Source organism: Salmo salar, chromosome 21 (genome assembly GCF_965601325.2).
Source record: "Salmo salar chromosome 21, fSalSal1, whole genome shotgun sequence".
NCBI lineage: Eukaryota > Metazoa > Chordata > Actinopteri > Salmoniformes > Salmonidae > Salmo > Salmo salar.
The window spans coordinates 30,404,122-30,687,812 of record NC_138311.1 but is presented as its reverse complement, the minus strand read 5'-3'; the positions used below and the strand labels follow the sequence as shown (position 1 = coordinate 30,687,812).

At 42.2% G+C, this 283,691-nt stretch overlaps 7 protein-coding genes across 10 annotated transcripts; 4 read left to right on the top strand and 3 right to left on the bottom strand.

Moving 5' to 3' along the window:
• The first annotated feature begins 88,918 nt into the window (after positions 1–88,918).
• On the top strand, positions 88,919–103,196 carry glra2 (glycine receptor, alpha 2). The gene is made up of 9 exons (XM_014164832.3): positions 88,919–89,574; positions 90,219–90,346; positions 93,895–93,962; positions 95,374–95,597; positions 96,814–96,896; positions 97,002–97,145; positions 97,279–97,493; positions 98,595–98,744; positions 99,548–103,196. Exons 1-9 carry the CDS (start codon positions 89,507–89,509, stop codon positions 99,827–99,829), a joined length of 1,362 nt encoding a protein of 453 aa, XP_014020307.1. The 5' UTR covers positions 88,919–89,506; the 3' UTR covers positions 99,830–103,196.
• A 7,965-nt stretch (positions 103,197–111,161) lies between these two features.
• fancb (FA complementation group B) lies at positions 111,162–119,032 on the bottom strand. Of its 4 annotated transcripts, none has more exons than XM_014164836.2 (10): positions 118,638–119,032; positions 117,827–118,401; positions 117,408–117,625; positions 117,178–117,333; positions 116,849–116,941; positions 116,536–116,664; positions 116,224–116,387; positions 113,071–113,483; positions 112,600–112,840; positions 111,162–112,369 (listed from the first exon to the last, which is right to left on the bottom strand). In XM_014164836.2, exons 2-10 carry the CDS (start codon positions 118,335–118,337, stop codon positions 111,952–111,954), a joined length of 2,343 nt encoding a protein of 780 aa, XP_014020311.1. In that variant the 5' UTR covers positions 118,338–118,401; positions 118,638–119,032; the 3' UTR covers positions 111,162–111,951. The 4 variants fall into 4 exon arrangements, with proteins under 4 accessions (XP_014020311.1, XP_014020309.2, XP_045560612.1 ...); XM_014164834.3 differs by having other exon boundaries at positions 117,408–118,401; positions 118,638–118,739; positions 118,849–118,956; XM_045704656.1 differs by having other exon boundaries at positions 117,408–118,401.
• Positions 119,033–119,208: 176 nt separating this feature from the next.
• Positions 119,209–146,286, top strand: LOC106582096 (motile sperm domain-containing protein 2). Its single transcript, XM_014164839.3, has 15 exons — positions 119,209–119,488; positions 119,592–119,649; positions 120,349–120,501; positions 121,541–121,627; positions 121,821–121,975; positions 123,425–123,485; positions 123,725–123,763; positions 123,891–124,015; positions 124,272–124,442; positions 134,711–134,832; positions 140,146–140,239; positions 140,465–140,561; positions 141,317–141,446; positions 141,722–141,830; positions 145,674–146,286. Exons 1-15 carry the CDS (start codon positions 119,456–119,458, stop codon positions 145,815–145,817), a joined length of 1,578 nt encoding a protein of 525 aa, XP_014020314.1. The 5' UTR covers positions 119,209–119,455; the 3' UTR covers positions 145,818–146,286.
• Positions 146,287–151,399: 5,113 nt separating this feature from the next.
• Positions 151,400–157,032, bottom strand: LOC106582097 (ankyrin repeat and SOCS box protein 9). The gene is made up of 7 exons (XM_014164840.3): positions 156,648–157,032; positions 156,351–156,430; positions 155,849–155,956; positions 152,929–153,079; positions 152,540–152,674; positions 152,118–152,309; positions 151,400–151,860 (listed from the first exon to the last, which is right to left on the bottom strand). The coding sequence occupies exons 1-7, from the start codon at positions 156,739–156,741 to the stop codon at positions 151,727–151,729; spliced, it is 894 nt and encodes a 297-aa protein (XP_014020315.1). The 5' UTR covers positions 156,742–157,032; the 3' UTR covers positions 151,400–151,726.
• Positions 157,033–158,166: 1,134 nt separating this feature from the next.
• On the top strand, positions 158,167–174,513 carry LOC106582099 (G-protein coupled receptor 143). The gene is made up of 10 exons (XM_014164843.3): positions 158,167–158,365; positions 158,695–158,975; positions 159,495–159,604; positions 163,710–163,804; positions 164,266–164,358; positions 164,892–165,001; positions 165,316–165,424; positions 167,656–167,773; positions 167,928–168,195; positions 173,584–174,513. The coding sequence occupies exons 2-10, from the start codon at positions 158,717–158,719 to the stop codon at positions 173,685–173,687; spliced, it is 1,266 nt and encodes a 421-aa protein (XP_014020318.1). The 5' UTR covers positions 158,167–158,365; positions 158,695–158,716; the 3' UTR covers positions 173,688–174,513.
• A 100-nt stretch (positions 174,514–174,613) lies between these two features.
• On the bottom strand, positions 174,614–212,110 carry LOC106582098 (F-box-like/WD repeat-containing protein TBL1X). Its single transcript, XM_014164841.3, has 15 exons — positions 211,179–212,110; positions 191,663–191,804; positions 191,109–191,254; positions 190,492–190,711; positions 187,451–187,583; positions 180,736–180,877; positions 180,540–180,603; positions 180,341–180,438; positions 179,552–179,612; positions 179,320–179,441; positions 179,031–179,105; positions 178,762–178,889; positions 177,641–177,806; positions 177,348–177,449; positions 174,614–176,735 (listed from the first exon to the last, which is right to left on the bottom strand). Exons 2-15 carry the CDS (start codon positions 191,718–191,720, stop codon positions 176,709–176,711), a joined length of 1,542 nt encoding a protein of 513 aa, XP_014020316.1. The 5' UTR covers positions 191,721–191,804; positions 211,179–212,110; the 3' UTR covers positions 174,614–176,708.
• A 15,537-nt stretch (positions 212,111–227,647) lies between these two features.
• On the top strand, positions 227,648–282,939 carry anos1 (anosmin 1). The gene is made up of 14 exons (XM_014164844.3): positions 227,648–227,927; positions 236,827–236,874; positions 264,000–264,062; positions 264,472–264,694; positions 268,636–268,820; positions 269,258–269,387; positions 271,874–272,079; positions 273,167–273,314; positions 273,566–273,709; positions 276,960–277,048; positions 279,651–279,822; positions 280,074–280,291; positions 281,368–281,509; positions 281,729–282,939. The coding sequence occupies exons 1-14, from the start codon at positions 227,733–227,735 to the stop codon at positions 281,785–281,787; spliced, it is 2,022 nt and encodes a 673-aa protein (XP_014020319.1). The 5' UTR covers positions 227,648–227,732; the 3' UTR covers positions 281,788–282,939.
• The last annotated feature ends 752 nt before the right edge of the window (positions 282,940–283,691 follow it).

Sequence of the window (283,691 nt, the reverse complement as noted above, 5' to 3'; positions counted from 1 at the left end):
AGGAACATAATTGGAAAATGCCATGGATACCCCCACTCTCAACCTAAACTGGTGACTGAACTAAGATTTGTTAAAGGCAATGGTATTGCTGTTGTGATTAGTTGTGTAGTTTTGGGTACCGGTAGTTAGGAGTACGGCAAACACCTTATTTCTTTGGTTCCTCAATATACATTTACCATATTACAACGTAGGCTATGTGTTACAGCACTACTTTTGGTGTCCCCCTCAGGAATTGCTCTTGAGAAAATGTAATGTAACTGTCCCCTCCAAAGTTGATATCAGATTTTCGCCCCTGATCACATGCCGGAACTGTGAGATGTAGAAGGGAGTTGTAGTTTCCAACAGGCCAATATTCTACATTTATGTCACCTTTATTTAACAAGGCAAGTCAGTTGAGAACACATTTTTATTTACAATGACAGCCAACCCCGGGCCAAAACCTAACCCGGACGACACTGGGCCAATTTTGCGTCGCCCTATGGATAAACTACACACTGTAGTTTAGCGCAGAAAACATGATAATTAACTGCAATGACCATAATCCATTGCGTGGCTAACCTTGTCAGGTCTGTGTTTCTTTTACGCCTCGTAAGAGAGAAGAATGCACGGTTAAGAGGGGATACAGAGAGAGCAATTTCTTTGTGAGGTTCTCTACCTGAAAATACATGATCTAAGTCTGGGATGGGCAACTCCAGTCCTCGGGGGCCGGACTGGTGTCACACTTTTTCCCCATCCCTAGCAAGTACAGCTGATTGAACTAATTGCATTCTAAAATGAAGATCATGAATAGTTGATTATTGGAGTCAGGTGTGTTAGCTGGGGCTAGGGCAAAAGTGTGACACCAATCAGGCCCCTGAGGACTGGAGTTGCCCATCCCTGATCTAAGTGATTGATAGTTGGTATTCAGCAGTCATAAAAATATGCCTTATTTACATTGAAGAACTACTAAAATAGTGATTTTGTCAGACAGCATAAGCAGCAGCTTTATGTTGACCTTTATTTAACTAGGCAAGTCAGAGTATGCAGAGCTGTCATCAAGGTGAAGGGTGGCTATTTGAAGAATCTCAAATATAAAATATATTTTGATTTGTTTAACCCTTTGTTGTTACTACATGATTCCAAATGTGTTATTTTATAGTTTTGATGTCTTCACTATTTTTCTACAATGTAGAAAATAGTAAAAATAAAGAAAAACCCTGAATGAGTAGGTGTTCTAAAACTTTGGACCGGTAGTGTAGTTCAATACAGTACAATGCAGTACATTATAGTGTACTCAACTCTAGTGTGGTCTACTATGTACTGTACTGAACTCTAGTCTACTCTACTGTACAGTGTACTGTATTGAACAATACTTGAGAACTGTTTTTAAACTTTACTGTACTGAACTCTACTGTGCTCTACTGTACTGTTCTGGGCCCGCCAAACTTGTGAAACATAGACGTATATGATTGTTTCAGATTTGGTCTGGTCTGAACTGGACCAAATCTGAACCAATCATGGATGTGTATGTTTGGGCCAAATCAAGGCCTGTACAGACAGGACCAAAAATCAGCATCTGTAGAAGTTGAAATTAAAGCTGGTCTGTACCAAAAAAATGACATCTGTGGACATTGAAATCAAGGCCAGTGCGGACTGACCAAATTTCAACTACTTTTCAATGTCCATGGAAGTCTGGTGTCCTTTTACATGGAAATGCCCCCATATTGTCAATGTTAAGCAAGCTAGCTAACTTTATTATTAGAAACCTTATGTTAGCTCATCTAGCTAGCTATTTTAAATTGTATTGGTTGGAGAATTGTTCCGACATCAAAAGCACTTGAACACGGTCATGTCAGACTTACGACTGGAAAGTTTTCCACTTGCGAAAAGCACATAGAGGTAGCATACTTCATGCCATTCTGTTGTATATGTGTGGTATGCTGGGGGGAAGGCTTGGGCTTTTGTAACTGTAGGTAATAACAGGTTTTGGGTGATAGGGTAGCTAGGAGCTGAGGGGGTCAAGTAGTGAATGTGTGATGGGTCTTCATTCAGGTGAAATTGTGTTTTTGGAGCACAAGGTGAGTTGTAGACTGAATATCATGCAGTCGCTTATAAGAGTATGTGTGCCTACGTACAGTATGTGCATGCCTATGTGGGTCCATATGTGTGTGTGTGTAAGCACGTAGGCGGGCGGGCGAGGTATACTGAACCGGTTGACTTGCGGTGCGTGGGTGACTTCCTAATTGAGGCTCATCTGACTGCTTTCCCCTCGGGGGCCGTGAACTGACAACCATCTGCTGCTAAGGCCAATATAAACGGGTGTCCTCCTCCTCTTTGCCTGCCTCTCTGCCTGCCTGCCTGGCCCTGCACCTTTCAAACCCTGCTCTAGTCTGTTTACACAAGAACAAACGCTGCCCTGCCCTGCCTCTCCCCTCCTCTCCCTTCTTCATCAGGCTTATCTCGGCCTGAAGGGAACGAATGCAACCTGTTTGCCTCACTTAGTTTGAATTCTATCCTTAAAGAGTCACTGAACACGCCGATTGTCACGTGTTTTTCTGTTGCTCATTAGAAAAACGAGATTTCAGTCTTGGAGGTGTGTTTCTTGACCGATTCCACGTTTGCTTAATGATGTTTGTTCCCCATGAGACACTGTAGATGCGGACACCTATTTTACTTCCTCAATGCGTCTTAGAATGAATCTAAGATAGGTCAAGAAATCTGTAATTTATTTTGATGTATTTGCCAAGGATGTTTTAGTTGCAAAATTTTCCATCTAACTAAGTTGTTTGGTTTAGTATTTCGCAAGTAAAAAAATGTGTGACGTGTTGTCTTATGTGAACAAAGTCGGAGCTGCTGGGCAGGTCTGTCTCACTGTCTATGCTATTGGATAAAGTACAATCACCCCATGTTAGTGAGCAAAAAGAGATCGTCAAATTAAAATCCAACCTTCATTTACCCTTTGTAACGCACAGATGTTCCAAACTCAATTTTAGAGGACTAACATTACGACCAAAATTATCTTATTTACACTTTGGAGTAAATTTTGACACTAAAATAACTGTTTCTGACTCATATCGATGCCAACACTCTACTCAGTAAATCGGATGCAGTCTATCACAGTGCCATCCGTTTTGTCACCAAAGCCCCATATACTACCCACCACTGCGACCGTATGCTCTCGTTGGCTGGTCCTCGCTACATATTCGTCGCCAAACCCACTGGCTCCAGGTCGTCTATAAGTCTTTGCTAGGTAAAGCTCCGCCTTATCTCAGCTCACTGGCCACCATAGCAACACCCACCCGTAGCACGCTCTCCAGCAGGTATATTTCACTGGTCATCTCCAAAGCCAACACCTCCTTTGGCCGCCAATGACTGGAACGAATGGCTGCTGCCAATGACTGGAACGAATTGCAAAAATCACTGAAGTTGGAGACTTATATCTCGCCCACGAACTTTAAGCATCAGCTGTCAGAGCAGCTTACCGATCGCTGCAGCTGTAGACAGCCCATCTGTAAATAGTCCATCCAACCGACTACCTACCTCATCCCATATTTGTTTTGGTTTTTCTGCTCTTTTTCACACCAGTATCTCTACTTGCACATCCTCATCTGCACATCTATCACTCCAGTGTTAATTGCTAAATTGTAATTACTTCACTACTATCGCCTATTACCTTACCTCCTTACTTCATTTGCACACACTGTATACACATTTTTCTATTGTGTTATTGACTGTACGTTTGTTTATCCCATGTGAACTCTGTGTTGTTGTTTTTGTCGCACTGCTTTGCTTTATCTTGGCCAGGTCGCAGTTGTAAATGAGAATTTGTTCTCAACTGGCCTACCTGGTTAAATAAAGGTGAAATAAATAAATAAATAAATATAGGCCGTTTTCAAAGGGATTCATTAATGAAGATGTGTGGGTCTCTTGAAGACGTTGTTACATACAGTGCCTTCAGAAAGTATTCACACCCCTTGACTTTTTTGTTATATTACAGCCTGGAGATTTTTTGTCACTGGCCTACTCACAATACCCCATAATGTCAATGTGAAATTATGTTTTTTCAACATTTTTAAAGCTGAAATGTCTTTAGTATGTAATTCCTTTGTTATGGCAAACCTAAATAACTTCAGGAGTACAAATGTGCTTAACAAGTCACATAATATGTTGCATGGACTCACTCTGTGTGCAATAATAGTGTTTAACGTGATTTTTGAATGACCTCATCTCTGTACCTCACACATACAGATAATTGTAAGGTCCCTCAGTCGAGCAGTGAATTTCAAACAAAGACCAGGGGTTCACGGATTCCCATCAATTGGAGGTGTACCTGTGGATGTATTTCAAGGCCTACCTTCAAACTCAGTGCCTCTTTGCTTAACATCATGGGAAAATCTAAAGAAATCAGCCAAGACCTCAGAAATAAATTGTAGACCTCCACAAGTTTGGTTCATCCTTGGGAGCAATTTCCCAATTCCTGAAGGTACCACGTTCATCTGTACAAACAATAGTACGCAAGTATAAACACCATGGGACCACGCAGCCGTCATACCGCTCAGGAAGGAGAAGCGTTCTGTCTCCTAGAGGTGAACGTACTTTGGTGTGAAAAGTGCAAATCAATCCCAGAACAACAGCAAAGGACCATGTGAAGATGCTGGAGTAAAACGAGTCCTATATCGACATAACCTGAAAGGCCGCTCAGCAAAGAAAAATCCACTGCTCCAAAACCGCCGTAAGTGTCACGGCCGTCGTTGAAGAGAGAAGGGGACCAAGACGCAGCGGGTTGCGTGCTCATCATTATTTATTTTAATTAAAGTGAACACGAAAACAAGAAACAAAGAACGACAGACCGACAGTTTCACAGGCTATAATAACAGCAGTGCAAAATACATCTACCCACCATGAGACAGGTGAAAACAAGCTCCCTAAGTATGACTCTCAATCAGGAATAACGATGTACAGCTGTTCCTGATTGAGAGCCACACCAGGCCAACAAAGAAATACAAAACCTAGAAAACCTAGAAACCCAAAACAAGAACATACACCAAAAACCCTGGAACACATAAATACAATACCCCTCTACATACACATAACCCCCGAACCATATAAAACAAATACCCTCTGCCACGTCCTGACCAAACTACCATAACCAATAACCCCTATACTTGTCAGGACGTGACAGTACCCCCCCCCCCCCCAAAGGTGCAGACCCCGGATGCACCTCACAACAAAAACCCCAAAAATAAACCCCTAACTAAAGGGAGGGAAGGGAGGGTGGCTGCCATCACCGACGGCTCCTGTGCTACACCCCCCCTCCCCAAACCTCCTACAATGGAGTTGGCTCCGGCTCAGGCCTCAGTCCCCTACCTGACCTATCCACCCCCACTGAAATCCTCTGCCTGAGGCCATTCACTGATGACCCTGGACTGTACTCTGGGTGCTCCGGGCTGTAGGCAGACTCACTCGGTTCCGGACTGTAGGCAGACTCACTCGGTTCCGGACTGTAGGCAGACTCACTAGGTTCCGGACTGTAGGCAGACTCACTCGGTTCCGGACTGTAGGCAGACTCACTCGGTTCCGGACTGTAGGCAGACTCACTCGGTTCCGGACTGTAGGCAGACTCACTCGGTTCCGGACTGTAGGCAGACTCACTAGGTTCCGGACTGTAGGCAGACTCACTCGGTTCCGGACTGTAGGCAGACTCACTCGGTTCCGGACTGTAGGCAGACTCACTCGGTTCCGGACTGTAGGCAGACTCACTCGGTTCCGGACTGTAGGCAGACTCACTCGGTTCCGGACTGTAGGCAGACTCACTCGGTTCCGGACTGTAGGCAGACTCACTCGGTTCCGGACTGTAGGCAGACTCACTCGGTTCCGGACTGTAGGCAGACTCACTAGGTTCCGGACTGTAGGCAGACTCACTTGGTTCCGGACTGTAGGCTGTCTCACTTGGTTCTGGACTGTAGGCCGTTTTACTCGGTTCCGGACTGTAGACCCTCTCACTCAGCTCTGAACAGTGGGCCGTCTCTCTTGGTTCCGAACTGTAGGCCGTCTCACTCGGTTCCGGGCTATACACTATTACCGGATACTCTGGACGGGGTACTGTTGCCGGATACTCTGGACGGGGTACTGTCATCAGATACTCTGGACGGGGCACTATCTCCGGACACTCTGGACTGGACACTGTTGCCGAACACTCTGGACGGGGCACTGTTGCCGAACACTCTGGACGGGGCACTGTTGCCGAACACTCTGGACGGGGCACTGTTGCCGAACACTCTGGACGGGGCACTGTTGCCGAACACTCTGGACTGGACACTGTCGTCGGAAGCTTGAGACTGAGCTGACGCACTGGAAGCCTAATGCGTGGGGCTGGTAGTGGAGCTACCAGACTGGAGACACGCACTTTAAGGCTAGTGCAAGGAGTGGGAACAGGCTGAGTTGGACTGGGCTGACGTACTGGAGGCCTGGTGCGTGGTGCTGGTACTGGATATACCGGGCCGTGGAGATGCACTGGCGGTCTCGAACGCACCTCCTGCACAACCCGTCCTGGCTGGATGGAACTAGTAGCCCTGTACGAGCGGAGTGCTGGTACAGGGCGAACTGGGCTGTGCAGGGGCCTGATGGCTGCCGTGCGTAGAGCGGGCATAGGGTAGCCTGGACCTAGGAGGCGCACCGGTGACCAGATGTGCTGCGCAGGCATCCTCCTACCAGGCTGGATGCCCACTCTAGCATGGCACTTGCGAGGGGCTGGGATCACTCGCACCGGACTGTGCGTGCGTATGGGCGAGATCGTGCGCACTTCAGCATACCTCAGCGCTCTCCACTCCATACGTTCCCCATAATAACCACGGGGAGCTGGCTTAAGGCTCACCCTTGGCCCAACCAAACTACCTGTGTGCCCCCCCAAAAAAATTATTGGGGGGTGACTCTCCGGTTTCCTCGCCAGCCGTGTACCCCAGTAGCGTTCCCGGTCCTCACCAGACTTGCTCCATGGGCCCTCTCCGGCCAGAATCTCCTCCCAAGTCCATGACTCACGACAGTCCACCCGTTGCTCCTTCCTCCGCTGCTTGGTCCGTGTTTGGTGGGTAGTTCTGTCACAGCCGTCGTTGAAGAGAGAAGGGGACCAAGGCGCAGCGGGTTGCGTGCTCATCATTATTTATTTTAATTAAAGTGAAAACAAGAAACAAAGAACGACAGACCGACAGTTTCACAGGCTATAATAACAGCAGTGCAAAATACATCTACCCACCATGAGACAGGTGAAAACAAGCTCCCTAAGTATGACTCTCAATCAGGAATAACGATGTACAGCTGTTCCTGATTGAGAGCCACACCAGGGCAACAAAGAAATACAAAACCTAGAAAACCTAGGAACCCAAAACAAGAACATACACCAAAAACCCCGGAACACATAAATACAATACCCCTCTACATACACATAACCCCCGAACCATATAAAACATTTAAGTCATTTTACATTTAAGTCATTTAGCAGACGCTCTTATCCAGAGCGACTTACAAATTGGTGCATTCACCTTATGATATCCAGTGGAACAACCACTTTACAATAGTGCATCTAAATCTTTTAAGGGGGGGGGGGAGGTAGAAGGATTACTTTATCCTCTGCCACGTCCTGACAAATACCCTCTGCCACGTCCTGACCAAACTACCATAACCAATAACCCCTATACTGGTCAGGATGTGACAGTAAGAAAGCCAGACTGCGGTTTGCAACTGCACACGGGGACAAAGATCGTACTTTTTAGAGAAATGTCCTCTAGTCTGATGAAAAAAAAATGTTTGGCCATAATGACCATCGTTATGTTTGGAGGAAAAGGGGGACGCTTGCAAGCCGAAGAACACCATCCCAACCATGAAGCACAGGGGTGGCTGCATCATGTTGTGGGGGTGCTTTGCTGCAGGAGGGACTGGTACACTTCACAAAATAGATGGCATCATGAGGACGGAAAATGTTGTGGATATATTGAAGCAACGTCTCAAGACATCAGTCAGGAAGTTAAAGCTTGGTCACAAATGGGTCTTCCAAACGGACAATGAACCCAAGCATACTTCCAAAGTTGTGGCAAAATGGCTTAAGGACAACAAAGTCAAGGTATTGGAGTGGCCATCACAAAGCCCTGACCTCAATCCTATAGAAGATTTGTGGGCAGAACTGAAGAAGCGTGTGCGAGCAAGGAGGCCTACAAACCTGACTCAGTTACACCAGCTCTGTCAGGAGGAATGGGCCAAAATGCACCCAACTATTGTGGGAAGCTTGTGGAAGGCTACCTGAAACATTTGACCCAAGTTAAACAATTTATTTACAATTTCAAATACTAATTGTGTGTATGTCAACTTCTGACCCACTGGGAATGTGATGAAAGAAATAAAAGCCAAAATAAATCCTTCTCTCTACAATTATTCTGACATTTCACATTCTTAAAATAAGGTGGTGATCCCAACTGACCTAAGACATGGAATATTTACTAGGATTCAATGTAAGGAATTGTGAAAAACTGAGTTTAAATGTATTTGGCTAAGATGTATGTAAACTTCCATCTTCAACTGTATATGTGCCCTCTGTTCACCATTGTTTGATCGATTATTGTTCCCATGTCCATTGGTCTTGTGAGTACCTGTGCTTTGTTGTTTCGGCTTTCGTGCTGCGCGTATTGTGTACTCGTTTATTATGGGTCTCGTTCCGTGTATTGTGGTGCACTAGTTATTACGGTCTCGTCCCGTGCATTTATTAGAGATTTAACCTCGCTCTTTTGTTTGGGTTACATCCCTTTGTTTTTGTATACGTGTTGGTTTTGGGCTTCGTCCCAGTGCCTTTCATAGCATGTTGTATTTTTGGGTGGAGTATTAAAACTCCTGTGGCAGACAGCAGGGAGAGGCAAGGGGAGTGGTTATTGAGAGGAGATATCTGGCAGCCCGCTGGCTCCACCACCGGGCCTTATATGGACTTCCTGCCCCAACGAGGCAAGGCTGTGGTTCGTTAAGCCAGGGAGTGAGGAGGAAGCAGGAGGAAGCGGCCTGCACAAAGGGGCAGAGTAAGGAGAGAGCAAAGTGCGTAATGAAGAATGGGAGAAGAGAGGATAATATCTGTGTGATTACCCGTTGTGACCTGGACTGTCGGACTACCCCCCTTGTATACCGGACCGGATTGGCTGAGGACCCGAGTGTGAGGATTACCCCTGGAAAACGGAACGGACAAAGAGAACGGCTTGTGGACTGTGAGGTGATTGGTGAATTCCCCCTTCTTCCCCAGTGTACCAAAATCCCTAAAACTCCCCATTTGCATTCTATTTGTGCTACTGGTGCATGTTTTGTTATTGAACTTGGTGACGTGGAAACCCCACACCCTTGAGCCTGCTACATTCCCTATTACGTATTCCTACGCCTGTATCTAATCATTTATACAACGTGACACCAGGAATGTTTTCCAATGCCTCGCTGACATTGAATATCCCATTTATTTATTACCTTTATTTAACTAGGCAAGTCAGTTATGAACAAATTCTTATTTTCAATGATGGCCTAGGAACAGTGGGTTAACTGCCTTGTTCAGGGGCAGAACGACCATTGAGATGGCGAAGTTATTAATTACACTTTATATGGTGTATCAATATACCCAGGCAGCACAAATTCAAGCTTCCTTCCTAACTCAGTCGCTGGAGAGGAAGGATTACTGCAACTGCAACTCGCTGTTGGCTGGGCTCCCTGCCTGTGCCATTAAACCCCTACAACTCATCCAGAACGCCGCAGCCCGTCTGGTGTTCAACCTTCCCAAGTTCTCTCACGTCACCCTGCTCCTCCGCTCTCTCCACTGGCTTCCTGTTGAAGCTCGCATCCGCTACAAGACCATGGTGCTTGCCTACGGAGCTGTGAGGGGAACGGCACCTCCGTACCTTCAGGCTCTGATCAGGCCCTACACCCAAACAAGGGCACTGCGCTCATCCACCTCTGGCCTGCTCGCCTCCTTACCTCTGAGGAAGCACAGTTCCCGCTCAGCCCAGTCAAAACTGTTCGCTGCTCTGGCACCCCAATGGTGGAACAAGCTCCCTCACGACGCCAGGACAGCGGAGTCAATCACCACCTTCCGGAGACACCTGAAACCCTACCTCTTTAAGGAATACCTAGGATAGGATAAAGTAATCCTTCTAACCCCCCCCCCCCCCCCACCCCCCCCTTAAAAGATTTAGATGCACTATTGTAAAGTGGTTGTTCCACTGGATATCATAAGGTGAATCCACCAATTTGTAAGTCGCTCTGGATAAGAGCGTCTGCTAAATGACTTAAATGTAAATGTAAATGTAAACCTCCACATGATTTCACCATGAGGCCAATGGTGACTTTAAAACAGTTACAGATTTTAATAATTGAGGACAGATCAACTCCAAAAAAAAGTGGATCAACTCCACATTTTTTGCGGTATTACTTTAGTGCCTTGTTACAAACAGGACGCATGTTTTACAATATTTATTTTCTGTACAGGCTTCCTCCTTTTCACTCTGTCAACAAGGTTAGTATTGTAGAGAAACTACAAAGTGTTTGGGGCATATCCAATACAGCACATTTTTCAGTACCACTCTGCATATTTTCAAGCATAGTGATGGCTGCTTTATGTTATTTGTATGCCTGTAATCGTCAAGGACTGGAGTTTTCAGGATAAAAAAGAAACAGAATGGAGCTAAGCACAGGCAAAATCTTAGAGAGAACCCTGGTTCAGTCTGCTTTCCACCAGACACTGGGAGATTAATCCACCTTTCATCAGGACAATAACCTAAAACACAATGCCAAATCTACACTGGAGTTGCTTACGAAGAAGAAAGTGAATGTTCCTGAGTGGCCAAGTTACAGTTTTGACTAAAATCTGCTTTAAAATCTATGACAAGACTTGAAAATGGTTGTCTAGCAATGATCAACAATCAATTTGACAGAGCTTGAAGAATTGTTTTAATAATAATGGGCTGCTGTGCAGCTACTTCAGTAGAAATAAAGCACCATTGGTTTTGAGGTGCTAATAAAAGGAAGTGAAACTATTTACTTGTTGTGAGGCGCCATAACCGACTAGGCTGAGCCCCTTCTCGAAACAGAAACTACTGTAGAGTAAAAGAGCGAATGAGAGATGCTCCATCCCATCAATGCTGACATAAATGAAGGACAAGCCACAAGAAAGTGACAGAGAAAGAGATAGTAAAAAAAGATGGACAGAGAGCTGGTGGTCAATGAGAGAAAAAATACATGTCAGAGGAAAAAGGAAGGAAGGAAGGGAGTGGACATTGGGGGGATGGGCGGGAAAAAGAGAGAGCGTTCCTAATCCTATTGACCAAAAGACTGCCTGAAAAGAATAGTTCCTATGGCCAGGCAGTGCCTCCTCTTCAACCCCACTGTGTCAACACCTTGTAAGGCAAAGGGGATTACTTCAGCCCCAGGCTACTGGGCCTGCACTCAGAGTCCCAGGCCTCGAAAGGGGAAGAGGTAGTCCAGGAGCCCAGCTGATGTTCTGTCCTTATAGGTCAACTTACACACACACACACACACACACACACACACACACACACACACACACACACACACACACACACACACACACACACACACACACACACACACACACACACACACACACACACACACACACACACACACACACACATAGAATGTGCCCCTGTTAGATTCTTCAGGCTTGCCGTCCTCACCATAGGGGGGAGCATGTGTGAGGGCTGTTAGTATTGTGTTCGGGAGGTGGGTGTGGGTGTGTGTGCGCATGTGTGCGTGCACATTGCCTTTAAGTGATCCTTAGGCCAGTCAGTCCTTTGTACCCCCTAGGTCCTCTGTAACCCCCCCCCCCCCCACACACACACACACCCCAACCACCTGCTGTTCACTCAGAACTGTTGGGTAATAGTGATGGAGTGGATTCCTCACCAACCATACAAACCCTGAGGAAATAAGGAAAGACTTCACTGAGATGCTTTGGTCTACCTCACCTACACATTCATTATTGTCCAGGAAACAATGTGGCAGCCAGACTAGCACAATAGGAATATCAGTGTATAGCCTACTCCTCAACTGAGACTCTGGCAGGACAAGGCCTACATTCCTATTTCTATGGTGCTACTGCCGTCACCACAATGGTTTATGACACAGAGACAAGGTCAAGTGTGTGACCACCACACTATTCCCATAAATTCACTTCAACCACTATCAATATGCTTTCTCTATCAACACAATGCATTCAAATAGGCTGTAATGGACAGACCTTAACTAGCAGTGGTAGTGACTACATGGTGTATCACAAGGGTCATATCACCGATTCCTGCCTGGGCTATCTACAGTATGTATCTATATAGTGGTCATTCATTGTGCGTCTGGTGTCTGTTTTTGGCACTCTCTGATTAAATCGTGATGGATCGGCCCCTGCTGGCCTAGCCCCTGAAAGGGTGGGGTTCGGACGGGAGGTTGTTGGGTTCAAGGAGTCCAGAGAGAGGGGTGTGGAGGAGGAGGAGAGAGGTGTGGGTGGTGGGACAGCAGGGCGAGTACCATGTCACCGGGGCCAGAGGAAAACAAAGCAGGTCCCCTATGGCCTTGTGCCAGCTGTTAGGCCAAACATCACCACCATGTTTTTGACTTTTTTAATATTTCATTTCACAAGGAATCTCGGTTATACAGGACCTGGTCAAAAAAGCAGTCAATCCAAGTGACTACTTGCATTCAGTTATCTCATCTGTAATACTTACCATCTGCTCTTAAACACACACACATACACATTTTCAGTGTTCTTTAGCTAGTGTTCCACTACTAGGAACATAATGAGGAGCAAGAGCAGAATAGTAACAATGTTAAACGGGAAGCACAAATGAATTTAAAATGATTATAGATCTTAATCGATTAAACTCATCATGTTAATTGATATGTTATATGGCAGTGGTAATCACTTTCGTAATTAGCCTACCTGGCATCTGTAATGCTGACTGTCGAGATTTACAGTCCTTGCATTTTACCCATCAAGTTTATTCTGTGGCTTTCATATCTTCAGGACATTAGATAAGTCGAATTCACTCTGAACATTTCTACTATATTTCCCAACAAAATATGCTATTTATCCAAAGACAGGTAATCCATAAACAAATGCAAATAACTTGGATGCCTCACATGGTTCGAGACAGAGCCATATCTAGTCTACATGGCAACTAACCAAACCACCCACGTAGACTGACAGAAACATAATATAATCTCTTTATTGCATGGCTTGAGTAAATGACAGGCAGCTCTTTACAAACGCAAAAGCAACATACATACAGTTGACTATCTAGTCTTCCTTTTCTTTTATAATAGTCAACACCTTTTCTTATGTAAGTGGACAGGGAAGTTTTTCAGAGGTCGTAAATTAACTTTTAAGAGCCTATGATACCTAGGTGCACAGATTCTGCTGCCCTGCGAGCCGGGTAGGCAAACTGTTGCCATTTTGAACTATTTCATGTGTCTGAAGGTACAAACTCTGCCTTCCCGGCGGGCCCAGAGAGCAAATTAAGTGCTCTATAGGCCTACTGATGGCCAATTGGACGGCTCACATGACCGTGTCTGCTGTAACGTAGCAGGCGTAGAATACATCTACAGCAAAGTTGATACTGTGAGATTTCAAAACATTTAAAACCCTGACTAGAGAGAGACTGTCAACAAATACAGCAGAGCTGTATTCTTACTCAGCACTGTCAACATAAGCAATAAAATGTGCGTTCTTCCTATTTCCACTCAGTGCTACAACAAGCTCTGCAGTGGAAATGAATGAGTAGGAAAGTGTAACTATAGGCTTGCATTGTTGTTATTATTAGCAGATTGGGTCTTTTTTAATATCAAGGAATATTGAACTTTTTCTGTTCACAGGAGTAACAACAAGAATTTGTGCATGAGGCAGAAATAATGAGGTGAAACTTGAGTTTGGCCATCAGCTGGAAGACGGTATACCTTTTTGGTCAGTGTCAGTGGAGGAAAGGGCGAGTGGAGGGATGTTGATGCGGACTCTCAGTCTGCTGCTCTCTCCCGCCGCTGAGACTGACCCTCAGCCCAGTAAAATAAAAATAAAAATAAAGAGCAAATTATTTAAATGTATGCTGACTCAGCTGTGCTTCCGCACCGAGCTAAAGACTAGAGCTGCCGCTTTCAAGAAGCGTGACACTAATCCGGATGTATATAAGAAATCCTGCTATGCCTTCAGACAAACCATCAAACAGATAAAGCATCAATACAGGACTAAGATTGAACCCTACTACACTGGCTCTGATGCTCATCGAATGTGGCAGGGCTTGCAAACTATTACGGACTACATAGGGAAACCCAGAGGCGAGCTGCCCAGTGACGCAAGCCTACCAGAGGGGCTAAATGCCTTTTATGCTCGCTTCGAGGCAAGCAACACTGAAGCATACATGAGGGCACCAGCTGTTCCAGATGACTGTGTGATCCCGCTCTCCATAGCCAATGTGAGCAAGACCTTTAAACAGGTCAACATTCATAAGGCCGCGGGGTCAGGCGGATTACCAGGACGTGTACTCAGAGCATGCTCAGACCAACTGGGAAGTGTCTTCACTGACATTTTCAACCTCTCCCTGACCGAGTCTGTAATACCTACATGTTTCAAGCAGACCATCTGTCTAAATAACTACAGACCCGTAGCACTCACGTCGGTAGCCATGAAGTGCTTTGAAAGGCTGCTCATGGCTCACATCAACACCATCATCCTTGGAAACCCTAGACTCACTCCAATTCGCATGCCGCCCCAACATATCCACAGATGACGCAATCTCAATCGCACTCCACACTTCCCTTTCCCACCTGGACAAAAGGAACACCTATGTGAGAATGCTGTTCATTAACTACAGCTCAGCGTTCAACATTATAGTGCCCACAAAGCTCATCACTAAGCTAAGGACTCTGGGACTAAATACCCCCCTCGGCAACTGGATCCTGGACTTCCTGACGTTCCGCCCCCAGGTGGTAAGGGTAGGCAACAACACATCTGCCATGCTGATCCTCAACACTGGGGCCCCTTAGGGGTGCGTACTTAGTCCCTTCTGTACTCTCTGTTCACCCATGACTGCGTGGCCAGACACAACTCCAACACCATCATTAAGGATGCCGACGACACAACAGTGGTAGGCCTGATCATCGACAATGATGAGACAGCCTACAGGGAGGAGGTCCAAGACCTGGCAGTGTGGTGCTAGGACAACACCCTCTCCCTCAACATGAGCAAGACAAAGCAGCTGATTGTGGACTACAGGAAAAGAAAGGCTGAACACGCTCCGATTCACATTGACTGGGCTGTAGTGTAGCAGGTTGAGAGATTGAAGTTCCTTGGTGTCCACATCACCAACAAAATATCATGGTCCAAACACACCAAGAGAGTCGTGAAGAGGACACAACAACTCCTTTTCCCCCTCAGGAGACTGAAAAGATTTGGCATGGGTCCCCAGATCCTCAAAGTTATACAACTACACCATTGAGAGCATCCTGAGTGGTTTCATCACCGCCTGGTATGGCAACTGCTTGGCATCCGACCGTAAGGCACTACAGAGGGTAGTGCATACGGCTCAGTACATCGCTGGGGCCAAGCTTCCTGCCATCCAGGACCTACAGTGGTTCCTCCTTTAAAAGTTGTGAGCTTACACCGTGGGACTTAGAGGTACCCAGCGTCACGACTTCATTGCTACAGACCACCACAAGGGGGAGTTACAGCACTCATTATGCATTTGGGTCCCAAGGTTTTTAAATGACCAATAGTATCGAGTGGTTCCAATGACGAATTTGATGTGGGCCACCCGTCTTTGGTGACTTCAGCAAAGATGGCTGACAAAACATTACGGGGAAGCAAATGTATGTAGTTATAATGTCATAATGAGTCAAGCAAAAAAATTACAATTGAGAGGAATATGTTAATTAATGTAGAGACAAACGATTGTGCATATATTTTAGTCATAAAGTTCATTTACGAAAATCGCTATTTAGCAAGTTTTTTTCAGCCATATCCAATACCAGGTGTATCAAACTCATTCATTATAGCAAGCAGGGAGCAGGTTTCGAATCCTCAACATTTTAGCCTGAAGCCCAGCACGCTATCGACTGTGCCCAAATGTATTAATTGGGGTTGTGGCCGATTGTGGCTAAAAACACTTTATCAATTGGAATCTTTAACATGTGGAAAGGGGAAAAAGTATTATTATTAGTTTTTCACAAGCATAGCAGGATGGGCTATTAGCTGAACAATAGACTATTCGACCTTTACTAAAGAATTGTCTAATAGCCGAGCTAGGTGTGAACCCCTCTCTCCAACTTGAGCTAGGTGTGAAACCACCCCCACCCCCTTCCCCCAACTTGCAACAAATCATTTTCAGGACTATCTAGAAAAAGCAGCGGAGATGCGCAATAGGTTTCTAAGAAGAGGCTATTCTCCACAATGGGTGGATGAAGCTCTTAATTTGGCATTGGGGAAAACACGAGATGAACTGCTACAAAAAAAACCCAGCTAGAGCTAAAGAACACTCTGTAATGTTCACAACTATGTATGCTTTGAACTTGGCATGTTTTTTTACACGATAAATTGGTCCATGCCAACTGCCAGCCACAAAAGAAAATCAGCCAGAATATTTTGGGATTTTCACCCTCCGGACATTATTTCCTAAAGGTCTTAATGATGAAATGCCAATGTATGTTATGTTATAAATTTGAACATGAATTATGCCCCTATTTCAGATTACGCTGTCACGACTTCTGCCTAAGTCGATGCCCCTCCTTGTTCAGGTGGTGCTCGGTGGTCGACGTCACCGGTCTTCTAGCCATCATTGATCCATTTTTCATTTTCCATTGGTTTTGTCTTGTCTTCCTACACACCTCGTTCCAATCCCATTCATTACATGTTGTGTATTTAACCCTCTGTTTCCCCTCATGTCCTTGTCAGAGATTGTTTGTGGTTATGTGCTCATGTATTTTGCATTGGTGCGCTACGGGTTATTTTACCCATGTAATTTTATTTATGTACGTTGGTTTTTGGAGTTTGTTTTATCTTAATTAAACTACTCCAGTTACACCAAGTTGGTTTCTCCTGCGCCTGACTTCTCTGTCACCTACACACACGACAATGACATACGCTGATGTTTTTCTTACACTGTACCCAATGATTTATGAAAACTTGCTTGGTAGGTCTATGTCCTCATTGTGGTTTTACACACGTGTTTAATACGTTTTATGTACACACTTTATTTGAATATTTATGAAATGCATATTGTTATATTGGTAGCACTTATTTGTTTTTCCTTCGCCTCCGACCCCTTTCGATGCGTGGAACGGATGTGGGTGTGGCTAGGTCCACATAAGGGTGCTAATTTAAAAATCTCACAAAAGCTCTGACGAAGGCCGTGAGGCCGATACGTAAAGCATTATTAAAGATCAGTGATGCGATCAAGAGCAGTGTGCGGATTCCCTCTTTTTCCTCATCTTATCCTGCTGTTGACATGCACATGCAAAAAAGATTGCTCAGATGTGCGAGTGCCTTTTGAATTTGACTTTACAAACAACAAGAGGGTTTAATTGGAGTCTATTTTTTCGGAGCCTAGACCTATATTAAATAACTTAACTGGCTGAGGTAGGCGAACAGGCTTAACAGCCTAATATAAGTAGGAATTGTTTTATTAGGCCTACTTACAATTGCAACTGGTCAAAAATGTAGCATCCTACATAAAACAAAGAAAAAAAGTCTGCATGTTCGAAATAAAACAATGTAACTAAAAAGAAAGTGCACATTTGTAATTCTCAAACTCTAAAAGTAATTGGAAAGATAGATACAAATTATGTGTGACATTGTGGTTACAATAAAGAATGTAGCCCATCGTGCAAAGGATTCTTATTAGCAGAACAATATACTTTTTATAGCCCGGCTACTGTTGTGAAAATCCCTCAACTTGCAATGTATTCGATGCTTAAGTACTCTAGAGTGTTACATTTCTAACTCAAAACAGCATTTCTTCATCAACATCTTTATGCTTTCGTTAATCTTCTTGATCTTCTTCCTTTTTTTCTGTGGCAGTTTTGAGCAAATTTCTCAAGGGCCACGGTCGATTCGTCTGTGAAGATGATGATATTGAATGTCTCGTCAGCTTTGATCCATGCCTGGGCCTGCAGGACGCAAAGTTCTTTGTCAGACGAATCATTGGGTCGAAACTACAGAACAGAGCAAAACAAGCGAACAAACATGGTTAATGTTCTGAGAATTTAAAAAAATGATGTAGAGTTGAAGTTGGAAGTTTACATACACCTTAGCCAAATGCATTTAAACTCAGTTTTTCACAATTCCTGACATTTAATCCTAGTAAAAATTCCCAGTCTTAGGTCAGTTAGGATCACCACTTTATTTTAAGAATGTGAAATGATTTTAAGTACGAGAATGATTTATTTCAGCTGTTATTTCTTTCATCACATTCCCAGCGAGTCAGAAGTTTACATGCACTCAATTAGTATTTGGTAGCATTGCCTTTAAATTGTTTAACTTGGGTCAAACATTTCAGGTAGCCTTCCACAAGCTTCCCACATTGTCCATTTGGAAGACCCATTTGCGACCAAGCTTTAACTTCCTGACTGATGTCTTGAGATTTTGCTTCAATATATCCATATAATTTTCCTTTCCTCATGATGCCATCTATTTTGTGAAGTGCACCAGTCCCTCCTGCAGCAAAGCACCCCCACAACATGATGCTGCCACCCCCGTGCTTTACAGTTGGGATGGTGTTCTTCGGCTTGCAAGCCTCCCCCTATTTCCTCCAAACATAATGATGGTCATTATGGCAAAACAGTTCTATTTTTGTTTCATCAGACCAGAGGACATTTCTCCAAAAAGTACGATCTTTGTCCCCATGTGCAGTTGCAAACCGTAGTCTGGCTTTTTTTATGCCAGTTTTGGATCAGTGGCTTCTTCCTTGCTGAGAGGCCTTTCAGGTTATGTCTATATAGGACTTGTTTTACTGTGGATATAGATACTTTGTACCTGTTTCCTCCAGCATCTTCACAAGGTCCTTTGCTGTCATTCTGGGATTGATTTGCACCTTTTGCACCAAAGTACATTCGTGTCTAGGAGACAGAACGCGTCTCCTTCCTGAGCGGTATGACGGCTGTGTGGTCCCATGGTGTTTATACTTGCGTACTCTACTTGCGTACTATGAACGTGGTACATTCAGGCATTTGGAAATTGCTCACAAGGATGAACCAGACTTGTGGAGGTCTACAATTTATTTTCTGAGGTCTTGACTGATTTCTTTAGATTTTCCCATGATGTCAAGCAAAGAGGCAATGAGTTTGAAGGTAGGCCTTGAAATACATTCACTGGTACACCTCCAATTGACTCAAATGATGTCAATTAGCCTATCAGAAGCTTCTAAAGCCATTACATCATTTTCTGGAATTTTCCAAGCTGTTTAAAGGAACAGTCAACTTAGTGTATGTAAACTTCTGACCCACTGGAAATGTGATACAATTGTTGGAAAATTACTTGTGTCATGCACAAAGTAGATGTCCTAACCGATTTGCCAAAACTATAGTTTGTTAACAAGAAATATGTGGAGTGGTTGAAATACAAGTTTTAATGACTTCAGCATAAGTGTATGTAAACTTCCGACTTCAACTGTATATATATAATTTCTTACCGAGCCGTGATGCCTACAGATTACAGATTGCCTTTGCAGATCGCTCATCTTCATTCATCAGTGAGTCAATGGCTTGAATAGTCATTGACCCACTCACGCGTTGAAAAGGGTGAGGAATGAGATGGAGTCACAATCCATGCCAGGCACACCTGTGAGCTCTGGAACTCCACCTCCGACAGGCAGAGTCAACATGCAGTACGTGGCGGGTTCGTCAGGTTTTCGGTTCACCCTGACATTTCCATTCCTCTTCTGACAACAGAACTTGACTAACCTCTCACCAGGCACAGCAAGGGCCGCACGGACCGTTATGCTGTTCTGCTATTCCAAGGATGTGAAACCAAAGAGAAATACCACGAGTGGGAACAGAATACATAGTCTTCCTGCTGTGGCCTTCTATTTCAGCACCGTTTCGCGCTGCTCTGAGACAAGCATGGCGAAACGAAAATGTTCAAATATTCCATGATATTCTTAAGATTTGTGTTTCTCCATGCTTGTCTCAGAGCCAGTTATTTTGAATGATTTACTTCTGATGTCTGCTAAATAATCAAGTTAGGTTTCTCCAGAAATAAATTGTTCAAAATAACTGACTTTATTTACAAATTAGTGAGAATGTCTCACCCCATGTTCAAGAATGGCCTTTTTCTCACTCACTCTAGGTTAAATGAAAGCGAAATCTCCAAAATATTGATACTTTTTAAATAAAGCGACACTTATTAATTAATTTGGAATTATATATAAGCCCCTTAGATATTCTCACAGATTCTAACGGAAAATGCCCCTTAGATATTCATTTAGAGTCCTCCAATCCTCTAAATGTAAGGTGTGCCACAGTATGACGCAACTTTGAAAGGTGGAACCACTAGTATATATTTAGGCGGTGTGAGTGGAAGGCCCAAATAATTGTCAAAGACTCCAGCCACCCAAGTTATGGACTGTTCTATCTGAAACGCATGCTATAAGCGGTACCGGAACGCCAAGTCTAGGTCCAAAAGGCTCCTTAACAGCTTCTACCCAGAAGTCATAAGACTGCTGAACAATTAATAAAATGGCCACCTGGACTATTTACATTGACTGTGCCATTTACTTTGAATTGGACTGTGTTTACAGCATGAGCAGTTGTGAGTAGATGAGCTTGTTTTGAGATCAAAGCGAGAGCTGCATATAGCCACGTGTGCACATTTTGTTCATATCCTTTGCTAGATAGTGAGTTCTTATTTATAGATAATTTATAGTCAGCAATAAGGGAGTGATTGCTTCCTACAAGAGCACAAAACATATACTGTATATTTCTAGACATCTTTGAAAAGTAAGTCAGGTAAAGAGCTTTTTTTCTTGTCTTGAAGGGGAAGTGTCGTATTTTGAGACAGGCTTGAAGCTAAGTAGCCAATAGGCAGAGGGTAGCATAATTGGTCTGATTCTTTGTCATAATTGTATGGGAATAATAATGTTTTTTTTAAAATCTTTATCTTGCATCAAACAACACAACATTTTCAGTCACCTGCTTGACTGAAGGTCAACTGGATAAACCGGTTATTGTCAAGCCCTGCATGTTTTTTTTCTCAAAAGTGTCATGAAATGCAGGCCTACATTGAACACCACACATTGGCTGCTACTGTGGCTGAATGATAGAACAGCTATTTACATGTTAAAATGTTATGGGATGCATTTTCTCCATTGTTTTTGATGATAGGCCTACATTATGATTACATAGCCACAGTAACCTACTTGACCACTGTCTGAAACTATAACTTAAAGTGGGTACAGCCTCAGTGTTCACAGTAAACGCGCGCTGGAAGTTGCACAACATCTTCACAATGTTCAAGTTTGCACTCAGCAGACGTGAAATTTGCTCAGTGCGGGAAAAAAATCAGAGGGAACATTGGTCAGGATGACCATCAGCCTCCTGTTTAGCCGCATGCAGGCCTCTACCAGCTCCAAGCAGTCTGGGGACACAACAGAAGAGCGGGAGAAGCTTATGTTTTACTTAAGTACTAAACTCAGCAAAAAAAGAAAAGTCCCTTAATCAGGACTCTATCTTTCAAAGATAATTCTTAAAAATCCCAATAACTTCACAGATCTTCATTGTAAAGGGTTTAAACACTGTTTCCCATGCTTGTTCAATGAACCATAAACAATTAATGAACATGCACCTGTGGAACGGTCATTAAGACACTAAAAGCTTACAGATGGTAGGCAATTAAGGTCACAGTTATCAAAACTTAGGACACTAAAGAGGCCGTTCTACTGACTCTGAAAAACACCAAAAGAAAGATGCCCAGGGTCCCTGCTCATCTGAGTGAACGTGCCTTAGGCAAGCTGCAAGGAGGCATGAGGACTGCAGATGTGGCCAGGGCAATAAATTGCAATGTCCTTACTATGAGATGCCTAAGACAGCGCTACAGGGAGACAGGACGGACAGCTGATCCACCTCGCAGTGGCAGACCACGTGTAACAACACCTGCACAGGATTGGTACATCTAAACATCACACCTGCGGGACAGGTACAGGATGGCAACAACAACTGCCCGAGTTACACCAGGAATGCACAATCCCTCCATCAGTGCTCAGACTGTCCGCAATAGGACTGAGAGAGGCTGGACTCAGGGCTTGTAGGTCTGTTGTAAGGCAGGTCCTCACCAGACATCACCGACAACAACGTCGCCTATGGGCACAAACCCACCGTCGCTGGACCAGACAGGACTGGCAAAAAGTGCTCTTCTCTGACGAGTCACGGTTTTGTCTCACCAGGGGTGGTGGTTGGATTCGTGTTTATCGTCGAAGGAATGAGCGTTACTCCGAGGCCTGTATTCTGGAGCGAGATCGAGGTGGAGGGTCTGTCATGGTTTGGGGCGGTGTGTCACAGCATCATCGGACTGAACTTGTTGTCATTGCAGCCAATATCAACGCTGTGCGTTACAGGGAAGACATCCTCCTCCCTCATGTGGTACCTTTCCTGCAGGCTCATCCTGACATGACCCTCCAGCATGACAATGCTACCAGCCATACTGCTCGTTCTGTGTGTGATTTCCTGCAAGACAAGAATGTCAGTGTTCTGCCATGGCCACCGAAGAGACCAGATCTCAATCCCATTGAGCACGTCTGAGACCTGTTGGATTGGAGGGTGAGGGCTAGGGCCATTCCCCCCAGAAATGTCCAGGAACTTGCAGGTGCCTTGGTGAGTGGGGTAACATCTCACAGCAAGAACTGGCAAATCTGGTGCAGTCCATGAGGAGGAGATGCACTGCAGTACTTAATGCAGCTGGTGGCCACACCACATACTGACTGTTACTTTTGATTTTGACCCCCCCTTTGTTCAGGGACACATCATTCCCGGGGTGGCAGGTAGCCTAGTGGTTAGAGTGTTGGACTAGTAACCGAAAGGTTGCAAAATCAAATCCTTGAGCTGACAAAGTAAAAATCTGTCATTCTGCCCATGAACAAGGCACTGTTCCTAGGCTGTCATTGAAAATAAGAATTTGTTCTTTACTGATTTGCCTAGGTAAATTTTTTAAATCTATTTCTGTTAGTCGCATGTCTGTAGAACTTGTTCAGTTTATGTCTCAGTTGTTGAATCTTATGTTCATACAAATATTTACACATGTTAAGTTTGCTGAAAATAAACGCAGTTGACAGTGAGAGGACGTTTCTGTTTTTTGCTGAGTTTATTACTTCTACATTTTCCTCTTAGAGGGCAGGGCACTGTCTAAAAGAACAAATCTTTAAGTAAGTCGTCTCTGCCGTGGATGAAGAGTCTTAAACCACACTTCTGCTCCAGGACAGTGGGCAGAACACTGCTCACAAAGTGACACTCTCTCCTCTATGCCTTTGTCTAGGAGGATTCTGTCAAGAGTGGATTCTAGAGATTTTATTAAATTATATTTTATCTGAAATAGAGTTTTTTTTTGTTTTATAAATGGCCCATTAGTTCTACACTAGCAGTGGGATTGACCCCAGATGGGACCTGCTGAGAAGACTAATTATACTGCCGACTACTGCACTGCACAATGAGAGGGACTGACTGAGACATTTACTGTACAGTACAGGGTTAGAGTGCCTCCGCGTGGTGTGACTAAGAACTACATGGCTCCCAATACTATACCGGCATAGACTGAATAAGCATTTCTGTACAACGTAATGTGTATATAAAATAGCATCAGTAAACTTCAGTTTGTGAACTAAATGTTCTTACCCTCAGAACGACCATAGTGTTTGAAAACCCCATGGAAGAGGAGAGCCAGATCAATGGCAAACACCATGGCGACCACAGCAGACAACAAGAGGAAGAGCAGCAGACCACACATACATCCACCATCAGCATAGACTCTGTGGGAGGAGGACAAAACACTAACAAAGTTAAAGAGAGAGAATGTGTGTGTATGTGTTTCTGTGTGTTTGTGTGTCTATGTGACATGTGGATGTGTGTCTGAGTGTAATTGCCTGACGTGTGTGCGCGGGTTGGGGTGCGCGTGTGTGTGTTTCCACTAACCTTTTGGCTTGAGAGTCACCACTGCAGATATCCATTTCTGGTCATTCATGGCCCCACACTTGAACTCTGACTGGAGGTCCTTCATAGTCACTGTGTCTATGGTCAAGATAGCCGTGACGATGATCCGCCTTGAAGATATCTCTACCTCGCTACAATAACAAATACATACAGAACATTCACACATTAGTGAATTATCAATAATGAATCTGAGATCTTGTTTTCTAAGAAATGTGTCAATTCTGTTGCCTTGTTCTAAAAAACAAGTATGTGTGTGCGCATGTTGTGTGCGTACATCAATGAGTCCGCGTATGTGTGTACCTGTTCAATTTCACTCAGTAGCCTTGCTGCTATGAGGACACTTTCTCTCCATTCATCTCCCACCACACGTGACAGTTGTCTTTGATGCTCTGCCCACAAAACGCTTCAAACTTGAACTTCTTAGTGATGCCTATGAAGAACGAGACATACTGTGAAGACAGAGATATACCGGGCAAACCAAATCAAGCACAACACAAGTATTTGAAGGTATTTGAGCCAGGTGGGATTCCTACACAGGTCAGTGTTTTCTGTGCTTCCGTCTCTAGGTAGGTTGATCTGAGGAGGATGAGAGCCAGAGGGAGCTGAAGGAGACAAACACACAGTTTAATCAGATACTTTTGGATACTTTCCAAAAGTTGGTTGCTGCAAAGGCCACTCGTGATATGAGAGTTGGTTTTGGTGTTTGTTTTAAATGTGAAATGTAGCCTAATGTACTGTTTGTGTTTCCATGTTTGTGATTTTATTTGTAAAATTGATGACCCTGCTGATATCTTATATGAGGTCTCTTTATCCCAGTAAAGATTCAATCAAATAAATCAAATGCTGAGCAGATTGACAGAGCTGTTGTCAAGCCACAGCCTACTTTCCTTGCACCTTCAGTCTCCTGGATGCAGACGTGTTGAGGACCCTCCCACTGTGCTCCCACGTGCACACACACGCATAGATGTCCTCATCTGCTGTGTGTGCTCTGCTCATTTGTAATGAGACTGAAATTCTGAAGTTAAAGACAAAACAGCAGACAAACGTTTTATGCTGAAGTAATAGTAAGACACCTGATTCCACTAATCAAGAGCTTGATGATGAGTTGGGTGTTAGGGCTGGGCTAGAACAAAAACATGTGCAACCCTTAGAAGCTGTCGTGACTTTACTTTCATTAATCTGATGACTGTTATTCACCTAATCAACTAACTATGTTTAATTGTTGCCCGATTAAATTAATCATGTAACAATTAACTCATTAGGATTTGGGGCACCACGAGAGGGGTTCTTTAAAGAGTTACCATCTACCGAATTAAACTCTAAAGGTCTTTAGCTATCACATCCATAAACAGTCAACGTATTAATCATAACCTCGTATCATGTCATCCTTCTAAACAGTCGCTACCTCCTGCATCTGCAAAAAACCCAGCCTTACCTATGATTCCGTACTACACAAATTGGTTTAATTATTTATTTACTAGCAAACTAAATGGTAACACAGGATAAACATACACACAGTCCCTCGTGGACTGACAAAACATGGCGGCTTGTTACAAAAGAGATGGAGGTGGGGGGCAGAGGGGGACAGAGACATAATACTTTGGTACATTTAGAAACTACTCTCACATTAATCATATACTTTGCACATATACCAACACCTGCTTGGAGTAAGAAATCATGAATGTATTTATGTCGAAATGCCTTGGTTTTTCATGTATTTCTCCTAACTGGGCCTTGTTGGAAAGGGGTTGGTTGGGCCTTTCTGCGGCACGCTTGTAAGGCTCTGATTGTTCAAAAGGGGTCCCCACCTGTCTTCTGTTGTTCTCAGCCATCGTCCGGTATCCGGTGACTTGTCGTGTAGTCCTGAACAGAACTACAGAGTTGATTCTACTTTCCATTCGCTCCTGAAGCTGCCTCTTTGAAGACAGGCTAGCCAGCCATGTCGACGGTTCCCATTGGGGTGATGAGAGAAGCGTACTATGGTGATTTAAGAAGAGTAGTAGAGTGGTCACACTTAAATTCGTTTTTCTAGATACTTTACTTAGGACAGCAAATCAGCCGTACCAGTGATTGTCCGGGAGGTGACTTTATTGTCTCTACCTCGTGTTGAGATTTCAGAGTTCGAACCACGTTGGACGTGAGCTGCAGCTACACACCTTTCTGGTCTGATATGTTAAATCTTAAACCCCGCTTCTCGTCCGCCGACTGGGTGGTTGAAGACTCATCGCAGCTTGGCAGTGAAGGCTAATATAGAGCTGCAGGATGGTGGCTGTTGTTCCCACACCGCTGTTGCCCACGCCAGGGCCTTGCCCGAGAGTAGAGAGATTATGTAGGTGACAATGGCCCGATCGTTGTAGAATGAGGAGGTCTGTAGCTCGAACACCAGAGAGCACTGAGTGAGAAACCCCTTGCATCCTCCCGGGTGGCCGTCATACAGCTCGGGGGCTGGGATCTTGGGTTCCTGGTGCAGGTTCCCTGGAGGAACTACGGCAACGCCTGTAGCACTGGGAGATGAGACTTGGGTATTGGCTCTTCCTGGGTTGGGGTTGGGCCGTGGTTGGAGGAAATCGGTAAGTGCCCGGAGGGTATCTGATATTTGGGAGAGCTGTTCTTGCTGCCGCCCAGTGCTCCTTGGTGGGTGATAGCATTCTGGATCTGGGTGATCTCTGCGGGGTCCATTTTGAGGCAGAAGCTTGCTGTGACGTGGTGAGGTTAGACCCAGGTGCAGAGAAGAGACCAGATGAGGAATACGTGGTTAAGAATAAACATAATAATAAACATAAACAAAAACTCACTCAGTAAACGAACACCCATGGTAAACGATTCAAGTTTCAGTAAAGGACAACAGAAAACACACCTCTTTTAACAGGGAAATCATAATGAGTAAATAGGACCCCTGAGTGTCGTTATTGTCTCTAGGACGGTCTCTGCCGCCCTCTAGTGGCAGGTGGAACGATGACAATGGAAACAGGATGCACCTGAGCTTCATTTCGAGTCTCAGAGCAAAGGGTCTGAATACTTATGTTTTATTATTTTTATACATTTTAAAAAAATTCTAAAAACCTGTTTTTATGGGGTATTGTGTTTAGATTGATGAGGATTTTTTTTATTTAATCCATTTTAGAATAAGGCTGTAACGTAACAAAATATGGAAAAAGTCAAAGGGTCTGAATACTTCCAGAATGCACTGTATAAGTGTGTGTGCAGGGCTAGCTCTATCTTTTTGGGTGCCCTAAGCGAGATTTGTTTGTGGGGGTCTCCACCAAGCAGGCCATTTTTTTGTTGTGGCCCCCATCTTGACTGCAAGTTTTCGGCAGTTCTACACATTTTACCATGAGGCGGAGAGACATTTTAGAAACGTTATAACACATTTCATACATTTCTACTCATTTTGCCATGGGACAGAGAGAAATGTTTGAAGTTTTAAAGATAATTTCCTGCAATTCTACACCTTTTTCCTTGACCTATACCATAGAGTCGATGTCCGCACATCTGTATGAAGGTGGCAGAGCTGCAGCTGTGTTTGTCAGACCAGGAGACATCAGCGGATGAAATCGACTGTAGCGTCCAAACCTTTTGGGCTACAAACTAATTTGACCGCTCTATGGAAAGATGACACCCTCATGAATACAATGGTGTTCCACAAGTGTCATGGGACTCCGAACAGTTTGGGTTACACACTATCGAGAGGTGAGAATCACAAACACGTACATGTCGGTTGTTTTGCTCTAGGACGCCCATAAGCCTCACAATTAGGTAACCCGGTACCAGGTAAAACAAATGAGTAGAAGTATATATGGAAGTAGTTTAGTGACGAAAAAATGTGTTAAATATGGGTACACAACTTGACCACTATCGGCCTGGGCCTGTCACCACCCCAAGTTCCTGTGGTTCAAGGACAAGGTAGCTGTTCTGGAAAGAGCCAATAACTTGAGAGTAACGTATATCTTTCTAAACGAAGACTACCCTTTAGCTGTATGCCAGAAGAGGACAGAACTTATCCCAGCCATGAAAGCTGTCAGAGCGCGTGGGGATATTGTTACATCTGCTATGACAGGCTCATTGTCCACCCTCCCTCCCAAAAGCCTGGAAGGGGTGAGAGAACCAAGCCTATGGGTTCATAGCTTCAACACCGCAGCACACACACACACCAACTGATTAATGTACTGCTGAATGTATATTTTTTGTCTTGCTTTATTTGCTCTTTTCCATATTATGTCTATCTCTGATAAGCTACCCAGGAAAGGGATGAAAATAGCCCATGTTAATATATCTAGCCTTAGAAATAAGGTTCATGTAGGGCTGTTGAAGTGACCTTATTACCGCCACACTAGCGGTCACCCGTTATTGGTAGCCTACCAAATGCAATTGCATGAGAAAACAGTGATTGCCTCCATTAAAAAGAGGAGGATCCCATCAGCTTTCTATAGGCTAGGCCGAGTATATTTATTTCTCAACTTTCCTAATATTAAGCACATTACTTATCTTTACTACAGGAGTATAGCCTACCTGGCTGGCATGAACATGAACCACGGGAAAAGCTTCCGCCATTCGCTATTTAAGTGCATAGATGACATGTATTCTTTCCTGTTTCGAGACAGGTGCATGATAATGGTCCATTCTAAATCAAAACAAATGTCACACATATTATTTAGTATATGTAAAGACGAGATGAAATCAAGAATAGTCTGATTGGTGAGAATATTAGTCTATCACTTGTGAATTACATATTATCACTTGTGAATGATGCCCAGCAGAAGGCAAGAAACAATGCCTTTTTTTGTGACTTTTTCAAATCATATCAGCTCATGTAGCCTAGGCCATAAGCCTATATGTTTCGATAAGGTTTGTATCAAATCAATTCAATTCAAATTTTATTCGTCACATGCGTCGAATTCAACAGGTTACAGTGAAATGCTTACTTTACGAGCCCTTAACCAACAATACAGTTTAAAAAAAATTATGATAACAAATAAAAAATACAAATAGGAATAAGAAATAAAAGTAACAAGTAATTAAAGAGCAGCAGTAAAATAATGAGACTATATACAGGGTACCAGTACAGAGTCAATGTGCAGGGGCACCGGTTAGTCGAGGTAATTGAGGAAATATGTACACGTAAGTAGAGTTTTTAAAGTGACTATGCATAGATGTTAACAATAGAGAGAAGCAGCGGTGTAAAAGGGGGGGCAATGCAAATAGTCTGGGTAGCCATTTGGTTAGATGTTCAGGAGTATTATGGCTTGGGGGTAGAAGCTGTTTAGAAGCCTCTTGGACCTAGACTTGGCGCTCCGGTACCACTTGCCGTGCGGTAGCAAAAATAACAGTCCATGACCAGGCTGGCTGGAGTCTTTGAAAAATGTTAGGGCCTTCCTCTGACACCGCCTGGTATAGAGGTCCCAGATGACAGGAAGCTTGGCCCCAGCGATGTACTGGGCCGTACGCACTACCCTCTGTAGTGCCTTGCTGTCGGAGGCCGAGCAGTTGCCATACCAGGCAGTGATGCAACCAGTCAGGATGCTCTTGATGGTGCAGCTGTAGAACCTTTTGAGGATCTGAGGACTCATGCCAAATATTTTCAGTCTCCTGAGGGGGAATAGGTTTTGTCGTGCCCTCTTCACGACTGTCTTGGCGTGCTGGGACCATGTTAGTTTGTTGGTGATGTGGACACCAAGGAACTTGAAGCTCTCAACCTGCTCCACTACAGCCCCATCGATGAGAGTGGGGGCGTGCTCGGTCCTCTTTTTTCTATAGTCCACAATCATCTCCTTTGTCTTGCTCATGTTGAGGGAGAGGTTGTTGTCCTGGCACCACATGGCCAGGTCTCTGACCTCCTCCCTATAGGCTGTCTCGTCGTAGTCGGTGATCAGGCCTACCACTGTTGTGTCATTGGCAAACTTAATGATGGTGTTGGAGTTGTGCCTGGCCGTGTAGTCATGCGTGAACAGGGAGTACAAGAGGGGACTGAGCACGCATCCTTAAGGGGCCACTGTGTTGAGGATCAGTGTGGCGGATGTGTTATTACCTACCCTTAACACCTGGGGGCGGCCCGTCAGGAAATCTAGGATCCAGTTGCAGAGGGAGGTGTTTAGTCCCATGGTCCTTAGCTTAGTGATGAGCTTTGAGGGCACTATGGTGTTGAACGCTGATCTGTAGTCAATGAATAGCATTCTCACATAGGTGTTCCTTTGTCCAGGTGGGAAAGGGCAGTGTGGAGTGCAATAGAGATTGCATCATCTGTGGATCTGTTAGGGCGGTATGCAAATTGGAGTGGGTCTAGGGTTTCTGGGATAATGGTGTTGATGTGAGCCATGACCAGCCTTTCAAAGCACTTCATGGCTACAGACGTGAGTGCAACGGGTCAGTAGTCATTTAGGCAGGTTACCTTAGTGTTCTTGGGCACAGGGACTATGGTAGTCTGCTTAAAAGATGTTGGTATTACAGACTCAGTCAGGGAGAGGTTGAAAATGTCAGTGAAGACACTTGCCAGTTGGTCAGCGCATGCTTACAGTACACATCCTGGTTATCCGTCTGGCCCTGCGGCCTTGTGAATGTTTACCTGTTTAAAGGTCTTACATTGGCTGCGGAGAGCGTGATCACACAGTCTTCCGGAACAGCTGGTGCTCTCATGCATGTTTGACTGTTATTTGCCTCGAAATGAGCATAGAAGTAGTTTAGCTATTATGGTAGGCTCGTGTCACTGGGCAGCTCTCGGCTGTGCTTCCCTTTGTAGTCTGTAATGGTTTGCAAGCCCTTCCACATCCGACGAGTGTCAGAGCCGGTGTAGTACGATTCAGTCTTAGTCCTGTATTGACGCCTCGCCTGTTTGATGGTTCGTCGGAGGGCATAGCGGGATTTCTTATAAGTGTGGAAGGACCACCAAAGGGCAGGCTGAGCTCACGGATAGTAGCCAGACAAGGCATGTGAGACAAGGTAACCAGAGGCAATTAAGCACAGCTGATGGTACTAATGACATATTCTCTTTCCCCTATAAGAGATAGGGAGGAACCAGCAGGAAAGGGGGAAGATAAACTATCTCTGTAGAATGGCTACCAAGAGAGGGGAGCTATCCAAGAAGATCCATGCTGTTGTAAGTATAGCCTGTTAAACTGTCTTCTGTCGTTCTTTTGTTTATTGTTTTTTCCCGTGTTCACATTTATTTAATAAATTAATATGATGAGCACGCAACCCGCTGCGCCTTGGTCCTCTCTACACAATGACAGCCGTGACAATTATATTCTTCATACTATGAAAAAATATAAAATAATGCCACGGAATTCTTAGCAAATCTTGTCTGCTAAATGAACTAGTGTAGCCCACATCCATTTGGCATAGCCAGATCAGGACCTAACATAAGGACAACTCAGAGTATACAATTTTGTTCACGTCATCAGAGCACAGAGCTGAACACTGTATGCTGGAAAACACCTGGTTCGTTATTTTTGATTAAAACAAAACCGCTACTAAACCTCTGATGGCAGTAACTTTACAAGTACTAATTATGGTCAATTTAGACTGAGAATAGTATCTAGTTATGGTAAGGTGGTAAGGTGTGAAATAAGTATAGCCAGTTATAATTGTAATGGTTTAGCAGATTATAAAAAAAGATCAGTCTTTACATGGCTAACAGAAAAGGAATATAACATATACTGTTTACAGGAAACTCACTCTACATCCTTAGATGAAGTTGCGTGGAAAAAGGAATGGGGTGGTGAAATAATTTTCTGTCATGGACAAAGGAACTCAAAAGGTGTAATGATATTAATTAACAAAAATGCAAATAGTTAGTAATGATTCGCAAGGAAGGTGGATCTTTTAGAATATAACAGTGGATGAAAAAGAGATCATTAATCATTAATCTATATGGTCCAAATCAGGATGATCCATACTTCTTCGAAAATATTTACACCAATTTATTGAACTTACAAGCAACAAATGATCAAATCATTATGGTAGGAGACTATAACACAGTGTTAAGTATCTCAATGGAACGTAAAGGAAATCGCTCTACAAACTATCATCACCGTGCCCTTAAGGAAATCACAAATATTATGGACACAGAAATTGTGGATATTTGGAGACTAAAAAACCCCGACCTAGCGAGATAAACATGGAGGAGTCTTGACTACTTTCTTGTCTCTTTCTTTCTTGCATCAAAGGTAAAAAAAAAAAGTTTTAATAGGAGACAGAATGCGATCGGATTATCATCTAATTGGCGTTCACATAACTCTTATAGAATTTCCATGTGGATGGGGATATTGGAAATGTAATCAAAGTTTACTGGAGGACAACTTATTTTTAACTAAGACAAAATAATTTATAACTGAATTTTTACAGTTTAATATAGGAACAACAAATCTACTTATTGTTTGGGATAGATTTAAACGTACCTTCAGAGGTCATTCAATTCAATATTCATCAATAATAAAAAAGCATTTTTACGAGAAAAGACTAACAAGAGAAATACATGAACTAATAGTACAGGTAGATAGCAATAAAAACGATACTACAGAGATACAAAATAAGTTAGAGGGAAAACAAAAAGAACTTGAGGAACTTATTCAAAAATGATCTAATGTAAACTATAACAAAAATAAAGTAAACTGGATGGAATATGTAGAAAAATGCACACAATTCTTCCTGAATCTCCAATACAGGAACGCTAACAAAAATAATTTGCAGAAACTCGTTACTGAAGACGGAGCCATCTATGATTCTCCGAATGATATTTTAAAAGAGGAAGCTAAATGTTTGAAGCAGATGTTCTCTTTTCCATCTCATCCTCTCCCACTGAATGAAGATTACGGTAAGGAATTCTTTCAAATAATACAAAAAATTGAAAATGAACAAAAACGATCAGTACAGAAAGATCAGTGCGAAGGCCAAATTACAGAGGAATAACTTTTTGAGGCTTTTAAATCCTTTCAGTTTGGAAACCCCCAGGGCGTGATAGCATACCCGATGTTGACACTGCCTGGGACTATTTTTATAAGACATTTGTGTTGATTTGTGATAAGCATGCCCCTGTGAGAGAAATTTAGAATCAGTGGAAGGGACAATCCCTGGTTTTCAGATAACTAGGCAGAATTAATTAGAAAGAGAAATATCTCTTGGGCTCAAGCTAGACATTTAGTCTAGCTCAAGCTAGACTGGGCCTCCTTCAGAGCGCTAAGAAACAAATGCACAGGATTGATCAGGAAGTCCAAATCAGATAACTATTTAAATGCAGTCACAGAGAACCTAAAGAACCCTACCAAGTTCTGGAAGCTAATCAAATCAGTGTCAGCTTCTAATGTATCCTCTGGCCTTCCTGACCATGTAATGACGGATTCTAATGAAGTGAAGGATAAAGACGATATTATAGGGGTTTTTAACAAGCACTTCATATCTGCTGGTTCAGTTTTTGATAATGATGGGGCCCAGGCCTCAAATGTAAGCACTGTTACAGTCAACTATGATATAGGCCCTCATGTAAACCATTTTAACTTTGAGCCTGTTTCTTATACTGAGGTCTATAAAGCACTAAAGGATATAGACACTAAAAAGTCTGCAGGTCCAGACAACCTGGAACCCTACCTCTTAAAGATAGCAGTTGGTATTATTACTGAACCTGTGGCTCAGATTTTCAACTTGCATGACACAAGTAATTTTTCCAACAATTGTTTGCAGACAGATTTTTTCACTTATAATTCACTGTATCACAATACCAGTTTACATACACTAAGTTGACTGTGCCTTTATACAGCTTGGAAAATTCCCGAAAATTATGTCATGGCTTTAGAAGCTTCTGATAGGCTAATTAACATAATTTGAGTCAATTGGAAGTGTACCTGTGGATGTATTTCAAGGCCTACCTTCAAACTCAGTGCCTCTTTGTTTGACATCATGGGAAAATCAAAAGAAATCAGCCAAGACCTCAGAAAAAACTATTGTAGACCTCCACAAGTCTGGTTCATCCTTGTGAGCAATTTCCAAATACCTGAAGGTACCACGTTCATCTGTACGAACAATAGTACGCAAGTATAAACACCATGGGTGTCACGTCCTGACCAGCAGAGGGAGCAATTGTATTAGTTTTGGTCAGGACGTGGCAGGGTTTTTGTGTGTGTTAAGTGTTGTGTTGGTGATTGGACTCCCAATTGAAGGCAGGTGTGTTGAGTTGCCTTTGATTGGGAGTCCTATATAGTAGTGTGGGTTTTTCTTTGGGGTTGTGGGTAGTTGTTTTTGCACTGCGTTTGATAGCCTGCAAAACTGTTCTTGTCGTGAGTATCATTTATTGTTTTTTCACTGTGGATGCTCTGCGTGTTTTTTTCATTAAAGAATATGAGTATCCACATACCCGCTGCGCCTTGGTCCATTCCTAACGACAAGTGTTACAATGGGACCACACAGCCGTCATACCGCTCAGGAAGGAGAAGCGTTCTGTCTCCTAGAGATGAACGTACTTTGGTGCGAAAGGTGCAAATCAATCCCAGAACAACAGCAAAGGACCTTGTGAAGATGCTGGAGGAAACAGGTACAAAAGTATCTATATCCACAGTAAAACGAGTCCTATATCAACATAACCTGAAAGGCCTCTCAGCAAGGAAGAAAGCACTGCTCCAAAACCCCCATAAAAAAGCCAGACTACGGTTTGCAACTGCACATGGGGACAAAGATCGTACAATTTGGAGAAATGTCCTCTGGTCTGATGAAACAAAAAGGAAACTGTTTGGCCATAATGACCATCTTTATGTTTGGAGGAAAAAGGGGGAGGCTTGCCATCCCAACCATGAAGCGTGGGGGTGGCAGCATCATGTTGTGGGGGTTGTTGTTAGATTGTTAGATTGTTTTAACTACTCCTATAGAAATTGTAGTATGTCAGGTACTCAGCAGGAATGTCTGATTTCACTATAATTAAAACAAGACCCAGATGGCAAATATAAAGATCCAGTCTATCTAAAAAAACTGGAGGCCCCTTACACTTCAATGTTGTGACGCAAAAATACTAGCGAAATGCATAGCACTCAGATTTAAAGGGTTTTACCAGGTATTGTTCATCCTGATCAGACAGGTTTTTTACATGGACGATACATTGTAGATAATATACGACAACTACTAGAAATAATAGAGGGTTAAGGTTAGAGATAGAGTAGAGATACTGGGGTGCAAAGGGGCAAGTGATCTGTGAGCTGCTCTGACAGCTGGTGCTTAAAGCTAGTGAGGGAGATATGAGTCTCCAGTTTCTGATATTTTTGCAGTTCGTTCCAGTCATTGGCAGCAGAGAACTGGAAGGAAAGGTGACCAAAAGAGAAATTGGCTTTGGGGGTGACCAGTGAGATATACCTGCTGGAGTGCGTGCTGCGAGTGGGTGCTGCTATGGTGACCAGTGAGCTGAGATAAGGTGGGGCTTTACCTAGCAGAGACTTGTAGATAACCTGTAGCCAGTTGGTTTGGCGACGAGTATGAAGCGAGGGCCAGCCAACGAGAGTGTACAGGTCGCAGTGGTGGGTAGTATATTGGGCTTTGGTGACAAAACTGATGGCACTGTGATTGACTGCATCCAATTTGTTGAGTAGAGTGTTGGAGGCTATTTTATAGATGACATCACCGAAGTCGAGGATCGGTAGGATGGTCAGTTTTACGAGGGTATGTTTGGCAGCATGAGTGAAGGATGCGTTGTTGCGATATAGGAAGCCGGTTCTAGATTTAATTTTGGGATTGGAGATGCTTAATGTGAGTCTGGAAGGAGAGTTTACAGTCTAACCAGACACCTAGGTATTTGTAGTTGTCCACGTATTCTAAGTCAGAGCCGTCCAGAGTAGTGATGCTGGACGGGCAGGCAGGTGCGGGCAGTGATCGATTGAATAACATGCGTTTAGTTTTACTTGCATTTAAGAGCAGTTGGAGGCCACGGAAGGAGAGTTGTATGGCATTGAAACTCATCTGCTCAGTTTGGCTGGGCGGCCAGCTCTAGGAAGAGTCTTGGTGGTTCCAAACTTCTTCCATTTAAGAATGATGGAGGCCACTGTGGACCTGGGGACCTTCAATGCTGCAGAAATGTTTTGGTACCATCCCCAAATCCGTGCCTCGACACAATCCTATCTCGGAGCTCTACGGGGAATTCCTTCGACCTCATTGCTTGTTTTATTTTCTCTGACATGCACTGTCAACTGTGGGACCTTATATAGACATGTGTGTGCCTTTCCAAATCATGTCCAATCAATTGAATTTACCACAGGTGGACTCCAATCAAGTTGTAGATTTCGAGTTTCTAAACCTGTTTTCACTTTGTCATTATGGAGTATTGTGTGTAGATTGCTGAGGATCTTTTTTGATTCCATTTTAGAATGAGGCTGTAATGTGGAAAAAGTCAATGAGTTTGAATACTTTCTGAATGCACTGTAGATTCAATGGTTATAAAGATTGGGAGAGGTCTGTCCGTAATAAAGAGATGGTCTGATTTTTTTTGGACACCACACTCCCAAAAGCAAGTCCTGCAGGCTCTAGTTGTCTTATCTTGATTATTGTCCAGTCTTGTGGTTCGAGCGCTGCAACGAAAGACCCAGTTATGCAGCAGCTGTCCCAGAACAGTAGGGCACTTCTTGCTCTTTATTGTAATCAGAGGGCTAATATAAATACTATGCATGCCAGTCTCTTTTTTTCTCCTCAATTGATAGTTAGTCTTGTCCCATTGCTGCAACTCCTGTACGGACTCGAGAGGCGACGGTCGAGAGCCACGCGTCCTCCGAAACATGCACCAGCCAAGCTGCACTTCAGTCACCGTACAACTGGCAACTGAAGTCAGCGTGCATGCGCCTGGCCCACCACAAGGAGTCGCTAGAGCACAATGAGAAACATTAATGAGTTGGAAATTCCAAATGGTTTTCATAGTCAACTTACACACAGCTCTGACACACACATTTACCCTACCAGACATGTCACCAGGGGTCTTTTCACAGTCCCCAAATCCAGAACAAATTCAAGTAAGCGTAGAGTATTATATAGAGCCATTATTGCATGGAACTCCCTTCCGTCTCCCATTGCTCAAATGAACAGCAAACCTGGTTTATAAAAACAGATAAAGCAACACCTCACGGCACAACACCTCTACCCTATTTGACCTAGATAGTTTGTTTTTTATGTTTTCATATTTAGGCTACGTGTGCCTTTTTTAAATGTATGTATTTCTGTCCTTGAACTGTTTTTGTCTATTCATGTGCTGTATTATGTCGTTTAGTGTGGACCCAAGGAATAGTAGCTGCTGCTTTCGCAACCGCTAATGGGGATCCTAATAAAATACCATAAAAGTCGCGGCCATGGCAGAGCAGGGAAACGAACACTTCAAGATCTCAGAGCAAGTGATGTCACCAATTGAAACACTACTAGTGGTTACACTTACCCACCCCTCTTTGACCTCTTTCTCCACAGCAACCAGTGATCCGGGTCACGGCACCAATGTAACAGTATTGCTTCTGCCCCTCTCCTCGCTTGAACCAGGGAACCTCTGCACACATCGACAACAGTCACCCTCTTGAGAAAATAGTCTTGGGGAGAAATAGATGAATTCATGATTTCCGTTTAAATTTAACAGCCTCCAGACTCATCTTACCCATCAAGCACACACTTTTTATTCAACACACACACATGAGCACTCATGCATACGTATTCACTAGGTAAGATTACACATACAGTATGCAGATGCACGCAGGCACGTACACACACGTCTGAATACGATCTGGATCCATAATGAAACATTGCATTATATTCAACAACTATAGATAAGAAGACAATTGTCCAGTTCATCACACTTAATCCTTTATCAAGTGTACAGTATCTAAAGTGAATGAATAAAGTACAGTTGGTATACAAAAAAAAGACAAAACAGAGGCTGAAGTGCACACACACACACTATAAGAATGATGAGTGAGGCTTTTTAATCTGGCTTAGACACCATGTTGTTCTACACCCTGGTGGACCCCGACTTCAGCAGCGCCTCGTCCTATCTGGGGTCAGCTCTCTCCCAGTCCTTGGGTCGTACCATGAGATGTTATAGGGCAGGGTTTCCCAAATAATAATAAAAACACAGAACATAGAACACAGACAACAGTCAAAGCTACACTGAACAAAAATATAAACGCAACATGTAATGTGGTGGTCCAATGTTTCATGAGCTTAAATAAAAAATGTATTATTTCTCTCAAATTTTGCACAAATTTGTTTATATCCCTGTTAGTAAGCATTTCTCCTTTGCCAAGATAATCCATCCACCTGACACGTGTGGCATATCAAGAAGCTGATTAAACAGCATGATCATTACACAGGTGCACCTTGTGCTGGGGACAATAAAAGGCCACATTAAAATGTGCAGTTTTGTCACACAACACAATGCCACAGATGTCTCAAGTTTTGAGGGAGCGTGCAATTGGAACGCTGACTACAGGAATGTCCAACAGAGCTGGTCCCAGAGTATTGAATGCTAATTTTGCTACCATAAGCTGCCTCCAACGTTGTTTTAGAGAATTTGGCAGTACGTCCAACCGGCCTCACAACAGCAGACCACGTGTAACCATGCCAGCCCAGGACCTCCACATCCGGCTTCTTCACCTGTGGGGAGTATTTCTGTCTGTAATAAAGCCTATTTGTGGGGAAAAACTCATTCTGATTGGCTGGGCCTGGCTGCCAAGTGTGTGGACCTATGCCCTCCCAGGCCCACCCATGGCTGCACCCCTGCCCAGTCATGTGAAATCCATAGATTAGGGCCTACATAAAGCATTTCTTTCAATTGACTGATTTCCTTATATGAACAGTAACTAAGTAAAAATTTGGAAATTGTTGCATGTTGCGTTCATATTTTTGTTCAGTGTATATATATATATATATATATATATATATATATATATATATATATATATTATAAATATACAGTACCAGTCAAAAGTCACACCTACTCATTCGTGTTTTCTTTATTTTTGCTATTTTCTACTTTTGCTATTGTAGTATAATAGTGAAGACATCAAAACTATGAAATAACACATATGGAATCATTTAGTAAGCAAAAAAGTGTAAAGCAAATCTACATATATTTTATATTTGAGATTCTTGAAAGTAGCCACCCTTTGCCTTGATGACAGCTTTGCACACTCTTGGCATTCTCTCAACCAGCTTCATGAGGTAGTCACCTGGAATGCATTTCAAGTAAGAGGTGTGCCTTGTTCAAAGTTAATTTGTGGAATTTCTTTCCTTCTTAATGAGTTTCAGCCAATCAGTTGTGTTGTGACAAGGTACTGTAGGTTGTGGTATACAGAAGATAGCCCTATTTGCTAAAAGTCCATATTATGGCAAGAACAGCTCAAACAAACAAAGATAAACTACACTCCATCATTACGTTAAGACATGAAGGTCAGTCAATTAGAAAAATATCAAGAACTTTGAAAGTTTCTTCTAGTGCAGTCACAAAAACCATCAAGTGCTATGATGAAACTGGCTCTCATGAGGACCGCCACAGAAAAGGAAGACCCAGTTACCTCTGCTGCAGAGGATAAGTTCATTAGTGTTATCAGCCTCAGAAATTGCAGCCCAAATAAATGCTTCAAAGAGTTAAAGTAACAGACACGTCTCAACATCAACTGTTCAGAGGAGACTGCGTGAATCAAGCCTTCATGGTCGAATTGCTGCAAAGAAACCACTATTAAAGGACACCAATAATAGAAAGAGACTTGCTTGGGCCAAGAAACACAAGCAATGGACATTAGACCGGTGGAAATCTGTCCTTTGGTCTGATGAGTCCAAATTTGAGATTTTTGGTTCCAACCGCTGTGTCTTTGTGAGACGCGGAGTAGGTGAATGGATGATTTCCGTATGTGTGGTTCCCACCGTGAAGCATGGAGGAGGAGGTGTGATGGTGTGGGGATGCTTTGATGGTGACACTGTCTGTGATTTATTTAGAATTCAAGGCATCATGGCTATCACAGCATTCTGCAGGAATACGTCATCCCATCTGGTTTGTGCTCAGTAGGACTATCATTTGTTTTTCAACTGGACAATGACCCAAAACACACCTCCAGGCTGTGTAAGGGCTGTTTGACCAAGAAGAAGAGTGATGGAGTGCTGCATCAGATGACCTGGCCTCCACAATCACCCGACCTCAACCCAATTGAGATGGTTTGGGATGAGTTGGACTGCAGAGTGAAGGAAAAGCAGCCAACAAGTGCTCAGCATATGTGGGAACTCCTTCAGGACTGTTGGAAAAGCATTCCAGTTGAAACTGGTTGAGAAAATGCCAAGACTGTGCAAAGTTGTCATCAAGGCAAAGGGTGGCTACTTTGAAGAATCTTAAAAAAAAAATGTTTTATGATTCCATATGTGTTATTTCATAGTTTTTAAGTCTTCACTATTATTCTACAATGTAGAAAATAGTAAAAAATTAAGAAAAACCCTTGAACGATTTGAGATAGGATTTGAGAACATAATTAGCAGAGGTCCTTGAAACCTTTTCTGAACAGCGCGGTCTTGAGCTGTGCCTTAAAAGAGGACAGAGCCCTAATAGTGTCTGGAAGCAACTGAAATCCCTGTCACCCATAGTTTTTAATCTGCTGTGAGGCTGAAGGGAGACGGATATGGAGGAGCGAAGGTCATGGCCTACCTCAAGGGTTCTAAAGGGATAAAATCGACATAGTTAAAATAAAAAGTATGTAACAAACACATATCGTATGTTGATACTGCAAATGCCAGATGTAATTCACCTTGCCCCAGGCAAATTTCCAGGTATGTGGCCTACAGATTATTTATTTTATTTAATATGTGACAATTCCTAAATTGGAGATGCATTCTGACAGAGGATTCACCTCAATATCCTTTATAAGTGAGCTATGATGTTATGTGATACAATGAGGAAATACGTCTACTGTACTGTGTACATACAGTAGTTTTCTTATGGAATAACATAGCCAAATCCCGGGGTCACAAACTCAATTACTTATTTTCAGTGCAACCAATTTCCGCAAATGCTTTTAACATTTTCTACAATGTCTTTCCATTTTGTGAACAGTTTAGAAAAGTGTTAGGCATTGATAATATTGTAACTGGGGAAAAAGTCAAGAATAACTGCATTTTGAACTGGACAAAAGTTATTATCCCTTTCAGAGGGTCATCACTAGCTTCTAAACCCTGCCCATTTCTACAATTTATCTTCTTAAAATGTGATTTTAAACCTAACCCTAACCACACAACTAACCTTATGCCTAGCCCTAACCTTTTATTGAGACCAAAAAGCTCATTTTTGTAGCCAATTTTGACTTTGTGGCTGTGGAATCTGACTTTGTGGCTATAGAAGTGTCATGATGTATACCTTTCTCCCTTCCCCTCTCTGACCCTACTGAAGGACTTGAATAGCCTGTGTTAAATATAGAGAGTCTGGGAACATCAAACAAATGGGGAAAAGGAACCATATTTTGGTAATAAAACCAGTTGGAAATATGCTTTGGAACGTAATGAGTATGGATTTCATTTCAGTTGTCATCTGAGACATTATGACTGATGACAGGACGACATAAACTGTACCTGGGAAAGTATACACCCTCTAGTTATCAGAGTCACATGGAATTGTTATGCAATTGAAATGTTTGATATTGAAATTGTTTGTTAGGAGATTAAATGTAATTTTAGCTTCCAAATGAGAGAATTGGGTTTTCGTAAGGAAAGTGCCCTGCTTGATCAGTGGCCCAACCCTGTGAAGAGACAGGGGTTATAAACGATGAAACACCTCCCTCCCCCTCTCCACTATATAAGCCTTTGACGAAAAGATAACCATGTTGTTCCAGTACGGGAGGTCTGCAGCCTCTACGTTAGAAGGACACACATGTCAACTAAGCCAACCTCGGCGTGAGCTATGGTATGAACTGGTATGAACTTTGAGCTTATTCACTACAGAAGTGCTACTTCCTAGCCGTTGAGTTAGCAGCGGCCGCTGTCGACGTGGGCTAGGAAAGGACGGACGACGGATCCAGTCTAACAGACAGACGAAGATACCACCACGTATCCAATTTACCACCAGAGACATTCTTGCGAGGACAGGAAGGTCTGTTGGCCAACCCGGCCAGCATCTACGACCAATCTACCGAAGCGCAGCTCAGAGTAAATATTTATTGCATTTTCCTTTTCCAAATGGGCGGTAATTTAGAATGCATAAGATAATGTATTTACGATAGCATAGCTGCTGTTTCTGTGTTCCTAAATCTTCCCGCTCTTTCATTCAAGCCCAACCCCCTTTCCTTTGTGTAACCAGCTTTCATACAGGTTCCGTTCACCAGCGGTGAATTCTGTATGACATCATTGTATTCTGTGTATTTGTAATTCTGTGTGATTAGTTAGGTATTTAGTAAATAAATAATTAAACCCAATTTTGTATTGCTGATTCAACTTGTTAGCCAGGGTTCGTGAAGATAGCCAAGAATTTACAACTTTCATTATGAGACTGAAAATAAGATAAGGGTTAATAGTGACTGCTACCGATGTAAAGTATTACTAAGTATTTTAAGAGTTTATTCGGAAGATAACGGCTCTATAAACGTTCTTCCGTGGTGCCCTGACTTTCTAGTTAATTACATTTACATGATTAGCTTAATCAGGTAATATTAATTAGAGAAAGAATTGTATAGGTTAGCATGTCATATCACTTAATCCGGCATACCCAAAGACACGACAGAAGGTAGTGGAAACCCTTTCAAAGAGGAAAATTTATATATTTTCTTCAAGTCTATACTGCCATCTGGTGGTTTGTTCCTTTCAGCAACATTCATTGCTTTTATGTCATTGAATGTATCTAAAACAATGATCTCTTATTTTAATTACTAACCCATTATTTTAATCTTCTGACTCCACCCTACAATGTCCATATTTTTTACCTGCGGTGTGTTCAGCAGGACACAATGTTTCGGAATGTTCAGAAAGAAATATGTTATGTAGAACAAAGATGCCTCTACAACATGTGCAACAAGGAATCATGTTGGCTCTATTCATGGTATTTCTATCTGCAACGTTCAACACTGTTTAGCAGCTGAAGTGGCAGTGGTGTCTCAGTCTGCAGATGGACACTCTCAGAAGCACTCCCAGACCTGACTCTTAACCCAAATACAATTTACAGGTCTGCTACCATGGTGACTTCGGCTGAGGAAAAAAGTTATTATTCTAAATTATCCAATGACATTATTTTTCCCCATCACAAACATTGTAATACTAGACTTGCATTTCTCCTGAGTTTGTTGGCCAGTTTATTAAACTTCTGCATTTGTCGATACCTCAGGGGAAATTATCAATTTATTGGAATGTTGGAGTACTTAAGTTATTTGAATGATATCACCTCCATGCAGCTGTTCCTCCTGTTGTATCAGCCCTAGCTAGATCTCCTGACTCTACTTGTGTCTGAAAGCATGGAGGTTTGCAGTGTGTATGTGTGTGTGTGTGTGTGTTTGTGTGTGTGTGTGTGCGTGCAGGTGTGTTGAGCTCCAAGATAGAGTTTCTGCAGTTGCAGTTCTCTCCTTCAATCTGGGCAGCAAAACTAGAAGTTAGTAAACTTTAAAGCGTAGTTATATTCTGCCTTTGTCACGTCCTGACCAGTGAAAAGGCTCATTTGCCATAGTAGAATGGTCAGGGCGTGGCAGGGGGGTTGTTTTGTGTGTTTTGGGGTTTGTTTGTTTCCAGGGGAATGTGTTCTAGTTTTAATTTTCTATGTTTCGTTTTCCAGGTTTGGCCGAGTATGGTTTCCAATCAGAGGCAGGTGTCTTTCGTTGTCTCTGATTGGAAGCCATACTTAGGCAGCCTGTTTTCCTTTGGGTTTTGTGGGTGGTTGTTTTTCGTATGGTCGTTGTACCTTACGGAACTGTTGTTTGTTGTTTGTTTATTTTGTTTAAGTGTTCTCCCATAATAAAAGAAGATGAGCACTCAACACGCTGCGCCTTGGTCCATTCCTTTTGACGCATGTGACAGCCTTTAGCCTTTCCTTAGGGCATGGATTACAGATTACTCATTCAATCATTTCCAATTTTTTCTTCACCCTTTCCCCACATCATGGCTATTGTTGTATTTCAGTGTGTGCAGCACAGAAGAGGCTAAAATCACTTTGATGATGAGCATATGACATTGCTCTAACTGTAACAATATGTTGCAGTACTGTTACAGTACTGTAGCAATTGCAGTATTTGACCTTCGTACAGTATGTGTATTTTTCCACTAAGCTGATACAATACAGTACATATTCACTGTTTGGTGATAATGGCAAGGATTTCACTTCAATCACAGGCTAAATACAAGCAATCAGTGTTGTAGTACTCGAGACCGGTCTCGAGTCTGGTCTCGAGACCAAATATTGAGTTCCTCCATCAGTGGTGTAAAGTACTTAAGTAAAAATACTTTAAAGTACTACTTAAGTAGTTTTTAGGGGTATTTGTACTTTACTTTATTTTTTCTATTTTTGACACGTTTTACTTCACTACATTCCTTATTAAAATAATGTACTTTTTACTCCATACAATTTACCTGACACAAAAAGTACTCGTTACATTTTGAATGCTTAGCAGGACAGGAAAATGGTTCAATGGTTCATCTTGGCAATAGCCTATCTCAAGATGAGCTACTTTGAAAAACAGAGCTGCTGTTCGCTAAAAATTGGGAGTTGAGAAAAAATTAATATTGGTTCTACAGACAATTTTCAGCAGTAGGCATTTGCTTTCCAAACTGTACGTTTTTCCCGCGATTGTATTTAGAAATTTGCAAAAGACAAACAGACAGCTGCAACCAACCATATAAATCAATTTATAACATTTCTGACATGCGTTTTTCTGGATATCTTTGTTGTTATTCTGTCTCTCACTGTTCAAATAAACCTACCATTCAAATTATAGACTGATCCTTTCTTTGTCAGTGGGCAAACGTACAAAATCAGCAGGGGATCAAATACTTTTTTCCCCCACTGTAGATACCTGGCAACCATTGCTAGTGGACCCATGAGTATAATAGTCAATTTGCCAGGGTGAGGTTCCAAAACCCTTCTATTTATTATATGTCTATGGCCACAACGCAACAAGCTGTATATTTTGCAGGCATGCTGGCCAAATTGCAGCCTTACCGACTTGACAACCAATAACTGCCAAAATAAAGGAAACACTTGAGTAAATGAGGGATATAAATAATATGTTATGGTGTGGGGTGCATTTTCTTGGCATGGTTTAGGTCCACTATGCCAAGGCGCATTGAAGCTGTTCTGGAAGCTCGTGGTGGCCAAACACCCTTTTAAGACACTATGTTGGTGTTTCCTTTATTTTGGCAGTTAACTCTGCTTGTGATAAAATGTAATCTACTGTTATTTTTTGGAAACTATTGATCCTCTGTGGAAAAATGATGCTCTCTGGTGTATTTTGAACATTGAGAGCGGGCAACTATGGTTAAAAAAAATGATAGCGTACATAAAAAAAATATTAAACAAATTGCCTCAATGGGCTTTGGACCAGCCCCTGACTCACACAATTGACCAGTCACATTTATTTATTATGTAGTTCATTTTTATTTACCCAGGTGTACCACCTACCTCCACTCCTCTCCACATCTGATGATTAGCAAAGTGAAAGCAGGCAGGAGCAGGCTGTTTACACTCATTGACAGCAGGCTCCTGAATCGTCCTATATATATATATATATATTATATATATATATATATATATATATATATATAGACTGTATATATATAGGACTGTATATATATATAGACTGTATATATTTCCTATATTTCCATTTCCTCTGGGAAAATGTGGTTTAAGCATTGTTGTGGTTTAAGCATTGTTGTGAACTTAGAACATGACGTTTAATTTTTTTTTTTTTAAAGTGTGATTTTGAAAGTGAAAATCTGAAAAATCTCTAGGAAAACACTGGATATTTCTCACAGGGCGCCTCTCCTTCGGCGGGCGGGCCGTTTGGGAAATTTTGGGGAAAATTATATTAAATTCACTACTCCAGGCACCTCTACATAGGGTGATGGAAAGACAGCACTCACACACAGAATGATGTTAAAGGATAAGCGGTCTATTTACTCTGGCATAATAAGCCAGTAGGCCCCATCCGTCAGTTCCACTGACCAGATGATAATAATTTGAAATTCAACTTCTTGTTGAAAGTTATTCTTGAAAAGAGAGAAGTTAACAAATTCGCAACAACATCCTCTTCAATAACACCTGCTGCTGCCTAAAACAAATGCTAGCTAGACCGTGGTAAAACTACTGCTCATTACTGTGCAGTGACCTGTTGGCTTTTCGAGAAGGCAGAACTTTCCATAAACTGTTGTCAAAACATTCTCACCCATTACAAGTCAATGTGATTGGTTGTTTCCACTGTCACTCCAAAATGATGCCCTAATACAATTGAATGGCAGATGCCTTCCAGATTACTAGATTTATCTCCTCAGAGACCACCAAAGAAACTCCTGATTGGTAATTTTTTTCACTTCAGGTTAACCCTTTCCTTTCCAACCAAAACTGAAGCGATTAAATCAGAACATCACTCAAAATAATAATATAATTATAATAATGAGTATTATTATTATTATTTTATAAATCCTTAGTCCTTCTCTGAAGGCATAGAAGGCTCTCATTGTTCCCCACTGTGTTTGGGTTGGTAATCATTTGTAGAGTGGCTCTATTTGCCCTCAGAATGCATTTTTTTCACCATTCTGAAATATTAACACAGAAATACTGGACATTTGGAACTCTCATTATGGTGGCGATTTTATACAGTTACCATCATGGTCTTGAATTGGACTCGTATTTTTCTGTTCTCCATCTTGACTAGGTCTCGGACCCCTTGTCCCCCTCCCGGTCTCGGTCTTGACTCGGTCTCGTCCCCGCTCCTGTCTTGGTCTCGATTTGCTGCTGTCTTGGTCTTGAATTGGTCTCGCTTTAGGTGGTCTCGGACATAGCACTGCAACCAATGCCCCTTTGTGAGGATCTTTCATTCCCCATGATAAAGAATACTGCTTTGAGTTGAAAACAGAGGGAAACAGCTCAGGATCTCTGAGCGCCATACAAATCTAGCAGTGACAGTCATCTGACAGTTTGAGATTGCCCCCCCTAGCTATGCTCAGTAACTGTATGGAGGGGATTCTGTGTTGATATGCAGCATGAAAGAGGCTAAAGGAACAACAGCACACATCCATATAGGCATTTGACTGCTCTTTTTACAATCATGTTGCAGGCATGAAATGATCTGCCAACTGCCAAGCCAAACATCTCACTATTCACATACTTTCAAATATGAATAAGCCAAGATATGATCAGATCAATCATTCTCACAAAGTATGTGGATGAATGAATAAAAAACTGATTCTGTAGTTATTGAGTGGATGGCTGTGAGAAAACTAATCTATTCTTCCTCACTGGTACCATTTCTCAGAATATTTTGGCTTAATTGTTGTACCAAGAAGTACTTACAAATGTTTGATTGTTTGCTGTCATTTTTTTTATTTAAAAAAAATCTTTGCTTAGTTTGACAAAGTGCTTTGATTACAATAGTGTTTTCTGTTTCCTGTCGGGCAGAGTTCCTCTATCCAGTGTCTGTGTTATTTTGCCCATCTTAATCTTTTCTTTTTATTGGCCAGTCTGAGATATGGCTTTTTCTTTGCAACTCTGCCTAGAAGGCCAACATCCTGGAGTCACCTCTTCACTGTTGACATTAAGACTGGTGATTTGCGGGTACTATTTAATGAAGCTGCCAGTTGAGGACTTGTGAGGCATCTGTTTCTCAAACTAGACACTCTAATGTACTTGTCCTCTTGCTCAGTTGTGCACCGGGGCCTCCCACTCCTTTTTCTATTCTGGTTAGAGTCAGTTTGCGCTATGCTGTGAAGGGAGTACTACACAGCATTGTACGAGATCTTCAGTTTCTTGTTAATTTCTCACATGGAATAGCCTTCATTTCTCAGAACAAGAATAGACTGACGAGTTTCAGAAGAAAGCTCTTTGTTTCTGGCCATTTTGAGCCTGTAATCGAACCCACAAATGCTGATGCTCCAGATACTCAACTAGTCTAAAGAAGGCCAGTTTTATTGCTTCTTGAAACAGCACTGCCGTTTTCAGCTATGCTAACATAATTGCAAAAGGGTTTTCTAATGATCTATTAGCCTTTTAAAATGATCAACTTGGATTAGCCTTCCCTGTAGCTCAGTTGGTAGAGCATGGTGTTTGCAACGCCAGGGTTGTGGGTTCGATTCCCACGGGGGGCCAGCAAAAAAATGTATGAAATGTATGCATTCACTACTGTAAGTCGCTCTGGATAAGAGCGTCTGCTAAATGACTAAAATGTAAAAAAATGTAAAAAATGATTAGCTCGCACAACGTGCCGTTGGAACACAGGAGTGATGGTTGCTGATAATGGGCCTCTGTACGCCTATGTAGATATTCCATAAAGAAAATCTGCCATTTCCAGCTACAATAGTAATTTACAACATTAGCAATGTCTACACTCTATTTCTGATGAATTTGATGTTATTTTAATAGTCAAAAGAATGTACTTTTCTTTCAAAAACAAGGACATTTCTAAGTGACCCAAACTTTTGAACGGTAGTGTATATGGGTGGGTTACATTTAGACATAACAGAGATGTTGCAAGTATTGTATAAAAAACATACAAGAGGGTCTTTCCATGTCATTTCAGCAAGCTATGACACCCACAATCTCAGATTGTTCTGACATCGTTTCTGTAGTTAGAAACAGATAAGATAAGCATTCCGGAAAACATTATTTTGTTTAAATATATTTTGATCACAGAGAAATTAAGCTAATTGATAGGACTCATATAATATTAATTTATTTAACCTTTATTTAACTAGTCAAGTCAGCTAAGAACAAATTATTATTTACAATTATGGCCTACCTCGGCCAAACCCGGATGACGCTGGGCCAATTGTGCACCGCCTTAAGGGACTCCCAATCACGGCCGGATGTGATTCAGCCTGGATTCGAACCAGGGACTGTAGTGTCGCCTCTTGCACTCAGATGAAGTGTCTTAGACTGCTATGTCACTCAGGAGCCCCGAGCGGCGCACAATTGGCCCAGCGTCATCCGGGTTTGGCCGGGTTAGGCCGTCATTGTAAATAAGAATTTGTTCTTAACTGACTTAGTTAAATAAAGGTCAAATTAAAAAATATATAGTACCTAACATCCAATTTGAGATAACAATGAGTGAAACATGAGGAATCCAAAGAAGTGGTCAAAAGTCATCCATGGACCCCCCACCCCATGCTAATCCTACCCAAACAATATATAGTATATATTATCAGTTGTCTATGTTTGACAAGTTGTATGGAGCTGCAGCTCAGAGTATTGTTTCCTCATCCTATGTCACGTATTCTCAGTGAATTGGTGAAGCTTTGTTTTTCTCCCTTTTCTCCCTACATTTGTCATTGAATTTGTTGGGTTTATGTCCCATCCTACATCCTGATATTACCAGGTTCTGACCACTAGATGGTGCTGTTCCTGCTCCCCCAATGCTAAAGGCATAGTTCAATCAAGTGACAAAATTAGATATTGGTTTTCTTACTCTGTAAGTCTATGGACCTGGCATGACAGCAACTCATGCTTTGGTTTTGTTTACCTGGCCACTGTTTCAAATGCTAACTTTTTAGCATTTGTGTCACAAATCCAACACAAGTCAATGGTACCTGGTAGCATGGTAGCATTTTAACACTTCATTTCCAAATCATATATAAGTAACATCACTGAGTTGTGATGACCCTCCCACTCTGTCTGCCAAATTCTTTCTCTTTGCTCTTGTTTTCCTTAATAGGATGGCGGTGGGCGGAGCTGGGAGGGTTGTCAGCGATATAGGACACACAATTACAGCTTTCCCCCATACACTGAGGAGACTCTCAACGCAGACACACTGTTGTTTTTGGTTGTGGCATTTTGGGGCTTCTTTGTGTTCATTTGTTTTGGCACCTCTCAACACCTCTCATTATCACCATCACCATCACTCACTTACACTACTGACTACTAACACCATTGTTACTTGGATATCACATCAAATCAAAGTTTATTTGTCACCTGCGCCGAATACAACAGGTGTAGACCTTACAGTGAAATGCTTACTTGCAGGCTCTAACCAATGGTGCAAAAAAAGGTGTTAGGTGAACAATAGGTAAGTAAAGAAATAGAACAACAGTAAAAAGACAGGCTATGTACAGTAGCGAGGCTATAAAAGTAGCGAGGCTACATACAGACACCGGTTAGTCAGGCTGATTGAGGTAGTATGTACATGTAGATATGGTAAAAGTGACTATGCATATATGATGAACAGAGAGTAGCAGTAGCGTAAAAGAGGGGTTGGCGGGTGGTGGGTGGCGGGTGGCGGGACACAATGCAGATAGCCCGGTTAGCCAATGTGTGGGAGCACTGGTTGGTCGGCCCAATTAGGGTAGTATGTACATGAATGTATAGTTAAAGTGACTATGCATATATGATAAACAGAGAGTAGCAGCAGCTTCAAAAGAGGGGTTGGGGGGGCACATAATGCAAATAGTCCGGGTAGCCATTTGATTACCTGCTCAGGAGTCTTATGGCTTGGGGGTAAAAACTGTTGAGAAGCCTTTTTGTCCTAGACTTGGCACTCCGGTACTGCTTGCCATAAGGTAGTAGAGAGAACTCTCTATGACCGGGGTGGTTGGGGTCTTTGACAATTTTTAGTGCCTTCCTCTGACACCGCCTGGTGTAGAGGTCCTGGATGGCAGGCAGCTTTGCCCCAGTGATGTACTGGGCCGTACGCACTACCCTCTGTAGTGCCTTGCGGTCAGAGGCCGAGCAATTGCCGTACCAGGCAGTGATGCAACCAGTCAGGATGCTCTCGATGTTGCAGCTGTAGAACCTTTTGAGGATCACAGGACCCATGCCAAATCTTTTTAGTTTCCTGAGGGGGAATAGGCTTTGTCGTGCCCTCTTCACGACTGTCTTGGTGTGTTTGGACCATTCTAGTTTGTTGTTGATGTGGACACCAAGGAACTTGAAGCTCTCAACCTGCTCCACTACAGCCCCGTTGATGAGAATGGGGGCGTGCTCGGTCCTCTTTTTCCTGTAGTCCACAATCATCTCCTTAGTCTTGGTTACGTTGAGGGAGAGGTTGGCACCACCCGGCCAGGTCTCTGACCTCCTCCCTATAGGCTGTCTCGTTGTTGTCGGTGATCAGGCCTACCACTGTTGTGTCGTCTGCAAACCTAATGATGGTGTTGGACGCGTGCCTGGCCATGCAGTCGTGGGTGAACAGGGAGTACAGGAGGGGACTGAGCACGCACCCCTGTGGAGCTCCAGTGTTGAGGATGAGTGTGGCAGATGTGTTGCTACCTACCCTCACCACCTGAGGGCGGCCTGTCAGGAAGTCCAGGATCCAGTTGCAGAGGGAGGTGTTTAGTCCCAGGATCCTTAGCTTAGTGATGAGCTTTGAGGGTACTATGTTGTTGAACGCTGAGCTGTAGTCAATGAATAGCATTCTCACATAAGTGTTCCTTTTGTCCAGGTGGGAAATGGCAGTGTGGAGTGCAGTAGAGATTGCATCATCTGTGGATCTGTTTGGGTGGTATGCAAATTGGAGTGGGTCCAGAGTTTCTGGGATAATGGTGTTGATGTGAGCCATTACCAACCTTGCAAAGCCCTTCATGGCTACGGACATGAGTGCTACGGGTCTGTAGTCATTTAGGCAGGTTGCCTTTGTGTTCTTGGGCACAGGGACTAAGGTGGTCTGCTTGAAACATGTTGGCATTACAGACTCAATCAGGGACATGTTTAAAATGTCAGTGAAGACACCTGCCAGTTGGTCAGCACACATCCTGGTAATCCGTCTGGCCTTGTGTATGTTGACCTGTTTAAAGGTCTTACTCACGTCAGCTACGGAGAGCGTGATCACACGGCCGTCCGGAACAGCTGATGCTCTCATGCATGCCTCAGTGTTGCTTGCCTCGAAGCGAGCATAGAAGTGATTTAGCTCATCTGGTAGACTCGTGTCACTGGGCAGCTCGCGGCTGTGCTTCCCTTTGTAGTCTGTAATAGTTTGCAAGCCCTGCCACATAAGACGAGCGTCTAGTAGTATGATTCAATTTTAGCCCTGTATTGACACTTTGCCTGTTTGATGGTTCGTCGCAAGGCATAGCAGGATTTCTTGTAAGCTTCCGGGTTACAGTCCCGCACCTTGAAAGCGGCAGCTCTACCCTTTAGCGCAGTGCGAATGTTGCCTGTAATCCATTGGTTCTGGTTGGGGTATGTATGTACAGTCACTGTGGGGACGACGTCCTCGATGCACTTATTGATAAAGCCAGTGACTGATGTGGTTTACTCCTCAATGCCATCGGAAGAATCCCGGAACATGTTCCTGTCTGTGATAGCAAAACAGTCCTGTAGTTTAGCATCTGCTTCATTTTTTTGTTTGTAAGCAGGAATCAGGAGGATAGAGTTGTAGTCGGATTTACCAAATGGAGGGCGAGTGAGAGCTTTGTACGCGTCTCTGTGTGTGGAGTACAGGTGATCTATAATTTTTTCCCTCTGGTTGCACATTTAACATGTTGATGGAAATTTGGTAGAACTGATTTAAGTTTCCCTGCATTAAAGTCTTCGGCCACTAGGAGCGCCGCCTCTGGGTGATTGGTTTCCTGTTTGCTTATTTCCTTATACAGCTGTCTGAGTGCGGTCTTAGTGCGAGCATCTGTCTGTGGTGGTAAATAAACAGCCACGAAAAGTATAGCTGAAAACTCTCTAGGCAAGTAGTGTGGCCTGCAATTTATCACAATATACTCTACTTCAGGTAAGCAAAATCTAGAGACTTCCTTAGATTTCATGCACCAGCTGTTGTTTACAAATATGCATAGACCGCCCCCCCCCCCCCCCCCCCCCCCCCCTCGTCTTACTGGAGTGTGCTGTTCTATCTTGCCGGTGCAGCGTATATCCTGCTAGCTGAATATCCATGTCATCATTCAGCCACGATTCCGTGAAACATAGGATATTACAGTTTTTGATGTCCCGTTGGTAGGATATTCGTGATTACACCTCATCTAATTTATTGTCCTATGATTGCACGTTGGCAAGTAGTATTGACGGTAATGGCAGCTTTCCCAATCGCCGTCTCCGGGTCCTGACCAGGCATCCGGCTTTTTGTCCTCTGTACCTGCGTCGCTTCCTCTTGCAAATAACGGGAATGTCGGCCCTGTGGGGTGTTTGGAGGATGTCTTGTGCGTCATCCTTGCTGTAGAAAAAATCTTTGTCTAATCCGAGGAGAGTGATCGCTGTCCTGATATCCAGAAGCTCTTTTTTGCCGTAAGATACGGTGGCAGAAACATTACGTACAAAATAAGTTACAAATAACGCGAAAAAAACACATAATAGCACAATTGGTTGGGCGCCCGTAAAACTGCTGGATATAGTTTACTTTATTTAATAAATATGTTTGTCCTTTCTTTATCTCTGCGTTGTCTCCATCTTTGTTACGGGCTTCGTAACAGAGTTACATGACCAATTTGTAGATACTTTAGGATGATTTGGACCAAATGGTAATATAGGTATCTGTGTATTAAAAGCAGCCACTTTCATATATTCTATTGTATTTGTCATACAAGGCCAAACATACACAATTTCAAAATTGACATGGAATATTACAATATTCATATAAACCATTTATTTGTTTCTTACCTGATTCTTACTAGATTTTTGTACAAAAAATCTACTTCTGCCATACAAGATTCTTATTTGATTTTCATGATTCTTTTCCATATGGGTCGTATAGGCCTAGATGCATCATTGCTGGTATGAATTTGAGTGAAAGTAAAAAATAGCTTTGAGGTTGCGAGCATATTGTAGTTCCCTTTTTATGCTAACCCCACTGAAGTAGTCACTCATTGCCAATTAAAATTATTCCACAAATGCCTGACTGAGGCTTTTAAATGCAGCTGAGATTTGAATCTCGATGTCATAGGTAAACAAATGTAGCCCTGATTCCGCCGCATTTAATATGACAATACGGTATAAATATTTTAAAAGGTACTATCCTACAATTGTGCAAGCCCATGTTACTCCCATTAGCTAGGTTTCCATCAAATTGGCAACAGACTTTCATGTGAATATTCTAAAACCTACATAAAAACAATATGCACATTTTCCCACCAGAGATTTCCATCGAATTGACTTGTTGTGGATAAAAGGCTGTGCGTGATGATGTAGTGCACAAAAAAATACTGAATACAAGTTAAATGGGTTTCCGTAGCATTTTCAACTCTACTGATGGTTTTGTCACAAAAACAATTGCATTATATAGCGAATGTGCCCACTCTGGTCTTGGAATTTGCGCTCTAGGCAACAGCTCACAGATACATTGCCTATAGCCTACATGATGAGATTATTATATGGACAAAAGAGCGAGATTGTTTTGATTTGTCAAACGGCAACCAAGCATCGATCATCATGCCACCATAATAAGACCCTCAATATTTATTGGAAAGGAGCATCAAGCTCATCACTGTGCACTTTCACCACCCTGTGAAGTTCATCATCATTTATTTAATCTTTTTACCTGAGGAAAATAGCTTAATGGTGACAAATGCATTTTTTGATGTTGTCACAAGATGTGGCATTGCAGTTTTGCTTTGAACTAAAACATCACCATATAGCTATAACACATTCTAGAGTGACAGTAGTGACTACTTCCAGCGCCAACAGAGATGGCCGCCTCGCTTCGTATTCCTAGGAAACTATTTCTTACATTGTTACCCCAGGAAATATTAGGTTTTATTGCATACAGTCGGGAGGAACTATTGGATATAAGAGCAACGTCAACTCACCAACATTACGACCAGGAATACGACTTTCCTGAAGCGGATCCTCTGTTTTGCCCACCACCCAGGACAATGGATCGGATCCCAGCCGGCGACCCAAAACAACGGCGCCGCAGAAGGGGCAGACGGAGCGGTCTTCTGGTCAGGCTCCGTAGACGGGCACATCGCGCACCGCTCCCGAGCATACTACTCGCCAATGTCCAGTCTCTTGACAACAAGGTAGACGAAATCCGAGCAAGGGTTGCCTTCCAGAGAGACATCAGCGATTGTAACGTTCTTTGTTTCACGGAAACATGGCTCACTCGGGATACGTCATCAGAGTCGATACATCCACCTGGCTTCTTCACGCATCGCGCCAACAGAAACAAACATCTCTCTGGTAAGAAGAAGGGCGGGGGTGTATGCCTTATGATTAATGAGATGTGGTGTGATAACATCATACAGGAACTCAGGTCCTTTTGTTCACCTGACCTAGAATTCCTTACAATCAAATGCCGACCGCATTATCTACCAAGAGAATTCTCTTCGATCATAATCACAGTCGTGTATATCCCGCCCCAATCAGACACATCGATGGCCCTGAAAGAACTTCATTTGACTCTATGTAAACTGGAAACCACATATCCTAAGGCTGCATTTATTGTAGCTGGGGATCTGGCTAATCTGAAAACAAGGCTCCCTCAATTTTATCAGCATATCGAATGCGCGACCCGGGCTGGCAAAACCCTGGATCATTGTTATTCTAACTTCCGCGACGCATATAAAGCCCCCCCCCCCCCCCCCCCCCCCGCCCTCCTTTCGGAAAATCTGACCACGACTCCATTTTGTTGCTCACAGCCTATAGACAGAAACTACAACAGGAAGCGCCCGTGCTCAGGTCTGTTCAACGCTGGTCCAACCAATCGGATTCCACGCTTCAAGATTGCTTTCGATCACGTGGACTGGGATATGTTCCGCATAGCGTTGGACTATAACATTGATGAATACGCTGATTCAGTGAGTGAGTTTATTAGCAAGTGCATCGGTGATGTACCCACAGTGTCTATTAAAACATTCCCCAACCAGAAATCGTGGATTGATGGCAGCATTCGCGCAAAACTGAAAGCGTGAACCACTGCTTTTAATCAGGGCAAGGTGACCAGAAACATGACCGAATACAAACAGTGTAGCTATTCCCTCCGCAAGGCAATCAAACAAGCTAAGCGTCAGTATAGAGACAAAGTAGAGTCGCAATTCAACGGCTCAGACACGAGAGGTATGTGGCAGGGTCTACAGTCAATTACGCACTACAAAAGGAAAGCCAGCCCCATCGCGGACCCCATGTGACACCCTGACCAGGTGAACTCGGGTATTTTGGTCAAGGTGTGTCATGTTGGGTATTTTTCCTTGGTTTGTTTTCTGTGTTAGCTCTATGTGGCTTATTTCTATGTTGGGTTCTGTCGATTCCCAATCAGAGACAGCTGTCGCTAGTTGTCTCTGATTGGGATAACATTTAAGTTCCTTTTTCCCCCACGCTGTTTGTGGGGTGTTGTCTCTTTGTGTTAAGAGCAGTTAACGTATCGGCATTTTCTTGATTTTGTGTACGTGTTTAATTCAGTGTAAAGAATAAACATGTGTTCGCTCCCAGCTGCGTTTTGGTCCGCTTCCTCGTCACCCGACGTCGATCGTTACAGAACACCCCACCAAACCAGGACCAAGCAGCGGGAGGATAAGGAGCGCGAGAGATGGGCTCGCGAGGGGAAGGAGTTCTGGACCTGGGAGGGGAAAGGACCCTGGCGAAAGGATTCCCAGGTCGAGGAGGTAATGCCAGCCGGTGGACGGAGTCGCAGGCGGCGGTCGAGGAGGCCCGGAAGACACCCCCAAGAATTTTTAATTTTTTTGAGGGGGGCTAATGGGGTGGTCCGGAAGGGCAGAGGAAGAGCCCAGACCACTGCTCTCGTGGGGGATAACGGCGGAGGAGGAGACGGAGATGAGGCGGTTGATTGAGGACCTGCTGAGGGAAGATCTGGAGGAGGAGCCATGGTATGCGGAGTTGCGCGCTGTGTCGCCAGTGCGCCCGCACAGCCCGGTGCATCCGGTGGACATGCCCAGCACATGCCGTGCTAGGATGGGCATCCAGCCAGGACGAGTGGCTAAACCGGCTCCATGCTTCAGTTCACCAGTGCGTGTTCACAGTCCTGTCTGGCCCGTTCCTGTTCCCCGCACCAAGCCCACGGTGCGTGTCCACAGTCCTGTCCGGCCCGTCCCTGCTCCCCGCACCAAGCCATGGGAAGCGGAGTTGCGCGCTGTGTCGCCAGTGCGCCCGCACAGCCCGGTGCGTCCGGTGGACATGCCCAGCACATGCCGTGCTTGGATGGGCATCCAGCCAGGACGAGTGGCTAAACCGGCTCCACGCTTCAGTTCACCAGTGCGTGTTCACAGTCCTGTCTGGCCCGTTCCTGTTCCCCGCACCAAGCCCACGGTGCGTGTCCCCAGTCCGGCCCGGCCCGTCCCTGCTCCCCGCACCAGGTCAGTGGTGCGTGTCCCCAGTCCGGCCCGGCCCGTTCCTGCTCCCTGCACCAAGCCAGTGGTGCGTGTTCCCAGTCCGGCCCAGCCCGTCCCTGCTCCCCGCACCAGGTTAGTGGTGCGTGTCCCCAGTCCGGCCCGGCCCGTTCCTGCTCCCCGCACCAAGCCAGTGGTGCGTGTTCCCAGTCCGGCCCGGCCCGTCCCTGCTCCCCGCACCAAGCCCACGGTGTGTGTCCACAGTCCTGTCCGGCCCGTCCCTGCTCCCCGCACCAAGCCCACGGTGCGTGTCCACAGTCCTGTCCGGACCGTCCCTGCTCCCCGCACCAAGTCAGTGGTGCGTGGCCCCAGTCCGGCTCGGCCCGTTCCTGCTCCCCGCACCAAGCCAGTGGTGCGTGTTCCCAGTCCGGCCCGGCCCGTCCCTGCTCCCCGCACCAGGTCAGTGGTGCGTGTCCCCAGTCCTGTCCGGCCCATCCCTGTTCCCCGCACCAAGCCCACGGTGCGTGTCCACAGTCCTGTCCGGCCCGTTCCTGTTCCCCGCACCAAGCCCACGATGCGTGTCCACAGTCCTGTCCGGCCCGTCCCTGCTCCCTGCACCAAGCCCACGGTGCGTGTCCACAGTCCTGTCCGGCCCGTCCCTGCTCCCCGCACCAAGTCAGTGGTGCGTGTTCCCAGTCCGGCCCGGCCCGTTCCTGCTGCCCGCACCAAGCCAGTGGTGCGTGTTCCCAGTCCGGCACGGCCCGTGTCCGGTCCACCGGTGCCCAATCCTGTTCCGGTCGACGGCTCCGCTCCGGAGCCTGAGCATGCCGCTCCACAGTGGTCCAGTCCGGGCCAGAGGGGTAGGGCTAAGGTGGAGGCGGGGGAAAGAACATGCCCGGGGCCAGAGCCTCCACCGAGGGTGAGGCGCCCACCCGGGTCCCCCCCCTAATAGACTTAAGTTTGGTGCGCCGGGAGTACGCACCGTTGGGGGGGGGGGGGGGGGGTACTGTCACGCCCTGACCAGGTGAACTCGGGTATTTTGGTCATGTTGGGTATTTTTCCTTGGTTTGTTTTCTGTGTTAGCTCTATGTGGCTTATTTCTATGTTGGGTTCTGTCGATTCCCAATCAGAGACAGCTGTCGCTAGTTGTCTCTGATTGGGATAACATTTAAGTTCCTTTTTCCCCCACGCTGTTTGTGGGGTGTTGTCTCTTTGTGTTAAGAGCAGTTAACGTATCGGCATTTTCTTGTTTTTGTGTACATGTTTAATTCAGTGTAAAGAATAAACATGTGTTCGCTCCCAGCTGCGTTTTGGTCCGCTTCCTCGTCACCCGACGACGATCGTTACACCCCAATGTTTTGCTCCCAGACAAACTAAACAACTTCTTTGCTCACTTTGAGGACAACACGGCCCGCTACCAAAACCTGCGGGCTCTCCTTCACTGTAGCCAATGTGAGTAAAACATTTAAACGTGTTAACCCTCGCAAGGCTGCTGGCCCAGACCGTATCCCCAGCCGCGTCCTCAGAGCTTGAGCAGACCAGCTGGCTGGTGTGTTTACGGACATATTCAATCAATCCTTATCCCAGTCTGCTGTTCCCACATGCTTCAAGAGGGCCACCATTGTTCTTGTTCCAAAGAAAGCGAAGGTAACTGAGCTAAATGACTATCACCCCATAGCACTCACTTCCGTCATCATGAAGTGATTTGAGAGGCTAGTCAAGGACCATATCACCTCCACCCTACCTGACACTCTAGACCCACTCATTTACATTACATTTAAGTCATTTAGCAGACGCTCTTATCCAGAGCGACTTACAAATTGGTGGATTCACCTTATGATATCCAGTGGAACAACCACTTTACAATAGTGCATCTAAATCTTTTAGGGGGGGGGGGGGGGTTAGAAGGATTACTTTATCCTATCCTAGGTATTCCTTAAAGAGGTGGGGTTTCAGGTGTCTCCGGAAGGTGGTGATTGACTCCGCTGTCCTGGCGTCGTGAGGGAGCTTGTTCCACCATTGGGGTGCCAGAGCAGCGAACAGTTTTGACTGGGCTGAGCGGGAACTGTGCTTCCTCAGAGGTAGGGAGGCGAGCAGGCCAGAGGTGGATGAACGCAGTGCCCTTGTTTGGGTGTAGGGCCTGATCAGAGCCTGAAGGTATGGAGGTGCCGTTCCCCTCACAGCTCCGTAGGCAAGCACCATGGTCTTGTAGCGGATGCGAGCTTCAACAGGAAGCCAGTGGAGAGAGCGGAGGAGCGGGGTGACATGAGAGAACTTGGGAAGGTTGAACACCAGACGGGCTGCGGCGTTCTGGATGAGTTGTAGGGGTTTAATGGCACAGGCAGGGAGCCCAGCCAACAGCGAGTTGCAGTAATCCAGACGGGAGATGACAAGTGCCTGGATTAGGACCTGCGCCGCTTCCTGTGTGAGGCAGGGTCGTACTCTGCGAATGTTGTAGAGCATGAACCTACAGGATCGGGTCACCGCCTTGATGTTAGTAGAGAACGACAGGGTGTTGTCCAGGGTCACGCCAAGGTTCTTAGCACAATTTGCTTACCGCCCCAATAGGTCCACAGACGACGCAATCGCAATCACACTGCACACTGCCATAACCCATCTGGACAAGAGGAATACCTATGTAAGAATGCTGTTCATTGACTACAGCTCAGCATTTAACACCATAGTACCCTCCAAACTTGTCATTAAGCTCGAGACCCTGGGTCTCGACCCCGCCCTGTGCAACTGGGTCCTGGACTTCCTGATGGGCTGCCCCCAGGTGGTGAGGGTAGGTAACAACATCTCCACCCCGCTGATCCTCAACACTGGGGCCCCACAAGGGTGCGTTCTCAGCCCTCTCCTGCATTCTCCTGCACCCATGACTGCGTGGCCATGCACGCCTCCAACTCAATCATCAAGTTTGCGGACGACACTACAGTGGTAGGCTTGATTACCAACAACGACGAGACGGCCTACAGGGAGGAGGTGAGGGCCCTCGGAGTGTGGTGTCAGGAAAATAATCTCACACTCAATGTCAACAAAACAAAGGAGATGATCGTGGACTCCAGGAAACAGCAGAGGGAGCAACCCCCTATCCACATCGACAGGACAGTAGTGGAGAAGGTGGAAAAATTGTAATTCCTCGGCAACCTCAGGAGGCTGAAGAAATTCGGCTTGTCACCAAAAACACTCACAAACTTTTACAGATGCACAATCGAGACCATCCTGTCAGGCTGTATCACCGCCTGGTACGGCAACTGCTCCGCCCACAACCGTAAGGCTCTCCAGAGGGTAGTGAGGTCTGCACAACGCATCACCGGGGGCAAACTACCTGCCCTCCAGGACACCTACACCACCCGATGTCACAGGAAGGCCAAAAAGATAATCAAGGACAACAACCACCCGAGCCACTGCCTGTTCACCCCACTATCATCCAGAAGGCGAGGTCAGTACAGGTGCATCAAAGCGGGGACCGAGAAACTGTTAAACAGCTTTTCTCTCAAGGCCATCGACTGTTAAACAGCGATCATTAACATTGAGTGGCTGCTGCCAACATACTGACTAATCTCTAGCCACTTTAATAATGAAAAAATGTATGTAATAAATGTATCACTCGTCACTTTAAACAATGCTACTTTATATAATGTTTACATATCCTACATTACTCATCTCATATGTATATACTGTACTCTATACTATCTACAGCATCTTGCCTATGTCGTTCGGCCATCGCTCATTCATATATTTTTATGTACATATTCTTATTCATTCCTTTACACTTGTGTGTATAAGGTAGTTGTTGTGAAATTGTTAGGTTAGATTACTTGTTAGATATTACTGCATGGTCGGAACTAGAAGCACAAGCATTTCGCTACACTCACATTAACATCTGCTAACCATGTGTATGTGACAAATGAAAATGTATTTGATTTGATTATAAAGTTATTAGGTCAACTATATGCTTGGCTGGGCTGTGTCGGTTGCCAGGTGCCAGGCCACTGAAATTCTTCCACACCGAGCTCAACACACCATTTCTGTATGGACCTCGCTTTGTGCACGGGGGCATTTTCATGTTGAAACAGGAAAGAGCCATTTCCCAAACTGTTGGGAACAAAGTTGGAAGCACAGAATCGTCAAGATTGTCATTGTATGCTATACCGTTAAGATTTCCCTTCACTGGAATTAAGGGGCCTAGCCCAAACCATGAAAAACATTCACAAATATTATTCTCCACCAAACTTCTCAGTTGGCACTATGCAGGGCAGGTAGCATTCATTGGGGCAGGTAGCAGGTAGCGTTCACCTGGCATCCAACAAACCCAGATTTGTCCGTCGGACTGCCAGATGACGGGGAGCTTTACACCACTCCAGCCGACACTTGGCATTGCACATGGGGATCTTAGGCTTGTGTGTGGCTGCTTGGCCATGGAAACCCATTTCATGAAGCTCCTGACGGAACAGTTCTTGTGCTGATGTTGCTTCCACAGTCAGTTTGGAACTCGGTAGTGAGTGTTGCAAGCGAGGACAGATGATTTTTACGTGCTACGCGCTTTAGCACTCGGCGGTCCCATTCATTACGAAACTTCTATTAGATCAAATAAGCCACATGTAGCAAATAAGCCATACCTCAGTTAGAGTCTGAGCATATATGCTATATAGTGCATTCGGAGTATTCAGTATTCAGACACCTTGACTTTTCCCACATTTTTAAGTTACTTTAAGTTTCTTCTCTGCAGATCCTCTCAAGCTCTGTCAGGTTGGATGGGGAGCGTCGCCGTACAGCTATTTTCAGGTCTCTCCAGAGATGTTTGATTGGGTTCAAATCCGGGCTCTGGCTGGGCCACTCAAGGACATTCAGAGACTTGTCCCGAAGCCACTCCTGCATTGTCTTGGCTGTGTGTTTAGGTTGTTGTCCTGTTGGAAGGTGACTCTTTGCCCCAGTCTGAGGTCCTGAGTGCTCTGGAGCAGGTTTTCATCAAGGATCTCTATGTACTTTGCTCTGTTCATCTTTCGCTGGATCCTGATGAGTCTCCCAGTCCCTGCCTCTGGAAAACCTCCCCACAGCATGATGCTGCCACCACCATGCTTCACTGTAGGGATGGTGCCAGTTTACTTCCAGGCGTGACGATTGGCATTCAGGCCAAACACTTGGTTTCATCAGACGAGAGAATCTTGTTTCTCATGGCCTGAGAGTCCTTTAGGTGCCTTTTGGCAGACTCCAATCGAGCTGTCATGTGCCTTTTACTGAGGAGTGGCTTCCGTCTACCATAAAGGCCTGATTGGTGGAGTGCTGCAGAGATGGTTGTCCTTCTGGAAGGTTCTCCCATCTCAACAGAGGAACACTGGAGCTCTGTCAGAGTGACCATCGGGTTCTTGGTCACCTTCCTGACCAAGGCCCTTCTCCCCTGATTGCTCAGTTTGGCAGGGCAGCCAGCTCTAGGAAGAGTCTTGGTGGTTCCAAACTTCTTCCATTTAAGAATGATGGAGGCCACTGTGTTCTTGGGGACCTTCAATGCTGCAGAAATATTCCCAGATCTGTGCCTCCACACAATCCTGTCTCTGAGCTCTATGCACAATTCCTTTGACCTCATGGCTTAGTTTTTGCTCTGACATGCACTGTCAACTGTGGGACCTTATATAGACAGGTGTGTGCCTTCCCAAAACATGTCCAATCAATTGAATTTACCACAGGTGGATTCCAATAAAGTTGTAGAAACATCTCAAGGATGATCAATGGAAACAGGATGCACCTGAACTCAATTTCGAGTCTCATAGTAAAGGGTCTGAATACTTATGTAAATAAGGTATTTCTGTTTTAGAATAAGTCTGTAATGTAACAAAATGTGGAAAAAGGGAAGGGGTCTGAATACTTTCCGAATTAATAACATTTCACATCAGACATTTCACCAAATAATAACTCAAAGAATATTACTCAGAAATGTGAGGACTACAGTTCGAATCCATTTAAAAGTAATCAGATCTATTACAGTTACGCAATAAGAATACAATTAATGGTGCATACGAGAAATCTTCACGATAAAAATAATACAAAATATCCTAAGTCTTAACAGTGTAGAAAATGCACCACTATGATATACAAACATACATCAGGAGCTTGGTTTACCAATGACTCCATGATCTAAGTTTAAGTCTAGCTTTTATTCTTCCAAGAGCGCCAACTCCCAGTATCTCCTATCATCTAATTAACATCAATCAGATGTAAATGGATTTATAAAGCCCTTTTTACATTAGCAGATGTCACAAAGTGCTATACAGAAACCCAGCCTAAAACCCCAAACAGCAAGCAATGCAGATGTAGAAGCACGGTGGCTAGGAAAAACTCCCTAGAAAGGCAGGAACCTAGAGTTGAGAGCAAACCAGGCTCTGAGGGGTGGCCTATCCTCACATCACTTTGCATGGCCCAAATCATTCAAACAAAGGCATGAAAACAACACACACATTCTTGGATCTAATCATCACAACTCTTATCTAAATTATACGGGCGCACCTCTGTGTCGCTCCTCTTTCAACTATCCGCCATCCGATGAAAAGAATAACACAATTTCTCTGTAACAATAAATCCATAGCACATACAGTACAATGAAACATCAAAATTCATAGCTATTTATGAACTCTTGAAACAATCCAAACAAGACAATTTAGTCGATTCAAGTTTCATCAGTCTTCACATCTCCTGGCTTCAGTGACCCTAGGACTTCTGCGGGAAAGTCTCTTCATCGAGATTTCCACAGATAAGACATGTTTGACCCCTGTGATAGCCCACAGATGGTCTGTCATATAAACAATGTCATAAATCGTGATTTAGTCATTATGCTGCGCTCCCACGCCAGCCAGTCGCGAGTATGACCTTCTCTAATTTTCCACTACAGTTTCCCCCCAGTGGATACTCTGCATTGTAGAATACAATCTGAGGAACCAGAGAAAAATGTGGAGAGAGGTGATTATACCTTAAAAAAATAACAGCATCTACTCCATGTAATAGTTACCACCCAAAGGATTGCCAGGACACAGTGGAGACTCTGAGCTAAAAACCAATGAGGCGGGACTTGCAGCAAGTTCTATTTTAGCGCCTGGCTACGCAGACGCTCATTGACGTGCGCGAGCAGTGTGGGTGCAATGATTGAATAACATGTATGTGTACATTTATGTAACATATCGGGAAGCATTGAGCTTCTCGCTTCTCAGTTCTGCGAACCTCAAAGTGCGTGTGTCTCTGATGGGTTTTGATTATCAAATTGTATGCGCGCAACCTGTGGACTTTTGTTGGTCTCGTGTATCGCGAGTCAGTAGCTTTGTTCCAGGGCATCAGTGTGCTACGCACATACCAGTCTGTGCACTAGCTCTAGTCCAGGACATTGTTAACTATTGTTGCTTGTGCAGCTAGCTAGTACACACAGGATGTCCTTTGTGTGGTGGACCATTCTTGATATGCCTGGCACCTACTACCATATAAACAATTCAAAGGCACTTAAATATTTGTCTTGCCCATTCACCCTCTGAATCGCACACATGCACAATTATGTCTAAATTGTATCAAGGCTTAACAATCCTTCTTTAACCTGTCTCCTTCCCTTCATCTTCACTTATTTGAAGTAGATTTAACAAGTGACATCAATAAGGGATCATAGCGTTCACCTGGATTCACCTGGTCAGTCTATGTCATGGAAAGAGCAGGTGTTCTTAATGTTTTGTACACTCAATGTATCAGCCTCAAGAGCTAGGTCTGTTATTTAATTATGGATATCATGGTGGATGTATTTCACATTGCCATGACTTTAGGTCATTCAGAGTAGCCTACGTCTGTTTCTCATAGAAGTTTTCACACAGGGCGCCTTTCATTTGCCATGCACCACGACTATACCACTGATGGTATTTCTCTGGAAAATGTTGGCCCAGTCATTTTTACTCTTGCCCAGCCACATGGCAATTTCTGCCTACGCCTCTGCATCAGGCTGCTGCCAATGCTGACTGAGTCCACTCCAAACGCAAAGAACATTGCTCATACTCTACACAGCATGGGAACAGGAAGCATACTTTCCTATGGGGTCTCTATGAGTGAGTGTGTGTATTTGGGTGTGTGTGTGTACATCTCGGTGCATTTGTATGGGTGGGTGTGTGTACATCTCGGTGCATTTGTATGTGCGTGTGTGTGTGTGTGTGTGTGTGTGTGTGTGTGTGTGTGTGTGTGTGTACATTATGGAAAAACCACATGATTTCACTTGTGAAATTTGGTCTTTCTGCTACGCCACCACATCCGTGCCATCAGCTGATTTCTCCTGTATTCCTACATTTTGGACTTCAAAGTAAATCTCAGCTTTGTTCAAAATACACTCAAGAAAGACAATTATATTTATCATAGTGATTCAGGAGTAACATTAAAACAGAATAATAGGCCCCACCAACATTAGACAACTATACAGAAAACCCTCAAATTGCTGAAATAAGTTTAAATCAATGATGAGAATACTTAAATTAACTGATAACTAAAATAGTATTGCAGATGACACTCTTTTGCTAAGTGCAGAGATGTATTATAGGTAAGGAATGTGTAGAGGAATGTTAAAGACTTTGTCATTGCATCTCAAACCTGGAGGTTGTGAGTTCAAATCCCAGAAGGGGTCATATTTTAGCTGAACAGCGTACCACCTACTTTAAAACAACCATACCATTACTTTACTTATCATGATTAGGAACCATCTGGGACCATCGTGTGACATCCTGACAACGGGTAAAACAAATGTCTTGAGAACATCTTACAAAAATACTAACATATTCCTCACCCTTATGTCAAAACCTCATGAATTTAATGTGATCACATGTTTATGTCACATGTGAAAGGTTCCAAAGGCACATTTCCACATGTGAAATTTCACTTAACATTAAGTGTGCATAAATGCTTTGGGGATTTTAACCTGCAACCTTTTGGTCTGTAGTGCATTCATTTCTCAGCAAGGCCACCAGATACTTTTTTTAAATTTATTTTTTACCAAGAACATATATCCACATACTCTCAAAAATAAGTTACAGTAAAATGTTGTTCCTTGGTTTACAAAAATGTAAATGATACACATAGAGGTACACATAGGAACTCACGTCATACTGGCCGGTAACTTTTAGGGTACACGTGCAGATGAAGTGTGGATAATCTAATATAATGGTATATTTTGAAACCCAATAAATTTCAATATAAGGTACAATCATTACCGCACTTTAAAATGTAAGTGGGGGAAATGTACTGACAGGGGCACATTAGCATATTCGGGGGGATAGTCTAAAATATGTTGCATTTGTGCCAACCATTAGTGGAAATGTTGTACCAGTTTAAGGGGTTTATTGTTATGTTGGTGAATGTTGAGCATATCTTTTGACACTATTTGTTCTGCAATCTTTGTAAGAAATTGTGACAATCAAGCACTGCACTGGTAAAAGATTACTGTGCATTTTCCAGTAGCTTAATGGCATCTGGTTGACAGATAGTTCATGTTTATTTTTTGATAACTTACTTTCAACTAGCTGCAAGTGTGTTGTTTAAAAATGCACAGTAATTTACTGTAACTAAACTGTCACATTCAATGACCTGATGGCGTAGCAGGGAATTGAGTATTACAATGACATTGTAGGGAGCGGACCAAACTGCAGTAGGTATAGTGAACATTTTCTTTTTATTAGAAGGAAAAACCAAAAATACACTTACACAAAACAAACAACAAAAACCCAGTCCTGTAAGGTGCTCAGACTATACATGGAAACAACCACCCACAAACACAAGAGAAAATTAACCCACTTAAATATGGCCTCCAATTAGAGGCAACGACAACCAGCTGCCTCTAATTGGAGGTCGTTCCAAAACCCCAACATAGAAATAGAAAACCCAGAATAAACACATAGAAATAGAAAGTATAGAACATACACCAAAAACCCTGAAACACACAAAACAAACACCCTCTGCCAAGCCCTGACCACACTACAATAACAAACAAGCCCTTTTACTGGTCAGGACATGACAGACATGCTGACTAGCTATAAATGAAATATTGTATGGCTATTTAGAATCACATGCACGTACCGCACTCTTTCACAAGGCCAGAGAACTGACCGTGTACAAGCTGTGTATATATAAAACACATCACATTAACTGGGATGACATTCCCTCTCATGGGAAACAAAAATGAGCTAACTGAAAACAACGCCTCCAGTAAGCCACGCCTGCAATATTCTGATAGGCCGCTGCTACTGTATGCTGCCAATCAGCAAGTAATGTTGTATGTTGTCAACAGAAGAGTCAGTGAAAGCACAGTAGGTTACTGGCATTTATTGCTCGTGGCAGCAAGTTGCCTGTAGGTTACTGGCAACAGTTTATCAGTAAGAAATTACAAATTCACACTAACTTCTTTCAACAAGTTGCCATTTTTTGTAGCCCAGGGAACAACGCTGTACCCTAACCATACTCTTATGTTAATGTTCCAAGCAATAAGTATGAACCTGGTGGCACTGCAGAAGGAGCAATGCACTCAACCAAAAAGTTCCAAGTTCAAATCCCACTATATACTCTATGTTAAGTGTCCTTGCGCACTGCTAGTTTTACATTGGACAATTATTTACTTGATTCTCTGCAGCTTTTAGCAAATTGCAGCAATTCATTATTGCCAGTAGGTCTGTGGCCATATCTCTTTTATGTTCACAGACTTGGTGGTCAGGGTTGGTTAGGTTACTTTCTAAATGTAATCTGTTACAGTTACTAGTTACCTGTCCAAAATTGTAAACAGTAACGTAACTTTTGGAATCCCCAAACTCAGTTATGTAATCTGATTATATTCAGTTACCTTTAGATTACTTTCCCCTTAAGAGGCATTAGAAGACAAAATGTATATTACCAATTGAACATCTATTGCAGGATAAATCAATGTTAGCATTTAAATAGCTGGCCATATATGGATATTACATTTTACTTTATGGGTTGGTTATGTGTGCTTCTTCTAACCCATCACATTCTACTACATATAACAATACGACAAAATTATATCTTTACATTAAAAACCAAAGTCTATCAGAATTCCAGTCATTCCAATTAATGTTATACCCCTTGACTTGGAAATATGGAAGAATAGATCAGCCAAAATTGTAATCAGAAATGTAACTTTTGGATTACCCAAACTCAGTAACGTAATCTGATTACATTCAGTTACTTTTAGATTACTTTCCCTTTAAGAGGCATCAGAAGAAGTAAAAAATGTATGATAACAATTCAACCACATCTATTGAAGGATAAGTCAATGTTAAAGTTTACATAGCTGTCCATATATGGATGTTAAATTTTACTTTATGGGTTGGTTATGCAGACTTATAATAACCCATCACTTTCTACTACATATAATAATACGATTAAATTATATCATTAAAAACCAAAGTCTATCAGAATTCCAGTCATTCCAATAAATGATCTTCAAGAATAGGACTTGGAAATATGGAACTATAGATTAGCCAAATTGTTTTACCTGAGCATAACCCCAAAACTAAGGACTTATTAGCCAGCCCTACTCTGTTGTTTATGATTTTGTTGTCATGAAGGATTGATTGGGCTCATTGATTCGTTGAAAAATAAACGCTGCGCTCCTGGAATGGCATGCTAGCACTACTAAAAAGTGCTACTTACATGTGAAAAATGAATGCCATTGTCACGTCCTGACCAGTATAGGGGTTATTGGTTATGGTAGTTTGGTCAGGACGTGGCAGAGGGTATTTGTTTTATATGGTTCGGGGGTTATGTGTATGTAGAGGGGTATTGTATTTATGTGTTCCGGGGGTTTTTGGTGTATGTTCTTGTTTTGGGTTTCTAGGTTTTCTAGGTTTTGTATTTCTTTGTTGGCCTGGTGTGGCTCTCAATCAGGAACAGCTGTACATCGTTATTCCTGATTGGGAGTCATACTTAGGGAGCTTGTTTTCACCTGTCACTTTGTGGGTAGTTGTATTTTGCACTGCTGTTATTATAGCCTGTGAAACTGCCGTTTCTTGTTTTTGTGTTCACTTTAATTAAAATAAATAATGATGAGCACGCAACCCGCTGCGCCTTCTCTCTTCAACGACGGCCGTTACAGCCATATCCTGCATTTTCTATAGGCATATTGTTTAACTTTTTGTCGGTGACACATTGATATTTTGATAACATGCAGCTGTTTAAAGGGCAAATCCACAGATGAAACAATAACAAAATTGTCTCTGTTTTGGTAAACAGTGACCACTCTCAGATTAGTAGTCAGAGCAATGGATGTAAGGAATGAGCATCAATGATACCAAAATGATTGTTTTAACCATGTTATAAGGCTATACAGTGTTTGTTTACATTTACAATGTTTACAAACATTGGAGAAAACAATCTTATATTATGGATTGTCATGGAGCGTGACAGTTGAACTAAGCTCATGAGGCATTTAAAAGTTATATTCTTCAATTATATATATATATATATTATACACAGTTGAAGTGGGAAGTTTACATACACTTTAGCCAAATACATTTAAACTCCGTTTTTCACAATTCCTGACATTTAATCCTAGTAAAAATGCACTGTCTTAGGTCAGTTAGGATCACCACTTTATTTTAAGAATGTGAAATGTCAGAATAATAGTAGAGAGAATAATTTATTTCAGCTTTTACTTCTTTCATCACATTTCCAGTGGGTCAGAAATGTACATACACTCAATTAGTATTTGGTAGCATTGCCTTTAAATTGTTTAACTTGGGCCAAATGTTTTGGGTAGACTTCCTCAAGCTTCCCACAATAAGTTGGGTGAATTTTGGCCCATTCCTCCTGACAGAGCTGGTGTAACTCAGTCAGGTTTGTAGGCCTACTTGCTCACACACGCTTTTTCAGTTCTGCCTACAAATTTTCGATGGGATTGAGGTCAGGGCTTTGTGATGGCCACTCCAATACCTTGACCCTGTTGTCCTTAAGCCATTTTTCCACAACTTTGGAAGTATGCTTGGGGTCATTGTCCATTTTGAAGACCCATTTGCAACCAAGCTTTATCTTCCTGACTGATGTCTTGAGATGTTGCTTCAATATATCCACATAATTTTCCTGCCTCATGAAGCTATCTATTTTGTGAAGTGCACCAGTCCCTCCTGCAGCAAAGCACCCCCACAACATGATGCTGCCACCCCCGTGCTTCACGGTTGGGATGCTGTTCTTCGGCTTGCAAGTCTCCCCCTTTTTCCTCCAAACATAACGATGGTCATTATGGCCAAATAGTTCCCTTTTTGTTTCATCAGACCAGAGGACATTTCTCTAAAAAAGTACAATCTTTGTCCCCATATGCAGTTGCAAACCGTAGTCTGGCTTTTTTTAATGGGGGTTTTGGGGCAGTGGCTTCTTCCTTGCTGAGCGGCCTTTCAGGTTATGTCAATATAGGACTCGTTTAACTGTGGATATAGATACGTTTGTACCCGTTTCCTCCAGCATCTTCACAAGATCCTTTGCTGTTGTTCTGGGATTGATTTGCACTTTTTGCACTAAAGTACATTAATCTCTAGGAGACAGAACGCTTCTCCTTCCTGAGCGGTATGACGGCTGCGTGGACCCATGGTGTTTATACTTGCGTACTATTGTTTGTACAGATGAACGTGGTACCTTCAGGTGTTTGGAAATTGCTCCCAAGGATAAACCAGACTTGTGGAGGTCTACAATGTTTTTTCTGAGGTCTTGGCTGATTTCTTTTGATCTTCTCATGATGTCAAGCAAAGAGGCACTGAGTTTGAAGGTAGGTCTTCAAATACATCCACAGGTGCATCTCCAATTGACTCAAATGATGTCAATTGGCCTATCAGAAGCTTCTAAAGCCATGACATCATTTTCTGGAATGTTCCAAGCTGTTTAAAGGCACAGTCAACTTAGTGTATGGTCACTTCTGACCCACTGGAATTGTGATACAGTGAATTATAAGTGAAACAATCTGTCTGTGAACAATTGTTGGAAAAATGACTTTTGTCATGCACAAAGTAGATGTCCTAACCGACTTGCCAAAACTACAGTGTGTTAACAAGAAATGTGTGGAGTGGTTGAAAAACGAGTTTTAATGATTCCAACCTAAGTGTATATACAGTACCAATCAAAAGTTTGGGCACACCTACTCATTCAAGGGTTTTTCTTTATTTTTTCTTTATGGTAGAATAATAGCCAAGACATCAAAACTATGAAATAACACATATGGAATCATGTAGTAACCAATAAAGTGTTAAACAAATAAAAATATATTTTATATTTAAGTAGCCACCCTTTGCCTTGATGACAGCTTTGCACACTCTTGGCATTCTCTCAACCAGCTTCATGAGGTAGTCACCTGGAATGCATTTCAATTAACAGGTTAATTAATCATTTGTGTTGTGACATGGTAGGGGTGGTATACAGAAGATAGCTCTATTTGGTAAAATACCAAGTCCATACTATGGCAAGAACAGCTCAAACAAGCAAAGATAAATGACAATCCATCATTACTTTAAGACATGAAGGTCAGTCAATTCGGAAAATATCAAGAACTTTTAACGTTTCTTCAAGTGCAGTCATAAAAACCATCAAGTGCTATGATGATACTGGCTATCATGAGGACCGCCACAGGAAAGGAAGACCCAGAGTTACCTCTGCTGCAGAGGATAAGTTCATTAGAGTTATCTGCACCTCCGTTTGCAGCCCAAATAAATGCTTCACAGAATTCAAGTAACAGACACATCTCAACATCAAATGTTCAGGGGAGACTGCGTGAATCACGCCTTCATGGTCGAATTGCTGCAAAGAAACCACTACTAAATGGCACTAATAATAAAAAGAGACTTGCTTGGGCCAAGAAGCACAAGCAATGGACATTAGACCGGTGGAAATCTGAGAGTTTTGGTTCAAACTGTCGTGTCTTTGTGAGACGCAGAGTAGGTGAACGAATGTTCTCCGCATGTGTGGTTTCAACCGTTAAGCATGGAGGAGGACGTGTAATTGTGTGGGTCTACTTTGCTGGTGACACTGTCAGTGATTTATTTAGAATTCAAGGCACACTCAACCAGCATGGCTAACACAGCATTCTGCAGCGATAAACCGTCCCATCTGGTTTGTGCTTAGTGGGACTATAATTTGTTTTTCAACTGGACAATGACCCAACACACTTCCAGACTGTGTAAAGGCTATTTGACCAAGAAGGAGTGATGAAATGCTGCATCAGATGACCTGGCCCCCACAATCACCCAATCTCAACCCAATTGAGATGGTTTAGGATGAGTTGAACGGCAGAGTGAAGGAAAAGCAGCCAACAAGTGCTCAGCATGTGTGGGAACTCCTTCAAAACTGTTGGAAAAGCATTCTTGGTGAAGTTGGTTGAGAGAATGCCAAGAATTTGCCAAGCTGTCATCAAGGCAAAGGGTGGCTACTTTGAAGAATATTTTAATTTGTTTAACATTTTTTGGTTACTAGATGATTCCATATGTGTTATTTCATAGTTTTGATGTCTTCACTATTATTATAAAATGTAGAAAATAGTTAAAATAAAGAAAAACCCTTGAATGAGTATGTGTGTCCATACTTTTGACTGGTACTGTAGCTTGCAGAGTAACCTATCCATCAAACCCATCTGGTGTGTCATCATAGTGTTCTCTGAATCGCTCAGGAGGAACAAGCTTAAACTTGCGCCTTTTTTCAATGCTGATTTGAATGTTATTGAGAAAACACCAAAGTGTCAACTATATTTTTTTGCATATCTCCTTTATGAATTTAAATGTAATCAACGAAGTAATCATTTAGTTTTTCAAAAGTATCTGTAATTTGGTTACAATATTTTTGCTGGTAACGTAACGGATTACAGTTACGTTTTTTGTAATCCATTACTCCCCCACCCTGCTGGTGGTGTAGCAGGACATGTATCAGGACATTTCTGGTTGCCAGCAACCAGAGGATATATGTTTAAATCCCAGTTAAGGCTGAGTCCCAAGTGTGGCCACAGTACAAAATGCTACACGATTTTTTACTCTCATTGAAATCAGACAGCAGCATACTGTTATTTTATATAAATAACACCTTCAAGTTCTTGTATATACTTCAGGCAAAGTGCAAAAATATATTTTTGGCAATATGTGTATAGCCATTCTGTCTACAGACCTTATGGCACAGCAGGAACTTCAGGTAGCTAACAATCAAGAAGGTGTGAGTTAGGTTGAGTCCCAAATACAATAACATGTACTTTTACTACATTTTCACTGCAACTAGACAAAAACCTCCAGGAGACCATGACACAAGGTTCTAGGAATGTCCTACAAACGTTCTTGGGGACGTCCCTGGAACAAACCGGGAAAAAGACAAAACCTGCAGGGGACCATGACTGTTTAAATTTAATTTATTTCAATTATGCCTTTTAAAGTAAAATATTCTCAATTTGACACCTGGGTTTTCACATGCGCAAAAATGTTGTCACATGTATAGTTTCCTGGTATCACATGTAAAAAATGTGCAGCCCCACACATTTATTTCACATGAGATCATGTTTCCACATGTACTCAAATGTTAACATTAACTTCACATAAAATCACACGTGATCACGTGAAATTCATGAGGTTTTTCCGTAAGAGGTGTGTTATTTGTGCGTGTGTGTTGTCTGTGTGTGTGGATACACAGATGTGTGATGGGCAGTGTCCTTGTCATAGTTTCAGTGCCTTGTTGTTGTTTCTGTTTGTATGTACTGTACGTGCATGTGTGTGTGCACGTATGTGAGTGTCCCACTGTATGTGTTTGTGTGATGTGTCAGGAGTAGCTTGAAAGCCCTCAGTTAATAGGTTGTCCTGTGTACTCTGCAGCAGGTGTAAACGGAGGTGACATGCCTGTGGTATGTCTACAGGTTCTCACCCTCTGTCTCCTCACCACTCTATGAACTATGTTATCCTGTAATTCTGACTTCAGCAACAGCTCGCATTCACTTGGCATCTCTTTGTGAGCTTCCTGTGCACCTTTGACATGTTAAGGGGGTGTGCCCTCCTTGTTCACAGACCCATTCCCTTGATAATAAGCTGTTTTAATGCATAGCCACTTCTGTATGTTCTCCCAGTTTGTGTTTTTAGTACTTCAGAGAGCTGCATGGCGGAAGTCCGTTTTTAGGTCAGTGCTCTTGTACTTTCTGCACTGCTCAGACTCCTGGGAGATTCAGAGATCACTGAGGGGAACTGTGCTGCCGTCAAGTATAGCCTCTTTCAGTTTATCACCGGCTGCAGAATAGTCAGGTTTGTCCATCAATGTCCTCTTCTCTACTGCTGAGACTGAGTAAAGAACCCCCCAAAACGGTGTATGTTCTGAGTGTTGAAGTGTGTGTACCATCCATGTAGGCCTATTGATTTATCTTATTTTTCATTGTTTGGAACAAGAATGTGATGTAAATGCTCAGTGCTTCAAACCATGAATATTACAAAGGGTATTTACTAAATACAGTATATGTACTGTAATGGTTATCTTATTTACATTTTTATCTCAGGCATCACGGTAGACTAATCGAAATTGGAATGATATTCAAATATTGTAAATTCATGTTTAATTTGATTGTTACAAGGAAATGAATTTGTCCACATTATGCCCACATTAGCTGCTTGTTATCTGTGACTGATAATGCAAAGAATCAAATAGATGCCTCTACTTCTGTGGATCTCCCTTGGAGGGTCGTCACTAGTTACCACAGCCACAAAGTCATGATTATGTCTAAACCCTGCTTATTTCAACTATTTCTCTTCTTAAAATCTGATTTTAAATCTTAACCATAACCACACTGCTAACCTTATTCCTAACCCTAGCCTTAAACTAAGACAAAAAGCAAATGTTTGTTTTCCACAATGTTTACTGTGGTAACTAGTGACAACCCTTAAATACATTGTCAATGTTTAATTGTGTTCTCCAACTGAAACACTCTCAGCTTTTGAGGCTCCATTCGTCATCACAGAAGTGCAGAGCACACCAATTCGCTTATCAATGTGTGTCTGGGGGATGTTTCCCAGCTGTGTTCTAGAAATGGTACCAAAGTGATAACGGAGCCAGACCTGTAAGTGGGGTGTACTGAGAGTCGGACAATGTAACAGGTGGATCCAAATGATTGCACACAAACCAATGATTGTATTCGTCTTTGCCAGGTTTTTATCAATTGTAACATTTCTCCTTTAAATAATATGAAAACTGATAATTAAGATTTTCTAACCTCATGTTCTATTTTTGAAAGTAAGGTAAATCAACTTATTAGGGAGAGCATTGTATTTGGCATTGGAACTGGAAGAACTTAATACTTACTATAGAATAATTCCTTTTGTGTCTCAATTAGTCCTGTTTCCATGGTTATTATAACTGGCAACTTTGAAGGGGATGGGCGCTGGGTAGTGAGAGCTGGTGAGTGCTAATTTAGATAGAAGCAAATTAGAAACACATACAGTATTAGTGTGGAGAGCCTATTGTAGAATGAAAAGGGTTAATGAAAGCCATTATTTCCTTCCCTTCCTCACAAAGTGGATTTCACTGGCATGTTGCCCAAACCTGCACACGAAGAGATAGTTTGCCTTTTAAATTACTCTTACCAAGGGGAACCATTGTCATTATAATTGCTTAATTTCCTCCAATTTTATCCTTCCCTTTTCTTACAACATAATGGGAGAATCTCAATTGCATAATCTTCATGTCCTCGCTCCTCACCTTCTTCTCAAAACCCATTGGATAAGAAAGCCAGAGACCCCTCCCCTCTGACCTTCTCCTCCCATGGGTTTTGAGAAGTCGAGGAGAGCGAAGAGAGGACGTGAGGAGTATGCAATTGAGATTCTACCATTGTAGCAGTGGCGGCTCATTATAATATTTTGGGGTGTGGTTTGCACAGTTATTTTTGTGCAACCATGAGTGAGAGTTCCAGTGTAAGTGTTCTGTTGTGTTATGCCAATAAATGTTCATCTTGTTCACCGCCAGTTTTGAAGCCATTTCATAGATTATGTACATGCAAATGCAATATAAGAACTGTATTACCATTCCATTATGAATATAATCCATTTTGGTGTCAGAAGTGGGATAGCAACACACCCATACCTCCACCAGATGGATGAGCCATTTTAAGATTAGAAGTGTAAAAAAGGCGTTGATTTCTTATACTCCACCAACCTGTGGGCGCCTTATGGAGCAAGTGCTGGCCATAACCCTCCCACAACAAGTGTGTTGTCTACCTGGATGACCTTGTGCAAGCAGAGGAGTTTGAGGGTCCATGCCCTCAGAGCTGTCCATGGGTTGGTGGGTGCAGGCCACTTTGGGCAAACAGATAGAAATATGACTGGGCTGGAGCAGTATGTGCATGCCTATGTACTGCCCACAAAGGCCCAAGTGGGCCCCCATGGAGCAGGTTGGTGTGGGCATTCTGGGTCCTTACCCCGCGACTGAGGCGGGCAAATGGTTCATACTTGTAGCCATGGACTGCTTCACCAAGTTGAAAGAAGCTTGTGGTTCCCCACCAGGACTCCACAACTACTGCCAACAAGCTGGTGGATGAGATGTTCTGACAGTTTGGAGCACTGCAAGGTCTAGAATGACTTGCCTAGTTAAATAAAGGTTAAATAAAATAAAAACAAATAAAAGGTCTCCACAGTGATCAGGGGAGACATTTTGACAAAAACCTGTTAAAGAAAGTCAAGCTGGGGGGTGAGCAAGATGAGAACCACCACCCTGCATCTTCAAAGCAATATTTGGCAAAGAACTATGCACTACTGTAGACTTGTCCTTTGGAAGTCCTCCGGAGCCTGAGGTTTCCTGGAGCTGCAGGCATGGAGTACCCATAAGTGCCTATGATTTCACTCAATGTCGCTTGTCGGAAGCAGGGGTCAAAACGACCCTGTGAAGTCCAGGGATTTAGCCTCTAATGACTCATCAGAAGGTAAGGGGACATGTGAGGTGAGTTCACATTGAACAAATTTTATCTAGCCTACCAGGTATGTCCTCCCTGTTTCCATAGCAATGTATTTGTAGGAAAAAAAACAAATATGATGGGATTCCCCTTGCCCTGAGAGAGACACACATGGTACTGAAGGGCTGAACTCATTTTTCTGTCACATCATGAAACTGCCTTTTAGCAATCTGATGGCCACAAGCACATACAGTACTGTATCCTAACGGAAAATCACAATTTCACATGTGGATTCAAATGTTCTCATGAGATATACACACACAGTGCTTTTAACATAGTGTTATCAACTTACATATTTCACGTACATGATTACATTTTGTATGTTTATTTATACAGTAATTATTATTTAACAACCTCTTGGTTCACAACATTCTGATTTTCCTGCAACACCACCATGTCTTTGTCAGTAACTGATTTCAACTGTCTTCCTATACTTTGATTTCAAAGTCAATCTCAGCTTTATTTAGAATACACTCAAGAAAATAATTATATTTATAATAGAGATTCAGGAGTGACATTAAAACAGATTAATATGCCCCACCAACACTAGACAACTACATTGAAAACCCACAAATTGAAATAAGTAAATTAAATCAATGACGAGAGAATAGTCAGAATAACTGTTAATGAAAATAGCAGTGCAGATGCCACTCTTTTGCTCAGTGCAGATATGTATTATAAGTAAAGAATATTTAGGGGAATGCTACAGAGTTTTTGAAAACAAAAAAGACACATGATTCAGTCCTTACTCGAAAAAGTCACGTTAGGATGTGTCAGTTATCCTGTGAGAGCTTTTGTTCCGAACCCATTAAGGTGTTTAAGGTGCAAAGCTTATGGTCATGTTGGAGCAGTATTTAGGAGGGAGATTCCTTGATGTGAGAAGTGTACAGGAGGGCATGAGACAAAGGAATGTATAGTATCTTTGGAAAAAGTTGTGTGTGTGAACTGTAGGGGTACCCATGGTGCTGGAGATCAGAAGTTTCCGGTGAGAGAAAGGCAGGTTGAGGTTGCCAGGATCAGAGTAGTACAGAAGGTGTTGTATGCTGAGGCAGTGAAGAGAGTAGTAGAGGAAGACGCATACAGGGTGAGGGATCCTAAGAGGACCCCTGTGAGTAGGACGAGGCCAATAGAGAGTGATAGGAATAACATGTTTTTCAGAAAGGTTGGTTTCTTAGCGTTCATAGCCATGGTTATTAAGTGTACCACAGAAATGGAACGTAAATCACAGAAAATAGATTTTTGTGGTGGCAGCTGCAGCGACGTACTTGGACGTACAAGATTTTACTGCAGAAGAGTTACAAGGTGTGTTGAACGATCGTGTCTCGTCCTCCCAGGCTGTCTGCCTGGTGTAGGATCAGATAGGGCCAAGTAGTGGAATAGTGGTGAGGTTTTAATGGTTGTAGGGTTAGTTGGTAGAGCAATTTTTCTTCCCTTTGCCCCATTCTTTTCCCTTCCCTTTGTATGTCAAAGTGTAATAAATTCACACTCCAGAACAGTAGGCAGAAGCACAGGGCTAGAAAAGAAAAACAGATGAAAGGGAGGCCGTGACCAGTATAGTAGGTGGCGCTGTATGCATCTTTCAGTTGGTTGCGATCCGCCAATGCAAATTTAAAGAAGAAGAAGAAAAAGAAGATGTAGGTTGAGCACGTCTTTGACATGGTCAGTTCTGCAAGCTTTGTAATAACTTGTGACAATCAAGAGCTGCACTGTTGAGGTTACTGTGCATTTTCCAGTAGTTTAATGGCAGCTGGTTCACAGGAAGTTAATGTTAAATTCACAGTAATTTACTGTAGCTAGTACCTGACCTGATGGTCTGGTAGTAAAGTGCGTATTACAGTTACATGGTGACTAGCTCTAAATTAAATATTTGACCATTCCCCCAAATATGCTAATGAGCCCCCCCAGTACATTACCCCACCTATCAAAGCGCAGTGATGATCGCACCTTATATTCAATGTTGTCACATTTACTGTGTTTCACATGAATTTCATATGAGATCATGTTCTCACATGTGCTCACTTTGTCACGTGTAATTTTATTTTATCACATGTTGCTTCACTTGTTGCCATGTTATCATATTAACTTCACATTAAATCACATGAGATCACACGAGATCACGTGTTCACGTGAAATGTATGTGGTTTTTCCGTAAGAGATACTGAAGCTTTCCACAGACACACAACAGCTATTGGTAAAAGAACTGTGCTCTTATGAAAATAATACATGATCTTAATTCCTCTTCAAGACCAGAATACAATGAAGTAATATAGTGTAGGCATATGTCTTCATATACAGTAAATACTGTATCTTATTGATTGATCTGGTGATGTAAAAATGGCTTTATAAATACATTTGATTTGATTTGATTGATTGACAGTAACTTTAGAGAAACAAAAATTGACAGAATTGATATTATTATCCAAACAAAAACTCCAGGACCTATACATTTAGAGTAAAGAAAATGATTCCACAGATATATTCAGTTATTCATTGGCACTGACCAGTGGCTAGTCCCAGTTCTGTGGAGTGAAGCCAAGCATAGCAACCTCTCCTTCAGTAATCAGAGCTCACTGGGCTGTCTCCTGGACCTGGCCTGATAGACTAGATCAATGTCCTGTCAGATCAATGTCCTGTCAGATCATACCCTTCAACGTACCACGTCACTGGGCTCCCCACAGCACAGGCCCCACAACACAGGAATGACCTGCCATCTCACAACGTCCACTAGTATTTACCTGGTGTTTCATAGGAAATTAGGTGGTAATTGAAATGAACCGGTAATTACCTGCTGTCAAATCGGTACCTAGAGGTGCTTGTTTTCATAGGGGGAGACTATATTTACTTCAAAGACAAGTCACTGTAAGCCTCACTAATTTTCTATCTATGTAATAATTGTGAATTAGGTAGCTGCATGGCTCTGGAATTGGTTTTCAAAATGTAGGTTTTCAATATATTTCCATAACTACGTATAATTAAAGACTGGTGCATTCAAAACACTTTTATTCACACGAAGGTATGAATTTGCAGCCAATTTAACGTGCAACATTTCAAGCTTATAATAATTATGTAGCGAGAAAGTTAGTGAGGCTTACAATTGTTGTCAAGTAATAATACACTACATACCAAAAGTATGTGGATACCTGCTCGTCAAACATCTCATTCCAAAATCATTTGCATAATATGGAGTTGGTTCCACCTTTACTGCTATAACAGCCTCCACTCTTCTGAGAAGGCTTTCCACTAGATGTTGGAACATTGCTGCGGGCACTATGCTTCCATTCAGCCACAAGAGCATTAGTGAGGTAGAGCACTGATGTTGGGCAATTAGGCCTGGCTCACAGTCAGTGTTCCAATTCATCCCAAAGGTGTTCCATGGGGTTGAGGTCAGGGCTCTGTGCAGGCCAGTCAAGTTCTTCCACATCGATCTCAACAAACCAATTCTGTATGGACCTCGCTTTTGTGCACGGGGGCATTGTCATGCTGAAACAGGAAAGGGCCATTTCCCAAACTGTTACCACAAAGTTGGATGCACAGAATTGTTGGGAATGTCATTGTATGTTGTAGCATCAAGATTTCCCATCACTAGAACAAAGGGGCCTAGCCCGGACCTTTAAAAACAGCCCCAGACCATAATTACTCCTTCACCAAACTTTACAGTTGGCACTATGCATTCGGGCAGGTAGCGTTCCCCTAGCATCTGCCAAACCCAGATTCGTCCGTCGGACTGCCAGTTGGTGAAGTGTGATTCATCACTCCAGAGAACATGTTTCCACTGCTCCAGAGTCCAATGGCGGCGAGCTTTACACCACTCCAGCCGACGCTTGGCATTGCACATGGTGGTCTTAGACTTGTGTGTGGCTGCTTGGCCATGGAAACCCATTTCATGAAGCTCCCGACGAACAGTTTCTGTGCTGACGTTGCTTCCAGAGGCAGTTTGGAACTTGGTAGTGAGTATTGCAACCGAGGACAGATGATTTTTACATGCTACGCACTTGCGCACTCGGCGGTCCCGTTTTGTAAGCTTTTGTGGCCTACCACTTTGCGGCTGAGTATTTGTTGCTCCTAGACGTTTCCACTTCACAACAACAGCACTTACAGTTGACCGGGGCATCGCTAGCAGGGCATACATTTAACGAACTGCCTTGTTGGAAAGGTGGCATCCTACGACAGTGCCACGTTGAAAGTCACTGAGCTCTTCAGTGAGGCCATTCTACTGCCAATGTTCTCCTATGGAGATTGCATGGCTGTGTCCTCGATTTTATACACCAGTCAGTAACGGGTGTGGCTGAAATAGCTGAATCCAGTAATTTAAAGGGGTGACCACATACTTTAGTATATACAGTGATCATTTTCCAATGTAGCTCCAGTAATTTGTGGAGGTGCTTTTAAAATTTGTTTAAATTTAGTTACATTTCCTCAGGATTATTTTTGCAGTAGAATCAAAATAAAGATACTGATCATGTAGGGGTTCAATTAATGAGAAAGTATTGAGTAAAATATGTAGAGAATCCTCAGCCTCATCTGCGTAACATATCTGGTCTATTTATCATGCATTCTCACACAGAGTTTTATCAATTAAATGCAGTTTGTTAGATTAATATAGCAGGAAATGGGTGAGTCATTGTTTGACTGTTCTCACCATGACAAACATGACATGTGGGCAGGAAAACATGACAAGTGAGGACTCCAGACACTGAATAATGAAAGCAGTGTTAGCCCTGTTACTGCAATGAGTTTAAACCCCTATACAGGACTTCAGCATTATACATTAATTTAATATACATGAATAGAATACAACCATGAACGCTGATGATATTGTGTAATATAGTGTTAGTGACATACAGCATAATATCAATGTACAGTACAGGTACAAATAGATTTTACGCATATGTTCAGTTTCTTAATAGCGCATATAGCCGCAACCCTTACTTAAACCCTACTCTATGTATGGGAGCATATTCAGTGTCTGACAGTCAGTCATCTTAAGCATAGCCTTCCATTTGACAGAATGCATGTTAATCACTTTTATGAAACTGTGTTTGGTGCAAGCACATCATGTGCTGTGTTATGTGTTTACAGCCCTTTAGAGCCCATAGACAGGCTTCTTGCACATACATACTTTTCGTAGCCCCCGGCTCCGCTATAAAATATAGCAGGCGTTCTGAAACCTCTCCTTAAGTAACCCCGACGTTCCATGTATTTGAACTATTCCACAGCTAGCACACCTGATTCAAACTGTCAACTAATCATCAAGCCCTTGACTAGATTCATCAGGTGAGTTAGTTCAGGGCTACAACAAAATTGTGAACCTTCTGGGGTCCCCAAGCAGAGGTTTGAGGACTGCTGAAATAGAGTGACAGCAACTACCAAGGGAGGAATTTCCCAGCTTCCTCTGACAGACCTCGGCGGATGTAACAAGCAGTTGTATCAGTCAACATTCCTTACCACAGGGAATATCCAACCGGACATATGGAATATGAGTCAAACTGGGTTGGAATCTCAACTTACAGTAAAATCCTACACAAGCCGCTGAATATTTGAGATGAGACTCAAATAAAATATAATTTAAGAACATGAAAATAAGTGATCTTTCTTTTGTCGGTCTCCGTCTTGTTGGTAATTGGGCCTTTAACATAATGCTAAGCTCCACTGAGGGGAGAGCTGATGTAAACAAGTTAAGCAATTGGAATTGTGCTCAATCTTCAATCTCCCCCTTCATCCTTCTGACAGTCATGTACAGCTCCAGTGACATTGCTCAGTGAGAAAAGCCTGCCAGCCAGAAATAGATTAATTGTGAGCCAGTGTCAGCGTCAAGCAGACGTTGGACCAGAGAAATGGAGACGTTGGACCAGAGAAATGGAGACGTTGGACCAGAGAAATGGAGACGTTGGACCAGAGAAATGGAGACGTTGGACCAGAGAAATGGAGACGTTGGAACAGAGAAATGGAGACGTTGGACCAGAGAAATGGAGACGTTGGACCAGAGAAATGGAGACGTTGGACCAGAGAAATGGAGACGTTGGACCAGAGAAATGGAGACGTTGGACCAGAGAAATGGAGACGTTGGACCAGAGAAATGGAGACGTTGGACCAGAGAAATGGAGACGTTGGACCAGAGAAATGCAGACGTTGGACCAGAGAAATGCAGACGTTGGACCAGAGAAATGGAGACGTTGGACCAGAGAAATGGAGATGTTGGACCAGAGAAATGGAGACATTGGACCAGAGAAATGGAGACGTTGGACCAGAGAAATGGAGACGTTGGACCAGAGAAATGGAGACATTGGACCAGAGAAATGGAGACGTTGGACCAGAGAAATGGAGACATTGGACCAGAGTAGTGTTTGCCTTTTGGGTTTGGGTGACTGCATCTAGAGATTCCAATCTAAACCTTAGACAGGAGAGGTAATGATGCAAGCAGGTAAGCTAACCCATGCAATGGACTCTGTATCAACATGTAACCCCAAATTACTTTTGGAGAACAAGCAGGAAATACACTCAATTCAATGTGCGTGCTCCTTCTACCACATGAATCCCAATAACATTGTTTACCTTGTATTTTTGTGCTCAGTCTTATTCCATATATCCCCTAAGGGCATGGGAGCCCAGCTCAGTAAGTATTTGCTGCAGAGACACTGTAATCACACAGATAGATAAACAGACAGGGGAGGGTTTTGTTGTGACTGACCAGAGTGAGGATGGAGCGTGGAGCCTACTGAGGGTCTAGACTGGGGATCAGTGGGGTTTTAGTGCTCAGTGATGTAGAAAGGAAGGCTGAGTGACTGCCAGGTTGGTCCCGCTGATGGGGAGAGAGGGCTGTGATTGACAGGTGGGCTCTTCACCAGTCCCCCACTCCTCACCTGAGATCAGCATCCTCCTATAGGCCCTGAGGGGGTCACTCAACCTGGATCCATCATGCACACCACAGACTGTCTGCTCGCTCAGAAAGCGGTCCTCTGTTGCTCAGTTGGTAGAGTATGGCACTTGCAATGCCAGGATAGTGGGTTAGATTCTTGGGACTACCCGTACGTAAAATGAATGCATGCATGACTGTAAAATGTGAATCATAGTCCACAGATGCTGAGACGCAATAGTCCGGCGACCCATTGTGACACAGCTATGCAGCTCTGAGACCACCATCCGGACGCACAGTCCGGACGCGCACGTCCCCACAATTCCCAACCAATGTGTCTCTGGTACAAGTCCTCTATTCATTTAAAAGTGTTGACAGTTGGAGAAATTCTTTGAGCTGCACTGAGAAATTGCAAAAGTATGAAAGCCAACGGTCCAATATTCTAGAACACCGCTGTGTGTACGCATACACATTTGATATTCTGATAGAACCTTACATCGCTTTGGATAAAAGTGTCTGTTAAATGGCTTGTATATTATTGTTATATATTAGAAAGCCCATGGAAGCTCTATATCTCCACACTGAAACCAGGGCCCCTGTCTTGTCATATTGTGTTTGTCATCTTCAGTGGACATGGTAAGATTCTGCTAAATAGCTTCACGTTACTTTACTATGAAAAAAAGATCAGGGATATTATTGAGGGATGTTGTCTCTATGTAGAATTCATTACCATCCCCTCTCCTCATGAGTCCTCTAATTAATAAATATTTGTGTGTTTCCTCTTTCCAGTTAGTAAACCTCAACACAGTATAGCTACTGTATAACCACCAATAACAATCCACCTCACCTCTTCTCTTTGTTTAAATTCACGGGATGAATGATACAGGGAGAAAGTCATTAAGTGGGATAAAAATACAAGGGATCGATGGTGCAATGGATACTCCCCAACACTTGATGCTCTGCTCCACTGAACATGAGCATCAGGGAGGCTCAAGCCTGCTTGTTGTTTCCAGGTGAGCTCCGTAGCCCAGCTTTATCTCTCTCTTCTCTCTGTCTCTCTCTGTCTCTCTTCTCCACCTAATCTCTCTCTCGTTCTTTCTATTTCTCTTTCTGTCTCTCTACTTCCCTCTTTCTCTCTCTGCTTTCCATTTCTATCTCTCTCCCTCAGTCTGTCTTCTCTCTATCTCCCTCTCTCTGTCTCTCTCTCTCTCTCTCTCTGATTATTGGAGAGGGTCGTTGGAACTGGGGAGAAAGTAGAGGCTTTCAGCAAGTGACCACCTCAAATATGTTCTTCTGAAGATAATGTCATGTCGATTTAAAGCCACAGCCATCAAGTGGACATGCCCCGCATTGACTGCCTGTTCCCTCATAATAGCTCATCAACCTGGGCGTACCATACCGTGGCACTGGAGAACAGTGATGGAGATAACACATTCACTTATTCATTATTCAGATCCTGGATGTTCTCTCTCCTTTTACTCAACTATGCAAACCAGACTGAATTTGATTAAGACGGTGCGATTAACAGATGATGGATAACGTATTTAATATTGCAATCAATTTGATAAAATGCTATATTTAGAGTACACAGAGTAATTTCCTTGTGAAGAAATATCTTAAATTATATCAAATGACGGTAACACTTTATTTGGCTTGTCCCAAGTAGATGGTTTGTAGATGTTCAATAACTGTCAACAACATTTTCACTAACCCTAACCCTAACCATTATCCTAACCCTAAACTTAACCCTTACCCTAACACTAGATAACGTTAGCCACCTAGATAACGTCAGCTACCTTCCTAATGTTAGCCACAAGAAATTGGAATTCGTAATATATCATACCATATGAAACTTTTCATATCACACTAAATGGAGGGGGACAGATTTACTTTTACTATGTTACATCTACTCCTGAGTCCAGGTTGGATAAAACAGCATGTATTAATAAGGACAATGTGAGGTTATTCAATTAATCTTTTCGAAAATCGTTTGTCACTGAATACATTTTCCCTTTGTCATTCACCGTCTTTTTCAGTTAGCATATTCATATATTGTAAGTAGGAGTGGATAAATTGTCTCTCAGATATGAATAGTATAAACAAACGGCACACCAGCAAGATGCCTCTGGGAATGTATTTGGTGCCCCGGTTGCCCTGGAAACAGATTTCAGAGGCACATCACTGTAAATGCTGAAAGGTTGGCCACCCAGAGGGAGCCAGGGGATAAGGGGATAACTGACTGACTGACAGAGAGACGCACTCACTCACACTCACAGTCACACACGCACACACACACACACACACACACACACACACACACACACACACACACACACACACACACACACACACACACACACACACACACACACACACACACACACGAGTGAGATTGACATATCAAATCCGATGTAGATATTTAGCGTTGCTCATTTCTTAAGTATTTATATAAGAGCATGGACCTGTCCTGAATTCAAACTGTGTAAGCCATTTAGGAGGCTGCAAGTGCCTTATCATCATGGTCGAAAGGCATGAATGATGTTCATTCCACTTGGGAAGGCTGGAGAGCACACAGGGAGACACAACAACAATAACAACAACAGTGTGAAAACGTCTCTCTCTCTCATTCATGTCAAGCCATCCATAGGCTGTGTGAGATTACTTCTTGGTACAACACATGGCTGAATGCTGTGACATGCTTGGGGGCAATATTACTCCTCAGTCTGGCACTCTGTTACTGACTGGCTCAGCTTCAAGCTCCTCTGCTGTGCTGTTCTGCTGTGAGAGACTGTCTGAGGCCCAGGAGGAAATAATCCACTCCATCTTCCTCCTCCTCCTCTCCTCCCCTGTTTAATTCTATGAACCAAATTGCAAGTGTCACATTGGATCTCATGCTACAGGATGTATGACTCGCTCTGGTTTGAGGTGTGTCGTTTCTTTTTCATTAGAGCGCCTGCGAATTGACATGCTCTATTCCCCAATGGCACCGAAAGGTTAACAGACTTTCAATGGATGAATCAGTTTTATTTGCACTACAGAGTATACAATACATAAACCTTCCAGTCACAGCCATTAAAAAAGTTATATTTTTTATGAGAAAATGTAGAGGAAAAAATGTAGTATGTTTTGAATCATCAGACCAATATTGAATCATCTAGGTCAGGGTTTCCCAAAGTTGGTCCTGGGGCCCCCCCTGGGTGCACGTTTAGTTTTTTGCCTTAGCACTACACAACTGATTCAAACAATCAAATCATGATGATGAGTTGGTAATTTGAATCAGCTATGTAGTGCTAGGGCAAAAACCAAAACATGCAGCCCAGGGGTGTTTCCCAATCTTTATTAAAGTAGCCTTGGCCTATTGTAATGAGCTGCAATAGTTTCCATCCTGTTTTCCATGAGTAGGAAGACTTTTGTACACAACACATACACCAAAACAGATCTTGCCTCAGATCCCAGAAAAATCTCTTAACATCCCTATTGAGAAACCCTCATCTTGGCAAACGTTATCTTAGAGAAGGTTTCACCGATCAACCAGAAACTCTTCTCATATCTCATTAAATAAACCCAGACAGGATGTATGATGAATAAGTAATGAGACAATGTATAGAGGATCAAGACACACTGACCCCGTCCGTAGTCACTCCGAGTCCAAAGACAGCTACAATTGGCTTGACCATGTTCCAACCTCCAGTCCCCACTCCAACTGGTCATTAGATCCCATCAGTAAGGACCTTTGGGCAGGTGGATCAGATAACCGTCAGATAATTAAGGAATTGAGATCCCATTCTGCACGTCACCAAAAGGAAAGAGAGATGTATCCATCTGTGGGTTTAACAATAATAAAACACCCTAATCCCCGACTAGAGCTGTCTCTTTCACTCTCCCAGGACTTCCTATTGCCATTAAAATAAGGCACAATGCAGGACAAGCCTCTCTTTCATAAAACTGCCCAGATACAAGTGAGATTGGCCGCTGTTGCTTGCTGCTCTATGTAGAATTGAGGATTTTACATTGCCTGGTTTATAGTGCAATCCATTTAGACTCTGGTTGGTGCTGGTTTTGCAGCACCAACCTAAGCGTTGTTAGTGTACCTGTTACTGCTCACAGAGGATGCTGTTTTTCTCTCTTTTCTAGGTGGTTAATTGCCGTATGTGTGTCTCCATTGGAAAACATTAGTCATTTGGGTCACACTTTATTCAGATAGTCCCGTATAGGTGATCTACAGATGGTTATACTATCAACAAACTATCTGTTGATAAGCAACTGCTTACTAACGTTAGCCAGCTAGCTACAATTCGTAACATATAGTACTTTTTGCAAATTCTTACCTTATAATATGAATTGTAATTCATATAATATCATACGAAATGGGTGATGGACATCCACATATTAATACATACCACATGAAACGTAATATATCAAACTAAATGGAGTGTCTCAGATTTACTTACAGAATAATATGAAGTGCTCTGAGACCAGGTTGCAGCCAGCCAGCCAGTGTCAGGTGATGAAACATTCTAGAAAACTATTGTCTGACAACAAGATGTTCTGGCACACAACATCTGTGTGCAGTCCCTCCTGACCTGAGCACTTCCATATCCATACCTTTTTATGGACAGCTTTCAGGGGAATTTTACTCGAAACACAGGAATTTGGATCATTAACAACGCTAGTTTGAATTTATTTTTAAAATGTTGTATTCCTCATTTATTTGACATATTGAAAATCCACTCGCGTCGTCCAGTTCTTAATGGTGCGCTTGCGCGCAAAGGTAACGGGAGCTATCCAAGTGCTGAATCTGAAGAGGCGTCCACTTGTCTCCATTCCAGCAGTGGACAGTCTTCAACGCAAGGAAAGATTATGCTTCAACACCGCTATATGTTTTTGAGAACATACATCTGTTTTCAGTGAGTTTTTGAATGCAAGTGAGAACGCCTCTTTGACGGCTCGGCGAATTGTATCACCTCACGACGTTTTTTTTTACAGGTTATTTTTTGGTGGCAATGACTCAGAATTTATGATTCTGGGAACCAGTGTTTCATCAAACTAAACTATGATCCTACGGACTGGAATGCCACCTGCGTATTCTCTGTGTGCCACGAGAACACCCAACTGCGCTTTGGTCAGAAATAAAGCGATACTGCTGCTTGGATTGTGTGTTTGACCAGCATTCACATATGGAAGAAATAAAGAAGTGAAGAAATAAAAAATCAAGAGGAATGAATCGCCCCTTTATCAAAGTCTTGACTGCTTTATTTGCATGTTTAATGGAGACCAACAACAGCAGGTAGGTGAATGGCTACGTTATTGGCCATTTAACATAAACAAATAAAACTATTCCAAATCGAATTAGATACTTTCTTGGATGTATGTATATGTAGTCTATTCAACTGTAATGTTAATTGTTTGAAAAGGCAACGTGCGTTGCCATTAAAACAAAGTTTAGGAAATTGAATTTGAACCTACCTAAAATGAACACATTATTTCCTCATGGACCTCAAAGTTCCAATGTTACTAATGGAAGGTAGAAATCATACAGCTTTAATGTTCAGTCATTGGACTGAAAATATAGCTTAGGATGTGTAGCCAAGCTAATCACTGCCTTTAACTCTGTGGGCGTTGTCAAAACGTTGTGAAATTATAGTAGCCTATGCCGGAGTGATTTATTTCAAAATGTGCATAGCCTATATGTATACAATGAGGAGAGTCACGATGCCAATTCTCCATTACAGTGACAAGAGACTTAATGCACACCTTGTCTGCCAAGGTGTTCCACACTATTGTAATTCTTCGTAATCATAGAATAATTTGAATCGCATTTGTGTTTCACTCCATACCTATTCAGGCCAGGATCATATTTGGTTGTGTTTAAATATAAGTGTTTTCACCACACTTTGGACTAAGTAGGTGTTTTTCATTTGTTTCTCACAGGGTAGTGGATGCCAAGGAGCATGAGTCCAGATCAGGATCTACTACTAACTTGTCTCCCTCAGACTTTCTGGACTCATTGATGGGTAGAACATCGGGTTATGATGCACGAATAAGACCAAACTTCAAAGGTTGGTTTTTATTTGACTTTCTTATGACTTGTTTAGTGTGGATTACAAAACCTCTGCATAAAATGCATCTGGGATTATCAGTGTATCCAGCTATATGGCTATATTTAATTTACTAAAGTATTGACATCCCTTACATATAATGATGTAGGTGTAGACATTCTCAACTGTACACACCCTCAACAGTCAATAGGGCATATTTTGAACAATGTATACATTCTCAACTTAAAACCCCCTCAATAGTCAATAAGGCCCATTATGAACATGAATGATGTACTTGTCTATTGATGAAACCCACCAATTAAATATTTAAAGAAGAATGGCTATCAATCACACCGGTAGACAGTGACATCCTCATCCCTGTAGGACTTATGGGATTGAGCTATCAAACATGAAGGGCTCACACCAGAACCAAGCAGTAGGCTGGATATCGTTTTGTATCTCAGCCCACCATCACAACACCCAATAACGATAGCTATTTCCTCAATTATCATTTATAGTGTGCAACAGCTATATTTACCATCAGTATTCAACACTAGAAAAACAATAATGAGCTTAAAGTTATAGATGTGGGCCCCAAACCAACGGTGGTGCCACAGTGACAGCCACAGATGAGGGATGGGTTCCCTCTGGCTAGACTGTGGGCTGTTGAGTTCCTCTATTGTTGTGTTGTGGTGAGGGGGAGAGACACAGCATCTGTCACTGTGATGGAGCTGAGTAAGGAGAGGGAAGGGAACTTATTGGTGGGGCTCAGGGAGCAGGTTGGCATTTATTGTCATGAATCTTGCCCTGGAGGCAGCTCTGCAGAGTGGTTAACTAGCTAGCACAACCACAAAGTCATACAATTAATTTAAACCTAACCTTAACCACACTGCTAAGCCTAATGCCTAACCTTACATTTTTGTTTTCATTATTTTTACAATATAGCCAATTTTGACTTTGCAGCTGGCTCATATAGTGGAAAATGCTCAGTTCTTCCTCCAGTGCAAGATTCATGACAATAAATGTCAACGGCAGACAGGGGCACACCCCAGACAGGGAGGCAGGCAGGCTGGGTCAGGAGGGCTGGGAGACTAGTGGTGGAACAATGCTGAAGAGAAGGCCACTGTGAGGAGAGTAGCACAGGAAACCCAGTCTGAGATTGGTCAGCAAGACTTAGCCTCAACCCAGAAACATTGGCCCAGATCTATCCACTCCGTCTGGGAGAATGGAAAACAAGTGTAGACAAAACCTCAGAAATTGACTTAAGATCAGGGGAAGATTTGTCTGTTCTGAAAAGTAGAAACAATTTTAGTCAGTATATGGACATGGGAGAATGCTGGAGTAGAGGTGAAAAAAAGTCTGGAGGGAAAAACATGATCTTACCTTGTCTGGTAAAATGATGGACAGAGTCTCTGGCAGATAGAGAATTCCAGTCTAATGAGGTGTAATACCACACTAACACATGCGCGCGCACGCACGCACACACACTTACAGTACATTTGCACATCCATGTACAGTATACAGGGATATACATAGATGATGCTAGTTTATCACTTACAAACCATACTGTGTCACAACTATTCCCCACAGTGCTGCTGGAGCCTGACCTACATTTCCTTGCCGAGGTTGTTGTGCAGAATTATTCCGTAAAAATGTTCTGTTACTGACGTTAAATGTAGTTGCCCGACTACAAACAGAGGCAAATATTAATACCACCACGTCACATTGAATATTGATGAGGAATACACAGGGGAAGGGCACTGTGCTCACATCTTAACACAGAGACCAAGATTTGGCGCTGCTTTAAAGGGTCATTGCTGTCTGAGGCTGCTTGGTGAAGTCATGTCAGAAAGGCTGCTTGGGAAAGTCATGTCAGAAAGGCTGCTTGGAGAAGTCATGTCAGAAAGGCTGCTTGGCGAAGTCATGTCAGAAAGGCTACTTGGAGAAGTCATGTCAGAAAGGCTGCTTGGAGAAGTCATGTCAGAAAGGCTGCTTGGGAAAGTCATGTCAGAAAGGCTGCTTGGAGAAGTCATGTCAGAAAGGCTGCTTGGAGAAGTCATGTCAGAAAGGCTGCTTGGCAACTCATGTCAGAAAGGCTGCTTGGAGAAGTCATGTCAGAAAGGCTGCTTGGAGAACTCATGTCAGAAAGGCTGCTTGGGGAACTCATGTCAGAAAGGCTGCTTGAAGAACTCATGTCAGAAAGGCTGCTTGGCAAACTCATGTCAGAAAGGCTGCTTGGCAACTCATGTCAGAAAGGCTGCTTGGGGAACTCATGTCAGAAAGGCTGCTTGGAGAACTCATGTCAGAAAGGCTGCTTGGAGAAGTCATGTCAGAAAGGCTGCTTGGAGAACTCATGTCAGAAAGGCTGCTTGGAGAAGTCATGTCAGAAAGGCTGCTTGGAGAACTCATGTCAGAAAGGCTGCTTGGAAAAGTCATGTCAGAAAGGCTGCTTGGGAAAAACTCTCGTCAGAAAGGCTGCTTGGAGAACTCATGTCAGTGAAGGGCTTTGAGATGACATAGGGTTTACTATTTCCTAAAAAAATGTTCCCATTGTTAATGTATTTACCAGTCATTCTGCAACCAGTCCTCAAAGATATTAGCATAATGCTTGTGACACTAAATGAACTGTTCTGTTTGCATGTGCCACTGTTTAATGCCCGTGTGTATATGTGTGTGTGTGTATATGTGTGTGTGTATATGTGTGTGTGTGTGTATATGTGTGTGTGTGTATATGTGTGTGTGTGTATATGTGTGTGTGTGTGTGTATGTGTGTGTGTGTGTATATGTGTGTGTGTGTATATGTGTGTGTGTGTGTGTATATGTGTGTGTGTGTATATGTGTGTGTGTGTATATGTGTGTGTGTATATATGTGTGTGTGTATATGTGTGTGTGTGTATATGTGTGTGTGTGTATATGTGTGTGTCAACGTGTCTCTCGGTTTGTCTTTCAGCATGTGTTTTTGTCTTTCCTTTAACCCCATCCAGTAAAACATTCCTTGTCATCCTTATTGATTTAGTCAATGACTAGCCCCACTTACCAGGCACCATACTTTTGAATTTAGTCAGTATTTCTGAATGATACCACTGTTTGTTGAATAATGATCCCACCATTTTTAACCTGGTCTTATTACTGTACCAGGCCTGCTTTTGAAGACAAACACTTGGTGATGAGATTAGTCAACAACTATCTGTGGCTTTATGACTTGCATGGCGTGCTTAGGAGAACAACATGCCTTTCTTATGTTGACAGAAATACATACAGCCCATATTTTGGTGATACATTTATTACACTCAAGTTACGTCCAACAGATTTTGCACCACTATCTTCCTCAACCTTCCTCACCTCTATTTGCTAAAGCACCCTGTGCAGATTGCACATGATAATTAAGGGCTTTTTCTTGTCACCTCATTCTCACTCCATTTCACAGGTCCCATGTAAACATGCAATATTTTTATCAACAGCTTTGGGCTCGGTCACAGAGACCAGCATGGTAAGTGTCCCGAACGTCTTCTTGCTTTACCTCTTCCCTGTCAAACATGTCAATGTGCTATCTGTCCTCCAACCTGCAGGTCCCCCAGTTAATGTTACCTGCAACATATTTATCAACAGCTTTGGTTCTATAGCAGAAACTACAATGGTGAGTTGGAGTGTTGTGCTTGGTCATGTTGTCTACAGCCTGGCTATTTTTCTCCTCTGGAGTTTAAGATTTAAATCATCCAATCCAAATAATTTCTTTACTGTTCATGAGCTAATTTTCCTTTTAGTTTATGGATGTTTTCAACGTTTGCTTCTTCAAGTGCGATGATTCACTTTGTCCCATCCCCTTAGTCTATTGGCAGCTCCAGGGGGCAAGTATAGCACACTATACTCAAGGCAATATTGGATTGCTATTCCCATGACACTCCCTTGTGCATGTGTTAAATTAGTTCCGTTTTAATAATTGACACAGTGAATGCAAGCACATAATTCACTTTAATTGCAGCCAATAGCTGTAGGTGTGAGATTTAAGCAGATTGATCGGGTGTAATATCTGAAGACATCCAACTGCCCAAGGGGTAAACAATAGCAAACCTGGAATACGCATTGAGATCCCATTCAATAGTTATATCGCAATGACAGTCTTTGCCAGCTGAGCTGTGGTTCAAACAGTTGCCCACAGTTGTTCAATAACTTGTCACACATAAGCATACACATCTGGGACTGCCAATAGACTGTTGACCGCAAATACACTACTGCCTACCAAATAGGTCTGTTCTGAAAGGGAGAGAAAAGGCATCTCATCTGATACGGTCTGTTCATCTGCAATCAATTTAGCTTCTTAAAACCTGCATGATTCAATACTAAATGCATCTTCAAACTGTAATGTACTTTCTGGGTCACCCAAACATCATCTATCTCCTATTATGGCACTTCAGCAATAACAGAGGAAACTGATCATATGGAGCAAGTAACTAAGTTAGACTGATGGCTGCAATTCTTTGATGGCTCTTTTCAACAAATTTGTATCTACTCTTAAAATGTCATTTGGATGTTAGATGATGGTATTGCGTGGTGATTTACAAACATACATATATGCATTGAAATCCATGTATTGCATCCATTCATTCATGCTATTATTTATCATATTATAATTCTATGTAAAACATTTAATTGAGAAATTTCTCTAGTTAAGGTTGTGGTAGTCCCACAGTGTCAGTATTCTATTACCATTGATATTACTATTAGTATCACTGGTGCAATATTAGCGCCTTAGTGCCAAATGTAATACTGCATGTCACTACGATGGAACCAAAAACCTGAGGCAGGCATTTGGCCTACATATTAAGAGGATAATGTTGTTTTGTATTAGTAGCGCTATCATTCTAAATATGTAAAAGTCCACAGCAAAATAATGTTTTCATGAGTAAGTGACCAGTCATTGTATTCACTATGACACAACATATTCTAGTCATCAAAAGTAGAGTACTGTATATTTAATGGAGATAGACAAAAGTAGTTTATATGTCAAAATAAAGCAATTCTGAAGCTGATTTCACTATTTCCTCAAGGATTACAGAGTGAACATCTTCCTGCGACAGAAGTGGAGAGACCCTCGGCTGGCGTACAGCAAATACCCAGACTCCTCTCTGGACCTGGATCCGTCCATGTTGGATTCTATCTGGAAACCTGACCTGTTCTTTGCCAATGAGAAAGGCGCCAACTTCCATGATGTCACCACAGACAACAAGCTCCTGAGGGTCTTCAAAGATGGTACCGTCCTGTACAGTATCAGGTCAGATGTGGGGCATGCATTGAATGGTGGACTCAACTCTATTGATTGGGGGAAATAAGTGAAATAGGCTGGAGAGATGTAGAACAAGGTCACGCAAAACATTTCCTGTTGGAAACGACCAAACAAAGAAAATATTCAAATCCAGTGAGATTTCAGCAGAGAGTCAAAGATTCCCTTTAATGTTAGTCTACTTCCAAGCCCTTTAACGCACATGTAATTACTTTTGTAAGAAACATCAAAGACTACCTCTCTGGTTTCATGGGATTCATCTCAATAAAGCATTCCTTTACCTGGAGGAATTGGCTGCAATATGGTCTCCACTAAGAGTCTCCATAGAAACACAAACTACTAGAGTAGCCAAAGGCTACAGGGAATTTTTCTCTAAAGATGTTTAGAATACGTTCAGGGACGGAGTATGGAAAAAAAGCCGCTCATGTAGGCTATTCATTTCCATTGGGCATTTGCTTCATCCCTAGCGTTGCATGGAATCAGTAAGATGGAATCACTTCGCAGTAGATGCAGCCCACTCGTAGTAGATGAGACATGGGTAACCTTCATACAATAGCCTCCTCCTACAAAAATCACTACTACACTTACATTACATTACATTTCATTTCATTTCAATATCACTTCAGTCACACAACTCAGCCTCAGATTTAAACCTCAAGGCAGCGGAATAATGCAGCTCAATTTTGTCCATTTGGAGAGCTGATTCAGGCGAGGGAGCCCAGGTGTGGCGGGAGGCAGGGGGTTCTGAGAGAACAGATGAAAGGTGGTTAGCCGCTCGCTCCATTCATGAGAGAAGAGATGAGAGAGAGAGCAGACTGCAGACGACAATACATCTCAGACGCAATAACTGTCCAGTAATGAAAGTGTGATAAGAACCTGCTGAAGGGAATCCCACATGCTGTGTGGGAGGAGGAGGCTCTCAGAGGGGAAGGAGAAAGAGCATTGACTGCAGGAGAGGAGCATATGTTTATCACATACTGAACACAGTAGGCATACATTGTAGGGAGCTTTTATTTAAATCTTGAAACAGTAAACATTAGGTTCCATATAAGATTTTTACTTTTACATTACATGCATGTATTGAGTGAGGTATAGGACACGATAATGCAATAAGCCAGTATATACATAATTTATATCATTTATTTGTACATTCACAAAGAATGCCTGCACAGTTGACTCCTTACCTTTACATGTCTCTTCTTCAAAGGTTGACTCTCATTCTATCTTGTCCGATGGATCTGAAGAACTTTCCCATGGACATGCAGATCTGTACCATGCAACTGGAGAGCTGTAAGTGACTGCTCCTTACATCCCACATGGTAAAGCACATGCAATATGGTTTGTAAAAATGCAATAACATCTCAAACATCTTTGCTGTGTTCATTCATTCCTCAGTTGGCTACACCATGAATGATTTGATCTTTGAGTGGGAGAGCAAGGACAAAAATCCTGTGCAGGTGGCCGCTGGGCTGACCCTCCCCCAGTTCATCATGAGAGATGAGAAGGAGCTGGGATACTGTACCAAAAGCTACAACACCGGTCAGAGAACCACACACACACACACACATACTGTACACACACACACCACACACAAAGACATTCTCACGCACACACACCACACCTCTCACCACACCGTCCCTGATCTGAGGTGTCAGTGTGTTTTGTTCTCCAGGTAAATTCACCTGCATTGAGGTGAAGTTCCACTTGGAGAGACAGATGGGTTACTACCTGATCCAGATGTACATCCCCAGCCTCCTCATTGTCATCCTCTCCTGGGTCTCCTTCTGGATCAACATGGACGCCGCGCCCGCTAGGGTAGCGCTGGGCATCACCACTGTTCTCACCATGACAACCCAGAGCTCTGGCTCCAGAGCCTCCCTTCCTAAGGTAATCCTGTTAACCCAAGCAGGGTGAGTGGACAATCTGATGGAGGAGAAAGGGATACTGGGCCATGTTCAGATCAATCAATCTTCCATTGCCTACTCATTTTCGAAGTCGTACAACTCAGATACTGCTCATGAAATGTAAATATGCCTAAGGTTGAAGTCTCTATGCTTCCCTGAATTTTGAGTATTGGGTTCTGATTCAAGTGGCCTAGGGCAATAGATAAGCAATCAATTGATTTATATCAAGCGAATATCAATGCATTTGTGAAGTTTTTCATTTTTAAAATCAATAAGTTGCAAAACAGAGAAGACCTTTAAACATTACATTATCACAATATATTTAAGAAATGTATTTAACTTGTTAGAATAGTGATTTAGGTGGGGATATAACATGACTAAATTAAACAGTAGTGTATACACAGCGACAGTACACTGTCAAACACTAAATTGCTATTCACACTTACGCTAGCAAGAGGCCTCCAGTGTGAGTCATCTCTTGAAGATCAATAATTTTCCTACACATTGGACCGCACATGACCACGGAGGGCTCAACCACGGAGGGCTCGGCCACGTCAAAGAGGCCCGCATGAAAGAAACGCTGATAAATATTAAGAGAGGACTTTGAGAGGCCCAACTCAGAGCAACAAAAGCTCAACATGCCTAAAGAGCACTCAACAACGTTGAGTTGTTTTCTCTCCATGCAAATGTCCTGTCATTTTGAGAGACAGACGAGGTCATTGTAGGACGAATAAGAGGTCATCCTTCAGATTCTAGCCTCCATCTCACATCCGGCTGGGAGATGAAGGCTTCAGTCTAACTGCTACTGTTACCTTTATGTTACCTTGGTAATTGAAGCAGCAATTATTTCCTTCCAGTGCTATCGCTGAAATCACTCATATCAATTTCAGCGTTGAAAGTTTAAAGCGCTTGTTAGCAAATACCACCCCTCTAATTATAGTGATTTAGAATTTACATCAACAAAGCACAATGAGGGAAGATAATAATCCCATTGAAATGTTAATTGAACGATGCATCATGACGCCAGGACATACAAGGATTATGCAGTCCCAGTAAACTATTGTTTGCTTGTTTCTTGTCACAGGTGTCCTATGTGAAGGCCATTGATATCTGGATGGCCGTGTGTCTCCTGTTTGTATTCGCTGCCCTACTGGAATATGCTGGGGTTAACTTTGTTTCCAGGCAACAGAAGGATTTACTTCGCTTGAGGCGAAGACAGAGGCGGACTCACAAGGTAAACAGTCTAGTCTTGAGGAGCATCCCACTGGACACATACTGCTTAAATCAATGTTGTTTCTACTCCATTTCAATGAAATTACATTGAACCAAAGTGGAATAGACATTCAATTGATGTCTGTGCCCAGTGGGATTGCCTTTAGAACAGTCACTGCAAAGCCCAGACTCATTAACCATTTTTAAAGAGTGGGAGTTCCACTCTAGTATTTTTTAATTGCTATTGAAGAGATGTGGAGAGACAGGAAAGATTGAGAAAATGTGTGTTGAAAATGCAATATGGGACCAGGATTCGATCAATCCCTCGCTTACACAGGCTTACATGCACCAAAGGCAGGCGGTGCCAGTAACTGCTACACCAAATCCCAGGGCCTCATGGCTGAACATATGAATGGTATCTTTCAAAAGGAAGTGTGACATGATGAAACTGGGCTGAATGAACATTTAGGGCAGTCAGAGACTTGTTGACTGAAGTGTGTCAGGTTATCTAAGGTTATCTAAGTGTGTTAGCTTGTTGTTGCTGCTGCAGCAGAGGGAGGGAGGTAGGTAGGGAGGGTGTATCTGGGAGACATTCAGCTGTGTCCCCAGTGTTAATGAAGTAGCTGTAGATGTCGCCTGGAGGCATCCTCAGGTAAAGGGTACAACACCTGAGTCACGGGCCAAGAAAAGGACGCAAGAACATGGCTACTGGCCATACACCACAATGTCATAGTGTGTGTGCACATGGGAGTGTGTCTGAAACTCTTTCTCTCCATTGAACAGAAGCATACTCACCATGGTTCTGCCTTTGTTTTGTTTCACCAGGATGATGACATGAGGGATGGCCGCTTCAATTTCTCTGGTTACGGCATGACTCAGTGTCTGAAGGATGGGTCGGCTGTTAAAAATGCTGTCCCAAACCCCAGCCCAGCACCACCAACCCCTAAAGAGAAAGAGGTGATAAGGAAAAGGTTTGTGGACAGGGCCAAGAGGATTGACACTGTGTCCCGAGCAGCCTTCCCTATGGCCTTCCTCCTCTTCAACATCTTCTACTGGATAACATACAAGGTCATCAGGCATGAGGACATTGGCATGCAGTCAGGGTAGTCACTCTGCCCGGCAGGATTTACCTATGGAACTCTCATCTTTCTCTCACTCTAATCTTACTGAATGAGAAATGATTGGTCAGCGCATTGAGACTACTTTATGTTGTGGGACTGTACATGGAGGAGAGGCACAGTGATGCTGGGGGTGGTGGTGTTCTTTCAGGGATAATTGATAGGTGTTCAAGCAAAATCAAATAGACTAATACACATGTTTTAGATGAACAAGTGAACAATTGGTGAGGCACAGATATATTCCTATGTGTTAATGCATCCTGGAGATTCTACTGGGCTTTTACTCAAGGCACAGAGCAATGATGTAAAAAGGTGGACCAAATTTTATGAGACAATACTGCCTTTGCATTTGTGCAACCTTGCAATGGAGCAACATTCCATGCATTTGTATGTGCAGTAGTCTGGGCTTTAGGGTTAGACTTTTGTGTGGTTTTCATATGAAGGTTGATTTAGAGCAGTTTTATACAATTGTACTGCAGTTCCTCACTGTTTCTACAAGCAGCAGTTCTATTTATTAGGCAAAGAGCACAATGTATACACACACACACGTTTCACTATCCTTGTGGGGACCAAACAATTGATTACCATTCAAAATCCTATTTTCTCTAACCCTTAACCCTAAACCTTACTCTAACCTTAACCCTAACCCCAAGACTAAGACTAAAAAAGGCTTTTTCCTTGTGGGGACCGGCAAAATGTCCCCACTTGATAGAATTTTCCTTGTTTTACTATCCTTGTGAGGAGTTCTGGTCCCCTCAAGGATAGTAAAACCAAACACACACACTCACGTTCTATAAGGCCTACATGTGTGAAGAGATTAAATCCAGATTGACAGTTAGATACTGCATTTTTATAAGCTACCCAAAGCCTTAGATATCATGGATTTGGAGATAAATGGTAGGCTTCCCTATCTTTCACAAAGCAACGTCTCTTCTCGCTCAGCTGTCTGTCAGAAATGAATGCACTTATTTATTTAAAACTCAGTAAAATTTTGCCTAGAGGTGGTTTGTATTTTCCACTCCCCTTCAACATACAGTTGAAGCCGGAAGTTTAACCCCCCCCCCCCAAAAAAAAAATGATATAGATGTACTATTGTAAAGTGGTTGTTCCACTGGATATCATAAGGTGAATGCTAAATGACGTAAATGTAAATGTTACACTTAGGTTGGAGTCATTAAAACTCGTTTTTTAACCACTCCACAAATTTCTTGTTAACAAATTATAGTTTTGGCAAGTCGGTTAGGACATCTACTTTGTGCATGACACAAGTAATTTTTCCAACAATTGTTTACAGACAGATTATTTCACGTATAATTCACTGTATCACAATTCCAGTGGGTCAGAAGTTTACATACACTAAGTCGACTGTACCTTTAAACAGCTTGGAAAATTCCAGAAAATGATTTAGAAGCTTCTGATAGGCTAAATGACATCATTTGAGTCAATTTGAGGTGTACCTGTGGATGTATTTCAAGGCCTACCTTCAAACTCAGTGCCTCTTTGCTTGACATCATGGGAAAATCCAAAGAAATAAGCCAAGACCTCAGAAAAATAATTATAGACCTCCACAAGTCTGGTTCATCCTTGGGAGCAATTTCCAAATGCCTGAAGGTACCACGTTCTTCTGTACAAACAATAGTACGCAAGTATAAACACCATGGGACCACGCAGCCGTCATACCGCTCAGGAAGGAGACGCGTTCTGTCTCCTAGAGATAAACGTACTTTGGTGTGAAAAGTGCAAATCAATCCCAGAACAACAGCAAAGGACCTTGTGAAAATGCTGGAGGAAACAGGTACAAAAGTATCTATATCCACAGTAAAACTAGTCGACATAATCTGAAAGGTCGCTCAGCAAGGAAGAAGCCACTGCTCCAAAACCGACATAAAAAAGCCAGACTACGGTTTGCAACTGCTCATGGGGACAAAGATCGTACTTTTTGGAGAAATGTCCTCTGGTCTGATGAAACAAACATAGAACTGTTTGGCCATAATAACCATCATATTGTTAGGAGGAAAAAGGGGGAGACTTGCAAGGCGAAGAACACCATCCCAACCGTGAAGCACGGGGGTGGCAGCATCATGTTGTGGGGGTGCTTTGCTACAGGAGGGACTGGTGCACTTCACAAAATAGATGGCATCATGAGGCAGGAAAATTATGGGGATATATTGAAGCAACATCTCAAGACATCAGTCAGGAAGTTAAAGCTTGGTCACAAATGGGTCTTCCAAATGGACAATGACCCCAAGCATACTTCCAAAGTTGTGGAAAATGGCTTAAGGACAACAGGGTCAAGGTATTGGAGTGGCCATCACAAAGCCCTGACCTTATCCTATAGAACATTTGTGGGCAGAACTGAAAAAGCATGTGCGAGCAAGAAGGCCTACAAACCTGACTCAGTTACACCAGCTCTGTCAGGAGGAATGGGCCAAAATTCACCCAACTTATTGTGGGATGCTTGTGGAAGGCTACCCGAAACGTTTGACCCAAGTTAAACAATTTAAAGGCAATGCTACCAAATACTAATTGAGTGTATGTAAACTTCTGACCCACTGGGAATGTGATGAAAGAAATAAAAGCTGAAATAAATAATTATCTCTACTATTCTGACATTTCACATTCTTAAAATAAAGTGGTGATTCTAACTGACCTAAGACAGTGCATTTTTACTAGGATTAAATGTCAGGAATTGTGAAAAACTGAGTTTAAATGTATTTGGTTAAGGTGTATGTAAGCTTCCGACTTCAACTCTATATCAAGTCATCATCATTACATACATGTTATCTTATCTAATTCATTATTCAACGTATCATCGCTATTTTCAAACTCCATCTTTTGCATTTCATTTTCTTCTTGTTTATTCTTAAATATATATGCCACACAGGGTACATGACAAACTACTGACCCACAGACAATATCCCACTACTCAATATTCCCTTTTTGCCAATTCATTTGTTTATATCACAGATAAATATTTTGAGTTGGGGTGTACGTTTTTGTAGATTTAATTGTAATGAAACGTTTATTGTAATGAAGGCAGATGATATGTTTATAAAAACTGAGATTTCTATTCTACTTCTTAAGATTCCTCTGAGGATTGCTGAATGCATTCCCTCTTTGGGTAGTACGTATTACAGTTAACATTGTATACTATACAGTATTGCCACTATGAAGGATATCCTCATAACACAATGCTATAGAGCAGCTATTGGTCCTTGCACTCCTGACATACTACAAGGAAAGTATTTTCTTGAATGCTCAGTGTTTCCCCATATGCATTTAGCAGCGGCGCAATGTAGATGTATAGATGTATTCCCCAGAAGATCTCATCCCCGCGCACCGCAGGAAGACCCCCCCCCCCCCCCCCCCTACTCTGCCACCGCTGCTGAAAGAAGTCCTAGGGGAAACTAATGCTGTTTCTGAAAAAGGTTGTTTAAGAAACTGTACATCAATAAAGTTGAGTGTGCACCACATATGCCCTCTCCCTCATCATGGTAGTGTGTTGTCCCATCTTCAAACAGACTGTCAGAACTTCACATGATGTGTACCGTATGGAAGTAGCTGATCACATTTTAGAAGAAGAAGAAGTATGATGCAGACTACAGAGTTCAATATTTCTAGTGGGATGGTAACAGGGAATCATTACCCATAAATAACGATTAGAGACCAACCAAGAAAAATCTAGTAAAACAGACCGCACAGACATCTCTATGGTGACTTGGGACAAAGTTAGAGGAGAAAAAACAACAACTGTCCTTTCTTCTTACCTGGCCAATGACTCAGGGTGACTGCTGAAGCCTGGCTGGGCTCTCTCTCTATCCAGGTCGCGCCGTGTGACACAGACCTGGGGCGACAGCGGGCTTCCGCTAATGTAGGATAATGGACCTCACGGTGTGTTGGCGAGACATCACAGCAGGTAGCGTTTACCTGTGTGGACACCACCTGAATAGAAAATGCCAGGGTGGCTTCACTGCCACGGCAAAAACATTCTATTAGACATACACCTGGGGCTAAGTGGTAGCACCTCCTAAACGGTCTCCACTCAGTGCAATTGTCTCCGAAGTTGTTTAATGTGAGAACCATGGAAATCACTGCTGCCCAGAGAGAATCACGGTGTGCTCCCTGACACCAAATGACCATGTGAATCATCTTAATTAGACAGAAAAGATAACATTGCTCTACTGTATATTGGACTTACCTTTCCCACTAATCAATTCACTGGACCTTATTACCATGCTGGAAATGAATGCGAGAGATCAACATAGAGCCACATCCAACACAAAGTGTGCTATTGGAGATTATTGATTCTATCCAAGCAAAATAATGCATACAACTGTGGTTGACAGTGTTTCACATCAGGATTCTAAACTGATTCATAATGTTAATAGTCTACAAATAATACCTCCCATTTACTGTAGGTGACACTTTACGTCACTGTTCATTATTGGTCTAAAAGGCAAGGATGCAGTCTTATTGAAATAGCCAGTCAGTGACAGCTTATAAAAAAATACAATTATTTTCAGAATAAAGAGTAAAAATAGATAGCATCTTAATTGTCTCAGAGAGGAAATACGACTTCCAATCGTTCATTAGGCTTCTAGACGGTCTGGGAGGGAGAAAAAAAGAAATGACAGGGTTTCCATAGCAACTGCACAGAAATGGAAAGGCCAGTGTGTGGGGAAAGTGGGGATTGATTGAGTTTGAAAACTGGTGGATCATTTTGTCACAGAATATATTTTGTCTTTCTCCTCTTTAAAAGGCTGGGAGATGAATATTTTGACAAATGAAAACTGTTTTATGTTATTCCAGTGATTAAACCAGCCTTATAGATGACCACAACAAAGCTATTATCATTGTCATCCAACTCAAACCAATGTTAACCCATTATCCTGACTGGAACAATCAAAACAGCCCCCCCAAGTCTATACAAACTAACTAACAAAACCACTTAATGTCAATTCAATTCCCACCTTTAGAGGTTGGACAGACGTAAAACCCAGTGCTACTACTGTAGATGGGGACGCTGCTGATATTACAGAGTATTGATCTCAGCTCCTTTGTCATGGCTCAATATAGCTAGTCTATAATCAATGAGACTGAACTGTCTGTGCATGCTTCGATTCCCCTCCTGGCCTTCCAAGACTGGTTTCCCTGCTCTTAGGAATTTTTCAAAGCACAACGATTCTATCATTCTAAATCCCTACTCCAAAGTGCATAAATAAATATCCTTTTCTTATCACAGAGTTGTACTGCTCAGAGATATGGTTACTAACGAGAACTGATAAAACACTGTTTATGCTCCTAATGGGACATGTACAATTATAGGAATTAGAGGAATTAGACTGAGCAACCCTACACTTTGACTGAGTCAGGCATGTCCCATCAGTCAGAAGAAGTAGTCAAATCAGAAACTAATATAAATGTGTTAGGATGTGATAAGGAAAGAACGCGGGGGAGTTGCTAAATTGAACAAATACCATAATACATGATTGATATTTGATAAAGTCACACAATTGGGATTTACGTCTGAGGTCTACTTAAAAAGTGTCTGTGATGGTTCCATTCAAACACATTACTGGGAAGCGCTTTTAAGAGTATTTATTTTTTAGACTATCTGCATAAGAAATATTGGATTTGGAATACTGCAAGTGTGATACTTGGAATTGTAGTCAATAAACACAGGGTGAGAGAGTACTTCCACGACTACTAGTCAAGGTGAAGTCGAAATACATCTTCAATGTAGAGACACTTGGTATAGTTGTGCCTACTTCTCTATTGTAATCAATAAGCCTATGTATTTCCATATAGATTTGACACAGAGTCACAGGCATTTATTGGGATGACTCATGTACTGGAGGGTAGTCACTAGCTGGCACAGAAACAGTCATACAATCTGATTTGAAACCTAACCCTAACCTTAACCACACTGCTGACCTTATGCCTAACCATAAATTAAAGGGATACTTTGTGAGTTTGGCAATGAGGCCCTTAAACTTCCAGTCATTGTGCTAAAGCTAGTTAGCATTGGTTCGTGAAACTACTTCTAACTTCCTTCATACTGGACAAAGTCATAAAAATGGTATCCAGAAGTTCATCTAACTCTGGGGAATTAGATAAAGGGCCTATTGCCAAAATCCCGAAATATCCTTTAGAGACCAAAAAGCAATGTTTTTGTACAGATTTAGCTAATTTTGACATTGCAACTGGCCCATCTAGTGTAAATCCCTCAGCTCTGCCTCTAGGACAAGAGTAATCCCAATAAACGTCACCCTGCGACATAGTCCTGCAGCGAGAGGAACCTTAGTCAATAGCTATACTAACCAAGCCAGGAGCAGAGCGATCAAGGTTGACCTCCTGTCACTCAGAATCAACATAAACAATGACTTCTCTCCACCAACAACACTCATCATTGTTGGTGTTAACATTAGCACAACGATGCCTCTGGAAACAGTCAATCAAGTATCTGGGGCTTGTTTGTCCCTTAATATATTATTAAATTGTGATTCATGTTCAGCAACATAAGAATTCCAATAAACTGTACAAGATGGAAACTAGGCTACATGTTGTCTTGTCAACGGATTTAAATCTGGAATGACGGGCAAATTGCCTTCATGTCTTTAAGGCCAATTCCACCACTTTTCAAGCAAATTTTCATATCCAGAACAATACCAGTGTCTACATATGTGAAAACAGCACATATCTAAATTTTGTAGAAAAAAAAGTGAAAAACTTCTACCCGATGTCATTTTAAAAACAGTGATTTTCAAACACTACGAGATTCGGAGTGACGTGTGGAGAAAGAAGATACCTTCCCTCTGGACTCGTTGCAGATTTTGAAAAGCAGTTTTTCTGAGACCTTTCTTCTTATCTTTTTAACCAAAGATCATAGAAACGTGCCATTTTCACATATGTAGACTCTGGTATGGTGCTGGAGATGAGTTTGAAAAGTGGCAGAATTGCCCTATAATAACCTTCAAACTACACTGAACAAAAATATTAAACGCAACATGTAAGTGTTAATCCCATGTTTTATGAGCTGAAATAAAAGATCACAGAAACTTTCCATATGCACAAAAAGCTTACTTTTCTCAAATTGTGTGCACAAATTTGTTTACATCCCTGTTAGTGAGCATTTCTTTTTTGCCAAGATAACCCATCCACCTGACAGATGTGGCATATCAAGAAGCCAATTAAACAGCATGATCATTACATAGGTGCACCTTGTGCTGTGGACAATAAAAGGCCACTCTAAAATGTGCAGTTTTGTCACAACACAATGCCAATCTCTCACGTTTTGAGGGAGCATACAATTGGTGTAACAGTGTAGGTTCCGTCCCTCACTTCGCCCCAACCTGGGCTCGAACCAGGGACCCTTGCACACATCAACAACTGACACCCACGAAGCATCGTTACCCATCGCGCCATAAAAGCCGCGGTCCTTGCAACGCAAGGGGAAACCCTACTTCAAGTCTCAGAGCGAGTGACGTCACCGATTGAAACGCTATTAGCGCGCACCACCGCTAACTAACTAGCCATTTCACATCGGTTACATTGGCATGCTGACTGCATGAACGTCCACCAGAGCTGTTACCAGTGAATTTGGCATTAAGTCCAACCAGCCTCACAACCGCAGACCACGTGTATGGCGTCGTATGGGCAAGCGGTTTGCTGATGTCAACGTTGTGAACAGTGCCCCACGGTGGCGGTGGGGTTATGGTATGGGCAGGCAAAAGCTATGGAGAACAAACACAATTGCATTTTACCGATGGCAATTTGAATGTACAGAGACACTGTGACGAGATCCTGAAGCCCATTGCTGTGCCATTCATCTGCCGCCAGCAACTGAAGAGTGGGACAACATTCCAGAAGCCACAATCAACAGCCTGATCAACTCTATGCAAAGGAGATACTGACTGGTTTTCTGATCCACGCCCCTACCTTTTATTAAGGTATATGTGACCAACAGATGCAGTTCTGTATTCCCAGTCATGTGAAATCCATAGATTAGGGCCTATTTAATTTATTTAAATTGACTGATTTCCTTACGTGAACTAACTCAGTAAAATCTTTAAAATTGTTGCATGTTACGTTTATATTTTTGTTCAGTATATTTTGGCTTCGGAGAAGATGCATATGCAAGCTTCATGTCTGGTCCTCGTCTGCAATGGTGCCTGATGACATTTCTCTGTCAGGAACCGCATTCTTCATTCTGATGAAAACACTTCTGTGGATCGAGGGCAGATGCCCTGCAGTCATCCTTCTCAAACTTAACGAAAGTTAGCTTGCAATAATGGGATGACAAAACAAATCCCCATGCATTCTCCTCAGCCTGCCAGGCAGTGAGGTTTGAAGAGGCCTCCAGGCAGAAAACCATCCCCAGCTGATACCATAACAAATCGAGCAGGTGCCTCAGTGCAGGCGCTGTATACCAAACCCCAGAGGAAAACCTAAAAACCTGTGTGTTTGAAGGAGGCCAAAGGTGTGAATTAGTGTGAGTGTTGTGAAAAAGACAGACAGCAGAGTAAAACACAAAAGGCAGGTATCACCAGATGATACAGTTCTCACAAAACAGGTTCAAAGCTGAATCATTTGAATTGCATGGCTTTTTATTTTTATTATTTTGCAAAGAATCCCATGACAATGAAAACAAACAGTGCCTACAACAATGTTGTCCAAGTATGTTTTCTAGACAAAAAGTATTGTGACAGTGAGTCCAAGAGCCCTGGATCCAATAACAGCCTTAGGCATTGGAGGGAGCACAGATAGCATGGTGGTGAAAGAGAGAGAAAAGTAGAATTTCTCTGGTCAGACAGTGTGCCACAGACAGATCGCGACACAGCAGCTCCTGACTTTACGAGAACCAAAACGGCACATCCCCATCCTAGGGTCCTCCAGGGGTGAACTTCACAAAACTAGGGGCCAAAAACCTGGTAGAACTACACCATCCGTCTTAGCAGACACCTTTAGTCAAACAGCCTGGGATGATGACTCATAAGAAAGCTGCTGTTTGAGCACACATAGTAACTGTACTACATTTGGTCAAGACAAGACAATATCCAAGATGGGTTTATTTTATAGCATCTTACAGAAAACATAGCTGAGCCATAAAGGGAAGAGACACAAAGCATTCTCAGCTACTAACCAGGGAGGCAGGTGTAGACCTTTGCCATCCCGTTACCTCCTAAAGTTTCATTCTGAACACACAGTGTTTCACACTTCAGATCAGAGTAAGAAGTCCGTCTCTCCCAGTGGGCACAGCAGCAGCAGCGTTTCACAGGCTGCCGGTCTGAGGGGAGAGAGGAGTAGCTATTACACACAGATTAGAGGTGTGAAGCACAGAAGGTGGTCCAAGGGAGACATGCATTCACACGCGCACACATTCATACAGTGCCTTCAGAACGTATTCACACAACTCAACTTTTTCCACATTTTGCTGTGCTACAGCCTGAATTTGAAAGGGACTAAACATATATGTCACTGGCCCACAGACACTACCCCATAATGTCAAAGTGGAATATTGTTTAGACGTTTAAAAAAAAAAGTATTTTACCAAATAATTAAAAACAAAAAAGGAGAATAAGTACTTATTCAACCTCTTATGGCAAACCTAAATAAGTTCAGGAATAAAAACTAGCTTAAGTCATAAGTTGTATGGACTCACTGTGTGTAATAATAGTGTTTAACATGATTTTTTAATGACTACCTCATCTCTGTACCCCACACATACAGATAATTGTAATGTCCCTCAGTCGAGCAGTGAATTTCAAACTAAGACCACGGATGTTTTCCAATGTCTCACAAACAAAAAAAGCAGACATTGAATCTCCCTTTGAGCAGGGTGAAGTTATTACACTTTGGAGGGTGTATCAATACACCCAGTCACTACAAAGATACAGGCATCCTTCCTAACTCAGTTGCTGGAGAGGAAGGAAACAGCTCAGGGATTTCACCATGAGGCCAATGGTAACTTTAAAACAGTTACAGAGTTTAAATGGCTGAGGATGGATCAACAACATTGTAGTTACTCCACAATACTAACATAATTGACAGCGTGAAAAGGAAGATGGTACAGAATACAAATATTGCAATAAGGCACTAAAGTATTACTGGAAAAAAGTGGCAAAACAATTCAGTTTTTGTCCTGAATACAGTGTCATGTTTGGGGCAAATCCAATACAACATTACTGAGTACCACTCTCCATATTTTCAAGCATAGTGGTGGCTGCATCATGTTATGGGTATGCTTGTAATCATTAAGGACAAGGGAGTTCAGGACAAAAAAAGAAAACGGAGTTAAGCACAGCCAATATTATACAGGAAAGCCTGGTTCAGTGTGCTGTACCACTGGGAGATGAATTGACCTTTCAGAAGGACAGTAACCTAAAACACAAGGGCAAATCTACACGAGTTGCATACCAAGAAGACAGCAAATGATCCTGAGTGGGTGAGTTACAGTTTTGACTTAAATCTGCTTGAAAATCTGTTAAGACTTGAAAATTGTCTAGCAATGACCTACAACACATTTGACAGAGCTTGAAGCATTTTGAAAATAATGGGCAATAATTGTACAATCCAGATGTGCAAATCTCTTAGAGACCTAGCCAGACTCAAAGCTGTAATTACTGCCAAAGGTTATTCTAACATGCATTGACTCAGGGGTGTGAATTCTTATGTTAGTGAGAAACATTTGAAATATATTTTTTAAACTGTCATTATGGGGTATTGTGTTTAGATGGATGAGATGTTTATTTTGTCCATTTTAAATTCAGGCTCTAACCACAAAAAATAATAATCACAAAGGGGTGTGAATACTTTCTGAAGGCACTGTATGCTGCTGTTCTGCTACTTCAGTAGAAATAAAGCACCATTGGTTTTGAGGTGCTAATAAAAGGAAGTGAAACTATTTACTTGTTGTGAAGCGCCATAACCGACTAGGCTGAGCCCCTTCTCGAAACAGAAACTACTGTAGAGAGCAATGCTCCACCCCATCAATGCTGACTTAAATGAAGAACAAGCTTGAAGAATTTAAATAACAATAAAATGGGCAGATATTGTACATACCAGGTGTGGAAAGCTCTTAGAGACTTACGCAGAGAGACTCACAGATATAGTCACTGCCAAAGGTGATTCTAACATGTATTGAGTAAGAGAGATACTTAGGTAAATTAGATTTCTGTATTTCATTTAATACATTTGAAACAATTTCTCAGAACATTTTCACTTTGTCATTATAGAGTATTGTGTGTAGATGGATGAAACAAAACATATATTTAATCAATTTTGAATTCAGGCTGTAACAAAATGTGGAATAAGTCGAGGCGTATGAATACTTTTTTTAATGGACCGTACATCTGAGGAACTATAGGTACAGGCAGGTTTACAGTATGAGAGATTAACATAATAATTACAGTAACCTACAGGGTGAATTGCATCTCAGGTTTGTAACTTCTCATTACTAATGACAATGCATAAGGTAGCACTCAGTTCAACATGGCATAAGACAGTGATCATCTGGACTGAATCTCAACATTTCATTGATAAAAGGAACATACAGAATATTAGAAACCAAAAGAAGGTAACCATACAATCCTGTAGAAGACATAGAAATAAAAAGGAACTACACTGCACTGTGGCCAGTTTATTAGGTACACCACCCCATTCACAAAAATGGTCCGCTCCTACAGACAGTGAGTCACGTGCGCAGTACAACGGCATCTCGGAATGCACAACTCGTCGGTCCTCTTCACAGATGGGCCATTGCAGCAGACGACCACACCGGGTTCCTCTCCGATCATCTAAGAACAAGAAGTGGCTCCAGTGGGCACTCGATCAACACTGGACAACTGAAGAGTGGAAGAACATTGCCTGGTCCGACTAATCCCGGTTCCTGTGGCGTCATGCTGATGGCAGGGTCAGGATTTGGCGTAAATAGCATGAGTCCATGGTCCCATCCTGCCTGGTGTCAACGGTACAGGCTGGTGGCGGTGGTATAATGGTGTGGGGAATGTTTTCCTGGCACCCGTTATGTCCCTTGATACCAATTGAGCTACGTTCCCATGAACCGAAGAATTTGGGCTGGCCACTGAGTGTGCATGTCAATGCATTGCAAGGCTAAATTAGTGTCTGTGTCTCTAGGAGGGCAGCTACATCTCCTTCCAGCTGTACCTGGGTTAGGCTCTGGGTCAATCTGCGATAGCGCTCCACGCCCACCAGGGGGCTCAACAGCCTCCTGCTCCTCTCCCTGTCCCGCTGCCACTCCTCCCTGCACCTCTGGAGTCCCTCAGCAGAGCCTGGATCAGGGGGCTCCATCTTCTTCACTCCACTGCTCTTCTTCCCCTCCTCCATCTCCTCTTCCTCGCCATGGAGCAAAGACGACATGCCCTGTTTGAGTGACAGTACCTCTTTCTCCAGGGAATGGGCCAGTCGTGGTGCCGTCCTGTCTCCTCCCCGCTGTCTGAGGGGCAGGATGGAGCAGGATGCTGGCAGGAAACCAAACAGGGAGTCGAGGAACTGCAGCACCTTGAACTGGCTACAGGTGAACAATTAAGTAAATATCATGAGATATATAAATATTATTTGTGTTTTATCTGTCTCGAAACGAACTATACCATTGAAGTATTACAGCGCCATTAAATGTTCCAGTATATTTGGATTAAGGAACATTCATGCATGGCCCACCACTAAGTAATTTAATCACTCGTGGATCATTTCCTAATTCGTTGAACATATCAAACGGCATTGTAAGCAAAGATTAGCTACCTGCAGTGGACGGATAATTCTCCCTGGAAAGGTGTTTTGTGCTGCCAGTGAAACAGCATGACAGCAGATGGCCCAGCAGGATTGGCCAGTAAGTAGTGTGGGCTGATCTCTAGCCTCTCACAGGGCATGCTTGTCTGGATCCAGCCAGCCACATCACACAGTGTGTGGTCAGGGGAGTGGATCAGGAAGGTCCAGGCATCCAGCACAGCCAATAGGCTAAGCAGGTCTTCTCTAGCCTCATCTAGAGAGACAGGAAAGAAAATAGAATGCAATAGAATAGTGAACACACTACATACTGTATTAACTGTTTATTCAATGAGTAAGCAATACTATTATACTATTAAGAAAAGACGTGAAGATGTCCACATACTGTATGTAACTGCATACACAAACGACTACCAATTATCATACAGGGAGTTACAGAGCTCTTACTTATTGACCGTCCACTGATATGAAGTGTCACAGTTTTACCTGTTGTGAGCTGACTGTTGGTCATCAGCTGGGGGTGGTGTTTGACCTGAATATCAACTTGGATTTGACCACACTGGACCACTGTTGGTCCCGGAGCGGTTACAGAGGCCGAAGATCCCTGTCTGTGGACGTAATGGAGCATAATGGGGCATTTGACACTGCCAGAGGTCAGCAAAGGGGTCAGGTCAGTCACAGCGGTCACTGCCAGTCGGTGTGTGGCACGAGCTCCGCTGGCACCGGCCCGCCTGCTCCTCTTAGCCGCTGGCTCTGTGTGAGAGCAGGGAGACAGGGGGCTGGGTGTGGAGGGGCTGGGTGTGGGGAACCAGGACGCTTGGCTGTGGGTCTGGATGACCGCAGGCGTCTGGCTCTGGCCTCTCTCTCTCAGGATGGATAAAGTAACACTCTCCGTTGAGCTAGAAGAAAATAAATATACTGAACAAAAATATAAAAAAAGGCAACAATATCAAATATTTTACGAAGTTACAGTTCATATGAGGAAATCAGTAAATTGAAATAAATTCATTAGGCCCCTAATCTATGGATTTCAAATGACTGGGAATACAGATATGCATCTGTTGGTCACAGATACCTTAAACGAAACGGGCCTCACAATGAGCCTCATGAGCTCGTCATGGTATTTCTGTGCATTAAAATTGCCATTGATAAAATGCAATTGAGTTCGTAGCTTATGCCTGCCCATACCATGACCCCACCATGGGGCACTCTTCACAACGTTGACACCAGCAAACCGCTCGCCCACATGACGCCATACACGTGGTCTACGGTTGTGAGGCCAGTTGGACGTACTGCTAAGTTCTCTAAAACGATGTTGAGGCGGCTTATGGTAGAGAAATTAACATTCAATTCTCTGGCAACAATTCTGGTAGACATTCCTGCAGTCAGAATGCCAATTGCACGCTCCCTTAAAACTTGAGACATCTGTAGCATTGTGTTGTGTGACAAAACTGCACATCAGTGTCCTTTTACTGTCCCCAGCACGAGGTGCACCTGTGTAATGATAATTCTGTTTAATCAGCTTCTTCATATGCCACACCTGTCAGGTGGATGGATTATCTTGGCAAAGGATTAACACTCACTAACAGGGATGTAAACAAATTTGTGCACAATATTTTTGATAAATAAGCTTCTGGTGTGTATGGAACATTTCTGGGATCTTTAATTTCAGCTCATGAAACAAGGGACCAATCTATATGTTGCGTTTATAATTTTGTTCAGTGTATAACACGTCAGTAACAATCACTTGGACACAGTAGTCTGCCGCACAGGGAATCAAATACATTTAGCATTAATGAAGTGAGTGAGCGAATAAATGAAAGACCAAAAGAACGCGTGAAAGAACAAACAGATGAGTGATCTCAGACTGTCTGGAGAGCCTATGTACTACTTGAGCTGTACCAGTGCCATGTTAACCCACGGCAGCAGCACTGAGGGCCCCCAGGCAATTCCACCATAAGGATGATATTCTCCATCCTCAAGACATGCGCCCAAGTTAAAACAGAACAGGTGGCGCAACTTGGACTCTTGATTGCTCTGCGCTCCCACAGAAACCGCTCTGAGGGCTGTTGGCGAGTATGTTGCCATGGTGACCAGATAGGCATGTGGCTGCTGTAGAGTAATTTCTCAAAGTCTGGAGAGTTATCGCCCGAGAGAGTAAGACTGGCTCCTAATAGTAGCTCTTCTACAGGAGGCTGAGGCAAGGCAACTGGGTGGAAGGGAAGACATTATTGATATCACCTTCAGTCTTGCTTTGAGTGCACTTCACAGGCATAAACAGCATTTGATGTTACGTTTGTCTGCTATATATCCTCATCAATGCAATCATGATCTAAGCTGTATATGTTCTGCGATATTAACCAGGTTTCCATCTCACTTTTTATTCGAGTGTCGACAAACCAACATACGCTAGACAAGATGGAATCTTTTTGTGTCGGTACAATTAATTTTGCGAGAAATGGTGGTGGAAACACCTTTATGCGCACATATTGATAAAATAACCATAATATCGAAGTAAAATTGGAGTCACGCGATAAGTTGTGTAGTCCTCTCACTACAACTCAGGAAAGCATGCAGTTTATTAAGCTACAGATGAAATAAATTGTGAAGTTCACAGGGTGGTGAAAGTTCACAGCGATGAGCTTGATGCTCTTTTCCAATATTCTGGTGACATTATGATCTATGCTTGGCTGTCGTTTGACATAATAATAATCTCATCATGTAGGTCAGAGATTCCCAACCAAGGGGTACTTAAGAAGATTTGAGACCATAGGACTACTGGTAAAATACACGAGGGGGTAACCCCTAGCAGAGCAAAATTCAGTTGGTGGTACGGTAACGGACAAAGGTTTGGAACCACTGATGTAGGCCATACCTGCACTATATGTGCAAGCTGTTGCTAGAGCGCACGTGCCATGGCCAGAGTGGGAACATTCGCTATTTAAAAAGGCAACATTTTTTGTGACAAAACCCATCAGTAGAATGAAAAATGCGATGTAAACCCTTTTTTTCCTCTCTCTCGGTACATGGGAATTTAACCGCAAAAGTAATTTATGTGCATTAAGGCATCACTGCCTTTTGTCCGCAAAAAGTAAATTGGATGAAGCCACATCTTTGATGGGAAAATGCGCATATTGTTTTGCGCATATGCAGATTTTACAATATTTGTCACCAATTGGATTGAAACCTAGTTAGTGAGACAAATGTCCGGAGGGGAAACATTATCTTTCGGGTGTGATTTAAGTGAGTGGATTTAAAGATCAATATTCTGGTTGTTTTTTTGATCTCTGTCTTTTGGTTTGGGGAATTGCTCTTGTTGGTAGGTAAAGAAATCTGGTCAGCCACTGTGGGATGTAACATCTGGTAAGTGGCTTTCACCAGGCAGGAACCATGCTTGACTGAGCCCGTTAACACATACTATCATTACTTTAACACTGCCGCTATCATTACCATAGGCATGCCCTCAGCTCCATAAAATTAAGAAGATATCAATAAAATTAGAAGCGCCAAAATTCACTACTAACAATTGATGTTCAATGATACGTAACTGAGGAAAATAAGATGCAATGTTCATAGGGCTGAAACGAGCTCACTTGACAGTGAAAATATCAACTGATATAGAGAGAGAAGTATATTTACATGGTACTCTCTGTGGATAGTATCACGCCCACAATCAAGCGGTCTTCAATGACACGGTGCCAAAGACTGTCCACTAGAGGTGGTGGCACCACTGGCATAACCTGCCTCTTCTCATGAATGGCCTCGTCCTCTGGCTCATCATCCCATAGAGAAACAAGGCCTTCCTGTTAGAGAGGATCAAAGACTACCATCAACACCAATATGATAACAGTTACATACATCTGGCATATATTGAATTGTCATGTGAGAAAGATCATGATAATAATGTAAGAAAGGTAAGCATAATGTAAGAAAGGTAAGCATGACAATCACCTGCTCTGTCTGGGTGAGAATGTGTTCTCTTCCTGAGACCAGGTCTGTGAGGGCTTGGACTGACTGGCGTAGAACCCTCTCCTTCACCCTCACATCTCTCTGAAGATCCTGGAGCAAGGTCAGGCCACTCTAAAGAAACACAACATAGGGGAAAATAGCAACATGTTGGATAAACTGGAATATCGTTGCATCTGGACAATACACTCCAAACATGACAACTGTTTAATAATTGATGCATTGTTCTCATTAGCACCCAAATACACAACTACAGAATAACAGCTGTGATGTTGTTCTCCTGAATGTAATAATATACCTGTAGTCTGGACTGTAGAGCTTGGACAGTTAGGAGGTAGTTCTCCTGAGCTGTGTCAGATGCCTGCTGTCCTTCACTGCTCTCCTGTCCATGCTGAAACATACAACCATCTTTAAAGATCAGAACTGTACCTTTAGGCATTTGGTTAACAAAACACCTGATATGAACCTTGTTATATACAACATTTAGGGGTATAAGTTGGGTGTTATAAAATGTATGAAATGTATGCATTCACTACTGTAAGTCGCTCTGGATAAGAGCGTCTGCTAAATGACTAAAATGTAAATGTAAAGAAAACTGGTAAAGAAAAACAAATAGTAGTGTCTCACAGAATAGGTTGTCCCGCAGAGATCTGTGATGAGGAAAAGATCCACTGGATCCACAGGAGGGCTCTGGCTTCCAAAGACCAGCAGCATCTGATCTGTTCCACAGCTCAAAAAGTCATCCACATGTAGGGAGCTCACACCTGACCAGCATGATGCTACCTGTGGGAGACAGAACAGGGCCATGAGAATTATACAGTAAGCATGGTAGCGCACCCAAAATAGCATAACAATACCTGAAAAGTATCTTTCCACACTGCACAGACATGTCCATCGTTGAAATAGATGGCAAACAGACATCCATTGCGTCCAGTGTTGACCATCTGAATGTGTTGAGGTTCTTCAAAGGGAAGCAGACATACCTCTCTGGGAATGCCGTTCTCAAAATACACCAACTGCTTTTTACTGGTCGCTGCCACCACAGTTGATTTCAACACACTGTTCACCTCTTCAGCTGAGATCACAAATACACACTGTGTGATGGAACTATAGGCATGAGGTAAGATCAGATCTGCATTAAATACTTGTCCATCCTCTACAAAATACCCCATGGTTTTGCTCCCGCCTGGAGCGTCCAACTGATCTTTCAGGCATTCTTTTGATTGTGTTTGGTAACCTAGTATGAATATTTTTCTTTTGTTGAGGGGAAACTCACCAATACAATTCAGAGAGAGCTTGATAGGTATTTGTCTAACTTCACCTGCCTGCAGTGATGTGTAGAAGACAATACCTGCATGGCGCCATAATACAGTAGGGCCTTGCAAGATAGTAACATTGTCTTTCATTCGGTATGGCAGTTTAAACTCCATATGTGGCTCTAATCTATTTGAGCTGCTCAGAGTGAGAAGGCTGTACTTGAAGACATCTCCCTTCTTGCTCTGTATCAGTAAAATGCATGGCGAAGTGACTCTGTTTGTCACATGTAGGGCAAAGGTGCATGCCACTATATCAACATCAGATGAACTCTTTCTGTTGATGACGGCCATACCACCACTCCCCTTTAAGAAAGTGCAGCCATCCTGTTGAAATGTCAGTCTACTGAAAGCCAATTCTGATCTTCTTCGACTTTCGCCATCTCTGGGATTGGGGAGTTTGCACTGAAATGTGAGAATATCACCATGGAAGGACAGCAGCTTCGTGTGTTGGTTGGGACTGTCATGTGTCATTGTGGTACTTTTATCCACAGTAGGATGAGTTCAGCAGGTGTCATCTGTGTCCCCTCTTCGTCACCTGAAAAGTATATGCACATGACACTAGTTGAGTTTAGCTTGTCTAAGCTAGCTAGCTTAATCAGTTGACTGAAATGCTCAGCTGCTGTATTGTAGTTATTGTAGCCAGTTACTGTAACGTTAGCTAGTTAACTTACTTGCACTAAACCCCAAAATTGCACCGAACAAACATGCAGTTAACTAGCTAGCTACGTGATTTCGCGATACAACTATGAAAGATAAACCGGTGATGCTTACCTGCAGTTACGGGGCAAAAGTTAGTCAAATAATTAGCAATCAAATTTTCACTGTCAAAACATCGCGCCAGCACTCAGTCAAGGTGCCCTTGATTCATGTCGCCTGCGTAGAAGATGGGTAGAGTGTTTTATGGCCAAATACCAAAATGGTTCATATAAGTTGATGTGGTTATATATAAGGTTATACAAGTCTCATATAAAGTTGTCAATACTCTGCATCTACTTTCCGCAACAAATTGTGTTCAGCATTTGCCGCTCATCCGGCGAAGCACGTGACCCAAATCTAACGCTTTCAATTACGTAACAAACTTTGCATTGTGGGATAGCCAGTCTTGTTTCCAACAACATACACGTGAACAGTTGTCGCATTCAAAATAACTGGTAACTCGGAAAACTCCGACTTCCGACTTCAGTGCGCTCATAACTACTAGGAACCCTGGAGAAAAAACGAGCTCCGACTGGGAAATATCGTCGGGTCATCCAACGCGGAATCTCTGGAGCTCCGATTTTCCGACCTGACGTCATGATTTGACTTTGTTTTTTCCGAATTCCCTGTTGTCTTGAAAGCACCAAGGATAAACTATTGTTTACGTGCTTTGTCATCCATGCTTACGTTGAAGACGCTTGAATAAATCCATGCAATGTTCTTTACATTTGCATAAATGGACCTGAGATATCATATATTTATCTATATATTTGACGAGCTAGCCAAGAGTAAAAATGGCAACATATATTGTATATCAGTGGGTAGTACTGATTCATCTATCAACTTCCATGTAGCCACCACAGAAGCAGTCACTTGAACAGAGTCACTTGAACATGGCGGAAGTTGGGCAGCTCGAATCAGAGCAGGTAGCACACCAGCTCATTTTAGCAAGAATACAAATATTTTGGCTATTTGTTATGAAAATATTAATTAACATTACACATGGCAAACTTATCTCTCTTACAACAGGACATTGAGAAGAAAATTGAGGAGACAAAACAGAAGTTCAAGAATGAGTACGTCCAAGGTAAGTGCCTGTTAACAGTCCAGTTAGCTAGCAACAAAATAACATTTGACACAACACCCCATAATCTAGCTACTGTAACGGCTGACATCATTCGCTAACTAGTTAGCTAAAAGCCAGAAAGCTATGCGCTGTTCGATTTCAGTCCATCAATCTAGTTTACTTAGCTCGCTAACGTTACCTATTTGACTGAGAACAGATCATACTTTTGAAATAGTAACCTGTTGCCATATGTTCACATGTGCCACTTGTAAATAATAATTATCATAGTAATCATCATCATACCTATACAGTTTCTGACAGATTGTTCTGATACATTAATTCATTGATGAATGAATATTTGTTTGGCTACTGGCAGTGACTTGTCTGTGTTCACACCATGATTATAATGTAAACTTGTTTTTTTGTAATAGAAAAACCTGTTATTTTGAGTAGCCTACTTGAAGTGAAGGCTATACTATACCTTTCAGTCCCCTGATAAGCGTTCTTGAAAGACCAATCCCTCTTTGAAAGAACACTTGTTTCCTATACAGCTACATTTAGTAAATGAGGTAGCTGAAGTAGGCTAATTGCTCTCTGCACTCTATGGTAGGGTCTTGTCGTAAAAGTTTAGAAGCAACAAACTCATAGGTGTGTTTTTGGAGTAGGTATTCAGTTTTATATATGAGTAATATAAATTGTGAATTTCTCTATCCCTCACAGAATCTGAGAAATATGACTCCAGAGATGTAGACAGGCTACAGAAGGATGACGCTCTGGTGGAGGCATACCTGACATGGCGACAATACTCTGTGGACGATGCCGTGAAAATGATTGACGATAGTTTCCTGTGGAGGAAAGAATTTGGTTTGAATGGTGAGGAGACTAGGCACATTTTTAACCTCTCCTAAAATTCCACTGCAGGTGTCCTTATTTTCAGGGATTAAAGAAGGGGAAAGTAGTGACACTGTCAATAACCACGTTTCCATCCACAGTATTTATGCGAGTAAAGTCATACCATTATAAAACAAATCTGTGATGGAAGTTTCGGTACAATTTTATAAATGCCGACAGATAATCTGTTTGTTAGACATGGTGGGATTGAGTCGCAACAAAATGGAATTTAGCATTGTATACAACTGTTTGGAACACTTTCATGTGTACAACATCTAAAGACCTGCATCACTATACTGAGAGCTTTGCTGTTTCTAAAAGGACATATTTGGGTGTTTTTGGAGCCTTTGTTCATGTTAATCTGTGGCCCCCATACTGCAAGGGTGGTAGGTTTCTCAAAACCAAGTTAAATTACAAAAGAAGTGTCTGGACCCTTTTATAACATGCCATTTGCATCAAATAGAGATTTGGTTGTAAAAAGTAAACTTCTTCTTTTAAGGTTGAGTGTAGAAAACAGGAACAGCACACATTCTACACTCTGCTAAAGTAGTGTCCTAACTATATTCAAATACAGGCAAGTTATAAAGAGCATTTTTATGTAGGCCTATCAATGTCACCACACTGTGACGATTCACCAGTAGCTGTTTTTGTGTGCCAATGTGGGATAGATTCTTGGCTTTCTCTCAGAGAAAGGCTTCATAGTCCATCCGTACAAGCCGGAGACAATCTTCTATAAGCTTCACTGGTAAATTGCTGCATTTTAGTCATGCAATTACAGGGTTTTAATCCAGGACAACAGTCAGTTTGTTAAATCGGTGTCATGCAGAAATTGGATTTACAACTTCTGATATGAGTTATTGTCACTTGTTGACATGTTTTGTCAGTCTTGAATAGAAGAGAGGAGTTAGGAATACTTTGGTTTTTAAGATAATTATTTTGGCCAGTAATTGTTCCTATTATGAAACATTCTTATTGAATGCTCTATTAGATTTTTGGCCAAGAAAGTTTTGTCTTATTTCAGATCTCACTGAGAGCAGCATTCCCAAGTGGATGTTTGAGACGGGGGCTGTCTTCCTCCACGGCTATGACAAGGAAGGCAACAAGCTCTGTATGTTGATTCAATATGCTCATACGGTACCATATGTATAATTGATTTCTCTAATAATTGCTCACTGACACAATATTGATATGCCCTACAAAAGGATACAAAAAATGTTCAGTCATTGTTCTATAATGTTCTATAATATGTTTGTCACATATTTTGAGGTTATTGAATGCAATACCTTTTTCTTTGTTTTCAGTCTGGTTCAAAGTCAAGCTACATACCAAGGATGCAAAGACCATCATGGACAAGAAGAAGTATGTTGCCTTCTGGCTGGAGCGCTATGCTAAGAGAGAGCCAGGGATGCCACTGACTGTTGTGTTCGACATGGCTGATTCAGGGATCAGCAATATCGTGAGTGGACACTTACCTGTATGATTAACATTGTAGTCGTTTCTTGTATTTGTCATCTGCCCTTATTATTTGATAGTGTTTGAAGAATCACTGTAATTTCATCCATTGCTACATTACATCAATAGCTCTGGTTTCAACCAATATCACTGTTGATCCACTCTACATAGGTTAAAGGCGGGCTTTATTTTTGTTAATTTTTGTCCTCATAATTAAACATGTTTGCCCCCTTTTCAAAAAGATGTGGCCTAACTCTGTGTGTGGTTATGAGTGTCATTTGAAGCCCTGGTGAGCATCCTAAATTTGCTTGCTGTTTGAGCCAGGGACTTGGAGGGATTGATGCTCTTCAATGCTTAGCACGTTGGAGATTAAAGTGACCTTTAAATCCGTTTGGTCAATCCAAATCGACTGACTACCTAATCCATAGACTGACTTTGTCTGTCGGAGCCTCCCAGCAGGCACTCTCCTCTCAGTCAGCTAGCTTGCTTTACAGGCCAAACTCTCTCCTGGAGACATGCACCAATTAAACACACACGAGCCAGAGAGAGAATAAATAGCTTCACAAAACCCAAATATGAAATGTGTGGATTAGTAGATCAGTTTGGGAAGCAGTCTTAATGAAGTTTTCTGAAATAGCCCACTGTGTGGACTGGAACAGGCCTAGCCAGTGTTATCTCATTAACTTTAAAAAAATGTGTCTGTAGGGGATGGGATCTAGACAGGCTCCTCCTAAGGGTATGACTAGATTGATAGTGTTGTCTGACGATAATAGGCCAATATGGTAATGAAAACATGACTGAGTGAATTCTCATGAAGGAGGCTTTTAAGGTAGCTGTAATCCATTCAACTGACTGTGGAGAGTTTTAGATACCGGTAGTCTCGTGTGTGTGTATGAATTCAACCTTTGTCCTTGTTTCAGGAGACTCAGGACAGATAGCATTGGTTTGTTTAGAGAACACATTTACACACACGAAAAGGAAACCTTTGAGTTTCCAAGCTGTCCGTAGTTATCGCAGCCAAGGCTTGTTATGGAGAGCGACTTTATACAACCTTTTAATCAAGATTCCTCAATCATATAGTAAACAACGAAACTGCAATGTGTCAGCAAATACTGTGATTAATACAATCAGCGCAATGCAAGTAGACTAGCCTTTGCCTTAGTTATGGTGTTTCATGGGGTGCATGAATTATATTTGATATGATTGAGTTGAGGGAAGGTGTTTGAAAGTATGAAATGGATTGGCTACAGCTCTGTTCAGTAGAACTTGTGACAAAGTTTCAATGGTGGTGATTTGGGTCATTGCACAGCTTGCGGCAGTAAATATCTTAGGCTGAGCAAACAATTTCCTTATTGAAAACCCATAAAACGTCTTTGCTAGTCAAAGCCTGCTTTGAGGCTGTATAGCACTGTACTTTCTGAGTCGTGTTCATTTACTTTTTTTCCTTTTTCAGGACATGGATTTTGTGAAGTATATCATTAATTGCTTCAAAGTGTATTATCCAAAGTTTCTATGTAAGTATGTAAAAAGTGTAACAATATGGATTTCATTCACAGGTTGATCGATCAACTTTGTATGACACAGATGGTCTACATAATTAGTATTATCATTGACATGCATTGTGTGAAATTAGTTTTAATAAATGGCTTTAAAACAACACACATGGCATCATATGATTCTGTGTTGTGGATAATGCTACAAGCTTGTCAATTACATTTTACCTCTCAGATATGGTTTTATCTTGTCATTTCAGCCAAAATGATCATTGTTGACATGCCATGGATCATGAATGGTGAGTCATGTAGTTATTCAAAATATTTGCTATAGAAATGTTAGTACCCATAAGGAACCAGTCTTTATGATAATCAAATCGTAGTTTGGATTTCGTAGCCGGGACACTTTTTTATTATTTTTTTCAGCCGCATGGAAGATTGTGAAGACATGGTTGGGTCCAGAAGCCATCAGCAAGCTCAAGTTTGCATCCAAAAATGAGATCCAGATGTTTATTGACCCTGAGTACCTCCCTCTTCACATGGGTGGAACGGTATGTACCTGCAGTATTTAACTCACTGAAGATGGCAGTGACGCTGTCCATTGATCTACCTGGCTGCATACATTTTCATCTTACTATCTCATCTGATGAATTCCCATTTTCAAATGTCAACATTTTACAGGTTTTTCCTCTATTCCTCCGCTCACTTTTCATGGGAAAATGTGCCTAGCCTGTGACTAATCAATATTTGGCCATTATCACATTACTTCGGATGGTTGACTTAATACTATCTCTGACTTCATTCCAGGACCCCTTCAAATACAGCTATCCTCCCCTTCCTGATGATGACTTCCAAACACCCACCTGTGAGAACGGACCAATCGTCAGCGAGGATGACAATGAGAGCAAGGAGGGCGAATCAGAGGGCAAGGAGTTGGAGTCAAGCTTTAGCTCCGAGGTCGCTGTCAAACCCAAAAAGGTACAAAGCCTCCCCTTTTATTTATCAACTCTGGTATTTTCTGTCCTCCTCTCTAAATGTAGGTACAGCAAGGAAGACAACAACACGCACAGATACATTGTATATTCACGCTGTGGCTGCATATAAACTGCTAATCTGGCTTAAATAGTCTTACTTATCCATTAGATTTTTAGAATTAGTACAAGATGTTGTCATGTTTCTAAGGTAGCCTGCCATTAAATCTGATAATGGCTGCTGCTATTACTCATTAACAGTAGAGTGAATTTAGTTAGTATTTGCAGTGAGCTAAAATTGATTACTGACGGTTTAACCCTGCATGGGGTTCTCTTAGAAACAGCAGACAGATTTTATCTTCATCATTAGCTCGAATTACCATTAAGCACACCCTGTCCACACTCGGCAGTCAAATAAGACGTTAGAAGAAGTTCAGTCGAGTTACTCCTCACTTTGATGTGCCGTTTTACTCCCAGACCCTTTCATTTCTCAACGTTTAGTGTGAGATAACAGTATGTAATCAGGGTCCTCTGTGGAGACAGCTGTGAATGGTTGAGGAGCTAATGCCCTGATTTGGCAGCTGTTAAGCTCCTCCTCATTGTCTCGGTCAAGGTGACTTCCCATGTCTCCAGCTGCAGCTTAATCCTTCCTGTCGACTGACTGACTGTACCCACACATCGCAGTCCCACTCTCTGGGTCTACCTCAGTCTCCCTCACTCAACCCATGGCTCCTCTCATCAGGCTATTGAGAAGGTGTCAAGTCTGACTGCCGTCAAAGAAGCTCTTCCTAGCTGCGGTGGAGACCGTTTTTTCCCACATGCGTCATTCGGCTTACCTGACTTCACAGCAGTGTTTAAAGCAGTTCCCAGAATACACCCGCGGGGCCTACTTTCTTTCTTTTGTGTTACCGCTAATGGTTTTGTTGCCGGCCGGCCCCCGTGCACCCAAGGCCCATCACAGAGACAACCTGCAGCTTTAGGCTTTAACACACCTCCACCATCTAGTGCTCTCTGCTGTCGTTAGGCTGCTGTACCCTAGCAACAGTCAGCACATCATTACTGGCATATGCTGCACACATTCCCCTCTTTCTCGTCCCTTGGGGTCTTCACTGTTCATCCACAGCACAATTGATTTAGCCTCTACTTTGTGTGACAAGCAAAACAAACACACATTGTAGCCTATGATATAGGCTACTGTCATTTCTGTCATATGAAGACTAGCCTGTATGAGTAGATCTACCTGTTTCATATTCTTTAGTGTAATGTCAACTGGGTGGTAGTGCTGTGAAGTGTTGGGTGTTTATTGATGTAGCTCTCTGGGTGTAGCTGCACTAGCTATGTGTCCTGTATTCCTGGCAGAGGGCTGCGTTGTCTCTACATTGTCAGACAATGGGTCGCTATGGCTATGCTGTGACTGTGCTGTGTCAAAGCAGACTTCTGTTGAGCCTTTAATTAGGCTTGTGCAATGTGCCGTATACTGTGGGAATTTAGAAATACCGATGGTATGATTTAAAAAATATATATTATATATTTTAAAAACATTTTTTTATTGCGGCCCTTGTGTGCACTTCCGGTAATACAGTATACCCTGGTATGGTACAGGAACGGTATGACAATCTGGATGCCACCAACCCTACATTTAAACCTGCACCACTGTTGTAGCTCACAGGGGACTCTGTACATATACACACACACACACACACACACACACACACACACACACACACACACACACACACACACACGTGCGTACACACAGATACACAGACCTATGCTCCAGAGTGGCCCCGGCAGCTACGCGTCGCAAAGCTGCTCGCATGAGCCTCTTAAGCGCCTGGAGCCTAAAACGTCAAAGCTCCCATTGTAAATGAAGACCACATTAGTCATGCACAACAGATTTAGATTTACAAATGGACATATGCAAATGAGTCGGTAAATCAACATAGTTAGGGCTGTCCAAAATCCTTGGGACATCCCAACCCTAAACCCTAACCTTATCACCTACCCTAACTTTAACCATAACCCTTACCTAATCATAAAAATGTTACATTTCAACTTCAGTGGGGTAGGGATGTCCCAAGAATCCCCGATAGCAAGGACCAATAATTCCCTCCCAAACCCTTTCCTTGGAATGGCCTGCTGACGGTGTTTTAACATACAGACCTGGAGTCAGGCTACACACTCTGCTGTGGCATTGGAGTGTAGCTATGTATTTATGGTCAGGGAGGGTCAGCCTGCCTTGCGCAGCCCCAGAGGGAATGGTATGGTTGGTGTATGGTTCAGGTTCAGCCTGGGTAGTTCTTTGGCATGATCAGGGGATGTCTTGTAATAGATTATAATAAATCAGTTTGGCAAACCAAAACCTGAGCCTTATCCAGTCTGTGTGTGGTTTTGTGTGTAGGCCGATGTGTGATCGAGTGGTATGTGAATGAGTCCCTCTATACACGCGAGTGAGCACAATGGTCTTTGTTGACTCTGACTAACAATTTACTTAGGCTATAGGCTAATCTCTTGGTTTGCTGTGATTAAGGTTAGGGTCCTAACTCCAATCATGATATCCATTGGTTACAGTTTGTCTGTCTGCACACATTCTGCCGTCATGATCATGTTCTGCTACTCCTCTCTACATAAACATTGTCCTGCCTCCTCAATCAATACCTGTGTGTCTCAACAGTGTTGATACAGTAGCATCCCAGAGCGATCAGCTAATTGCCTTTCTCTCTGTTTTGAACCAAGGGCTGGTTTTGGTAAGCCATTGTATGCTCTTAGCCTCACCAGCAGAAGTACTGAGTCCTGGAGAGTTCTGCAGTCTGAGGGTTTTACTCATGTAGAATGTGTGAGTACCCCACCCTCGCCATCTAATCACCATCATCGACTCATTCAGCCTTTGATTGAATCCAAAATGGACCTGGATAAAACATTTCAAATTTGACCCCTACAATGTGTTGCACTTTTCGGACTCGGTGAGATGATTTGAAATTTGATTACGTTTTTGAAGAGATTCATAGCCAATCAAGTAGGCTATAAGATGCATTACTCACAATACTGCATCATAAAAGAAGAAAAGTTTTCCGACCTTGATGCCTGTCCCAGTGACCAGCTTTATAGCATGGTGATATTTTATCCAACTTGAGTGTTTTATCTTACATAATGTAACATTAGGGAAATTGTTTTTCTGTAGTGAAAAGAAAGCAAGTGTGCCAAGTGTATACATGCCTAAATGTATTGTACTGACCTTTTTAATCCAAAACCATACTCTATTGTATCATTACTGTTGTGTTCAGTTCAAATGAGCTTATCTACTGTATTATAATGATGAATGTACTCAATGTTTATAATACTAGAGAAAGATAATTCTACAGTCATACTACCACCAGCACTAAAGTTTTTGGTATTTTTACCACTCCTATGTTAGCATATTTGCACTTACCTTATGACAGATATACCTGTAATTGCAAGACCTACCTCTGTGTATCGACACCTTTTCAAACGACGAGAGAGCACCTTTTCAAAAATCATCTGTATTGTGCCTTACTGTCAATAACCACTCCAGGGCCCCGTCTTTCAAAAGTTATTTATCCGGATTCGGCTATCATATAGGAGTCCCCATTCAAGTCAATGACTTGTCCGTTTAATTCATTATATTTCTATGCATTTAATCCTCTCGATAGGCGAAATCCAGATGAATAACATTTCAAAAACTGTGCACAGATCATCGGACAGTCATTCCACGGTCTGCTTGGGGACGCTGCCTACAAATCATGTTATCAAAACAAGAATTTCATACGGGCTACATTTCTTAGACATTTCTGGATGTATGGATTTCATATTGTATCTGCTGCCTAGGTCAGCCTTATTCACTCCAGCTTGCGTAGTGGAGTGGCAAGACGGTCCTTTTTCATTTCTAAATGTTTGTTCTTGACCCTACGTCATTTTTTGGGTGATTTCTCATTTTAGCCAGTAGGATTAATCTTAGATGTAATGGCAAAATGTAGATTTCCACCTAAATAGAGATACCCAAAAGTAACTGCTATTCATGTGTAATTACATGATTCTGACATGCCAACACTTGGTATATTTGGAAAGAAGTAATCTGTAAGATTGTGAGGAAATGATCAGAAGATAGATAGTAGTTACATAGTTCAGAAAACACAAGATCAAGTACACACAAAATAACATTTTATTTTGAAAGTGATCTTTCATTGACGAGCTATACGTGAATCATTGATGCACAGAGATGGAAACACATCAGGTGGCTTCCACAACATGTGAACAATATCAGAAAAAATCAGAGATTGATAGACCTAACAACTAGAAATGGGCAGATGTTTTAGTAAGTGGTGTCAGGTGTGGTCTCGGGACGTTTCCAAGTGTCCCTAAACCTTCCCACAGTGGCACATGTCTGTAAATTAGATAATACCAGTTCTATTACATATTTGCAATCCCTAAATGCAATTTTTTCAGTCTAAAAACACAATTTCTACCATATCAACCTTGCTCAAACATTGTGGTGGTGTAATGGGGTATCCAGGGTACATTCAAGTGTCCTTCTCTCCAAAGTGTCCGAATGTGGTAATTGCACTGTTTTTCCACACTGGATGTGCCTAAAAGTTATTGTTCACTATAAAAATGACATTTCTACAACACCAACCTCTCTCAAACATTGTGGTGGTGTCGGGGGACATACGTGGGATATTGAAGTCTTTTCATCATATTTTTCGTGCGCAAAGATCTAGTCACTCGGTAGACATTCAATGTTGCCATTAAGTCATACATCATCAGATAACATTGACAATAGGCTATATTTGTTCCTACCAACCTAAGGATTCATTTGATACCCCCCATGTAGCTATAGCTCAAACACAGACCAAATTGAAGCTTACCTTGCAAGATGTTTGGTGAAAACGTTGTGTAAAAGAAACATTTTAACTCTCGGGGCTGGTGATCAATAACGGTAGGTCATAGTATTTTGATCCTGGTTTTGATTAACCAGAATGATAAACTGAACATTTTGTTTTTCACTGTTTGATTAACAATTTATTTAGTTATGATTGTAACTCTTAATGCAATTATTTGATAGTCTATTTAATCAACGGAAATGCTGTAGTTTTTTATTTAATCAACAAATCAGTCTCTGCCAGTCAGTTATGCCCATGTACATTTCAACAGTAGCTAATTAATCCCTGTTGTGTATTGCACTTGATTTGAACACTGAATAAAAATAGACATTTCAGAAGCAGCTCAAAGCGTCTCTTGATGTCTTTATTGTGTCATCTGTGTGTGTCGCAGCGGCCTGGTGGGGGTGTGTGTGTGTGTTGCTTATCACAGTAGAAGACACACTCCCCATCTGACTCATTAGTGCTTGTACACGGATCACAGGCACACCCCAGTCACCTCTCCTCCAACTCTCCCATCCTATCACATCTTCTCTCTCCTGCTGCACTCCCCCTCTCCCTCCTGCTGCACTCCCCCTCTCCCTATCTCCCATCTGGCTCACTCAAGCTGTGGGACTGGCCTTGGTAATATACTATAGAGGCCAAATGACGCTCGTCCCACCACAACTGACCTTTCACTTCTTTCCATAACTTTCTGCCAAAGTTGAACAAACCACGTGTTTATATCGGCTGTTCTGTGGTCTCGTGAACTCATTGTGTGGGTGGGTGTATGAGGGAGGGAGGGAGTTGGATGTGGGCGAAAGTTTGTTTATTGAAGTGAAAGTGCTGACTAGCCATTGTCATGGGACCATGTGTTCTCACAGGACATGTGCTTGTAGGGTTCCTCTTCTTGTTGCCTCACTATACTGTGAACAAGGTTCAGGGGTTGTCATGGGGATTGATGTGTTTATTTAGGAAATGAAATGACCCGTCTCACACACAGTCCCAAAATGTATTTAACTGATATACTTTGAAATAAATCAAATTTTATTTGTCAGATTTGCTGAATACAACCGGTGTAGACCTTACCGTGTAATGCATACTTACAAGCCCTTAACCAATAATGCAGTTAAATAAATAGTTGTACAAAAAAAATCACAAAATAAAATTAAATACAAAAATCTAATCAAATCAAAAAGTAACACCAAGAAAATGACCTAACAATAACGAGGCTATATACAGGGGGTACCGGTACCTAGTCAATGTGTGGAGGTACAGGTTAGTTGAGGTAATTTGTAAAGTGACTATGCATATATAATAAACAGCCAGTAGCAGCAGTCCGGGTGACCATTTGATTAATTGTTCAGCACTCTTATGGCTTGGGGGTAGAAGATGTTAAGGAGCCTTTTGGTGCTAGACTTGGTGCTCCGGTACCTCTTGCCGTGTGGTAGCAGAGAGAACAGTGTGACTGGAGTCTTTGACAATTTTTTGGGCCTTCCTCTGACACGCCTAGTATATAGGTCCTCGATGTCAGGAAACTTGGCCCCACACACTATCCTCTGTAGCGCCTTGCGGTTGGAGGCCGAGCAGCTGCCATACTAGGCGGTGCTGCAACCGGTCATGATGCTCTCGATGGTGCAGCTCAAGACATTTTTCAGAACCTGGGGACCCATGCCAAATCTTTTCAGTCTCCTGAGGGGGAAAAGGTGTTGTCGTGCCCTCTTCACAACTGTCTTGGTGTGTTTTACCATGATAGTTCGTTGGTGATGTGGACACCAAGGAACTTAACTCTCGACCCGCTCCACTTGAGCCCTGTCGATGTTAATGGGGGCCTGTTCAGCCCTCCTTTTCCTATAGTCCATGACCAGCTCCTTTTGTCTTGCTCACATTGAGGGACAGGTTGTTATGCTGGCACCACACTGCCAGGTCTTTGACCTCCTCTCTATAGGCGGTCTCATCATTGTCGGTGATCAGGCCTACCACCGTTGTGTGGTCGGCAAACTTAATGATGGTGTTGGATTCATGCTTGGCCACGCAGTCATGGGTGAACAGCGAGTACAGGACGGTACTGTGCATGCACCCCTGAAGGGCTCCAGTGTTGAGGATCAGCGTGGCAGATGTGTTGTTGCCTACCCTTACCACCTGGGGGGGGCCCGTCAGGAAGTCCAGGATCCAGTTGCAGAGGCAGGTGTTTAGTCCCAGGGTCCTTAGCTTATTGATGAACTTTATGGGCACTATGGTTTTGAATGCTGCGCTGAAGTCAATGAACAACATTCTCACATAGGTGTTCCTTTTGTCCAGGTGGGAAAGGGCAGTGTGGAGTGCGATTGAGATGTGTCATCTGTGGATCTGTTGGGGCGGTATGCGAATTGGAGTGGGTCTAGGGTTTCTGGCATGATGGTGTTGATGTGAGCCATGACCAGCCTTTCAAAGCACTTCATGGCTACAGACGTGAGTGCTACGGAGCAGAAGTCCTTTTAGGCCAGTTACCTTTGCTTTCTTGGGCTCAGGGACTATGGTGGTCTATTTGAAAAATGTAGGTATTACAGACTCGATCAGGGAGAGGTTGAAAATGTCAGTGAAGACACTTGCCAGTTGGTCCGCACATGCTTTGAGTACAAATCCTGGTAATCCGTCTGGCCTCGTGGCTTTGAATGTTGATCTGTTTAAAGGTCTTGCTCACATTGGCTACGGAGAGCGTGATCACACAGTCGTCTGGAACAGCTGGTGCTCTCATGCATGATTCAGTGTTACTTACCTCGAAGCGAGCATCAAAGGCATTTAGCTCGTCTGGTAGGCTCGCATCATTAGGCAGCTCGCGTCTGGGTTTCCCTTTGTAGTCCGTAATAGTTTTCAAGACCTGCCACATCCGACAAGTGTCAGAGCCGGTGTAGTAAGATTCAATCTTAGTCCTGTATTGACGCTTTGCCTGTTTGATGGTTCGTCTGAGGACATAGCGGAATTTCTTAGTAGAGTCCGGATTAGTGTCCCGCTCCTTAAAAGCGGCAACTCTAGCTTTTAGCTTGGTGCGGATGTTACCTGTAATCCATGGCTTCTGGTTGGGATATGTACGTAGGGTCACTGTGGGGACGACATTGTCGATGCACCTATTGATGAAGCCGGTGACTGAGGTGGTATACTCCTCAATGCCATTGGATGAATCCTGGAACATATTCCAGTCTGTTCTAGCAAAACAGTCCTCTAGCGTAGCATCCGCATCATCTGACCACTTCCGTATTGAGTGATTCACTGGTACTTCCTGCTTTAGTTTTTGCTTGTAAGCAGGAATCAGGAGGATATAATTGTGGTCAGATTTGCCAAATGGAGGGTAGGGAGAGCTTTGTATGCGTCTCTGTGTGTAGAGTAAATGTAGTCTAGAGTTGCTTAAAAAAAAATATATATATATATATATATACACATACACACATACACACACACACACACACACACACACACAGTGGATTTAAAAAGTCTACACACCCCTGTTAAAATGCCAGGTTTTTGTGATGTAAAAGAATGAGACAACGACAAATCATGTCAGAACTTTTTACACCTTTAATGTGACCTATAATGTGAACAATTCAATTGAAGAACAAACTGAAATCTTTGAGGGGGAAAAATAAAAAACTCACAATAACCTGGTTGCATAAGTGTACACACCCTTAAACTAATACTTTGTTGAAGCACCTTTTGATTTTATTACAGCACTCAGTCTTTTTTGGGTAGGAGTCTATTAGCATGGCACATCTTAATGTGGCAATATTAGCCCACTCTTCTTTGCAAAAGCACTCCAAATCTGTCAGATTGCGAGGACATCTCCTGTGCACAGCCCTCTTCAGATCACCCCAGAGATGTTCAATTGGATTCAGGTCTGGGCTCTGGCTGGGCCATTCCAAAACGTTAATCTTCTTCTGGTGAAGCCATGCTTTCGTGGATTTGGATGTGTGCTTTGGGTCGTTGTCGTGCTGAAAGGTGAACTTCCTCTTCATCTTCAGCTCTCTAACGGACGCCTGAAGGTTTTGTGCCAAAATTGCCTGGTATTTGGAACTGTTCATAATTCCCTCCACCCTGACTAAGGCCCCGGTTCCAGCTGAAGAAAAACAGCCCCAAAGCATGATGCTGCCACCACCATGCTTCACTGTGGGTATGTTGTTCTTTGGGTGTTGTGCAGTGTTGTTTTTGCGCCAAACATACCTTTTGGAATTATGGCCAAAAAGTTCAACCTTGGTTTCATCAGACCATAACACATTCCCACGTGCTTTTGGGGGACTTGATGTTTGTTTTTGCAAACTTCAGCCGGGCTTGGATGTTTTTCATTGTAAGACAAGGCTTCCGTCTTGCCACCCTACCCCATAGCCCATTCATATGAAGAATACTGGAGATTGTTGTCACATGTAGCACACAGCCAGTACTTGCCAGAAATTCCTGCAGTTCCTTTAATGTTGCTGTAGGCCTCTTGGAAGCCTCCCTGACCAATTTTCTTCTCGTCTTTTCATACATTTTGGAGGTACGTCCAGTTCTTGGTAATGTCTCTGTGGTGCCATATTTTCTCCACTTGATGATGACTGTCTTCACTGTGTTCCATGGTATATGTAATGCTTTGGAAATTCTTTTGTACCCTTCTCCTGACTGATATCTTTCAACAATGAGATCCCTCTGATGCTTTGGAAGCTCTCTGCGGACCATGGCTTTTGCTCTGAGATGCAACTAAGAAAATGTCAGGAAACTCCTACTAGCTGAACTTTATTTGTGATTAATCAGTCACTTTAAATGATGGCAGGTGTGTAATGACTTCTATTTAACATGAGTTTGAATGTGATTGGTTAATTCTGAACACAGCCACATCCCCAGTTATAAGAGGGTGTGCACACTTATGCAACCAGGTTATTGTAAGGTTTTTATTTTTCATTTTTTCCCCCTCGAAGATTTCTGTTTGTTTTTCAATTGAATTGTTCACATTATAGGTCACATTAACAGTAGAAAAAGTTCTGACATGATTTATCTTTGTCTCATTCTTTTACATCACAAAAACCTGGCATTTTAACAGGGGTGTGTAGACTTTTTATATCCACTGTGTGTGTGTGTGTGTGTGTGTGTGTGTGTGTGTGTGTGTGTGTGTGTGTGTGTGTGTGTGTGTGTATATTATTTTTATATATTTTTTCCTCTGGTTGCACATGTGACATGCTGGTAGAAATGAGGTAAAACGGATTTGTTTGCCTGCATTGAAGTCCCCGGCCACTAGGAACGCCGCTTCTGGATGACTATAGTTAAGCATTTAATAGTATTATTTAGAAATGAACAAAGGTTACTTAACGAGAATATGTATCTTTTTAGAACACCTCTCCAAACAAAGCACTTAGAATGATGAACTGATGAATGATAAACTGTTGTCTTGTTTCAGGTGTATTTCTCTGAGGAGAGTCTGAGCAGTCTGAAGCTGGATGACAACGACAAAGGAGACTGTCGTACGAAGGGAGCTAGGAAGCCACTGACCACATTCAAGGGCCCTCTTCTAAACGTCAGGTATTCAATGCAGTCTTCTCTTGCTGAATATCAAATCAACCCTTACTCGCTAGGCACTCCTGTAACTAAGAAAGGATTGAAAATGTATATGCAATATGGTCATTCTTTCACCTTGCCTTCTGGGTGGAATTTTCACCATATTGTTTATCCAATAGTTGCAGGTATACAAGAGTTTCTAGAAAGTCAGGAGGGACTAGGGTTTGATTTGGAATTCAGCATCTCTCAGCTGCACTCAACGCTTAAAGAATAGCAGGACTGGTAGCACAGTGACTAAGCTGTAGCTAATCCATATCCACATGGGCAGGATTTGAATGGGTTGTAGAGTTTAGGATGAATGTGTTTTTGACACTCAAGCCTCGAGATAGATATCGATATGTTTGCACCTGGACGGATCGATTGATCTTGTAGTATCTGAACAGAAAAAAGGATGCCTGCGATCAATGGTGCATTGCGTGGAAATCAGTTGGTGCAGTTAATTACTGTGCTGTGATATTCATTGGAATTCATTGATTGATCATACTGACGATTAATTCCCATATTGACCAAGGAGCAGCCAGTAGTCCCCATCATGCAAATTGGATGGCTAAATGAATGTTGCATTAGTGATCGAGGGACACTTTTTTGTGCAAAACATAGTTCAAGGTCATTCTGTTACCTAATTGTACTCTTTTGTGTTGAAGCTAATGTATCATTTATCTTGAGGTTGATTATAGAGCGGCACTGTTCTATTTTATTTGAAAGAACTTTATCTTTCCTAATCATTTTATAAGAATTTGTTGACTTAAGGTTACCTGTATGGGGTGCTGTTGTTAAGTTGAGGTTGACTTCAGGTACAGTACTTGTGAGCTATCTCCATTGATGGCTATTTTGATGTCAAAGCAGATCATTCCTCTTTTCCCAAGTCATTTCTGTCGAGTTCAGTTTTTTGGAGAGCTGACTCTTTGATGTGAGATTTGACAGGTCAGGGCTACGTATTAGATGCAATTGTGTCTCTGAGCTGTGTTAGTCCTGATTCCAGTGAGACCACGAGGAAGGCAGAACGCACTGAGAGGGGAGGGGCATGAGAGGGGAGGCTTTGATCTTCAGAATATGTTTGTCAAAAGGTTTCTTGGAGTCTAGAGAGTCATTCCGGGCTCAGGGGAGCGCTGTGCTCCTCAACACTTTACTGGGGCAAAGAATAAATACAGGAGGATGTGGAGAAGAAGGGAGTTGGAACAATCTGTTTAGAGGAGCCGTACCCTATGGAATGTACAATGAGAGACTTTAAAGAATGGCGCCGGAAGAGATGGCTGCTGTTTTACAGGCTCTTAACCAATTGTGCTATTTTGTGTGTTTTTTCACGTTGTTTGTAACTTATTTTGTACATAATGTTTCTTCCACCGTCTCTTATGACCGAAAATAGCTTCTGAATATCAGAACAGCTATTACTCACCTCGAACTGGACAAAGATCTTTTTCTTTAACGAGTCAGATGCAAAGGATATACTCCAGATACCCGACCAGGCCCAAATCCCCGCCATTTGCATGAAGAGAAGATGCCAATACAGGGGATGCAGGTCCGGGTGCCTTGTGAGAATTTGTTGGCGAGTGGGTAACCCACCTCTACCATCCGTCCTATTGGTCAGTGTGCAATCATTGGAGAATAAACTGGATGAGCTCCGTTCAAGACTATCCTACCAACGGGACATTTAAAAACTGTAATATCTTAAGTTTCACCGAGTCATGGATGAACGACGACAGAACAGCTGCCTCCGGTAAGACAAGGGGTGGTGGTCTGTGTCTATTTGTCAATAACAGCTGGTGTGCGAAATCAAGTATTATGGAAGTTTCAAAGTTTTGCTAGCCTGAGGTAGAGTATCTCATGGTAAGCTGTAGACCACACTATTTACCGAGAGAGTTTAACTATATTTTTCGTAGCTGTCTATTTACCACCACAAACCGATGCTGGCACTAAGACCGCATTCAACGAACTGTATAAAGCCATAAGAAAACAAGAAAATGCTCATCCAGAGGTGGCGCTCCTAGTGGCCGGGGTCTTTTAATGCAGGGAAACTTAAATCAGTTTTACCTAATTTCTACCAGCAAGTTATAGTACATGTGCAATGAGGGGGAAAAAACTCCACACACAGAGACGTGTACAAAGCTCGCCCTCCATTTGGCAAATCTGACCATAATTCTATCCTCCTGTAAAAACTAAAGCAGGAAGTACCAGTGACTCGCTCAATACGGAAGTGGTCAGATGATGCGGATGCTGTGCTACAGAACTGTTTTGCTAGGACAGACTGGAATATGTTCCGGGACTCATCCAATGGCATTGAGGAGTATTACATTTACATTTTAGTCATTTAGCAGACGCTCTTATCCAGAGCGACTTACAGTAGTGAATGCATACATTTCATTTCATTTCGTGCATTTAAAAAATAAATACAAATTGTACTGGCCCCCCGTGGGAATCGAACCCACAACCCTGGCGTTGCACACACCATGCTGGCGTTGCAAACACCATGCTCTACCAACTGAGCCACAGGGAAGACTAGAGAGTATACCATATCAGTCACCCGGCTTCATCAATAAATTTGATGACCTTGTTTCCACAGTGACCTACGTACATACCCCAACCAGAAGCCATGGATTACAGGCAACATCTGCACTGAGCTAAAGGGTAAAGCTGCTGCTTTCAAGGAGCGGGACTCTTACCTGGACGCTTATAAGAAGTCCCGCTATGCCCTCAGAGGAACCATCACAGGCAAAGCGTAAATACAGGACTAAGATTGAATCCTACTCTCCTGGCTCCGACGCTGGTTGGATGCGGCAGGGCTAACAAACTATTACGGACTACAAAGAGAAGCCCAGACGCCAGCTGACCAATGACACAAGCCTACCAGATGAGCTAAATGACATTTTCAACCTGTCCCTGGCCGAGTCTGTAATACCTACAGTAGCAGTCAAAGGTTTGGGCACTCATTCAAGGGTTTTTACTATTTTCTACATTGTAGTTTGTAGTTCATCACTAAGCTAAGGACCCTGGAACTAAACACCTACCTCTGCAACTTGATCCTGGAATTCCTGACAGGCTGTTCCCAGGTGGTAAGGGTAGGCAACAACACATCTGCCACACTGATCCTCAACACGGGGGCCCCTCAGGGACGTGTGCTTAGTCCCCTCCTGTACTCCCTATTCACCCATGATTGCGTGGCCAAGCACGACTCCACATCATTAAGTTTGCCGACGACACAACGGTGGTAGGTCTAATCACCGAAAACGATGAGACAGCCTGTAGGGAGGAGGTCAGAGACCTGGCAGTGTGGTGCCAGGACAACAACCTCTCCCTCAATGTGATCAAGACAAAGGAGATGATCGTGGACTACAGGAAAAGGAGGGCCGAGCACGCCCCCATTCTCATCGACGGGGCTGTAGTGGAGCAGGTTGAGAGCTTCAAGTTGCTTGGTGTCCACATCACCAACGAACTATCATGGTTCAAACACACCAAGACGTTGTCGTGAAGAGGGCACAACAATGCCAATTCACCCTCAGGAGACTGAAAAGATTTGGCATGGGTCCCCAGATCCTGAAAAATGTATTGAGCTGCAACATCAAGACTATTCTGACTGTTTGCATCACACTTGGTATGGCAACTGCTCGGCCTCCGACAGCAAGGCGCTACAGAGGGTAGTGCGTACGGCCCAGTACATCACTGGGGCCAAGCTTCCTGCCATCCAGGACCTCTATACCAGGCGGTGTCAGAGGAAGGCCTTAAAAATTGCCAGACTCCAGTCACCCTAGTCATAGACTGTTCTCTCTGCTACTGCACGGCAAGCGGTACTGGAGCACCAAGTCTAGGTCCAAAAGCTCCTTAACAGCTTCTACCCACAAGCCATAAGACAGCTGTACAGCTAATCAAATGGCTACCCGGACTGTTTGCATTTTTTTACACTGCTGCTACTCGCTGTTTATTATCTATCTATGCATGGTCACTTTACCCTTACCTACATGTACATATTACCTAAATTACCTCGACTAACCTGTACCCACACACATTGACTCGGTACCGGTAACCCCTGTATATAGCCTTGTTATTTTATTGTTACTCTTTTATTTTTTTACTTTAGTTTATTTAGTAGATGTTTTTTCTTAACTGCATTGTTGTTTAATGGCTTATAAGTAAGCATTTCAGGGTAAGGTCTACACCTGTTGTGTTCGGCGCATGTGACAAATTAAATTTGATTTGATTATATGCGCTAGACAGGGATTTGAATCTTGTTAGCCATTTCACTGAGTTTTCAGTAGGTACTGTAGCAGGCCATCAGGATTCCACAGCACTGCTGTGTGGAGAAGTGTTCACTGAGGCTGAATTATCCAATTACAGAATAATCCCTTAAACCTGAGCCTGTTTAAGCAGTCTGGTGGGGGGGGGGGTCAGGGGAGGGGGGGTGCTGAGTGTTGAAGAGCGAACCAGAGCACCTTGTGGCTAATTTCTCAGGCCATGGATTTTTTGCACTGCTGCTCTGGATTTCACAGCTTTGAGGCCAGATGTTTTCACCCTAAACCTGGATAATAATGTGGTGTAATTCTCCATGTTCCCCATAAATGGGTTCAGCTAGGCTAGAGGCAGCCTAGTACCCAGGAGCCTGACAGACAGCTCCATATGGGTCAGGAGGAGACACAGCACATCAGAGACTGAGGGTTTGGCCCAGAGGAACATAGTCAGGCGCTATTTCTCTGGAAAGAACCCCCTTTAAAAATATGCTAAAGAACATGTTGACGTCAATCAAAGCTCTCCTTATGTTGAGAGAATAATATAATTCTGATAAATGGCACACACACACCGGTTTCAGCATCTCTGTAGGATACAAGGCTTTTTGTTTATTCATGCCTGTACAGATGGACATAATCTGCCATGTGTTAGCTAATAATATTGAGGTAGATGGTGGTACAGCAGCTGTTTAGTAAATTTGTAACAACAGAAACTAACAGAAGCTAAAGGAAGTTACACGTCCCTGGGTAATCATACTAAAATCACTCTCAGGAAGCAACATCTTCATCTAAGCTCACGAAGCTTAGTCAAAAAGATTGATAAAGCTAAGATGTCACAGAGAGGAACAACAACAGCACGCTGTAAAGCAAGCTGCTGTTGCTATCCACTTTTAACAGATGTATTGGCTTGTTTTGAACACCCAGATAGCCATTGTGGCCATTGGCTTAAAGAAAAATACATTCATTTATTTAGTTAGCCACAAATTCAGTCGTAGCAACCTTCTCTTCATGTGCTGTTTCTTCTGTAAAATGTGACGTCTTTTCTCTTTCTTTCTTCCAGTCCAGCTGAGGAGCTGAGTTTTGGCAACAAAGAGTCGGAGAGGAAGTGTCTTATCATCCTCGATAATGTGTCCAAGAATCAAGTGGCCTTCAAGGTGTGTGTGTGTGTGTGTGTGTGTGTGTGTGTGTGTGTGTGTGTGTGTGTGTGTGTGTGTGTGTGTGTGTGTGTGTGTGTGTGTGTGTGTGTGTGTGTGTGTGTGTGTGTGTGTGTGTGTGTGTGTGTGTGTGTGTGTGTGTGTGTGTGTGTGATACACACACAAAGTACACGCTGGTGTTGTCAGTCTCCAAGCTGACCTGAGTGTGTGTGTGTCCCTCTACAGGTACGAACCACAGCACCTGAGAAGTACAGAGTGAAGCCCAGCAACAGCAGCTGTGAACCGGGCGCGTCTGTGGATATAGTGGTGTCTTTACATGGCGGTAGAGTACTGATCTTATCTCTCTGCACTGTCTCTCCTCCTCTTACCTACTTCGTCCTTTGAATGTTTCCAAATGCTTCTGCAGAAACTTCAGAATAATCAAAAGGTCCAGTCTATTCACTTTGGGAAGTGCTGACAGAGTGCAGCTTTCTTTTGCCCGACATGCATATTTTAAGAGTGATAAAATAATAATCTCTTATCTTCCCCTAAACCGAGACTTCAGAAATCTAACAGAGGGTGAATAAAGTTTATTGAGCCACTCTCAGTACTCTCCTGGAAGGCTGAAACCCCTAAGGTCAATGTTTTTACCTCAATCACTTGAGACCAACATTGAGTTGGGATGCAGGGACTTGGCTGATAAGAAGTTCTGAGGCCTTCAAGCATGGACATGTCAATCATGGTTTGTGATGTACTAGACATGGGTTTTTTGAAGATTTGAATTCTGGCACTATTCCAAAGTTTGAGGGTTTTCTTCTCTCTCTCTGGGTTTTAACTTTGAAACTCATTAATTACATGTTTGGGAGCCGCCATCTATCGCTTCCATCTTGTTCACTTAGCTCTAGTGGATAAGAACCCTCACTGTATCTGTAAATGAGTCAGCTCTTTCACTTCTATATCTGAGACTTTGATGCTGATAGCAGTGGGGTGATCCCATCCATATGTAGGACTCTAGATACATAAACTGAACAATATACAGAGATTAAATATCATTCAGAGTTCAATGAGAGAACGAGTGCCCTGGATGTGTTTGTGCAGGCTACCAGGCGTCTCTGCAGGACCGCTTCTTGGTCATGGCTGCTGAGATGGAGCAGAACGCTGGTGCTGGATCACCAGAGCTCGCTCAGTTCTGGAAGGACGTGCCCAAAACCAAGATCATGGATCACAGGTACATCACCATCAATGTCTCATCATGGACGGGAATGGGAATATGTGAATACGTTTTTATTACCAGTTCATTCAAGGGGCAGGTAGTCATTTGATATGCCACTATCAAAATCTATAATGACCTCAAGATAACTTTGATTGACTTAACCCATTGTGGTCTTGCAGTGTACATCACAGATTGCCTCACCATGGCTAGTGAATGTCAGTGACCTAGCAGGCTAATAATCCCCTCTCTCCGGCCCTTTCTGACATGACTGTGTCCTGTCCTTCCTGTAGATTACGATGTCACGTCCTGGAGAGCACAAAGCCCATTCTGAGCTATCCGAGTGGATGTGACAACCCTGTGGAAGGAGGAGCCAATGGCCACCCAGACCTGCACACAACGGTGAACTCTGATTGGAATATACACCTCCACCCACAATAACTTATTAACCTATACAGTGCCTATAGAAAATCTACACCCCCTTGAACTTTTTTCACATTTTGTTGCATTACAAAGTGGGATTGAAATAGATTTAATTGTATAAAAAAAAAAGGAATTGATCTACACAAAATACTCTAATGTCAAAGTGACAAGTAATAAAATGTAATAACTAAAATATAGTTGTTGCATAAGTATTCACCCTCCCTAAATTAGTTCAGAAGTAAAATGTGGCTTAACAAATTACATAATAAGTTATATGGACTTTATAGGGGTTGAATGACTTCCCCTGTCACGCAAACATACAGCATATGTAAGGTCCCTCAGTCAAGTGTTGAATTTCAAGCACAGATTCAACTATAAAGACCAGAGAGCTTTTCGAAAGCCTCATAAAGAAGAGCAGTGATTGGTAGATGGGTAACAATAACAAATCAGACATTAAATACATATTTAAGCATGGTCAAGTTAATAATTATGCTGTGGATGATGTATTAAACCACCCAGACACATCAAAGAGGCAGTCGTCTTCTGACCTGAGCTGCAGGACAGGAATTAAACTGCTCAGGGATGTTACCATGAGGCTATTGGTGACTTTAAAACAGCTACAGAGTTCAATGGCTGTGATGGGAGAACTGAGGATGTACCATTATTGTGTAGACTCCAAAATAATAACCTAAATGACAGAGTGAAAAGAAGAATACAATTATACAGAATATATATTCCAAAACATGCAACAAGGCACTAAAGTAATACTGCAAAAAAACACGGCAAAGGAATGAACTTTTTGGCATAAATGCAGAGCTGTATGTTTGGGGCAAATCCAACACGTCACTAAGTAACTACCTCCTTATTTTCTAGCATGGTGGTGGCTGCATCATGTTATGGGTATGCTTGTAATCGTTAAGGACTGGGGAGCTTTTCAGGATGAAAAGAAACGGGATGGAGCTAAGCACAGGCAAAATCCTAGAGGAAAACCTGCTTCAGTCTGCTTTACACCAGACACTGGGAGAGGAATTCACCTTCCAGCAGGACAATAACTTCTCTAGGGCCGGCGGGACGAAATCGTCCCACCTACGACACAGCCAGTGGAATCCTGTGGCGCGTTATTCAAATACCTTAGAAATGCTATTACTTCAATTTCTCAAACATATGACTATTTTACACCATTTTAAAGACAAGACTCTCGTTAATCTAACCACACTGTCCGATTTCAAAAAGGCTTTACAACGAAAGCAAAACATTAGATTATGTCAGCAGAGTACCCAGACAGAAATAATCAGACACCCATTTTTCAAGCTAGCATATAATGTCACAAAAACCCAGAAGACAGCTAAATGCAGCACTAACCTTTGATGATCTTCATCAGATGACACACCTAGGACATTATGTTATACAATACATGCATGTTTTGTTCAATAAAGTTCATATTTATATAAAAAAACAGCTTTTTACATTAGCATGTGACGTTCAGAACTAGCATACCCCCCGCAAACTTCCGGTGAGTTTACTAAATTACTCACGATAAACGTTCACAAAAAGCATAACAATTATTTTAAGAATTATAGATACAGAACTCCTCTATGCACTCGATATGTCCGATTTTTAAAATAGCTTTTCGGTGAAAGCACATTTTGCAATATTCTAAGTAGATAGCCCGGCATCACAGGGCTAGCTATTTAGACACCCAGCAAGTTTAGCACTCACCAAAGTCAGATTTACTATAAGAAAAATGTTATTACCTTTGGTGTTCTTCATCAGAATGCACTCCCAGGACTTCTACTTCAATAACAAATGTTGGTTTGGTCCCAAATAATCCATCGTTATATGCAAATAGCGGCGTTTTGTTCGTGCGTTCAAGACACTATCCGAAAGGGTAAAGAAGGGTGACGAGCATGGCGCATTTCGTGACAAAAAAATTCTAAATATTCCATTACCGTACTTCGAAGCATGTCAACCGCTGTTTAAAATCCATTTTTATGCAATTTTTCTCGTAAAAAAGCGATAATATTCCCACCGGGAATCTGCATTTAGGTAAACAGACGAAAGAAAATAAAGCATGGGGTCGACTCGGGCATGCGCCTAAGCCCATAGTACTCTGATCGGCCACTTGCCAAAAGCGATAATGTGTTTCAGCCAGAGGCTGCCTCGATATCATTCAGCTTTTTCCCGGGCTCTGAGAGCCTATGGGAGCCGTAGGAAGTGTCACGTTATAGCAAAGATCCTCAGTCTTCAATAAAAAGAGCCAAGATGAACAACAACTTGTCAGACAGGCCACTTCCCATATAGAATCCTCTCAGGTTTTTGCCTGCCATATGAGTTCTGTTATACTCACAGACACCATTCAAACAGTTTTAGAAACTTTAGGGTGTTTTCTATCCAAAGCCAATAATTATATGCATATTCTAGTTACTGGGCAGGAGTAGTAACCAGATTAAATCGGGTACGTTTTTTATCCGGCCGTGTCAATACTGCCCCCTACCCCCAACAGGATAACCCACATCAGAAGAAAAAATCTACACTGGAGTTGCTCAGTGAATGTTCGTGAGTGGCCAAGTTACAGTTTTTACTTAAATCTGTTAAATATATGCCAAGAATTGAAAATGGCTGTCTAGCCATGGTCCCTAACACCTTGACAGAGCTTGAAGAATTTTGAAAATAATAATGGGGAAATATTGCACAATACAGGTGTGAAAAGTTATTTTAAGACTTACCCCAGGAGACTTACAGCTGTTATCGCTGCCAAAGGTGTTTCTAACATGTAATGAAGCACATACTGACTAAATCGCACACATGTTGATTTTGTCCATCCACACCAGACACGATCAGGAGACGGAGGTTGAAATATCAAAACGAACTCTGAACCAACTATATTAATTCTGGGACTGGTCGACACACATGAAACATTCATGGCAATTTAACTAGCTAGCTTGCTGTTGGTAGCTAATTATGTCCTGGGATATAAACATTTGGATGTTATTTTACCTGAAATGCACAAGGTCCTCTACTCCGAAAATTAATCCACAGATAAAAGGGTAAACTGAGTTTGTTTCTAGTAATCTCTCCTCCTTAAGGCTTCTTCTTCTTTGGACTTTATATGGCAGTTGGCAACCAACTTTAAGGTGCATTACCACCAGCAACTGGACTGGAGTGTGGACCTCACTTCATCTTTCAATCACCCACGTGGGTATATGCTCCTAAACACCAATGAGGAGATGGGAGAGGTGGGACTTGGAGTTATATTTTAACGCCTGGTTATGCAGAAACTCGCGAGCAGTTTGGATGAAATGATTGAATAACATGTATGTGTACATTTATTTTGAAATGCTCACGCATGTAACGCGAGCGGTGTGGTCAGCATGTTGGGGGGGGGGGTAAATGCTTATCTAATCAAGGTATTTTTGTTTTTTATTTTTCATTCATCTTTAAATGTTAGAATTTTTTTCCACTTTGATATTCTAGAATATTTTGTATAGATCGTTGACAAAAAATGACAATTACATCCATTTTAATTTCACTTTGTAACACAATATAATGTAATATATATATATATACCCCCCTTGGATTCTATAAGAAGTAAATCAAGTTCAAGTACAGTAAATACATTGGTTAATATGCAGTGCCTACAGAAAGTCTACACCCCCCTTGGATTATATATATATATCTTTTATTACACAATTAGAGCCATGGGGTTATAATTATGGTGAATTGCGTAGTTTTCTGAAACATTTTAGTAGTGTCAAATTGATATGGGAGACTGAAAAGTGAATAAATTAGTAAGATGAAGTAATCAAATGCTCTCCTCTGCAGCTGATGCGTGTGATGGTGTGCAACGCCAGGCTGGAGCAGAAGCTGGACCAGTGTCTGTGGGTCCAGCAGGTCCTGATTGGTCTGGTGCTGGTCGTCATGATGTTCAGCTTCCTGACTCTCTACCACCTTCCTGGGGCTTCCTGACTTGAATAAACCTTGTCTACAGCAGCTTAAAGCTAAACCAACAGACAGGGCTGGTATTGGACTTGGTGATAAAAAAAATAACAAAGGCAGACTCTCTTCTCTACAAGGTCTGTCGTCATGAAATGGAGGAACGCTTTATTATGTAGCAGTGAACTAGGGACATGTGGAGTTGTCAGTCAGTTGCCCAGAGAGATTCGTCATAGTCTCCTTGGCGTTGTGAGAGGTACCGTAGCTAAAGACTCTCGATACCGCGAAATGAAATCAATAACGTATTTTTGTTACTAATCATGGAATTATAAATTAAGTATATTTATTACAATATGTAACATATTCATTATTTCAATTTGTAATATGTAACATGACGAAGGAGATTTAGTTAATTTTTCTGATCCTAATGAACATTTCATTTTAAATATACAGTATAAAAATATCAGGTCAAGAATAAACGTGCGCTTTTTCTTTAAACCAATTGCAATTTGTTTGGCTTATAAAATGGCTAAAATAAGTGTCTGGCATGTACAAGGCACCACCCAACATGAGCTTCTCCACCCTGATACAGTAGATAACCATCTCAGTCCTGAAGCAGGCCTCAAACTTCTCTCTTTTGACCCTAATTGTACATCAACAGTATAACAGTGTCGGTGATCCAGCCTTGCCACCCTCCCTCTTTGATAAAAGCCTCATCAATGCAGGGGTGCCTAATTGAAAAAATAGCAGTGTGTGACCTCGCCAAACCTCTCCCCACTTACCCCTGGGGAGCCTAGGGAGATCTCTATCTGTGCTATCTCCCTCCATTTGTTTTAATCACCCTACGCTGGTAAACCTAAAAATACCAGGCAATTACTGGTGTGGATGGGGAAATGGCAGAACCCACAGAGCTCAGTGGGAAGGCTGGGTATCTATAACAAGATTCAGCACAGAGCAGTCAACCACAGAGCCAGTGCAGGGGGATCACACTTAGAATATTATAATGAACAAAAATATAAATGCAGCAATTTCAAGGATTTTGCTGAGTTACAGTTCATATAAGGAAATCAGTCAATTGAAATAAACTCATTAGGCCCTAATCTATGGATTTCCCATCACTGGGCTGGTGTGCAGCCATGGATGGGCTTGTGAGCGCATAGGCCCACCCACTTGTGAGCCAGGCCCAGCCAATCAGAATGTTTTCCCCACAAAGGGGCTTTATTGCAGATATAAATACTCCGTCTGTTCTGACTGCTCTGCAGCTGGTCTGCTGTTGGTGGTTGATTGCATTTTGTCCTCAAAACGATACAGTGTTTGGTCTGGCACTGAAGACATCATTGTTTCATGTGCATTGGCTTTTGTCTTGCTTCGGTTGGAGCCTTTTCTTTTTCTTATATAAGCCGATCACGTTCAGCTACCTCATGTTTCCTAACAGTGCTATTTCTGTGTTTCTCCTCATTCACATGTGATGTTTTGAACTCTCCCTTTTCTCTTAAAGGGTTCCTATGTATGAGTCTTTACCACGCGATCGAGAAACCTCTTTCCCTGCGTCAATGGACTGTTTGTATTAGTCATTGGATCGTTTTAGGAGAATGTGTGCAGTGGGTGTAAAACGTGCATTATTTGTTGTATTTTTGCTCTCACTAAGAATCGCTTTCGCAGCTATTTGAGGCGGTAAGTGCCTGTGCATTTAGCAGGAGGACGAAGCTAAATGGAGTGCCAGGTTCTCTAGGGGGCTTTAGGTAAAAGCTTTAGCATCAGATGCAGGTGGGTAAGCTCTAAGTGCATCTATACCTCCTTCAGTACCTGACCAAGTCTGTCAGAATCCACTCAGAGACAGATTGATCCTGTTGGTTACATAAGGCGGTCCAAAACCCAATATGAACATCCTCTCAGGCAGGCTCCCACCCGCTCTCACCACTAATGCATTACTTTCAGTCATTACAGTAGAGAAAGTTGTTCATTACATGTTTGAAAATGTGTAGCCACATGACTGTCTACAGACAGACTCAGTCTCTTTCTTGATTTCCCAGATGCCACTAATTACATGGGTCTGATAAGTCTGACCGGGGAGTCTCAGAAGTCCCAATATCCTCCACAATATTGATTTAACATTCAGCACTAGTAAATCAAAGGCTGGCTCAATGCGCACGGGTGGCCCAAGATGCTTATTGTACGTTTTGAAGGGACAATGATTTACCTCAAGAAGCAAATTGGGAGAGGGGATCGATGAAGAGGTAATGAGTATTGCGAATAATGAGAAGCCGTGTATGTGGCTCAGCAGCTGTTGCTGTATCATCACAGAAGAGGGAAATCATGTTCATTGCAGCACATTATCTCCTGTTGCAGTTATAGACGTGGAGAAGAGACACGATGACAGACAGGCTGTCATGAACCATTATACATGAATGATACCTCTTCTGGGGCTTGTTTAATAATCCATAAGCAATAATTGGAATGAATGTGGTCATCGCCATATCCATTATTATGGAAAAAAATGTGCTCCCTTTACTCTGGTTATGAAATAACTAAATAATGACCACCCTACTGTATTGTAAATAATAGTTTTTTGAAGGGGAATAGAAAGGTGTTTACCCCACACTGTCCCAGAAACCATATTACTGGTCAAATTTCCACATTCTAAACTGGAAGACTAGGTATCAGAGATGGATCCTTCATTAGCTACATTTACCTTTTGTTTCAATCTCCAGTGTTATGTCTTGGGGTATGATGAGGAATACAGTGGACCGTACAGAAGTGAGAGAAGGCAATCAATATATCACTCTGGCTAAATGTATCACCTCTTACAGGACACACACTTCTGTGTCTCCAATCATCCATTTATCTCCCAGTGATTGGCTTTAGTTTTTCCCGATTTATCTTGATTCATGGTAAGACTTTGGGGCGGCATCTCCTTCCACAAAGGCTTGATTGAATGCTGATTTAAGTGACAATGGAATAGCCATGCTAAAACATATCAATTTATTCAGGAGAAAACCCTTATTCTGTCTAATTATGGTGTGTGTGTGTGTACCTACAGTGCCTTCGGAAAGTATTCAGACCCCTTGACTTTTTACAAATTTTGCTACGTTACAGCCTAATTATAAAAAATTATTAAATAAAAAAATATCCTCAGCAATCTACACACAATACCCCATAATGACAAAATTACTTTTTTTTAAAGAAATGTTTGCAAATGTATTTAAAAAAAAAAAGTTAAATACCTTATTACCTTAAGTATTCAGACCCTTTAATATGAGACTCGAAATTGAGCTCAGGTGCCTCCTGTTTCCATTGATCATCCTTGAGATGTTTTTACAACTTGATTTGAAGTCCACCTGTGGTAAATTCATTTGATTCGACATGATTCGGAAAGGTACACACGTATCTACAGTTGAAGTCGGAAGTTTACCAAATACATTTAAACTCAGTTTTTCACAATTCCTGGCATTTAATCCTAGTAAAAAATCCCTGTCTTAGGTCAGTTAGGATCACCACTTTATTTTAAGAATGTGAAATGTCAGAATAATAGTAGAGAGTGATTTATTTGAGCTTTTATTTCTTTCATCACATTCCCAGTGGGTCATCATTTTCCCTCCCTCATGATGCCATCTATTTTGTGAAGTACACCAATCCCTCCTGCAGCAAAGCACCCCCACAACATGATGCTGCCACATCTTCGGCTTGCAAGCCCCCCATTTCCTCCAAACATAACGATGGTCATTATGGCCAAACAGTTGTATTTTTGTTTCATCAGACCAGAGGACATTTCTCCGAAATGTACGATCTTTGTCCCCATGTGCAGTTGCAAACCGTAGTCAGGCTTTTTTATGGTGGTTTTGGACAAGTGGCTTCTTCCTTGCTGAGCGGCCTTTCAGGTTATGCTGATACAGGACTCGTTTTACTGTGGATATAGATACTTTTGTACCTGTTTCCTCTAGCATCTTCACAAGGTCCTTTGCTGTTGTTCTGGGATAGATTTGCACTTTTCACACCAACGTACGTTCATCTCTAGGAGACAGAACGCGTCTCCTTCCTGAGCAGTATGACGGCCTCGTGGTCCCATGGTGTTTATGTGGAGGTCTACAATTTTTTTGTCTGAGGTCTTGGCTTATTTCTTTTGATTTTCCCATGATGTCAAGCAAAGAGGCACTGAGTTTGAAGGTAGGCCTTGAAATACATCCACAGGTACACCTCCAATTGACTCAAATGATGTCAATTAGCCTAACAGAAGTTTCTAAAGCCATGACATAATTTTCAGGAATTTTCTAAGCTGTTTCAGGAATTTTCTAATCTGTGTTGAGGCACAGATCTGGGGAAGGGTACCAAAACAATGTCTGAAGCATTGAAGTTCCCCAAGAACACAGTGGCCTCCATTCTTACATGGAAGAAGTTTGGAACCACCAAGACCCTTATTAGAGCTGGTCGCCCGGCCAAACTGAACAATCAGGAGAGAAGGGCCTTGGTCAGGGAGGTGACCAAGAACCCGATGGTCACTCTGACAGGGCTCTAGAGTTCCTCTGTGGAGATGGGAGAACCTTCCAGAAGGATAACCTTCCAGAACGATAACCATCTCTGCAGCACCCCACCAATCAGGCCCTTATGGTAGAGTTGCCAGGCGGAAGCCACTTTTCAGTAAATGGCACATGACAGCCTGCTTGGAGTTTGCCAAAAGTCACCCGAAGACTCTCAGACCATCAGAAACAAGGTTTTCTGGTCTGATGAAACCGAGATTGAACTCTTTGACCTGAATGCCAAGCATCATGTCTGGAGGAAACCTGGCACTATCCCTATGGTGAAGCATGGTGGTGGCAACATCATGCTGTGGGGATGTTTTTCAGGGGCAGGGACTGGGAAACTAGTCAGGATTGAGGCAAAGATGAACGGAGCAAAAGTACAGAGAGATCCTTGATGTAAACCTGCTCCAGAGCGCTCAGAACCTCAGATTGGGGCGAAGTTTCACCTTCCAACAGTACAGCGACCCTAAGCACACAGCCAAGACAATGCAGGAGTGGCTTCGGGACAAGTCTCTGAATGTCCTTGAGTGGCCCAGCCAGAGCCCGGACATGAACCTGATCTAACATCTCTGGAGAGACCTGAAAATAGTTGTGCAGCTACGCTCCCCATCCAACCTGACAGAGCTTGAGAGGATCTGCAGAGAAGAATGGGAGAAACTCCCCTAACACAGGTGTGCCAAGCTTGTAGCGTCATACCAAAGAAGACTCAAGGCTGTAATCATTGCCAAATGTGCTTTAAGAAAGTACTGAATAAAGGGTCTGAATACTTATGTAAATGTGATATTTATTTTTATTACATTGGCAAAAAAATAATAATAATCTTAACCTGGTTTTGCTTTGTCATTATGGGGTATTGTGTGTAGATTGACTAAATTGTTTTTTTCCCTTATCAATTTTAGAATAAGGCTGTAATGTAACAAAATGTGGAAAAACTCAAGGGGTCTGAATACTTTCTGAATGCGCTGTGTATGTACTTACATAAGTTACATGTAAATATATATGTAATTGTATGGATAGATGAATGCATTAATGGGTGTACGAAGCTACAGTATCATGACTGGATACTTACATTTTAAGCTTTAGAAAATCCAAAAGGCATTGTTTGAAACAAAATAATTTTGTTTATTTGGCATTCCTTTGGTAAACATTTATGATCTTACCCGTTGAGCAATATTCACACCAATTTTCAAGTAACAGTACATATTCATTTATTTATTTCTGAATGCATAAAATCTAAAGTTCTCTCTTCTTTCTCATCTTTCATGTGTACAAATCTGATGTGGCACAAACCATCCCACTAATCAACATTCACAATAAGTGTTTACGTCCTCTCTCCACTGGTGCTAAGGTGCCACCTATTGACCGAAAGTAGAAATGCATTGAGATAGAACATTAAAAAAAATATGCTCATTTAATGGATATACCCTATAGATCTGATTGGTACAGAAGGTATTGCTTCAGTTCTTTGGGGATCTGAAGACCATGGATTGAACTAAGTCTGGCCTTTCCCAAAACCTTCCTGATGGACAGCCGGCACTGCTGCATCAGACGAGACACTCCTGGTCAGCCATCAGAGGAGAAACAGCCATCATTTAGATAACATGAAGATGTTCTCAGGGTTTGATATTGTTAATAACACAAGCACAATGTAAATACTATGCAAATCTATTAATAAATCATGCAAGAACCAAGAATCCTTTCACAAACACATCCATGATGGATTTAAACTCAATGTATACAACAGCAGTTCAAAGCACCACAGAATCTTCTGTCCAAAATCTTGTGTATCAGATAGAGCCATTACGGGTCTAGCTACCTCCTCTGTGGCCCAGTAGTTTCTCAACGGGGCTGTTGGGAGGGGCCAGGTCCAGGGGCTGCTTGCCCTGTGTGTCTCTGCAGTTGCAGTCAGCCCCGTGCTCCAGGAGAACAGACACCAGCTCAGGGTTGGACAGGCGGGCTGCCGCGTGCAGAGGAGAGTCCCCATCCTTACTCCTGTTCACACTAGCACCTGACAGAGAGCAGATATTGTGTGTAAATGTGTGGATTTTGTATGTAGCCTACAGTAAATGTCAAATGAGAGTATCATATACTGCAGGCCAAGTGTAAACTGTAAATAACTCTTATTATAATATTTGAGCACCTTGTGATAGAAGCACACTGGTCAATGTCTAGTCCAGATTCTATCTATACATCCTTTCTGCGTAATAACAACAAACTAAAGAGAATCCATTTTCATACCAAGCTGAAGCAGTTTCCTCACGGTACTCAGATGCTGATTTGTGCAGGCAATGTAGAGTGGCGAGCCTGATTGGTCAGTGTGCTGATCTACATCTGCCCCGTGATGAACCAGAGACTCAATGCACTCTGGGTGACCTGGACATAGATATATTCAGGGAATAAAGAACAGTGTGTGGGATCTACTTTGAAAAACTGCTTACTGTATCTAAAGCTGGGGAATGATACACTTTATCATAAAAAATATTAAATCTGACAATGGTTTAACAAAGTGCTATAGCTCCTAGGTATTACAAAAAAATAAATAACTGCAACAACAAAAAATGGAGTTCATGGTGCTCTTTTTTATTTGATAAAAGCTGACGATAAAAGCTAAGAATGTGACCCCTGACCTTTGGCTGCGGCCTCGTGGATGGGGGAGGCTGAGAGGCTGGATCCCTGGGGTGAGGCTCCGTGCTGGAGGAGCAGGGTCACACAGGCTGTGTGGCCCCGGGCACAGGCCTCCGACAGAGGGGTGGTCTTCTCCAACATGGGGACATTCACCTGGTACCGCAGACAACAACATATATCTTGACAGATACCTACCATCCTATACAAACCAACATAACTGCTGGTGATAGCCTGCTGAGAAGGTTAACACTCCACTTGTTGTCACATTCCAAGCATATTAGTGTGTCTGGGATTGGTAGTTGCACACCTATATGGAGATATATAAAGTGTTGGTGCCATGTTTCATGAGCTGAAATAAAAGATCCCAGAAATGTTATATATACGCACAAAAAGCTTATTTATATGTGCACACATTTGTTAACATCCCTGTTAGTGAACATTTCTCCTTTCCCAAGATAATCAATCCACTTGACAGGTGTGGCATATCAAGAAGCTGATTAAACAGTGTGATCATTACACAGGTGCGCTTTGTGCTGGGGTCAATAAAAGGCCACTCTAAAATGTGCAGTTTTGTCACACTGCCACAGTTGTCTGAAGTATTGAGAGAGAGTGCAATTGGCATGCTGACTGCAGGAATGTCCAGCAAAGGTCAAACCGGCCTCAACCTCAGACCACGTGTAACCACGCCAGCCCAGGACCTCCACATCCGGCTTCTTCACCTATGGGATCGTCTGAGACCAGCCACCTGGACAGCTGATGAAACTGTGGGTTTGCACAACCAAATCATTTCTGCACAAACTGTCAGAAAGTCTCAGGGAAGCTCATCAAGTGCTGACTGCAGTTTGGCATTGTAAACAACTTCAGTGGGCAAATGCTCATCTTGGATGGCCACTGGCATGCTGGAGAAGTGTGCTCTTCACGGATTAATCCCTGTTACAACTGTAATTGGCAGATGGCAGGGCATCGTGTGGGCGAGCGGTTTGTTGATGTCAACATTGTAAACAGAGTACCCCATAGTGACAGTGGGGTAATGGTATGGGCAGGTTATAAGCTATGGATAATGAACACAATTGCATTTTATCGATGGCAATTTGAATGCACAGAGATACCATGACGAGATCCTGAGGCCCATTGTCGTGCCATTCATCCGCCGCCATCACCTCATGTTTCAGCATGATCATGCACAACCCCATGTCGCAAGGATCTATACAGAATTCCTGGAAGTTGAAAATATCCCAGTTCTTCCATGGCCTGCATACTCACCAGACATGTCACCCCTTGAGCATGTTTGAGATGCTCTGGATAGATGTGTATGTCAGCGTGTTCCAGTTCCCGCTAATATCCAGCAACTTCACACAGCAACTGAAGAGGAGTGGGACAACATTCCACAGGCCACAATCATCAGCCTGATCAACTCTATGCGAAGGAGATATGTCGCGCTGCATGAGGCAAATGGTGGTCACACCAGATACTGACTGGTTTTGTGATTCACGCCCCTACTTTCTTTAAGGTATCTGACCAACAGATGCATATCTGTATTCCCAGTCATGTGAAATCCATAGATTAGGGCCTAATTGATTTATTTCAATTGACTGATTTCCTTATATGAACTGTAACTCTGAAAAATATTTTTTTAAATTGCATGTTGCGTTTATATTTTTGTTCAGTGTATATATTTTTTACCTTTATTTAACTATGCAAGTCAGTTAAGAACAACTTCTTATTTACAATGACGGCCTACCAAGAGCAACAACACGGTAGCAACACAACATGGTAGCAGAACAAATATGGTACAAACATTGTTAGGCACAAGACAACAACACGAAGGGCAAAAAGGGTAGAGACAACAATACATCGCGTGAAGCAGCCACAAGCCACAATGTTGAAATGGCGATAAAACTGTCCAGTTTGAGTGGTTTTTGCAGCTTGTTCCAGTCGCTAGCTGCAGCGAGCTGAAAAAGGAGCAACCCAGGCATGTGTGTGCTTTGGGGACCTTTAGCAGAATGTGACTGGTAGAACCGGTGTTGTATGTGGAAGATGAGGGTTGAATGCAGGTATCTCAGATGGGGGGAGTGAGGCTTAAGAGGGTTTTATAAATAAGCATCAACCAGTGGGTCTTGCGACGGGTATACAGAGATGGCCAGTTTACAGAGGAGTATAGAGTGCAGTGATGTGTCCTATAAGGAGCGTTGGTGGCAAATTTGATAGCCGAATGGTAAAGAACATCTAGCCGCTCGACAGCAACCTTACCTGCCGATCTATAAATTGCGTCTCCATAATCTAACATGGGTAGGATGGTAATCTGAATCAGGGTTAGTTTCGCAGCTGTGGTGAAAGAGGTGCGATTACGATAGAGGAAACCAAGTCTAGATTTAACCGTGGCTTGCAGCTTGGATATGTGCTGAGAGGACAGTGTACTGTCAAGCCATACTCCCAAGGACTTGTATGAGGTGACTACTGGGGAGGTGCCAGCTGAGTATAGGACTGTATCATCTGGATATAAATGGTTGAGAGAGCTTCCTACTGCCTGAGCTATATTGTTGATATTCCGTTTTCGCTCAGTGCTTTTTAAAAATGAAAATGGAGACTATTCAACAGTTAAATAAATTGTTACACTCCAATTCAGTAGCTATTGAAACATGTGACTTTACACTCACTCAGTGTACAGTTGGGGTATTTTTGTCTACAGATTTGTGCTAGTAATGTTAAAGTGACAAGGAATGAGTGAGGTTAATCGCCTAATAATTCCACAGACACATTTATAACCCATATTCAGAGGGGTCTGCCTGTATTTGGCCTGTGCTTGTTCTACATTGAAATTTAATCATAATCATGTAAATAATGTATACAGCTTTGTGCTGTGAGTCTTAAAATCAGCCAAATTCGGAAATGGTGCAGATTAGAGTGAAATTCCTTACTCACATTTGCCCCATTTTCTATCAGTAACCGGGCACAGTCAGTGTGTCCCTGCAGACATGCTCCATGAAGGGGAGAGACTCTGTCTAGAGTGGCCAGGTTGACACACGTTCCCTGTGAAGAGGGTTGAAAAATGACACACACATATACAACCAATCCTATTCCCTCTGCCAACAATAGACAGACATTTCTCCATATTGAAATTGCTTTGAATGTTCAGTGTGCTAAGCTGTCCCTTGAATAATGCTGTGCTTAAGTGATGCATTCCATCTACAGCCCCATTCCGCAGACTGAGTAGTAAGGCTATTGTTACTTTATAAACAGAAATAACAAATAGCAGTTACACTAAAGCCTGCAGGCATGAGCGTGCATAATAAGGACCCACAGGGCACACACTGGTTGAATCGACATTGTTTCCATGTCATTTCAATAAAATGACATTGAACCAATGTGGAATAAATGTTGAATTGACGTCTGTGCCCTGTGGGTCTGGGTGTGCCTTCCTTACCTGAGCTATTAGGTTTCTCAGTGTGAGAACACGTCCATTGTAGGCTGCATCATGAATGGGGGACCAATCTGACTCAATATCTTATAAGTGAAGAACAACAATTACATTTACATTTTAGTCATTTAGCAGACGCTCTTATCCAGAGCGACTTACAGTAGTGAATGCATACATTTCATACATTTTTTTGTACTGGCCCCCCGACCATAGGATCATTCCCAGATACAAACATTCATTGGCCAAAGCATAGATATAGACAAGTGGAAACTTTTAGTGCATCTCACCAAGCAGTCTACTCACCACTCATCAAAGGGTTGGAGAGAAAAACAACGGATCCAGTCTGGGTAGCATTGTTCCTCGGGTTGTCACTGCTGTGTCCTGTAGCCGGTCTCATTGTTGACCTATAGAGTTCCCCAAATCAGACGGCAGTCTAGTAGTCTGTCTTGCATCATTGGTTTTGTAACATCAGCAACTGGACTTTGACCTGTCGCTGGTGTCAACACTTATCTGTACCGTCTGTTCCTGAACTGTTTTTGGATGATTTCGACATCACATCCCAACTTAAAGCCTGTGATGTCATTTCCCCTCAGCTTCAGTCTGCCCTGCAGGAAGTGGTTTTGAATGCATTGCTGGGCTTGTTTTTACAGTGCATATCGTGTTCATTAGACCCAATTGTGGGCAGAGAGAGTGAGTAGAATCCTGTTGAGCAGATCTGTAACTTGACACTGTCATCACAGACAGTTCACACCCATCACCTCCAGCTAAAGAGGGAGGGTTAGAGGGAAGGAGGAGGCTTGAGTAAGAAAGATAGAGGGGGGGGGGGGGCTGGAAAGATACATAGGAGATGTGCAGGTACACACTTGTTTTTGTAGTTTGGGTAATGTGTCAACATCCTGACTGACACTTTTCCCTTGGATACAAACTGTAAAGCCATGCTTTAAGTGGAGGACTTTTCCATGCCTGGTTATTCATCAGCTGTAGTCAGAGTTTACATGCAAGTTTCCAAATATCCAATCAATTTTTGGAAAGAAATTCAGTTCAAAAAGCTGGCTGGATAGGCTTATAAATACCTAAACTTTACAAGGAGAAATTCCAGGCTCACAGAGTTATTTGCCAGAAACCAATTTATGCTCCCTACTTTTTCCATTTGGAGGATAAGCTGTTGTTTTACAGAGGAAACACGCCAGAAAGACTTACTTACTTACTTACTGCATTGTCTGGCATAGATAAACTAGCATCCGGTTCGCCATGAGAATAAACTAATTATCCACATAAGTTAGTTGATTTTTAAATACCCCAGAATTGCTACCCCACATTAACATTATCGAGGCAAACATTTGACAGTGAGAAAACACGGCAAGGCACTCCTTAGCATGCACATTTTGTGACATACATTCTTCATGGATGCAACGTGATTCTCCAATGAAAACATTCTCTACGTAAGTTATTTTATCCACCACCAGATGTCAGTAGCAGATAGGTTTGTTCATTGAGAGAGAAGGAAAGAGAAGAGAGAGAAATTCAAAAAATTCTAAATCATAATAGCCTACAATTCACTATCATGTTGATATAATCCCTGCCACTGTAAACCTAAAACACACGTTACTTTGTGCCTTGTCAGAGAAGGTGCATGGATTAGAATACCACTGTATAAACCCACTGAATGTCCTCTCTGTAATCAATGCATATTCATAGCTCCATTGATCCACAAATCATTTGTACAACGGTTCACCTGCTTTTCTGGTTCTTAGAGCTGGAATGTAGCAGCTCCTCCAGCTACTCAGGTCAGGTGCTGCACAGTGGGCTATCAGTAGGCTATTCATAAATGATCTGTCTGGACAGGGTATGGCTTAGTAACTTTGTTACTCTATTTCAAATTCCTAATGTAGCCTAGCTACATTCAAACCACTCCAAACAACTGCATAGTATCAGATGTTCTTGTACAATTGGTAAAAAAGTTTGCATACTGTGCATTTCATATTTTCCACTAGGACTACAGCATCTGCTATTTATTAAAGGTATGATTCAGTATTTTCCTGAACACACATTTATACACTTAATTTCCACGTTTTCTCACACTCATAATGCAATTTATACTTAATATTATAGAGGCATGGACAATTTTGTGGAAACATTTAACTTAACAAAAAGGAGCCTAAGCCTTTTTACTACAAATGTTGAGCAACATTCTTATGTGGCCTCTTACCAATGTGGGGCAGTTAAACCCTGACTGGAAGGATTAAATAGAAGCACATGATGAACCAACCCGTGATTTTCACTTGAAACAGACCTCATGCCACGGACTAAATTTATGAATTTAACTTTCCTTTCTCCCCTGACGCCGTAGCCTGCTTCTTTCCATCGAGTCCATGATGGCATCCCCAAGGCTGGAGACGTTCTGCTGCCCAAACCGAGACGCATCGACCGAATTTGTCATTACTTTTCAGCCCCTCTTCTTTGGCGCCATTTGCATCGGTAGCGCAAGTTTAAGTTTGATATTTTCTATTTTACAAATGTTGCCCAAACGTAGGGGTTACAGGCGCCTTGGACAGTACCCTCTTCCCAAACCAGCTTCTTCGTCGAGAATATTGTTTATCATCAGCATATGTGATATACTGGGATGTGCAGGTAAGGCTATATCCCGTTACTTTTCATCAACACCTTGCGCGTCACTGTCGATACCATGGAGAATTTAATCAAAGTTGTAGGCGTACACCACGTTTGCAATTGTGTCCCTCTACTTTATTGTACAATTTTAGATTGTTTATCATAGCTTATGACGGAACCAGATATTGTAGCTAGTGAAATACAATTTATGCATTAGGCATTTTGCAGGCCAATAGGTCTCACATATCATCAGTCAAAGAATGGATTGTTAGCCTACTAGCTTGATTTTATAACAGGCCTGGGGGTCTCACTGCAATCATTACACAAGGACTGAGAGGAGAATGTGTATGTGGAGGAGCAACGGATACACACACAATTGTGATTGTGATACAGCCTGGAATCGAACCAGGGTCTGTAGTAACGCCTCTAGCACTGATATGCAGTGCCACTCGGGAGCCCCCCTCATTGACATCCTGTAAAACAGATCTTTATAAGATGGTCAGATGTTTTGAGAGGTCTTGTTGTGTTTGTCTCCTCCAGGTATCATAGTGAGGTCATCCATCTGGCTGGGCCTGCCCAACCTTGTCAGAGGGATCAATGTGGCCAACAACAGCGACATGTGGCCAGAGGTGTTCTGTGTTGGCAGTGCAGTATGTATGATAGATGTTTTCTTGACCATGTGACCTAACCAAGAAAACCGTCTGACCTAGCAGAGGAGACAAATTTGAGCTCAGCAAATATACAGTACTGGGAGTAACAGGCTACCAGATGATATGATCTTACATTTGAAACAGTCACTTGCATGACAAAATGGTGGTTAAAGGGATACTTTGGGATTTTGGCAATGGCGCCCTTTATCTACTTTTCCAGAGTCAGATGAACTTGTGGATACCATTTTTATGTCTCTGTGTCCAGTATGAAGGAAGTTAGAAGTAGCATGCTAGCAGATACCCATAGACTTCCAGTCATTGTGCTAACGCTAGTTAGCATTGCCTCGTGAAACTACCTCTAACTTCCTTCATACCTAAAGCTTAAAGAAGTTATAACAACCATCTCACTGCACACAGCAGAGGGTGTTGAGGAGAGTCAGGCGTGTTGAACCAACACCTTTATTTAGAGCAGGTATGCGCAATGGCGTTGGGGGTGCGCCAAATAAAAATGTGATTCACAATATTTACATTATTTTCAAACAGTCCATTTATATTTTCCAACGGGGCTATACATTTGGGGGAGGTTGTTTTCTCGCCCGAGTAGCCTCGTTTCACTGCCAAAAATAAAATTAAACCATCTAGTGTTCAGCGAAATAACAACACAATGTCAAATACAGAGTAGCCTAGTCAAATAATTAACATCCATTCAAATTAACCGTTACTCTCTCGCGGGAATTCCACTAACGGTCTGTATGTACCCAGGAAAGCACCGAACAACAGACAGCGACGTTGGACCATCGAAGAGGGGCAAATATGATGAGAACTACATTGATTTGGGGTTCTCTTATGTTGGGAGTAGTGCCTTTCCTCAGCCACAGTGTGTTATATGTGCAAAAGTACTATCTCACAACTCGATGAAACCTTCACTCTTCTGCAGACATTTAGAAACAAAACATGCCAATTTGAAAAATAAGCCACGGGAGTTTTTTGAGCAAGAATTAAGACAACTTTCAAGTAGTAAGCTACCAAGTGGCTAGGATAGGCAAACCCCATACTATTGTGGAGGACTTGATTCTTCCTGCTGCCGCGGATATGGCTGGGACAATGCTGGGGGAAAAGACCCAAAAAACTATACAGACAATTTCTCCATCAAACAACACTGTTTCACGACGCATCAGTGACATGGCAGGACAATTACTGCTTCGCATTACAAGCCAGTGAATTATATGCATTACAGCTGGATGAGTCAACAGACGTGGCGGGCCTGGCACAGTTCTTGGTATATGTCCATTACGTTTATGGGGGGTCAATTAAGGAAGACATCCTCTTCTGCAAACCACTGGAAACCAGGACAACAGGAGAGGATATTTTTAAAGTACTGGACAGCTTTGTGACATCAAATGGACTTTGGTGGTCAAGATGTGTTTGTATCTGTACCGATGCCGCTAAGCCATGACAGGGAGACATAGTGGAGTGGTAACGTGCGCGCAAGCAGTTGTTCCCGACACCACTTGGATACACTGCAGCATCCACCGAGAGGCTCTTGCTGCCAAAGGAATGCCTGACAGCTTGAAAGACGTTTTGGACACTACAGTGAAAATGGTTAACTTTGTTAAAGCAAGGCCCCTGAACTCTTGTGTATTTTCTGCACTATAAAATGATAAGGGCAGCGACCATGTAACGCTTTCACAACATACAGAAGTGCGCTGGTTATCAAGGGGCAAAGTATTGACGTGTTTTTTTTAAATTGAGAGACAAGCTTAAAGTTGTCTTTACTGACCATAATTTTCACTTGTCTGACCGCTTGCATGATGACGAGTTTCTCACACGACTGGCTTATCTGGGTGATGTTTTTTCTCACCTGAATGATCTGAATCTAGGATTACAGGGACTCGCCGCAACTATATTCAATGTGCGGGACAAAATTGAGGCTATGATTAAGGAGTTGGAGCTCTTCTCTATCTGCATTAACAAGGACAACACACAGGTCTTTCCATCATTGTATGATTTTTTGTGTGCAAATGAAAGCACTTCATGATGACGGAAGTGAGTGCTACGGGGCGATAGTCGTTTAGCTCAGTTACCTTAGCTATCTTGGGAACAGGAACAATGGTGGCCCTCTTGAAGCATGTGGGAACAGCAGACTGGGATAGGGATTGATTGAATATGTCCATAAACACACCAGCCAGCTGGTCTGCGCATGCTCTGAGGACGCGGCTAGGGATGCCGTCTAGGCCGGCAGCCTTGCAAGGGTTAACACGTTTAAATGTTTTACTCACGTTGGCTGCGGTGAAGGAGAGTCCACATGTTTTGGTAGCGGCCGTGTCGGTGGCACTGTATTGTCCTCAAAGCGAGCAAAGAAGTTGTTTAGTTTGTCTTGGAGCAAGACATCGGGGTCTGCGACGGGGCTAGTTTTCTTTTTGTAGTCTGTGATTAACTGTAGACCCTGCCACATTCCTCTCGTGTCTGAGCCGTTGAATTGTGACTCTACTTTGTCTCTATACTGACGCTTAGCTTGTTTGATTGCCTTGCGGAGGGAATAGCTACACTGTTTGTATTCGGTCATGTTTCCGGTCGCCTTGCCCTGATTAAAAGCAGTGGTTTGCACTTTCAGTTTTGCGCGAATGCTGCCATCAATCCACGGTTTCTGTTTGGGGAAGGTTTTAATAGTCGCTGTTGGTACAACATCACCGATGCACTTGCTAATAATCTCGCTTACCTAATCAGCGTGTTGGACATGTTGTTGTTCAACGCTATCCAGAACATATCCCAGTCCACGTGATCGAAGCAATCTTGAAGCGTGGAATCAGATTGGTTGGACCAGCGTTGAACAGACCTTAGCACGGGCGTTTCCTGTTTTAGTTTCTGTCTATAGGCTGGGAGCAACAAAATGGAGTCGTGGTCAGATTTGCCGAAAGGAAGGCGAGGGATGACTTTGTATGCATCGCGGAAGTTAGAGTAGCAATGATCCAGAATTTTACCAGCCCGGGTCGCGCATTTGATATGCTGATAAAATTTAGAGAGCCTTGTTTTCAGATTAGCTTCAGTTGGGTGCGAAATTACGTAGGTACTTTCCCGAAACGGATGACACAAACAACTGGATTCATTATCCCTTTCATGCCCTGCCTCCAGTCCAGTAACCGATATCTGAACAAGAGAGCCTCATCGAAATTGCAACAAGCGGTTCTGTGAAAATTGAATTTAATCAGAAGCCACTGCCAGATTTCTGGATTGGGCTGCGCTCAGAGTATCCTGCCTTGGCAAATCGCTCTGTTAAGACACTGCTGCCCTTTGCAACCACGTACCTATGTGAGAGTGAATTCTTGGCCCCCACTAGCATGAAAACTAAATACAGGCACAGACTGTGTGTTGGAAATGATTTAAGACGGAGACTCTCTCCAGTACAACCCAATATTGCAGAGTTATGTGCATTCTTTCAAGCATACCCTTCTCATTGACATGTGGTGAGTTATTCACAATTTTCAATAAACAAATAAAGTTTTATATGTAAGATGGCTAAATAAAGAGCAAAAGTATTGATTATTATTATTTTATTATTTGTGCCCTGGTCCTATAAAAGCTCTTTGTCACTTCCCATGAGCAGGTTTGTGACAAAAACTCACACTCATTCTTATGTTTAATAAATGTATCGTATAGTCTGTGTGTGTGGCAGGCTTACAATGATGGCAAAAAACAACATTTGGGAGTGCGCTGACCCTGGTGCTAGAGGGGGTACGCAGCTGAAGGTTGAATGTTTGAAGGGGTACGGGACTATAAAATGTTTGGGAACCACTGATTTAGAGCATGTGAAATTCCCTGAATAAGTAAATTACTCTGCAGGAAGCATTTAGCAACCTTCATCCAGTTTTTGGGCTTGAACACACTGACTGACATTTGCAGAGATGGTCATGTATACATGTAACTCTTAATGCATATGGAGACACATACATAGGCTTATTTGAAATAAAAGAGATTCGACCTATATTAGTTTTAGTTACATTAAAAAGCTATCTAGTTACTTATTTAGGAGAGATTCTAAACCATGTTTATAATCCTGTATGATGCTGTGTTGTTCTGATGTTGAATCTGGTTTTGTGTTCCCGAGATGTGGATCCAGCTGTTCTTCAGTGCATCTTTCTGGTGGACCTTCTGTTACGCTGTGGACGTCTTCCTGGTGGTCAGAAGATCTGCAGGAATCAGGTAGTCTATACTCTCCCCCTGCCATCTATCACCTTCTGCTATATCACTTCTATATCAAATCTGTTTTCTCTCAATAAAACTCTTGACTATGTCTCCAATTGGTGAAAATACTGTAGCCTCTGATGTGCGCTATCATCAATATAATATCTGTAATCTCTCATTATAATATAGCTACAACTCCTCAATATAGAACTCCTGTCTTTCCAGTTGGGCAAAAGTACTACAGCCTCTGATGTAACGCAAAAACAAATATTGTTTTGAATTATTAATACTGGCCTAATGATATGCCACTTCCATTAGGCAGCGGATGTGTAAATCTGCTCTTCAGTTCTGATACCACTTCTCTCTGGGCTTTACCGTGTATCTCATATGTAATCAGTGAAATATTGTGTGCAGTATACTGTGTCTGTTGAAATCTCTGCCTGGCTCATGACGTGATGTGTGTCTTGTTGTTCCGTCAGTACCATCATCCTCTATCACATGATCACATGGGGTCTGGCTGTGTTGCTGTGTGTGGAGGGTGTGGCTATGCTCTACTACCCATCCATCTCCAGGTATGTCAACAGCTTCCCACTGGGCACAGATGTCAATTCAACGTCTATTTCACATTGGTTCAACGTCATTTTATTGAAGTGGAAACAATGTTGATTCAACCAGCGTGTGCCCAGTGGGTTGGCTTTGTCTGTGTCTATGACATCACGCTTGTGTTGTTCTGAAATGCACTGAAAATGTGACTGTTTACTGTACTGCTGACTGTCAACATACTGGGATGAGTGAGCATTGTCTCAGAATACATGATGATGAGGAATGTATGATATTGTGCTAACTGGTGTGGGTTATACAGTGAATAACACAATGTTTTGCTTTTGTTCTTGATGTTAGACCAGTTTTCTGTGCATTCCAAGACCTGTGCAGTGCTGGCAGTCAATAGCCATATTATAGTTAAATGACTGAGGATTGTGGTGTGCAAACCCAACATTTCTCTCTCTACTGATTCTCCTGTGATCCTTCCTCCCTGCTTGGAGGAAACGTGCATGGTTGTGTGATGTGCAGTGCATTTCTCTCAGTGTGCTCTCTTGTGTTGCAGCTGTGAAAATGGCCTGCAGCATGCCATTCCTCACTACATTACTACCTACGCTCCTCTAATGCTGGTGCTTATAGTCAACCCTACACTGTTCGCCAGGACTGTGTCTGCAGGTCAGTTCACCCTGCCCCTCCGGCCCAAGCTCTTTATGATACAGAGCCCTGAACAGGCAATACGCTTCCAAAATGGCACCCTATTCCCTATTTAGTGCACTACTTTTGACCAGGGCCCAGCACACTCATATCAGATATTCCATACAGAGATAGATACTAACAGCTCTATTGTATTGAACTGTATAGGCCTACAGAAATGTGTTTTATCTCTAAACGTTTTAATCTTTCATACCTATTCTTTTTCAAAATAAAGGTTTTGTGATGATCATCAAAATAGAAAGGAAAGGAAGTGAACGTTTGTATTTTCCGTTCAGTGACAGCATTATTGAAGGGACGACAAGGGATCTACACAAAAAACGAGAGACGCCTGGGAACAGAGATAAAAATGCGCTTCTTCAAAATCATGCTGGTCTTTTTTATTTGGTAAGACCAGAATATTGCATTTCATTGTTGTATACACAGTACACAGTATGCAATTTCTCCTGTGTTCTGTTGTATTGCGTTATATTGTATTGTGTTCTGTTGTATTGTCAGCCAAACAGCATACAAAAACTTGATGGCAAGTGAAATGGTTATGGAGGAATCTACAGTACCAGTCAAAGGTTTTGGACACAACTACTCATTCAAGAGTTTTTCTTAATTTTTTACTATTTTCTTCGTTGAAGAATAATAGTGGAGACATCAAAACTATGAAATAACAGACTTGGAATCATGTAGTAACCAAAAAAGTGTTAAACAATTCAAAATATATTTTTGATTTTTCAAGTAGCAACCCTTTGCCTTGATGACAGCTTTGCACACTCTTGTCATTCTCTCAACCAGATTCATGAGTAATGCTTTTCCAACAGTCTTGAAGGAGTTCCCACATTTGCTAAGCACTTGTTGGCTGCTTTTCCTTTACTCTGCGGTCCAACTCATCCCAAACCATCTCAATTGGGTTGAGGTCGGGTGATTGTGGAAGCCAGGTCATCTGATGCAGCACTCCATCACTCTCCTTATTGGTCAAATAGCCCTTACACAGCCTGGAGGTGTGTTTTGGGTCATTGTCCTGTTGAAAAACAAATTATAGTCCCACTAAGGGCAAACCAGATGGGATGGTGTATCGCTGCAGAATGCTGTGGTAGCCGTGCAGGTTAAGTGTGCCTTGAATTCTAAATAAATCACAGACAGTGTCACCAGCAAAGCACCATCACACCTCCTCCTCCATGCTTCATGGTAGGAACCACACATGTAGAGATCATCCATTCACCTACTCTGCATCTGACAAAGACAAGGTGGTTGGAACCAAAAATCTCAAATTTGGACTCATCAGACCAAAGGACAAATTTCCACCAGTCTAATGTCCATTGCTCATGTTTCTTGGCCCAAGCAAGTCTCTTCTTATTATTGTTGTCCTTGTAGTGGTTTCTTTGCAGCATTTCGTCAGGAAGGCCTGATTCACGCAGTCTCCTCTGAACAGTTGATGTTGAGATGTGTCTGTTACTTGAATTCTGTGAAACATTTATTTGGTCTGCAATCTGAGGTGCAGTTAACTCTAATGAACTTATGCTCTGCAGCATAGGTAACTCTGGGTATTCCTTTCCCTGTGGCGGTCTTCATTAGAGCCAGTTTCATCATAGCACTTCATGGTTTTTGCGACTGCACTTGAAGAAACCTTCAAAGTTCTTGAAATGTTCCGGATTGACTGACCTTCATGTCTTAAAGTAATGATGGACTGTTGTTTTACTTTGCTTATTTGAGCTGTTCTTGCCATAATATGGACTTGGTCTTTTACCAAATAGGGCTATCTTCTGTATAACACCTCTACATTGTCACAACACAACTGATTGGCTCAAATGCATTAAGAAGGAAAGAAATGAACTTTTAACAAGGTACACCTGTTAATTGAATGCATTCCAGGTGACTACCTCATGAAGCTGGTTGAGAGAATGCCAAGCGTGTGCAAAGCTGTCATCAAGGCAACGGGTGGCTACTTTGAAAAATCTAAAATATATTTTGATTTGTTTAACACTTTTTTGGTTACTACATGATTCCATATGTGTTATTTCATAGTTTTGATGTCTTCACTATTATTCTACAATGTAGAAAATAGTCAAATTAAAGAAAAACCCTTGAATGAGAAGGTTTGTCCAAACTTTTGACTGGTACTGTATATTACAGCTCTTGTTAACAAAGTCACCTTACATTTGATTAAGGCAACTGTCCTTCCTGAATGTCTTTCATAAAGTCCATGACTTTCCTCAGAGAGGTCATACTTATAATGCTGTAGTGTAAATACATGTATTTAAAACAAAAAACACTTTCAGAATATTATGAAGGCCCGCAGAGGCCCCTTGGAATCTAATATCCAAGTTTCCAAATGGAATAACTGGCACTTCAACTGATTTTTTTACTACACTTTTAATCAATTACTTTAATTACTTTTGTAGGTAGCCCTGGGTGAATCTGTCTAGTCAGCAATGGAACAAAACATTAGCACTATTAAAAATAAGCCTCAGTAGAAGAGGTTTCCTCCATGTTCAACATTTAACGAGTATCAGACCACTACTCATTCTCTAACCGACAATAGATCTCAAGACAAATCCCTCTAAAACATTCTGTATGCTTTCCTGCCATTAATGTACAATACCTGTATCATAATTCACACTTTTCAGCTGGCTTCCCAACATCATCAATGAGAGCCTGCTGTTTTACCTGGAGATGCAGACGGACATAAAAGCCAGTGACCTGAAAAATATACGAAACACAGCCCTCATCACTTGGTTTATCATGGTGGGTTCACTTTGAATCCATTTTGATTATATTAAAAGATCTTAGCCAAAGCGTTTGTTTGTGTAGCAAACTTGTCCAGCACCAATGTTAGTGTGTTACACTGAAGGCTTAGGTTTGTTCATACCTGAGGGTTTCTGTGTTCTACTGTTTCAAGGGGATCCTGAACCCCATGTCAGGCTTCCTCAACACGTTGGCCTTCCATGGCTGGACAGGCTTTGACGTGGACTGCAGCCTGCAGAGGAGAAGGGAGCTGGCCTGGGATTCAGCCTCCACCTCGGCGGCTAAAGTGGGGGGCTACAACCCCATCGTGGGCTCCACCCTGCTCTACCAGAGCCACGTCCAGGAGCCCAAGAACATGACTGGCAAGAACATCAAGGGCAATGGGCAGCCAGCCTCCGACGCCATCAGCGTCCTATCAGAAGGTAATGGGCATACATGGCTGCAGAGCAGGGAGAATGGCAATGGTAACTCCCGAGTGTATCTGGGCTGGTGAAACCGGTAATACCCACACTGGTCATCATCATCTAGATTCTACTGTGCATGGTGCTGCCAATAAAGCTGCTCTTGGTCTGTTTCATATTATACCACCGTGGGTTTGGTTTTAGATTATAAAGTTATAGATGGCTTCAGACCCATAGGAAATGTGCCTCACTCACCTGGCAAAGGTTCCCTTAGTAAAGCCAGTTTTGATAATATAATACTGTCAGACATTGTCCCCAGGTCCAGCTTAGATGATTTCTTGTAGAGGATGATGGTCTAAGCCAGGAGAATTTACCAGGGACAAAAGGATTTGGTTCTCATCAAGAAATGACATTTACAGTGCCCTCATAAAGTATTCACATCCTTTGACTTTTTCCAATTGTTGTTGTGTTACAGCCTGAATTGAAAATTGATTAAATTGAGCTTTTGTGTCACTAGCCTAAACACATAATGTAAAAGTGGAATGATGTTTTACATTTTCTTTGAACAATTTAATTAAAAAGCTGAAATGTCTTCAGTCAATAAGTATTCAACCCCTTTGTTATAGCATGTTTAAATATGTTCAGGAGTAAGGATTTACTTGACAAGTCACATAATAAGTTGCACGAACTCACTCTGTGTGCAATAATAGTCTTTAACATGATTTTTAAATGACTACGTAAACTCTATACTCCACACATACAGTTACTGTATCTTTAAGGTCCATCAGTCGAGCAGTGAATTTCAAATGCAGATTCAACCACAAAGAGCAAGGCCAGGGAGGTTTTCCAATGCCTCGCAAAGAAGGGCACCTATTGGGTAGGCCGTCATTGTAATAAAGATTTTGTTCTTAACTGACTTGCCGAGTTAAATAAAGGTTAAATATAAAAATAAATATAAAATATTGGTAGAAAAAAAACAGACATTGAATATCCCTTTGAGCATGGTGAAGTTATTAATTACACTTTTGATGGTGTATCAATACACCCAGTCACGACAAAGATACAGGTGTCCTTCCTAACTCAGTTGATGGTGAGGAAGGAAGCCGCTCAGAGATTTCACCACCTAAATGACAGAGTGAAAAGAAGGAAGCCTGTACAGAATACAAACGTTCCAAAACATGCATCCTGTTTGCAATAAGGAATTAAATTAAAACTGAAAAATAAAATTGGCAAAGAAATAAACTTTATGTCCTGAATACAAAGAGTTATATTTGGGGCAAATTCAGCACAACACATCACTGAGTACCACTCTTCATATTTTCAAGCGTGGTGGTGGCTGCATCATGTTATGGGTATGCTTGTCATCGGCAAGGACTAGGGAGTTTTTTAGGATTAAAAGAAACGGAATAGAGCTAAGCACAGACAAAATCATGGCGGATAACCTGCTACCTGGTTTCCAACAGACACTGGGAGAAAAATTCACCTTTCAGCAGGACAATAACCTAAAACACAAGGACAAATATACAATACAATGTGTTGTGATTAATGCCTTGTCTGCTATTAAACCTGTTAGTTCATATGCCTTGCGACCGTGATACATGCCTAAGGCTGAGACAATAAAAAGACACAATGGCAGCAGAAATTCAATGGCAGCAGAAATTCAACTTTGTAAAGTATATTGCTGGTAACAAACAGTTACATGACCTACAGTATGGTCAATAAAGTTAATGTTTCCGACAATTTCGGACTACTATACAACTATTGATTTAGAACCACAGAGAAATACTGCAGGTCGCAAACACTACTATTCCAGCACCATTTCAACTTCAACATCATATCACCTATGATTACTCTAACACATTGACAACTTAAAGATACTAAAAACAATTTAGTCCAATCAACATAAGCTAAATGTGATGTGGCTGGCCATGGTTATGATTTATGTGTGTGTGTGTGTGTGTGTGTGTGTGTGTGTGTGTGTGTGTGTGTGTGTGTGTGTGTGTGTGTGTGTGTGTGTGTGTGTGTGTGTGTGTGTGTGTGTGTGTGTGTGTGTGTGTGTGTGTGTCATGCAAGCAGAAAAAAAAACTGTTTGACTCACCCGACTTATAGAGAAATGCCAATGCCATCCTCCTCTCATTCATGTTGATGAAACAGTCTCTACCGAACAGTACACGCTTCAGTTTTTTGTTGTCCTAGGCGACCTGGCTAAAATTCTTGCTCGCTAGCCTAATTTCCTTTCATGGGCAACCTTAGCTAGTTAACATTAGCCTTCTACATCTAGCTACATATTGACCTTCCTTCATCTCAGTCCAGGGACACAATGTATTTTATGGTTGGATCAAAATCGCAGTTATAATCATTAACCAGTATAGAGAATTAAGTAAAACCACAAGACAAAATCCCTATCTCCATACATGGCTAATTTAGGAAAAGGCCATTTTTTGCTAGCTAGCTAGCCACCGGAAGACAACACACAAGATGCAACAATTCAAGTTGTTTCTATCGATTATGTATTTCTCTGTGATAGGAGTGAAGCCAAATCCAAACGGGTTTCCCTTGACACTTTCTTTTGGCGTACCAGGACCATTCACAGTTCAGCTCACTCAGTTTAGCTCAACGCTGATTGGCTATTATTTTAAACTTTTTTAATCAAGGAAGGCCAAATGCTCACTGGCTTCCCTTGCATTCAATGCTATGGGCGGCAACAATGTCATAATCTTTTTGACCAGACAGCATCAGATGGATTGTCTACACATACAGAGACAGAGGGGCACTGTTTCGGTCACTTGGATGCTTTCTCCAGTGAGATATATTCAGCATCTTGCGAATTTAAAGAAAATTATGAAAACACAAAGAGATACATACATTTTTTTCTTAGTCCATTTTTTGGGGAAGCCTAGCTTCCCTTGGCATCCATGAATACACACCACTGTTCCTGAGTGGCATAGTAACAGTTTTGGCTTGGTTCATAACTTTTGTGAAACATCACAGTTAAAAATATATGGCAAATAGAAATCAGACTGGATGGTGTTCAGAGATAGATGGGAGGGGTTAAGGGTAGTGGAAGGATAGGAGTAAAAACAAAAGATAACTATTGTAAAATCGATTGTGACTGTAAAATTGATATAGTATGTATAAGCTGGAAGTAGATGCATAAGTGTTGTTGTTCATTAGTTTACTCCAATTAGGGGAGGGGTGGTAGGGTTCGTGGAAAATAATATAGGAACATTTATTTTAAAAAGATGTGGATATGTGTACTGTATGTATGTATATATTTGGAAAGTATTCAGACCCCTTGACTTTTTCCACATTTTATTACGTTACAGCCGTATTCTAAAATGGATTCAATTGTTGTTTCCTCATCAATCTACACACAATACCCCATAATGACAAAGCAAAAACAGGTTTTTAGAAATGTTTGCAAATGTATTACATATAAAAAATGTAAATACTACATTTACATAAAGTATTTAGACCCTACTTAGTACTTTGTTGAAGCACCTTTGGCAGCGATTACATTCTTGAGTCTTCTTGAGTATGACGCTAAAAGCTTGGCACACCTGTATTTGGGGAGTTTCTCCCATTCTTCTCTGCAGATCCTCTCAACCTCTGTCAGGTTGGATGGGTAGCGTCACTGCACAGCTTTTTTCTGGTCTCTCCAGAGATGTTCGATCAGGTTCAAGTCCGGGCTCTGGCTGGGCCACTCATAGATATTTAGAGACTTTACTGAAGTGTACTGAAGCCACGCCTGCATTGTCTTGGCTGTGTGCTTAGTGTCGTTGTCCTATTGGAAGGTGGAAGGTGTTGGAAGGTGAACCTTTGCCCCAGTCTGATGTCCTGAGCGCTCTGGAGTGGGTTTTCATCAAAGATCTCACTGTACTTTTCTCCGTGCATCTTTCTCTCGATCCTGACTAGTCTCCCAGTCCCTGCCTCTGAAAAATATCCCCAAAGCATGATGCTGCCACCACCATGCTTCACCGTAGGGATGGTGCCAGGTTTCCTCCAGACGTGACGCTTGGCATTCAGGCCAAAGAGTTCAATCTTTAGTTTCATCAGACCAGAGAATCTTGTTTCTCATGGTCAGAGTCCTTCAGGTGCCTTTTGGCAACTCTAAGTGGGCTGTCATGTGCCTTTTACTGAGGAGTGGTTTCCGTCTGGCCACTCTACCATAAAGTCCTGATCGGTGGAGTGCTGCAGAGATGGTTGTCTTCTGGAAAGTTCTCCCAACTCCACAGAGGAACTCTGGAACTCTGTCAGAGTGACCATCGGGTTCTTGGTCACCTCCCTGATCATGGTTCTTCTTCTTCCCCAATTGGCCAGGCAGCCAGATCTAGAAAGAGTCTTGGTGGTTCCAAACTTCTTCCATTTAAGAATGATGGAGGCCACTGTGTTCTTGGGGACCATCAATGCAGCAGAAATTCTTTGGTACCCTTCCCCAGATCTGTGCCTCGACACATTTGTAAAAACCTGTTTTCGCTTTGTCATTATGGGGTATTGGTTGTAGATCAATGAGGATTTTATTTATTTTTGAATAAGTCTAATGTACATTTTTTGGAAAAAGTCAAGGGGTCCGAATACTTTCCGAATGCACTGTATAGAGTATTTCTAAAAACATAATTTCACTTTGTCATTATGGGGTATTGTGTGTAGATGGTTGAGAAAAAATATTTTGAATAAATTTTGAATTGAAGCTGTAACACAGCAAAATGTGGAATAAGTCAAAGGGTATGAATACTTTGAAGGCACTGTACTGTTTTTGTAGTATAGTAGAACATGTATTGAACAGGGATGTGCTGCTGTATATCTTAAGTCCATAATGTCAAATATTGAAAATGTACAACTATTTAAACAGACTTAGTGAGTTGTTTGTGTGCACAATTTCAAGATAATGTACACCAATATTGAATGTTTTTGATTGATGATCAGGATCCCTGACAGTCATCCTAACGTTAATGAAAACCCCTTAAGAAATAAACATTTAAGGCTTTAGTGTTTCTTGTTTATGAATATAGGTCTGCATATTTTCGATTTTTTATAAAGTAAAAATATGTAAATCATGACTTTCAAGGATCGTAAATCCCATGGGAATTAAGTTTCAATATAGAGTTAAGGTGAATTGTTAGGCTTTACTTTTTTTTTTAACAAGAGGATCCAAATATTTGAACCCATAACAACACATGCAAATAGTCCTGTCAAAACTATTCTAAAATTCCCAAAATACATTTGTCAATCATTTGAAACATATGCCAGATATTTGTATGAAGTTGTGCATGCCTTGAATGAAGAGAGCAGCAGCAGAGGACGTATGATAATTTTAGGCACTTGGGAGTTATGATTTGAAGTGTAAGAGAAGGGATATATTGTATATACCCACTTAACTCAGTCATCTCCCCTATTTTGTCTTGCTAGGTTCAGAGTCTAGTACAATTGAAATCGACATTTCCACTGAGCACCAAGACTATGAGGATATAGACGCAGATGGAGAATCATTGGGGAGTTCTGCAAGGCACTAGCTGGAGCCACAAGCTGCTGCATCACCTGCTGCCAGCCTCCACTCTCCATCTTGTTTTTGTCTCTCCCCCACTGAGTTTTAGACCCTGTCCCCATCCTCTGTTTGAAAACCCTCAACTCAGTCACCTCTTTAGATCCAACAGCAGTGTTAAAAATGATCTGTCTACCTGTACCATTTCAGTTATTTCGCTCTAAAGAACTGCCAATTAATTACTGCTGTAGCACAGTCATAGGTTTGCTGTTATCACAGAACAACATGACACATTTGGCCACCAGTCAGCTCCTCATATGTCGTGACCATAAATAACAGGACCATTTAATTTGCCTGAGCACTGAACACACACACACGCCCTCTTAAATCGCCATTTGCTAAAGACAGTGTGGTGTTACATTATTGAACTGTCACCTGTACAGTAATGGAATAGTCCCCAAGGCTACCTTATATTCCTGCTTTAGCAAACTGGCTCAAATTAAGATCTTACATCTGTATTACTGCCCTTTAAATGTGCCTTACTTACTGCAGAAGCATGTATGCCTATATGCCTTGTTCACATAACTAGCCCCCAAAAGCATAAAATAATGGGAATATCTTACCTGAGATGCTATTTCGAGGAAAACAATATGTAGTTAGGGTTTTTAACATTACATTTTTTACATTGCACTTTGATTCTATTTTATACAGTATTAAACATGGAGCAATTGTTGAGGTTTTGTGGTGTTATCTTTAACCCAAATTCAAGCAGGGTCTCAGAGCATTGTCATTTCAAGTTTGATAATGTATCACAAGCTAAATGATAACATTAAATATCTCCTACAGTGCTACACTAACACACTGTCTACTTCATCATTATGCACATGATCATAGTAATGCTATACATTCTGCTGCATAAGTGACAAGAACCCAACAATACAAGAAACGGACGCAGTGTTTTCTCATATCAAAATAGAGTGATTTATTTGAGACATTGAGTGTGAATTCATTGTTTAGTCTTGGAAACAGATGACCATATCCTAGACTGGGGTGGGAGAGAGATCGCTGTCAGTAACAGCACTTTATTCCACACTGGGCTTCTCAACATGCCAAGATGGCCACCAACCACAGCCCGATTCTCAGTCTGACACAGACAATATTGGCTCTCAGCAAAAAAACATCAACGCCCGATTATATATATATATAAAAATGATGTAAAATGCTGGCCTTCCTCTTTCAGCACAAAACCAAACAAAAGCTGAGCCTACCTTCTGAAAAAGTGCTCTAAAAATTAGCTTGACTGAAAGAATAGACCAGAAAAAAAGGCATTCTCAAAGTGGTGGCTTGTTAGTTTGAAAAGACTGTCACGTTAGACCACGATAAGTACAAGTAGACATACTGCACACAATTAAAGCTAAATCCATCATACAGCCAAGTCAAATAATAAGTCCAATCTGACCAATTAGATCAGGCGGTGGCAATGTCGGGACCTCAACCCAACTCAACCAATCACAGCTTAGAAGCTACAGCAGGACTTCCACTTGACCAATCAGAGCCTGGTTGATCAGTCAGCGTGTAACCTGGGTTTCCACCAGAACAATCACGCTGCCAAACAAAGGAGTACTGTAAGAAAAGCTCAGTAGATGACTAGTGATGACACTTTGCTACTAAAGCAACATTAAGACAACACAATACAAATGTTCACAGCATCCACTCCTTCTCAGTCAGCATGCTCTCTGTCTGTTCTGATTTCCATTTCAATGGTTGTCATTAGGGCTGAATACAGACAGGTCCTGTTTCACATCCCAGACCTGAGCCAGGGGTAACCCCGACAAAACAGGTAGAGCCTACAGAATGTAACATCCCATCTTTATCCCATTCATCATTACCCATGGTCCATGCAGTTACGTTGAGGCACAGATCTCCATGGCTTAAAGTGTAAAGAGCCATCAGTGAAATGACTACAGTCCACTTCAGCGCCACCTGACTTAACACACCAACCTGATACACACATATATGGCAGAATAAAATAACATACATGGTAACAAAAGAAACATCTATCTGACATGCATTAAATTGAATCAGGGTCTTGTAACTGAGTATCAGCAAAGAAAAGATGTGATAGCTCTAGCCAGTATTGAGCGTCTAGAAGATTACGTTAAAGTGTACTGAATATAAACATATATACACAGTATATAAAAGTCTGTGTATTTTTCTAATTTACATATCTTTACATTCATTAAATGTACATCCAGAAGGGAGAATATATGCTTATAACCCACGCTTTTTGCATATTTTCTTTTTAAAGTGAATTAAATGTCATTCAAACTTAGAGAAGTTAAACTTGGCAGTTTGGTGATTTTGGTTGACCTTGATGTTATTAAATGCGAGCACAGAACTACCTCATAGCGGCACCTTTTTTAATTCTGACTTTCAGAAGTCCGTTTGTGAAGAATCTGCAAGAAGTACTGTTTAAACAGGAACTATTCTCCACTGAGGACAATTTAAACATCACATAATTTGAGAATGCCAGTGCAGCAATAACAATGTCACTCTCATCATGTCTCCCATATTGTTTCTCAACTCAGGACACCATAGGGCTAACATGTGCTTAGATAAGTCCTAAAACACAACCTTTCTTTCACAATTTCATGTCAAACACACCCAAAACACCGGTCTGTCTCTCCTCACACCTCTTCCTGTACAAACCCTCTTCCTCATGATTCAGACCCTAGCCAGATAACAGCAGGGCCACTGGCCACGAGGCAGGTCATCATTTCACTTCCTCTTTAGGCACCTTTTAAAACATGGCTGAACAAAATAAATTGGATTTAGTCCAGTATGTTAATTAACCCAGGAAATGTTCTTTGTGGTCTTAAACAGGAGACACAAATCCACAAACTGAGGATTGCCTCTGCAATTAAGTAGGTTATGGTAGTTAAAAGGTCTCCTGTGTCCACCCTATGAGGATGTCCTCCATGTTGCCAGGCCTGCTTTGAGCTATGAGAGTGTTCGCTGATGGCAGGGTCCAACTTCAGTCACTGCCAGGATGCTATTTTCTGAGATCAAGAACACATACCTGGAGGGCAAAGATAACATGATTAATAATGCATATTATGCTTCGGATTATTTTGGTTCCTCTCCATGCACTTCTGAAAGCATTGGTCCTGAGACTAAAGCATTAGGGGCTTTGCTTTTATTCACTTTGGTTTAAAGGGATACTTTGGGATTTTGCAAATGAGGCAATTTATCTACTTCCCCAGTCAGATGAACTCGTAGATACCATTTTGATGTCTCTGCGTACAGTTTGAAGGAAGTTGCTAACTAGTGCTAGCGCAATTGCTAACTACCGTTAGCACAATGACTGGAAGTCTATGGGTATCTGCTAGAATGCTAGTAGATGCTCATAGACTTCCAGTAATTGCGCTAACGCTAGTTAGCATTGGCTCACGAAACTAACTTTAACTTCCTTCATACTGAACACAAAGACATAAAATGGTATCCACAAGTTAATCTGACTCTGGGGAAGTAGATAAAGAGCCTCATTGCCAAAATCCCGAAGTATCCCTTTAACATCCAGAAACATGTGATTGACAGTGCTTGCATAAATGAAAGAAAACAAATCATTACAAATGATACACAGCTTGAAACACAAATTATAATCCAATTCAACTAAAATATGACAACTTACTGATCCATCTGAAGCGCTAGCACCAACTTTGTCTCCTGTGCTGTTCCAGCACACCTCGAAAATCCCTCCGGTCCCCCTGTAGCTATGCACCAAGGCTCCAGTCTGCAACCACAACACAACCAACTCTGGTGAGGACTGCTAGATGGCCATAGTTGCCTGCTCGACCTTACAACATCACTGATCTCACTGTCTGGGTCATGCATTGGGGCCAGGGGTTTTCCATGACCAAGTAACTAACTGTTGTAAGCTGCTATAACCTGTTTTAAGCTGTTATAATCTCCTGGGTGACTCACCATGGTGTTCCAGATGTGGACACACTTGTCGAAGGAGCCGCTGGCCAGGTGCTTCCCGTCAGGGCTGAAGGCCACACTGTAGACGGGCTCCTGGTGTTTGGTCAGGGTGTGGATACACACACCTCGCTCCACGTCCCACAGACGCACAGTTGAGTCAAACGAGGCACTAAGGGGTACAACATAGCACAGGGTCAGTTCTCCATCTACTAACTGCCATCTACAACATGCAAAGACATACTGTAACTGAAATGCATGAAAACTTTGTTTAAGTTTATAACAACAAGCTATCATTGGTCTTTCCATACGAATGTTAATTTACAGGGTTTGACAGGCGATTTAACACCTTTATGACAAAGTAGCAGCCGGGTAGTTTTTCCAGCTTTAGATTGACAACACTTCATGGAAAGAAGGATATGAAATGTAAGAAACATGTCAATAAGTTTGCTTTGGTGCTCGACACAAATTCCATTTCAAAATGCTGATTCACAGAGCCAAAACAAGATGTGTGATTTTGTAGGATCAGTGAAATGGTGATGGTGTGAATATCTGTCACCACAAAAGGAGAGACACGGTTGAAAGCAAGTGTTAATGAAAAGAGAAGCAGACTTTCATTAACACTTTCTCATCAAAATGTTATTATTAGGTAGTGTAAGTCAACCTGGCTAGGTTGCAAATCTCACTTTACAACGACAAAGGAAAAGATGGAGATTAAAACTAAATTAAAAAAAGAAGTTCGGAAAGAACCAAATAAATCACAGGATCAGACAGGAGCTGTATCTCGGTGTACAATAGCCGCATTTACCTCAGATAACTATCAAGTTCCTCACAAGTCATAGCAGTAATGGCAGTTTTACATCAAGAATGAAATATAGGCCCATCCCAGGGGATGCCAGTAGAGGTTGTAAATACCTCTGCTATTTGAACTGTAACATTTACACATGCATTCATGTCTGGGTCATTGGCTTTATGTCCCTCAACCACTGACAGTTACTAGACCTGAGAGGATGTCTGGGACACTTTTTGACAAGAGACCCTTTCACTGTCACACACACTGCGCATTTTCAACTAATAAATCACAACGTTGTCCCAGAACAAGCTTAGGAGCTGTGTGTGTGTCCCACCTAGCCAGCATGATGTTGGAGTTGGGGTTGCTGGTGCCTGGGCCGGTGGGGCTCCACTTGATAGTGTAAATCTCTTTACTGTGGGCCTGGAGGTCATGGACACATGAGTCCTGCTTCATACTCCAGATCTGGGGAAGAGCACAGCACACTTTAAACTCACTATGTAATCATTACATCCTTATATTGACATATAGATCATGGCCATAGGAAAGAGGTGCAATTCATTGTGTGTCCATAATCTTGGCTGAAGTAGAAGCACTGGGCCTTACCTTTAAAGTCATGTCATCAGAGCAGGAGGCTAGTAGCATCCCTGATGGGTCCCACTTAATAGCGTTGACTTCATTCTGAAACACACATGGGCAGATATCATGTAGACTCGTAGAGGACCAACACAAGACATCCTGCTCTTCCTACCACTAGTCACAAAATAATCTTGTTTACTTTACAGAAGTACAAAAGTTGGGGAAAACACATTCAGTAGAGAAATCCTAAGTGTGACTATGTCCTCAGTAGTGTGAGACGTAGAGGTTAGAACACAGACGCTGTCTGTTTGTTTACCGTGTGGCCCTGGAAGGTCTTGAGCGGCCGGTCGCTGCCCAGTCGACACACGTGGATGCACATGTCTGTGCTGCAGGAGGCAAACGTTGTGTTGTTTTGCCAGTCCACGTCCAGGGCTGGAGCTGTGGGTAGGAGGCAACACACAGGGACAGGAGGGTTTGCAAAGGGTTAACTCACATCAGCCGGGAAGCTGAAGTCCTACATCTTTCTGTTCGGGACACAGGGGGCTTACCTGAGTGGAAGGGGAACTGCTGCTTGGCCTCTCCTGTGTGTGCGTCCCAAATGATTGTCGTCTGGAAAATGACAATAGATACATAGAAAATGCAGTACAAACTCTTGACAATTGGGCGGCAATGTTCCCTCTAAGCTGTGCACGTAGCTACCCCGGGACTGCTGCACAGAAGAAATATCAGCCTGCGCATAGAAGCATGAGATTGAACTTCACTAAACTTTCTTGAGTTTTCCCCGTTAGTTAACACTATCAATGTTTCCCTTTACTGTGGGAATTGTAATCGAATCAACTCAATAAGTGCCACTTTCAATGCAACGTACCGAAAGTGAGAGCTGCATGTAGCCACGTGTGCATATTTGTTCATATTCTTTGCTGGTTGGTGAGTTATTAGTCCAGTTATAGCTCATTTGTAGTCAGAAATGTGGGAGTTGTTGCTTTCTACAAGAGCACACAGCGTTAACATTTCTAGCCATCTTTGAAAAGCGAGTCAGGTAAAGAGCTTTTTTATATGTCTTAAAGGGGCAGTGTTGTATTTTGAGACAGGCTTAAATAAGCTAAGTAACCAATAGGCAGAGGGTAGCAGCATTTGTCTGATTCTCTGTAATAACGGTATGGGAATAATAATGCATTGTATTTTATAATGTGGTTTCTTGCATCAAACACAACAAAATGTTGTCACCTCCTTGTCTGAAGGACAAGTGGATAAACAGAAAATAATTCAGTCAGCATTGTTGAACTAATATTAATTGATTGCTACATGAGTGACATGATGCATTCAATCAAAAATACCTTATCTACACCAGCACTGAGGATACAGTTTCCTTTCTTGTTCCACTTCAGAGCAAATATGGGCCCTTTATGTTGGCCCAAGGTGCTCGCCAGATTACCTGTGAAAGACAATAGTTTAATATATCTGCACAGATAACAGTATGATTCAGAATGGGCATTGTTGTATAACTGAATTAAAAAGCTACAAAACTCAGCATACCATCTTTTGTCCATATCCTTGCAAATCCATCATAGGATCCGGTTGCTAAGAGTGTCCCATCGCTCTGTGGGGTAAAAGAGAACTGTTAGTTAACGGTCCTCAGTGTAGATGGCTTCTAATGTTCTGTTCCAGACCATTTCAGTCAAGTAAGAATAGATACAGTAGACGTGAATGGAATGGATCACTGAGAACTCACATTCCAGTCTAGTGAGGTGACGTCTTTGTTGCTGGGGACGTCCTGGCCTCCCTCCCTGATGCAGTGTCTGAGCACCAGCTGGGTGGAGCTGCTGTTACTGTTCTCAATAAGGTTCCAGATCCGAGCTGTCGAGTCTCCCGACCTGGACACAAACAGGTAGAATATAGAAGAAAAACTCAATACATAGTGTGTGTGCGGCAGTGTGTGTGTGTGTCGCTCTAGCCTCCCAAGTCCCAGAGAAGCTCAACCCAGCACTGACCCAGTCCCTCCCCCTGCCACTCAAAACAAAGAGATGAAAGATCACTTCTTCCTCTATGACAACAAGCAGTTTCAATATTATTTTACTGTAATAGAGAACTTAACCTTTGTAACGATACTCTTTTTATGTCTTCACTCCGGAAATTTAGAACAGAGCAGACCCTACTCGACGGGAGTATCGATGAACATGATTGTGGAAAATAAATGCTCAGTTTGTCGCGTGCAGCATCGCGGTACCACATACTGCTAGCAGCATTTTAGCCTCAGACGGTTACATGCTAGCTGTCTGTTTTATAAATGTGCGATGAGCATAAAAATTGGCAACTCGTTCTCATTCTGAGAAATAAGCATATTTTTATCCAGGTAGGCCACTTGATTTCAACATCTAAACAAAGTGAACAGGCTGTGTTGTTCAAACGTTTGGAGACGGCCAGGAGGGTGTATTCATAACAGTTCAACTGTTCTACAGTACCTTGTTAGCAGGCAAAAATATCCAAGTTGGCTAGACTTTAAATATTAGCTGGCTACTAATTAGCAGTGGGTTTGTGTCTGAAATATTGTTTAGGAGACCTGTGTTAGTTTTCATGGTTTTGGTTATATATTCATAGACTTGAAAGCCAGATCAGTGATTATTGCAAAAAAGCAGGTGAAACTATTTTGATAAAATAATTAGTCGGTTTTATGGCTTATATTTGGTCTAGGTATAATTTCACAAGCCCCAAATCTATTAGATTATTCCAGACTGTTTGAAATGCAGTGTATTGACTATTAATTGTGCAACAAAGCTTATTTTGAGAAAAAGTGAAAGCATCTTTTATATATACACCGTATAGATAGATATAGATATAGTTTTAGAGATATATAGATATATACACACACACTGCTCAAAAAAATAAAGGGAACACTAAAATAACATCCTCGATCTGAATGAATGAAATAATCTTATTAAACTTTTTTCTTTACATAGTTGAATGTGCTGACAACAAAATCACAAAAAGAAATCAATAGAAATCCAATTCATCAACCCATGGAGGTCTGGATTTGGAGTCACACTCAAAATTAAAGTGGAAAACCACACTACAGGCTGATCCAACTTTGATGTAATGTCCTTAAAACAAGTCAAAATGAGGCTCAGTAGTGTGTGTGGCCTCCACGTGCCTGTATGACCTCCTTACAATGCCTGGGCATGCTCCTGATGAGGTGGCAGATGGTCTCCTGAGGGATCTCCTCCCAGACCTGGACTAAAGCATCCGCCAACTCCTGGACAGTCTGTGGTGCAAGCATCAATGCCTTCCTCTTGCAGGAACTGCTGACACACTCCAGCCACATGAGGTCTAGCATTGTCTTGCATTAGAAGGAACCCAGGGCCAACCGCACCAGCATATGGTCTCACAAGGGGTCTGAGGAACTCATCTCGGTACCTAATGGCAGTCAGGCTACCTCTGGCGAGCACATGGAGGGCTGTGCGGCCCCCCAAAGAAATGCCACCCCACACCATGACTGACCCACCGCCAAACCGGTCATGCTGGAGGATGTTGCAGGCAGCAGAACGTTCTCCACGGCGTCTCCAGACTCTGTCACGTCTGTCCATGTGCTCATTATGAACCTGCTTTCATCTGTGAGGAGCACAGTGGCGAATTTGCCAATCTTGGTGTTCTCTGGCAAATGCCAAATGTCCTGCACGGTGTTGGGCTGTAAGCACAACCCCCACCTGTGGACGTCGGGCCCTCATACCACCCTCATGGAGTCTGTTTCTGACTGTTTGAGCAGACACATGCACATTTGTGGCCTGCTGGAGGTCATTTTGCAGGTCTCTGGCAGTGCTCATCCTGCTCCTCCTTGCACAACGGCGGAGGTAGCGGTCCTGCTGCTGGGTTGTTGCCCTCCTACGGCCTCCTCCACTTCTCCTGATGTACTGGCCTGTCTCCTGGTAGCGCCTCCATGCTCTGGACACTACGCTGACAGACACAGCAAACCTTCTTGCCACAGCTCGCATTGATGTGCCATCCTGGATGAGCTGCACTACCTGAGCCACTTGTGTGGGTTGTAGACTCCGTCTCATGCTACCACTAGAGTGAAAGCACCGCCAGCATTCAAAAGTGACCAAAACATCAGCCAGGAAGCATAGGAACTGAGAAGTGGTCTATGGTCACCACCTGCAGAACCAGTCCTTTATTGGGGGTGTCTTGCTAATTGCCTATAATTTCCACCTGTTGTCTATTCCATTTGCACAACAGCATGTGAAATTTATTGTCAATCAGTGTTGCTTCCTAAGTGGACAGTTTGATATATAGATATATAGATATATATATATACACACACACATACATATATATATATATATATACACACACACATACATACATATATATACATATACACACATACACACATACATACATACATACATACATACATACATACATACATACATACATACATACATACATACATACATACATACATACATACATACATACATACATACATACATACATACACACAAGATTTTGGACACCTACTAATTCAAGGGTTTTTCTTTTTTTACTATTTTCTACATTGTAGAATTATAGCAAAGACATCAAACATATGAAAAAAACACATATGGAATCATTTAGTAACCAAAAAAGTGTTAAAGAAATTAACATGTATTTTATATTTGAGACTCTTCAAAGTAGCCACCCTTTGCCTTGATGACAAGTTTGCACACTTCACATTCTCTCAACTGGCTTCATGAGGTAGTCACCTGGAATGCATTCAATTAACAGGTGTGCCTTGTAAAAGTTAATTTGTGGAATTTCTTTCCTTCTTAATGCGTTTGAGCCAATCTGTTGTGTTGTGACGAGTTAGGGGTGGTATAGAGAAGATAGCCCTATTTAGTAAAAGACCAAGTCCATATTATGGCAAGAAGAGCTCAAATAAGCAACAAAAACGACAGTCCATCATTACTTCAGGACATGAAGGTCAGTCAAACCGGAAAATGTCAAGAACTTTGAAAGTGTCTTAAAGTGCAGTCACAGAAAACATCAAGTGCTATGATGAAACTGGCTCTCATGAGGACTTCCACAGGAAAAGAAGACCCAGAGTAACCTCTGCTGCTAAGGATAAGTTAATTTGAGTTGAGTTAGCTGCACCTCAGATTGCAGCCCAAATAAACGTTTCAGAGTTCAAGTAACAGACATCAACATCAACTGTTCAGAGGAGACTGCGTGAATCAGGCCTTCATGGTCAAATTGCTGCAAATTAACCACTACTAAGGGACACCAATAAGAAGAAGAGACTTGCTTGGACCAAGAAACACGAGCAATGGACATTAAACCGGTGGAAATCTGTCCTTTGGTCTGATGAGTCCAAATTTCAGATTTTTGGTTCCAACCGTCGTGTCTTTGTGAGATGCAGAGTTGGTGAACGGATGACCTCCAGATGTGTGGTTTCGACCATGAAGCATGGAGGAGGAGGTGTGATGGTGTGGGGGTGCTTTGCTGGTGACACTGTCTGGTTCCCATCCCATCTGGTTCACGCTTAGTGGGACTATCATTTGTTTCTCAACAAGACAATTACCCAACACACCTCCAGGCTGTGTAAGGGCTATTTGACCAATAAGGAGTGTGACGAGTGCTGCATCAGATGACCTGGCCTCCACAATCACCCAACCTAAATCCAATTGAGATGGTTTGGGATGAGTTGGACCGCAGAGTGAAGGAAAAGCAGCCAACAAGTGATCAGCATATGTGGGAACTCCTTCAAGACTGTTAGAAAAGCATTCCAGGTGAAGTTGGTTGAGAGAATGCCAAGAGTGTGCAAAGCTGTCAAGGCAAAGGGTGGCTACTTTGAAGAATCTTACATATATTTATATTTTTTTAACACTTCAATGGTTACTACATGATTCCATATGTGTTATTTCATAGTTTTGATGTCTTCGCTATTATTCTACAATGTAGAAAATAAGGAAACATCCTTGAATGAGAAGGTGTTTCCAAACTTTTGATTGGTAATGTACAGTTGAAGTCGGAAGATTACATACACTTAGGTTGGAGTCATTAAAACTCGTTTTTCAACCACTCCACAAATTTCTTGTTAAATAAACTATAGTTTTGGCAAGTCGGTTAGGACATCTACTGTGTGCATGACAAGTCATTTTTCCAACAATTGTTTACAGACAGATTATTTCACTTATAATTCACTGTATCACAATTCCAGTGGGTCAGAAGTTTACATACACTAAGTTGACTGTGCCTTTCAACAGCTTGGAAAATTCCATAAAATGATGACATTGCTTTAGAAGCTTCTGATAAGCTAATTGACATAATTTGAGTCAATCGGGGGTGTACCTGTGGATGTAGTTCAAGGCCTACCTTCAAACTCAGTGCCTCTTTGCTTGACATCATGAGAAAATCTAAAGAAAATCAGCCAAGACCTCAGAAAAAACAATTGTAGACCTCCACAAGTCTGGTTCATCCTTCTGAGCAATTTCCAAAGCCTGAAGGTACCACGTTCATCTGTACAAACAATAGTACGCAAGTATAAACACCATGTGACCACGCAGCCGTCATACCGCTCAGGAAGGTGACACGTTCTGTCTCCTAGAGATGAACGTACTTTGGTTCGAAAAGTGCAAATCAATCCCAGAACAACAGCAAAGAACCTTGTGAAGTACAAAATGAAGTACAAAATGATCTACATCCACAGTAAAACGAGTCCTACATCGACATAACCTGAAAGGCCGCTCAGCAAGGAAGAAGCCACTACTCCAAAACCGCCATAAAAAAAAGCCCGACTACGGTTTGCAACTGCACATGGGGACAAAGATCGTACTTTTTGGAGAAATGTCCTCTGGTCTGATGAAACAAAAATAGAACTGTTTGGCCATAATGACCATCGTTATGTTTGGAGGAAAAAGGGGGAGGCTTGCAAGCCGAAGAACACCATCCCAACCGTGAAGCACGGGGGTGGCAGCATCATGTTGTGGGTGTGCTGTGCTGCAGGAGGGACTGGTGCACTTCACAAAATAGATGGCATCATGAGGTTGGAAAATTATGTGGATATATTGAAGCAACATCTCAAGACATCAGTCAGGAAGTTAAAAGCTTGGTGTGGGGGCTGTGCTTTGGCAAAGTGGGTGGGGTTATATCCTGCCTGTTTGGCCCTGTCCGGGGGTATCATCGGATGGGGCCACAGTGTCTTCTGATCCCTCCTGTCTCAGCCTCCAGTATTTATGCTGCAGTAGTTTATGTGTCGGGGGGCTAGGGTCAGTCTGTTACATCTGGAGTATTTCTCTTGTCTTATCCGGTGTCCTGTGTGAATTTAAATATACTCTCTCTAATTCTCTCTTTCTCTCTTTCTCTCGGAGGACCTGAGCCCTAGGACCATGCCTCAGGACTACCTGGCATGATGACTCCTTGCTGTCCCCAGTCCACCTGGCCATGCTGCTGCTCCAGTTTCAACTGTTCTGCCTGCGGCTATGGAACCCTGACCTGTTCACCGGACGTGCTTGTTGCACCCTCGACAACTACTATGATTATTATTATTTTGACCATGCTGGTCAATTATGAACATTTTAACATCTTGACCATGTTCTGTTATAATATCCACCCAGCACAGCCAGAAGAGGACTGGCCACCCCTCATAGCCTGGTTCCTCTCTAGGTTTCTTCCTAGGTTTTTGGCCTTTCTAGGGAGTTTTTCCTAGGGAGTTTTTCCTAGCCACCGTGCTTCTTTCACATGCATTGCTTGCTGTTTGGGGTTTTAGGCTGGGTTTCTGTACAGCACTTTGAGATATCAGCTGATGTACGAAGGGCTATATAAATAAATTTGATTTGATTTGAAAAGCTTGGTCGCAAATGGGTCTTCCAAATGGACAATGACCCCAAGCATACTTCCAAAGTTGTGGAAAATGGCTTAAGGACAACAAAGTCAAGGTATTGGAGTGGCCATCACAAAGCCCTGACCTCAATCCTATTGAACATTTGTGGGCAGAACTGAAAAAGCGTGTGTGAGCAAGGAGGCCTACAAACCTGACTCAGTTACACCAGCTCTGTCAGGAGGAATGAGCCAAAATTCACCCAATTTATTGTGGGAAGCTTGTGGAAGGCTACCCGAAATGTTTGACCCAGGTTAAACAATTTAAAGGCAATGCTACCAAATACTAATTGAGTGTATGTAAACTTCTGGAATGTGATGAAAGAAATAAAAGCTGAAATAACTCACTCTCTCTACTACTATTCTGACATTTCACATTCTTAAAATAAAGTGGTGATCCTAACTGACCTAAGACAGACAATTTTTACTATGATTAAATGTCAGGAATTGAGAAAAACTGAGTTTAAATGTATTTGGCTATGTAAACTTCCGACTTCAACTGTATATAGATAGTGAATCGCCAGTAAGTTAGAAGAAAAAAAAAGATAATATTTTTAGGCCATATCGCCCAGCCCTACACCCACCCCAGTGAGACTCACCCCGAGGCCAGCAGGTCGCTGACAGGGTTCCAGGCACAGATGAACACCTCTGACTCATGGCCTCGGAGGACCGTGGCCTTGCTGGCTGGGATCTCCACGTCCACATCCATCTCCATGGGCTCGCTGTGGTTATCTGTAATCAGATCAAACCCACACTCTGTTAGACACATACAACTCCCAGTACCTACTGTACTATTCAGAATATCACATGGAAATGGAACCATATTTTCAGTCTTTCTATTCCAGTGCCATATTCAGCTTCAAAAACAAACTTTCTGGACTGTTTCCATCTATTAAGTGTGTTTCTGACAAACATTTGAGATGTTTAACCTCTCACCTTTCAAAATCATAACCATTCAAGATCAAATCATTTGAATTAGGCTAGTTCTAAATCATTGTCTTCAAAAAGCAGAGAGTGAGATTTTTAAATAACCGTGTTATCTAAGATTTTCAATTACCGCATCAAACATACTTGTTGACCCAAAAGAAGCAGAGGGAGCAATCTGTGTAGGGTCAAAGCTCAGCTATTCGGGGAGATGAACTAAGAGCTAATCCAGTAATCATCTTCGTATCCTGCCAGCACTATTGATAAAATGTGTTTTTCTTCCAGACATGTTCTTGCTGCAGCGCAATCCAAAGGGGCTGCAGCATCCCTGTCTGTTCAGACAAGTGTGAAAGAAAAATTACATATTTACCTGATTTGTTTGATATTAGTAGTGTCATGACGTTGGCCTGTGGGTAAGGTTTATGACCCCCCCCCCCCCCCATAAATACCTTTCTCCCTTCCCCTCTCTGACCCTACTGAAGGACTTGAATAGCCTGTGTTAAATATAGAGAGTCTGGGAACATCAAACAAATGGGGAAAAGGAACCATATTTTGGTAATAAAACCAGTTGGAAATATGCTTGGGAACGTAATGAGTATGTATGTCAGTTCGGTTGTCATCTGAGACATTATGACTGATGACAGGACGACATAAACTGTACCTGGGAAAGTATACACCCTCTAGTTATCAGAGTCACATGGAATTGTTATGCAATTGAAATGTTTGATATTAAAATTGTTTGTTAGGAGATTAAATGTAATTTTAGCTTCCAAATGAGAGAATTTGGTTTTCATAAGGAAAGTGCCCTGCTTGATCAGTGGCCCACCCCTGTGAAGAGACAGGGGTTATAAACGATGAAACACATCCTTCCCCCTCTCCACTATATAAGCCTTTGACGAAAAGATAACCACGTGGTTCCAGTACGTGAGGTCTGCAGCCTCTACGTTAGAAGGACACACGTCAAGTACAGAACTAAGCCAACCTCGGCGTGAGCTTTGGTGGCGAATGGTATGAACTTTGAGTTTATTCACTACAGAAGTGATACTTCCTAGCCGTTGAGTTAGCAGCGGCCGCTGTAGACGTGGGCTAGGAAAGGACGGACGACGGATCCAGTCTAACAACTAACAGACGAAGAAGATACCACCACGTATCCAATTTACCACCAGAGACATTCTTCCGAGGACAGGAAGATCTGTTGGCCAACCCGGCCAGCATCTACGACCAATCTACCGAAGCGCAGCTCAGAGTAAATATTTATTGCATTTTCCTTTTCCAAATGGGCGGTAATTTAGAATGCATAAGATAATGTATTTACGATAGCATAGCTGCTGTTTCTTTATTCCTAAGTCTTCCCGCTCTTTCATTCAAGCCCAACCCCCTTTCCTTTGTGTAACCAGCCGTCATGTATGACATCATTTGTATTCGGTGTATTTGTAATTCTGTGTGATAAGTTTAGGTATTTAGTAAATAAATAATTAAACCCAATTTTGTATTGCTGATTCAATTTGTTAGCCAGGGTTCGTGAAGATAGCCAAGAATTTACAACTTTCATTATGAGACTGAAAATAAGATAAAGGTTAATATTGACGGCTATCGATGTAAAATATTACTAAGTATTTTAAGAGTTTATTCGGAAGATAACGCCTCTATAAACGTTCTTCCGTGGTGCCCCGACTTTCTAGTTAATTACATTTACATGATTCGCTTAATCAGGTAATATTAATTACAGAGAAAGGATTTTATAGGTTAGCATGTCATATCACTTAATCCGGCATTGCCAAAGACACGGCAGTAGTTAGCAATTAATACTTAACAAATAGGAGGATATTTCTGTCCTGTTAGTGTCTGTGTTTTTATGGACTCCACTCTAGTTCCCTGCAGCTAATCTGGGAGAATGGTCACCAGAGATGGCTTGAGCTGACAAATGAGTTAGACTGCATTACATAGACAAGAATGTGTTTTACTAGGGATAGCTTGGGAGTAGAACAATCCCTCATTGTCTCAAAATCATCCTTGCAACTGGGGAACAAAGCCAGGGTGGGGTTAAGACAACGACAGGATAAACCCAGAGTGGTTTATGATGCTCCTTGATCTGCATGAGGGGGGGTTGAACAGCCTCATTATTGCAATAATTAAATCGATATTAAATAAAGGTGATTGTTTGAAGAAATTACCCAATCTCTCTCAGTACTGAATTTCCATGGCACAAGTAATCATTATTTACAGTAAGATAGTCTTTCCTGATGTTCTGCCACCCACCCACACATTAGACTAACTCCAGTGGGATCGGCTGACAAACATCCACAAAATCCGCTTCTCCCTAGTCTAATGCGTCACCTGACCCACACCTCTCTGGTTTCACTGGCTGAACTCTACAAGCATCTGAACAGTTAGGGAGGCACAATAAAAGGTAAATGCAGCCAGGGTCAAATTCACCAACACTCAATGCCATGTCACTAATGACCTCACATTTGGTGAAAACCACACTGTACTGAAGTAACCCCCCCACACACACACACACTTAAAGCTGTACTAACACTGTGCTCAAATAAACCAATGTGATGTTGATCATGCTTGGGTTTGCTGGTTTATGGAGATTCAGCTGTCTCACATAGTAAGTATCGAGATAATGTAGGAAAAATATAATTTGCTAAGTTACGACATGAAAATACCAGCTAGCAACAGGTAAATGGCTCAAAGAGGAAGTAATTCTTACAGATGGTGTGTGTTCCGTTTTCCTCCCCGTTCACGGTGGCCTCTCCGTTCTTTGTTGCGTTAAGTTGGTTGCTAGCGGCAACAACTGCCATGGTGCAGGCCGCCTGTTGCTGGGCTAGCTTGTCGCGGAAGGCCTGCTGCCGCGTCTGTACCACGTCCGGCATAACCGCGTCGATGAGTGACAGAGACTCGATGGGCCGCCCATCAAACACTGTGCCATCCTGCCAACATAACGCCAAACATGACATGGTTACACTATATTTAATTAAAGGGGGGATTTAATTTGTTTTCATTTACCAAGTACAATAGTGTATTGATTTTTGTATTGTTAACTATTTATGATTTTGATCAATTTTCTTCACTATATTAGTGAAGGCAGTCTTATATAACCCCATTGATTTATATGGAGAGTGTGTGTTTGTTCTGACAGTGGTAGTCCAAGGTTGTATTCTCTAGGCACCAAATAATAGAAAACAGATTGAAACAGGGAGGAACTATGTGGACTTTTACAATAATTTTTTTTTTTTTAAATGTGTTCTGTTGCAAAACATTTTGCTACGGTGTGCACTAATGAATGTGTCCCAAGGCAGCAGCCTGGACTGGAGCAGCTGGCCTCACCTCATTGATGCTGATCTCTGCCTCCACATACTGGAGGCCTTTCTGCAGGATGGAGATGAGGGCAGCAGGGGGCACTAGTGTTCCATTGATGTTGGACTGGCTGATGTGGCTCTCGATTCCAAAGGTGAATGCTGAGTGGGAGAAACCTGGAAACGAACACACAGAGAACACAGTCAGTACAATGACAACACCAGAGACCCTGCAACACAAACCTCTCACTCCTCTACAAACATATCTACACTTTTTATGTCAATGTTATGCCATCAAAAAAATACAAGTGAACGCAGACAGCGGAGCGAGTCAATTATCCGTACCAAGTATACTTTTTCAGTGCAATACATTTTGAAATGCCAGAGCTATCATGTGTTTCACCAATGACGGGCTTCAAAGAAAGCCCCAACAAAAGAGTAATAAAATACAGCGTCTAGGAACTCAATAATTCATTCAACCTGTGAAATATAGGTTAGCATGAATGGCATGAGAGACAGACACCGACATTCAAGCAGACAGACAGACAGACAGTGTGTTCCAGGATGTTTGGAAGTCATACATACCTGACTCCTGAAGATATCTGTAGACCAAGAAGTTCACTTCATCACTGGTTATACTCATCTTAGCCCACCTCGATGGAGGAGGTACTGTATCTTAGCCCACCTCGATGGAGGAGGTACTGTATGTTGTAAAGATGGACTCAGTCTAGGGAAGAGAGAGGAAGACATTGAGTTTTAGATTCATTACACAGCTAGCTACATCATTTCAGAAGACAACAAGCTTCCCAACGAGTGGGACAATGTAGGTTACCGTATATCTTGGTAGGTCCCCAATCATCATAACCAAATGACTTGACAGCTACCTTGTCCTCACATACAGAGATAAAGCAAGAACATAAATGTGTCTCTGTCCATGGTTAGAAGTGCACAAACACACAAAGAAAAACCCAACTAACTCCCTCCATTAGTGTGGGCCCCTGTTCGCCCATTGGCTGCACTTTTCGACCCACTGAGAATAGCAATGACCGGGTCACTTAGCCAGTGAATCCATCTCCACTACACAGGCCAAGTATTCCCCCGTCTCTCTACTGTGACACGACTGCGGCGTCCAATTCCATTAGTGACCTGGCCACTGATCTAGATGGATAGAAGCCTAATAAAGCATTACAGGGCATTGAATGCCTACTGCCGTTATCTAGTAAACCATAGAGAGATTAGCACACGGCGTAAGGATAATTACTGGTAAAGTTGGGGGACTTTCACATCATTATTTACATTTAAGTCATTTAGCAGACGCTCTTATCCAGAGCGACTTACAATTATTATATTATCTCTTTCTCAGATAACATTTTATTGGCGCCGACGTGAAGATTTCAACTTGGTATTCTTTCAAAACTACTGGGAGCTGAAGAAAAACAACAAAAGCGGAACCCTTTAGAATCACAGCAATTGAGTTATTGTTCCCACTGATGAGCTAGCCTTCAGGCTAATGAGCGCTTCGCTACAATGGAATGATTCATCATTTTCCAACAATATATTAATGAATTGGCAGTACACAGTATATTATGCATAATAGGGAAGGAAATACAAAAGGTGAGAGACTGGAACTATTCTGAAACTGTAGGTTCAACCAGGTAAACATTATTTTGTATCAAAGCCCGTGTATCGTTTTAAGAGTTGAGCTGAATCTCAAACTGAAGGCAAAGCAGACAACAAATATTTGATATACCACACATAATGCAGTCAATACCATGTAGACAACCATACATTGTAAAATGGTTCCTATTCACATTGGCAGCGCCAATCATATTCAACATTTGACCAAAGATTGAAAAACTTGAACCTCTGTACCTCTTCAAAAACTGCCAGTTATCCATCATAAACCTTTAACACCCCCACTAAAACAGTTAAGACTTCCTCAGAGATGAACAATACATTTGAACTTGATCCTAAACCTATCATTTAGAATGCTGAATCATGGCCATTGTTATATTTTGTGCTTTCAGTCTGACCTGAGGGGTAGAACTGGACAAGAGGGACAAGCTTCTTACCAGACCACATACAGAGTAGAGCCAGTCAGTAAGAAATGCAGGCCTCTAACCTCCATACCACACCACTCACAGAGCTCAACTCACTCCCAAGAGTCACCCTTTGGTAGCATAGCAACAAGCAGGAACCAGCAGCAAAATACACAGAGAATAGTGTTGTCCCAATTTACCAGTGGGCCCTGTGCCAGTTGGGTCGAACATGTTACCCAACATGAATAACACACGTCTTTCACCTTGGGATATTCTTTCACATGGACTCTCTGGCTTTATTGCACCGCACAGCAGACATGCAGCGCTCAAATGAAATAACCCCCAATATTGGCTAAGTGTGAATGTTCACATTAATTTTCCTCCCAAAAAAAGAGATGGTGCTATGATTTGGAGCTGGTGTGAGAATCAATCTCACACTGAGACACATTCTCCTTATGGCGTTCCATGAATACATAATCATACCACATGTTATTGAATGAGAACCATTGCTTAACTTACAGTATCATAAAACCCAAAATGCAATACATTTAAATATGATCAATAACGTATTATACATTTTTTTAAGTACAACATAAACACCAATGCTGGAACAAGTCCCATTTTCCCTAGCGTTCTAGCTAAGCTAAGCCTTTGTGTGATAGTCTGGGTGGCCTGCAGAGCTCAATGCCAACCCACTAAACTGCTTCTCTTTGGGCTAATTAGATAACAAGCAGGGTCTGGCTAGAAGGGAAGGCATATCTGTATCAAAGCTGCGAGACGCTGCTCCCATGGCCACCACCCCCACAACAACTGGAAACATAATTATACTGAACAAAATATAAAAACACAACATGCAACAATTTCAAAAATGTTTACCGAGTTAAAGTTCATAGAAATAAATCAGTCAATTTAAATAAATTAATCAGGCCCTAATCTATACATTTCACATGACTGGGCAGGGACGCAGCCATGGGTGGGCCTGGGAGGGCATACGACCCACCCACTGGGGAGCCAGGCCCAGCCAATCAGAATGAGTTTTTCCCCACAAAAGGGCTTTATTACAGACAGAAATACTTCTCAGCATCCCCCATCCCCCTCCTCAGACAATCCTGAAGTTGAAAAAGCCGGATGTGAAGGTCCTGGGCTGGTGTGGTTACTCGTGGTCTGCGATTGTGAAACCAGTTGGATGTACTGCCAAATTCTCTAAAACAACGTTGGAGGTGGCTTACGGTAGAGAAATTAACATAAAATTATGTTGGGACAGTCCTCCAGTCAACATGCCAATTGCACACCCCCTCAAAACTTGAGACATCTGCACATCTTAGAGTGGCCTTTTATTGTCCCCAGCACACCTGTGTAATGATCATGCTGTTTAATCAGCTTCTTGATATGCCACACCTGTCAGGTGGATGGATTATCTTGGCAAAGGAGAAATGCTCCTAACAGGGATGTAAACAAATTTGTGCACAACATTTTAGAGAAATAAGCTTTTTGTGCGCATGTGAAAATGTTATCCGTTGGGTATCATAATTCTATGTAAACTGACTTGAGTATCAGCTATGATACAGTATCATTGGAAGAACATATCTGCCACCCTAATGTACATCTTTCGGTACACAATCTACGAAGGCAATTCCAAAGTAACAGAACGAGACTGCAATTTTTCACTTTAAAAGAATACCTAACAAAAGCCATTGATTGCAAAGTTAAACAAACCATACAACTCTATGCAAAGGGACAATTTCCTTACCTTTTACAAAAACACATTTACTCAAGAACGGTGCAGATGCAAAGTTAGGTAACAGAATGACGGTAAAATCTTCCTCTGTTTTTTATGTGACCATGTTTTCCAAAAACTCTTAAATATCTATTTCTGCAGAAAGAATGGGGTGTCCGCTATGATGACACCTTGAGTTTGAAAAAAATAGATTTTGGTTATTGAACTACAGTAAGTGAAGTGGATGAAAACCCAGTAAGAGGGATGGTAACAGAATGACATGGGTCACTGATCTGTACTATACAGAAATGCATATATATGAATGTTATTCTCTTCATGGGGATGTATCCTTAATAGGTACACAAAGGTAGAAGATTTTAATATCCTCCTTTGCATTTTGGGGTATAATTCTACACTCTGGCTATTATTATTATTAGGATACCTGGGGTGGCAGGTAGCCTAGTGGTTGGGCCATTAACCGAAAGGTTGCTGGATCAAATCCCCGAGCTGACAAGGTAAAAATCTATCATTCTGCCTCTGAACAAGGCAGTTTACCCACTGTTCCCCAGTAGGCCATCATTGTAAATAAGAATTTGTTCTTTACTTACTTGCCTAGTTAAATAAAGGTGAAATAAAAATGAACTCAGTCTCAAGCAATCTCTTTGGAGAACATTGGAAAGCAATCTTGATTGGTGGGATGTAGGGTTCTATGATGAGCTGATAAATGATAAATGTAATCCTTATCCTACATGTGGTATTAGAGCCCTGAAGCATATGGGAATTCCCATGTACAAAGTCCTATGATCACTAACGTGAAGTTCATAGGAGCACATCAAATTTGGAGTAAAATGAAAGCTAAGAGTCTATATTTGAGAAATTAAGGCATATATACATTTTTCAACCATGTTCCAGCCTACAAATTAGGAATAAGCAAAGGCGTTGATTTCGGGTCAAATATGGTTAAAGCGGTCTTAGAAGACATATATCAGTATAATGTATTATATTGTACTGAACTATGTTATACGTGCTGTGATGTCCAAACTTGTGAAACATAGATGGACCGGACCAACCAAATTGGTCTTTTTTTTAAAATGTAACCTTTATTTAACCAGGTAGGCTAGTTGAGAACAAGTTCTCATTTACAACTACGACCTGGCCAAGATAAAGCAAAGCAGTGTGACACAGACAACAATAGAGTTACACATGGAATAAACAAGCCAGTAACACAATAAATAAGTCAATGACACAGTAGAAAATAAAAAAAAGTCTATATACAGTGTGTGCAAAAGGCATTAGGAGGTAGGCAATAAATAGGCCATAGTAGCGAAGAATTACAATTTAGCAGATTAACACTGGAGTGATAAATGAGCAGATGATGATGTGCAAGTAGAGATACTGGTGTGCAAAAGAGCAGAAAAGTAAATAAAAACAGTATGGGGATGAGGTAGGTAGATTGGGTGGGCAATTTACAGATGGACAATGTACAGCTGCAGCGATCAGTTAGCTGCTCAGATAGCTGATGTTTAAAGTTGGTGAGGGAAATAAAAGTCTCCAGCTTCAGCGATTTTTGCAATTCGTTCCAGTCACTGGCAGCAGAGAACTGGAAGGAAAGGCGGCCAAATGAGGTGTTGGCTTTGGGGATGACCAGTGAGATATACCTGCTGGAATGTGTGCTACGGGTGGGTGTTGTTATCGTGATCAGTGAACTGAGATAAGGCGGAGCTTTACCTAGCACACTTATTCCCTGAGGTTGAATGGACATTAAAAGAGAAGTTTACTTTTTTACAACCAAATCTGTATTTTAGATGTAACCTACATGTAATAGAAGTGTCCAGACACTTTGTGGGGATTTCACTTGTTTTTGAGAAACTTACCCCAACCAGCAATTTACTTCCTCATCATTATTCTGCAGTATGGGGGCTAAAATAACAAATTAACAAAAAAACAAACCAATACGTGCTTTGAAAAACAGACACGCTCTAAGTATAGTGATGCAGGTCTTTAGATGTTGTACACATGAAATTGTGTCATTCCAAACTTTATCCGCAATGTTATATTCCATTTTGTGCGATTTGAGCCATTTCCCCTACGCAGCTGTACAGGACGGGTGTGTCCGTAGAATATACGGACACCCCCAGCCTGCACAGCTCTGTATAGGACACAGCTTCAGTTGCACAAATATAACATTGTGGATAAAGTTTGAAAAATGACACAATTTAATGTGTTGGGGTATAACATTTGGTTGTAAAAAAGTAAACTTCTCCTTTAGCTGTAGACTAGACACCCATCAACGGCCAGAGGTAGACCCCAACTTGAGACAGACACATCCCTCATATCATCGGTCGCTTCCGGGACCCCTCGCAGAATTCACTACACGTTACTAATCAATGGATTTAGTCAACAGCAGATGAAAACATAATTCCTTCAGGATTTTTTATCTTTATTTTTCTTTATTATTAAAAAAAATAAAAATAATCGAGTGCAGATGTAAAATGTTGGTATTACAGCATAAACAGATGGTAAGAAACATAACTGGTTGTAATAAGTGTACATCAGGTACATACAAAATGTACTATAGTGTAGTGCCTCTCGTTAGATCCATTTCAAATACATTTGTCTTGTTCAAATGGTTGTCCTAGTTTGATGCACGCATTCACACCGTTCCCAAGCAATTGCATATAGCCTCAATAGCATATCCCAGGACTTGACTGGCACTGCAGTAGAAGTCAAATGGACATCCCACTGGGCAGTGATGAGCTTCCCAGTGGTGGTCAGCCCTGTGACTCATTAGGGAAATCATTAGCATGTTTACTGCACAGTAAGGGGATTACTTTACTGTCAAAGTACAACAGCAGTAACCATCCAGTCATTCATTCATCCAGGCTACGGTGTTTAGGTTGTAACTGAGTGTTATGCTTGAGGCTGTGGTAAAAGTACAACACAATTTAACTGGACGTCCAATTAACTGGTAGTTGCTATGAACCAAATTACATCTATACTAGCTGCCTGAGCCACTAGAAACTCATTGGAAAAGAACAATCCTTGGATAGCTTTTCAGAATTCACATGGAAAACTAAAGGCATAAAAACATAAAAGACTCCATTTTTTGTGTGAAATCTTTTGGACATCAGATCAATCTTGAGGGAATCCTATTTGAGTCAGAAAAGGATATTCATATGATAGATATACAAAACCTTGCAGAGAGCCTATCCAATGACAATCTCTTAGAAATAATATCTAAACTATTGGAACCAAGACTTAAAAATAACTGATACTGGCATAAGATGGAGGGAATGTTGGAACATAACTAATGACATTACAGTTAACTAAAATGTACACTTAATCTAATGTAAACTAATGTATAGAATTTATTATACAATAACCGAGTCGTGTCTTGAGTGTAAAACTAACTAATCTCTCAATAATCCATCCCATCTGGGAATTCTATAAAGTCCCAAAACATTATGGGTAGAGTTAGAAAGCTGGCTGTCATAAGTATTACTATGTAAATGTACTTTTAATCCATCTGTCTGCATATTTCAAGACATGGCATATATGGGTGCAGTGATATACACATGGGTTGGACGATACCCTTCTTGTCAATCATCTTGAAAAAACATATATCTAACTGGAAATCAACCAATCCTCCATCGTTAACACAATGGAAAGGTCAAACGCTTTATTATCTAAATGTTGAAAGTGCGTGGGTGACTGAGAGAAACAAAATGGTGCAGATTGACACCATGTGGAGGAGAGTGTGATGCGGGCATTGGAGATGGGGGTGTGAGCAGGTGGATCTGGGCAGTTGTGATGTCGTTGATGTTTGTGTGAGTCTGTAGGCTGTCGTTTGTATGAACATGTTTGCATTGTTTGAAGAAGAAAAAAAAATCTGAGTCATTGGAAAAAGCACCACATCTGGTTGAATGTCCATGTAAGTAAACACATTGCAACAGGTAAAATGGCTTAACCAAAAAGATCTCAGGACTCAAACCAAAATTGAGTTGCTGTCATAAGCATTTCATGAGTGTTCCAGCCCATTCAAAACTGTATTTATTGCAGTGTTTCCACAAACACATCCAGTCATTCCAGCACATTGATCTAAGGTCAGATTTGTCTTACCCTCTCCAACTGTGAGGTTTCAAATTTGGGGAAGGGTCAACTGATGGTAGATAACCACGCTGGGGCACTACAAACAGAAATGTCAGCCACTTAAATTACTGTAAAAATATGAACTGCTTTAACTATACTCCTAGATCTAACAAACAGACTACCTACAAGCAGGGGAAGCTGTGGTAAGTCTTCATGATAAGGTCACCATGGGTGGATGTAATAACAGTCGCAAATGCATATTTTTTGCTGTCTATCCTAAAAATAGATGTGGATGGTTTGTGGTGTGAAACTCACGTACAGAGCAATATGCTCTCTCAGATTAGAGAAGTCTTAACATCTACTGATTGGATATATACTGAAGAAATAGAAAACACAGCCACGTCAAAACATTGCAGAGAAAACACACAAAACCATAGCAAAATACAAATGTATCCTTATTTCCAAACATTTTTATCAACCACAACCATGTGTCCAATATGAAGAGAAGTTAAGTGTAAAAGTAAAGAATAAATCCTGACATAAGCTATAAGGCATCATGCCATAAATGTATTCAGAGATAAAACACAAAGACAGTAAAGCTAAGAAAAATGCCTGGCTGTAGAGTGTGTGTAGGTTTTGAAAGTGTTTGATGTAGAAAAACAGGACACTGCAAAATTGAGAGAGAGAGAGAGAAAAAAAAGAGGTTTACAAAAGAGAGGAAGGCACATTCTACACCAACATGCCAAGGACCCCATTTTCTCCTGTACAGTCACCTCCTGACAGATGTGCAAACAAGACCTGGAAACAGCAGCCATTTTCTCTTGAATTACTTTGATGAGTAAAATCCGCCTTTGGTTGGGCTGCAGTCTCTGGGCTGCAATTTCGCCTGACCATTTGGGGAAGGGAAAGAGATAGGGGGTAGGGAAGGATAACTAATGATGCCACAATCAGGTAGTCACAACAAGTACTTCTGCATCACTGTCTGCCTTTTCAATGACTCACTCAACGACAGGCAGGCGGTGTGGGCTTGGAGGGAAACTGTGGGGACTGGGGGATGGTAGCACTACTGTCTCTAGGGGAAACCACTTCTCCCACACCTGCCTTAGCCTGCCTGCCTGGATAGAGGTGACTTACAGACAACAGTTTGAAGATGACTGTTTCTGTAGTTTTAATATTGAAGGGTTACATGGCTTGTAAAATCTTAAGGGATGTAGTAGGTCTACATCAGGGACTTAGAGGGCGTAATGTATTGAGTAGTACAGTGAAAAGTAATATCAAAGCATCATTTCAGCTGGCAGCTTTTCAACCACCAGTGACTAACTTTGCCCTAGTTCTTTTGCGTCCTACACAATATCACACAGGACAGGATAGAATCCATACACGACTTGCTTGAACTTTCATGCATATTGACCATTGACATCATTTCAGCATTTATGCCAAAGATCGAGTTTGTATAATCATAATAAAAATGTTGGCCAAACTGAGTATACTAAACATTAGGGACACCTTCCTAATATTGAGTTGCACCCCCTTTTGCCCTCAAAACAGCCTCAATTCATCAGGACATGGACTCTACAAGGTGTCGAAAGCATTCCACAGGGATGCTAGCTCAATGCTTCCCACAGTTGTGTCAAGTTGGCTGGATGTCCTTTTGGTGGTGGACCATTCTTGATACATATGGGAAATCCAGCAGCATTGCCGTTCTTGACACACTCAAACCGGTACACCTGGCACCTACTACCATACTCTGTTCAAAAGGCACTTAAATATTTTTTCCTGCCTATTCACCCTCGGAATGGCACACATACACAATCCATGTCTCAATTGTCTCAAGGCTTAAAATCCTTATTTAAAACACCAATGGTATTCACTAAGTCGATGGTTTATATTTAGGATAATGTTTGACAGCTTTGTCATTCTATTTTTTAAATCTTATTTAATTATTTCATATATTTTACATGTGATAAGGCCAGAGAGAGGTCCAGAGAAAATTACAGACACGTGTGATAATCTGAAGAACCCAAACGAGCCACATGAAGTCTTTTGATAGATAACATAAAATCCTTGAATGATAGCAAAATTCCAGTAGTTTACTCGTCAACTTCGCAAGTTTTCAGTAAAATACCCCCCCTTTGAAACCTTATCCTGAGTTATCTATAACCTTTATTTTGTGGCTCCCTGGAGAACATATGGGATAGAGACAGATACTTAGGCTAATTGAAGGGATTCATCATGACTTATCATTATGAACATGAACTATGATCCGCTACACTCAAAATCCACTGCTTTGCGTCGCATAGGTCTACCGGTGACAATATTTTTAGACTTTTGCATTTACCAGAGCAACCGAGGGAGAACGAGAATAGTAGAATGGTTCTGACAGCAGAACCACCAGGGCAATTACAGCATTGTGGAATAAACCTTGTAATTTTTATCCATCCTCCTCTAGGGCTGAGAATTGCCAGGAATCACCCGATACTTAGGTGCTGATATGTATTTCGATTCTCACGATTCTTTATGTATTGCGATTCGATACTGGTATTTTATTGCGACCAAAAAAATTGGAGAATCAATACTTGGAGTCATGTAATCTATATAATATCGTCAAAAATAAATATTGCGATACTCTAGTGTATCAGTTTTTATCCCATCACTATTATCCTCTGTACAGGCTGTGTGGATCTAAACACCCAGGCTCTGTGGAGGGGACCGTGGCATCTGGTTGAACAGAAACCGTATTCCTCAGTAATGCTCACTGCAAAAGGCATTAGCAAACTCATTCAGCCTCCTCTCTCTTAGTTAATTCACTATATTGGAGAACAAAGCAAGCCAGGAGGCGACTTTGAAGACTGCTTTTTTGTTGTTTTAACTCAAGACAAAGGATATACCTAAGCCAATATTTTTTTATAGGCCTTACAAGTTCAAGTTGTGATGGCTATCATGACAGCCAGCCTGAAACGTACCAGTCAGGCTATATCACAAGCTTTAAATATTTCATAGCCTGTAAATCCATGCATGCAGATATGACAACAGGACAGAAATTCCTGACTGCAGTGTTTATGATTAGATTAGCCAAAAGCCATTCACTCCATCATGTCCCTGAATGAGATGGATGTCTGACAGAACCAGTGATGGCCTATTGGTACACATCTCCATGATTCTCATAACAGTACGTGATTGGCGACAGAAACCTTCGTCCATGAGTAGACTAGACTATTGATTGTATGGAGCCAATAGCTTGCTTTAAATTGTATTTATTATTCATTTAACTAGGCAAATCAGTTAAGAACAAATTCTGATTTACAATGACGGCCTACCAAAAGGCAAAGGCCTCCTGCAGGTCGGGGATGGGATTAAAAATAAAATATTTATTAAATCAAAATATAGGACAAAACATCACAAGAGAGACAACACTACATAAAGAGATACCTAAGACAACAACATAGCATGGCAGCAACACATGATAACACAGCATGGTAGCAACACAACATAGTCGCAGCACAAAACAGGGTACAAACATTATTGGGCACAGACAACAGCACAAAGGGCAAGAAGGTAGAGACAATACATCACACAAAGCAGCCACAACTGTCAGTAAGAATGTCCATGATTGAGTCTTTGAATATAGAGATTGAGATAAAACTGTCCAGTTTGAGTGTTTGTTGCAGCTTGTTCCAGTGGCTAGCTGCAGCGTACTGGAAAGACGAGCGACCCAGGGATGTGTGCGCTTTTGGGACCTTTAACAGAATGCGACTGGCAAAACGGGTGTTGTATGTGGATGATGAGGGCTGCAGTAGATGATATTTCAGATAGGGGGGAGTGAGACCTAAGAGGCTTTTATGAATAAGCATCAACCAGTGGGTCTTGCAATGGGTGTACAGAGATGACCAGTTTACAGAAGAGTATGTGTACTATAAGGAGAATTGGTGGCAAATCTGACAGCCGAATGGTAAAGAACATCTAGCTCGAGAGCACCCTTACTATCTATAGATCTATAGATTATGTCTCCGTAATCTAACATGGGTAGGATAATAACTCTCTATACACAAATACGACAGACTGATTTAGAGAATAGGAAATGCAATGGAATTTTGGTAAAACATGCATTATTTAAGCCATGCTGTTGACCAGTCTACACCCCTTCGTTGGTAACTGGTCAACAGTAGGGATTCTTCAATAAAGTCTTTGTTGTCATTCAATGAGAGACAACTAATTTTCATGCACGTTTTTTTCATTGAGAAATATTGCACCAAACATCTTAGATGTAAAATTGCCCGACTAAGATCTCCTCAGCAAAAATGTCAAAATGAATGACAGATTTCTCGAGTTATCTTAGATTAATTCTGACTATTTTGAGGAAGTGTATACTGGCTACAGCGTCTCAAAACGGACAAACAGTACTATTGCCGCTTTTCTCATTTTTCAAGTGAAGATATTTTAAGGGAATATGCGAGCACACTCGTTTGGTTAGGCGCCAGCCGAACTGAAGCATGCTGACACCTTTAGACCCCCACAGAGCCTTTATTGCACCAGGGTCAGACAGGCAAGCAGTAACAGTCCATGGAAATACTGGGCATGACCATCATTCCAACCCATTCTCTGACTCACATGTTGTAATGCATGAACACAGTAACAAAGCCTGAGTGACATTGGTGCATATATCCAAACCCATTTATCCAAGACTAAGGCAAACAGATATATGCATGGGAGATATTTCTCAATGCTGCCTAGACAGGCTGAAGATGAGTGATATTGGCTCTTATGGCTAGAACACCGTTCTATGCAGTTTTCACAGTTTATTGGAGACATGTACCCCCCCCCCCCCTGTTTACAGATCAGTGTCAAAATCAATAAATTCTCCCCATCCTCCTACTTCCTCTTGAACATCTTCCTCTCTGTCCCTTACAACTTTGCCCAACTCATCACCACAGTGGGTAAAAACACTTGGGATGGTGACAACATCACAGGCTCATAATCAATCACAAGCTATTCAACATACAACCTTTATGTAAATTGCCAATATGCCAACATAGCACAAACATAAGACCCAGAGAAGAAACCCTAACTGGGGTATAAAAGATCTTTGTACTTTTGTGTAATCACTTTTTCAATGGTTCATTTGAGATAGTGCATCATTGAAGAAGGTCGAAGTGCTTTTGCAAAAGTATCTTAATTATTAAAGATGTAGTTTAACTCAGACTGTTGTGCTTGTAACTCTCCTCATTTGGTAATGCAGATATTAGCCACCCTGCTAACTAGCTAGCTATTTCACATCGGTTACACCAGCCTAATCTCGGGAGTTGATAGGCTTGAAGTCATAAACAGCTCAATGCTTGAAGAATTGCGAAGAGCTGCTGGCAAACACGCGAAAGTGCTGTTTGAATGAATGCTTACGAGCCTGCTGCTGCCTACCATCGCTCAGTCAGACTGCTCTATAAAATATCAAATCATAGACTTAATTATAAGACATAGAAATACGAGCCTTTGGTCATTAATATGGTCGAATCCGGAAATTATAATTTCGAAAACAAAACGTTTATTCTTTCAGTGAAATACGGAACCGTTCCGTATTTTATCTAACGGGTGGCATCCCTAATTCTAAATATTGCTGTTACATTGTACAACCTTCAATGTTATGTCATAATTATGTACAATTCTGGCAAATTAATTACGGTCGTTGTTAGGAATAAATGGACTTCACACAGTTCGCAACGAGCCAGGTGGCCCAAACTGCTGCATATACCCTGACTGCTTGCACGGAACGCAAGAGAAGTGACACAATTTCCCTAATTATAAGAAATTCATGTTAGCAGGCAATATTAACTAAATATGCAGGTTTAAAAATATATACTTGCGTATTGATTTTAAAGAAAGGCATTGATGTTTATGGTTAGGTGCAATGACAGTGCCAAATTACATTTTACATTTTAGTCATTTAGCAGACGCTCTTATCCAGAGCGACTTACAGTAGTGAATGCATACATTTCATAAAAAAAATTCCGTACTGGTCCCCCGTGGGAATCGAACCCACAACCCTGGCGTTGCAAACACCATGCTCTACCAACTGAGCCACACAGGAGATGAGGCTCTTGACAGCAGAAAAACAACGTCATCCTCCCCAAATCATCACCCGTTTGGCAAAGTAGGCTGTGATTCGATGAGAAATTAACAGGCACCGCATCGATTATATGCAACGCAGGACACGCTAGATAAACTAGTAATATCATTAACCATGTGTAGTTAATCACTAGTTATGTGAAGATTGATTGTTTTTTTATAAGTTTAATGCTAGCTAGCAACTTACCTTGGCTTCTTGCTGCCCTCGCATAACAGGTAGTCAGCCTGCCACGCAGGCTCCTCGTGGAGTACAATGTAAGGCAGGTGGTTAGAGCGTTGGACTAAGGTAAAAATCTGTCGTTCTGCCCCTGAACAAGGCAGTTATCCCACCGTTCCTAGGCCGTCATTGACAATAAGAATGTGTTCTTAACTGACTTGCCTAGTTAAATAAAGGTGATTTTTTATTTTTTTTTAAATAAAGAAAATTGGTGTCCATAAATACCGATTTCCGATTGTTATGAAAACTTGAAAACCGTCCCTAATTAAATCGGCCATTCCGATTAATCGGTCGACCTCTACTATCTATGCAAACGCAGAGCTATTTATATAGGACCTCCACGCTGCCAATATCTGGTTTGGCTGAGTGCCCTAGCCTACTCCACCATGGTAGAGGAACCGCTTGCATTTGGTTATTACTTTACAAATTAGCTTATCACAAGGTGTGGGTTTAAGACATCTAAGGAATAAAAAATGATCTCAAATCTCAACCAAACAGCTTTTTCTGAGAAGTTAAAATGGTAGGGCCGTGAATTCAGATACAAGACAAAGTCTGTATTACTTGTCACAGTGTCTAGGTGTTAGTCAACCTCTCAGAACCTCCAGTGGTATCATTATGAGAGCGTATGGCTGTTTCAAACTACAAACGGCAGGAAATGGCAGAGATAATAACTAACTGAGGTAGACTCTCTCTGGCATCCTACACATGAATGTTTGGGATCCATTCCAGAGCCACTATTCAAGGACAGGGTTATCCTGGAAACCTGATAACCTGATAACCTGATAACCTTAACAGACAGAGGCTGGCAATGGCCAAGAGCAGAGCAGATGGATGATCAACACAAACATAATTCGAGTATCAGAAATCATTACAACTAACACCATGAATTATTAACTTCAATGTTATCTTATTTTAACTGCAGTGACTATGTCCCATTGCTAGAAGAAAGACACTGTTTCGACTTTGGTTAATGATAGATTTACAGTAGATGAGTTTTTTGGGCTCCCGAGTGGCGCAGTGGTCAAAGGCACTGCATCTCAGTGCTAGAGGCGTCACTACAGACCCTGGTTGCTGTATCACAACTGCCCGTGATTGGGAGTCCCATAAGGCGGCGCACAACTGGCCCAGCATCGTCCGGGTTAGGGTTTGGCTGGGGTAGGCCGTCACTGACTTGTAAAGTTAAATAAATGTAACATTTAAAAAATGAGTCACATGCACAGGGTCGCAGATGTAATTGCAGGGTACAGTGATATTTTTATTCTCTGAGCTCCGACATATACTCTCCAATCAAATGTCTAAGACACTAATTCCTAAAAAATAGAAATTGACATACAGTAATGATTCAAGGGTGACTATTCACAACAAACAAAAGATTCTCAGGAAAAAAAATACAGCAATAGAATACTAGAGAAGGGACACACTGCAAACTTTTTTTTCACACTAAAAAACAACTTCACAACTCATTGGGGACAATACAATGTCACACATATTGGGAATTCCTTTCGGATGCTGCAATTGTATCATGAGTTCACAGTAAATGCCACCCAATTACTCCAATTGCAGTGTGATATTGGTCAACAAACAAATCTAAACCATACTTTGCAGTGTGTGTTTAAATGTGAATATGAATCCCCCTGTATTTCACTCACACAAATCTCTTGCTTTCCTTTTTTTATGACACCTCACACACACGGCACACAGTACCAGTCAAAAGTTTGGACACACCTACTCATTGAAAGGTTTTTCTTTATTTTTACTATTTTCTACATTGTAGAATAATAGTGATGACATCAAAACTATGAAATAACACATGGAATCATGTAGTAACCAAAAAAGTGTTAAAAAAATCTAAATATTTTATATTTCAGATTCTTCAAAGTAGCTACCCTTTGCCTTGATGACAGCTTTGCACATTCTTGGCATTTTCTCAACCAGCTTCACCTGGAATGCTTTTCCAACAGTCTTGAAGGAGTTCCCACATATGCAGAGCACTTGTTGGCTGCTTTTCCTTCACTCTGCGGTCCAACTCATCCCAAACCATCTCAATTGGGTTGAGGTCGGGTGATTGTGGAGGCCAGGTCATCTGATGCAGCACTCCATCACTCTCCTTCTTGGTCAAATAGCCCATACCCAGCCTGGAGGTGTGTTGGGTCATTGTCCTGTTGAGAAACAAATGATAGTCCCACTAAGCCCAAACCAGATGGGATGGCGTATTGCTGCAGAATGCTGTGGTAGCCATGCTGGTTAAGAGTGCCTTGAATTCTAAATAAATCACAGACAGTGTCACCAGCAAAGCACCCCCACTCCATCACCTCCATGCTTCATAGTGGGAACCACAAATGTGGAGATCATCCATTCAGCTACTCTGCGTCTCACAAAGACATGGCGGATGGAAACAAAAATCTCAAATTTGGACTCATCAGACCAAAGGACAGATTTCCACCGGTCTAATGTCCATTGCTTGTGTTTCTTGGCCCAAGCAAGTCTCTTCTTCTTATTGGTGTCCTTTAGTAGTGGTTTCTTTGCAGCAATTTGGCCATGAAGGCCTGATTCACGCAGTCTCCTCTGAACAGTTGATGTTGAGATATGTGTTACTTGAACTCTGTGAAGCATTTATTTGGGCTGCAATTTCTGAGGCTGGTAACTCTAATGAACTTATCCTCTGCAGCAGAGGTAACTCTGGATCTTCCTTTCCTGTGGCAGTCCTCATGAGACCCAGTTTCATCATAGCACTTGTAATACTTCTTTGTTATGCGACTGCACTTGAAGAAACTTTCAAAGTTCTTGACATTTTCCAGATTACTTTAAGACATGAAGGTCAGTCAATGATGGACTGTTGTTTCTCTTTGCTTTTTTGAGCTGTTCTTGCCATAATATGGACTTGGTCTTTTACCAAATAGGGCTATCTTCTGTATACCAACCCTATCTTGTCACAACACAACTGATTGGCTCAAATGCATTAAGAAAGAAATTCCACAAATTAAATTTTACAAAGCATGCCTGTTAATTAAAATGCATTCCAGTTGACTACCTCATGAAGCTGGTTGATAGAATGTCAAGAGCGTGCAAAGTTGTCATCAAGGCAAAGGGTGGCTACTTTGAAGAATCTCAAATATATTTTGATTTGTTTAACACTTTTTTGGTTAGTACAGGATTCCATTTCTGTTGTTTCATAGTTTTGATGTCTTCACTATTCTACAATGTAGAAAATACTAAAAATAAAGAAAAACCCATGAATGATTAGGTTTGTCCAAACTTTGGACTGGTACTGTATATACATACATATCCTATATGCTCGCTTACACAACTCACAGCATAACTGATTGGATATGCATCAATTACTTTAGTGCTTTATCAGGAGCAGAATGTATCTGGATTCTACAGCTTTCAAACAAGGGCACTAACAATCATTACAGTTTAGGTCCAAGAATAGACATTGATTTGCAGCTGCAGCGAGCAAGAGAGCAGTTGCCGTATCAACATGTACATTGAGGTTTCTGTTGAGGCCTCCAGTCCACTCTAGACAGACCTCCAACTTGTCCTTATTGCCTAGCCTGAACACAATTGTAAGGTCATAAAGGCACAGCCACCCCTGGTCCCAAATAAATAGCTGTAGTCTTGAACAAGGCTGTACTGTAATGAGTGTTACTTCTATGTAATATATTGGCCTGCCAACACTGGTGGCCCACGTGAACCTTAAACCCCTCTAGAAGGGAGGGCTTGCCATGCCTCCTCCCATGTTCTATTAGGAATAAATATTGCTGCATAAACATTTGGACAAATGCTGAGATTGAGAGTGGTTGTCACATGGGATTTCTGTATGTGGGCTAATTTCAAGTACTGCTGGTGTATGGGGAACGAAGCACTGCTGTGAACAAATGGGAGTTCGACAGAAAATAACCTCCATCTCCTGCAGAAAGGGGTAACCAACACATTTATAACGAAATTAAAAAAATGTGTACCCAAATGAAACAACAAACTACTGTCTGAAGGAGAATGTCTAAATGACCATTAACCTATAGTGGGACATTGGAGACTGGAGGGGTTGCGTTATTGGTCCATGCCATGGAGGGTAATAGGCTACCTTTTATGTGTTCCGCTGCTTTCTCTTGTTCGTCAATTAATGTTTCTTTTGCATGTAAAACTTGTCTATTTGAACAAATGAAAAATGTAATTGTAAAAAAAACTACATCCTGACTGAGGACAAAGATTACATCTGAAACATAAAACTGGATCATTGCCCTGGAGCTCATTTATTACATGAACACACACAGTCAACACTAAAGCCAAAAGGTGTAGTGTCGTTTCAAACAAGCTCACTGAGCCTTCAGTAGACATATACCCCTAGAACGCTGAGACACTCAAGTGTAAACTGAGTCTTCTGAAACAGCCTATCAGAAGAAAAACCACAATACAATCTCCCAGAACAGAATGTTCACTGAGGCATAAATCAATTCAAATATCATGGAGATTTAGCATTGCTGTTACCACTCCATTTCCAACACGGTGCCATTCTACCAAGGTTCACACAGCCATAGCTTACTAATGGATTCCAACATTACCACTCTCTAATAGCTTGTAGAATTCAACAAATGGAAAAGCCTCGAGTCGTCGAGGACAAGCAATTACGCTATAATACACCCCCATTGTTCTTTTAATAGATGGCACTAAACCAGTTGTTTTTTTATGACTCATTTGGTTTAATCTACAACCAAACCAGTGGACACAGGCACAACGAGCTCCAGTTTTTGTTGTGGGATTCTACACTTTTATTAGTTCAAATTCCTTATTAATGGACGATCATATTTGGAGTTGGAGTAAGATAATTCCAGTGTCACTGTACTGGTGAACTGTTGCCAATACATTGAAGAATGTTGGTGGGTGTTGTCAAGTCTTACATGTCTGCACATTATCCCATAAACTTAAGTGGGAGGATGGAAATTACTTTACGTTAATATAGAGCCTAAGTCGTCTTTACATCACCATATTTTGTGTCTAAAGTAAGGACCTAGATCTAGAAAAATCACAGTTCGACCATATAATCACCAGATCAACAGGTGTTAGAGGTGGTGCCATATAGGCCTAGGCTACATCCCATGACATGATGATGCCTCTTTCAAACCTCCCAGTCTTTGTTCCTAAAGCTTCCCCAATACCCTTCAGAAATGAAGTGCCAACAATCAGTATAATCATTCTTTAAAGGTTCATCTAATGTCACGTGTAAACATAAATAAACCAACTGTAAAATCTAATGCCCAATTAGCATTCTAAATAATTTATTGAATAGGCATGAGGGTGAAGGTTGTTTTTGTACATGGTCTAAATGTCACCATTTTGACTGATACTGTAACAAGAAGTAACCGTGGCAGCAGGCTACTTACTCGTGAAACCAACGACTGGTGGTGTATTGAATCTACTTCCCCTCCCCCACTCATTGCGAACTATCAGCATGTGCAATACCCTTTAAATGTAGCCAATACCATTACAGTTCGCAGAGTATATGAGAAAGAAAACCGATGAAGTAACTTTAAATACTCAAACTTAATTATAATAAAAAAATCTGGGAAACAATAGCCACCAAAAGTTGATGGATTTGATGTCTTGTAGTTCAAAACAAAAGCTTTCATTTATGCCCAAACATACAGTAATTCGACTATTATGTCAAAATAAAAAGGGCAACGTTTTGATAAGCCTATCTCGTTACTACTACTACTAATAATAATAATAATAATACAATAAAAAATAAAGAACAATGTTCCTTCGGGAAACATTTATACACATGTAAAGTGATTAATGTGACCCAGTAAATGATTCATAATAAACAGTGTTACTAAGTTCAGCAAGTAATTACATGCAACAATGTATCATTCATGAAATTACAATGTTACAATTCATGAAACTTGAGCGAAAGTTTTAACGTACCTTTCTCAGAGAGTGAGCTCGTGGTGTTGCCGACCTGCCGCCACCTCTTCCACTTCCACTAGGATAGCCTCCAACTTCAGTGAGCAAGAAACGACTTTCCTCCCATTTTGCTTATCATAATTCAAGTTCTGACCACCAGTGCAATCTCTGCGTACCGAAGGTAACATAAACGGTCTAAAATATATTTCCTCGCGAATGTTTGTGTGGGATGTAAAGTTTAAAGAAGCTTGAGGTCTAAATAAAGCTGGGGATGTGTGGAATAGAGTTTCCAGCGATTCTGAGAATGAAACGAAGAGACGGCAGCAAACACTCATCGGCATAGAGAGAGACAGAGAGAGAGAGAGAGAGCGAGCGAGAGTGGGGGGTATTATTTCCCTTGTTTATTTCCCTTTTTGTTTATTGTCTATTCCACTTGCTTTGACAATGTAAACACGTGTTTCCCATGCCAATAATGCCCTTTGAATTTACTTGAATGGAGGGGGGGGGGGGGGGGAGACTGTCATGACCTACAATTTATGACAGTCTATCTATCTAGCACCTGACCTTAAACCTGCTTATTCAAAACATGAAATTCCTTCCAGTAAAATGTAACTAAATGACCATGTGATTATCATGTTGACCACAAGTCATTTCCTTTACAGCTTGAGCAACTAGTGCTAGTGAATGGCTTTGTTTGACCTTTATTGTGCAATTTGTTATGGTTTTAAAAAAGTAATTTGTATTATATTGCCATGTACATAATGTAGACCTTCATGTGGTCTCAGAACATAGTCACTGCAAAACTACAATCAAAGAGCATTGTGGCTAGATTAATGTATTGTCTTTGGTAGCCTACTTGTCTTTTTTACATTGCATTTGAACATTTTAAAAGGCTAATATAAATGATTGATTAATTTCATTGCAACCCAATATAAAACGTATTTTGTGATATAATTTCAAACTAGGCCTATGTATTACTTTAGATGCTCAAATTATATTGTTTGATTAGACATCCTACATCAATCAAGAATATGCTAAACGGTAATCCCAAAATATATATTTTTAATTAATCAGAATTCCAAGATTGAAGAATTGCAGGTATTATAATCTTAGTTTTGTTAAAAATTACTAATATGCACCATATAATGCACAAAGGCCAGAAACCCTGGGTTGGTTGGTCCTAGTAAAACAAAAAGGCTACAGCAGCTGAAGTCTTTTCATGATGCAACCCTACATTGTATGTGGCCTTAGCGGTCATTACCCCTCCCCCACAGTTCCGTATTTTTTGCCTGCCGAGTCACATAGTGGTTGATTAATTCTCTTTTCGCCTTGCTCAGTCATTCAGATTCGGAAAGTAAATAACAAGTTGACATCATTACAGCTCTACATTGGTGTGACACATTCCTTTGGTTACCGTATGAGCTTGAATATTTGCGCACAAAGACTACAGAATTATGTAATTTAATCATAAAATAAAATGTTATTGGTCGCGTACACATATTTAGCAGATGTTATCGCAGGTGTAGTGAAATGCTTAAGTTCCTAGCTCCAACCGTGCAGTAATACCTGACAATACAAAACATTACGCGCAAATCCCAAAAATAAAAAGAAGGGAATTAAGAAATATTGAAATATTAGAACAGGCAATGTCAGAGTCCGGGATATAAATATATATGTATCTTATTGTGTGTATAGACATTATTGGTAGTATATGAATATAACATTGTAGTAGTTATATAGGATAGGCCTTGACTAGAATACAGTATATACATATGAAGTGGGTAAAACAGTATGCAAACATTATTACTATGACCAGTGTTCAATGACTATGTATACTGAACAAAAATATAAACGCTACATGCAACAATTAATTAAAATTAATTCCTTAGGCCCCAATTTATGGATTTCACATGACTGGGAAGGGGCACAGCCATGGGTGGGCCTGGGAAGGCATAGGCCCACCCACTGGGGAGCCAGGCACAGCCAATCAGAATGAGTTTTTCCCCACAAAAGGGCTTTATTACAGAAATAAATACTCCTCAGTATCATCAGCTGTCTGGGTGGCTTGTCTCAGATGATGCCGCAGGTGAAGAAGCTGGGAGGGAATGTCCTGGGCTGGCGTGGTTATACGTGGTCTGCGGTTGCGAGGCTGGTTGGACGTACTGCCAAATTCCCTAAAACAACATTACATTCTCTGGTAACAGCTCAGGTGGACATTCCTGCAGTCAGCATGCCAATTGCACACTCCCTCAAAACTTGAGACATCTGTGGCATTGTGTTGTGGGACACAGCTGAACATTTTAGATTGGCCTTTTATTGTCCCCAGCACAAGTTGTTGTTTAATCAGCTTCTTGATATGACACACCTGTCAGGTGGATGGATTATTTTGGCGAAGGAGAAATGCTCACTAAGAAAGATGTAAACAAATTTGTGCACAAAATTGGAGAGAAAAAAGCTTTTTGTGTGTATGGAACATTTCTGGAATCATTTATTTCAGCTCATGGAACATAGGTCCAACACTTTACATGTTGCGTTTACATTTTTGTTCAGTATACACTACCGTTCAGAAGTTTGGGGCCACTTAGAAATGTCCTTGTTTTTGAAAGAAAAGTACATTTTTTTGTCCATTTTTAAATAACATAAAATTGCTCAGAAATACAGTGTAGACATTGTTAATGTTGTAAATGACTATTGTAGCTGGAAATGGCTGATTTTTTAGGGAATATCTACATAGGCGTACAGAGGCCCATTATCAGCAACCATCACTCCTGTGTTCCAATGGCACGTTGTGTTAGCTAATCCAAGTTTATCATTTTAAAAGGCTAATTGATCATTACAAAACCCTTTTGCAATTATGTTAGCACAGCTGAAAACTGCTGTTCTGATTAAAGAAGCAATAAAACTGGCCTTCTTTAGACTAGTTGAGTATCTGGAGCATCAGCATCTGTGGGTTAGATTACAGGCTCAAAATGGCCCCGGTGCACAACTGAGCAAGAGGACAAGTACATTAGAGTGTCTAGTTTGAGAAACAGACACCCCACAAGTCCTTCATTAAATAGTACCCTCAAAACACCAGTCTCAACGTCAACAGTGAAGAAGCAACTCCGGGATGCTGGCCTTCTAGGCAGAGTTCCTCTGTCCAGTGTCTGTGTTCTTTTTCCCATCTTAATCTTTTTTTTTTTATTGGCCAGTCTGAGATATGGCTTTTTCTTTGCAACTCTGCCTAGAAGGCCAGCATCCCGGAGTTGCCTCTTCACTGTTGACGTTGAGACTGGTGTCTTGCGGGTACTATTTAATGAAGCTGCAAGAGGACATGTGAGGTGTCTGCTTCTCAAACTAGACACTCTAATGTACTTGTCCTCTTGCTCAGTTGTGCACCGGGGCCTCCCACTCCTCTTTCTATTCTGGTTAGAGCCAGTTTGCACTGTTCTGTGAAGGGAGTAGTACACAGCGTTGTACGAGATCTTCAGTTTCTTGTAAATTTCTCGCATGGAATAGCCTTCATTTCTCAGAACAAGAATAGACTGACGAGTTTCAGAACAAAGTCTTTGTTTCTGGCCATTTTGAGCCTGTAATTGAACCTATAAAAGGTGCAGGGTTAAAGTACTAGGTGGTAGCCGGCTAGTAACAGTGACTAAAGTTCAGGGCAGGGTACTGGGCAGAGGCTGGCTAGTGGTGAATGTTTAACAGTCTGATGGCCTGGAGATAGAAGCTGGTTTTTTTTGTCTCTATTCCAGCTTTGATGCACCTGCACTGTCTCCGTCTTCTAGATGGTATCGGGGTGAACAGGCCGTGGCTGAGGTCAGAGTAGGCTACCTACCATGCACACGCTTTATAAAAGATAGCAATAGAGTCATACCTATGAAATAACACTGTAATTACATAGTACTTTATTCATCTTTTTGTGATTGCATTGTTATGAATTTGAGTGTTTTTGTTGTAATAACAATAATGTAATAGCCTAATAATTGGAGAAGCAGTCCACCATGTAATGACCAAACAAATACAATGCAGGTATTAATGTAATATGTAACAATATTTTATGTTGCTACTAGAGTTTTTACAGTGTAGCTTCATATGTGTAAACTGTTACCCGTTTCCACATTTTATTTCAACAGTGATAGTGATATGATACAAACTGTATACTGTAGCCTAGCCGCTGGCTGGAGTGTTTACGGACATATTCAATCTCTCCCTATCCCAATCTGCTGTCCCCACATGCTTCAAGATGGCCACCATTGTTCCTGTACCAAAGAAGGCAAAGGTAACTGAACTAAATGACTATCGCCCCATAGCACTTAATTCTGTCATCATGAAGAGCTTTGAGAGACTAGTCAAGGATCATATCACCTTTACCTTACCTGTCAACCTAGACCCACTTCAATTTGCTTACCACCCAATAGGTCAACAGACGATGCAATCGCCATCACACTGCACACTGCCCTATCCCATCTAGACAAGAGGAATACCTATGTAAGAATGCTGTTCATTGACTACAGCTCAGCATTCAACACCGTAGTACCCTCAACCTCAGAATTAAGCTTGAGGCCCTGGGTCTCAACCCCGCCCTGTGCAATTGGGTCCTGGACTTCCTGACGGGCCGCCCCCAGGTGGTGAAGGTAGGAAATAACATCTCCACTTCACTGATCCTCAACACTGGGGCCCACAAGGGTGTGTGCTCAGCCCCCTCCTGTACTCCCTGTTCACCCATGACTGCGTGGCCAGGCACGCCTCCAACTCAATCATCAAGTTTGCAGACAACACAACAGCAGTAGGCTTGATTACCAACAACGACGAGACAGCCTACAGGAAGGAGGTGAGGGCACTCGGGGTGTGATGTCAGGAAAACAACCTCTCACTCAACGTCAACAAAACAAAGGAGATGATCTTGGACTTCAGGAAACAGCAGAGGGAGCACCCCTCTATCCACATCGACGGGACAGCAGTGGAGAAGGTGGAAAGTTTTAAGTTCCTCAGCGTACACTGAAGACTGAAATACAGCTTCTACCTCAAAGCCATCAGACTGTTAAACAGCCATCACTAACACAGAGAGGCTGCTGCCTGCATACAGACTTAAAATCATTGGCCAATTAAATAAATGGATCACTAGTCACTTTAATAATGCCACTTTAATAATGTTTACATATCTTGCATTACTCATCTCATATGTATATATTGTATTTTATACTATCTATTGCATCTTGATAATGCCGCTTTGTCATTGCTCATCCATATATGTATATGTATATATTCTTATTCCATTCCTTTACTTAGATTTGTGTCTATTAGGTAGTTGTTGTGGAATTGTTAGATTACATTTTAGATATTGCTACACTGTTGGAACTGGAAGCACAAGCATTTCGCCACACTCGCAATAACATCCGCTGACCATGTGTATGGGACCAATCAAATTTGATTTGATTTGATTTAGTAAAAATTTGGTTTCAGCAGAACTGCCATATGTGCTCGTATATCAAAAGCATCATTCATAGGTCATATTGAATATCAATGGAATGAATTGGAATTTCTATGTTATTATGACAGTAAATCCCCAAATACATTATATAGTGTTTTACATCAAACAATTCACATAATTCTTTAGAGTGAAGTTGCTGTTTTTTTGCATCACAGATATATCTGGGGACATATGATTTCTCTTTCACTCTATAATTCTTTGTAACAACTATCTCTTTACTATTCTGATTAATGAGATATATTGGCTGTAAATACAGATTCAAGTGTTTGATCATATTCAACTTCACATTGTCTTATTACATTATAACCCCCTTATTTATTTTTACATACACCGGATAGGTGCAATGAAATGTGTTGTTTTATAGGGTCAGCTATAGTAGTACAGCGCCCTTGGAGCAAATGAGTGTTAAGTGCCTTACTCAAGGGCACATCAACAGATTTTTCAACCTGTCAGCTCGGTATTCAAACCAGTGACCTTTCGGTTACTGGCCCAAAGCTCTAACCACTAGGCTACCTGCCTACCTTATTTATGGGTCAAACTGGCAAAAACATGGACTTTTCATATCTGCACATGTAGCCACACTATCCAGGCCTCTGGTGATGTTGTGTTGTGAGATACATGTCCAGTGGGCTATAGTTTTCTGCCCTGAAGTACACCAATTCTTAGAGCTGGGCTTTATTTGTAGCCTGTGTGCACAGCTATTAGTGTATGTGTGGTAAGAGCTCTTCCTGCCATGGAGCTGGGGCTGACCTCCTAACAAAGAACAGGTTCAATCTGCTTCCCCTCCCCCAACCCGGGAGACTGATGAGGGTCACATGACCTTTCTAGACGGCACAGAGCGGGGGATGGTAATATGTTGATGTGGGGGAAGGGTGCTAGTCACACCACTCTTGTTTGCCTGTTATTAGGCCTGGGAAGTGCGGGCAAAGCACAGCCTCTAGCTGGGATTATCCAGCTGTGTCTCTGTTTCTCACAGTGCTGCAGTACCATCAACATATTGGATTTAGCTCCCAAGCCCTCCTGCTTTATTCATACCATAAAGAGATTACGAGCACAGGCAGGGTGTGAGTCAGTCTGGCAGGGCTAAGACCATCCACCCACCAACACAGAAGCCTACTGTGTGTGTGTTAGAGTGTGTGTGCGCGAGTCAGCGCCTGTGTATGCCTCTGTGAGTGCATGCACGTGCGTCTGTGTGTGTGTGTGAGGGAAGGCTTTGTGTACTCAGTAACACTGAACCACCCTCCCCCACTCCCTTCCCTCCCATCCCCCACTGCAAGCAGCCGCACAGGCGGGAGACGCATTAGGGTTTCTTTGGTGCTGTTATGTCATACAGACCCATTTTCCAGACACAGCAACACATCGTACAAGAAAAACAAAGCTATTTTCAGCCACAGAATTTGAGTATGTTTACCTTCATGTGAAATTTGACTTCACAGAGGGAATATACTTTTTATATGACTACACAATTTCCTGCAACCTTCTTCTTACATAGATCGATACTTACATATTACATTTATTTTAGTCATTTAGCAAATGCTCTTATCCGGACCGACTTACAGGATATGTCTCACCTACTCAAAATCACATTTTATTTGTCACATGTGCTGAATACAACAGGTGTAGACCTTACAGGACACCTACAGCACCCAATGTCACAGGAAGTCCAAAAAGATCATCAAGGATATCAACCACCCGAGCCACTGCCTGGAGCCACTGCCTGTTCACCCCACTATCATCCAGAAGGCGAGGTCAGTACAGGTGCGTCAAAGCTGGGACCGAGAGACTGAAAAACAGCTTCTATCTCAAGGCCATCAGACTCTTAAACAGCCATCACTAGCACATTAGAGGCTGCTGCCTATAAGCATAGACTAGGAATCACTGGCCACTTTAAGGAATGGAAAACTAGTCACTTTAATAATATTTACATATCTGGCATTACTCATCTCATATGTATATACTGTATTCTATTGTCACGTCTGCTCCTGCTCCTCCCCTCCGGCGTACGACGTCGCCAGAGTACTAACCACCGGTCCTGGGATTCATCACAGGTGCGCGTAATGATGAGTGCCAGGACCGGTGGTTAGTTCTCTGGCGACGTCGTACGCCGGAGGGGTGGAGCAGGAGCCGTCGTGACATCTATACTATTCTACGGTATCTTAGTCACTTAATATTTACATATCTGGCATTACTCCTCATGTGTATATACTGTTTTCTAAACTATTCTATGGTATCTCATTCACTTAATAATGCATACATAGCTTGTATTACTCATCTCATATGTATATACTGTTTTTCTGTACTATTCTACTGTATCTTAGTCCGTTCCACTCTGACATCGCTCGTCCATATGTATATAGTCTTAAGTCATTCCTACTTAGATTTGTGTGTATTGGGTATATGTTCTGGAATTTGTTAGATATTACTGCACTGAGGGAAGGCTTTGTGTACTCAGTAACACTGTACCACCCCTCCCCCACTCTCATTGCGGTCGGAGGCAGAGCAGTTGCCATACCAGGCGGTGATGCAACCAGTCAAGATGCTCTCGATGGTGCAGCTGTAGAACTTTTTGATGCCAAATCTTTCCAGTCTCCTGAGGGGGAATAGGCGTGCCCTCTTCACGACTGTCTTGGTGTGTTTGGACCATGATAGTTTGTTGGTGATGTGGACACCAAGAAACTTGAAGCTCTCAACCTGCTCCACTACAGCCCTGTCGATGAGAATGGGGGTGGCTCAGGGATTTAAACCAGCGACCTTTGGGTTACTGGCTCAACCACTAGGCTACCTGCCGCTCTACAATAATTCTCTGCTAAGATGTTAATCTGGAGAAAATATATACAGTACCAGTCAAAAGTTTGGACACACCTACTCATTCAAGGATTTTTCTTTATTTTGACTATTTTCTACATTGTAGAATAATAGTAAATACATCAAAACTATGAAATAACACATATGGAAGCATGTAGTAACCAAAAAAGTGTTAAACAAATCAAAATATATTTCACATCTCAACATCAACGTCCTTTGCTCTGATGAGTCCAAATTTGCGATTTTTGGTTCCAACCGCCGTGTCTTTGTGATACGCAGATTAGGTGAACGGATGATCTCCGCATGTGTGGTTCCCACTTTGAAACATTGAGGAGGAGGTGTGATGGTGCCTTGCATGGGTACCACAGCATTCTGCAGCGATACACCATGCCATCTGGTTTGGGCATAGTGGGACTATCATTTGTTTTTCAACAGGACAATTACCCAACACACCTCCAGGCTGTGTAAGGGCTATTTGACCAAGAAGGAGAGTGATGGAGTGCTGCATCTGATGACCTGGCCAACACAATCCCCCAACCTCAACCCAATTGAGATGGTTTGGGATTAGATGGACCACAGAGTGAAGTAAAAGCAGCCACCAAGTGCTCAGCATATGTGGGAACTCCTTCAAGACTGTTGGAAAAGCATTCCTTATTAAGCTGGTTGAGAGAATGCCAAGAGTGTGCAAAGATGTCATTAAGGCAAAGTGTGGCTACTTTGAATAATATGAAATATAATCCAAATGTTTTGGTTACAATATGATTCCATATATGTTATTTCATAGTTTTGATGTCTTCACTATTATTCTACATTGTAGAAAATAGTAAAAATAAAGAAAAACCCTTGAATAATTATCCAAACTTTTGACTGGTACTGTACATATGTTCACACACTGAGGAATGCAAAGGGTTACTCCAGTGCATTCTTTCTCGGCTATAGTCAAATTCCTTACAGACCAAAGGGAGGGAGAGAGGGAGAGAAAAGGCGGGAAAAGCAGACAGATGTCAGAGATTGAAGGGCTGAGGTCAGGGGTCAAGGGTTGATGACCTGTGGATCCTGCTGCTCCCTCCTCTCCTCCCTCCTTCCCCTCCCTCACCAGGCACTCAAGCAGTAAGTGCTACAGAATGGCATTACAGTTTATGTCTCTAGGAGGTTATGTATTCTAATGTACTGTGAATGTAGAAAAGAATGTGGGAAAACAGGTAATAGCTGTGAATGAGAAGCAACTTGATTCCCTTCATGATTGAGAAGTTGTCTCTTATAGAAAATCTCTCTTTATTTGGCTCTATTACAACAACAATCAGTATCCAAACTGCAGTCTGTTTACTCATAATCTGGGCATAATACTAATCTAATACTGTTCAAGATGTCTTGGGTCAAGAAAATGTCAGAAAGGCTAAATGAAGCCCAATATTTGCAATGATATCGACACTCATTTCATCTATACATAGTCTCGTTGGAAAGTAAACATACGAAAGCTTTTAGATTGTAATATAGGCTAAATTAATATTAAAGGTCCTTTTCCACAGCCAGACATGATATTTGGTGACGTTGTCTCCGATATCAATAGCCAAAATAGAATATGTCTGAAAAGAGCACTGGCGTCATAGGGGATGTGTTTGCTATAGCATGAAGTGTGCCCCAGAATGTGCAATGCAGATTACTTTAATGGTACTGCTAGTTGAAATGTCGGCAATTCCAGGTTTCCATGGAGATACACCCTTCACACTCAGTAGCTAAATAGAAATTAAAATGTTCTGTTCTTATTCACTGTCCACGGACGTGACAAAGCTCACTCAAAACCCTAGTTTGCCCTAACTTTAATTCAAACCAATGTGTACCACCACCGCAATACTATCCAATAACAACATTGCGAAGGACAAAACCTGTTTTAGGATGCTATTAGACCTTGATGATATTTATACATCATGAAACAGGACTCAATTTCATAAAAGAGAAAAGCAAGCCACATACAGTACTAACATGACATATTTCAGCCAATAGTATCTGGCTTCTACCTTCCACAATGCCCCCTATGGGAAACTAAATGCTTCGGATAAGGTTCATGATTTTCACCTAACATCCTGGATACATCTTAAACAATTTATGATTCATACAGAGAGAAATGAGTAAATGTAAATCTCACTGGAGATCTGATACTGACAATGTATTGTTTGCTGGGGAGTGGGGGGATGGGGATGTATGCTATAGCTAGTTACTGCCGTGTAGTCAGTGGATTCAGCCCAGAGTTTTGTCATGTCAGCATATTGCTGTGTAATGGGGCCATCCACTCAGTCCAGGCAGCCAATGATAGTTGTAATGCAGCTAAGTGAGCTGTCACCCCACACTATCACCTGGCTTTACTTACAGGATTGTTTGTATGCATTGGGTCTACTTAATTACTGAGCTGCATGCCCTAGTCCCTACAAACACACATATCAATGACACTGGGTGTATGCGGTATGGGCCAGGGATTTTGCATGTGGTGGACTGGAAGAAAAGACAAGCAGTATTTATCTCGTCATGATAAAGGTCATTCATATGAGGTTGACAAGCCCTTCCTGATGATCTTTTACCAGGTGAGACGAGAGTGATTGGCATTGTTCTATCATTATATCATCTTGCAAAATAGGTCATAAAGTCATTATACACATGTTTGTGTGTGTGTGTGTGTGTGTGTGTGTGTGTGTGTGTGTGTGTGTGTGTGTGTGTGTGTGTGTGTGTGTGTGTGTGTGTGTGTGTGTGTGTGTGTGTGTGTGTGTGAGAGAGAGCGACAGCAAGAGAGGAGAGAAAACAAAACACCTTTAGAATCAAAGACCTGTTCTATTTTCCATTATATATCTTATTTTGGCAATTATGGTCCTCAGACAAGAAAAACAAAATGAATTATCCATTGTTTAGTATTAATGCTGGATCTTCACCTGGAAATAATTATTTCCAAATAAAAAGTACGAAACAAAGTAGAGGGCTCAGCATCCAAAAGTTGTGTGTGGCAGCATTGCCATCTAGTGGACACTAAATGTGCTAACGTTAGAGTGGACAAGTCAAGGTTAGCCCACCCAGCAAAATAATAAACATTGAGTTTCTCTGTCTACCCAGCTGACTGCCGCTGAGGGACACTCACACATCAATCAAAATACATTGAGCACATTAAAGAATCTAATTCAATTCTACAGTTATTGGAAATAACTAAATGAAGCTGTCCACTTTGGGAAGCTTGTAGAGATGGTAGAGATGAGAATAGCAGCATGCTGAGTGCCTACAGTGCTGCACAATGTAGTATTGTTTAGGGAGCTGCTGGTGATTGTTCTGACAATGTTCCAAGGGCGTCTATGTTTAGAACTCTTTCACACTGAACAGTTTTTCCGACCTCATATAGAGGATAAATATTGTCACAGGGAATATGGGAAAGTCATGTGAATAGATACTGTCTATTAAGTCCAGTTTAGACTCTACAGTTACAAACAAAGACTACTGTACCAAATTGAGAGGGGCCATTGTAAGTCTGAGGAGAGTGTAATAATTTCCTAAGACTGGAATTGTGACATACTCAGTTTATTTATTAGAACCCCATGAAATGAAGCCCAGCTCTCATGGTTGAATATCTGGCCAATGTAAAAAAAAAGACACACATTTAAGTAATGGCTATTAAATCTGTAAAATAAACCAAGATTAAAGTCTGTAGTATTGGCAAGGACTTGATAACAGAGTCATCAATGCATATTGAAATAGTCCAAAAGAAGCCAAAATACATTCTCTCAAATGATTCCCCCTGGTTGTAGGAAATAAAACCACCATGTCAAGAATGAAATACATTTTGTGACTAGACTAGAATCTAGAGTCTAGATCTAACCATTATATCATTTAAGATACTGTAGTGTTTGTGTTTTCAGTGGCACCATTTCAGCCCTACTTGCCTCCACTTGGAAGATGTACGTGTAACTGTTGTAAAGATGTCATCCCAGGCGTTAGCACTCATGATGGCGTGAGACGTCAGTCATCATGTTTGTTGTTATTTTTTGCTTTTGAGCAGCTTTATACAGTATCTCAATATCATCCCAGAGACCTCAGAAATGTGCAATCATGTCGTGCTTTTAGATGAATAAGGGATAATCTGTAGCGATGAAAGACTTTTATGCTTTTATGGGAGGTATGGGAACTGTCCCATTATTTTGCCAATGGTCTGTTTTCTGTGCAGTAGGCTGAAGAATATCATGCAATGGCTATAGATAGTATTGTCTGCCCTGAGACCATATAGAAAGTGTTGGGGGGGGGAGAAGTGAAAATGAAAAGGTGAGCCAGCCATGTAAAGGTGTTCTGTGTTCATTCCACAACAGAAAGTGTTGGATTTATTGGAGGGGTTAAGGTTAAAGGCCCAATACAGCTGTTTTTATGTCAATATCAACAGTTTCTGGGTAACAATTAAGTACCTTACTGTAATAGATTTTCATTAAAATGGGCAAAAATAGCTTTCTAGCAAAAAACTATTTCTCAAGCAAGTATTTTGCTAAGAATGTCTGGAATTGGTCTGAGTGGGGAGTCTATTAACCAATTTACCGCAAGGTGATGTCACCATGGAAAGCCGAAACTCCCGCCCATGCAAACCTACTGATTAGAAGATCCTGTGTAGATTGTATTATCACTCAGCAACTTCAAGGAAATAACACTGATCACATTTTTTAACACTTTTAGTGTTCGTTTTATAAGCTGTTGTACAATAGGACATACATTTTGAATTTTGACTGCACTGGGTTTATAAGATATGTGTGACTTACACATTCCACATCGACCTCTATATATTGTGTTTGTGATGGTTGTAGCAGAGGCCATTATGGTTCAGAGATACTCATCTATAATACCACTGTTGGTGTTGACTTGGCTACTGACTGACAGTCTGTATGACCTGAACATGGGCTTCAATGAAGAATACTGGCAGATGGCCAAGTGAGGAGGTCCATAGGACTGTTAATACCTTGATGTATTCCAGTTAATCGTAATCTGTTCCCCCAAAGACGCTAGTTATATTATAATCAAATGTGAACTTTACAGGATGAGTAACAAGAGCAACGATCATCATGATCACAATCACTATCAGAACCTATACAAACGAAATGACCTCATTTAATTTGATAGATAATGTCCTTGGTACACACATAGAGGCAGGCAACTTTCAATCTGTGCGTTTGTTTAATGCATTGTGTAGGCTACTGCTTGAACACTAGAGTATTTTACAGCGTATGTACTTAGTCTACCCATACCTCACTAAAATAACACAAGTTATCCTGTTCTTGATCATCATTCAGGATCCTGTACATGCTTGTCCCTTCTGATCTTCATACCACTGCAGTCACAGGTGTGTGTAACAATGACTACACCTGCAGCCTTTGGGATCAAAGATGGGTGCTGAGCACTTCTTCGCTCAACAACATCAATACTGGGTGAAAACGGATGCTGGTTTGTTATCAATTCAAAAACCTTTTTTTCCATATCATGTGTCAAAGCCCATATTTGTGTAACCTGGGGAAAAAAGCAGACCATGCAACCAGTGGAATATACCAGACTATGGCAGTTTGGAAGTCATGCTCAGTGAGATTGACAGTTTGACAGAGGGTTTCCTATATAGAAGCCCTCAACTGGATGAAACACTACTATTTCCACATATTTTGCAGGCAAGGAAGTGTACCCATAACAACCTGGCATGTCACACTCAATCATCTCCAAGATACTAGAAAATTAGGGTACTTCACATCAATTCTCAGTGCTTGGTTTACCATTGATATTTTGTTTGTGTTAAGGCACCATTTTGTGTATGGGTCTACAGCTTGAGGTCAAAGGTTGAGGTCAGAACAGAGGTCATGGGGTGTGGTGGTTAGGGTCAGGCCATTCAGAGGTGATGCAGGGATTAGGGGATTTTAGAAAGGAAGTTCTGGTTAATGGGCTTCAGTTAACATTGTCCTGGAATATATCAACACACAAAGATTCTGACCAATGACCGCAATGATAGCATTATGCTCTCACCCATCTCCTTTTAGAGAAGAATGCCAACAGGGAAATCATACAAATTCTATATCCAACAATACAAAACAGTGTCTTTATACTTTCTAGGTAGTTACCCTATAGATGGCTCATTATAGAGAATTCAGACTTCTGAGCCAAGTACACACTGGTTTATTTCTGTGTGTAAACGTCAGTTGCCAGTAGAGACCCCCACAGTAATTAATGGAGCGAATTAACACAGTGACGTGGGTAGCTGAAAAATCAGGTTCCACCTCTGCCTAGACAAACACCTCCGCTCTTACTCTGGCTTTATGACCTGAGTTCAGTATTGGCAGATTTTTCCCAGTCAATGAAACACTGGAGTCGGTCGGAGGAGGGATGCATGCGTGTCCTACAGGCTGTAGGAGACATTAGGACCGCACACAGGCACTCTGTTTCCTTCACCACACACCATAAAACCCCTACCACACATGGCTGTAATAAGCCAGAAAATTAAGCCATTACACCATTTTTAAGGTACACAGACATCCGTGTTTAAATATTTTAAGAGTGGCAAGGGATCTCTCACCACAAGTTACATTGTGCTCTGGGACCACCAGGGAAATGAACACCCATTCAGATAGGGGTTCTGCAGCCACGGGGATGTGTTTACACACCATGCAGCAGTATCAGAAAAGTGGTAGCCTTATATCTTCTATAATCACAAATCATACCCTAGCAGACATGTCTAGAGGGTTAATAACCTACAGGAGGCTATAGAATATGTAAATGATAAAAACTGCATTGTTATTGGAAACAGAAACTAGTATTTTGGGGGTGATCCCCATCCTTGGCACTGGCAGCCTCATGCTTTCCAGGATGTATTTGTATGGCCGTATTAACAGACCCATTTCATTAGAGAGAGAGAGAGAGAGAGAGAGAGTGGTAAGGGCTGAAGTACTTGGCACAGGGCATCGCTGGCCTAGGGCAAGCTGCATGGCTACCTGAGCCAAAATCTAATGATTGTGTAAGTCTCCGTTTGGATCCCATTCTGCAGACTGTTTAAGAGCAACACTTATAAAAGCTCATTACAGTACTTCTGTAATGGTGTACAGGAAAGTAGTCCATAAGCTGAGAACAGCAGAGAAAGAATGTCTAGTAGACCCCCTAGGGAACTTTCTTATTAAAGACGGACATTGTTTTTCTTCTTCTTCAAAGATTTCAACCTTTTCCTACATGTCATATTTGCTCCATTCCCTGGGCTATGAGACAATGCCAAATTTTGGGAGACCATGTTGAGGAATTTGTTTTAGGGCGGTTAAAAATTTTTCCAGGTAGAAGAGTTTTTCCAAGCTACTGTTTAACGGTGAGGCACAGACTGGTGGAAAGGGTTTCCCTGACATGTTGGCAGGATTTCCAGGGGCCATATGTGGGGGGCTTGGTTTAGACAACCTGTCAATTCTGCATTTCTGATGTATTGTGTCATCAGTAGGTGGCAGTAGGTCGAGTACTTCCTGCAATCCGCTGCACACATGAAATGTGGAGCTTCCTATAAATGGTGTTGCTTATGTATGAGCCATTTCTGTTTTGGAGAGATTGTCTATAATTAAGATCTGCTGAATGTCTCATCGCACACACTAGGATAGAGGTTTTCCAAGTGGACCTGATAAACTAGGCTACCCTGTTTATCATGCAGTATTACAATGTCATGAGGTAGCAGGTAGCCTAGTGGTTAGAGTGTTGGGCCAGTCACCAAAAGGTTGCTAGCTTGAATCCCTGAGCTGACAAGATGAAAAATCTGTCGATCTGCCCTTGAACAAGGCACTTAACCCTAATTGCTCTAGGGTCACTGTCAATCATTCTTATAGAGTACCTGGCTGTGAGGCCACTCTCTGAGAGTGTTTCAGGGGGAGTAGGGATACGCAAAAAACACATTTCCCATTTCACACCTGACAGGTTACCCACTGGTACATGCCGCAAAATAGAACCAATATATTTCAATACATTTGAGGTGACATTGAATAAAAATATTATTCATAGCAATTGTCCTAATTGATTTTCATCACAAAATCATTCAAACCATCTATTCAAATAGAATTCATAATTTCAAAATCCTTGATATTGAGTCCATAACCTCTACCTGCTACAAGGCACTCGCAGTATTTGCCAATCACCACCGTATCCGCCAATCACAAAGCGCACGCGGTTCTGACTCCTCCCCAGTGTATAATTGAAGTTTCTTTAGTTTCTACAGCGGAGTCAACACGCAGTGTAGCCCGATCAGTGAACGGATAAAAAGCAGCACCCGTCGTCGGACAATGTTGCCCAGGAGCATAACTGTATGTGTGACCCTGTGTCTATGGATTACAGTGTTGTCGACCCATGGAACCTTCGCTGCGAGGACCAGGCAGGATGACTCGTTCTTCACTGCTAGCATTTACCGAGCAAGATGCGCCTCGAGATGTCTCAGCCTGCATATCACTCGCATCTCTGCTTTTTTCAAGCACTCCCAGGTAGGAGCGTGTTGCTCACAGTCTGTCCAACTTTTAATTCATGTGTCCACGTCAAAATAAAAAGAGGTGTGTGTGTGTGTGTGTGTGTGTGTGTGTGTGTGTGTGTGTGTGTGTGTGTGTGTGTGTGTCACACCCCATATGGGTGAGTGTGTCACACCCCATATGGGTGAGTTGATGAATAGGCTATTGGACATGAATGAGTCTGTCACATTACAAATGAAACAAGGCATAAATGAAGTGGTTCTGAAATGTCAATGTAAACAATGTGGCCTCTTCTCTGACATAGAATAGCCTACTGATAGTTTTGTTGGACTTCACTTGTCTCACTGAAAAGTGTCACACAGAGTGACTAAAACAGTGGCAGCTGATGACCTATAGGACTAGGAGTCTATTGGTTTTGCTTTCCACCGCTGCAAATTTGATGCATATTGTGTACATACTGTATTGTGGGCACTTATTATTATAGTGGAAGGACATTATAGCCTTGCTATTTTGTGAACGTGAAGCCCTTTTTTTGTCAAACTGGTTCATTAATTCTCCATAGTAAGAAATATGAGGGCTGCTCTTGAATTTGTCTTTTTAATAATGTTGTGGTTAGATGTTTGATCTGATTTGTTTATAGCCCTCTATCAAAATGGGCCAGTTTTATTTTTCACCCCATATATTCAATTACCTCACAATTAGCACCCACAATAACCCAGAAAATAGATCACAATTATGATTATGCGTACCGACGATGACCACCAAGCATGTTTCGATGCTCTTCTACAATTTGAGTTGGAAGAAGTGATTTGCTGTGGAATTAGCCTTGTCCTCTGGGTGATTTGGTATGTGGCGTCAGAAGTTGTTTTTCACCCTCCAATAGACACATTGTTCTTTCCCAGGACACAGTGAAAAGATCCTTCTCTTCCCCCAACTGTCTTTCACCTCCTATCTGCACTCAGTTTTTACTTAAGAACATTTGCAGGATGAAGTCTGGGCTTATACTCTCTATTCTATTTAATTACTGATTGCTGTGTGTTTTGGAATTAATGTTGGGAGAGCTCGTCAACTGTTATTAACTATCATTGAGTGCTTTGTCTCCCTCTCCTGTCTTCTCTTTTTATATTAGTTGGTTTTATTTTAGGAAGCATTGATATATTTTATTTCAGATTCTTTATTAGACCATTTAGTCTACTAAAGTTCACAGAAATGAATTTGAAGATAATTTCAACAACTTCTCAGCACTGCCCATGTTCTTAATACGAAGGCCTATAATCAGTCACGTTTCGACTGAAAAGTCTTAGATTGAGATGAAATGTATTAATTCCCCTGCAATTCTAATAGGTTAATTGTCTGATAATTGACTGCTGAGCCCCAGAAGTTGTATTCAACTTCTGTTGTGTTCAGAGGGCAGGAAATTAGGAAGATGTGTTTGTAAAAGAGGTGCATTTGTGCTCTGTGATGAGGGACTGGTTGAGCATGCTTGGAGCTCCAAGAATAGAAGCCAATTGTTGTTGATACTCTGAGTGCTGTTAAATGCATTGTGTTCTCAGCAGGCTCTTTCATGTGGAAATGGGAGGTCTGGTCAGCTGGAAAAACATGCCTCCCGCTGCTCTAGCCCATGGCCCTAACCCTTGCCACCAAATGCCAGCATCACACCTCATAGCGGGGACACTGGCCCACTGATGCTATCCCCAGTGAGGTCACCTTCCTGCTAAACGCAGAGGCCCACTTTGGCTAAATGTGATAAGCTCTAATGTACTGTTGCCACAACACTGGAGCCTGCCCAGTCAGCGCTCAACGTGCTGCGACCTACAGGTGGATCTGCTTCCTCTGACAGATCTTATTACAGAGCAGGCCCAGCTGGGCGGGGGCTTGCCTCCAACCTCTAACATGATTGAGACTGCAGACCTCTTAATTCAACTCAGAAAGCATTCATGCTTAGGATTAATTTAATACTTTATAAGGACTCCAAGACACACAACGTTTCCAGTTTCATGAAAATAGACCCTTTCAGCAATACGCCTATAGAATTTTTTATTTTTTAAGTTTACTGACTTAATTATTTAAAAAAATCTACAAAACCTACAACACATTTTCAAAGTGAAAGAAAGTTTTTTTTGAAAATGTTCCAAATTAAGAAATCCCTCCCCTGAAATAGCATAATTGGATAAGTCTCCACCCCCCTGAGGTAATACTTGGTGAAAGCACCTTTACAGCTGTGAATCATTTTTATAAATATTTTACCAACTTTGCACAACTCTTAGGGCATCATATATCCATCGTTTTTGTCAGAATTGCTCAGGCACAGTACATTTGTATGGGGATCATCGATGGACAGTGATATTTAAACCGTGTGCATGATTCTTTTCATTTCTTTTTTTAAAGCAGATTTAAGTCTGACTGAGACTTGACCAGTCAGGAACACTCAACACCTCTTGGAAAGCAACTCTGGTGTATTTTGCATAGAAATTTGTTTAATCCTCCCCCAGAAAAAATAAAACCCTATCTCAGGGTTAGGTTATGTAGATCTGTATGAAAAAATCGAATTGAATCCCTTTTTAGAAAAAATTAAGGAAGCATAATGTGAAAAAAGTTCAAGGGGGTGTACGTTTTTTTTATATTGTCTTTTGTAGAAGTTATACATACATTTTTTGCATATTGAAATAAAACATTTTAGCAGTTGAAGCTGTAAACTCCCACACAGGTCCTCCTTTGGACTTGGCCGAATCAGGATCCAAGGAATAGTTGTCAGTGATGATGAGTTACTGAGTTCAGCAGGAACAGATACAGAGTTGGAAAAAGGCATGACCTTTTGCTCTTTGGATTTATGGCAATTTAGGATTTATAAATGTAGAAGTACTTCCAAAATACAGATGTATTTATTGACATTTTACTTCTTATATGGGGTACTTGTCACCCTGGTACAATAGACAGAGAAAGGGGAACACCCAGTTATAAATATGGTCACTGGACATTTTAAAATATTAGGAGTGAACTGGGGCCTCTGTTCACTAATGCATTCTGAAAGCATCAGTCTTGTAGTGGATTATTTATGACTACCCATGAAGCCAAAAAACAAGGTGTGTCCATGTGGTCTTGTTATTACATTTTAAGTCATAAAAATATAACATTTTAAATTCGGTCGTTCATACCCAGTGAGCGGGGGTGCTGAAAGTTAAAGTATTGCACTTGTGAGACCTGTGTTCATAACGAAGGAAAGAAAAACATGGGAAAGTAGTTTTTCCGTATCCCCGTGTTTTTGTCTTTTGATATTAAATAAGTTGGGGTGGAATCAAACCACAGCCACTGCTCGTCTCATGTGTGGACTTTTTCATTAGTAAAGACAGGGGATGAATAGGGCTCTGTGTAGCTTGGCCTCACCTCTCTGTAAAAGCTTTTAAACCACGACAGTCGTGTCTGTAAATCTCAGCTCCCAGTGAAGCCTACTGCCTGCTACACCCTCTAGTGCCTCCTCAGACAAACATTACACATTCCTAACGGGATACAGGCTCAACATCTTCACCATTTCAATTTGATACAACATTCATATTAACCTTGATGCTGAAGAATATGACTGAGGTACCTCACTGTCACAATCCCTGGATGTCAATTCCCTGATTTATTTGCTTAGAGCCCACAGCTATTTGAACAGTCAATAGGGGAACCTGAAGGGTTGCTTAGTTATTTTGGTCCGGAGAGGCTTCTGGGTTGTTGATGGACATATAGGGAAGATGCCAGCTCTTTGAACGGTCTCTACTAGAGGTCAACCGATTATGATTTTTCAATGCCGATACCGATTATTGGATGACCAAAAAAAGCCAATACCGATTAATCGGACAATTTTATTTATTTGTAATAATGACAATTACAACAATACTGAATAAACACTTATTTTAACTTAATATAATACATCAATAAAATCAATTTAGCCTCAAATAAATAATGAAACATGTTCAATTTGGTTTAAGTAATGCAAAAACAAAGTGTTGGAGAAGAAATTAAAAGTGCAATATGTGCCATGTAAGAAAGCTAATGTTTAAGTGCCTTGCTCAGAACATGGGAACATATGAAAGCTGGTGGTTCCTTTTTAACATGAGTCTTCAATATTCCCAGGTAAGAAGTTTTAGGTTGTAGTTATTATAGGACTATTTCTCTCTATACGATTTGTATTTCATATACCTTTGACTATTGGATGTTCTTATAGGCACTTTAGTAGGGCCAGTGTAACAGTATAGCTTCCGTCCCTCTCCTCGCTCCTACCTGGGCTCGAACCAGGAACACATCGACAACAGCCACCCTCGAAGCAGCGTTACCCATGTAGAGCAAGGGGAAAAACTCCTCCAAGTCTCAGAGCGAGTGACGTTTGAGACGCTATTAGCGCGCACCCCGCTAACTAGCTAGCCATTTCACATCGGTTACACCAGCCACATCTTGGGAGTTGACAGGCTTGAAGTCATAAACAGCGCAATGCATTGCGAAGGGCTGCTGGCAAAACACACGAAAGTGCTGTTTTGAATGTATGCTTACGAGCCTGCTGCTGCCGCCTACCATCGCTCAGTCAGACTGCTCTATCAAATCATAGACTTAATTATAACATAGTAACACACAGAAATACGAGCCTTAGGTCATTAATATGGTCGAATCCGGAAACTATCATCTCGAAAACAAAACGTTTTTCCGGTCAGTGAAATACGGAACCGTTCCGTATTTTATCTAACGGGTGGCAACCCTAAGTCTAAATATTCCTGTTATATTGCACAACCTTCAATGTTATGTCATAATTACGTAAAATTCTGGCAAATTAGTTCGCAACGAGCCAGGCGGCCCAAACTGTTGCATATACCCTGACCATGCGCGCAATGAATGCAAAATGACACAATTTCACCAGGTTAATATTGCCTGCTAACCTGGATTTCTTTTAGCTAAATATGCAGGTTTAAAAATATATACTTCTATGTATTGATTTTAAGAAAGGCATTGATGTTTATGGTTAGGTACAGTCGTGCAACGATTGTGCTTTTTTCGCAAATGCGCTTTTGTTAAATCATCCCCCGTTTGGCGAAGTCGGCTGTCTTTGTTAGGAAGAAATAGTATTCACACAGTTCGCAACGAGCCAGGCGGCCCAAACTGCTGCATATACCCTGACACGGTTGCAGAGGTGACACATTTTCCCTAGTTAAAAGAAATTCATGTTAGCAGGCAATATTAACTAAATATGCAGGTTTAAAAATATATACTTGTGTATTGATTTTAAGGAAGGCATTGATGTTTATGGTTGGAGCAACGTGTACCTAAGCGATTATATGCAATGCAGGACAGGCTAGATAAACTAGTAATATCATCAACCATGTGTAGTTAACTAGTGATTATGATTGATTGTTTTTTATAAGATTAATGATAACTAGCAACTTACCTTGGCTTCTTACTGCATTCGCGTAACAGGCAGGCTCCTCGTGGAGTGCAATGTAAAGCAGGTGGTTAGAGCGTTGGACTAATTAACCGTAAGGTTGCAAGATTGAATCCCCGAGCTGACAAGGTAAAAATCTGTCGTTCTGCCCCTGAACAAGGCAGTTAACCCACCGTTCCTAGGCTGTCATTGAAAATAAGAATGTTTTCTTAACTGACTTGCCTAGTTAAATAAGGGTCTAAAAAAAAATATACAGATTTCCGATTGTTATGAAAACTTGAAATCGGCCCTAATTAATCACCCATTCCGATTAATCGGTCGACTTCTAGTCTCTACCTGGGGTTCCAATTGCCTATGAAATCAAACACTTTACTTTGCATGGGGTGCTTGGCCATTTTTTTAAAATCCATAATATAAAAAAACATGGTCTGCACAGCCATATGCGCTACACATGTTTTATTGGTTGACAATGTTTTGATCCAAATATATTTTGGTCAGGGCTTTTACCAATGTCAGTGATGTATATGGAGACCTATTGTAATTTCTGTGCAGAAGTGCTGAAAACTTAAAAAAGCAGGACATTCATCGCTCATCAGCACTGCATGATGTAATGTAGGCCTACAGCGACACGATAGTTGATTCAGAATAAAATGGATTCAGTAAGTGAACACTGAACAGAGATGGCACCACAAATAAGAGACGAATGGGAAACAAAATGTATAGCTGTTTTCAAAAGAAGGAATGCTGTACTCAAAAGCAGAGCAGGCTTTTTGTCTATGTTCCTCAGATGTCTAGAAATACAACATGGCCCTGGTCACCTGCTCTGCCTTCTCAGCTGGCACAAGCCAGAATACATCCCTGTAGCTCAGTTGGTAGAGCATGGTGTTTGCAACGCATGGTGTTCGCAACGCCAGGGTTGTGGGTTCGATTCCCACGGGGGGCCAGTACAGAAAAATTGAAATGAAATGTATGCATTCACTACTGTAAGTCGCTCTGGATAAGAGCGTCTGCTAAATGACGTAAATGTAAATGTAAATCTGGGTGAATCTGTGTTTACATGACTTTACCAGTGACACAGAGAAAGCTGTGAGGTCACCTCTGCGTTCAGACACACAGAGCAACTCTTTGGCTTATTTTTTCTCCAAGCCGTTTTAGTGAATATCCGGATCTGGAAAGCATTCATCGACCGGAGTCTTTAACAGTTCCTCGGCAGCACTGCATAATATTGAAACTGCTGAGGAATGCCACTGAGTCGTTGGGATGAAGTCCTGACCTATAATTATTCCCCATTGGTCCATGACATGCTGAGGTCAGGCCTGGACAGCTGGTGCAACATCCCACAGAGCCCCGCTGGTGCTGCAGAGATGCTGTCACTGAGCAAAATTAGCCCCTCCACAGATCTCTTTCTGTTGCCACTGACGGATGGGCAAGAAAAGGTGTAAAAAAAAAAAAAAAACGGGCCTGTGATTTAGGAGCAGGCTGGAGTCATGCCAATCTGTATAAATGATCTTCAGGGTTTTATTTACAGAGTCACTGGCACTGATATATTATTTTGACATGTTTGATTGATCTTTTGGGGTATATTTAGTGCCATTAGATTTGTATTACACATGTAATAACATCTAAAACTATGTACATTTTTTACATATGTACATTCATCACGTTATAGAGCACAACATTAAAATCAAAATACAGTAGGTATAGTACTACAGAAGAGAAATCCATTCCCTGCTGCAGCCTGCCTTTTAAGGTGAAATCTTCAAGTTTTCCTGTTCCAAACTAGGGCTGACTATGAAATGTAAGCTGTAGGTAAAACATGTCTATGTTACCTACATTTCTGTCTATTCATTTGGTCTTTGTTTGGTACAATTATGAGATTTGTCACGCTTGCATCCTATTCATTAGTAACATTTCTTTATGATGTTATTACAATTAGCAGTAGGGCAATTCCACGGTAGGGCAAATCTCCTTCAGTTTTTTACTTTGTTACCAAACTTTCTATCTGCATTGTTCTTCAAGTAAATGTATTTCCGTCAAATGGAAATCAGTGGAAATTGTTTTGCTTAACTTTGCAATCATTGGTTTTTATTTGACATATACATTTTAAAGTGCAAAATCAGCGTCTCACTGTCACACTGTTAACGTGGAATTGCTTTTAAGTCTCTGCTCTAGACTTCCCAATGCACCATGAATGTTTTTGAAACTGGCTGACCATTATCCTTGACACCTAACACACAACACTCACTGGTACTGGATGGCAAATTAAATCCTTAAATGAGAAGTTCTTTCCCGAGGTCTCACTGGGAATTTCCACTGGATTTCATTGTTTGAGAATACTTAGAACTTGACATTGAACTTATGCAGACTTTCTGGTTCACAGACCCTTAAAGTTTGGCTAGTCAGTCATTCCTGGTGCAGTGTCTTATTGTAAGGAACAAAGCACTGATTCATGTATAACGGTGACCTTTCATTTTTAACATATGTCTGGTAATGGAAATTCAGACTCATTGACTTTATTGAGAAGGTTTCCTTTCTCTACTTTTGGAATTTCCCAACTATTCATAATCGCAGACAAACTTCAATGGGGATTTGAGTGAATCAATGAAACACTTGCACCCAAGCCTTCATACCTAGAACAATAGCACAATTTTAGTTCAGGGAAATTCCATGGTAACAGAATGATGCTGAGACTCAGATTTTTCACTTTAAAATGTATGTCAAACAAAATCATTGATTTTTGTTTAGCATACATTTTAAAGTGAAAAATCTGAGAATCAGCATCATTCTGTTACCATGGAATTAACCCCACCAGCGAATTAATCAAATGGTCAATTTGTCTGGGCGATCATTTATCTTACATTTAATGTCCAAGTGAAACCATAATTGAAGATAATAGCCTTGTGGTTTTTTGGAGCTCAGGAAATGGACACTTGAGCCAGGCATTTAGCCCATTGGAACTTCTCAAGATGACAGGGAGACACTCTGTCTTTAGCCGGCACAATTAGGACCAAATGTTTGGCTTCATGGAACCCAGAAGGTGGCACTTCCACAGCAATTAGGGGGAATTGGAGGTGTCTGCAGTCTACACAAGAGTGCTGACATCAGTTCCTGTGTGAGTGACCTCTGGGATGTCTGTGAGATCAAACGCAGGCTGATAAGAGTTGAGGTCACAGTGCTCTGCTGAACGACACTGAAACTGACCAGAGATCTGCCTCCACCCCTCTCTGACCTTGCTTCCTTAGGTTACACGTAGGGGAGTATTACTCCATTCAAAGACTCTCAACTGAGTTTTGATACATTTCCCATGGTAATTGGCTTCTAATAAAGAAATTAGTAAGTTTTGTGGTGAAACTGATTCAGAGCATTCTTTCTGTTTTTCAGAAGTTCTTATGAATTATTGTGTAAATAGCTACTGTACTGGACTGAATTCTGATGTGTTTAGCATTTCATTGATCATTCTTGAATTGAAAATTGTAACTCATAATCTGCTCTCTATTTTCATTACAGAATAATGGATCCTTGGTTTGGTGTCAGAATCACAAACAGTGCTCAAAGGTATGTAACAAGTATTGTCTGCATGTGCTTTCAATGAAATAACAAACTTACAAAGCAAGTTTGAGGTGAACAATTTGAAACCAGGATAGGCGTTACGTGAACACACTTCACCTTTTCATCAGTCAAGTTGTTCTAGGGTTATTGAGATTCCACCACCCATCTCTGTCACCACTAAACCCCTGTTCATTACAATTACAGTAGTCCATTTTATCCAGCTTTTCCTGAAGGTCTTGTTTGGTTTTCGTGCCCTGTCCCAAAGACAGTTGGTACAGAGATGGTGTTGACAGGTCCTCTGAAAGGATGGTGCTGACACGTCCTCTCAGCTTCTCTGGGAGCTGTTGACAAGCCCCTCACTGTGGTGCTGAGCCCACTGAGCAGACAGTAGACTGAGGACAGGCTCAGCCCAGGGCATTCTGGGACGACAACCAGGACGGAGGATGATGATGATGATGACACAACAGTGGGGATCAAAGACCTGGGGCAACTTTGAACCCTATTCACTAAATAGTGGACTACCTTTCAGCTTGTCCCTATGTGACTCTGGCCAAGATTAGGTTACTGCAAATAGGGTGTCATTTGGGCCAGTAACTGATACCCTATCTCTGTCAAAGACTCTTCTGTTCACATCAACCAGGATAGCAGCAACCAGCCAACACGTTGGTCCTGATGATGTCATAGTCTGAGGACTAAATTCCACCCAGGATGTAAATAGTCTAGCCGAGTGTTGTCATTCACACTTCTACGGATGCTTACAGTTTTCTCTTTCACAAGAGCGCGTCTCTGTTTGTTTTTCATCTCTCCCGTGTTTTCCTTTGCATTATAAAAACGTTGTCTTAATAGCTTATGGGAAGCGTGCTATTGCGGAGGCGATGACAAATTGGATCTCATCCTTGTCTGTACTGGCTACTTACTCGTATGGCTTGTTCATGCAGCACAGGTAGAGAAAACAATTACTCTCCTGAGTCATTGTTTGCGTTTCTTACACTGTTTTGAGGTTTTATTATAAATCATATATTTGGAAATGTCCAAGGACACCCAGTTTATTTGTTAGAACCTGTATACTGAACATTTGGGCCCAATCAGTGTTCAATGATTTATTAATGATGATTTGTCTAGGGTTGGGCTATATCAACTTTAGATACAAAAAATATGTGTAGCCTAGGCCTTTCTGTGTGTGCCAAAGAGCGGAGTGAGTGACACGCTGTCAATCATCATAGGGTGCAGAGCAAGCAACTCTGCTGTCCCCAGAACTGGATAATGATAATACCAGTTTCATATCTTATTAGGCCTAGGGTACTATGTGTTGTAGGTAGCATATTGCTAGAATAATATGCCTATAGGCTACGTATCGTTTCTTTCAGAACTTAGGTCACAGCTCTCTTGACTTCTCATTAGATTTTTTCATCTTGACATTGTTTGCTCAATTTGACTTCTTGTGGCCTGAAATATTTGTCATTCAAAATAAAGCTGTGATTGAGAATAGCATAGACTCTGACTTTCATAATTGTTCCCATTTAAAAGCTGCAACTTGAGGACATTAAACACGTTATTGGAATGTTTGGGAAATACTCTTAAACTTCCTTAAATAGCCTAGAACTCCATTAGATTCATTCGTTGTTTGATCATGAATAGTGTGGCGGGAGAAATCCAGTATGCGTTAAACTGACAGTGTCTTAATAGTCATATTGATATCAAATTGAGAGAAAATAGAACATTTGGCTTCTATAACAAGAAGACACCAGAGCGTCTACTGTAAAAATGAACTTCGGCTTTTGACCCAGATCATTCGAGAGAGAGAAAAAAACGAAAACACATTTTCTGACTGGACATTTTGTGCTTCTTTGGTAAAACTCTAAGCTCTGTCTACATTGTTCTCTTGAATTCTGTAAATATAACACATTTATTGTAATAGTCTATAGCAAATAGGAATATGGGCAGTTTATTCAGATTGTCATCCATGCACTGCGGTGCTGTGTGCTTCCTGACTCGGCTCATTACTGTGTGCCAGCAGTCAAGTTGAAATAGGTTAGGTATCATCTGTCACATCATGACGTCATCGCCATCAACGATGGCTGTCAATCATCCTCGATAGACGATACTATCGTAATATTGCCCAACACTAATTTGGGCTCCCTTTTTTAATATAAATGACAACATGGATAATATGAAACAGTGAAATGTGGAACTACTGAGCACTCTTTACTGACTTCGCAGTATTGCATTTGTTATGAAGATTCATTACAATCAACATCTTGGATTCACATGCAAACAATCCCCTTTTATTTGAGATCTAAATATTTATATATTCCTTTGATATTTAAATCAAATCCATGCGGATTGTGATTAATTGAAAAAGGTTTGGGGAACGTCAGTTATTCAGGTCCTCATACAGGCTGGTGTGTGTGTATGTTTGTAATATATGTATGTAGTATGTGTACAGTACCAGTCAAAAGTTTGGACACACCTACTCATTCCAGGGTTTTTCTTTATTTTACTATTTTCTACATTGTAGAATAATAGTGAAGACATCAAAACTATGAAATAACAGATATATAACACATATGGAATCAAGTGTTAAACAAATCAAAATATTTTTTTTAGTAGCCACCCTTTGACTTGATGACAGCTTTGCACACTCTTGTTCTCTCAACCAGCTTCATGAGGAATGCTTTTCCAACAGTCTTGATGGAGTTCCCACATGCTGAGCACTTGTTGGAAGCTTTTCCTTCACTCTCTGCGGTCCAACTCATCCTAAACATCTCAATTGGGTTGAGATGGGATGATTGTGGAGGTCAGGTCATCTGATGCAGCACTCCATCACTCTCCTTCGTCAAATAGCCCTTACACAGCCTGGAGGTGTGTTGGGTCATTGTCCTGTTGAAAAACAAATGATAGTCCCACTAAGCACAAACCAGATGGGATGGCGTATCGTTGCAGAATGCTGTGGTAGCCATGCTGGTTAAGTGTGCCTTGAATTCTAAATAAATCACTGAGTGTCACCAGCAAAGCACCATCACACCACCACCTCCATGCTTCACAGTGGGAACCACACATGTGAAGACCATCCATTCACCTACTCTGCGTCTCGCAAAGACTTGGCGGTTAGAACCAAAAATCGCAAATTTGGACTCAGACCAAAGGACAGATTCCCACCGGTCTGTCCATTGCTCGTGTTTCTTGGCCCAAGCAAATTTCTTCTTATTATTGGTGTCCTTTAGTAGTGGTTTCTTTGCAGCAATTCGACCATGAAGGCCTGATTCACGCAGTCTCCTCTGAACAGTTGATGTTGAGATGTCTGTTGCTTGAACTCTGTGAAGCATTTATTTGGGCTGCAATTTCTGAGGCTGGTAACTCTAATGAACTTATCCTCTGCAGCTGAGGTAAATCTGGGTCTTCCTTTCCTGTGGCGGTCCTCATGAGAACCAGTTTCATCACAGCGCTTGATGGTTTTTGTGACAGCACTTGAAGAAACTTTCAAAGTTCTTCACATTTTCCTTATTGACTGACCTTCATGTCTTAAAGTAATGATGGACTGTCATTTCTCTTTGCTTATTTGAGCTGTTCTTGCCTAGATATGGACTTGGTCTTTTACCAAATATGGCTATCTTCTGTATACCCCCCCTACCTTGTCACAACACAACTGATTGGCTCAAACACATTAAGAAGGAAAGAAATTCCACAAATTAACTTACAAGGCAAACATTGAAATTCATTCCAGGTGACTTCCTCATGACGCTGGATGAGAGAATGCCAAGAGCGTGCAAAGCTGTCAAGGCAAAGGGTGACTACATTAAAGAATCTCAAATATACAATATATTTTAGCACTTTTTTGGTTACTACATGATTCCATATGTGTTATTTCATAGTTTTGATGTCTTCACTATTATTCTACAATGCAGAAAATGGTACAAATAAAGAAAACCCCTTGAATGAGTAGGTATGTCCAAACTTTTGACTGGTACGTGTGGATACCTATCTATCTATGTGATCATATGCATAGTATCAGTACATTGTACTGTACAGTACGACATTTATACGTGCTTATAAGTAGGATCTGCTAAATGACTAAAATGTCAATTCAAAGTTAATATTTCTGTGCTCCAGAAGATTTCGTTTTGAGGTAATTTGTAATGACCTCGTCGTGGTGTTTTAAAGGATGTCTTTTTTAAAGTAGAGCCTCCATTGTTTTCACTATAATGCAGCTCAACTTGTTTCTTTCCTTTCCATAGTGATGGCCAACATCGGTTCTTGGCACCAGCCATTCCCTTGTCATTCATCATGAGTTTTATGTTTGAAAAGGCTTTTGCTGGCTGCAAGTCCATGCACAGCATACTGTTTTCATAATCAACCGGCTACATGGCTGAATCTCTGAAAATGCCAGAGATTCTTTAATGGACGTCTTGTTCTCTTGACAAGCATGTGACTTTGCACTCATTTACCCTCTCTTTGTGTGTGTGCGCGTGATGTGTTACATATCAGTTTGCACTTGTTTAGCCTGTACTTTCAGACAGGATTTATTAGAGTGTGAACATGATGTAGCATCTTACAAAGTAATATTCAAAGTTCACCATCATAATACTGAACTCCAATTTGTTGATGAGAGACCTGTATCCCACTGGTTTATTTTAGAACTGAGCAAATAAGAGTTCAGATATTCAAACAATGACTAGAACCCTAAAGTTCTGTCTTGTTTGATGAGCATACATGCACACACACACTTCATATCGACATAATTGAGTGGAGTGTTTACAGAGTCTCTCTCTCTCTCTCTCTCTCTCTCTCTCTCCTCTGAGCCTCTCAAAGCACAGGGGCCATTGTGTCAGCTCAAACAATCACTACAAATGGCCCATGTCGTACAGTGCCTCTGTTTGGATGGCTCTACGGACTCTGATTAGCTTCTCCTCACTTCATGAACAGCTCCGAGTCAAACAGACGGACAAAAGCAGTGACTAAAAAGTCCTCCTCCCCCACCCTGGACCGGTGTTCTGTCCATCCAAGTCCATAGTGGGGGTTCCTTTGTGGACAATGTGTGGTAAAGACTGGTTAATTATTTAGACAAAGATGCTATGACTCTCCGTCTGTCAGCGGTTTAGGAAATCAAAGCCTCCCAGTTTACATCTTAGACGGGGGAACGTCCGGAGTCACTCCCATTGCCTCCCAACTCCCAGCAGCCCCCTTTGTCATGGTGATTAACCCGCCTGCCCGCTTGCCAGGGCAGGGCGTCATTAGCATGCCGTAACACCAGGCCAGCCCCTATTCAGCTAGGGGACACCAGGAGGATGGAGCGGAGCGCAGGCAGCATTTGTATGAGCTATTGTCATTTGGTCTACTCTGCTTTGATAGCTTCCCACTTGAGAGATTTGGATAAGGTACTCATCGAAAGTTTTCAAACTACAGGGCGTTCTCTCTTTTCCTGCTCCTTGTGCTAAGAATGTGTGTGTGTCAGCCAAACAGCTTTCCACATGCAGAGTATGACTGACATTAACGGGGCTGATTTCCCAAAGGCTGTGATCCATGCTCCAAATCAAATGCTAGGATTGACTTGAGACCGCTAAATGCCAGTTTGCAAATAAGCAATGCACTTCATTACCCAAACGTATGCTACGCTCGGTTACACTTGTCTGGAGAGATGTTGGAATATAACATGTTTTTTAACCCGTTTCTCCAATATCCATTTTTTTTTAAATTTGGTGTATGACCAAAGTGTATTTTTCATTTAAGAAGAAAATCATGCTTTGAAATGATGTAATGCCATGTACACTTGTTGACCAGGGAGATGGATTTCTCTGTGAACTAGAATGCTCAGCCCATCACTGAGATGAACAAAAGTAATCCATTAATCTTTAGTCTAACATCCCTTAGCAGTGAACTGAGGACTTCTCCTCTCTGTTTTCCTGGCCCGCCACATCAACAACCCACCAAGGTTTTCAGAGCTTGCCAAGAGAGAAGCTTCGTAAAGCAACATTGTATAAAGGACAGCTTTTTAATGTCAATGAGTCGTGCATGTCCTTCATGGAACTGAAATGCTCCAGGTGTCTCTTTTGACTCAGATTACCCATCATACCCAATGAGCTAGACATCCCTGCATTAAGAACAAACAACATCTGTTTATTCTATTGGATAACACATGTCTCAACCGAACCTTTACATTTTGTGAAGAATGCTTCAGTGCAGTTTGCCTGAATAGCAAGAACTAGAGAGCTATGTATGTCTCTCATTCAAAAGTGTCTTTCAAAGCCCGTCGCACCCCCTTTTCTTACTCACTAGTTTTCTCACGCCAATTTTTTTTTTATCCGACTTCCCCAACAGTAGTGTTTTTCTAGGTCAATCAGTCTAATGGTAGTGTTGGCTCGGTCCTCAATCTGCATTAATCGTCATTAAAAAAGAAAATAATGGCATGCGTTCTGGGAAAATATAGCATTCCTCATTGGCTACAAACTTGAAGTGTGTCATGGCAATTTACTAAGGTCATTTGGCGGCAGGCAGTATATTTTGGAGGCGCAGTGAAAAGATCTGATTTAAGTAGATGCTGTGTAGATGGTTTATGGTCGTGGCATGGCTGGGACTTTGTCTGCTTGGACGCACTTCAAAGCACCTTTTGGTGACAATTACTGTCAAGTGTGTGCTGCAGTGGCGGTCGGTGTCGTTTTAAGATGAGAGAGGACGATTCTTTTTTTATGAGCATGGACATATTTCTATTACAGTATATTGTCATTCCTATTCCATTCACACAGCTCAATGTAACATCGATAGGTTTAGGCTACTACATGATACTAAAATGTTCCCTATAGCCATCATGACGTTGCTACAACCTAGCCTATGAAAAGTTTACAACGTAGGTGCACAGGTCGAGAGACAAATGTGAATAATCAAGGTGACAGACAGTGACACATTCAATACCGCCTTGCACACTCTTGCCTGCATCTAGCTGATCTAGGGTGTAATCATTCATCCAAAAGTTGCAAACGAGAGTTTCTATTGGAACAATGTGGATATGTTTATCCCCATTTTCATTCCGTTTGCTTCTGTTTAAGAAATGGTTTTTCAGCAGAATTGGTGGATTGAATACACCCCTGATCACCCCCTATCATAACTGCTACACACAGCCTACATCGTTGTGACCATATTAGCTAACGTCGTAGTTAACATAGCTACTGGAACTAACACGTTTGTAACCCCGCTACAGTCATGCAGTACAGTCAGCAAGCAGTTTAGTAGTTACACAGGCGGGCCTCGGTGGAAATCAATTAATAAATCCACAAGCTTACCTTGACTTGGACGAGTTCCAGTGTTGGATAGCCATAGCTAACATAGCATCCCTCTCGGTTTGAGCCGGGTGTTTGAGTAGGCTAAACTAGCTAGCTGCATTCACTAACTAATTAAGTTAATGTTAGTGAAAATCCAACAAAATATAACTAGGTCGCTCTCTCGCTCTTCTCCATTTTTAAAAATACATTACTTAATTTGATCAAAACTGTTCAACTATTGTCTTTCTCTCTCTTTGAATCAACTACTCACCACATTTTATGCACTACACTACTAGCTCGCTATAGCTTATGCTTTCAGTACTTGATTCATTCTCTGATCCTTTCAGTTGAGTTGATAAACTGTCAGTTCATGCTGTAAAAGCTCTGATAGATTGGAGGACGTCCTCCGGAAGTTGACATAATTACTGTATAAGTCTATGGAAGGGGGTGAGAACCATAAGCCTCCTAGGTTTTGCATTGAAGTCAAAGTACCCAGAAGAGGATGAAAACTAGCTGTCCTCCGGCTACACCATGGTGTTACCCTATACAGTGCTGTTGAGGCTACTCTAGACCTTCATTGCAAAAAACAAAGTGTTTTAATCAATTATTAGTGACATGTAAATATATATAGGGTAGTTTTGTCTTTGTTTCACTATTACATTTTTTCTGAAATTCAATAAGGAGGATTGTTCTCCCCTTCCTCCTCTGAGGAGCCTCCAGGTGTGCTGTCATATTTAGTCTGACTGAAGACTAAAACAGACCAAATATTGAGATGAACAGTGCATTTGGAAAGTTTTCAGACCCCTTGACTTTTTCCACATTTTGTTACATTACAGCCTTATTATAAAAAAAAAATTTTACCTCATCAATCTACACACATTACCCCATAATGACAAAGCAAACTTTTTTTAAAAACATTTGAGCAAATTTATTACAAATGAACAGATGCCTTATTTACATAAGTATTCAGACCCTTTGCTATGAGACTCGAAAGTAACTTATGTTGCATCCTGTTTCCATTGATCATCCTTGAGATGTTTCTACAACTTGATTGGAGTCCACCTGTGGTAAATTCAATTGAATGGACAGGATTTGGAAAGGCGCATACCTCTGTCTATATAAGGTCCCTCAGTTGACAGTGCACGTCAGAGCAAAAAATCAAGCCGTGAGGCCGAAGGAATTGTCCATAGAGCTCCGAGACAGGATTTTATCAGGGCACAGATTTTGGCATGGGTATCAAAACATTTCGACAGCCTTCAAGGTCCCCAAGAAAACGGTGGCCTCCATCATTCTTAAATGGAAGGAGTTTGGTACCACCAAGACTCTCCCTACAGCTGGCTGCCCGGCCAAACTCTGAAATCGGGGGAGAAGGGCCTTGGTCAGGGAGATGACCAAGAACCCGATGGTCACTCAGAGCTCCAGAGTTCCTCTGTGCAGATAGGAAAACCTACCAGAAGGACAACCATCTCTGCAGCACTCCACCAATCAGGCCTTTATGGTAAAGTGGCCAGACGGAAGCCACTCCTCAGTAAAAGGCCCATGACAGCCCGCTTGGAGTTTGCCAAAAGGCACCTAAAGGACTCTGACCATGAGAAACAAGATTATCTGGTCTGATGAAACCAAGATTGAACTATTTGGCCTGAATGCCAAGCGTCACGTCATGAGGAAACCTGGCACCATCCCTACGGTGAAGCATGGTGGTGGCAGCATCATGCTGTGGGGGGTGTTTTTCAGCGGCAGGGACTGGGAGACTAGTCAGGATCGAGGGGAAAGATGAACGGAGCAAAGTACAAAGAGATCCTTGATGAAAACCTGCCACAGAGTGCTCAGGACCTCAGACTGGGGTGAAGGTTCACCTTCCAACAGGACAACAACCCTAAGCACACAACCTTGGGACAAATCTCTGAATGTCCTTGAGTGGCCCAGCCAGAGCCCGGACTTGAACCCAATCGAACATCTCTGGACAGACCTGAAAATGGCTGTGCAGCAATGCTCCCCATCCAACCTGGCAGAGAAGAATGAAAGAAACTCCCCAAATACAGGTGTGCCAAGTTTGTAGCGTCATACCCAAGACGACTCGAGGCTGTAATCTCTGCCAAAGTTGCTTCAACAAAGTATTGAGAAAAGGGTCTGAATACTTATGTAAATGTGATATTCCACTTTTTACGTTTTTATAAATGTGCAAAAATGACTAAACCTGTTTTTTCTTTGTCATTATGGGGTATTGTGTGATATTTAATTCATTTTAGAATAAGGCTGTAACAAAATGTGGAAAAAGTCAAGGTGTCTGAGTACTTTCCGAATGCACAATTATTATCCCTGGTATTCCTTCACACCGCTTATTTTTCTCATTGGACAGTGGTGGTAGTTCTTTGAGAACACTTTTTATTTAGGTTCATCTCTGTGTGCACATCTTACTGTTTTTATTCCTTCAACTCTCCCCCTGCACTTTTATATTTGAATGGTGTTTGAGTCTGAGGCCTGTGTGTGTGGCGGAGGAGGAGTGTGAAGCAAGGCTGGTCAGTCCTAGCAGGAAGGATCTGGACATGGCTGTTAAGTTTCATTGACTGAGGGGGGTTGCTACATTGCCTGCTATCTGTGGCGCTCATTATTCACAATGTGGGTGGCAGGGAGTGAACTCCCCCCCCACAGAAACACCAGACCATCGACGCTGGAGACGCATTCTCTCCTCACTGAGGTTAGAGCCCCTAGACTTTCTCTACTGGTGATAGTTCCCTTCTGAACATTCCAATGATTCTGAAGAGGTGAGGACTCAATGGTGAATAGCTGAAGGAAAATGTTGCATTACCATGGGTGTCTCCTCTAAGGCATCGCTTGGAAATGTGAGTCACTAATATAAACAGGTATTTGTTTGTCATTTCAAGAAGCTATTTGGATCACTTCCTGTTCAACCATGCATCAATTTATGTTTTTAATGTGCAGAAAGCATCTTCAAATGCCCCAAATAAAATATTAAACAGAAATAAGGTCATACAGCTACAACGATTTGACACATCTACTTGTCAAATGTCAGGCTTTTTTTTCTTCATGTTCTTGCTTTTCTAGAAGGATCATTGTAATCACAACTGCTTGTCAAATTCTTTTCAAAGAATAATGACCTGTCAAGCCGAGACGACAATCTGCTCTAATCCAAGTTGTTTATTCCCATTCTGCGGACGAGGAGCTCTGTGCAGTTTTCGATCAGCACCCACAAGCTCAGCCCATAGCTTAGTACTCTCCTCTCCTGATGTTGCCATCTCTACTTTGAGAGCTCTTAGATTATAATGATCTCTGAAGGAAAGGTTGGATTGTTAGTTTGTTGTAGTCATCAACAGGAGGGTGTTTTTGACTATGGATATTTTTTTTATTGAATCAATCACGTCATGTTCGAGATGGCCAAATCCTGAAATGAAACTGCACAGATCTTCTGTGACATTCATTTGGGCATCACTGGTATGATGAAGTGCATAGTAATGCTCTGATAATGTGGGCGTTAGTGTGGTCAGTATGTCAGCAGAGGAGTAATTTAGACAGCTAGGATTTCCAAAGGCTCCAAATGTCTCTCTAATCGAGAAATCGACCATTCTGTCCTAAGCTCTCGCTTGATCCCTACAAACACGCAGCAGTGTAAATCCAGTGACCTTCGACCTGGCCCTGTGGCCCTCTGGGTAAAGCCTCCCATGCTCTGAATATTGATATTCTGGCGTTTTTGTGTTCCTCAATATATTCTCATTGGTAGAGATGATACAGATCACATTTTATTTTTGAGGAAGACTACTACCATTTGTGAATGTTAGTGGGGGCTGGTTGAGTGGGATTAGTGGATTTGAAGTGTTTCTTTAACCTCAAACAGGAGATGGCAGTGGAATGTTATCAGGTCAGTCTCACTCCCTCTGAAGACTTTTCATGTTGCAGATATTTCTGACCTAGATAATGAGAGTAGTCTGAAGTCTCCTGGCTCCAAATCCTTCACATTTTCATTTCTAATTCCTCGAGTCCCAGTCCAGACACAATTCCACCGCATAGCGTGTATGGGCCCAGCAGGAGCATGTTTTAACGAAGCCTAAATCCATTTAATCACCCTCTATCTCCCCAATTCACCACTGACTACACTGCCCATAACAGAAATTGTATTTTTCTCTCACTTCTACTCTGTGGAAAATATGATCTGATAATCACAACTTGAAATCTTGCATTGCGAACAAGACCTAAACAAATGACGCTGGGAAAGTGCATTAGCTCGTACTCCCATTCGACGCTACGCTTTCATCCGTCCATCATCAGGCAGGATGATGTGGTGGTTCCCATCATCACTGGTATGGGGGAGAGACTAGAGTACAGTAAATCAGATGGGCCGTTAAGCAGAGTGGCGTGGGACAGCCACAGGGCCCACAGGGTCACAGAGGGCCCAGCTCTTTCCCAGGCCACCGCAGCACATTAAAAGGACAACTAGACATGTTTTTAACCCATCTGACCCCATCTGATTGAGACATCCTATTGAGTCTATTTGTCATGACGTGTCAACCGAGCCCTGAGAAAGGTGATAAGTGAGGCTCACGTTACCGGCCACTGTAATATCCATCGCTTGTCTGGCTGGTGGCGTAATGTAACAACCGTTCCAAAGGACCAGACCTTAATGAGTCACATCAGCTTCGTTGCCCCATCGGTTGTTGTGTTGGTATGCGTGTTTCAGACATATACTAGTGAGTGGGATCTCAGTGGCTGGTTGAATGGCTGTTATGGGTGAAACTTCATTCATGAAGTATTAAGTGTGAACTGCTATTGCATTTCCACAGCAGACAGACAAACCCCCGATCCTAGCTGGGCTGGGTGTTTATTTTAGCTCATAAATAACGCAGGCAACTTCGATTGTGGGGTACATTTATAATGCATGAACTCCTCCCTCTTTTTTTTTCTCCCTTTCTGGCAACATATTCCTCCAAGGCTCTGTTCCCTTCAACTGCATTTCAATGAATAATTAAAGTGAAACTCAAAGAATGTCTGTGATACCACCTGCTAGGTTGCTCATCGTTTCTCGCTCTCTATTGAAGAACATAACAGCAAGTCTTCAACCATTTAGATTTCAGCCCATTAGCAGCAGCACAGCGCTGTTTTTGTTGGTTTGAAAACATTGGATAAATAATGATATTCACGTTTTAAACTACTCTTTCAAGGCCGTATGCTGTTTAGAGTTGACACGTAATGTAATGAATCGCTAATTGTGTCAAAGAACATTAAAGGTATGTTGACTTACTTGGCATGCATACCTGCAGGTCTTCATTGTTATTACCTTGTTAATTGCGATTGGTGCATGAGCTATAAAAGTATTCCAGGTAATATTTAATTGCTTTATGCCTTGACAGCTTATGACTCCCAGCAAATGGTAGATGAGTAAATCTATTTTAATTCAATCACTTTTTGACAGCTCACCTTTTGATTTGACTGAAACCTTCCATACATATTTGCTTATTGTAGAAATGACCAGGAAGTGACTTTTTAAACCTGAATGCTAAAACCTTCAAGAGATGAAGGTGGTCAGAGTTGATCCATTTTGCATGCCCCACCATAGCATTAGACAGCCATGTCTTCATCACTGGAAAATATAAATGTTTGGGATTTATATCATTTAAAAGCTTACAGATAGGGTTGTCAAACTATTTGATCATTTCTGGTGGGAACAATTATTTTACCCTTTTGAATGTAAATCCCCTATCTGACCTAGATATGAACATATGTTGTAGCTTAGATCCTATTTTATATCATCTCAGGTTTTTGTGTTGTGTACACTATTGGTTGAGACACAACATGCTCTTGAATACAAGGTGGGTGTCATGTTTTGGCTGATAAATGTACTAAAATGTGAATACAATTTTTAAATGTCAACTTTCAAATGGAACAACAAAGATGGTTGGAAGTCCACACATCAGAGAATGTTTACTTGAATGGAAATATCTGTTACATTTTTGTGGTACTAACTAGAAGTTTAAATTTACATTTCAACGGTGTACCAGCTAAATTGCAGTGGTCTGAAGGGATTGATCCGTTCCAAGAATTATATTAATATGATTGAAATTACACCCACCCTCTTCAAAAGCATGGTGTCTCAATCGTTGGAGGGCACGACACAACCTCAGATGATGTGAAGTAGAGTTTAAGATACGCCATATGGTAATATGAAATCCGAGTTTGTGTTTTTAAATAATTGACATTATTATTTTTTTTCAAGAAATAATAAAATAGTTGGACAAGCCTGTCTAAGTTTTTAAATGAAATCAATCCCAACCATTTTTATATTTTCCAGTGAAGAAGACATGGCTGTCTCATGGTATGTTGGGGTATGCTAAATGGCTCAACTTTGAGCACCTCCTATCTCCTGAATGTTTTGGCATTCAGGACCAAAAAGTCATTTTCTGACCACTTCTTCCAAGGGCAAACAATGTTTGGTAAGTTTTGTTAAAAAAAAAAAATTTAAGTGTAAAAGTGATTTGAATTCAAATGTAATTCCCCCGATAGAAAGTGATTGATAAATGAGTTTTGTAAAAGATTTGAGATAAAGACCAAGGGCCTTATGAAAGGAGTTGACGATCTCCATAGCAAGAGAGAGATGGAAACCAGACGGTTTTTCCTCCCCTAGTCTGTTATGTGACAGACATTGAGAAGAGGCATGTCTGTGTTATCCTTACTCTGTGCTGTGAACTAATGAGAGGGCGTATGGTGACATGAGTCATGTCATCCATGGTAAACATCATAACCAACACAAACCCATGGGATGGCCTTCGAAGTCCAACCAGGACATGAATTGTGATGAAAGGTGTGTGTGTGTGTGCGTGTGTGCGCGTGCGTGCGTGCGCGCGCGCTCGGGAGAGGGATGTAGAACCATGTTTCAAGTTTAAGCACTTCAGTTCATCTGTCTCCTTCTCCAACCTTGAAATATCTAATCCACACAGACTCTAGTGTGGCAGCATTAGAGGTCGACCGATTAATCGGACTGGCCGATTTAATTAGGGGCGATTTTCAAGTTTTCATAACAATCGGTATTTAGGTACACCGATTTGCCGAAATATATAATTGTTTTTTACACCTTTATTTAACTTGGCAAGCTAGTTAAGAACACATTCTTATTTTCAATGACGGCCTAGGAACGGTGGGTTAACTGCCTTGTTCAGGGGCAGAACGACAGATTTTTACCTTGTCAGCTCGGGGATTCAATCTTGCAACCTTACGGTTAACTAGTCCAACACTCTAACCACCTGCTTTACATTGCACTCCACGAGGAGCCTGCCTGTTACGCGAATGCAGTAAGAAGCCAAGGTAAGTTGCTAGCTAGCATTAAACTTATCTTATAAAAAACAATCAATCATAATCACTAACTACACATGGTTGATGATATTACTAGTTTATCTAGCCTATCCTGCATTGCATATAATCGATGCGGTGCGCATTCCCCAAAAAGGACTGTCATTGCTCCAACGTGTACCTAACCATAAACATCAATGTCTTTCTTAAAATCAATACACAAGTATATATTTTTAAACCTGCATATTTAGCTAAAAGAAATCCAGGTTAGCAGGCAATATTAACCACGTGAAATTGTGTCATTTTGCGTTCATTGCACGCAGAGTCGGGGTTTATGCAACAGTTTGGGCCGCCTGGCTCCTGGCGAACTAATTTGCCAGAATTGTACGTAATTATGACATAACATTGAAGGTTGTGCAATGTAACAGGAATATTTAGACTTAGGGATGCCACCCGTTAGATAAAATACGGAACGGTTTCGAGATGATAGTTTCCGTATTTGACCATATTAATGACCTAAGGCTCGTATTTCTGTGTGTTACTATGTTATAATTAAGTCTATGATTTGATAGAGCAGTCTGACTGAGCGATGTTAGGCACCAGCAGGCTCGTAAGCATTCATTTCAAACAGCACTTTCGTGTGTTTTGCCAGCAGCTCTTCGCGCTGTTTATGACTTCAAGCCTATCAACTCCCAAGATTAGGCTGGTGTAACCGATGTGAAATGGCTAGCTAGTTAGCCGGGTGCACGCTAATAGCGTTTCAAACGTCACTCACTCTGAGACTTGGATTAGTTGTTCCCCTTGCTCTACATGGGTAATGTTGCTTCGAGGGTGGCTGTTGTCGATGTGTTCCTAGTTCGAGCCCAGGTAGGAGCGAGGAGAGGGACGGAAGCTATACTGTTACACTGGCCCTACTAAAGTGCCTATAAGAACATCCAATAGTCAAAGGTATATGAAATGCAAATCGTATAGAGAGAAATAGTCCTATAAATCCTATAATAACTACAACCTAAAACTTCTTACCTGGGAATATTGAAGACTCATGTTAAAAGGAACCACCAGCTTTCATATGTTCTCATGTTCTGAGCAAGGCACTTAAACGTTAGCTTTCTTACATGGCACATATTGCACTTTTGCTTTCTTCTCAAACACTTTGTTTGAGGCTAAATTGATTTTATTGATGTATTATATTAAGTTAAAATAAGTGTTCATTCAGTATTGTTGTAATTGTCATTATTACAAAAACAAACAAAAAAATTGTCAGATTAATCGGTATCGGCTTTTTTGGTCCTCCAATAATCGGTATCGGCGTCGAAAAATCATAATCGGTCGACCTCTAGGCAGCATGCCTCAATTGCTTTTCCAAACCAGCAACTGTGTTGGTTTATTGTAAGCACAGAGAGAGAGACAGACAGACAACCGGAGCGTCCTATGCACGACCACAACTCATCTTACTCAGTCCACTGAAAGAACAATGTTGAAGGTACACTGAACTTTATTGTTTATTAATCACTGTACAATCACTCCACACGATTTATTCTCCACATTTTTACAATCCTACGAAAGTTAAGGACAAGTGAATGACACATTGGAAAGCCTTTAGAACATACAATTTTCTACTTATTCACTTCACAACCCAACACTCGCTGAAATATGTTTAAACTGTTCTGATTTGTTGACCTTGGCTTGTTTTGATACAGCCAGTGTGCATCAGCCGACAGGCAACTCTTCACCAGATGTACAACTTTTAATTCTTTAATTTCAAATATGTCACAGAATGCATTTTTTAAAATGTTTTCTTGGACATGGTAGAAAACAAACACTTGACTTGAATATTGAATACTGGGGAGCCAGGCCCAGTGAAGCTAAATTTGTTTTTCCCCACAAAGGGGTTTTATTACAGAAGGGATACTCCTCAGCACTCCCCCCAGCCCCCCTCAGAAGATCCTGCAGGTGAAGAAGCCGGGTGTGGAGGTCCTGGGCTGGCGTGGTTACACGTGGTCTGCGGTTGTGAGGCCGGTTAGATGTACTGCCAAATTGTCTAAAAAGATATTGGAGGCAACTTATAGTAGAGAAATGAGCATTCAGTTCTCTGGAACAGCTCAGTTGGACTATCCTGCAGTCAGCATGCCAATTGCATGCTCCCTCAAAATGTAAGACATCTGTGGCATTGTGGATGGTGGATAGATTATCTTGGCAAAGGAGAAATGCTCACTAACAGGGATGTAAACAAATTTGTGCACAAACCTTTAGAGAAAATAGCTTTTTGTGTGTATGGAACATTTCTGGGATCTTTTATTTCAGCTCATGAAACATGGGACCAATACTTTACATGTTGCTTTTATATTTTTTTTGTTCAGTGTAAATCAAGCTGACTTTGAATTATCTAATGCAGTTTGAAATGGGCCTTCTGCCATGAATAAGAATGAGGAGGGATGTAGGGAACCATTAAGAGTAATGGTGCTCATAGCAAGGGAATGATGGAGGGAGAGGGGGGGAGAAAGATTAAAAAGAGAGCACTTTAACCACCACCAGAGTAGGTCCTGGTGGCCAGTGGTAGCTTCTGTGTGGGTCGATTAATATGAGCGGGGCGTCTAGCAAGCGCCGCTGGAGTAATTGAGTCTGGTGCTGTGCGTGAAAAGCGCCAGGGCAGCAGAATAGATCGGAGGTGATATTTACAGCGTGTGATCAACAGAGAGCCCCTCCCTATTACTCTCTCCCAGAGGAGTCTGGTCACTCCTGCTGCAGCTCTGCACACTCCCAGGGACTCCAGACATGCCTTGTAAATATCCCCACCGCCTCGCCAAGCTGACACTAAACTTCAGGACCATGATCGACAGTTTCTACTGGCCCCAGCCATCTTTTACTTTATGGGATAGATGGGGGGGAACTTATACAATGGATTGGGAGGCCTGTTATGTATGCATAGTGGCAAGGTGACTTCATAGTCAACTTCATATTTGAAGGGATGTATGGAAAGCTCTCACATTTGGTTATTCATGTGTAGAAACATTATGTTGTATCTGTATCCATTGGATGCAGTGATCACAATATATTGGCTATATCTAGGAGAACCAAGGTTCCAAAAGCTGGGCCTAAAATAGTGTATAAGAGATCATCAAAAGCTTTTTCTGTGACTATTATGTGAATGGTGTAAAACATATTTGTTGCTCTGATGTGATTAATAAGGAGCATCCAGATGCTGCACTTGATGAATTTATGAAATTGCTGCTTTCAATTATTGATAAATATGCATATGTTAAGAAACTGACTTATGGCTCCATGGATTGATGAGGAATTGAAAAACTCTATGGTTGAAAGAGATGGGGCAAAAGGAGTGGCTAATAAGTCTGAATGCACATCTGACTTACTGCAAATTGAGAAATGAAGAGACTAAACTCAGCAATAATAATAAGAAACTGTATTATGAAGCCAAGAACAATGAGCAAAAAACTTCAGCATACTTTAAATGAAATTATGGGCAGAAAGACATTCAACTTCATCTTTTGATGAATCCGATAGCTTACTCATCACAAAACCATTTGATGTTGCCAATTATTTTAATGATTACTTCATTGGCAAAGTGAGCAAACTGAAGCGGGAAATGCCAACAATGAACAGTGAGCCGTCATATTCATGCATTAAAAAAAAATTTATAATGAAAGAAAAGCATTGTAAGTTAGAATTTTGCGAAGTTAGTGTGGGACAGGTGGAAAGATTGATAACAATCACAAATGACAAACCTGGCATTGACAACTTAGGAGTGGCCATCCACAGTAGACTTCCATCTATCTGTCATATCTTTTAATCTGAGTCTAGAGGAAGGTTTTTGTCCTCAGGCCTGGAGGGAAGCCAAAGTCTTTCCGTTACCCAAGAGTGCTAAAGCGGACTTCACTGGTTCTAACCGCAGACCAATCAGCTTGCTGTCAGCTCTTAGCAAACTGTTGGGAAAAAATGGTGTTTGACCAAATACAATGCTATTTCTCTGTAAACAAGTTGACAACAGACTTTCAGCACGCTTATAGAGAAGGACACTCAACATGTACTACACACACGACTGATGATTGGTTGAAAGTGATAAGATTGTGGGAGTTTTCAGTGCAGCCTTTGATATTATTGACCATAACCTGTTGTTGAGAACTTGTGTTATGGCTTTTCAACTTCTGCAATATTGTGGATTCAGAGCTATCTAATATAACTCAAAGGGTTTTCTTTAATGGAAGAATCTCTGTCAAACATGTAGGGTGTGGTGTACCGCAGAGAAGTTCTCTAGGCCCTCTACTTTTTTCTATTTTTACCAATGGCATGCTACTGGCATTAAACGAAGCCTGTGTGTCCATGTATGCTGATGATCCAACCATATACACGTCAGCAACCATAGCTAATGAAGTCATTTGAAATCGTTAACAAGGATTTGCAGTCAGTTTTGGAATAGGTGGCCAGTAATATACTGGTCCTGAACATCTCTAAAACTAAGAGCATTGTATTTGGTACACATCATTCCCCAAGCTCTAGACCTCAGCTGAATCTCTGGTAATGAATGGTGTGGCTGTTGAACAAGTTGAGGAGACTAAATTACTTGGCGTTACCTTAGATTGTAAACTGTCATGGTCAAAACATGTAGATTCAATGGTTTAAAGATGGGGAGAGGTCTGTCCATAATAGAGCTTTTTGACACCACACTCCACAAAGCAAGTTTTGCAAGCTCTAGTTTTGTCTTGTCTTGATTATTGTCCAGCCATGTGGTCAAGTGCTTCTAAGAAAGCCCTAGTTAAGCTGCAGCTGGCCTAGAACGGAGTGGCACATCTTGCTCTTCATTGTAATCAGAAGGCTAATTTGTATACTAGGCATGCCCATCTCTCTTGCCTAAGAGTTGATGAGAGACTGACTGCATCACTTCTTTTTATCAGAAACTATGTGTTGAAAATTCCAAATTGTTTGCATAGTCAACTTACGCACAGCTCTGACACACACACTTACGCCACCAGGAGTCTTTTCATAGTTCCCAAATCCAGATCAAATTCAAGAAAGTGTACAGTATTATATAGAGCCATTATTGCATGGAACTCCCTTCCATCTCATCTTGCTCAAATGAACAGCAAACCTGGTTAAAAAAAAAACAGATAAAGCAACACCTCACGGCACAGCGCCACTCCCGTATCTGACCTAGATATTTTGTGTGATATGTAGGCTATGTGTGCTGCTTTTAAATGTGTATATACAGTGTATTCAGAAAGTAGTCAGACCCTTGACTTTTTCCACATTTTGGTATGTTACAGCCTTATTCTAAAATGGATAAAATACTTTTCCCCCTCATCAATCTATACACAATAGCCCATAATGACAAAGCAAAAACAGATTTTTACAAAACAATAAAAGAAATACCTTATTTACATACGTTTTCAGACCCTTTGCTATGAGACTTGAAATGGAGCTCAGGCGAATGTTTCTACAACTTGATTGGAGTCCACCTGTGGTAAATTCTATTGAAATGGAAAAAAATTTGGAAGGCACAAACCCGTCTATATAAGGTCCCACAGTTGACAGTGCATGTCAGAGCAAAAACCAAGCCATGAGGTTGAAGGAATTCTCCGTAGAGTTCCGAGACAGGATTGTGTTGAGGCACAGATCTGGGGAAGGGTACCAAAACATTTCTGCAGCATTGAAAGTCCCCAAGAACACAGTGGCCTTCATTCTTAAATGGAAGAAGTTTGGAACCACCAAGACTCTTCCTAGAGCGTGGGAGAAGGGCCTTGATCAGGGAGGTGACCAAGAACCCGACGGTCACTCTGACAGAGCTCCAGAGTTACTCTGTGGAGATGGGAAAACCTTCCAGAAGGACAACCATCTCTGCAGCACTCCACCATTCAGGCCTTTATAAAAGGAGGCCCAAACTGAAGCCATACCTCAGTAAAAGGCATATGACAGCCCGCTTGAAGTTTGCCAAAAGGCAACTAAAGGACTCTGACCATGAGAAACAAGATGCTCTGGTCTGATGAAACCAAGATTGAACTATTTGGCCTGAATGCCAAGCGTCACTTCTGGAGGAACCCTGGCACCATCCCTACTGTGAAGCATGGTGGTAGCAGCATCATGCTGTGGGGATGTTTTTCAGCTGCAGAGACTGGGAGACTAGTCAGGATTGAGGGAAAGATGAACAGAGCAGAGTGCAGGGAGATCCTTGATGAAAACCTGCTCCAGAGTGCTCAGGACCTCAGACTGGGGCGCAGACCTTCCAACAGGACAACAACCCTAAGCACACAGCCAAGACAACACAGGAGTGGCTTCGGGACAAGTATCTGAATGTCCTTGAGTGGCCAGACAGAGCCCGGACTTGAACCCGATCGAACATCTCTGGAGAGACCTGAAAATAGCTGTGCAGCGACATTCCCCATCCAACCTGACAGAGCTTGAGGGGATCTGCACAGAAGAATGGGAGAATACACGTATGCCAGAAAGACTCAAGGCTGTGAACACTGCCAAAGGTGTTTCAACACAGTACTTTTTTTAAATATTGAAATATTTTTTACATTTGAATAAATGTTCTACAATTCTACAAACCAGTTTTTTCTTTGCCCATTATTGGGGTATTGTGTGTAGATTGATGGGGAAAAAAACAATTTAATCAATTTTAGAATGAGGCTGTAACATGACAATGTGGGAAAAAGTCAAGGTGTCTGAATACTTTCAGAATGCACTGTAGATCTGTCCTTGAGCTGTTCTTGTCTATTAATGTTCTGTCATGATTCATGTTCTGTGTGGATCCCAGGAAAAGTAGCTGCGGCTTTCACAACTAATGGGGATCCTAATAAAATAGCAAATTATTTGATGGATCGCAGTATGGTAACGAAATGAAGGAATCAATCATAGCTTGTCGTCGGCAAACCACTCATCTCTCCTAAACCCGCCCTATGATTGTACAAATATGCTCAGGCGGTATGGGAAAATGTCTCCTATACGTAATACATTAGTATGAATGATGTTCATGCCTTTTGTTATGTCTGCAGTGCATATTGTGAAGCCCGAGGCGATCTCGACTGGTAGCGGTTCACGCTTCATTAACTGAAGCAAAACACTTTCTGTGACATTTTATACAATACATTTTGTCAGAGTTTGTTTTTTCAGCTGTCCCCGTTGGGAAGTGAGTCTTTTTTACGATGGACCGAGAACCAGCGCACACCTACCCCAGCCGCCTGGGGAAGTGGAAGTTCTAAGATGCGTGCGCACACACACATAGCCGAGTTGTCCCTCTCCCCCTTCGCCGTGACAAAGTGAGGACGGTGCTGTCGCATTGGCAGCCATTCAGTCCCTGACTCTCACATCGGCCCCACAGAAAGCCTTTCAGGGCTTCACAGTGCAACAACTGCTGTGTTTTATTACAGCGTGAAATGGGGAGTGAAAGGGCTCCAAGGCTGGCCCTACTTACCCATGCAGAATGTGTCACTTTTTTGGAAGGACGATAAGGACACAAAGGGAGAGTCGGGAGCACAAATGCTTTTGTTGGGAAACTGCTACAGCCAACTGCTTTAGTGGAGCTCTGGCGTCAACCAATAGCCAAAGTACTTGTATACATCTGGGAGTGAGAACGGTTCAATTCAACATCATTTAGTGTACTAACGTGCATGTTTACGCATCATAGAACATTTTCATGTGGTGTTGTTATTCCAACATATGTTAGCCTGGATGCCAGTCTTAGACTTTAGCTTCAACACCATCTCAGGCTGGCACCCAGGTTAACTAGACAGATGCAGCATGTCTATCCCAATTACCCGCCTTCCCTTCCATGTTGTCTCTGCCAAGCTGAGATCTCCTACACTGAACAAAAATATAAATGCAACATGCAACAATTTCAAAGATTTTACAGCGTTACAGTTCATATAAGGAGAACAGTCCATTGAAATGAATGAATTAGACCCTCATTTATGGATTTCACTTGACTGGGAATACAGATATGCATCTGTTGGTCACAGATACAGTGCCTTAAAAAAATTGTAGTGGTGTGGGTCAGAAAACAACCAGTCAGCATCTGGTGTGACCACCATTTTCCTCATGCAGTGCGACACAGCTCATTCGCAAAGAGTTGATCAGGCTGTTGATTGTGGCCTGTGGAATAGTGTCCTACTCCTCTTCAATGTCTGTGTGATGTTGCTGGATATTGGCAGGAACTCAAACACGCTGTTGTACATGTTGATCGAGAGCTCAGTGGGTGACATGTCTGAGTATGCAGGTCATGGAAGAACTGAGACATTTTCAGCCTCCAGGAATTGTGTACAGATCCTTGCGACATCGGGCCGTGCATTATCATGCTTAAACATGAGGTGATGGCGGCGGATGAATGGCACAACAATGGGGCTCAGGATTGCATCACGGTATCTCTGTGCATTCAAATTGCCATCGATAAAATGCAATTGTGTTCGTTGTCCGTAGCTGCCCATACCATAACCCCACCTTCATCATGGGGCCCTCTGTTCACAACGTTGACAGCAAACCGCTTGCCCACACGAAGCCATAGACGCTGTCTGCCATCTGTCCGGTACAGTTGAAACCGGGATTCATCTGTGAAGAGCACACTTCTCCAGCGTGCCAGTGGCCATCGAAGGTGAGCATTTTCCCACTGAAGTTGGTTACGACACCGAACTACAGTCAGATCAAGACCCAGGTGAGGACGACGAGCATGCAAATGAGCTACCCTGTGACATTTTCTGACAGTTTGTGCAGACATTCTTTGGTTGTGCAAACCCACAGTTTCATCAGCTGTCCAGTTAGCTCAGGGGTTGGCAATTCCAGTCCTTGAGGGCTTGATTTGGTGTCACAGTTTTGCCCCAGCCCCAACTAACACACCTGACTCCAATAATCTCCTAATCGTGATCTTCAGTTTAGAATGCAATTTGATTAATCAGCTGTGTTTGCTAGGGATGGAGAAAAAGTGTGACCCCCAATCAGGCCCTCGAGGACTGGAGTTGCCCACCCCTGGGTCAGCTGGTCTCAGAACATCCTGCAGGTGAAGAAGCCAGAAATGGAGGTCCTGGGCTGGCGTGGTTACACAGTCTGTGGTTGTGAGGCCGGTTGGACGTACTGCCAAATTCTCTAAAACAACATTGGAGGCGGATTATGGTAAAGAAATTGACGTTAAATTCCCTGGCAACAGCTCTGGTGGACATTCCTGCAGTCAGCATGCCAATTGCACGCTCTCTCAACTGTGTTGTGTGACAAAACTGCACATTTTAGAGGGGCCTTTTATTGTCCCCAGCACAAGGTGCACCTGTGTAATGATCATGCTGTTTTATCAGCTTCTTGATATTCCACACCTGTCAGGTGGATGGATTATCTTGACAAAGGATAAAATGCTCCCTAACAGGGATGTAAACAAATTTGTGCACAAAATTTAAGAGAAATAAGCTTTTTGTGCATATGGGACATTTCTGGAATCTTATTTCAGCTCATGAAACATGGGACCAACACCTTACATGTTGCGTTTTATATTTTTGTTCAGTAATGGTTAAATCCCATGTTAAAGACTTACAGAAGCAGATATTGTTGGATTCAGCAGCAAAACGGTGTCAACACAACTGTGGTTTTTGATTGAGTCACCTTTTTGTAATTATACAGAGCTTCTCCTATTTGCTTTGGCAAGACATCTGTCGTCGCTCACGCCCCCTCCTACTAAAATGTCAGTTATGTGGGTGTGGCTGAGAAAAACACTGACAGATTGTCAGTTATCAGCACACCTGTGGAGAGCTCTCACAGCAAAGAACTCAAATGTTTATCTTCTTTTGTGATCCTCATATCCACTCCCTCAAAGAGTGCAAAGACTTGCAAAATCCATAGGAATGCACTTCCTTTATTTGTAATTCGCCTTCATTTTTTCTATTGTATTGAAAACATCTCTTTGGGACTAAATAATTTGCCCGACGGGGTTGTGTGTGTGTGAGACACATATTGAAGGGGTAGGCTTCATGCACTAACCATACAAGGATCTATGTTATCTTTTAACGTGGTATGCCATCTTAATTCCTGTTGCCTTCACACGCGAGCTCCAGCATTTCAAATGCAAGTTTCAATCCATTTTCACTTTCCCTGTAGATCTAATTGTGATGAAGCATAAAGGGGCCTGATCCCAAAGAAAAGCCTTTTTTCAACCACTGGAATGCATTCATTGCCATGCTCACAAGATCTTTCATTGGGAAAATTGGCTTGATTCCGCAGCTTACATGTGTATGCTCAGTGATTTGTAGAGGGGATTTTTAGGCCTTTTGGCATGTGCTGTGTCTGTTGGCAGAGGTTCCTTTAGACTAGTGAGACTGCTGGAGCAAAAGCCATTGCCTCAACACCTCAATGTGTCAGCATGGTGTCTCTGGAAGGAAGACTGGCTGCCCATTTAGTGCTACTACCGCCAGGTAAAGCCTACTGTACTGTCAGTGGAAATTGACTCAGCGTTCATGTACTCTGTGTTCATCAAATCATATTCCCATGCAGTATGTGGGGATAGTGACATCGCAAGACACTTTCAGTTTTTCCCACTGTGTAATTCTGTGGAACCCACAATGGTTTATTTTGAATCATTTTGAACCCCTGCTCATCACATACCATAGCCTATACTTGTTTTTAGGGGAAATATGAACCACTGCTCATCACATACCATAGCCTATACTTGTTTTTAGGGGAAATATGAACCCCTGCTCATCACATACCATAGCCTATACTTGTTTTTAGGGGAAATATGAACCACTGCTCATCACATACCATAGCCTATACTTGTTTTTAGGGGAAATATGAACTACTGCTTCCCCATCGCCTCCTGTCTCCCTTTTCTCAGTCCTGTGTCTCCTCCTTAACACTTCAGTGTCCAGATGGTCTTCCAAACCCGCTCCGTGGGAGTGGAGTGGAGAGAAAGTGAGACCGAGCAAAGCGAGTGCTAACTGAGAGACCACAGTGTGTAATTGAGAACTGTCAGGCAACCCAAGTGTAGGGCCCTGATTGCTCCATGTTCCTCCCAGAAGCCAGGTTAACGTTTCAACATGTGCCCGCCCTACGCACTCCATAAAAAACAAGTCAACTTTTCACTGGCAATGGCATAATAAAAGCTGCTAATGAGCTGATTAAAGACTCATAAACACAGCTCCCTGACTCGGGTGTAATTTGTTACGTTGTTGCCTTTTTAAGACATTCTTATTCTCATGCAAGTGTCTTTGTACCATACCAGTAAAACATTTGCCCATACTGTGTTTTACGCTCATCGAATGACTCTGTCTCTCTCTCTCTCTCTCTCTCTCTATATATATATATATATATATATATATATATATATATATATATATATATATATATATATCTAATATGTAATGTTCTCTGAGATTGAAGTGAGACATCCAGAATGCTCTGGCCAAAAGTTCACTATCTAGCTCTCATTTCTCCTCTCACGGAAGGTCTCCATCTCTGGCTCATCAAAGATGATTCCCCCTGCTGACCAACATATTGGACTTTCCCATACGAGGAAGCGGTGGTGGAGTCTGACAGTTAGCTGCTGGGTCTCTGTGTTGGAACTGGGGCAGAGAGTCTAAATTGATTGGGGCTGAATGGTCACTGTGGTTTGGGCCTGTCCCAGTGGCTGGCCAGAAGCAGCAGCCCAGCAGTGGTTCCTCTCTGGGAGACCCTCCTACTGGCTATAGCAGTACCACTGGTTCTGTAGCAGTACCACTGGTTCTGTAGCAGCCAGCTAGCAGCACCAGGAACACATCAGCCTCTAGCCACTCTATCCTATGAAGGTTCTGAACACATGCCCCTTTTTCTGCGGTGGCATCTGATGTCTGATCCCCTTGGACATGCATGAACGTTCATGTTTTATTACATTTAGCCTTATTGAGTTTGATTAGTTGAGGGCGAGCTGTTGTATTTACAGCGAGAGGAATTTGACCATTATTGGTGTATTTTCATTTTAAATTCTTCATCTGATATGTTGGGCTAGACGACTTGCGCTGCAGTCTCTTCTAGGATCCGCTTTGATCCCAACATCCAGTAAATAAGTTCCACATGTTTGAAAAGGGAATCCCAAGAACATTTTAACTAGGGGTATTATCTATTAACCATCCTCTCTGTGTACAACTGGAAGAGGTTGGGAGGGAGCGAGAGTGAGGCTGTATCGGGTCCAGACATGAGGTGGAGGAGTGAGCTGGGGGGGGTTATGCTGATGCATTTTCGTAAGGAATTTGTCAAGGGCAGAAGAGCCAGACAAAAAATTATAGCTATTGAATGGATTTTGGGAGTCGCAGCGACTGTGCTCTTTGCTCTATTCTGAAACGAATCCGCTTTGGCCCTTGGCCTGTTACCTTCTTTTGTAGAAAATTGTTGATTTTCTTTGAAAGTATGTGGGGATTCTGTAACAAAGAGGTGTGAATGCTGATTGTGGTGTGTACCGTGGAAGTGGCTGTGTGAGGTGCTTGGCACTCAGAGGGGAGAGCGAGTGAGACAGAAAGAGAGCAAGGGAGCGCGAGAGAGAGTACCCTCTCAGGCTTCGCTCACACTTAGCTCTTTAATGTGGCTGGCTCTTTGGAGCACTGACACCCTTCCTTCTCCCTTTCACAGTGCCTGGAGCCCTGCAAGGAATCCTGGGACCTGAAGGAAAATCAGTGCCAGGACTTATGTGAGGTACGTATGTCACTATTGCCACCACCTCTGAGTTTGAGTGCTCCCTCTGGAGTGGGAAAATTCAATAAGGGGAAAGTCTGAGGGAACGAAGAGCGTCAAGTAAAGTGGAGGCTCTTTTTTTCTCTACTGTAATGTAATGGCACTCTGTGTAAGATTGAATCAAAGCTGTTTTAACTTACTCACCACTCAAATTAGTCTTCAGGTTCAATGTAAACAGGACAATCCCTGTTAGCTCGCTGACCTGCCTGTTCAAGCACTGGCACACTCAACGCTACAAGTCACCTGACACACATTTTTAATTTGCCTTTTCTTCTGTACACCTCTTCCCTTTCCTCCTCCCCCTCCTACCTCACCCTCTTCCTCCCCTTCTCCTCCTCCTACCACCTCCTCGTGCCCCTCTACCCTCCAGCCCCTCTTTCCCAAGAAGCACTATGAGTGTTTGACTAGCTGTGAGTTCCTGAAGTCTGTAGAAGGGGTGAAACAGGGGGACTGCTCGGCCCCTGAGAAGGCCAGTGGCTTCGCTGCAGCCTGCGTGGAGAGCTGTGAGGAGGATGGAGAGTGCTCCGCTGTCAAGAAGTGCTGCTCCAATGGCTGCGGACACACCTGTCAGACCCCCAAGAACCTCTACAAAGGTACAATGACACGTCATAATAGGACATGTACTGTACAGGCGCCGTATGTGACATCATTGGGTACAACACTAAAGCTAGTTACTGTACACAGGCCTTTGTCATATTCGGTTATTCAAATACAGCAGTAGCTTTCTGCGCCTTAACTTTTGTAAATCATCTTCTGTTATTATTTAGCTAGGCTATGCCTTTTTAGCGGTATGTGTTTGTGCATGCACGATGTTACACGTTTCATGAGTAGTGCTGCAAAATCCATTTAGCTATGCAGTGAACCATACATTTAATTTTATTCAAAATAGACCAATATTTCACTTGAGTTTCTTTGTCTCCACGCAATCCCCACATTCTGTACATGCTGTATTTTACGATACATCCAGTGTGTGAAATTGTTCTAAATCAGCTTTAGGCTCACAAATGGAGGGGGAGAGAGGGAGATCTGTTTTAATGGGACTGCCTGAGGTGATATGCGGGATGTTTAGAGAGGAGGAGAGCGCACAGCCCATTGTGGAAGAGCGAGAGAAGACTCTCTCAGTGCCTCTGGGCCGGGAGATAGAAGCTGGAGCTTCTTCAGTTGTGTTTGTCAGCAGCACACTGACTCTCTCTGGCTGCTGACAGCCTTGGACCATAACAAGGCACAAGGCAGGAGAAGTGGAACGCCTGAAACCTGCCTTTTTCAGTCTTTGAAGCAATGCAGTGACAGAGCTGTGGTTATTTTTGAAGTGCAGACACAGACGTGTGTGTGTGTGTGTGTGTGTGTGTGTGTGTGTGTGTGTGTGTGTGTGTGTGTGTGTGTGAAGCATGCATTAATATATATTCTGAAAGAATGGATGTACAGTAAAGGCAATGTCATGGACAGGAGATTCTCAGCCTGTGTGGATGGAGAAAGATAAAAGGAGAGGTATCATTGAGGAGTTGAATACAGGAATATACTGTACAATTAGATACATTCACCATAGAGAACAGACAACAGACAAACGTATATAGAGCCAAACAGTTGACTGTCCTGTAAATCCTAATCCAAACACAGCCTATGATTGATCTGTATTGGTATCAGATTTTCACCTGTTTTAATTAGCAGTCTGCTTTACGTCATGATTGAATTCCAATCCTGATCTCCATTGTTGAAGGTGTAATTATGTGCTCACGGTGTGGAGAGAGTAATTGTTTCTGTATGTGCACAAGTGTGTGTTCAGGATGATCCATAATGCTGGAAGCCATTATTCTGACGCGAGCCGGGTGAAATGGAGCGTTTCCCCCGCGGAGATCGCTCTCAGATGTGTGTGTGTGTGTGGTGTGTGTGGGGCCCTGTGTGTGTGTGCAGGTGAAGGTCCCCAGCGAGTGTGTGACAGCGGAAGAGTGCGCTGTAGAAAGCAGAGCTCTTTGTGCGTGTTATGTCTTTTGAACATAAACACACAGAAGACCACTACAGGGCCTTGGTCCCATATGTAGAGCTTTTCTCTTGACATCAACAGAACTCAGTGATATTCCATACTATTCACCAGACTGTAACGTCTTTTTTGTTCAAAGCTGTACTAGCAAAGTGGAGTTTTGAATAAGATATGTCTCTCCCCCTTTTCCCTCAGCCATGATGGGTTGGCAGTCATTTGTGATAGATGGTTATTCTGTCACCATACTGGAGATCACTGGAGACCAGTGTGGAAAGGCAGTCTTGTTCTCAGCCCGTGTCCTTATGTAAATCTGTCAGTCTTTACTTATGGTCTCTCTCCCTCTGGAGACACTGTGATGCTTGATCCTCACACTCGCCAGCCGCCGCCGTCGTCCTCCCCAGCCATTCACAGCTCCACACCACTAATGGATTTAAAAGATTGAACAGTGCATGACCATCCTGGGGTATGGATGTATTGCTGCCTCTGTGCTCCAAAACAAAGACGGTCATTTGATGCACGTAAAATGTGAAGCAAATCTTCGTTGTTAACCATCAGGGACCCATGTAACCAGGTATATTGATGACTCTGGGAACTATGGCATGACACTGAGCACTCATCGGTGTTTCAAGTGAATGGGAGGCCATTGTACTACAATCACCTTTTGAAGAATGTATTGTTGGATGTGTTCCTCCCACCTTGATTGGTGCTTGTTTGCCACGGCCCCTGTAATTAGCCAGGTCATTATGACAGTGTGTGTGGGAGCACTCAGCATTATAATCCAGGAGCGTTATTGTTGGCACGCTCAGCTGAATGAATGCTCCGCTCTTGATGACTGTTCGTCAAGGTGAACTTCATGGTTATGTTTTTTGGATGGGGCAGAGCAAGCATGTGGCCATTGGAAGATGAATCCTGTTAGTACGGTTCTTGGATGGGATCTGGCCCCATAGGGGTAGTCTTTTGTAGGGGTGCAAGCTAAGAGAGGGTTTAGGGTTTGTCACTTTGCTGCATGTGGATGGATGTTGGATGAAGAGACGGGATGTGTGTGTGTGTGTGGCTGAGGGAAGATGAATCATGGCGGAGGGAGTAGGAATGCTGTGGTATTGTGTTCATCACACACACTCTCTCACACACACACACACACACACACACACACACACACACACACACACACACACACACACACTGGAGCTGTGAAACCTCAGCACAATGGCACACAGCTGTTCCTCTGTGTAGAGCCTCTATCTACGAGACTCCAGACTGACTCTATATGTGTCTGTCAAATGGGCCCACCTTCATCTCCCACCCGCAATTTAATGCGTATCAATCAATCACGTTAAAAATACTCAATAGAGATGTAACAAGTTGAAGCAGCCTGCTTATGCAGCACCGGCAATTCAACACTATTTTGAGCACCTTGTTTGCAGTTACTTTGACTTGAGTGTGTGTTTTTTATACTGTGTGCATTTCATGAATGCAGAGCAGCGCTAGGCGCTCGCTCTCCTCGGTTCGAGGGGAGAGGTCCTTGGGTAAGTAAGTGTGTGAGAACGGCAGGTGATTTATTGAGAGGTGTGGGATTTATTCAGTGTTCTTCTGTACTCCTGAACGCTGCGTTTCCAATCTCCATCTCATTAACACTCAGCCCAATGCTCAATCAACAACTCACTACATCTCAGCTGAAATAAATCCTCCAGGAGAGAGTTAGTCTGTCATGGACACTCACTTTTCCCTACACCGCACACTTAATAAATCGGATTTATCGCACATGGGCACATTGACAGAGTTTAAATGGGTTGAATGTGAGGGACAATGAGGCAAACGGATTGTACACGTGTGTGTGTTTGTGTGTGTGTGTGTGTGTGTGTGTGTGTGTGTGTGTGCGTTTGCATGTGTTTTGACATGGAGAGAAGATAATGTAAGCTCCTAGGCTTTCCACTACCTCACATACCCAGAGCCTAACTGTCTGTGTCCTCCCCAAAGAGACAGCTGGTAAAACACATTCTCTCTATCCAAGACTATATCACGGTCTGCCACAGCACCATGACCATGATATTGACCCAGTGGACTGTCTCGAACAGTGTCTGTCAATCGCAAATCTCTGATGCTTCTCCCAAAGTCTTTCTCACAGTGATGATGTTGTGTCTGTCCTCAATCAAAGATTATCTATTATATTGACAAGATAGCCAAGTGACCGCTCTAACAATGGAAATACATGTCCTCAATGATTGAAGGCAGGCGAGATCAGGTGGGACCATTCTAGACATTGAGAGGGCAGATACACGTGTGAACAACAGGCATAACTAAGTGGTTTTTCTCAAAGTTGCCATAATGCCATGTGATGTTAATACATTTATAACAGCCTAAATATTACGAGACTTCTATTCATTCAAATAAGCCTCACGTAATTCGACACTCTCATAGACCTCCATACAAAAAAGGACTTATCTAAATCACCTGGCTTCGCCTCTTCCTCTCTGCCTAAAGTCACTCACAGTGATGATGTCATGCCCCATTCTCTCCCTAACTCCGTCTCACAGTGATGTCAATGAATGTTTTCAGGAGCACCCCTGAAGCCCAGAAAGGAGCTGGTGTTTGTGGAGCAGCCGTCCGGAGGCCTGGTGATCCGCTGGTCCTCTAAGTTCAACATCTCTGTGGAGCCTGTCCTGTACGTGGTGCAGCGCCGCTGGAACTATGGCATCCACCCCAGTGAGGACGACGCCACAGAGTGGGAGACCGTGGCACAGGTAGGGCACCACACCAAGCTCCTTCTCTGACTACCTCGATGCTGCTGGAGGATTGCGCTTTCATTCACATAGAGTATATTGTGATCAAATAATTTAGTTTAGTTATCCTAAATGAATTACATGGTCAGTGCTTTTTAGGAAGATGAAGAATCAGTGATGCATTATTTGGTGGAAAAACCAACCCTAAAACTAAACCATAATATGTTCTCCACAAAAGAGATGGACATAGCAATGTCGGGGTGGTACTCCACAGCTGTGGAAGCACTGCACTCAATCACGCTGTCGCACACTGTTGCACATTCCTTAGTCGCAGTGTCTTTGAAAGTTTGGCAAAGAGAAACAGACAGATGACTGATGTGGCAGCAACACTCACACGAGCCGCGACCCTGTGTGACCTTTAACCCCTGTGTGCCTGCTCTCTCCCATCTGTCGCTCAGACTACAGAGGAGCGCATCCAACTGGCCGACATCAGAGCCAGCAGATGGTACCAGTTCAGAGTGGCTGCCGTCAACGTTCACGGGACCCGCGGGTTTACTGCCCCTAGCAAGCACTTCCGCTCCTCCAGAGGTAGGCTATGTCTGTGTCTGGCAGAGTGTGGGGGTTGGGTGTGTGTGTGTGTGGCCCCTACTCAGTATCAGTTCCTGTGTGACACTCTATCCTTCCATTTGCTACAGTCAAGGGCTATGAACAGGTGGAGACTTTGGGACAATCCATTACAGCCTGATTTGTCTCAGTAATGGCCAATTTCCCCATTTTGTTCATGGACAAATCGTTTTTTTTGCATGTTTGTGTGTGTGTGTGACTTTTGCCTGAAATTCAATCAACCCTGCAGTGAGGGAAACCCCCACACTGCAGTGACGTAACATTTGTTCCCGTGCTGGAATATTCTGCAAGATTACACCCGTAATGCTCACATTTATTAAAAGCAAATAACAAAATGGTTTTGGCGCAGTGTCTTTAAATATCCATCACAACCATACGTAATCTGTTTCTTTTTCTTTCCCCTACCTAACAAACCTGAACCGTAAGTCCTTTTATTAAGCATTCCTCGCCCCTCCGTCCCTAAAGTTGTCCACTGAGCTAAATGGAGATTGATGCACACTGATGCCGAACAGAGCACAGAAAGTCATCAGAAACCCCTGTGCGTGCAGAACATGTGCTTTTCTATATAGCGATGCAACCACACCTTTGTACGTTTAACTCTTCAAAGGTGGGGCTTTCCCTCTTTACAGCCGTATAAAATATAATATGTCCGAATTAGTCAGGATATTGCAGGTTTCAACTGCATGTAAGTTATTGTCTGGCTTCCAGGGAGAATGAGGTAAGGTAGGCTGCTCAGTGCTTCAGATCTGTGTTACAGATTAGCACTGTGTTTGATAGTGGGCTGAGACTGTGCTGATGCCTGTCCTACTCTGAGTGTTCCTATGTTGAATGACTCTAAACAACCCATTAGTCTGGATTACAGGTTTATGAATGTAATATTGTGTCTAGATTTCATCTGAGGTAGAGCAGATAGTTTAGTTTGAAGTGTAGAGGCAGAGCTGTGAGCAACGTACTGCAGTTCACTGGGATCAAGTTGATTTGGCTCCAGATTTGACCCTTCGTCTGAGTTCTTGTGGTGCGTTTGCTTTACCAACATGGCTTGTCTTCATCTTCGATATGAATAGCTGAGGAAGTAATGAAGGCATTTTTTGTTTTCCATAGTCTATGACAAGATTGTGGTGCAATATTCACCAGGAAACCAAAACAAAGCACCTTGCTTCATCCTCATATGTTTTGTGGTAGTGGTAACTGTATGCTGCCTGAATGACCTTTCTTGTCATTTATATTCTAACATGAAGTCCCCTGGGTGTTCTGACAGGCTGTGTGACATCTCCAGACACCAGGTGGAAACAGGATTGTGCTGCAGGCCTGGAAACTGACCTCCAATCAGTCCCATCAGTCCCACAACACTGATGGATGGATGAGAGCTGCCACTTGATGAGCGATTGATTCTGTCATTCCATTGTTATTTACATAGCTCAGCCTGATCATCTGATTGCAATTTCGCACCACCATACTTTGTTTTGGCAATTTGCAAAAAACTCACAGCATATTTATATAGCATGGATAACACTAGCTGGTTCACTCAGAAACGATGTGTCCAATTGCACTTTGAAACCTCAAATATGTTTCAGGTGGGAGAAGGAAGGAAGGGGAGATGCGCTAACAGTAACAGGGCTGTAGTCTCCATCATTTTCTCATTAACGGGCCTTTCCCTCTGGTCTGGCATCTGGCCCTGCCTCTGCCTGGCCCTGCCTGGGACCCTGGCCTGACATCAGTACTGACTATATGTGGCAGCCGGCAGCAATCCTGGGGCAGACCCCATCTGGCCAGGCTCTAAACAAGCTCCGCAACATCATCTTACACATGCACGCTAGGTAGACTCAAGTTAAGATGGAATGTGAAAGTGAGCAGCATGTGTTTGGTGACCACTGAGCCGAGCTCTCCGTCCTGTGTAACGCTGACGTGACGTGACACCTGTCATAACATTTCATGACAGATTGTCAGTGGTGGACTAATGACTTTACACCATCATACTGGCTGGGCCTCTCCATATGGGCCCCTCTTATTCTGGTCTCTCAGCTGCACTGCAAAGCTGTCTTAACTGGTGCAAATGTATCCTGGTTAAACCAAACGTCTGATATGATTTTAAGCAAGGATAAACACATTGTGGTTTAAGTGATCGTCCATTTGAATTCATCTCAATTTTTTGTTGATTTGTGTTTTTTCATTGGTCTGTGAATCTCCAGCCACTTATTAGCACCAAAAAACCATCGCTGCTGTCACTTTTCTGCCCGTGCCGTTATTTGTGGTCGCTCCCAAATTGTACAAACAAAAACAGCTCCATCATGATCTTTCTGTCTTCCATTAAGAAACAATAGTCTTTCTGTGTCTAACATTATCCTCCTCAGTCAATCCCTGAATTAAAGCTTAACAGCTGGAGGGAGAGAGAAGGAGAACTGCTGTGGATTACATGACATTAGAGTACTGTGTTCCTGGTCTCTCTCCAGATCCCGCCGCCCCTCCCAGACCAGCCAGCCTGCGTGTCACCAACATGACGCTGGGTGCTGAGGGGACGGTGTCAGCCCGTCTCAACTGGACCCTGCCCTCGGAGCCCGACATCCCCGTCCATCACTACAAAGTCTTCTGGAGCTGGACTGTTCCCGGCAAGTCGCTGGTGCCGTCCAAGAAGAAGAGGAGGAAGACCACCAACGGGGTAAGCATCAGCTCTTCTCTTCCCGTCTGGGTGATGTGTCTGCGGGTTGGGAGGCTAGACACCTGAGGGCCTGGATGGGCTGGTTGGATCAGACCCATCTCAAGCTCAGCCTCGCTCCCCTAGTCTCTACACTGTATATAAGAACCACAGGCCCCACAATGGAAAAAGATCAGCAACGTAAGGCATTTAAATACATAAACTCTTAAAGCAATCGCTCATGCAGCACGGCGCACTGCAGGCCTTTTTCATTGTTTTATTTCCTCAAACAAATTAAATTCCCCTTAAACGCTTGGTTAAGCTTTGAAAGAAAACATAACATATGTTTTCCTCATTTACGGCTAGATAGTGTCACAGGGATGTGTTCCTTGGATAACTTAACCCATATTTGTCAAGGTTACTGTTATTTAGATTGACTACTGGTAACCGAGGATAAGTCAAGGTCCTTTAGCCCAGTGGTTTCTTATTAATTGAATAACAATTAACAAGCTGTCAAATGAAGTGGTTTAGCAAGTGCAATAGTATCAAATGTCTGTTTAGCTTAGCATCGCTATGAGAATAAAGCAAAAACGCTATTGTCTAGACAGTCATTCCACTTGTGCTGACTTAGAATCTGGAATTAGTGTTGGTAACCAGATGCAGATGTAGCATGGAGGTGAGAAAGCTGGGAGACACCAGATATCTTTTGATACTTTGGCACCTCAGGGCTTTGAAAGCAACCTGCTGATGGTGGAATATCAAAACAAGCACTGGTCAATAACTGGAGCCTATCAGGCTCATGCTGCTGGAGGAATGCTGAGACCTAAACACACCGTAACGAAGCCCCAGGGGATGGGAATAACACGGACCGTAAAGCCTCAGGCCTAAGACTCTATCACTATCTCCTCTCTCTCCATGTTGGTTTAGACCAGCACACGTGTTCCCAATAAGGATGGTTCTTATTCCCACAGACCTGGCTGGGACTGGGCTAGCCTGGGCTGGGACTAGACTGGGACAGGGATCTGAGTCATCTGTTTTGAGTGATATGGTTGTGTTCTGGCCACATTGTGTTCTGGCTGTGGTTGAAGTGGTGTTGTCTCTGGGATTTCAGGCCCAGAGCTGGGTGGATCTGGAGGGCCTGCTGACTAACAATAGCTACACAGTGGAGCTGCAGGCAGTCACCTACTGGGGTCAGGTGCGTCTGAAGAGCTCCAAGGCATCACTCCACTTCAGCACTGCTGCCCAGAACAATGACTCTGGTAAGGCATCATGGGACATCGAGTCTAAACAAGGCTGCACCCATCTGACTTAGTGATAAATAATGTCACTGTTTAATTGTTTTTCTGAATACATTTTACAGTATTTATTAGCATAACTATTGGTAAGATCGTAGATGTTTAAGCATACTGTAACCTTCCCATATTAGAGCTTTGAGCTGCATTTGGAGATTTTATGAGATTAGCTGGACTAGAAATCCAATGTTAACTTTTCTTTTCCTTCTCCAACGCAGTGAAACCAGTGTCCAAGAAGGAGGAGGTTATGATGCCTGTTGGCTCCACCCTTGGCAAGCGCCCGGCCGGCCCTCTGGAGGTGGGCACACCCTTCTACCAGGACGGCCAGCTACAGGTCCGCATTTACTGGAAGAACCGAGGGGGTACGTACCATATTATTGTAACGTGTGTGGGCCTTGGCGCCGACCCTACTGTAATTACCACATCATTCTGCCCTTCATCAGGCATCCTTGCATCCTTTTATTGGCTAATCAATGTCGGGAAATTATTGGTTCTCAATTGAGTTAAATCTGTAGGAAAAGCTATTGTAGATCAACTAAATGAAACGGGTTGTCTTTGAGCTCAGGGTGAGTTTAAATCTACTGTGGACCAGGAGGAACGGCGGTCTAGGATGTTCTGTTAGCTGAAGAACAGTAAACACCGGAAACGAGAGGGGCTCTGTATGCTGGGGTTTATTGACAGCTGTAGTTAATATGAGCCCTCTCTCATATATTAGTGTTGAAACCGTCAATTTTGTTTTACAAGACCTGACGTCACCCTCCAGAAACACACGGACGACATGAAAGAGTTAAAACATTCACCGCACGGCAGTGTCCACAAACTCCTTAGACCCCGTTCCCCAGCCCCTACGAAAATATGGAAACCTTGAAAGGCGTGCTCCAAAGGTAGCCAGTCAAGTCCCATTCACTGGACTATGTTATGTTGCTAATATACACTACCGTTCAAAAGTTTGGGGTCACTTTGAAATGTCCTTGTTTTTGAAAGAAAAGCAAAAAAAAAATTGTCCATTTTAAAATAACATCAAATTGATCAGAAATACAGACATTTGATACTATTGCTAATGTTGTAAATGACTATTGTACCTGGAAACGGTAGATTTTTTGAATGTAATATCTACATAGGCGTACAGAGGCCCATTATCAGCAACCATCACTCCTGTGTTCCAACGGCACATTGTGTTAGTTATTCATTTTAAAAGGCTAGAAGGCCAGCATCCTGGAGTCACCTCTCCACTGTTGACGTTGAGACTGGTGTTTTGAGGGTACTATTTAATGAAGCTGCCAGTTGAGGACTTGCGAGGTGTCTTTTTTTCAAACTAGACACTCTAATGTACTTGTCCTCTTGCTCAGTTGTGCACTGGGGCCTCCCACTCCTCTTTCTATTCTGGTTAGAGCCAGTTTGCGCTATTCTGTGAAGGGAGTAGTACACAGTGTTGTACAAGATCTTCAGTTTCTTAGCAATTTCTCGCATGGAATAGCATTAATTTCTCAAATGAAGAATAGACTGACGAGTTTCAGAAGAAAGTTCTTTGTCTCTGGCCATTTTCAGCCTGTAATCGAACCCACAAATGCCGATGCTCCAGATACCCAACTAGTCTAAAGAAGGCCAGTTTTATTGCTTCTTTAATCAGAACAACAGTTTTCAGCTGTGCTAACATAGTTGCAAAAGGGTTTTCTAATGATCAATTAGCCTTTTAAAATGCTAAACTTGGATTAGCTAACATAACGTGCCGTTGGAACACAGGAGTTATGGTTGCTGATAATGGGCCTCTGTACGCCTATGTAGATATTCCATAAAAAATCTGCCGTTTCCAGCTACAATAGTCATTTACAACATTAACAATGTCTACACTGTATTTCTGGTCAATTTGATGTTATTTTAATGACAAAAAATTTGCTTTTCTTTAAAAAACAAGGACATTTCTAAGTGACTCCAAACTTTTGAACGGTAGTGCATGTCATCGCCAAGCCAAACTCCACAGAGCGGAGCCAGGAATGCCCAGGCTGGCCTGGCTGAGGAGAGGAGAGGCCCAGTGGTGCTTCTGATGGAGAAGCCATCTGCTGAGTCGCAGAGAGAGAAAGAGACCGAGAAGAGACGGAAGTCTTCCTGGTCCAGAGTGATTAGCAGGGCTGGCCCGGGCTCCGGAGGCTGAGTGATTGTGACTGGGTTGGCTAAGCTTTCAGTCCCAGAGTGTTGTGGAGTTAGTTCTGGGCTCGCTCCATGGCCTAGCCTGGGGGGATGAATACACTACACTACGCTGCAGCAGTCCTAGTCTGGCAGGGTGATGGTGTGGTGGGCACAGACTCAGCCTCTAACTGGGCTGATGATGGATGGCTCTGGGTCTGCCTCTGGGTCTGCGTCTGACCACCCGGGTTATACTGGAAGAAGGAGAGCGAGAGAGAGAGAGAGAACCTGGTCCCTGATAGCCTAGGATCAGGTTTCTCTTCATCAGACTCTGTGTTCAGAACTTCAGACTGAGGGACAGATTAACTCAACGCTGCTGATTACTGCACACGCTCATTCTGAGGCAGCTCAGCATTGGGACACATCTGGTCAAGTAGGATGGTCTATCTGTACTGTTTCATGAGACATAGGTTTATAAAGGACTGTCTCATAGGGTGAGATACAGACAGACAGGCAGACAGACAGGCAGACAGAGACAGGCAGGCAGACAGACAGGCAGACAGACAGACAGACAGACAGACTTCTGAGGCGAGCTCTCAGCCTTGATTTATGTAACTGCCGCGCTGCTCTATACCTGATTTAATGTTCCTTCCCTTTTTTTTACGTACCTCTTCCTCTCTGTCAGCTCGGCTACGCATATCTTGTTTATTTTCCTCTAATTTCCCGCTTCCCCTTAATTCCTCTTTTCTGCTTCCAAACTGCTGGGAGGCTGAGCACGCCAGATCCGTGTCGAAACCTTCAAAGGCCTCCTTTTATCTCCCAACCGCAATCCAGGCCCCTGCCAAGGGCTAACACAGCGTAACTCAATTATTAATCGGAGAAGTATAATTTCACATCTGAACGCACACAGCCAGATGAATAATAATTCCTGTAAAATAACAGGGGGCAATGGGAGCATAAACAGCGCTGATTAGCCAATGAGGGTCTACGGTTTAGTAATGAAGCGAACTGGGGCTGGGACCCGGGGTTTGAGACTGGCGCTGGTTCACCATTGCTGAGGGTAGTCCTTTAAACATGGTCACGTTCCGTTGATGAGATGATTCAACACAACATTTAGGAGAAATATTTGAATGTATGTATTTAGTCGTTCACTCTTTTTATTTCTTATTTTATTATGTTGACATTGTCACGTTGAGATGAGTCACATTAGGAAATGTAAGAATCGTGTTTTAATGCGTTTCACCAGCTAGTGTATCAGCAGCATCTGTTAATGCCTGATAAGATCAGACTGATGGTGGGACACTAAAAGAGAGTACTCAGACAGTCTGACTGGGTGTTACTGTAAGATAATGTATTATACGATAAGATCATTTTATCCAACAAGCAAGTATCATGTCTGATAATGTCTTTGTCATCGGGTCCTTTGTTGTTTTTGCACCAGGTCATTGACTACTCTCATCTCTCTTCCTCTTCCTCCTCTCCTCCCAGATCCTTTGGTGAGTCGTTACCATGTCCAGTGGATGCCTGAGTACTGCAGTCACAACGAGACCAGAGGACCAGAGAAGTCAGTCACACAGGTCTGTCTCGTACCCCAAATCATCCTTCTATCAAAGTACAGTCATTGCTCCAAGTGTGTGTGGCTGTGTCTTGTTCAAACACGAAGCAGATTTCATTTCTTTAGGAAAGCAGCTCTAGTGTCGGAACCAAACATCATGTTGTCATACAGAGTCACATGTATTTATTTTCCAATATATTTGACGTACAGTAGGTTTTTAAAGGACCAAAGAGTTTGGTCTGCTTTGTGTTTTCATTTTTGTCAAGAAAAAAATATAGCGACGCTGGTATCGTCACAGCCCTACAACTCAGTGGTATGCAATGTGCCCGCCAGCCTTTTGTCTGGCACTAAGAAAAGACATCTCGTGTAAAGAAAAGGGCCCCACTCAGCGCCTCAGTCCTGCTGTGCAGCTTTGCAGCGGGTAAATCAGCGACTGTTGTTTTGATTATGACTCAGTCGGTGTGGTCAAACATGGTGCACTGCCCAAACATGGTGCGCTGTACTAAAACAATGTTTTCGGGAATGATGGACCATGCACCCCCAGCATGAGCACATTGGGTGCAGGGGCTGGGTGTATGTGTGTGTGTGTGTGTGTGTGTGTGTGTGGGAGGGGGGGGCGCTGATTGAACTCAGCGCTGTTCCAGGATGGCATAGGCCTGGCAAGCAACACATTCTTCAGGGAGCCCTTCTCTGGTTGCTAGGAAATACACATCCTTTTTCTAGAGATCCCTGGGAAGGATTCCAGCACAGCGCTGTCCTTGTCTCTTGTGTGTGAACATGGCGCCTTGGTTCATTTTTAATCAGGGCTGTTGCATATCAGAGAGAAAACACTTGCCCTCTGAGTTCACAACTATTAGTGTAGAATGTCATTATTACAAATGGAAGATTTAATTCCAGTGAGCCACTAACAGAGGCACATCCAATCCTTAAAAGTGGTCTCTTTGCTGTTATACAGATTAAAACCATCCATTTTCGGTGGATTGACAATGGAACCCTGTTTAAACTATCCTCCTTTTTAAATAAAGCCATACAATTCAGAACATTTATTACAGCAAATAATATGGCTAAACTTCAATGTACTGATAGAGGGTAAACCAATGTTTTTCAAGATAATGTATAGTATAAGGTATCATGTTTATGATGTACATTGGAAACAACTATGTTAAAATTGTCATACAAGCAGTTAATCAAGGTGTATGGAGTTGTATGCTCAATACAAAATGATAACCAACTCATCGCAGTTCTGTCACAAAAATGGAAGAGGCAATTACTTAAATAGAAAAGAGATAATTAGTTTGTCTGCCAAAAATGTATAATGGCTTAAAATGACCAATGTAGAATGTGTCAGTTTCACTTAAGGTCAAGAGGGTTAACAACTATGCCGCATAAAATTCAAGATGGTTGGGAACAGATTTACGATGTCCCAATAACATGGCATCGGGTTTATGAACTGATATACAAAACAACAATTGGCACATCAAACCTTTCTTTTCAATTTAAGCTACTATATAAAATTCTTGCTACAAAGTCAGTCAGTCAGCCTTGTGCAGACTGCCACGAGGAAACCGAAGCAATAGAACTTATCTTTTGGTACTGTCCATTGGTGGCTTGTTTTTGGAGTCCGGTCCAGTAATGATTGTTATGTCATAATATCAGAGCGCGGTTGGACCACAGTCAGTCAATAGGAAATATCATTGTGCTCTTGGGTAAAATGTTTATTTTGGGGAAAATTTGGACTGAAATGTTGCAGATAGAGAGTTTGAAGTCCCTAGTGAGACACCGTGGTAGAATGAAGTTATGTATTGCAAGAGGAAATGGTCATTTAATGAGAAAGCTGGGTTGATCTGTGGCTATCTGAAGGTTGGAATTAATGAGTGTGGGAATAAATACATACACACATGCACAGTATCATGTTTGAGGTCCTCCAATCAGGTGTGAGGGTGGGGATGTGATTATTGTATGTTTTGCATTTTTAGTTATTTCTGTTTTCTGTTTTGGTTTCATGCTGTGAGCAGTGTGTGTGCTGGTCCTGGTGGTTGGGTATGCTCGCTTCCATGCCCTCCCGGGTGTTGGGTGGGGCTTGGTCCTTCCCGCCATTGGAAAATCCCTTCGGGTCAAGGGCTTTGCCCTGCTGGCGTCTGGGGACGTGCTCACCCAATCAGCAGACTGATGGGAGTGGCCATTCATATTATATTGTATTGTTGTTTTAATTTGAAAAAATCATAATAAAAAAGATCAGCCACTCAGCAGGAAATCTTCATGTTTCCTGGAACAAATGTCTGAAATAATTCAATTAACATGTCATTTTCATTTCAAATGACCCCGAAATGCATTCTTTTCCCCTCGTCTTTATCAGATACCCCTTTTTATATTTGTGTTACACTTGGAACCCATCAAAATAATCAAATATTTTTTTTCATTGTAGTTTGGAGGACTAGTGGGTTAACCCTTAACATGTGAATGTTCAAAGTGGTTCAGTAATGTGGGCCATGTTCCAGGGCATAGGGAGGGAACCTGATCCTCTCTTGGCTCCATGTATTTAATTATCTGTGGTGGTTCCCTGGGACGTGACCTGGGCGATATCATGTCAGGGTACTGAACGTTTAATGTGTCTCTTGGCTCAGGAGAACTACATCAACCTCCCGGGCCTGCTCTTCTCCTGCAAGTACAAAGTCACTGTTCACATGCTCAAGTCCAAGAGGCGCGCCAAGGACGAGAGCACCACCTTCCTCACCCCGTCCTGCGCCACCATCAGGAGCAAGAGCCACAAACACATCCCCTGTCCTGGGGAGGAAGGTGAGTCAGCTGCCCAGTACAACCAGGTCATGTTATGTTCATACTCTTATTGTCATGTTGCATTATGTGCCCGACTCCAAGACTCTCCACACGGTTGTTGAAAGAGGCTTCTTCTTCTCATGTTATAGTAGATTTATTTACTATGACTCATTTCTTCCCAGCCTACCACATACAGTTTACATTATGCCAAGAATACATGTCCATCAGATGAGTGTTTTTCAACATAGTTATTCCGATCTCTCTCTCTGCAGCCCCACTTCCCAAAGTGTTGGCTAAGTCGGAGAATCTGACGGCGTCCTTCTCCATCCACGAGGGAAATGTCACAGGCAACTTTCTGTGGCGGGTGTCACAGGTCCTGGCCCATCAACGAATCACAGGCTTCCAGGTCACCTGGGCCGAGGTCACCACTGAGAGCCGACAAAACAGCCTGCCCAACAGCATCATCTCCCAGTCCCAGATCCTGCCTCCAGTAAGTCTATTCAACTCCGTTGTATTCAAATAACAATTATTCCTGTAGCGCAAATTCTTGTTTGGAAAGGTACATGCAGTCACTCACTTTAGAATTGGTTATACCAGGAAGTGGCTATTGTAATGTATTTGCTTTTGCTGTAGGACACAAAAGCTTAGCAAGGATTTGAAGGAAAATGTTATCAAGAATATATTGTACTTTTCCCAGGGACACTGCCCTCTGTGTGCTGACAAAATAAGTGTGATCTTCAGCATTTCATTATACAATGCCTGCCAGGAGAGGTGTTTTAAGGAAACACTGCATTGCCCTCTTTACATGAAGAACTAGATAAGCAGTGGTGTGCAATCATACACAGAGATCTGAGGGAGGCGTCCCGTTAGAAGTTCTCCTCCTCCTGTGTTTCATCTACCTTCCCTGCTTCCTCTTTCATCCTGTATGAGCGCGCTGAAAAACCCACTGTTTTACATAATCTCCTGGATCAACAACACGTTCCGCCTGTCTGCGCCACCCAGTGAGCCGCTCGCAGCTCTAAAAATAAAAACACTCATCACTACACTCAGTTTATCAGGCAGGGAAAGAGGGAAAACAGGAGAAGTCTTTATTTACCTCTGTGGCTGAATAGAGAGCAGGTGGTGGATGGGATATAGCCCAGGTTTACCTAACAGATAATTCAACATCTTAACATCAGAACGGACAAAAACTCTAGACTTCTAGGTGAAAAAAGTTACACAGGTACCAGAAAGTGATACTAGCCCTGAAGTCCAACCGAGATGAATGCTTTAAACAACAGTCTGTCTGGGAGAAAGGTATTCAGTCAGTCTTGAAGGACAATTAAAAGTTGATACAACATTGCTGCTCAAATCCTTTACAATTGTAGAAAATGTTTCACAAAAGAAAATGGAAGCGGATAGAAAATGTCATTAGTGTGAGTTCTTGACTCCAAAAAGTAGATAAACTTTGATTTATCCTTGGTGTCTGAATGCTTCTTACATACAACATTTGGTATGTCAAATAATGTTTTCTACAGTGGCACCAAAGATGGTTAATGGTCTTCTCTTGTGCTTTAACCCCTTCAGGACCATAGTCTGCTGGTGGTGTCTAACCTGCGGCCAGCCACGTACTACAGACTGGAGGTCCAGGTGATAACGTCAGGAGGTGAGGGTCCTGCCACCATTAAGACCTTCCAGACCCCCAGTGTGTTACCAGTCCTTCAACACCGTAAGTACTCACTCACTGACTACAACTGTTGCTCTCCTCTAGTCAGCCACATGACTGTGTCCAGCTAGATTTAAACAGAGATACCATAGCTCATTTGAGCAAATCTGTGACTCTCCAGTGACCAGTATATTTCTTGCATGACCGCAGATTACTCTATTTTGATCATTATTCTGTAGTACCATTAGGAACTGAAATTGACATGAATTTTGTGTGTTGTAGGACCCAGACTCAGGCAGCACCATCCACATCACCAGAAGTCCTCAGCGGAGAGACATTGAGACCCCTGACCCATCAGACCCAGTGGGACAGGAACCAATGTCTCTCAGCACCTTCACCCAGGGAGGGAATACAGTGTGGAACCAAACAGCAACACAGCAGACCATGAAATCTGACCCCAACCTATGTGAAATGGGTTCACCTTCAGGCTGCACAGCATATGCTTTCCCTCAGTCCTTCCTGATTCCATCCACTGACTGGACTCTCTGCACCATACGGTTAGATGCATACTGATATGTAGGACTCTTTTCTTTAGGACTGGTTGGTTCATTCTCCTGTTATTTATGGGACACTAAGACTAAGTTGGTTAAGGAGTTTAGGAATTCTCAAACTGTTTGTTCCAATAGAAACAATAACAAAACAACAGTATATTATCAATTCCAATTGTATATCTTTGTATATCTAGAACTCAAAGATTGTTAGATTATAAAAGGACAAGAAAAAAGTAAATCACATTTTGTTTGAATGTCATGCTAACTAAATTGAAAACAGGTTAATAACAGTGGAGAGAACGGCATACAATTGTAAAACACAATCATGTATTCATTAAGAAAGGCGCGTGTTCACCTATTTATTTTTGTTTTACCAAGTAAAAAGATGTCGCTTAGGCATACCCTATGTACTGATGAATAATGTAACTAAAACCAGTGTAGTTTAACCCAGAATGTTTCTCATAGTATGTTGCATGTAGAAGTACATTTGAATTTAAACTGTAAATAAATGACAAGCTTCAAATTGAATGCTTGTGATGGTTTTGCATGTCAAACGTTAGTGTTCTGTAGGCATGAACATGTCTGTTACCTCTTTTGGATATGTTAGCAATGTTTCATTAACAGATAATTATATGGGGAATAATATGTCATGTTTATTAATGAAATTATAACTTTTATGTGGAAATTATGGAATTTTATGTTCTATGACTGCAGAAATATTTGTTGTGGAACAGTCAGTGAATGTCTATTTATTTATGTGTGTATTACAAAGTTTGATTTGTGTGTGTGTGTTGTGTTTTAGTCTAGTGTTTTTGAACCGGCAAAACATCTTGTAAAGACATTTTGTAAAAATGGAATTGTAAATATAGTCTCATGTTACATGTTATTTTTCCATGGTAGAAACTGTACAAACTGGTAAGTAATAAAATAATCCTTAACCTATTCCTTATGCTTTATCCGCTTAATTGAAATTGCTGTGAGGAGTCAATATGAAATGGTGTATATTGTCTAAACATTGGACTATTTGGCAGATACTGGTGCTTATGTTGGCTGTGTAGTCCATAACGCCAGACTCCAACACAGCATATTCACTGATCTCCACAGAAGCTTGAGACATACAGTCCAAATAAACAGGTCATTCAGAGCTTACCAGAAAGCCATGGCTGGAGTTGGGTGCCCTGGACATAATACTCTCCTTTAGACTACAGTATTGTGCCCTGCCAGTGGCGTAAAGTGTGCTGTTTGTATTCGAACAGCTTTAAATCCTTTTTGTCTCAATCCCTTCACTCTTTCAATACGCTGTGGAATGTTGACATTTTTGTGAGTACTTAAATTCTTCTGGTATGAGAGAGAATACAGTAAACTGTGGGAAGTCAACTGAAATTAGGATAGGCCAGAGGTTTCAGGTGTTTTCCTTGAGTTTTGATGTTAATCATACCTCACAGATGCTTTTGCTACTTAATGGTTATTTGTTGGCTGTGACGAGTCAGTCAGCTGTCTGCGGCTGACTCATACCTTCTACGCTTGTTGGGCCAGTAACACCCATACAACACCCATCAGTGCTGGCCAAGTGTGTTGCCTGATGTAGTTTTACATAGTCTGGACATCCTGACATTTGTTTTGAACGACCCAGCATGTTACACTTGGTTAGCCCTTATGTCCCTTGTAATGTCTACAGTGCTATTTTAGACCTC

Bases quoted from the DNA above. Each gene is read 5' to 3' on its own strand.
- LOC106582096 (XM_014164839.3), top strand. From the start codon at position 119,456: ATGGCGGAAGTTGGGCAGCTCGAATCAGAGCAG. The intron at 119,650-120,348 runs GTAAGTGCCTGT...TATCCCTCACAG, and splicing joins CAAGAATGAGTACGTCCAAG to AATCTGAGAAATATGACTCC. The intron at 121,628-121,820 runs GTATGTTGATTC...CTTTGTTTTCAG, and splicing joins CAAGGAAGGCAACAAGCTCT to TCTGGTTCAAAGTCAAGCTA.
- LOC106582097 (XM_014164840.3), bottom strand. From the start codon at position 156,741: ATGAGACCGGCTACAGGACACAGCAGTGACAACCCGAGGAACAATGCT. The intron at 156,431-156,647 runs GTGAGTAGACTG...TTCACTTATAAG, and splicing joins CTCCAACCCTTTGATGAGTG to ATATTGAGTCAGATTGGTCC. The intron at 152,310-152,539 runs GTATGAAAATGG...GCTCTCTGTCAG, and splicing joins GAGGAAACTGCTTCAGCTTG to GTGCTAGTGTGAACAGGAGT.
- LOC106582098 (XM_014164841.3), bottom strand. From the start codon at position 191,720: ATGAGTATAACCAGTGATGAAGTGAACTTCTTGGTCTACAGATATCTT. The intron at 180,439-180,539 runs GTATGCTGAGTT...TGTCTTTCACAG, and splicing joins AAGGATATGGACAAAAGATG to GTAATCTGGCGAGCACCTTG. The intron at 176,736-177,347 runs GTAAGTTGTCAT...TTTGCCCTCCAG, and splicing joins CTAGCGCTTCAGATGGATCA to GTATGTGTTCTTGATCTCAG.
- anos1 (XM_014164844.3), top strand. From the start codon at position 227,733: ATGTTGCCCAGGAGCATAACTGTATGTGTGACCCTGTGTCTATGGATT. The intron at 264,063-264,471 runs GTACGTATGTCA...TCTACCCTCCAG, and splicing joins AGTGCCAGGACTTATGTGAG to CCCCTCTTTCCCAAGAAGCA. The intron at 268,821-269,257 runs GTAGGGCACCAC...TCTGTCGCTCAG, and splicing joins AGTGGGAGACCGTGGCACAG to ACTACAGAGGAGCGCATCCA.
- LOC106582099 (XM_014164843.3), top strand. From the start codon at position 158,717: ATGATGGCATCCCCAAGGCTGGAGACGTTCTGCTGCCCAAACCGAGAC. The intron at 165,425-167,655 runs GTAAGACCAGAA...CACACTTTTCAG, and splicing joins ATGCTGGTCTTTTTTATTTG to CTGGCTTCCCAACATCATCA. The intron at 168,196-173,583 runs GTAATGGGCATA...TTGTCTTGCTAG, and splicing joins CATCAGCGTCCTATCAGAAG to GTTCAGAGTCTAGTACAATT.
- glra2 (XM_014164832.3), top strand. From the start codon at position 89,507: ATGAATCGCCCCTTTATCAAAGTCTTGACTGCTTTATTTGCATGTTTA. The intron at 96,897-97,001 runs GTAAGTGACTGC...TTCATTCCTCAG, and splicing joins TACCATGCAACTGGAGAGCT to TTGGCTACACCATGAATGAT. The intron at 98,745-99,547 runs GTAAACAGTCTA...TTGTTTCACCAG, and splicing joins GACAGAGGCGGACTCACAAG to GATGATGACATGAGGGATGG.
- fancb (XM_045704656.1), bottom strand. From the start codon at position 118,337: ATGACACATGACAGTCCCAACCAACACACGAAGCTGCTGTCCTTCCAT. The intron at 117,334-117,407 runs GTATTGTTATGC...TGTCTCCCACAG, and splicing joins TGTGGAAAGATACTTTTCAG to GTAGCATCATGCTGGTCAGG. The intron at 113,484-116,223 runs GTAAATATACTT...ATTTTCTTCTAG, and splicing joins CTATCCACAGAGAGTACCAT to CTCAACGGAGAGTGTTACTT.